A 288358-nucleotide genomic window follows, 5' to 3' on the forward strand; every position below is an offset into this window, starting at 1 on the left:
ACCGATTATTGGTTAAAGGTGACTATCCACCGAGTAATCAATCAATTAAGTAGGACCTACAGTTTTCGAGATCCCATCTTACAGATGTACCATCGTGTAGCCTTGGATATGTTGCATATCTTTGAGACAATGACGTGAGTTAGTTCCTCAACAATGGAATCGCTTTGTGGATTCCTTGGTTAACTATGCTTTCATGGAAGATGTCTTTTTCAATTATTCCTACTCTATCATGGACACATAGGATTGTGTATCATCATATTCGTCAGACACCCCTTGCTATTTATGCAGGGGGGTCAAGTAATAGCCTGATGCACTTAGTGTAGGGCCTAAGAGGCCTTATCCTTGGTCAGTTTTGTGCTTTAGTAGAGTAACGTTAGGACCAAGGTATTGTTTTAGCAGTATGTTGAATGGTAGTAAAATGTTTTATGTCCTTAGGCTAAGAGGGTCGTTCTGTTGAGTCTATTGTTTTATTTCAAGGCTAAGAGGGCAAAATTTGTTGGTTGTGAAATGTTATATCTCTTTAGGACAAGAGGGTCACATGTCTATTTGGTGCACATACGTTTAATGGTTTTTGTTTTAGCAATTGTATCAGAGAGGTTGAATGAAGTTCCTAAAGGGATCATTTAATGTGGATAAGCTTCTTGTGGCCATTCGGGCGGTATCGTCACCTTTTTGAGCTTTTTCTTTAAGCTAATAGTGTTATATGTGTATATGGTGGTTACTTTCTTTTCCTTTGTTGGGGACCAGCAATCAAGGCATGAAGTCCTAGGGTTTGGTTAGGTATATTTGGGGGAGATTTGAGTAGTTGTCTACCTCCTATTAGGACATTGACAAGCATTAAATACCTATGCTAGAGGGTAGTCCTTGTGACCCTTTCCTTCCTGCTTGCTAGGCAACAGCCCTAGGAGTCCCTGCTAGTTTGAGGTAGTTAGAGAAGCTTGCCAAAAAATTAAAGAAAAGAAAAGAAATTGTCGAATCTATCTAAAGATAAAAATTATGGAGGTGTGTAAAAAGGGGTTCTAACCCCTCAATAAGAAAAGGAAAAGAAAAAGAAAACAAGAAGGAAATTCCTACAAGTAGTTGATTATTGCCTTGTGAAGTCCTGATAGGTCCATGGGGATGAGTTAGACCGATATCTTGTCTTTGTAGGGGTAGGAGATAGCTGAAAAGAAAGAAAAGGAAGGTTGGAGTAAAAATAAAAGTGAGCGCAAGAAAAGGATTAAGTGTCACCTCGCGAGAGCTTGGTAGGTTCTTGCGTACCAAATCAGGATGGATGATGCCCTATTCTCCTTGGGTCACTGTACTCTCAGTTCCCTCCTTTTTACATATACCGAGTATGGAAACCTTGGGAAGAAAATGTGTTACAAGAAAAATATGATGACTAGGCTCTAGGAGTTCTCGCCTAGTAGCAGGTCCTTGTCTAGTTGTCCTAAGATAGGTAGATAGTTCAAACCACCACTAGGATGACCTCTTTAATAGTTTTTTTAACCACTCCATGTTAGAGCAGTTGGTTAGTGACTTGCTCTAGATTTCTATCAGATTATGCTAGGGGTATCCCTTGTGCATGATCATGCGTTGATTTTGTCAGGGGGTAGGGTGAGAGTTGTTCTTGTGCTTTGTTGAGTATATTTTTTGTGGCAGCTTGATACTTTCTTTGGTTGTTGTTTGTGCAGATCAATTCATGGGATTCGATGCGTTGAGTCGCCCTATCCTGTGGTTGCCAATGAGAGCAGATTTTAAAGCCCGTGAAGTACAAAAAAGAAGCGGATTAATATAAATTTGAGGCAAGATTTAAAGCGGACAGAAGCAGAACTTGAAGATCCGACAATTTTCAAAGACCAAAGAAGATGAAAATGCGAAACTTCCATCATTGTGGTGCTTTTGGATTTTAGTAATTTTTTTTACCGTCGAATGGACAAAAGAGAGCTTCCACTACGAGGATACGAAGGCATAGCGATAGCGCTTTTCGACGCAAAATAGCGGCGTCGCTATTTGCGTCGCAAATGCGATGCAAATAGCAACACAAATAGCGATGGTGCTCAAATAAAAAAACACGAGTAAAAACCTGAGTGCGTTGTTTTGTGTGAATGAACGAAAGAGAGAGCGAAAGGGAGAGCGAAATCCATCTTGCATTTGAGAGGGACAGGGAGAGAAAGAGAGAAAGAAAGAGAAGGAAAGCTTCTCACCATTGCGGCCACCATTTTCAAAGAAGAGGAGGAAGTGTACGGAGGGCGAAGAGGAGCCGCCGTCATGAAGAGGAGCCGTCGAATCCATCCTCAGGCCTTTCCGGCGAGTGCATTGTTCCTTCTTGGTTTGTTTTTGTTTTTTCTCCTTTTCTTTTACTTGTTTTTGTTAAGAATCATGTGTATTGAGAGAGGGAGAGGAAATGAGAGAGGGAGTGGAAGAGAGAAAAGGAAAGAAGGAATATGAGAGAGAGGGAGAAAACATTAAACATAATAGGGAAAGAGAGAAGAGAAGGAGAGGGAGGGAGGAAGGGAGGGAGAGAGAGAGGGAGGGAGAGATTGTTGTTATTATTGTTGTTCTTTTATTTATTCTTTTCTTTTTTTCTTGTTTTTTGTTGTTGTGGTAGTGGTAGTGGTAGTGGTAGCAGTAGTGGTAAGTGTTGTTTAATTTCTTATTTTCTTGTTTGTTGTTGTTGTGGTAGTGGTAGTAGTAGTAGTGGTAGTAGTAGTAGTTGTTATTTAATTTCTTCTCTTCTTGTTTGTTGTTGTTGTGGTAGTCGTAGTCATGGTCGTAGTTGTGATTGTAGTAGTAGTAATAGTAGTTTTCTTGTTTGTTGTTGTTATAGTAGTAGTTGTTGTTTTTTCTTTTCTTGTTTATTGTAGTTTAGTTTTCTTCTTTGTAGTAGTAGTAGTTGTTGTTGTTGTTTTTTTTTTTCTTTTCTTGTTTATTGTAGTGGTAGTGGTAGTGATTTGTTATTGTCGTAGTCATAGTCATAGTCGTAGTCATCGTAGTTGTAGTCATAGTCATGGTTGTAGTAGTAGTGGTAGTGATGGGACCTAAAATGGGCCGGCATTGGCTATGGCACTAGTCGGACCTCATGCCTCGCGGGCTAGGAGCGTCTAAAACTCACTTTGCACTAAATGCTTATGACAATTTTGAGTTTGTGTCTAATATGTAGTCCAACGTTCACTTTCCCTTCTCCTCAAAGGGAGATCCCATAATATATAGGCATAATGCCTCGTAATATACACATAGGGAAGCACCTCTTGGTTGATTGCCGCGGCTCCACTGCGACTCTCCTACACCTCGGGGATTAGCCTCTCGATGCGTCACTAACACATATAACATTTGCACAAGAAGTTTGGAATCCCTAGGACCAATTAGGATTGGGTTGGGTATGAAGACACCCTAAACCCTGCTTCTTGTCTAAACATAATTCCCTGACCAGGAAACACCAGTAAATGGGTGAAATGATGCCATGGAATAGATGCGACACTTGTGCAACAAGTTGCAACGTCGCTTGGACACAAGAGAGTTTTGCCATTCCTTGGAATGAGGTTGGCAGGTTCTTGTGCAAGTTTAACTTACAAGAGGATGAGTAGTCATCCTGTTACATCACCTTTCTTGGGGAAATTTGCCAACTTAAGGGAAGTGATATATTTACTTGGAAGCAAAGGATCAATCAAGTTAGAGCGACATGGTCACTAGGATTTACTGTTGATTTATGAAACCTAAGGTGTTGGTTAAGTTGGATTAACAGGGTATGGCCCTAACCCAAGGACAAATGGGTGGACAAACAAACCCTTGGGAATCTTACCAAGTCGCAATTGATCCTGGATCTAGTGCTGGATGCATTCGGAGAGAAAGATTCACTCCTTAGTAATTGGCCAAATAAACGACCATTGGAAATTGATTGTGCTTGTAACAGTTTAGAAAGCACTGTTTGCATTGTTTGCTCAAGGAACTAAAGGATGAAAAGATATCTAATGCTTCAGGTTGAAGGCCTGAAGGAAGGGGCAGCTTCAGTTACCCCCGACTGCCTACCTGACCCTAACCAAGGGGGTTGTTGACCACGCCGGGAACGTGGACCAAACTCGCCGCGAGAGGTCTCTCCGTTGAGCTCTACTTGGAGCACGAGGACGCTTGGGTGCCAGGGGGGGCTCTGGCCGTAAATCTCTCGCCTTCCGGGTCCTGCACAAGAGGCTAACGTGACTCGGGATTGGATCTCGAGGCCCGCATACTAGTCTACGGGCAGAAGCTTGGAATAGTGATCACTGTGGATTACTGGATAGCCTTCGGGCGGATTATGGACAAGCCTACGGGCAGAACTCCTTGTATTTCAAAGATAAAATGATGAAATGATAATAAAGAATTTGTTTGATATTGTTTTTCTATGTCACGTGATAATATTACGTGAAGGAACCAGTGCTTAACGGATTAATTAAAGAAGCTGATTGTTACATGTCAAAATTAATGTGTTAGATAATTACATAACTAAAACAAACCGAGGAAAGTGCGGAGGATAGGCCATAGGTTCGTCCTACGGTTGGGTGGTCCTGGTTAGCCAGGAACTTTTCTCAAAAATCTCGAAGAACAGCGGGATGATCATCATCATCAAAACGAATAATGAATGCAATGACCTAAAGTTATGTCTTAACCGATTTACGCTATTTTAGGGGAACGGAATGCGACTATGCCTTATGGCAGAGAGGTTGAGCTTTGCATCCCCCTCATTTCCCATTCTCCTTGAACCAAGTGCAGTGTGAATCTGCTTGGGACTTGGTGTTTCTGCGTAAAGTAGTTCGCTCGGGTCTGACGCTAGTTGCTATTAGCTAATGACCAATCATGAAAACCCTAATTTCGGTCGATCCTAAGTGGGAATGGCTAGGATACTTCCGCTACGTGGTAGATGCGGAAAGACCTACATCGCAAAACCCGTAACATTCCATGGGAGTGACGGGCGGAGTTTTCTAGACATCCTTTCCGATGGATTGCTAAGACATGTCCTGGATGATACTAGTGGACACGTTACAACATTTGCATCTCCACAACCAGACAGCCATTGGAGGAGCAAATTTGAGCGATGGAGAGCGAAGATAGGAAGAAGAACAGGCCCAAGATCAGTTGGGGGGTTGTTCTCTTGCCCCACAACCCATATCTTCTCCATTTCTATCCATGGCGCCTTCTTTCAGCCTGCGCAAAAAAAACGCAACCCCCCTTCCCCCCCCCCCCCCCCCCCCATGTTTTTTGATTTTGGGCTTCCCAAAGGAAGCCCCAAAGGGTCACACCCTTTGGGCTCTCCTAAAGTTGATTTTCACTTGGCATTTTGACATTTGATATTCCAAGCACTCCCTTGTCCATGTCCGGTACCTGAATCGTGGTCTGAAAAAACCTAGGCATTCATCTTGAAGTATTCCATTGCCGGACATCTCCCAGGGTCTCGTCTGTCATGCCAAAAAATTATGAAAATTCTCCAACCGCCGTCTAGTGGCTTTTTTAAGCACTTTCTAGGCATTGCCGCTTAAAATCGTACTGATTGCTACCGCCACCTTCGACAAAGTCTATTTTTCCCCTGAAATTCGTACTGAAATTGTAGTAGTAGTAGTAATGGTGGTTTTCTTGTTTGTTGTTGTTGTTGTTGTTGTTGTTGTTGTAGTTTTTTTAAGTAGTAGTAGTAGTAGTAGTAGTAGTAGTAGTAGTAGTTTTCTTGTTTGTTGTTGTTATTATAGTAGTGATAGTAGTAGTAGTTTTTTATTCTTTTCTTGTTTGTTGCTATTGTTGTTGTTGTTGTTGTAGTATTAGTAGTTGTTGCTGTTTTTCTTTTCTTTTCTTGTTTATTGTAGTGATAGTGGTAGTGGTAGTGGTAGTGGTAGTGGTAGTGGTAGTGGTAGTGGTAGTGGTAGTGGTAGTGGTAGCGGTAGCGGTAGAGAGAGAGTTGTTGTGGTAGTCGTAGTCGTCGTAGTCGTGATTGTAGTAGTAGTACTAGTAGTAGTAATAGTAGTTTTCTTGTTTGTTATTATTGTAGTAGTAGTAGTTTTTTTTCTTTTCTTGTTTGTTGTTGTTTAGTTTTCTTGTTTGTAGTAGTAGTAGTAGTAGTAGTAGTAGTTGTTGTTGTTGTTGTTGTTGTTGTTGTTGTTTCTTCTTTTCTTGTTTATTGTAGTGGTAGTGGTAGTGATAGTGGTTTGTTTTTGTGGTAGTAGTTTATTGTTGTGATAGTAGTAGTATTAGTAGTAGTAATAGTAGTAGTAGTGGTAGTGGTAGTGGTAGTGGTAGTGGTAGTGGTAGTGGTAGTGGTAGTGGTAGTGGTAGTGGTAGTGGTAGTGGTCGTCGTCGTCGTCGTCGTCGTCGTCGTAGTCTTATTTATTGTTGTTGTTTTAGTAGTAGTAGTAGTAGTAGTAGTAGTAGTAGTAGTAGTAGTAGTAGTAGTAGTAGTAGTAGTAGTAGTAGTAGTAGTAGTAGTAGTCGTAGTCTTATTTATTGTTGTTGTTTTTGTAGTAGTAGTAGTTTTTTTTTCTTTTATTGTTTATTGTTTTTTGGTTTTATTGTTTATTGTTATTGTTGTAGTAGTGGTAGTAGTAGTAGTTTTTTCTTCTTTTCTTGTTTGTTGTTGTTGTTGTTGTAGTTGTCATTGTTGTTGTTTTTTCTTCTTTTCTTGTTTATTGTAGTGGTAGTGGTAGATAAAAAACAAAGAGAGAGTGATGGTGACGTTCGATGAAGTTCGATGAAATACCATGAGATGAGAAACACTCTGACATACGTTAATTTGTGGGTGGGTGGAGACTTTACATATGTTAATTTTGTTGAGTTATAAGAGAAAAAATCCCTTCTCAAACAATTTGAGAAAGAAAAAAAGAATGATAACAAAAACAAATTGATTGTCGTAACGTAGACCAAATGGAAAATGATGAAGGTCGTGATGTTCAAGATCGCGAGGTGTATCTTAATTAGCGTGTCCCATGTCCTTGCTCTCAATGTATGCTAGCAATTAGATGAAAACATCGATTGTCTATAAAACACACACAATGCTTCGGAGAGTTTCAATCTAAGATCATTGATCAAATGATCTCAGATTTTGAGCGAACGGTAAGAAAAGTGTATATCAATCATGCATTGCATTCGCAAGCTAATTGAATACCATATACATAAACATTGGGTGTGGTTGGCAAATTTTCTATTCAGGGAGGTAATGTCTCATCCCAAGGAGAAGTGCACCCTTTGGTGGCCAGTTAGAAGAGTTCGTGGGCATGCGATGGATGGAGTGTATGAGCCAATCCACCACTTGGAAGGTACTACCCAATCTATACTGTCAATACCAGAGGAGATAGGCAGCCTTCTAGACTTACCTAAAATCTTGGAGCCTGAGATGGAGACAATGATTGATGCATTGATGCCCATGGATGTCGAGACTTCTGATCCTCTTAGAGAGGAAGCATCCATACCATTATATGATAGGTGCCGAGTACCTCACCCGAAGACACTGCTTGCACTCCTAAGTATGCAAGCAAAATACAGGTGGAGCGATGCGAGTGTGACTGAGTTGTTCAGGTACCTTGTACGCACGCTTCGTTGATTTCTTTTTGCGGCACTATCATTGAAAACATTTATGCTTTTTCAAGGTGTTTTATGATTTTTTTTCAGATTACTGAAGTATCATATATTATCACTTGCAAATACCATGCCTGACTCTCATGATGATGTATGACATATTTTACGAAAGCTTGGTATGGACTACAACAGCATCCATGCATGTATCAACTCTTGCATACTGTTTTGAGGAGAATATGAGACTATGGAGACATGTCCAAAGTGTGGTGCTCACAAGTATCGACAAGACTTGCAAGGGCAAACCATCCCTCAAAAATTTCTTAGACACTTTCCACTTATCCCCCGCATAAACCACATGTTTCATACGTCCGGGATGGCGAGCTTGAAAATGGGGCATGCACAGAATAGGTCCACAGATGGAGTTCAACGAATATTAGCGAATTCACATGCATGGAGCCACATTGACTCTACCTTCCAGGCTTTTCCCGAGAGCCAAGGAATCTTTGGCTCGGTCTTGCTATGGATGGCATAAACCCATTCAGTTTGCGCTCAACTTGTTATAGTTATAGTGTGTGGCCTATAGTCATTGTCAACTACAGTATCCCTCCATGGCTTTCTACGAAGAAAGGACATCTTATCCTTAGCTTACTTGTTCTCGGCCGCTACAAAGTCAAAAATATGAACATGTATCTTCTTTCATTAGTCGATGAGCTTAAGATTTTGTGCGAGAAGGGGATCACCATGCAAGATATGAGCAAGCGCGATGGTCGACGGTCGACCAAAATTCGAGCCATTCTCATGTGGACCATGCATGACTTTTCGGGATTTGGAGAATGCTCAGGTAAGTAGGCTTCCATTCTCATTGGTAATATCTATCATAGCTCGTTCAAGTTTTTATTCACTAGATAGAGGTGTTGGAATAGGTATGATTACCTCAGGTTATCATGCATGTCCATTGTGTGGGCCATTGTTAGACTCACAAAGGTCACGAACCATGAAGAAGATGGTATATCAAGGACACACCACCTTCTTGACAGAGGGTCACGAACTCAAGAAAGGTTTTCTTGGATGACCTCCAGCACATATAAATATCCAAAGCTGGTACGAGCTGAAAATGGTCCACACGGAGTCACATCCAAACAGAATGCAACAGTTCTCAGTTTCCTATGAGTTGCCATATTGGACCCAATTATAGATCAACCACTTGTTGGATCCCATGCATATTTTCAAGAACGTGGGTAGCTTGCTATGGGACCACATCACAGGAAAGAGATACATTGTAGGGGCACGAATGGATTTGAAGGAGGTAGGCAAGATGGAGGTGCTTTGGCCGTAGTCGAGTGTTGATGGTCGCTTGCTACCTCGTGCTCCTTGGGTTTTGTCCACTAAAGAAGAGCACATTGTGAAGCAAATAGTCAAGTCTATCCGCACTCCGACAGATATGATGTGTTCTCTCAAGTCTACATTTTCTAAAGATGACCAATTATCAGGGCTAAAATCCCATGATTAGCATAAGATATGCTAGGTTTATACTATGAATGGATTGTAAGTGGCTTGCATATTTTGTTATTTGGAGTGTAGTCATTGTTCATAATGCTTTCTCATTTGTGGCACTTTGTACTACTAATCGCGATGCATGATGCCTTACTCCAGAAATACGCGGGGTGATTTACAAGTTGTCGACTTTAGCGCAATGGATCTCATAGAGAAGGAGATTAAGACATCCTCTATTGAATCCGCGAGGTAGGGAGCAGTGGACAAGGTCTATCTCTTTGAGAGATACCGGCCTATCAGCATGCTCATGATACAAATTCACCTTCTTGTGCATCTTATAGATGAAGTGGAGATTGCTAGACATGTCCATACGCGGTGGTTGTTCTTCTTGGAGTGCTTCATGAAAACCCGAAAAGGCTTTGTGCGACAAGGATCTCGGATAGAAGGTAGCATGGTTGAAGGTTGTTTGGTGTCTAAGGCGCTAGTGCATATTTCACAATGGCTACCAATGGTGGATTTAGACAATAGTATGCTATGGTCTCGCTGAAGGACGATGATAGACTGACCGGAGATGTGGTGGTTGGAAATGGGGTAAAAAAAAAGAATGGATGCTGCAATGAAGGAGAAAGTGAATCACTTTTGTATGTTGCACCATGCCTCTATGGAGACGTGGGTCACTAGGTACCAGAAAGCTAGGAAAGATCGAAAGGAAGTGAGATCTAAATTTTGATGTAGTACGTGCCATTGACCGATTTGATCTCCCGAGGGCATGGAGGAGATGTTGCGGTTTATGTCAATGCGATGGTTGCATGGAGCTTTGATCATAACATCTCGCGAAGGGGCGAGGTCTCAACCAAGCAGTGGGAATTATCAAGGGGATGTAGTCCAAAGGTGATGACATGTTTAGGTTTTGTCATATCTATATTTTATATGCAACAACTAGTTGAGTGTTTTAATGTATAGTACAAAACATATAGTGAAGCACGATCATGCAAATGGCATTTCTGCGTGGAGCGTAGTAACAAAATACACTCTGCAACAGACTGTGGTATCATGGCAAGGTTCGAGCAAGAGAACAAACGACGAGCAACGGATCCAAATATGGTTATAGATGAGATGGAGTATTTTGGAAACTTGCAAAGTATTGTCATAGTGGATTACCATGGCTTCTCCATGATCTGATTCGATGTGCAATGGTTCAAAAAGGGACTTGAAGAAGCTGGAGCAACAGCTCGACGAGGTCCATCTGGATTTCTCAAAATAGATTCCGAAAAAAATGGACAGATTTGCACAACATGTTTGTGTTGCCGGCCCATTGTCAACAGGTGCATGAACTCATGTGTTTTTAAATTATATTATGATATTGTACATGTCACAATAGTTAAATCTCTCTTGTACGTGATTGTGAACATGTAATTTTCTATCCAAATCCCTGACAACCTCAATGGTGGTACGTTATACCTTTAGCTCCCTAAAGTGCAAGAGTATATAATCAAAGTGATGTTCTGAGCATAGATGAGGATAGTATGCAAATAGAGAGATTGATATTGCAAGGGGTGGAGGCCATTGAAAGATTGGAGCATGTAAAGGAGCTAGCATCAGATAACAATGATGGAAATACAGGAGTCCGAGAATTCTTTAAGAATGAGATGGACTCATCCTTTTGTGGTTACATGTCTATCGACCTTCCAGTGTATGCAGAGTTGTGTGAGGAGATTGTCATGTGACCATAGGGTACTTCATACCTGGAGCATCCACCTACTCAATTCATTGATGAATCGCTTATAAGGGTACATAAGATATACATTTTAAGTAAGATAATTTTTTAAAGATTTATATTATCGTGCTTTGTATGATTTATATTGATTATGCTTAGCACACATGAGCCATTGAAACATAGCTGGTGCATTTGTTGGTCCAAAGGGCATGACTATGTAGGCAAAGACACCCCACTCGGTAGTAGCAAATGCGGCTTGTACTTGCACCTAATTGTGCCCTAAGAAGCTGTCCAAGAAACTTTAGGCCTCTTTACCAACTAATTTCTCAAGCATATGATCAGTGTACACATGGCAGTGGATAATTTCCTCTCTTTGTAGCAGTGTTAACCTTCTTATAATTGATGCACACTCTGATCTTTCAATTCTTCTTTAGTATGATCATGATGGGTGAAACCCATTCCATTCCCTGGGGGTCTACTAGGGTTTACCGTATGGTAGCACGTGAGTGTAAGGGAGGGGGGTTATTTAAGGGAAGGAAGGTACATTTTATAAGGTAAGTTCCCATAAATAGGGGCTAGATAAGGGGTATTTTCATATATTTCTTGCATGCAAGTGATGTCTCCATATTACTACTAGTGAATCCCCCATGGTCCGTTTGCTCAATTTCATAAATGAATCATGCCATCAATAGCTTTTCGATTTCCTCTTTGATAGTGTGAGCATATTTGGGATTCATAGGATACGGTCGCTACTTGACCGGCATTGCATCAAGTGTCATGGGGATGTTATGAGTCACCACACTTGGATCTACCCCTTTCAACTCAGAGGGACCAAGTGAATATGTCTATATAATCTTGTCTGAGAGCAATGAGACTCACTTCTTCTTGCTTGCCCAAGTCATCAACTATGAGCGTAGGTCATGATGTTTTCCCTTCCTTATCAAAATTGATCTCCTTCATTTTGCAGGTCCTTCTATTGTCTCACTTGGTTGCCCTTGTCTCTTGGATCCTAGCAAGATCACTACGCCATCGCCTTTCTTAAATTTTGTGAATTGTTTTGGTAGGTCTTGTAGCTTTCTTTGCTACTTACTTACAGTCCCCTAGGTTGTCTCCTTCTTTTCTCCAACCTTCGCCACCTTCGGTGGATTGGTAAGTCTCCCTTGGTGTGTTTGGTCTTATGTGGTCGAGGTATCTCAGGATCACTGTCCGAGCTTACTTCTAACTCATAATCTAACTATCTATCTTTGCTAGAAGAGGGATTCTCTCATGGTGGTCATAGCTTGGATGGTGATTGTGTTCTAAACAAGGGTATGGCACTCGATTGGGTGAGGCCTACTTGTTCGTAATCAATTGCTCCTATGTGCTCTAACCATGTGTGATCGCAATCCATATGCATGTCTTCTTTCTCAATTCTAAAGACATTCTTCTTTTGTGGTTCAGAGTCTGCCCATATTTGTTCAATCATGTGTCCTTCAATGTCATACTATATTGTGTCGATCCCTCCTTCACTCTCATCATTAAAGGGACAATAGTCCTCATAGTCATCGTCTGAATTGCCCTCATCCAACTGCCCACCCCCTAGGTCTTGATACTGCATTTCCTTGTTATTGGTGACTAAAACCTAATTGTACATCAAGTTTAGATTGTGCACCTTGGTCCATTACCACTTGGGTTTGTCCAAGAGATCCTTGAGTAGTTTAAGATTTGCAGCTAGGTTACCAGCTAATTTATCGACCATGTACTCTAAGATCTCATGGAGCTCTCGTCTTTTGTTTGAGACATGGAGTGTGATAGGGGTGGGTCATGTATGAGAGCTTCTAGCCATCGTACAAAGTGGTACTAAGGGTTTGTTCTTGGCTCACCAATTTCCTTGGCAACCTATTCGTACTCCTCATTGTCCGAGAATGGCAGATCAATTGTGGCTAGCACATGCATTCAATCTAGCTCATCCTCAGGGCAAGGGATATACTTAGTTAACGACTCGTAAGATTTTCTAATCTGAGTGTTGCCCTTCAACATGGCTGAGATGGTGTCTAGGTCAACTAGTGTAGTCTTCCAAGTGTCCATCTCCACTCTCACCACTTTTGTTTGATTTCTTAGGAAGATTATACATTGCCCCAGTCTTCTATGACTCTTGCATTGCGCATCCGAGGTCGGCCTAACAAGATATCACAGTCCATTCCTTTCATGACCATGAAGTCTACATAGAATTGGACTCCTGCGATCTTCAATGACCAATTTTTCTAAACTTTGAATGGCTAAGCACATTGACTCCTACCCCCGTGTCTATAATCTCTTTCCTCATGGTATCACCTAGAGCTAGGACTAGCAATACTACATGCATTTTTATGCCTTCTCTAAAAGCATTAATGTGTTGGGGTAAAGGCGCCTCCGCCGTGCCGCCCCATGTATTACTACACTGACAGTACTTGCCACTGCACACTGCAGGTGGCGGCTGCCCGTCACGTCACTTTATTCTTTACATTGATCAATTTAGTGACTAGTAAATAAAGGAAGGCCTGGTCACACATTGTGACTGTTGGAGTTTCCATTTCTTGTCTTTCTCTTTCTTGCTCTTGCTCTCCCGCCATAGCTCTCATGCAAGCTTCAATCCTTCTCACCTTTCAACTGGTATTAGATCTTGGCTTCCTCTTGCTTGAGCTCGACTCGGTGCTTCTCTACCTTCGCATCGACTCCCTTCACGCATTGGATCTCCATCTTGGTAGCCATATCCGATCTCCTCGAGCTCCCGTCACTCCCCGGTTTCCCGAGCACCTTCCCAGCCTATTGAGGCACCTTCAAGGCATTGGTACTAAGGTATTTGATCATTCTTTCAGGGTTTTATTTCAGTCTACAGGTTACAAACGGAAGGGCATCCATGGCTTCAAATCCTTGAAGCTTATTCCCCTTATATTGTGCCTTACACTTATCAAGGCTCAAAGAGGCTTGTCATAGACCTTTGATAGGCCCTTCTTGAGCCCCCCATTACCCCCTTTCAGCCCATGTAGAGCAGTAGCAATTTCAGCACCAACATGGCAGATTGTGCCATTTTTTCTAGGTTGTTAGCACTCGCCTACTTCAGCTCCACACTTGGCCATTGCTTCTTGCTCTCTACCTTGATTAAGAGGGCTATTAGACTTCATGTTTGATGTCATTCAAGCTTTGGGAATTGGTCTTGATCATTCGGGGCCGATTTCTTCAAATTTGGGACTGTCATAAATTGTCATAACAGGCTAAAAATAGGGCAGCACCTTTGGCATTAGCATTTGTTGCTTACACTCCATTCCGGTTGTGCTATTTGATGCCCGTATGCGGTCTACTTGACGCCCGAATGCCTTGGGAATGTATGCACATGATTATGCCATGATTTTGGCTTGAAATATTGGCTGATTTGGGACTGTCATTTACTTTTATACAGTGCTGGAAATAGGGCAGCCACAGTTGGCATTGGCATTTGATGCTTATACTCTACTCCAGTTACCTTGTTTGATGCTCGTATACAGCCTACATGATGCCTAGTGCCTTGGGAATGTATGCACATGATTATGCCATGATTTTAGCCTAAAATATTGGCTGAAATTTCTTAGTTTTGACAGTCAAACTTGGCTGTAATAACAGTGGGCTGAAGGTACTTTGGATGCTTTGTCACTTACCTATTGGTACCGGATGTATGATTTGGGATTTGCCATCATGTATCTGACATTTGGGGACGACTTTGAGCTCAGTTTGAATCTATGGAATGTATTTGAGCTATGCATATGCTCCGTCTTGGTTGGTATTCACTGACATTTGGATTGATGTGGCATGCTCTTGGACTGCTTATGCTTCATGTCTATGCTTGATAGTTAGGCTTCATACATTACATGCTTTGGTTCGTGATATATACTGCTTGGTTCGTCTATGCTTTACCGACATTGGGAGCTTTGCCTTGGATGTATTTGAGCATTTCCAACTCAGTTTGATCATTTACTTGGTTGCTATTAGATGTCATTGAGTTGGCAGAGATCTTATTTTGGGATTATGTATTGCTCATTAGTTGCTTCCATCAGTTGCTTCATATATGTCATGCTCGTGGGATGCGTATGATGCATTGACTTAGTCACTTGTCACTGGTAATGTTTCATGGGTTTCTAAACACAGCCACCACTTTGCGTATGGGATTTAGTTACATGTACCTCTAATACCATACGTACATTTTAACACCCTCCCTTGGTCCTAGCTCATCCTAAATACAAGTGCATCTAAGAACGTAGGTCCCACCTAAATGCCTGCAGGGTCTCGTGCCTATGTAGTGTCAAGAAAAAAGTGTAGGCAAATTTCCACTTAGAAAAGAGTTTCATGACATTCTTCGAAGTTTATTTCTTTTACAAAATTTATTGTTTGACTCCAACATTCCTTCTCGATGTGTACAAATTTGTTGCAGTTCTTGCATTTGGGCTTCCCTTTGTTCCAATAGTCTTTCTCCTTATGTTTGTAACGTATCCACCTATTATCTTCAGGACACGTCTTAGCAGTCCATTGGAAAGGATGTCTAGGAAGCTCCGCCCGGCACTCCCATGGAATGTTACGGGGTTTGCGATCTAGGACTTTCCGCGTCTGCCACGTAGCGAAAGTATTCCGGCCATTCCCACTTAGGACTGACCTGATTTAGGGTTTTTCCTATTGGTCATTTCCTAACAGCAACTAGCGTCGAACCCAAGCAAACTACTTTACGCAGAAACGCCAGGTCCGAAGCGGATACACGTTGCACTTATTTCAAGGAGAATGGAAAATGAGAGGGATGCGAAGCTCAACCTCTCTGCCATAAGGCATAGTCCGATTCCGTTCCCCTAAAACAACATAAATTGGGATCATTTATAACTTAGACTCTAGGTTAGCACCCTTGTTGTTCATGTCCTTTGAACGATCTTCTTGCTGTCGATCGTGATTTGAGAAAAGTTCCCGGCCAACCGAGACCACCCATCCGTAGGATAGACCTATGGCCACATCCTCCGCACTTTCCTCAGGTTGTTTTAGTTATTTAATTACCTAACACATTTAGTTGGACATGTATCAATCACCTTCCTTAATTAGCCCGTTAGGCACTGGTTCCTTTACGTAATCATAGCACTTGACATATAAAAGCAATGTCAAACAAGTTCCTTTTCAACAGGTTATCATATTTATCTTTGAAATGCATAAAGTCTAGCCTATAGGCTTATCCATAATCCGCCGGAAGGCTATCCAGCAATCCACAGGGATTACTAATCCAAGATTTCTCCCATAGACTAGTATGCGGGCCTCGAGATCCAATCCCGAGTCACGTTGGCCTCAGACCTTAAAAAGGGACATTTCCATGGAGGGGGGGAGAAACCCACGGAAAGGGTTTAAATGTCGGGGAGGGCCGAAAATGGTTTCATGAAGAAAAACAAAAGTACAATACTGCTATCCAAGACATGTCTACCAATATTATGACTTTCTCATCGGAAAACCCTCTCCAGTTTTGGAAAAATAAAAAATATTTCATATCCCTCCCAGAAGTGCCTAACAGCAATCCAAATAAAGCTACCCATCCCGGGATAGGCCAAGAAGACACAGAAATTTGCAACAAAGAGATACAAGAACTGCTTGAAAAAGGCTTAATCGAACCAAGCACTAGTCCTTGGGCATGCCAGGCATTCTACATCAACAAGCATGCCAAACAGAAAAGGGGGAAAAAGAGGTTGGTAATTAATTACAAACCTCTCAAATTTTAGGGCGCACTTGGTGGACAAAAAGGGGAAAAAAGGGGAGTATGAGAACCACAATAGGGGCTTTGGGTTCCGGGGAGGGGGGGGGAGGGAGGTTATCAAGCCCGCATGAACAGGGGATAGGAGGAAGGCCACAAGGAAGAAATGGGGGGGGGGGATATATTATGAAAGGGGGACTTGGGAAGCCCCCTTGGAAGCTTCAAGAAGCTTCTAGAGATCTTTTGTCCATGTGGAGATCCACGTGGAGGAGATAAAAACTCGCTTATGGGCAGCAGCTGTGGCGGCCAGGGCCGAGATGGTGGCTTCGGGCACTGTTGCAGCAGTTGGCGGCTCTCCTCTCGACTCCCCTCAACTGGTGACATTACATCCTTCTCCTCCTCTATGGCAGTGTCCGCAGTCTGACGGCTCCTCCCTCCACTCTCGACGACAATGCCAGCAACCTCATGGCCCCTTCACGGCTGCAGTTCCCCAGCCGTAGCGTGAAGATTTCCCTCCTCTCTCCCATGGCAAAGACTATATAGATGAGGGGAGGGGATCCCCCCTCCCCCACGCATCATTATGCATGGGTTCACCCCCCTACAAGCTCCAACAAGGATCTTATTCACTCATGCTATTCCCCTCCCCTCCAGCATGCCAGTCGGCTAGGGGAAAAAGGGGAATTTAAAAAAAAAATTGCCATTGTTTTATCCTTTTAGCCTCCTAAGAGGAGGCTCGTATGAAGAATGCGTTCATTTAGAAATCGGAATTATTACATTCTCTCCCCCTTGGGGGAATAGTGATGTCCTCATCTTGAGATAAACTGGGGATATTGATGGTTGAGAGTGCTTTCATCTACCCAAGTGGCATCCTCCTCGGGATAATCTTTCCACTGGACGAGGCATTCTCTCAAGGTTCTGGATCTCAATTGTCTCTCCCTAAAATCTAAGACCCTGTCAGGCCTTAGTTCAAGGACTCCTTGACTAGGCATTACAACTTGTTGGTCATCAAGTACATGGTTAGGATTTGGTACATACTTCTTTAATAGGTTGATATGGAATACATTATGAACCTTTAGGTTCTCAGGGAGTTGCAGTCTATAAGCATTAGGTCCTACGTGCTTGAGGATCTTGTATGGTCCACAATACCTTGGACTTAGCTTCTTGCAATCTCCTAAGGATAGGGAACTCTTCTTTGGACATATGCAAATGAAGACCATGCCTTCGTCTTCGAAGATTCTATCTTGACGCTTCAAATCCGCGTATGCCTTCTGTCTATCCTTGGCGGCTTGGATGTCCTGTCTTATTGACTTTATTTGGTCATCCATCTCTTCCAACATCTGCCTTGAAGCTTCAACCCTCAAGTTTGGATCTGAGAAGTTTAGGGGACTTCGACAGTCATGACCATACAATGCTTGGAAAGGGGTCATCTGAATGCTTTGTTTGTAAGAAGCATTGTAGGCAAATTCCACCAAGGGCAAGTATTGAATCCACCTTTTTGGTTCACGACAGCAATGTGCCCTTAGCATATCTTCAATGACTTGATTGACTCGCTCCGTTTGGCCATCATTTTGGGGATGATAAGTTGTGCTAAAATAGAGTTGAGTCCCAATGGCTTCAAAGATAGCTCTCTAGAAATGTGATGTGAAGAGAGAATCACGATCACTAACGATTCTTGTGGGTAGCCCATGTAGCTTGAATATCTCCTTGATAAATAATCTTGTAATGTCTGAGGCTTTATAATTTGTTTTTATTGGAATAAGGTGTGCTACCTTAGTAAGCATGTCAACCACAACCATGATGGAGTTGTATTCCCCCTGAACTTGGGGTAGGCCAACAACAAAGTCCATACTGATAAATTCCCATTTCATTTGGGGAATGTCAAGTGGTTGCAATTTCCCTGGCATCTTGACATGTTCGGCTTTGATATGTTGACAAGACAAACACTCAGTGACATATTTGAGAACGTCACCTTTAAGCCTCTCCCAATGGTAGCTCTTCTTAACTGCATTGAAAGTTTTGGCATAGCCAGGATGTCTTGAGAAAGGGGAATCATGAGCTTCCCACAATATCTTCTACTTAAGTGACTGGCTTGCCATAGCCTCGTTCTATAGTAGACAAGTCCACTATTGATAGAGAATTCATGATACTTAGCTTGCAGCTTTTGGTCCTGATCCTTGATAAAGATCTCCCTTAGCATCTTTTGATAGGTTGGATCATGGCATGCTTCCTCTCTAGCTAATTCAAGTATTGGATTGTTTGGCATAGATACCTTTGTAGCTAGAGATCTAACTGTTGATGGATTTTGCAAGATTAATGAGTTAAGGAATGCCTTGCGACTGAGTGCATCATCAACTACATTCTCTTTTCTTGGTCGGTACTTGATTTCAAAGTCATACTCCTGCAGCACTTCAATTCACCGATGTTGCCTCATGTTGAGCTCATTCTGGGTAAAGATCCACTTGAGACTTTTATGATCAGTCACTAGAGTAAACTTGTTACCCAACAGGTAGTGTCTCCAAAGCTTTAGAGCATGGATGACAGCTAACAATTCTAGATCATGGGTAGCATAATTCTTCTCATGACTCTTCAGTTTCCTTGAAGAGTATGCTACAGGATGACCTTCTTGCATGAGCACACAACCTAAGGCAAGCGTGCTAGCATTTGTTACTACCTTGAACTCCTTATTGAGGTGTGGAAGTTTTAGGATAGGTACTGATACCAAACTTTGCTTCAATCTATCAAAGCTGGTTTGTTCGGGAGTTGACCATGCAATGGATGTTTGCTTCTTCAGTAAGTCCGTCAAAGGTGCTGCAATCAAAGCATAGTTTTTTATAAAGACCCTATACCATCCTGTCAATCCAAGAAAACTGCGTATTTCTTTGACAGTTGTTGGTATTGGCCATTCTAGCACATCCCTGACCTTGGCTGGGTCCACTGAGATTCCTTCCGCTGATACTATGAATCCCAGATATTCAATCTAACATTTGAAGAATGCACATTTCTTCATCTTAGCATACAGCTTATGTGACCTCATTTTCTCAAGGAGGACAATCCGAAGTTGGGGTTCATGATCTTCTTCCTGTTTAGAATAGACTAAAGTGTCATCGAAGAAGACGAGTACGAAGTCATTAAGATATGGCCTAAAGATATCCTGCATTAACCTGTTGAAGGTGGCAGGCGCATTCGTAAGCCCGAATGACATAAGTAGGAACTCAAAGTGTCCATATCTTGTGTTGAAGGCCGTCTTTGGGATATCTTCATCCTTGATTCTTATATGATAGTAACCAGACCTGAGGTCAATCTTGGAAAAGATCTTCGCACCCTGGAGGCGATCAAGAAGCTCATCTATTCTAGGAATAGGGTACTTGTTCTTGACAGTTGATTGATTCAACCCTCTGTAATCAATACATAGCCGAAGTGTTTCATCTTTCTTTTTCTGGAATAGTACGGGAGCTCCCCATAGTGAACTGCTAGGACGGATGTAGCCCTGATTTAGCAGTTGCTTGGGTTGTTCCTTCAGCTCAATTGCTTCCGGTATGGACATTCTATAAGGTCTATTTGCAATTTGGCGTAGCTCCTGGTACTAGCTTGATCTCATGATCCACTTCTCTTTGAGATGGGAGCTCTGTCAACTCTTCAGGAAATACATCTGCGTATTCCTTTAGTCGTGAAGGTCCTTTACTCAACTCCTGCTTCTAATCTAACTTGTTGAGCTTAATCAAGTAGACATGTAGTCCTTTTCTAACTCCCTTTATAATCCGAGATGCCTTGGCCAATTGAATTTTTGGCTTTCCTACCTCACCTTGAGTTGTGACTAGATCCCCTTCAGAGTTTCAGAAGGAAATTTGGCATTTTCCACAATGAACGTGGGCGTCATTAGGTTTAATCCAATCCATTCCAAGTAGACACTCATGGATACCCAAATTCATGACTCTGAATTTGACCAAAGTCGTCTTTCCTCCCAGAAAGAATTTCACTGTAGCAGTTTGCCTGGTACAAGTAACCTCATGACCATTTGCCAATTCCACAAGCAAGATAGGTGCTTCTAATGTGGCTATTCCTAATCTTTTTGCACAAACTGGTGAGATAAATGAATGTGTACTGCCACAATCAATCAAGGTCTTGAAACCTTTACTTTGATAGTCTGACGGTGTCTGAATCACCGAGAACTGGCGATTCGGCCCTTTCTTGTGAAGAGTGGCATGGACTGTCACCCTTTCAAACTCTACTTCCATGGTCGGATCTTCTTCTTCTTCGCACATTTGCCTATTGGCAATGCAAGCGGTTCTTCCTCTGCCTCAGGTAGTGGCTCCCTGACCACGGATAGTTCCTTGGAAAGGTGCTTGGCGATGTCCTCCTCCAAGCTTGGGACATTGGCTTTTCAAATGACTAGGCTCATTGCAGTGGAAACAACGGAGGTTTCGGCCATTGCTTTGAGTAGGAACAAAGTTGTTGATATTATTAGTCCTTGCTTTCTTTCTTTGTCCCTAATTCTGACCTTGAACTCTCTTCATTTGAGGCCTATATGCTCCTCTGTTCAGGTCATTATAAGACCAAGTTTTGTTACCTCTTGGTCTAGCCTACACCTCCTGAATTATAGGGGTAGCTCGAATGAGTGCATCCTGAAGATTTGATGGGCGCATAGATTTGAAACGGGTATTCATTGGTGGATTCAAACCAGCACAAAATTTTGACACCTATTGTGTCATGTCCATCTGTGGCGCATACTTAAGAAGTGAGACAAATTTAGAATAGTATGCGTGAAGAGTGAGTCCCAGCTGTTTTAGCTCGTAGAACTCATTCATTTTCTGTTTGCGATACGCAGGTGGTAAGTATCTTCCTTGCATGGCTTTCTTCAGCTTCTCCCAGGTAACGGATCCTTCTACGATCCCTTGATCTCTGTACCATTGCTTCCACCAAAGCCTGGCTTCGTCGGTGAGCTTCAGCTTGGCGAGCATAGCCTAGTTGGCGGGTGCAGTACTGGCTGCTTCAAAGTAATCCTCCATGGATTCAATCCAAATTTGAGCATCTGTTTGGACGTACCTGCCTCTCCCGTCAAATTCGGGCGGCTTAATCTGCTTGAGAAGAAATTGCTTCTCCTAGATTACAGCAGTACTTGATGTAGGAGGGGAACTAGGATTCTGTACCTGGGGTTGTGCCTGGATAAAGGTTTCTTAACGTTATTACTCGTTAATCGTTACGATTTATATTTCATCTACATTTCAGCTATCAACCAAGCAATCTAACCACTTAACTTCTTATCAATTCTCATGCACAAACAGATATTGATAAAAAGAAGTTTTTTTGTACTTATATGGGCATAGCCCTTTCGGAATACAATATTTCTTGGGATGATAGGGCAACTGTTTACATTTAGTTTGGAGAGAATAATGTTGTATTACATTTATCTACGGGAACTGGATAATAGTATGGTTTCGGGTCATGGATCTTCAGGAATCGTTAAGTCATTGGAAGATCAGGATATCCTTCCCTTTGGAACCCATTCATCTCATGGCGCCCCAACACCTTGATCCTGTCGGCGAGGATTACACGAGTCACTTCCTCATATACATATGAGTTCAGCTCAACCCTCTGACCTCGAATATATAAATTTGAGTTCATGTGAGCCTCCACAAAAATGAATAACTTCACGACTTTCAGGTCTTCCAACCACTTGATCCTCTTTAGGTTGGTTTGAAGGTATGCAAACTGGTGGGCAGCTATATAGTAGATTCCTGAGGCACCCGTCCATCTTCGTTCCATGTACAAAGGCGATGGATTATAAATACGCTCTAGGATATTCATCATCCCAAACCTTTGTCGATAATCCGAGGAATGCATCGCAGTCATAAACATGACTCGGAACACTAAGAACCTATTCCATGCTTCATAATTCTGCAAGACAGCATCGAAAGTAAGGAAATGTTCGGAATAGTAACATTTTCTTTACTTTATCTTATTAAGATTTCTTAAAATAAATCCTTCGTTGGTTTGCTCTGATACCAACTGTAACGTGTCCACCTGTTATCTTCAGGACACGTCTTAGCAATTAATCGGAAATGATGTCTAGGAAGCTCTGCTTGGCACTCCCATGGAATATTATGGGGTTTGCGATCTAGGACTTTCCACGTCTGCCACATAGCGGAAGTATTCTAGTCGTTCCCACTTAGGACCGACCTGATTTAGGGTTTTCTCTATTGGTCATTTCCTAACGGCAACTAGCATCGAACTCGAGTGAGGTACTTTATGTAGAAATGCCAGGTTCGAAGCGGATTCACGCTGCACTTGGTTCAAGGAGAATGGAAATGAGAGGGATGCGAAGCTCAACCTCTCTGCCATAAGGCATAGTCCCATTTCCTTCTGTAACGTATCCACCTATTATCTTCAGGAAACGTCTTAGCAGTCCATTGGAAAGGATGTCTAGGAAGCTCCGCTCGGCACTCCCATGGAATGTTACGGGGTTTGCGATCTAGGACTTTCCACGTCTGCCACCTAGCGAAAGTATTCCGGCCATTCCCACTTAGGACCGACCTGATTTAGGGTTTTCCCTATTGATCATTTCCTAATAGCAACTAGCGTCGAACCCGAGTAAACTACTTTACGCAAAAACGCCAGGTCCCAAGCGGATTCACGCTGCACTTGGTTCAAGGAGAATGGGAAATGAGAGGGATGTGACGCTCAACCTCTCTGCCATAAGGCATATTCCCATTTCCTTCCCCTAAAACAGCGTAAATCGGGATCATTTATAACTTAGACTCTAGGTCAGTGCCCTTGCTGTTCATGTCCTTTGAATGATCTTCTTCCTGTCGATCGTGATTTGAGAAAAGTTCCCGGCTAACTGGGACCACCCATTCGTAGGACGGACCTATGGCCACATCCTCTGCACTTTCCTCAGGTTGTTTTAGTTATTTAATTACCTAACACATTTATTTGGATATGTATCAATCAGCTTCCTTAATTAGCCCATTAGGCACTGGTTCCTTTACGTAATCATAGCACTTGACATAGAAAAGCATTGTCAAACAAGTTCCTTTTCAATAGGTTATCATATTTATCTTTGAAATACATAAAGTCCAGCCTGTAGGCTTATCCATAATCCACCCGAAGGCTATCCAGCAATCCGTAGGGATTACTAATCCAAGATTTCGCCTGTAGACTAGTATGCAGGCCTTGAGATCTAATCTCGAGTCACGTTGGCCTCTTGTGCAAGGCTAGAAAGATGAGGGATTTATGGCCAGAGCCCCCTCTGTCACCCAAGCATCCTCCTACTCCAAGTAGCGCTCAACGGAGAGACCTCTCGCGGTGGGTTTGGTCCACCTTCCCGGCACGGTTAACAACCCCCTTGGTTAGCGTCAGGCAGGGAGTCGGGGGTAATTGAAGCTGCCTCTCCCTTCAGGCATTCAACCTAAAGCATTAGATATCTTTTCATCTTTTAATTCTTTGAGCAAACAAAGCAAAACAGTGCTCTTAAAACTGTTACAAGCACAATCATTTCCATTGGTCGTTAATTTTTGGCCAACTGCTAAGGAGTGAATCCTTCTTTCTGAATGCATCCAACACTCGATCCGGGATCAATTGCGACTTGGCTAGATCCCAAGGGTTTATTTGTTAACCCTATATCCTGGTTTAGGGCCATACCCTATTAACCCGACTTAGTCAATACCTTAAGTTCATATATTATTCCAATTTATTGATTGGTATTTTGCTTCCAAGTAAATATCTAATCCCCGTATCTTGGTCACTTTACCCAAGAAAGGTACTATATCAGGACAAATTTTCATCCTCTTGAAAGATAAACTTGCGTAAGAATCTGCCAATCTCATTCTGAGGAATTGGCCATTTCCTTGTGATCAAATCACAAGATCATGTGACTCTGCAACTTGTTACCAACTGTTGCACCAAATCTATGGGACTATTCTACCCATTGAATGGAGTCTTAAAATCAAAAAATCATAATTAGATATAACAATCCGTTTCTGATTGCATTAGGCCGACATTGTCGATCCTAGGATTCCAAGTTAAAGAGAGAAAGAGAGGGTGAGGGTGAGGCAGGGAGAGGAAATGAGAGAGGGAGAGTAAGAGAGCAAAAGAAAATGAGAGAGGGAGAGGAGAGAGAAAAAACATTAAACATAATAGGAAAAGAGAGAAAGAGAGGGTGAGGGCGAGGGAGAGAGAGGAAATGAGAGAGGAGAGAAAGAGAGAAAAGGAAATGAGAGAGGGAGAGGAAAGAGAGAAAAATGAGAGAGGGAGAGGAGAGAGAAAAAAAAGAGAGAAAAAACATTAAACCTGATAGGGAAAGAGAGAAAGAGAGGGAGAGGAAATGAGAGAGGGAGAGGAAGAGAGAAAAGAAAATTAATTGTTGTTGTTTGTTGTAGTAGTACTAGCAGTAGTAGTTTTTTTCCTTTTCTTGTTTATTGTTGTTTAGTTTTCTTGTTTTTTGTTGTCGTAGTAGTAGTAGTAGTAGTTATTTCTTCTTTTCTTGTTTATTGTTGTTGTTGTAGTAGTAGTAGTTGTTGTTTTTTCTTCTTCTTCTTTTCTTGTTTATTATAGTGGTAGTGGTAATGGTAGTGGTAGTAGTAGTCGTGGTTGTGGTCATGGTCGTTGTTTTTTCTTCTTTTCAACGCTTTATTATAGTGGTAGTGGTAGTGGTAGTGGTAGTGGTAGTGGTAGTGGTAGTCGTGGTTGTGGTCATGGTCGTTGTTTTTTCTTCTTTTCTTGTTTATTATACTGACAGTGGTAGTGGTAGCGGTAGTGGTAGTAGTAGTCGTGGTCATGGTCGTGGTTGTGGTCATGGTCATGGTCGTTGTCATGGTCGTAGTCCTAATCATGGTTGCCATCATGGTAGTGGTAGTGGTAGTGGTAGTGGTAGTGGTAGTGGTAGTGGTCATGGTCATGGTCGTGGTCGTGGTCATGGTCGTGGTCGTGGTCATAGTCATGGTCATGGTCATCGTCGTGGTCGTGGTAGTCGCGGTCGTGGTCATGGTCGTGGTCATAGTCGTGGTCGTGGTCTTCGTCATAGTCGTAGTCGTAGTCGTGATTGTTAAAGAAAATGAGAGAGGAGGAAGAAGATAAAAAAGAAGAAGGAATGAGAGAGAGGGAATAAACATACAACATAATAAAGAAAGAGAAAAAGAGAGAGAGATGGAAGGAGAGGAGATAATGAATGGATAAAAAACAAAGAGAGAGTGGTGGCGAGATCCGGTGCAACACCACAAGACGGGAAACACTCCAACATATATACATTAGTTTGTGGGTGGGTGGGTGGAGACTTTACATATGTTAATTTTTGCTGAGTTATAAGAGAAGAAATTCCTTCTCAAACAATTTATAAGAAAGAAAAAAAGAATGATATCAAAAACAAATTGTTTGTCGTAACCTAGACAAAATGGAAAACGATGAAGGTCTTGTTGTTCAAGATTGCGAGGCGTATCTTAATCACTGTGTCCCATGTCCTTGCTCTCAATGCAAGCTAGAAATTAGACAAAAATGTCGATTGTCTATAGAACACGTGTACGACGCTTCGGCAAGTTTTAATCTGAGATCATTGATCAAGTGATCTTGGATTTTTAGCAAATGGTAAGAAAATTTAATATCAATCATGCATTGTACTCGCAAGCTAATTGAATACCATATATAAGAAGATAGGGTGTGACTGGAAAATTTTCTATCCAGGGAGGTGACGTCTCGTCCCAAGGAGGAGTGCACCCTTTGCGACCAATTATAAGAGTTCGTGGGCATGTGATGGATGGAGTGCCTGAGCCAATCCACCACTTGGAAGGTACTACCCAATCTATACCATCAATACCAGAGGAGACATGTAGCTTTCCAGACCTACCTACAATCTTGGAGCCTGAGATGGAGACAATGATCGATGCATTGATTCCCATGGATGTCGAGACTTCTGATCCGCTTAGAGAGGAAGCATCCATACCATTATATTATGGGTGCCAAGTATCTTGCCTGAAGACACTGTTTGCACTCTTAAGTGTGCAAAAAAAATACAGGTGGAGTGATGTGAGTGTGACTGAGAAGTTCAAGTACCTTGTACGTACGCTTGATTTCTTTTCGGCACTATCATTAAAAACATTTGTGCTTTTTCAAGGTGTTTGATTTTTTTCAGGTTACTGAAATATCATATATTACCACCTACAAATACCATGCCTGAGTCTTGTGAAGATGCATGACATGTTTTACGAAAGCTTGGCATGGACTACAACAGCATCCATGCATGTATCAACAATTGCATATTGTTTCGAGGAGAATACGAGACTATGGAGACATCTCCAAAGTGTGATGCTCACAGGTATCAACATGACTTGCAAGGGCAAACCATTCCTCAAAAAGTTCTTAGACACTTTCCGCTTATCCCCCACATAAACCACATGTTTCATATGTCAAGGATGGCGAGCTAGACAACATGGCATGCGCAAAATAGGTCCATAGATGGAGTTCAATGAATATCAGCGGATTCACGTGCATGGAGCCACATTGACTCTACCTTCCTAAGCTTTGCCCGAGAGACAAGAAATCTTTGGCTCGGTCTTGTACTGGATGGCGTGAACCCATTCGGTTTGCGCTCAACTTCTTCTAGTGTGTGGCCTATAGTCCTCGTGAACTACAATATCCCTCCATGGCTTTCTACGAAGAAATGACATCTCATCCTTAGCTTACTCGTCCCTGGCTACTACAAAGTAAAAAATATGGACGTGTATCTTTGTCCATTAGTCAATGAGCTTAAGATTTTGTGGGAGAAGGGGGTCATCGTGCAAGATATGAGAAAGTGTGATGGTCAACAGTCCACCCATATTCGAGCCATTCTCATGTGGATGATGCATGACTTTTCGAGATTCGGAGAGTGCTCAGGTAAATAGGCTTCCCTTCTCATTGGTAATATCTATATTTTATCTCGTTCAAGTTTATATTCACTAGATAGAGGTGTTGGAACATGTTTGGTTACCTCAGGTTATCATGCATGTCCATTGTGCAGGCAACAGTTAGACTCCCGAAGGTCACAAACCATGAAGAAGATGGTATATCAAGGACATGCTGCTTTCTTGCCAGAGGGTCATGAACTCAGGGAAGGTTTTCTTGGATGACCTCCAATAACTATGAATACCGCAAGCTGGTACAAGCTAAAAATGGTCCACACGGAGTCACATCCAAACTGAATGTGACGGTTCTCAGTTTTCTACGAGCTGCCATATTGGACCCACTTACAGATCAACCACTTGTTGGATCCCATGTATATTTTCAAGAATGTGGGCAGCTTGCTATGGGACCACATCACAGGAAAGAGAGACACTATAGGGGCACGAATGGATTTAAAGGAGGTAGGCAAGATTGAGGCACTTTGGCCGCAGTCGAGTGTTGATGGTCGCGTGCAGCTACCTCACGCTCCTTGGGTTTTGTCCACTAAATAAGAGCGCATTGTGAAGCAAATAGTCAAGTCTATCCACACTCTGACGAGTATTATGCGTTCTCTCAGGTCTGATGCGTTCTCTCAGGTCTGCATTTTCTAAAGACGACCAATTATCAGGGCTAAAATCCCATGATTGGCATAAGATATGTTAGGTTTGTACTATCAATGGATTGTAATTGGCGTGCACATTTTGCTATTTGGAGTGTAGCCATTGTTCATAATGCTTTCTCATTTGTGACAGTTTGTACTATTGATCGCGATCGCAGGATGCCTTACTCTAGAAATACATGGGGACATTTATAGGTTGTTGACTTTAGTGTTAGAATATCAAGCTCCTAGTATTCTCCTGTTAGTTTGTATGACCGACATTAGCTATATCCAGCTGTATCAACAAGTGTGGGACATTAAATAAGTCGGTGGTCTTAGACCCAGTGTGAATGGTCCTACGGACCTTAGTACTATTGTATACACTTATGTTATGTGTGTGATCTATTAGATAATGAAAGAAGAAAGAGAGAGCACTCAGCTCTTTACTCTTGTCTCTGTCTCTGAATCTCAACATGGTATCAGAGCACCCATGACTGGGCTCTGTGGAAATAATTTGAAAAGAAGATTGGAAAATTGAAGCTTTAAGTTTCTTGAGAAGAAGGGCTAACTACTCCTGCTCTTGTAGAGGTATGCATCTACTCATTGTGAGTTCTATGATTGATATAAGTACTTGAGGCTGTATGGAGCCTATGGGGAGCTCTATTGAGCATGACTTAAGTGCTCATTACAATCATTATCATCAATATAGACTGCTGAATACATCAATAGATCTATGTGAACTACGCCAGTCCAGAATGTGGACTCAAATGCTTGCAAATCATGATCGTGATCAATTTACTGATTGGTAAAGAGATTGTGTGAACCCTTTGAAGGGTGATTGAAGGCTTGGAACCATTCTTGTTTGATGTGAGCTCATCTGGGAGCCAAAATCACTAATTGCAAGTTTGGAATTTTTCACTATTTGCTGTATACATGGTACATACAACATAAATGCATGGTTAACATGAGTTTGGAGCTCTCAAACATGTCCAAAACAACCATTGGAGCATGGGTACATGCAAAGAAGACATATAAACTAGATGTTATGCATTGAAGCTGCAATTTCTTATTGAAAATACACAGATCTGGAAGCCTAAAGCAGGCTGAAAAACTGTCAAAAAGTGTGGGTAGCAAGCACTGGTCCTTCTTGAAGCATTACATGTCTTTGGCTGACTCTTGTGGTGAGAGGAGTGACTTGACATATATGTGTCAAATGTTTTGAGCATTGAGAAGGGAGTTGGATGCAAATGTTTGAAGCTAAAGCAAGTGGCATGACACAATTTTGAATGTCAATGAACTGTGGATGAACTGTGAATGTCTTGTTTGCTACTGTGTCTTGATGACGCGACAATCTTGAAAGCTGTCAGGTTCATGTATTGGTTCCCATGTATGGTGGCATATGTCTATGACATTTTGAGGGGTTTGGTGGAGTGAAATATATTGTCATTGACTGTTTTTCTTGGATGGAATTTACAGCAAGTGTACCTTGCTCTTGTACTTGCAATTCATGATGTATTCAGTGTCAGATTGATATGTTTGGAACCCCATATGCAAAGATATAACTCTGAATTGTTGTAAGTGATCTTGGGGTACATACCCTCTGTGTTGAGCTAAAAAAGGAACTGTTGTTTACTGTCATTTTCAACCTACAGACTCCTTGTCTGTACATGAACAGGTTGCCCAAATACATGTTGTTTTTGCATTGAATGCAATCTGTACATGCAAGTTGCAATACCTAGGTGATTGCCAAGTGTCAAGAGGTGTATGTACCACTGCTTTCAGGCTGAAATGCTGACTGTCTGAGCACATAGAGTGCTGAAAACTATCATAAACAGTTGCAGGCTGAAACTAAATTGTTAAGAAGATTTTGGCTTGCAGGTAGTCAAACAGAGCATACGACATGGCTAATGCAGAGAGGACTAACAACATAACCCAAATAGTGGGGAAAAAGCTTGACAGTAACAATTATGCCATATGGAAGTTCCGCATGGAGAACTTCTTAATAGGGAAAGGCTATTGGGAGTTGGTGACTGGAGCGGAAGCTGAACTTGAGCTCCTTGATTGACCTACGACTGATCAGAGACGATTACACCGAGCTTGGAAAGAAAGAGCTCGTAGAGTCTTGCACTGGCTTTCTTTATGTATCTCAGATGCCATGGTAATGCAAATAATGAACTACAGCTCTCCTAAGAATGCATGGGACATTTTGGTCAAGTACTATGGCACAACCACAAGTCCTAGGAAGATACAGTTGAAGCAGAAGTTCAACAACATGGAGAGAAAGAGCAGATCTATACAAGATTATGTCACGGAGGTTAAGACCATTGCAGATCAGCTGGCATCTATTCGTTCACAGGTTGAAGATGAAGACATGGTTGCTCTGACTTTGAATGGCTTGGGGCCTGAGTATAAGTCTTTTGACACTTCTGTGTCTGTGAGGGCTGAAATGCCTAATTTTAATGTGGTTGCATTGCTTATACATGAGGAGGTTAAACTTGGCTTGGCTACAGGATCAAGCAGTTCTAAAAATAAGGATACAGTTTTTTATTCGAATCAGCACGGCCGTGACAGTCGAGGTAGAGGCTATGGATCTGGCAGGAGGAGGCCAGCAGAATGCATCCTATGGCAATAACAACCAGCAGGTATCGAATGCAAGAGGTGGTGGAAACTTTAGAGGCAGGGGGAGATCTAGCCCTAGAGGCAGAGGCTCCTGGCAAAAACAGCATCTATCTGACAATCCGAATAAGGATAAGGATTGTCATTACTACGAGAAGTATGGGCATATTGCCAAGGATTGCTGGAAGAAGCAGGGCAATCAGAAAGGCAAACAGCATGGACATTTTGCTACGTCTAGTCAGGCAATACAGTATGTAAAAGACAGAATGGCTGAAAAAAGCACTGATGATGCAGTTTGGTACATTGATTCAGGGGCATCAAACCACATGAATCCTCACTGTGATTGGTTCACTAATATGGTGGCTAAAAAACATGGCTATGTCTATACAAGTGATGACACGCAGCATAGCATTGAGCATAAAGGCAAAGTGCCTCTTGTGGTTCATGATGGCAAAAAGAAAAATTTGCATGATGTATTGCATGTACCTTCGATTATGAAGAACTTACTGTCTATCGGTCAGATGACAAAGCAGAACTTGCAGGTTGGATTCAACAAGCATGGTTGCTTTATTGAAGAGTTTGGCAATGGATGCAAGTTGATAGCTCATGGTCACAAGAATGGCAGAATGTTTACTCTTGATGCTACCTTGCCAGAGCTGAATTCAGCTATGTTTTCCCATGGTTCTAGCACTATCAGAGATTTGGAAATTTGGCATAAGAGAGTGGGTCATATGAATTTGCAAAGGCTGCAAATTATGCAGAAAAAACAGCTTGTTACAGGTTTACCCAAGTTCCAATATTTAGATATTGGTCATGTATGCGATGCTTGCCAGTTTAGTAAGCAGTCAAGGTTGCCATTTGTCAGGCATGTAAGGCAGAGTACACGTCCATTGCAGTTAGTGCACTCTGATGTTTGGGGGCCAGCCCATAATGCATCCATGGGAGGCTCAAAGTATTATGTGATATTCATTGATGATTATAGTCGCTATACTTGGGTTTACATTCTAAAGACAAAGGATGAGGTATTTGTTGTTTTTCAACAGTTAAAAAAGCAGGTTGAAAAGGAATTTGACTGCTATATCTCTTGCTTGAGATCAGATAGTGGTGGGGAGTATGTGTCAAATGAGTTTGACAACTTTTTGGCTGAAAATGGCATATGCAGGAAGCTTACCTGCAGCTACACACCTCAGCAGAATGGGGTAGCTAAAAGAAAGAACAGGGTCTTGATGGAAGCTACTCATGCCATGATGAATGAGAAGAAGATGCCGCTCTATTATTGGGTTGAGGCCATTATGACAGCCATGTATATCTTGAATCGGACTCCCACTACAGGTATTTATGAGATGACACCATTTGAGAAGCTGTATGGCTATAAGCCGGATGTAAGTCACATGAAAGTTTTTGGCTATCTTGCTTATGTGTATATTCCAGATGAAAAAAAGAAGAAGTTGGATCCAAAAGCGCATAAGTGTGGGATATTTGTAGGAGAAGAAGGCATACAAATGCTATGATCCCTCTACCAGGGAGACCTTGGTGAGCAGGGATGTTATTTTTTATGAGATGGGTTCTTTGTATGTATCACCGGCTACAGTGCCATCGGATATGCCTTCCACTCATATATCTACAGTTGATTTGCAGTAGAGCACTGCTATGACAGGACCTAGTAGTCAGACAGTATCCGCATGGACAGGGAGATTGAGGAGCTCACCGTCCAATGACACCACTATGTCAGTGAGGGGGAGATATGATGCCTTGGACAGCAAAGGAAAAGATAAAGTTACTGAGGATGCATTTGGTATGATGACACCTGGTAGAATGACTTCTGGATATGAGTGTGCTGACACTTTAGATAATGAACTTGGTATTCCGACTGTCTATGCGCCTAGCGCAAGGCAGAGCAGGTACATTCCGCCTCACGAGAGAGGGGAATTGAGCAGTGCACCATAGCCTAGACACTCACAGAGGGTCAGATACCCTATTAAGAGTTTGACATATAGTGGGTACACTGCAAAGCATTATGCTTACATGACAAAAGTGATGGAGATCAAAGAACTAGGTACATATGCTGAAGTAGTGGAAGATGAGAACTGGTGTGCAGCTATGGATGAAGAAATGAATGCCTTGGCTAAAAATAAGACATGGGAACTTGTGCCACTACCTGAAGGAAAAAAGACCATTGGCTGCAAATGGGTCTACAAAATCAAATGCAAATCGGATGGCAGTGTGGAAAGGTACAAAGCCAGGCTGGTTGCTAAGGGGTATGCCCAACAGTATGGACTTGATTATGAGAAGACATTCATCCTTGTTGCCAAGATGGCAACCATACACACTATGATTGCTTTGGCTGCTGCTAGAGGCTAGAAATTACAGCAGATGGACGTGAAGAATGCCTTTCTTAATGGTGACTTAGCTGAGGATGTCTATATGGTTCAGCCAGAAGGGTATGTTCACCCTAATTTTCAGCATTATGTATGCAAGCTGAAAAAGGCACTGTATGGGCTGAAGCAGGCTCCAAGAGCTTGGCATGCTAGGATCAGTAACTACTTGTAGAGGTTGGGAATTACTGTTGGTAGGGTTAATCACAGCCTATTTACAAAGAAGACTTGGTAGTGCTGGCCATATTTGTTGATGATTTGATAATAATTGGTGATGATGACTTGGGCATACAGCATGTAATGAAGATGCTGAAATCTGAATTTGACATGAAAGATCTTGGTGAATTGAAGTACTTTTTGGGTATTGAGGTAATCAAGGCTGATAATCGTTTATGGCTGATGTAGAAACATTATGCCATGGATATGTTGAAAAAGTATGGCATGGCTGAATGCAAACCATTGGATACACCCCTTGATCAGAATGTCAAGCTGGACATTAGCACTGGAGCTGAAATTCAAGATGTGACTATGTATAGGCAGATGGTTGGAAATCTGATCTACTTGACCATCACTAGGCCAGATTTGAGTTATGCAGTTGGGCTCATAAGTCAGTTTATGCAAAAGTCCAAGAAGCTACATTTGGATGCTGTTAGGTGGATTATGAGATATGTTAAGTCCACTGTAGATTATGGGCTATTCTATATGAGAGATAAACCCTTGAAACTGGTTGGATACACAGATGCGGATTGGGCAGGATGCTCATATGATGGCAGATCTACGAGTGGTTATGATTTTGGCTTTGGAAGTGGCATGATCAGCTGGAGCAGCAAGAAGCAACCAATGGTTGCATTGCCTAGTACTAAGGCAAAGTACAGGGGTGCTGCATTGGTAGCATGTGAGATTTCATGGCTGCTCAAGCTTATGGTTGATTTGGATATTCACGTGGATGCTCCAGTGACCTTATTATGTAACAATCTCAGTAGTGTACTCCTACAACAAATCCAGTATCCCATGCCAGGACAAAACACATAGAGGTACACTACCATTTTATCAGAGAGATGGTTCTTGCAGCGAGAGTAGATCTTATGCATGTGAAGACTGATGAGCAAGTTGCAGATATCTTTACCAAGTCTTTGGGTAAAGATAAGCTTAGTAATTTTAGATAGCTACTTGGAGTTCATCAGGTGATTTGAGCTTGAGGGGGAGTGTTAGAATATCAAGCTCCTAGTATTCTCATGTCAGTTTGTATGATTGACATTAGTTGTATCCAGCTATATCAACAAGCGTGGGACATTAAATAAGTCGGTGGTCTTAGACCCAGTGTGAATGGTCCTAGGACCTTAGTACTATTGTATACACTTATGTTATGTGTGTGGTCTATTAGATAATGAAAGAAGAAAGAGAGAGCACTCAGCTCTTTACTCTTGTCTCTGTCTCTGAATCTCAACATTTAGTGCAATGGATCTCACAGAAGGAGATTAAGACGTCCTCTATTGACTCCATGAGGCAGGGAGCAATGGTGGAGATGATCTGTCTCTTTGAGAAATACTTGCCTACCAGCATGCTCATGATACAAATCCACCTTCTTGTGCATCTTGTAGATAAAGTGGAGATTGTTGGACCTATCCATATGCAATGGATGTTCTTCTTGGAGCGCTTCGTGAAAACCCTGAAAGGCTTTGTGCGAGAACGAGCTCAGCTAGAAGGTTGGTTGGTGTCAGAGATGCTAGTGCATATTTTACAATGGCTACCAACGGTGGATCCAGACAACAAAATGCTATGGTCATCGCTAAAGGACGATGATAGACTGATCGAAAATGTGGTGGTTGGAAATGGGGTAGAAAAAAGAATGGATGCTGCAATGGAGGAGAAGGTGAATCGCTTTTGTATGTTGCACCATAGAAGCGAGCCAGGCCTCTATGGCAACATGGCTCGCCAGCAGGTACCAGCAAGCTAGGCAAGATCGAGAGAAAGTGCGATCTGAATTTGGATGTAGTATGTGCCATCGACCAATTCGATATCCCAAGGGCATGGAGGAGATGCCATGGTTCATATCAATGCAATGGTTGCATGGAGCTTTGACCGCAGCGTCTTGCGAAGGGGCGGAGGTCTCAATTGAGGAGTGGGAATTCTCGAGGGGATGTAGTCCAAAGGTGATAACGTGTTTAGGATTTGTCGTATCTATATTTTATATGCGACAACTAATTTGAGTGTTTCAATGTACACTACAAAATATATAGTGCAGCTGGTCGCGTGTATGGAATTTTCGTGTGGAGCATATTGACAAAATGTGCTCCAAATGGACTGTGGTATCATGGCAAGGTTCAAGCAAGAGAGCCGACGACGAGCAACGGATCCAAACATGATTATAAATGAGATGGAGTATTTTGGGAACTTGCAAAGTATTTTTATGGTGCATTATCTTAGCTTCTCCACGATATTATTCGATATGCAGTGGTTCAAAGTGGTACTTGAAGGAGCTAGATCAACAATTCGATGAGGTCCATCTGGATTTCTTGATATAGATTTTGAAAAAAAATGGATGGATTTGTGTGACACCTTTGTGTTGCCAGCCCATTGTGAATAGGTGCATAGACTCATTTGTTTGTTAATTGTGAATAGGTGCATAGACTCATTTGTGTTGCTAGCCCATTGTGAATAGGTGCATAGACTCATTTGTTTGTTAATTGTATTATGACATGGTACATGTCACAATGGTTTAAACTCTCTTGTACGTGTTTGTGAACAGGTAATCTTCTATCCAAACCCCCGACAACCTCGATGGTGGTATGTTATACCTTCAGCTCCCCGAAGTGCGGGAGTATATGATCAAAGCGATGTTCCGAGCATAGATGAGGACAATATGCAAAATAGAGGGGTCGATATTGCAAGGGGTGGAGGCCACCGAAAGCTTGGAGCATGTAGAGGAGCCAACATCGGGTAACAATGATGGAAATGCAAGAGTCCAAGAATTCTTTGAGAACGAGATGGACTCATCCTTTTGTGGTGACATGTCTAGCAACCTGCCAATGTATGTGGAGTTGTGGGTATTATTTCTCTTTAGGTTCAGGAATTTTCTCTTAGATTAGTAAGAAGCAGCCAACAGTGCATTGTCTTCTACCGAAGCAGAGTACAAGGCAGCTTGTTTTGCTGCATGTGAAGTAGTATGGTTGAGAAGGATCCTATGGCATATGGGAGTACAGGATGAAGAACCAACTATGCTAAGATGTGACAATCAGAGTTGCATTGCCATTGCCAAAAATCCAATGTTGCATGCATGCAGCAAACATATAGAGATCCAGTATCACTATGTGCGTGATTTGATGGAGGATGGGATAGTGGAACTGGTCTACTATCCAACAGAGGAGAATAGAGTGGATATCTTCACCAAGGCACTTACAAAGGATCTTCTTCAAGTTCATCTTCAGAGACTTGGCATTGGACTGAGGAGATAGTTCACCTATGGGTGGACATTGAGGGGGGGTGTTCGATATGCTCAATGCCCTACCCTCATAAGGTGCGACCAATGATCCATGGTGCTCAAAGTTGTAAGGCCCCCACTATGAGGAGAAGCCAAATGTGAGCTCGAATATTGGTTGAGTCCTAACTTGTATATCAAATGAGGTCTATGTGACTAGATGGCAAAAAGATGACCATTGTGGGTCTAATCTTTGGGTTGGACTAAGTAGTTAAGCTAGTAGCAACTCGAGGCACAATGCATCACGTTGTGGGGTAAGGGAGTTAGAAGAGGCCCCTATTTTGGGGTTCAGGGGCTATGGAGGCGGCCCTTGGGCTGGCCCCCTGGCGGGGATTTGGGTAGCACCCCCGGCCCGATGGTAAAGGGAATATTCCTTGGCCAACTAGTGGAGGCTCATATGGTAGATCAGTCACGCGGACCTAACCGCCTTTGTGGGCTATAAAAGCTAAACCCCTTCACAACCATTGATTATCTATCTTTCACCCAGTTAGATTTGTTCTAGCCAGCCTTAAGCTCTTTACCTATATTCTGTCTACATCGCCATCTAAGCTTCACAGTGGAAGCGCACGGGTGGACAAAGCCATCTCTGTATCAGCTGTTTGGAGCTAAATAAATTTTCTAACTCTCCTCTTATCTATTGTGTACTCTCTATCTCTATCTCTTTCTCAAATTCTGTTCGATGTGCCGTGTAATTTTTATAGAGCAAAAGGGTCCAACCGCCAAAATGGTGCATGCCTTGTTTTTCAACCAAAGGTATAATGCATTGATGAGTAGAATCAATGTGACAATGCCAAAAAGCATCGTAGATAAATCTTTCAATGAGGTGAACTTGAATGACTTCGCGCAGAAGACCATTGAAACTTTAGCTAAGGAACTAGCTATGGGTGAAAGACTTGTAGGTGGAGGATCCCCGGTCTCCAAGGCAAGGAAGAAGTCATTGTCAAAGGCCTCAACCATTGGATTTGGAGGGGTCTTGACAACCGTCATCAGAGAGGCATTGGGGGAAGCACAAGAAGACAAGGGAGTTGGCAAAACTCCAGACACGTCCCTTCCCCACCAAGAACAGGAACAATCCAGTGAGAGGACGATGAGCGACAAAGAAGAAGATTAGGAAACACAGTCTAGCCATGGAGGGACCAAGAAGTGAAAGAAAAAGACTCCATAAGAGAAGGCCAAAGAAGAGAGTATGAAGAAAGAGAGAGTAGACCTACAAAGAGCCCAAAGAGAGTCTAAAAATGTTGAAGAAAAAAGAAAGAGAAAAGAAAAGGAGGAGTCAAAAAGGATAAAATATGAATCCAAGAGGGTTGAAGAGGAGAGAAAGAGGAAAGCACATGAAGAAGTCGGGGAGCTCAAGAGGAGAGAAGAAGACGACATAGCCCTCGCCATCCGCCTATCAGTGGAGCAGCCATCCTCCAGGGAGGAGGAGCTAGCTGCCATGAGCTCCCGTGAAGAAGAATTCCTAGGGATGAGCTCGTAGGTACCCAGAAGCATGCCACCCCTAGTAGCAAATGGCAAAGGCAAGGGTCTAATTGACCCCATCCCACCTGACCTAGTGCCCACCACCCCAGTCTCTCTACACCTATCCAAGGCACTTCTACTACATTAGATGCCAGTAACCTTGTGGCCTAGGTGTAGTTTATGGTCAATAAAGAGATAAGTCAAGGTGGGATTGACGAGACTGGCAGCTGCAGATGTGGAATCATGACAAGTTCCTAAGAAATAGAGGGTAAAAGAAGTATTCACAACGACTATCCCTACAGTACTACCGTTGCCTTCAAATTATGATGATTACATTAAGGAACTCTTGTCCCAACTAGAGAGAGAAAAGGAGGAAAAGAAGATGGGTATACGTGAGTTAGAAGCAAAGAGAGACGCATTAGCGGCTTTTCAGCTCGAGAAAACTCGCCAAGTAGCTGGGTATCAATGCAAAATAAGTGAGCTAAAGGTGGATCTCAAGGCTAAGGAGGACTAGGGGGATAGCTAGCAAATAAAACTTGAAGACAAAAATCAAGAGCTAATTGGGCTTCAAAGGCAGTACAAGCTCTTGATATTGCAACAAGAAGAGCTACAAGGAGAGATGAAGAGGGTCCAAGATGCCATGGAGGAGCTCATAGTCGGAGAAGAAGAGAGAGCCCAAAGGTACTAGGAAAACAAAGACAAATGAGAGAAGAGAGCGGATATGGAGCTAGAAGAGTAGAAAAGACTCAAAAGAGAAATTGAGAAACAAGAGAGGAGAATGAGGGCCTTAACCCAAACACATAATGAAAGCTTGGAAGAGATGAACAAGAGAGAAGATGACTGGTGGGTAGAAGCAAACAAAGAGTCAAAGACCTAGCTCACCATCTAGCTCATTGCAGAAGGTGACAAGGGTGCTAGCAGAGAGTAGAGCAGTAGAGGCCGCACAGGCTTAGAAGCCCAACAACACGCCTTCCTTAGCACTATCATGGACGTCACCCATCTAGAGGAGGAGGCCATTGAGTTATAAAAAAGAACATTGGGAGTCGCCCGGGCTTTGAGATAGGGACTGCATATGCCGCCACAAGTAGTAGGAGTTAGTCTAAGCCTATAGGATTAGATGAACTATTTGCTAAGGGCCAGCTTGACTGTACAAGAAGTGGATGCCTTGGGATTCACCAAAGGACGACCATAGGAACACAGAGAAGAGGAAGGGTAGGACCCAGCTATGAGATGGGACAATAAGATGATGAGCTAGTCCCACCACTAGCCTCTCCATAGCCTAAAGTATAGTAGGAGATGGAAACCTCTACTAAGAGGAAAGTAGAGCTAAAAAAGAAGAGAATGAGAATACTAGAATAGGCACAAAAAAGGCTGCAAGATCGACTAGCAAGGATTCTAGCACTGCCCATCCCTACAAGATAAGACTACTTTCCAATGGATTGGAATGCAAAACTTATTATATGGTAGTAGAAGGAGATTTTTTGTGCCCTTTGACTTTAATTTTTGATTCCCCACCGCATTGAGTAGAGTCCTATCAACAAAGGTGGTGGAAGAGGTGATTAATGTAGGAATAAGGCTAGGGAATAAGTGGGTTGTTGAAAGAGAGAAGAACCCTACATTATGGGGAATGAAGGCTCCTAACTATTGGGAGAATAAGGTCATGGAAGTGCCTAGAATGGTGAAGTGCTACGAGTGCCAGCTATGATGGAGAAGGCATATCTAGGACAACAACATGCATGCCTGGATGTCATTCTACAGCACCCTTCCCTTCGAGAGGAATAACCCCACATACATGCCATATCCTAGAAGGGTAGGTGTGGACTTCAATCTAGACGTCCATGGCCGATATGACTTTCAAAAGATTTACAATGTCAATGCCACCCAGCTCGAAGAAGTGCTCACCTTATCTAAGCAAGCCTTGTACGCTTCCATTGATGACTTCCTCATTGAGTTCAATACCCCGTCTTTCTCACTACTTGTAATTATCTTAAAATCCTTAGGGTACTATTAAAAAAATATCCTACCCCTCTAGAGTATCACCTCTTCCTGCTTTTTTTTATCTTAATGCCAGCACAGATAGCTACGCCATGTCTATATTGATGATACGAGCTACTCTCCTACCATACTTTTGCATGGCCCTCTTAGAGGACATGAATGAGAGCCGCTTCACTCAATGTCTATTGTCCAAATCGAATGGGCCACGTGTCCAATCAGATGGGTTGAGTGGTGGCCAAGTGGTTCAAGTGCTCCAATTTCCAAAATCGGACCATTCGATTATTCGAAATTGGACTCTATCAAATGCATCCGATTCTGGGAATCAGACTCTATCAGTCTCAATCCAACGGTCGTGGTTCTAGCTCGAGTAAGTTACTCATGAATATATGTATGCATTGTGTGGGTTCAAAATAAGGTAATTTCAAAATACCATTTTTATACATTTTTTACATACAAAAGGGTGTAATATAAAGGAGTTATTTACAAATTGAATGAAAAAGGGTTATGTTTTATTCATGAAAAATTCATAGATAAGGATATTTATAAATAGGCCTTGAATGCACGTGATGTAGAGGATCTTCCTCGAGGGTTCCAATGGAGGCTAAAATCGAATTGATGGCAAACAACGATTTTGGGCCTGCTAGGCCAGACAAACTTCCAGAATACAAGAATAGACAAGGGAAAGGTTTGTATATACCTGGATTGGCAAAAAAACTCCCTCACAAGTTGATTGATCCATTTCTTTGGCGTTGGACTATCCCTTCTCTCTCTCTCTCTCTCTCATTGCAGAAGCTAAAAGTAAGCCTTCAACCCTCCTTCCTTGGGTCTTAAACCTTTGTTCTAATGCCCGAGCGTGCTACCTTGTTAGTGTTCATGTCTTGTCAATGGATTTCAGCCCCACTTTCCCCCTAATTTTTCCTGTTTTGGACCTATTTACAACAGAAACCCTAAAATGATATGCTTCGATCTCTCAATCCTATCCTACTCTAAATGCAACAAAAATCAAAATCCAAATACTAAAATTATTTATCCTACTTGCCCAGTTATCAGAAACCCAAAATAATCACTTGTTTTGAATATGAAATTCTCAAATATCCTACTTATATCAAGCACCGGTTCGGGGATAAAACCCTACTTTGATGCTCGATATGAAGTGCACAAGTACTCAAGCTTGAATCCGTTTGTCCCGATAATGGAACCAAAATGTAGTAGGAGCTCACGCTCAACCAGCAAGACCCATGGACCACTTATTGCTTCAAGAATTTTAAACAAGTACAAATGGATATCTCTCACCTAGTTGACGTGCCTTCGACCCTACAGGGGTGTAGTGAGCTTACCTTGATGCCCGAATGAGTAGCCTCCTCCTTCGAGCTCCATTCTCAATAGCTGTGTGTAAGACAAGAGAAGAGAAGAGAAGAGGAGGAAGAGAGCAGATGATGGAGAGCTTCTCCATCACAGTCCCACACCCTCACACACTCACTCCTCACACACTCTCTCTCAAGCACACACAAGCAAGCAATGAGAGAAGAAGAAGAAGAGACCACTTTAGCTACACACCAAAGAATGAGATTCTCATTCACTTTTTGAGTTTCTATACAAGCCCTAAATCCTTTGGCCACCCACCCCCTTTTTTACATGACTGGGTATCTTGTCAAGGTTTTCTTTCCTTATTCTCTTCTAGTTACTTTATCCCATCACCTACGCCCATCTATGTTTTACAATTTTCATAGGAGGGAGCCTGGCACTTGTTTACAAAAGTTTAGTGGCGCCTTTGCATTATAAAATGCACCTTTGCCTTTGACTTGACCTTTGCGGTTGCCTTGCACTTTTGGCATTTCCTCATTTATTCCTTTGCATAGTTGTCTTTTTCTACATTGTTCCATATTTTTGAACTTTCTTTTTCGTACATGCCATTGGACTAAGAAAACAATGATGTTATGCATTGATTGAAAAAAATCTTTGAATCCTTTAATGAAATGCAAGTTGAAAATAGGAATTGACTGAATTGAAATGAGCTAAGGATAGGGTACTACCCTTTGTAGTGACTCACTGCTTTACATATATCCCAATTACCATTTTCACTAATATTTTCAGTCATTTAGCATCAATGATCAACCAAAAAATAAAATTCCATGTTAGGTACAAAATGTAAGTAGTTAATCAATGCTTGCAACCAATTTTGACACTAATCTTGAGTGGATAGGATAAAGAAATACAAAATAATCACAATTAGCCCTATGTTAGAATCTATATGCTCTTTAATATCAAGCTTCATTATGAACTGCTCCTCTCCCTTTTCCAACAATAGAATTAGCTCAAGAATAGGATAATAAGAGAGACTAAATGTTGATACTTCATCTCCTTTTGTGATATCCATTGCACTAAATTCGACAACCTTTAAGTCGCCTTGCATATTTTTGGAGTGAGGCATCCCGCCATTGCGATCGGTAGTACAAATTGCCATAAATGAAAAAGCATTACAAACATTGACTAGACACTAAAAAGCAAAATATGTAGGCTACTTACAATTGAGGCCAATACAAACTTGACATAACTTATGCAAATCATGGGATTTTATCCCTGATAGTTGGTCATCTTTAGAGAAATTGGATTTGAGGGAACGCATCATACATAATGGGCTGCAAATAGACCTAATAATTTGCTTCACAATGCACTCTTCTTTAGTGGACATGACCTAAGGAGCATGAGGTAGTTGCAAGTGACCATCACTGCTCCGCAAAGTGCCTCCATCTTGCCACCCTCCATAAAATCCATCAGTGCCCTTGCAATGTCTCTCTTTCCTATGATGTGGTCCCATAATAAGTTGCCCACATTCTTGAAATATGCATGGGATCCAAAAAATGGTTGATATGTAAGTGGGTCTAATACGAAAACTCATAGAAAATCAAGAACCACCGCATTCCATTTGGATGTGACTCTATGTGGACCATTTTCAACTCATACTAGCTTTGGGTGTTCATTCGTGCTGGAGGTCGTCCAAGAATATCTTCCCTCAGTTCATGACCCTCCGAAAAAAAATCGGCATGTCCTTAATATACCATCTTCTTCATGATTCATGACCTTAGAGAGTCTAATTGTGACCCCCACACAATGGACATGCATGATAACTTGAGGTAACCAGACCTATTCCAACACCCCTATTTAGTCAACACAAACTTGAACGAGCTATGTTAGATATCACCAATGAGAATGGAAGCCTACTTACTTGAGCACTCTCCGAATCTTGGAAAGTCATGCATGGTCCACATGAGAATGGCTTATATATTGGCAGACCATTGACCATTGCACTTGCTCATATCTTGCATGGCGACCCCATGCATGTGAATATGCTAATACTCGTTGGACTCAATTAGTGGATCTATTCTACATATGCCATGTTGTCAAGCTTACCATGCCCAATGTACGAAACGTGTGACATATACACGATATAAGTAAAAAGTATGTAAGAACTTTCTAAGGGGGTGGTTTGCCCTTGCAAGTCTTGTCGGTACCTGTGAGCACCACACTTTTGACATATCTCCATAGTCCCATAGTCTCCTCAAAATAGCACGCAATCATTGACACATGCATGGATGCTTTTGTAGTTCATGCCAAGCATTTGTAATTCCAGTCGTGCATCATCAAGAGACTCAGGCGCATCGTGTTTCTAGGTGCTAATATATGATACTTAAGCAACCTTTAAAAAATCATAAAATACCTTTAAAAATCACAATAAGTTTTTTTAAATAATGGAGTAAAAAAGATCAATGAAGCATATGTAGAATGTGCCTAAATAACTCGATCACATTCACATTGCTCCACCCGTATCTTTAGGTGAGAGACTTGGCACCCATCCTATAATGGTAACCTTTCTCTCTCAATAGATCAAATGACTCAGCATCCATGGGCATCAATGCATTGATCATTGCCTCCATCTCAAGCTCCAAGATTGGAGAAAGGTCTAAAAGGCTGATTGTCTCCTCTGGTATTGAGGGTGTAGACTGGGTCGTGCCTTCCAACTAGTGGATTGGCTTAGACACTCTATCCATCGCACACCCACGAACTCTTCTAACTGGACGCAATACGTGCCTTTCTCCTTGGGATGAGGTGTCATCTCCCTGTAAGGCATGATGGATACACACTTTTCTTACCATTTGCTCAAAGTATGAGATCGCTTGATCAATGATCTCCGATTGGAACTCATCAAAGTGTCGTACATATTCTATAGACAAGTGATGCTTTCATCTAATTGCTAGCTTGCTTTGAGAGCACAGACATGTGACATGCTGATTAAGATATGCCTCACGATCTTGGACATCATGACCATCATCATTCTCCATTTAGTCTACGTTACTACAAACAATAGGTTTTTGTTCCCCTCATTTTTGATCTTCCTTCGTTTTAATCTCTACTCCTCTTTCTCTCCCTTTCCCTTTATTTGTTTACCTCCCTCCATCTCTCTTTATCCATTCCTTTTCTTTCCATATCCCTTTGTCTTTATCTATATCCCTTTTTATTTCTCTTTGCATCCCTCTTTATCTCTCTCCCTCTTCCCTTTTTCTATTTGCCTCCCTTCCTCCTTATTTATTTCTATTTCCACCTTTCACATTCTCTTTCTCTTTCTCTTTTTTTGTTTGTCTCCCTTCATCCTTTTTTTCTCCCTCCCCCTCTCTCTCTATAAATGTTTCTTTCTCTCCCCCATCTTTCCTCCCCACTCTCACTTCTTCTCTCTTTTCCTTTCTCTCCCCTCTTTTCTCTGTCTTTCTCTCGTTTCCTCTCCACTCGGACTCGATGCATCTCGTTACAATCAAAATCAAAAATAGAAAATAAAAATTTCATAAAATAAGACATTGAAAGACCCTCTCTCCCTACCCCTCTTCGTGCCTCTCTTTCCCTCTACCCTTATTTTTCTATCATTCCATTCTCTCTAATTATCTCGTTGTTTCTATTTTTCTCTCTCCCTCTCTATTTGTTGTTCTCTGTGTGTGTGTGTGTGTGTGTGTGTGTGTGTGTGTGTGTGTGTGTTTCTCCCTCTTTTACCCCTTTTTCTCCCCTTCTCTTTCTAGCTCTCTCTTTTTTTTTTCCACTCTCCTTCCTCTCTTTACTTCACCCTTTTATCCATCTCTCCCTTCACTCTCCATTTCTTTTTCTCTCCCTCATCTCTCTCTTTTCTCTTTCTTTGTGTTAGGACCAAAAATGGGCTTGACACTAGCTATAAGCACTAGCTAGGCCTCTCTGTACTCAAAGAACCACACCCCCTTGGCCTCACAGCTAGGAGCGTATAAGGGATGCAGTCTCTTAATTACTATCGTGAATCTTGCATTTGTTTTGAGTTGTAGTCCAACATTTAACCCCCAAACTCCTTAGAGGGAGTCCCTACACATAGATCGGTATAAAATACATCGTAATAACAAACATAAGGAGGCACCTCTCTAACTAAATGCCATGGCTCCATTACAGCTCTCCTCCTATGCTAAGTGGATTGTCCCCTCGATATGGTGCTAACACAAATAACACAGACATAACAACCTCCAATCTTATTATAAACGATCCAAGTGATAAAATTTCCTCACTTGAAAATTTCCCAAAGAACCCGAATGCCTAGACCTACAGCTTAGGTGCCTCACAACTCAGCGTGGGTTATGTAAATCAAAACCCAATTGCCATGCATCCAAAAGGTACCATGTGATATGCACAATGCAATTATGAATGCCATAGTACTCAAAAATTTTATAAATCAGCATTGTGCAGTGCAACAAACATTTCTTTTAATAATTCCAATCTATATGTTGTGCTTCGTTGCTAAGGGTCAGCCTTGAGTATCCTCGTGTAGCTTAATCCTTTTAAACTTAATTTATAAACCATCCTATATGTTATGCACAAAAAATAGATCAAAATTTCCTATGTTTCCAGCAACTAATCAGCATCAAATCCCCTCTTCCCCCCTACCATTTAGGTTGTGCATCGTTGATAGGTATAAAGAGTGGTTTTTCCATGTACTTTTCTTACAAAAAGCAATCAAAAGGGAATTTAATATGAATACACATCTAAACTAAGGCTTAAGCCTCATTGTACAACCATGCTATACATTCACAGATATAAAACATAAATTTTCTTAAATTTTTAGTATGAAAAATTTATTTTTCTTTGTTTTTTACTGTTTTTCTTCATTTATTTCAATAATAATTATGATATTTCTGACTCATTAGCTAAGAATGGTCATAATTACTAAACATCAATTTTACATTCATTTTCTATTCCATACGAACCCCAACACCACAACAAAATCCCAAAAAATTGTCATTTTCATGAAAACCGCTTAATTGCGGGTTTTGTTTTAAATTGTTAAATGACTAAACTTTCTGGTTTGGTTTGAAATTTCTAAGAAAGCTTAACATTTTCAATCGAGGGAATCCATTTACAAAAAAATATATCAAATATTTTTCATAAAACGACTAAAATGAGTGCTTATGCATAGAAACTCGATTTTAGAGTCGCATAATTAATGGTTGGTAGGCCGTTGACGCTTATTTTCTATCGCTAACGTTTTCTCCAACTCTGATCTATGATCTCCTCTACCCCCTAACCATTATTCCATCTGCCTCTCACCTCCGATTCCTTCTCTTTCTTGCGTAAATCCATACACATGAACAACCTCCAAGAGGAGAGAGGAGAGAGGAAAGAGAAAGACTAGATGTGGAACTCTCCGATCAGGCAACCATTGTGCGGGTGGAGAATGGTGACATGGAGCAGAAAATTTGAGAAATTCATGGCCAATCTTTGTTGTGTGGGTTGTCTTCAGCTTGACAATGGCATCTCCAAACAAAATGTCACTATATGGAGGGGGGTGGCATTTCTTGGATGGTACCATTTCAAATGGTTCCCCCTTCCCCCCAGAAAAAAATCATGTCCAATTCAAATATTTTTGGCCTCTTTTGGCCTATCATGTCTAGCTTCGCATTTCACTTGTCCGATCTTTGAATTGTGTTTTGAAAATTTCTATCTAACTAGCTCAACATTGTGAACGGCTAGGAACACTACAAGATATAGACCTTATACTAACATTAAAAGCGACCAAAATGTTCATAAAGAAAATTTCCCCCGTCGTTGCAAAAATCTCATTATTGGCAATGCCATAGAAGAGTCGGTATCAGCGTCATTATCATCATCGCTATTTGCATCGGTATCAGGACGCTGATACCGACACAGATAGCGATGCTGATAGCAATGCTTTGCGATGCATTTTGCGATGATAATAGCGATGCGTGTAGTAAATTTACGATGCTAATAGCGATAGTAACAGGAAAAAAAAATTTGTGGTAGGGCAGCAAGTTGTCCTGCCACATATAGCACTATGTGCTTTATTTGGGCCATATAAAATAGTTTCAGTAATGTGTACAATGCTCATGTAAATAAAGGAAAAGTGTACTGAAATCATAACACTGATACATGATCACATAATGAAAGTGACCGGTACAATCATAGCAAGATACTACTACTACATAGAAAATTTCTACACAGATCACATGACCAAAAAGGAAGGGTATGTGAGCTCCAGGGATCCAAGGGCGAGCTATAGATCCTTGCCATCCGAAACCTCGTCCCACCACAAAGGATCATCGAACGGACTCTGCAAAAAAAAGAAAAAACTACACATCAATCCACCATACAATAATGCATTTTAATTAAACATAGTAACTACAGACAAGAAAGATGAGTAAATTACAGGGCCACTGCGTCTATACAATCAGTCGATCAATGCAGTGAGACCATGCCTCGCTGCATATCGAGTCTCAAGGCCGGTGGAATCACAATTTTTAATGGAGTGCTACAAAGAAAATAAAATACAACTGTTAGAAACACGATTGTCAGTACAAAGGATATTGCAAAAAATAAGCAAGCAAAACAAAAGAACAACTTACAAAGTCCTCCATATATATCCTGTGGCCGCCACTCCCAAGATGATTGATCACTCCGGCCTCTACTCATGCCCTTGCTGCCTCGTGCTGCTATCTCCAACGTCCTAGAGAACTTGTAGCCTCCTTCCTGAGTCGGTGCCAATCGTCCGCGTCTAGCCACTCGGGCTTTGAAGCCCCACTCTTGAGTGCCTTGCATGCGTCCAATCGTCTGTGTGACATATATGCATGCATGCACTCCATCATCCAATGCGTAGAAAACCTATCTGTTGTGACTAGTACCAGAAAGTCCTCATGCAAGGATGCTACTATGTAGTCTTTTCTCCCATTCGGTATGTTCTTCCAATGATCCAAGACATTGTGCCGAAAAACTTCTTGGCACAACTCTCTCATGCGAGCCATCACCCTTTTCCCCTCTGTAATATTTCTGCTCGAAATATTAAGTCAACCTTAAACCCCGCACACCCCGCGCAATAATGCACCCCAAAGTGATCTCCCACATTGAAATGTTGGCAGTTAAATACTTACCCCACGCATGCATTAATAAACCCCAACCATGTTGTGCAAATAAGGCCAAGGCTAAATTCCGCAAGGCCGCACAAGAACACTCTCTACGGAAAAGGTAAATGGTTAATGGATAACTTTAGTGCAATTTTTTTTATTAATTACCCCCTCCCCTCAGTCAATGCATGGCAGGGGAGAGGGAGTGTGAGAGGAAGGCCCAGTGGTGGAGTGCATGGGGATAAGGGAGGAGTCATGCAAGCCATCCATGTGGTGGCTATCTTTCCCCCCTAGCATATATGACCCCCCCTGGAGCATGTGGGAAAGAAGGAGGAGACGAAGGCTGCCGTGCTGCACAGGTGCCGTCCCCCATTGCCAAGAACGCTGCCCTGATGCGCCTACAGTCCACCAAGCTGCCGCCCTTAACACCACGATCACCATCATCATCTTCATCTTCTTCAATCGTCGCCTTCACCCCTCCTTTCCAATCATTTCCCTCCCCATCACATTCTCGGGGGGTTCACTATAAGTATATTCTCTGTATAACGTGCATTCATGGCCTGTTTATAAATATCCTAATCTGTAAATTTTTCATGAATGAAACACAGTCTTTTTCTATTCAATCTGTAAGTAGCCCCTTTATATGACACCCTTTTGTATGTAAAAAAAATGTATAAACATGGTGTTTTTAAAACCCCTTATTTTGAACTCACATTATATATACATATATTCATGAGTGACCCCCCCGAGGTCATGACTATGAAACTTGGGTTTGCAAAAAAGGAAAAAGACAGCTCAAGATGCACATCAATCATAGCCACTACACCTAGGGGTTCTCAAGTTCGGTGCATCTGATAGTCTCGGTCGATCAGCTCCATCCCTAATCCCCTAGCCTCATTTTGATCCCTCAATTCACACTTAGGGCACCTCAAGGGCAGGACACACCTAGGGAGGTAACACTCACCTATGGTTAGTAGACCTGTCACCCTAAGCCCCATGCACCGCACCTCCACTATGCACAAACTAGGTCCTCAAGTGTGGGACACACACCAAGGGCTTGGACCCATCTCCTAATCCCACAAGCACAGGCACCACACACTCCATGGTAAGGAAGACGCACCCCTAGATAGTGCACCTTCTTCTCCTTCTAGGTACAAACAAGGGCCCTGACCACCAGCTCCACACCCCATCATCCATGTAATGCACTCCCCATCTTATGCACCATGCCACAATGTAGGCACAACAAACCAAGGGGCAGACGCATCAGCCTTAGTCAAAAAGTGAATGAAGAAAATCATTTGGAATAGCACAAGAGAAGGTTACTGCAGAGGGCCAAGTGAAGAATCCATCCAACACAATATTCAATTTCAAAGACGGATCTGCCCATCAGCCTCTCTCTACACAAGGATCCGTCAAACTTTATCTTCAATTTCAAGTTCCATAAATCCCTCCAAAACTAGGGCTCATTCCAACTCAAGGGCCTTTCAATTTCATAAATCCCTCCAACAGGTCCATAGATCCCTCCAACACCAGGGCTCATTCCCAACTCAAGGAACTTTCAGTTCCATAAATCCCTCCAACACGTCCATAAATCCCTCCAACACCAGAGCTCGTTCCCCACTCAAGGACCTTTCAGTTCCATAAATCCCTCCAACACCAGGGCTCATTCCCAAATAAAGGGCTTTCTAGGTCCATAAATCCCTCCAACACACCTCCCAACACAGCTTGTATAAAAACTCAAAAAGCCACCTGGCTACCCAGCAACACCATCCCACTCACCACCTAGCAAGTGCCATGGGATTGGCACTCAACTAGGAGGGGGGTAATGTTAACCCTCAGAGGAACAAGGTGGAAAATCTAGAAAATCTAAAGTAAAAGACAAGGCCAAGGAAAAATAGGAATGGAAGATGAAGGCGGGCCAAGAAAAATCGGGAAACACAAGAAGTGTAAAAAAGTCCTAAATCAAGGAGAGAGGCGCACAAGAAAAAGCACACGTCAAAACTTTTGTAGATGAGCACAAGGCACACCATGATTTATTTTAAGAGCGCTAGGTTCTCACCCATGCAAATTGTAAAGGTAGATGGGCAGTAGGAAGGAAGCTAGGAAGATAGGAGGACAATGGGAAAAAGGGCCTAGGCCATGTAAAAAAGGGGATAAGATGATGACCGCCCAAAAGGGATTTAGGGTTTTATATAAAAAGTTCAAAAAGTGAATGAGAAGGTCATTCTTTGGTGTTTGGCAAAGTGGACTCTTCTTCTTCTTCTCTTGCCTACTTGTCAGTGCTTGAGGGAGGGAGTATGAGTGAGTGTGTGAGAGTGAGGGATCTTAGAGATGAAGCTCTCCACCAACTTCTCTTCTCCTCTTCTCTTCTCTTCTCTCGTCTTGCATGTGGCTATGGAGGATGGAGCTTGAAGGATGAGGCTTGAGGATGCTTGAGTTTGCATCACAAATCATGGAGCTATTTGAGTGCTTGAGGGAGGAAGCAACTCAATTGAGCATCAATGTAAGCTCACTATACTTGTAGAGAGGGATAGCGCATTGGCTATGTGAGAGGTAGCCATTAGTGCTCGCTTAAAATGCTTGAACAATAAGCGGTCCATGGATCATGAACTCACCTCTACATTAAGTAAGGTTGAGATGCAAGAAATTGACTATGAGTAGTATATTCAGAGATGTTGGGAAAACTTTGTAGTTTTTTCCACTCATTGCAAGTGCATCCAAGTATCCAACCTTTTTTGCAGGGAAATAATACACTTGTAAATACCAAGAAAACCTATGTTGGCCTTGGTAGTCAAAATATCCATGCATGCAATGTGAATTCTATATGCTTGATAGTATGCCTCTTGGTGGAATGGTTTCAAGCCAAGTAAGTCCTGGTAGGGTGAACAACACTTCCATATGAGAGGTGGAAGTGCAACAAAAATTGATAGAATAATTTGTTGAGAAATATGCAATCACACCCATATGTACCTCTTTGTATGGAATAGCTAGGCAAGAAACATGTAGTTCAATCTAGGAAGACTTGCCTTTATCCCATAGACAGAGTGAAGAAAGTGGTACCATCCTACAACTATAAAAGGGTGTACTTGACATTCATTTGAATGAGAATGCTATTGTACTTTGTACTTTCAATCTTGTCTCTCTCTACCCAAGATTGTATTTATCAGTCCAAGCTAATCTATCTTGGAACCTAATTCAATTGAGCAACAGCTAGGTGTGTCTAGTCTTAGTCATCATGCTTCTTGTCATTAACTTCCATCCTCCATAGCTAAACCTTGCTCAAGGATCTGTGTTTCTCAACATGGTATAAGAGCCAAGGTGAGCTTAGTTTAGCTTTGCACACTATTCCTTTAGCTCTCCTTAACCTCAGCTCCGCTCAACTCCTCAAGAAGACTTCATCTCTTCACTCCACCTTCACTCTACTCTTCTTGACCTCCATAGGTAATAGCACCTACCTTTATTGAAATGAGTTGAAGAACTCTTCATCTACTTGAGGTGCTTTAGGCTAGCACCTCACAGTATGACATTGACACCTATCTACTCTAGCATTGTGCCTACTTTAGCTTGTAATCCAAATCTAGTTGTTTACTGGTCGTAGAATCCATACTACTTGAACACACCACGATGAATCATGCAAAAATAGGGCACTTGAAGCCCATCGTGCGAGCTCTCTTTCCACTAGAGCGCTCATCAAATAATCTACTTTAGCTTTTACAACAAGCACAAGTGTAAACCCTAAAGTGGACAACCATAGCCACTTTCACCAAAGCTTATAAATCACTCTATTTTCTTACTCTTCCTAGTTCAACCAACCCACTGCCACCCTGATCTATTGTATCACTAAATTTCCAACAAGATTTACACATCAAATCAGTAAAGGAGAGGAAGATGCAACATTAATCATCAAAGCTTAACATAAAGTTCTTCAAATCATAGTAGCCATTGATATGCATCTAGTGTTATTTGACACTAATTTCTTGACACACTCAAGTACAACTTATTTGCTAGTTTTATCTTAGTTTTTTTGTGCTAATTCTCAATCATGGGAGTGATCAACATGAATATTCTCATACGGATGCCTTCCATGAAGAGTAACACAACTCTTGTTGCTCATTACTACACAAAAAGATTGTTTGCTCTACTTGTAGGAAGAAATGAAGTTGCCTACATACAAGTGCAATCAATGAATCAGATTCTATTTGAAGATTTTAAAGATGATTTAGCCACCATGGTCATCATGCAGGACCTAAAGCTTGTGACCTCTTTTCTGGAGGGGGACCATAAGATAAAAAACAAAGAAGAAGCAAGCAAAGTGGAGAGTATCAAAATGAAGAAGGACAAGGAAAAGAAAATTTGTTATGATGAAAGAAAATCACAAAAAGCATACAATGTCATATTTGAAAATGATGACCACAAGGGCCTATCGATCCTTGTCTCCAAATTTTAATATACCTTTTTAAAGCCTTGTATATACTTGTATTAATTCTCCAATCATAAGCCTTGTAAACCTCATGTAACCTGTGCACTATAGTCTCTCATACTTAATGAGGCCTTATGATAGCCTCTAGCTTTATATGGTTAGTTTTTCCATGTCTACACTTAGCAAGGTTCTACTCATGATAGCCTTTCTATATTCATTTCTTGTTATGGTTGTGATTGAGGAGGGGTGTTGAGAAATATTCAATCACCCATATATGCCTCTTTGTATAGAATAGCTAAGCAAGGAACATGCAACTCAATTTAGGAAGATTTGTTTTTATCCCATTGGCACAATGAGAAAAGTGATAGCATCTTGCAACTATAAAAGAGTGTACTTGAAATTCATTTAAATGATAATGCTATTGTACTTTGCATTTTCAGTCTTATCTCTCTCTACTCAATATTTTTATTAGTCCAAGATAATATATCTTGGAACTAATTCACTTGAGTAACACAGTGTGTGTCTAGCTTCAGTCATCATGGTTCTTGTCATTGACTTCTATCCTCCATAGCTAAACCTTGGTCAAGGATCCATGTTTCTCAACATCATTGGGACAAGTCTGGATAAGCATCTTATGAGTGGTTCTCATTTTGCTCCTAGAAAGGATATTGAGATACCTTTGCCATCTATAAGTGAATCATGCTTCCAGGTGGATGTTGTTCCTCTTAGTAAGAGCTATTGGGGGTAAAGGCACCTCTGCCTAGCCACCCGTATATTACGCCCATCACTATCACTTTATTCTTTATTCTTTTAGTGACAATTGGAATAAAGGAAGGCCCAAACACACATTGTGACTGTTGGAGTTCCCATTTCTAGTCTCTCCCTTTCTTGCTCTTACCCTTCCGCCATAGCTCTTGAGTTCAACCTTTGATTTGTCGCTCCCTTTCAACTAGTATCAGAGCTTTGCTTTCCAAATCTTGAGCTTGGTTTGTGGCATTCTCAGTATCCCATTGACTCCCTACTTGCACTTGGGTGATGACAACTCTCTTGATATTGTGGGCATTGGTGATGTTAGGCTGCAGTTTCCTTCTGACAGCAATTTTGTTATGTAAGATGTACGTCATGTACCTGCTTTGACATGCAGTCTCATGTCAGCTGGATAGCATGATGATGCAGGATATCATGTATGTTTTGGAGACTCTGCATGGAAGATCACTCATGGCAGACTTGTGATTATGAGAGGTGCCAAGGCTAGTAGTCTCTACCCCTTGATTGTATCAGCTTCTTCCCTTGATCATGTTTTATCTATGGGTTCTATCCCACATGTATCTTTTTGGCATGCCCGTTTGGGCCATATGTCTTTGAAGGGAATGAAAATGCTTTCTGGTTTGGAGTACTTACCGCCCCTTGATTATGCATGTTTTGATTCATGTGAGCATTGTCTATATGGTAGGTAGACTAGGTCTACGCATAAGAAGTCTGGTAGGCCAGACATGAGTGAGCCCTCGGCATTGGTACATTCGGATGTCTGTGGGCCCATGCCTTGTCAGTCTATGGGTGGTGCAAAGTATTTTGTTACGTTCATCGATGATTTTTCAAGGAAAGTTTGGGTTTATCCCATTAAGCTGAAATCCGATGTCTTGGCTGTGTTTTAGAGATGGCTTGCATTGGTTGAGAATTAGTCTGGGTATAGGCTAAAATGCCTAAGGATAGATAATGGGGGTGAGTATGTCTCACATGCTTTTGAGCAATTATGTGATGAGAGGGGTATTAAGCATGAGTTGACTGCCCCCTACACCCCCCCTAGAATGGTTTGGCTGAGTGGATGAATAGAACCATCCAGGAGTGTGTACGCAGTATGCTTAGTCATGCAGGCCTATCACAGAGCTTTTGGGCTGGGGCAATTAGTACAGCCATGCATGTCATAAACAGATCACCTTCTAGTGGTTTGGATTTCTAGGCTGCAAAGGAGGTATGGACGGGAAAACCCCCCTCTTATGCGCATCTCTGTGTCTTTGGATGTGAGGCATTTTTCCATGTGCCTAGGGACAAGAGAAGTAAGCTGGATCCCAAGAGTGTCAAATGCATTTTCCTTAGTTATAGGGATGCAAGCGAGATGGGTTACCGTCTCTAGGATTTGCAGGCGTGAAAAGTCATCCGCAGTCATGATGTAGTCTTCCATGAAGACAAAATGCATAGGCAGCCTGAGAGAGTTGTTGAGATCTGCAGGGTCATATTTTAGGAGGAGCCGAGAGCTCCCGCACAGCCAGTTGGACAGCATATGTCTCTAGTAGACGCTCATGGTCAAGGTGTTGGATAGGCAGCTGGGCAGGCAGCAAAGCCTGTCATGTGACGGTCTACTAGAGACAGACGTCCACCTGATAGATTTCAGCCCTCGATGCATTATGTCTTGATTAGAGATGCAGGAGAGCCTTTCTCCTATGATGAGGCTATGCACAGGGGTGAGAGTCACTTGTGGGAGAGAGCTATGCAGTCTGCGATTGATGGGACCTAAAATGGGCCGATACTAGCTATGGCACTAGCCAAACCTCATGCTCATAACAGACAAATACACCCTCATGGCCTCGCGGACCAGGAGCGTCAATCTATTGCTAAAGGACAAACATCCCTAAAGCCTAATTTATGCATTTATAGTTTTATAGTCCAACATTTCCCTTTCTATAAACTCCTCAGAGGGAGAACCCATGCACTTTGGCGATGCCACGATAATCACATAGATGGGAGGCAACCTCTCGGTGGAAACACCACGGCCCCACTGCAGCTCTCCTACATTGTAGGGATTGGCCCCTTGATGCACTGCTTAACATATAAAACAAACGAACAAACTCCAATCTTTCATTTTGAAAGTACTCCAGGAGACACCATGTGCCCTTACTAGATAATCCCCCAAGAACTGAACATCTATCCTACGGCTTAAGATGCCTTTCCACACTCAAGCGTGGGTCATTGTCATTGAAAACATGTGCTATGTATCCAAGGTTTTATTCCGATACCATGCTTTACATGCACATACAAAGTGAATTATCCTAAAGTGCTCAAACGTCATTTTCAATGAGGAATGTGGTGTGCACAACCAGGCTTTCAAATGCTTATTCACTAACCCGTCGCGGCGATGAAAGGATAGCACTGAGACAACACTCGTGCTACTATCCTCTTAATTAAAATACCACGGACTCTATGTCATGATATGCATCAGAAAATCAACAACAATTAGCATGCAAATCACACCATTCAAACCTCCCAACCCCCTATGTTTAGGTATTGCTTTCGTTGCATAGGTGTAGAGGTTCATTTTGTCATGTTTTGATGTATAAAAAGCGATAAATCACAAACTTTGACAAAGAGATAGAGAAAACGGGGGCCAAAACTCATGCTTTGCCACTACCATACATCCACAAACAATCATTATATTTTTCCTTATTTTTCTAAGACGTATTTCTATTTTTTCTCTTATTTTTTTCATTTTCTTAATTTATTTGGCAATAATATATATGATATTTTCTGGTTTTTCTTGATCCAATCATTTCACACACTAACATTCAATTCATCTTCCATATTCCCCCCATGGGAACATCTTTCCCTCACTCGAAACAGAAAAAACTACCATTTTGCCACTTAAAAACCGCATTTCGGGTTTACAGGAATTAAATAAAGCATGTAAATCATTGCAAAATCAGAATTTTCTAATGAAAAACAATTACTCATAATGCAACCAGCACACAAAAAAATTTTCATCCAATAAGAACATAATTATCATCATAAACTATAAAAAATCCTTCATTTTCTTCATAAAAATGGTTATATCGTGTTTTTACGTCACCCGAGACGCCTTGAATGAATGCATAACCAGAAAACGGAGCCTCCATTGCTCTCCATCCAATGTTGCACATCAATCTTCAGCATCTCCATCAATCTCCATCACCACTTCCTTCATTCTCCTTCCCCGGTTCCTCCTTCAAGATGGTACACATGAATAGTCCATAGGGAAGAGAGAGAGGGAGGAGAGAGAAATACTAGAATCTGATCTCTTCATCCAGACATCCATATCTTGCACAAAGACCAGTGATATGATCAAGAGGGAGAAGTTAAGGCCCAATGTCTGATTCATGGGTTGCATTCAGCCCCAAAATCGATTGTGGGGGGAGAGATAGCGCATTTTTCGGCCATTCTGTTCACGCCATTTCTTCACGATTCTTCCACTTTTTTCATCAAAAAATTTTGGGGGCGGGGGGGGGGGGGGGGGGGGGGGGGGGGGGGAAGGGGGTTAAAATTCCCAAAGGGCACCCCCCCTTTGGTCCTCTCAATGTCCACCTTTTCAAATATTGGCCAATTTTTGGCCTCTTCCCCCGTTTCAGCCTCTGAAAAATCTTGCGCATCTGTCCTGACATCCCGCACGGTAGTCAGAAAAATTATCAATAATCCACAAGTGTCGCTCGGGCGCCTTTTAAAAGCTTTCTTTCACTTAGTGCTTAAAATCGTCCTAGCTGCAGCCGCCGCCTTCGATGTTGAATATTTTTCCCCTAAATTCTGGATTTTTTGGCAAATTTTAGGCACATCCCGGGCTCAAAACTCCGCTCTCAGAGATAGATTCCCTGCATAAGAATGACACTTGGGATTTGGTTTCCTTGCCTAGGGCAAGAAGGCTTTGCCATGCAAGTGGGTGTACAAGCTAAAAAGTACCCCTAGACACCCCAAGCCGGCATACAAAGCTAGATTGGTAGCAAAGGGTTTTAAGTAGGAGCATGGTGTGGACTTTGACGAGGTCTTTTCTCCTGTGATTAAGATGAACACCCTGCACTTAGTCTTGGCTTTGGTTGCTCAGCTTGACTTGGATTTATACGAGATGGATGTCAAGACGGCTTTCTTACATGGGGACTTGCATAATGAGATTTATATGGAGTAGCCTAAGGGCTTTGCAGAACCTGGCAGGCAGCACCTAGTGTGCAAATTAAAGAAAAGTCTTTATGGCTTGAAACATGCACCTAGGGAGTGGTATCATAAGTTTCATGCCTTTATCCAATCACAGGGCTACAACTAGAGTGCTATGGATCCGTGTCTTTACACAAAGAAAGCCCATGATGGTTCTTTATTGTTCTTATATATGAAGCATGGATTGATGATTGATGAAGGTTGAAATCTTTTGAAAGATTATTGAATAGTTTTGAATAGTTTGGAATGGTTTTAGTATGAGTTATGAGGATCTATTGTTCTTTGATGACCTTCTGTAACCCTCTGTAAACCTTTTGTAGAGCCTCTGTCTCTACTCTCTCTGCTCTGTTCCTGTTATGTTCTATTCTGTAGATCTTGTATAAATGTTCTGTAGAATGTATGTGTGACTTTGGAAAAGTTTTCTAACTTTTAAAAAGGATAAATCTAAGTTTAAAAGAGCTAAAACAAATGGAAGAAGCAGCTACTGAAGACTGAAGAGAAGACTGAAGTGACAGTGACAGTAGTGAGCTATGAAGAGACACTGTAGTGGCTCTAGTGCCCTTTTATACCTCCCATACCTCTTGGGAGGTGTATCCACAACCTAAGAGAGATTATTAAGTGTCATTATTGAGTATTGTAGTGAGGAGATGCTCTTAAGGCTTAGCTCAAGAAGAGCTTTGAGATGGAAGATCTGGGACAGGCCGCTCATATACTTGGTATGCGCATTAGACATGACAGGCATCAGGGACTCCTCTACTTGTCATAGAGGGAGTACATTCGTAAAGTCCTTGAGCGCTTCCGCATGCAGGATGTAAAGCCTATTGGTTGTCCATTGCCTTCGTATGTGAAGGTATCACAGGCTGATTGTCCGCACGCAGATGAGCAGAGGGCCAAGATGTCCAAGTTTCCCTATGCATCCGCAGTGGGCAGTCTTATGTATGCCATGATAGCCACTCGTCTAGATATTGCCTTTGCAATTGGTGTTGTGGCACACTATATGGCTACACCTCGCAAGAAGCATTGGGATGTTGTGAAGAGTATCATGAGGTACCTAAAGGGCACTGCAGACATGTGCATATGCTATGGCAACCAGGATACAAGAGTCATGGGGTATACTAACTCTGATTATGCAGAACATGCAGATAGTAGGAAGTCCACTTCCGACTATGTATTCACCTATGTTGGAGGTGCTATTTCTTAGATGTCCAGGGTGTAGAAATGCACTGCCCTTTCTACTACAAAGGCCGAGTATGTTGTAGCCATTGAGGCTTGCAAGGAGGCCATTTGGTTGGGTCATTTAGTTGCTGACCTTGGTATTCTATGAGTGCTATTCAGTTACCCAAGAATCCGGTCTTCCATGTGAAGACGAAACACATTGAGGTGAGGTATCACTTCATACGTGGGGTCATTGAGGACAAGTCTGTTGATCTTGTCAAGATCTCAACTGACCAAAATCCTGCAGATCTGCTCACAAAAAGCCTCTCTACAGAGTGCTTTGCCTTCCTCAGGAGGTTGATGGGTGTGGGATAAGATGATGTCTTTCCTCATCCTGTTGTACATGTGTACATGTTGTACTGTCTTTTTTCTTTTTCTTTTCACTCCTCACTGGGGTAGATTTGCCTTTAAGTGGGAGGTTGTTGGGGGTAAAGGTGCCTCTGCCTAGCCGCCCGTGTATTACTACACTGACAGTCACCGCCACTGCACACTGGAGGTGGTGGGCGCCCATTATCGTCACTTTATTCTTTATTCTTTTATTGATAGTTTGAATAAAGGAAGGCCCGGTCACACATTGTGACTGTTGGAGTTCCCATGCATAGGAGTGAAAAGTCGCAATGGGGACAGAGGCAAGTAAAGGCATCGTGGGTGAAGAAGATGTAGAATGCAAAAGGTGCAAATGTTCTGGATGGAAGTCATAAGTATGTGAGGCAATTTAGTCATAGAAATAAGTATGCATTGAGTCCATTAGACCAATGTGGAAAATTGAAGGAGTGCAAGAATATAAAGAGGAAGTGAGATGGGTATGGACACCCAAAATCTCTAAAAGTTTGGTTGATATGTTAGATGAAAGGCTAAGAATTCCAAGTGGACATACCATGGTCAATTCCCAACTAGATCAGACCAGAGGCCATAATGATATATCTAATAGTATGCATCACTCTAGGATGCATCTATGTAATGGGCCTAGGATTGAAACTCTACCTAGTTTGGGTTGTAACATTGACATATGCAATAATCCAAATAGGGAATGTTTACATTAGCATAAATTTGTGATTCTCTCAATAGAAGGGGTCTTTGCGAAGCTCAGATGACCAATCTATTTACATGACAATGAAGGTGGGACACACGAACCCAATGAGATCATTCATTTAGCTAATAGCACCCAAGAAGGGATATTCCATATTAATGTTATATCAATGGGAAGGCTTGGACTTACAAATATATAACTCTAAGACACTAGTAAACGAGCCTCACTACTCACCTAAAACCACCCACATGGCCTCATAGCCAGGAGCGTCTAAAAAATTTACGTTTGTACTATTTGTAGTCCAACAAATATTCTTTCCCCACTCGTTAATGTGAGCCCCTAAACATGTTGGTGTTATACACCACGTAGCACACACAAAGGGAACACCCCTTAGCTAATCACTGCGGCTCAACTACAGCTCTCCTACACCTTGAGGATTGGCCCCAAGATGCGCTCTGAACATAGAACACATTCGAAACAATCTCCACACTTTTGATTAAATGATCCAAGAGATAATAGATAAACCTTATTGAATAACCCCCAAGGAACTAAATATCTAGCTCTACGATTTAGGATACCTCACACTCTCCATGTCAATCATCACTCATATAAACAGGTGCTACGCATCCACGATATGATACCATATAGTGCACCAATGCAAGTGTGTATATGACCATCATGCTCAAACACATTTATTCATTAAAAATCAGCAACATGAAAGTGCAAAGATAATTCTTTTCATGCTTTTCTTCTGCTACAACGGTGCTTCATTGCTTAGGGCTAGTACCGAGCTTTCTCATGCTACTAGATCCCTTTAATTTTAAACGATCACGAACTCTATATTGCATCTTAAAACATCAGAATTCAGCATACTTTATCACTTGACAACCCCCTACTCCCTACTGTTTAAAATTTTGCATGAGTTGGTAGGTTTGAGGCGTGGTTTTTTATGTATTTTTCTTTATTGAAAGTGGTAAAGACTAATTCTAACAAAGAGATAGGGCTGAACTAAGGCTAAACCTCATGCTTCAGCTCTATCATATGTTCACAAATATAAATCCTTTTTTAAATGTAAAAAACCTATTTTTTAATTTTTTCTTATTGTTTCTAATTTATTTTATAGAAAATTACTTATAATTTCTATTTTTTTGGTTTAGATTGATTGATCTTATGAAAAATGATTTTCTTAGCATTTCAATCCATAGGACTAGCAAATGCACACCAAAAGCCCAAAAACTGCATATTTTTCCTTAAACCGCATAGTCTTGGGTTTTATTATACAATTGATTTTTCGGGATTCCTTCAACATGACTGATCAATCAAATTATGGGCAATCAAATACAATCATTGCTAACCATTTCAAACAACATTTGATTATACGATGAAATCTACATTTTTCTAATAAAACCATGCATTATGACGTACATTTTTAGATCTTGAAGGCCCGCTAATGCTCTGTCATGGCTGTTGATGATCCCTCTAATCTAGATTCGCGTCTCTTTATGCTCTAACATCATTGCATGACCAAAAATATCCATATCAGTCCACCCCCTCTCTTTTGCATTGATCCATGAGAACAAACCAAGGAATCGGTCCTGAGGCCCCAAGGTCTCAAGTCTAACTCATCTCCAGGAACCTACAAGGCCTTCACAAGATGATGAACATCAGCTCTTTGAAATTTGTATTTCTTTATTTTTCCTTACTACAGGGGTTAGAAACCCTAAATACTATATTAGGGAATTTTGAAATTTCCATGCACTTTGGGAATCCCCAATACCTTTATTACTTGAACACATGGTCAAATCTTATTGTCTTACTTAAAGATGGAGTCTACCCTAAATACTATATAAGCTACCTTTCCAAATTCCACTTTCAAACATGGATCAAGATTTAGCCATGTGATCAGATATTTACAGTTTATTTGAAATTGGGACTTGAAAAACTCCCAAATTCTCTAATGTGGGATTATAATATATATTTTTAGATATATTTATTAATTTTTTCTTTTATTTGGCAGGCTTTCCTAGCAGTCTCATAACTAACATGGATTCCTAGTACCAGCTTCCTAGTAGGCTAGAAGGATAGGGTCACTAGGGCTACCCTCTAAAAAAACTCTTTACATGCCTGACAATGTCTTCACAAGAGGCAGACAACTAGTCAAACCTCCCTAGACATACCTAGCCTAATCCTAGGACTTCATGCCTTGATTGTTCAAAGCAGATTTTAGAGCCATCTTTTGAAGTGGAAAAGAGCCCGAGAGACGTAGAAGAGCAATTTTTCATGGAAAATGATTTGAGCACCAATGGATGAGCTAGAGTTTTTCTAGATAGATTTTGATGCCACGAATCTAATGCAAGTGACTGTTCATTGGCCCCCCCCCCCCAAATTGATTTAAAAATGCTAATTTTCTTATCAACACTATCAGAGGCAAGTTCCAGGTCATGAGATATTCCAATTCTTTGTCCTTCATCACGATAGGCAATGCAAAAAATGATGCATTCTACAAAAAGATCCGATTTCAATGTTTCTCTCTCCTCTCTTCTCTTGTGGTTTGTTCTCATGGATCTTTACAAATGAAGCTATGAATACCAACAACAACCAAGCGCTCGTCATAAATCCCTAACTTTCATATTTGACTATTATTTTAAATATTAAATATGGCAAACAGATCATCATCTCATAGATCGTGGAATTCATGCTTTGATTTTGAGAAGGGATAGGGCGAGAGTTGTGTTTTGTTATGATGTGCATTTTATTTGAAGCAACTTAATGATCTTTACATTTTGTGTTGTGCAAATCAGTTCAGGGTTTGATTGGCTGAGTCACCCTATCCTCTGGTAGTAGCTAATGAGAGTTGATTTTAAGATGAAATTTAAAGCACAGGAGTGGCCCAAGAATTATAAAAGTTGTGATTTTGGCAGAAAATGTGTAGATCACAGATTGAGTTGGAGTTTTTGTAAGTAGTTTTCAAGACACAAGAATCCAATGCAAATGTCTATTTGTCGATTGGAGTTCGTTTGACCCCCTATTTAATAGCCATAATGTTTGGTATTATAAAGGAACTACTTGATCTAGAAGCCACTCTCTCTTGCCATAATTGTTGTTCATATTATGGGCTAAAAGGATGAGAGAGATTTGGATGTCAAATTGTGGCAAGATGCAAGGAATGGAGTAAGGAAGCATGAAGGTGAGTGTCAATGGTTATGTGATGGTGTTAGTGGCTCTTTCTTTCCAAAATATGATGCATCACATGTGTGGGATTTAGCTTAAGTACCGATTTATTACATATTATGTCGTATCTCTTGTGTCTATCCTAGAAAATGGTTGAGAATTCTTGAGTTATGTTTGCCAATGTCTAAAATCATTAAAAATATCAATCAATTTTAAACATTTTCATAAAAAAGATTAAAACTACAAAATCTAAGATGTGGGATTTAATGCAAAATTGAAGATTTTGTGGGATTTTGAGAGTTCAATGTTGTTCACATCGAATAATAAATGATATGCTAATGGATTGTAGTCAATACTAGTCACACAAATAAGAAAATCAAGAAAATTTAGTAGTTTATATTCAAATAAACTTAAAAATTATGAAAAATATTTTTTTGAATGAGAAAAATAGATTTTTTAATACGCTAAAAATTATCAAAAATTAAAAGAGTGTATGTGGATGTAGATGAGGGTATGGCATGAGGATTTGTCTAAGAATATCTTCATTTATGTGTAAAAAATGTATATTTACTACTTAATCATATAAGAATGATGACAAAATCCTTTTATATAGCTATGCACGAAAGCAAAACCTAAGAAAAAGGGCAAAAAGAGCTTAAAAGAGATAAGATTTTACTAAGTTCTAATTTAGTCTCAATTTAGTTACATGTAGAGCATGAGGATTCGCTTAATCTCCATTTATGTGTGAAAAGTGTATATTTATTACTTTATCATATAAAAATGATAAAAAAATCATTTTACACCTACGCACAAAAGTAAAGTCTAAGCGATAGGGAGAAAAGGGCTAAAAATATGTAAGTTTTGAATTAGTTCTAATTAATTGCATATTATGGTATATAGTCTTTGGTTTATTTAAGTTTGAAGAGGAATACTAGCACGAGTTAGCCCAATGCTTTCCCCTTGCAACGTAGCATAATGTTAGAGAAAATAAATCATGGAAAGACTCTTTTTGTATAACACTTGGCTGATTTATAATTAAAATTTTTTAGCACAATGAGTCACACATGTTACATTTTCATTTAAGAACGGTATCAAAAGGAAAATTCTTGGATACATAGCACCTATATACTTAGTCGTGACCAACCCTAAGTGTGTGAGGTTCCTTTGCTATAGGGTAGCACAGTGACCTTTGGGAGGGACATTATGTGAGGATGAAATGTTCATGGATCATTATATATATCATGAGAGGATTTTGTTGTGTTTGTTCTTTATGTTTGAGATGGTGCATCATATGGTCAATCCATGGGGTGTGGGATAGTCGTAGGAGCCACATCACAATTAGCTCTCGAAGGTGCTCTATTTGTGTGTATGACAAGGTGTTAGTCACTTATATATATGGAATACTCCTTTTGCTTGGAGTTGGGATGGGTAGTATGTTGGATTATAGTTGAAACTCATGTCTACAAATGCATTATTTGGATAGAGTAGTTTGTATTATCTATATGCTCTTGGTCATGAGGCCAGGGGAGTTATTTGGAGAGTGTAGGAGCCCATTGACTAGAGCCTTAGAGCTTGTGTTGGGCCAATTTTTGGTCTCAACAATTAGTCCTTAAAAGTGGTGCTAGTTGAGTTAAGAGTCATCATGAAAAGAGGCCCTAAAATGAACTCTATTGAAGGTTTGATGGTGAAAGCTATAGCAAGTAGTGAATCTTGCTAAACTGAAGTGTTCGTAGACCAAACAATTATTCCAATTCCTCACTGAATAGCAATTCAAGGGTTGCAAGTATATACATCCAATCTTGCTAATATTCAAGAGGGAGAGAGTGTATTTGGTCATTGGATGCAAATGAACAAGCCTTCCAAGCATTGTAGAAACTTGAGCAAGGGAGGGTGCAAGTACTCTTTCAAATCCAGAAGACCAGAAAAGAAGCACTCCTAAACTTTCTCTTACACACAAAATCTAAGCCATGAACCAAATGCACATAGAAAATTGAGATAGAAATAACATCCTCACTCTCTCCCTCTCATAAGAGCAAATGTGAAGCATAGGAGAGGAAAGCAAGAGTTATGCAATGAGAGAGAGAGAGAGAGAGAGAGAGAGAGAGAGAATCGTGTGATTAGCAAGATAAAGAAGAGAGGAACTACAACCACCTCTTCCAACCTCCTCTCACAAGACTCCTAAAACCTCCCTTTTGATTATATTATATTGAAGTACAAAATACAAAATTCTTCTAAGGTTCATAGCTTTCAATGTAGGCAAAGTGCATAAGTTTTCTATATGTCCAAAATACCTTTCAATTTGCACTACATTTCAAAATGCATTGCATCTACAATGACAAGAGTTGTACCAAAATAAGGCTTCATCAGATTGAATAGAAAAAGGTTATGTTTTATTTAGGAAAAATTCACAAATAAGGATATTTATAAATAGGCCTTAAACACACGTGATGTAGAGGATATACATATAGTGAACCCCCCAAGGTTAAGATGGTTTGTGCGATATGCATTCTGATGTAGAGCTGTTGAGAATCAGCAATCACACTCACTAAACAGCCTCTTTGTATTGAGCTTCAAGGTCAAGGATATGCAGGCTAACTTATCCCATATGCACAATGGTGCTTACTGCAGTTTCCTACTTTCCTATAAAGCATTGTACTTGCTTCCTTTCTTAATGCAATGATAGTACTCTTTTCTTTTCAGTGAAGTGTCAATGTCATTGTCCACATACACAAGATTGTGTTTATGAGTCCAAGTCTCAATCTTGGAACCTAATTCACTTGTGTAACAAACAGTGTCTTTGTCTTCTCCATCATGAGTCCACACTTCTCATTTCATCCTCCATAGCTTCCGGTTTTGCCATGCTCTAGATCCCGCATTTCTCACATGGTATGAGAGCCCAGTTGGGCATGGCATTTCTTCTCTAGCCTCTCTTGATTCCTCTCAACCTCAGTCTAGCTCAATGTCAGCTCATGACTTCATCTCCCAACTCTACTCTCACTGAAGCTTCCATGGCAGCCATAGCCAGTAGCACCCTGTCAGATTGAGCTGCTTATATCTCACTCCACAGGTCAAATATCTTGGAGCTTCCTTCTGGAAAAGTATTCCACAACTCACAAAGCTTCCGTGTATCACATCAATCCAGGACATTGGACCATCTGGAGCTCAGCATTGTAAAAATCCTCAATCTTTGCTCTGTGTCTGCCATAGCCAGACAGGACCTACCTTACTTGGAGCTTCAATAACTCCTCAACCAGGCCATTTCAGCCCACGATTTCTTCTAGGGAGTTGCTCCTCTACTCAAAGCAATTCATCCTAGCACAAAAATCGACTGCATTACTGCGCCTTGACTCCAGCATTGCGAAAATTGAGGAAATCTGTCAGAATTGCGCCTACTTACGTTCGAGCTGCCTGCGTGCTGCGTACAGTCCACGATGTTGACGATTATCATGGGGCTTTGATAGCCCATGAAGTCAGCTTCCTAGGCATATAAACATTTTTGAAAATGATCCACTGTAGCTCCTGCAATCAGCAAAAAACCAGGCTGCCCCCAGAAACCCTAATGCAAAAGCCATAGCCAAAGCTTCAAATTTCTGACATTTTTCACTGTTTCTCTCACTGAAGTTATCAACAGTGATTTTAATCACTGAGCAATACTCTCTGAAGTTCATTAAAGTACTGTCACTCAGATTTGAAGGTATCAGCATCAAATCAAGAAGGGGAAGATCACTTGGATTTAAAAGAGTAAAGGACTTTGCAGATTTGGTATTCATTGACACTCAGTTAGTGTTTTTTAGCACTTGTGTCTCTCAACCAACTCTTCTGCTGCTCAAATCTAATAAGTCTGAAGTTGATTTGCTACTGTTCCCATAAGTCTAACATGGGCAAAGACTCTCCAAATGCTCGATTCAAAGGAGTCGGGTTCCACACCTGGCAAACCCGCATCAAGCTCATCTTGATGAAAAAGGGTCTCTGGGCCATCACAAATGGCAAAGACAAGAAACCTCGGGACGCGTACCTTGCAACGACTTGGCAAAAGAATGATGACAGAGCCCAGGTCATTATCAAACTAGAGCTAGACGATAGTTATATCCATCATGTGGATAACTGTGAGACCTCACAGGATACATGGAAAAGACTTGACACCTGTTCGGTGCACAATCTAAATCATCAAAGTATGGTCTCCTGATTGAGTTCTTCAGGCTTGAAATGAAGTCTAGCACATCACTTGCCACACATCTTAATTACATGGAAGGACTCCTAACCCAACTTTAATCAACAACTTTAATTACATCGGTGTTCTACTTAAGAGTTTGCCTCTTGAATATAATAATGTATCAACAACTTTAATCAACATGCCAAATCCTGAACTTGTTGATATCCAGGCATCACTGTTAGAAGAAGAAAAGAAGCTAAAAACTAAAGAAGAACCAAGTACCTCTAGAGATGAGCATGCATTATATGTTGGCAACAGGTACAAAGGCAAGAAGGATCAGCTCTTCTGCGACTTCTGCAAAAGGACCTTCACACCGAGAAGTTCTGCCACGCAAGACAGAGATCCCAAAAGGCCTATCTAGTCGCAGTCAAAGAAGAATAAGAAAATGGAGCAAAGGAAGAAGAAGATGAAGATGAAGACCACCAGGATCGGAAGGACAAGACTCATCAGTCCTTATACTCTCATAATTCTGATAGACTGTTTTAATAGCCTTGTATTTTCCTTTCCCTAACGCTTCCTGCCATAAGCTTTGTAAACTCCTTATGTAACTTGGCATTACAGTCCCTATACACTTTGTGAGGCCCCTGTTACAGCCTCTGGATGTTCACCATGTTTATGGTACCCACACTTAGCCTTTTCTGCGATAGCCTTTGGTGTTTTTTTTCAAAGTTTGTGGTATGCCCACACTTTGCAGGTGGTTCTCATTACAGCCTCTACACACTTTGTGCCTTTCTAGTTGTGATTGAGGAGGGGTGTTGAGAATCAGCAATCACACTCACTAAACAGCCTCTTTGTATGGAGCTTCAGCGTCAAGGATATGCAGGCTAACTTATCCCATATGCACAATGGTGCTTACTGCAGTTTTCTACTTTTCTATAAAGCATTGTACTTGCTTCCTTTCTTAATGCAATGATAGTACTCTTTTCTTTTCAGTGAAGTGTCAATGTCATTGTCCACATACACAAGATTGTGTTTATGAGTCCAAGTCTCAATCTTGGAACCTAATTCACTTGTGTAACAAATAGTGTCTTTGTCTTCTCCATCATGAGTCCACACTTCTCATTTCATCCTCCATAGCTTTCAGTTTTGCCATGCTCTAGATCCCGCATTTCTCACAAGAGCATCTCTGAGATAAGTTGTGGGAGCTTTTGCTTAATTGCCAAGACCCACAGACTGCTTATTGTTTCAAGCGTTCCAAGCTGAGCCCTAATGGATACCTCTCACATAGCCGATGTGCCATCCATATCTACGAGTGTAGTGAGCTTACCTCCATGCCGATCGAGTTACCTCCTCTCCCGCGCACTCCGCTAGCTCCACGATTCAAGTGCAAGCTTCAAGCAAGCTCCATCCTCAAGCTCCATGCTCCAAGCTCCATCACTCCAAGCAAGACAAGACAAGAGAAGAGAAGAGAAGAAGAGAGGAGAAGATGGAGAGCTTCTCCTCCCTGATCCCTCACCCTCATACACTCACTCCCTCAGACTCCCTCACTCCCTCACTCAAGCACAAGCAAGAAGGCAAGAAACAAGAGAAGAAGAAGAAGAAGCTTTGGCCACACACAAGAATGAGCTTGCCATTCACTTTTCAAATTTATATACAAAACCCTGAATTCCTTTTGGGCGGTCATCCCCTTATCCCCTTTTTTACATGGCCGGCCGTGGCCTAGGCTCTTTTTCCCATTATCCTCCTATCTTCCTAGCTTCATTCCTACCGCCCATCTACCTTTACAAATTGCACGAGTGAGAGCCCGATGCTCCTTAAATTAAATCACAATGATGCACTTGCGCTCTTTTACAAAAGTATTGACTTGTGCTTTTCCTTGTGCGCCTTTCTCCCTTATTTGGGATTTTTCTGCGCTTCTTGTGTTTCTAGATTTTCCTTGTGCGCCTTTGTCTTCCATTTCACTTTTCCTTGGCCTTTTCTTCTGCTTTAGCTTTTCCAAAATTTTCACCTTGTTTGTCTAATGGTTAACATTACCCCCCTCCTAGACGAGTGCCAGTCCCATGGCACTCACCGTCGTAGGTAGCAGGCTTTAGCATGCACTAAAGACATGGGTGGAAGGGACATCGATGGTTGCCATGGAGGAGTGTTGGTGGTGGTGTGGAGGAAGGTCGTTGGGGGCACATTGGTGGCCTAGGTGGCTGGTGGTAGGGTTGTTGGAGTTGGTGGTAGGGCTGTTCTTTGTTCGGGATTGCACTGATGGCCAGCACAAGTGTTAGTTTGTGTGGGGATTCTGTACATGACAATTCTTGGCAGGCTTGCAGGATGATAAAGGATAAGAATTCAGAGTTGGGTGTCGATGAAGAGCAAATGACACTTTTGTTGGAGTCTTCAATACTTGCAATTGAAAACCTCTCATAGGTGGTCTCTCCCTAGGGGTAGTGCTAGTATTCTCTATCGTGTACAAGACATAGTTCAATTAGTTTGGGAGAAAAGTCAAACTCTAAGCGAGCTGATAGTATTATCCTACACTTGAGGACCCAAACTGTGTATATATTTTGGTGCAGATATTATGTGAGTGCTCGTGTATACTTCGATGTTACGTAGTTAGAAGACCACGGGTTGGTTTCTCATAACAATGTGTGGATGAAGCAAAGTTGTCCATGTTGAGAAGAAGTACACGTGAAGGTGTATGAGACATCATTTGCATTGTGATTGTACGACATAGCATAATTGAACATAGGGACACCGCACTTTCGGTATCTGGGAGCTAATGGACTTGCTTGATGAGAACGGTGTACTTTTCATGGCCATTCGTGCGGTGATTACCACAATTGAATGCAATGGTATTAAGGCAGAGTGCAAGAGGGAATCGTGTGAATGGATCAGGGTGACTGGTCTAACCATAGACGAGACAAGCTCCCTAGGTATGTCCTGCCCTTGATGTGCCCTGAACAATTGTGGGTGATGCCAAAGGGCTAGGGAACTAGGGACGAAGCCAGCCGACCAAGGTCACTGGACGTACCTAATTTGAGGACCCCTAGGTGTTGTGCTGTGATCGTGGGTGCTGCGTATCTTTTCTTTTCTTTTCTTTTTTCCTTTTTCGTTTTCTTTTTCTTGTGCTTTTTTTTTCTTTTTTTGCACTTGCCTGAGTACAACCATTGCAATATGTTGAGGCTATCAGTCTTTCAATGGGTTGGGGAATATCAAGCTTCAAAGGCTCAGGAAATGGATATTACAGTGATGATTGTGCCCTAGCCTCATTGTTAGAGAAGCAGCCGTTGAGATACACTTGAGATATTGCAACCCTCTTTGGAATGTGCGATGTTGGTACAATTGGGGTAATAGCTGCCGTGAGTACCCGGCACAGAGTGTAACCCAGAAAGAGGAAGTGGTTAAGATCATGCTTTGAGCCATGTGATGTGGGCACTCGCACGAGTGATTTTTTGCTTTCGACAGCGTGGCTTTGTCGTGGCTCTTTGTGGGGTCAATGGTCTTGCAGTGACTTGGGCATTGAACACTTTCACACAAAGACCTATGTCATCCTGCATTCACTTGTTACTTCATGAGAGTACATGCACGGCATATGCCACAACTATAATCAACTAATGCAACACAAGGAGACATCACTTATCTCAATTCCATGGTGTTGACTTAGATACTTATCACCTATGCTTGATTAGCTTTTTCTTTTGCTAAAGATGCGAAATATATTAAATGCAAATATGAAAAGTTTGTACAATAGGGGAACATGTCAACACTTAACCATTTAAAGACAAAAAGTCATGGCTAGGTAGCATTTGGTAAGCCTTTCATACAACATGGGGCTACTCTATTTGTACGAGGCGGGGCGAGTCTGGGTGGTCGGGCGACTGAGGTTTTGCTGGTGAGGGGCTCCTATGAGGTTGGGCAGGGGAGATGTCACCCGGGACCTGAATGGTGTAGTCCCTAGCCGCAACTGTTTCCAGGAACAATGCATCAAATTCCTGCTTACCTCGAGCTGCCCTCACCTCTTTCGAGCACTTGGTGCCTGAGCATCTATTGGGGGCCCGCACGACCGGTGTTGCCACGCCCTGTGTGCTCCCTTGAGCTTCTATTTCCATAGCCTTGGGATTTTTTGGCCTACGTCTGGGGTGGTGTTCCTTGGGGCCTCGTTTCTTTGCATACCTTTTAAGGGTAGGTACATAGCGTTCCAGCAGAGGAGCTTGTGCTACATGCTCCCTTCGACGGCGAATGTCATCCTTGCAAGCCAGCTGCACTGGGTGCTCCATTTCAGCTACCATAGGGGGACCTACAATATGCGAACCAAGGATTAGGCCTTGATACAGGATAAAACCATTTACATGGAAGGGATTATAGTATGGGTTAACAAGCGCATATGACAAGGAGGGAAGAGGTGAGGCATGCAGTGGTTGTAGTAGAGGGATGGCCCCTGTGATGATGTTCGTTTGGCCTCCAACCATTAGCATATATTGGCTTACGCTAAGTTGCATGGACTGGTTGTCAGGGAGTGGGGCAGGGCTCATCCTCGAAAGGATAGAACATAAAGGGGAAAGGTGTATGGAAAGGGACGGTAGCCTGTCTACACCATTAGAGTTGTTGGTCAGGGCTTCCTATGGTGGTAATGAGGATTGCATGCCCTCCACCTAGAGGCGAGAATGGTCACACAACTTCTAAATGTGTGGTGAGAGGAGGACCTGAGGAGCTTAGCCTATTGAACCCAACTCTTCTCCCTGTGCGTGACTATCATTGCTTGTGTGTGTTGATATTGTCTATACACGGTCACAAATACATATCTATGAATCCATGTCACTTCACGAGGATAAAAGCCAATTGTAGAACTCCGGATTGTACTAGAATGTGGCACACGCATCTAGTACTCGTGGCAACTTACTCAATATCGATAGATATTTTGCAACATCGAGTAGCATGGAACCTTGTCGGAGTCTCATAGCAACATGTAACTCCTCCTTAGTGAGAACTTATCAAACAGAGAGTTCTCTTGGCTAGTTTCAGCTAAGTTCGTACCCTGAATGACAGCAGCACTCGAAAGGATGTTGGTGCCACATAGGTTGGGTCTCTTTGAGACCACCATTTGGCCAATCGCTCCTTTGAGTCTGTCATGATCTGGGCTCCTAGTTTGGCCATTGCAACGCGGTTTTCACACCAATGTTGTTCAAATTAACTCCGACCCTCTAATAGTCGCTTTAGTTGCTCTATCTCTAAGAGATTTGGTTGGGAGAGGACCTCATTGAATGTGATAGTTAAGCGTAGTTCATCGGCTTCCTCGTCAGAGATGAGTTGCATGCATTCATACAAGAGCCTATTATAGTGCTCGTCAAGATGTTCTTACTCTTCCCACGATAAGAGAAATGGCAAGTATTCTTCAAGCTACTCTTTAGGGAATGTGCCCATGTCTGCCAGGACATAGACACGTGCGAAAACTTTGAGCTTAGCATCCAACTCGGTTAAGCATTCTATGACACTTGTTTGTTCAATGAGGGCTTGCTCGGTTGCTATCCCATGCAAGGTTCTATGAGTTTGCCTAGGCTTTAGCATAGCTAGGGGCTTAGGCCTAGACGAGCAAGATTGGTCAATGCTAGGATTTCTTATGCTCTTGGGGTTTCCATGTTTCTCCTAAGGCTTCGTTATTACATCATGGCTCTCCTTGGATGTGACTAGTATAAATTTATCACCCTATTGTGGCAGCGTTGTATCCACTCTTGATTGGTCAATGTGAGTTCTGTTGTCGGTGGATTGAGTGTTGCAAGCAACTGTTGATGGTAATGACTGCTTTGATTTTTCAGAGCACACGGATGTATTTGAGGTTTCATCACTATTAGGAGAGGCATCAATGGGGTCATTGGTGGATGGACTCGATGCTTTGTTCCTCAGCTCTCCAGCGCTCTTGGTGTCAATGTTCTTGGGGTCCACAACCACTTGTAACTGTTGTTGTTTTTGTTATTTTTTCCTCTTTTTCTTGGTCAGTGAAGGTGTATCTCTCAACGACTCAGGACCTTGGACTAGGTCAACCATTGATGTGCTTGGTTGGGCCTCAGCATTCTCTTTCTCTAGTGTGTCCTTATGGGACATAGCCGTGGCCTACTGAATAGCCTTGCTAGGTTGTGAGGGTACAAATGTCTCCCTTTTTCAGAGAGTCTAGCTCTTCCCTTCTATTTAACTCCTTTAGCCTAGACTTCAGGCACTTTGGAAGTGCTGGAGTTGTCAATGAGGTTGGTTGCGACACCTCCTCCACAGGTGAACTACTAAGGATACATTCCGCAAGGGGCATTGTCACGGCCAAGGGCTGTGACTGCTGTGATCCCTGATTGGAAGTAGTAGTAGCTAGTTCAGTGGACTTGCTATTATTGGTGGATTGCGGTGTCAAGTCCTTAGGTTGATTGGAAGTGATCGTGTCTTTTGTTGCCCTTAGAGCATTCACTTGCATAGATCGAGTATCAGTTGAGCTAGCCACGGTGGATTGCATAGGCATATCCTTAGGTTGAGAGCTAAGGGTGGTGCCGTGTTGTCCTGCCTCTTGGACATTTGGAAGCTCTAATGTAGGTAGAGATTGGGATTGAGTAGCCGCACTTGATGACCGTTGTGCTTCCTGTGGCCATTTAGGGGAAGAGGGTGTAGGAGACTTGGGACTCCTAAGTGACTTTGACACTGGCTAGGAGATTTGCTCGTGGCTGTTAGATGATTTTGCTATTTGCTTGTTGAGCATTTACCCTTGCCATGAGAAATGTTGTGTCTATGATGCCTGCTATGTTAGCTTTCATGGATGCAGAAAAGAGAGCAACTCAGAGTGAAGCAACATGCTTCCTCTCTACATTCTACTCATATATTCATTCCACACACACTTTAGTGCATATACAACCTAAGGTCATAAAGATCATTCACACCAGAAGTAGAACCGACTTATTTAATGTACCTAACTGATCTAGCTAGACTAGCTGTGTCTAGGTCAAACACACATCAAAGAGCTTGATATTTTAACACTCCCCCTCAAGATCAAGACAGCATCTGTACTCCAAGCAACTGTCTAAAACCACAGAACTTATCTTTACCCAAGGACTTGGTAAACATATCCGCTACCTGTTCATCTATCTTTACATGCATAAGATCAACTCGTCCTGCAAGAACCATCTCTATGATGAAATGGTAGTGTACCTCTATGTGTTTCGTCCTAGTATGATAGACTGGATTCATAGCCAGGAGTACACTACTCATATTATCACATAGTAACTTCACTAGAGCATCTACTTGTATGTCCAAATCAGCCATAAGCTTGAGCAGCCATGAAATCTCGCATGCTGCCAATGCAGCACCCCTGTACTCTGCCTCATTACTCGACAAAGCAACTGTAGGCTGCTTCTTGCTGCTCCAGCTAATCATGCCGCTACCAAATCCAAATGCATATCCACTCGTAGATCTACGATCATATGAGCAACCTGCCCAATCTGCATCCGTGTATCCAGTCAATATCAAGGGCTTATCTCTGACATAGAACAACCCATACTCTACAGTGGATTTAACATATCTCATAATATGTCTAACTGCATCCAAGTGCGGCTTTCTAGGCTTCTGCATAAACTGGCTTATGATCCCTACAGCATAGCTCAAGTCAGGACTAGTGATGGTCAAGTAAATCAAGCTGCCAACCATCTACCTGTACATAGTCACATCCTCTACTTTAGCCCCAGTATTCATGTCCAACTTGACATTCTGATCAAGAGGTGTATCCAATGGTTTACATTCAGCCATGCCATACTTCTTCAGCATCTCCATGGCATAGTGCTTTTGCATTAGCCACCCATAACCCATTGTCAGCACAATAACTACCTCAATGCCCAAGAAATACTTCAGTTCTCCTAGGTCTTTCATGTCAAATTCAGATTTCAGCATCTTCATTACATGTTGTATGCCCAAGTCATCATCACCAGTGATTATCAAATCATCAACGTATATGACCAGCACTACCAAGCCATTATCTCTCTTCTTTGTAAATAGGCTGTGATCAGCCCTGCCAATAGCAAAACCCAATCTCTGCAAGTAGTTACTGATCCTAGCATGCCCAGCTCTCGGAGCCTGTTTCAGCCCGTACAATGCCTTTTTCAGCCTGCATACATAATGCTGAAAATCAGGGTGAACATACCCTTTTGGCTGAACCATATAGACATCCTCTGCTAGGTCACCGTTAAGAAATGCATTCTTAACGTCCATCTACTGCAATTTCCAGCCTTTAGCAGCAGCCAAGGCAATCACAGTGCATATGGTTGCCATCTTGGCAACATGGCTGAATGTTTCCTCATAATCAAGTCCATACTGTTGGCCATACCCCTTTGCGACCAGCCTGGCTTTGTATCTCTCCACACTGCCATCTGAGTTGCGTTTGATTTTGTAGACCCATTTGCAGTCAATGGTCTTTTTCCCTTCAGGCAGTGGCACTAAGTCCCATGTTTTATTTTCAGCCAAGGCCTTCATTTCTTCGTCTATGGCTACACACCAATTCTCATCTTTCACTGCTTCAGCATATGTACCTGGTTCTTTGACCTCCATGACTTTTGTCATGTAAGCATAATGCTTTGCAGAGTAGCCACTTTATGTCAACCTGTCAACAGGGTATCTAACCCTCTGCGAGAGTCTAAGCTGTGGTGCACTACTCGAATCTGCTCTCTCATGAGGCAGAATATACCTGCTCTGCCTTGTGCCAGGCGTATAGACAGTCGGAATACCAAGTTCGCTGTCTAGAGTATCACGAGACTCATAGCCAGAAGTCATTCTGCCAGGTGTCATCATACCAGTTGCATCCTCAATAACTTTCTCTTTTCCTTTGCTGTCCAAGATATCATGTCTCCCCCTCACTGACATATTGGTGTTAGTGGACGGCGAGCTCCTCAATCTCCCTGTCCATGGGGATACTGTCTGACTATGAGGTCCTGTCATAGTAGTGCTCTGCTGTAAATCAACTGTAGAGGCATGAGTGAAAGGCATATCCGCTGGCACTACAACTGGTGATACATACCAAGAGCCCATCTCATCAAAGATAACATCCCTACTTACCAAAGTCTCCCTGGTAGAGGGATCATAGCATTTGTATGCCTTCTTCTCCTGTGAATATCCAATGAAAACACACTTATGTGCTTTGGGATCCAGCTTTTTCCTTTTCTCATCTAGAATATGCACATAAGCAAGACAACCAAAGACTTTCATGTGACTTACATCTGGCTTATAGCCATACAACTTCTCAAACGGTGTCATCTCATGAATACCTGCAGTGGGAGTCCTGTTCAAAATGTATACGGCTGTCATAACAGCCTCTACCCAATAGTAAAGCGGTATATGCTTTTCATTCATCATGGCCCTAGCAGCTTCCATCAAAACCCTATTTTTCCTTTCAGCAACTTCGTTCTACTGCGGATTGTAGCTGCAGGTGAGCTACCTACAAATGCCATTTTCAGCCAAGAAATCATCAAATTCATTTGATACATACTCCCCACCACTATCAGATCTCAAGCAAGAGATGTAGCATTCAAACTCCTTCTCAACCTGTGCTTTAAATTGTTGAAAAATAGTAAAGACCTCATCTTTTGTTTTCAATATGTAGAGCCAGGTATAGCGACTATAGTCGTCAATGAAAGATACATAATATTTGGAACCTCCCATAGATACATTATGAGCTAGGCCCCAAACATCAGAGTGCACTAACTGCAATGGACGTGTACTTTTCCTTACATGCCTGACAAACGGCAATCGTGACTACTTACCGAACTAGCAAGCCTCGCATATATGACCAATATCTGAATATTGGAACTTCGGTAAACCTGTAACCAACTATTTCTTTTGCATAATTTGCAGCCTTTGCAAATTACATGCCCCACTCTCTTGTGCCATATTTCCAAATCCCTAATAGTGCCAGAACCATGGGCAAACATAGCTGAATTCAGCTCTGGCAAAGAAGCTTCAAGAGTAAACATTCTGCCATTCCTGTGACCACGAGCTATCAACTTGCAGCCATTGCCAAACTCTTCAATAAAGCATCCATGCTTATTGAATCTAACCTGCAAGTTCCGCTCCATCATTTGACCGACAGATAACAAGTTCTTCGTAATTGAAGGGACATGCAATACATCATGCAAATTTTTCATTTTGCCATTATGGACCACAAGAGGCACTTTGCCTTTATGCTCAATGCTATGCTGTTGTCATCACCTATGCATACATAGCCATGCTTTTCAGCCACCAGCAAGCGTTAAAGTTTGCCTTGATCGCAGGTACATTATACCGGCAAGGGGTTGATGATATCTATCGCCGGTGTGTGATGCCTGACGAGGTACCATTCATTTTGGAAGAGTGCCATGATTCTGCTTGCAGTGGCCATTTTGCTGGACGGCTTACAGCACAAAAGGCTTTAAGAGCAGGTTACTAGTGGCCTGCCATCTTCCAGGATGCGTTTGCGTATGTTAAGAGATGCGATATTTGCCAACGACATGATAGTCGAGAGAATAGGAAACGACCACTCACCCTATTATGGCGATACTTCCATTTGAGAAGTGGGGAATAGACTTTGTGGGTCCTATTACTCCATCGTCGACTACGCAAAAGAGGTACATCATTGTCGCAACTGACTACTTCACAAAGTGGTCAGAAGCACATGCAACAAGGAAAGATGATGCCAAAGAAACTGCTAGTTTCCTTTTAGAGCAGATAATATGCCGGTTTGGTCCACCGAAAGAATTAGTGTCGGACCGCGGAACCCATTTCCTGAATAAAGTGATCAAAGGTTTGACAAAGATGTGGCAAATCAAGCATAACAAGACAACCCCATATAATCCGCAAGCTAATGAGCAAGTTGAAAGCACCAACAAGCAGCTTGTGGGCATCCTGTCCAAAATTGTGTCGGAAAAGAAATGGGATTGGGATAAAAAGTTATACGTGGTAGTGTGGGCTTATAATACGACCTTCAAACGAGCCACTGGCCATACCCCGTTCAAGCTAGTATATGGGGAGGAGTGTGTCTTGCCTTTAGAGATTGAGATGCCGACTATTCAGTTTGCCATCAATCATTCTTTGAGCAATGAAGATGCACTTTTTGAGCGTTTAACGACACTGGCACATTTAGATGAGCTTAAGTTGCAGAGCTTATTGCAGCAAGAAGTGGCGAAGCGCCGAATGAAGCAGCTACACGACCTCAAAGCCAAGAAATACAACTTCAAGAAAGGACAGCTTGTTCTGTATTATGATGCACGACGTGAATTATTTCCAGGCAAGCTAGAGCCCAAATGGGATGGGCCCTATAGGATCGTTAGAATAGGAATGAATAAATCCACAGTTTTGTTAGCTGACCTGGAGGGGATAGAATTTAAAAATAAGGTTAATCTTAATAAGATTAAACCTTATTATTTCTGATTGCACTAATGCTATGACTGCCTTGCAGGTCTAGGAGAGATCGATCAAGCATCTACAAGAAAATCGTGATAGAGGTTGATGGGTCGTCTGATCCCTTATTTAGAACACCCATATTTGGAACAGAGGTATCATCAGGGAAAGCTCATTTGGTGGAGCAAAGGATACAAGGTGATTGAGCAAGAAGGCGGGACATTTATTTGGGAGATCAAGGTCTTTTGCCATCACTGCCTACAAATTTTGACGAGCATCCCTGTTGGATTCGACGATGATGGAGAGATGGAGCCTACAGTCCACCCGTTGAATATGCTGAATTTCGATTACCATAATTACGAGTAGAGTTCAGGATGGCGGGATATGTAAACCCTTTATGGACATACACCTTGTACTTTGATGGGGCATCCATGCAAAAAAGAAAGTGTAGGAGTTGTTATCCGAGACCCCCGACGACGCATTTTCATGAAGTTAGCTGCTTATCTCGGGGCGAATTTTACCAATAATATGGCAGAATACAAAGCCCTGATTATGGGTTTGAATATTGTAAAGAAGGGTGGTATCTGCCAGTTGTTGGTGAAAGGGGACTCTCAGTTGGTTTTAAATCAACTCAATGGGATGTACATGGTACGAAACCCCATCCTTTGTATGTACCATCATACTGCCATAGCCTTGCTAGACGAATTCGATAGAGTGTCTTTTCAGCTGATTCCACGGAATTGGAATCAGTTTGCCAATTCTTTGGCTAATCTTGCATATGAAGAGGACCTCTTCTTTAATTGTGGCCCTTGTCCCGATATATCTATCGATGGTGAGACAGGACCCAGTCGTTTGTGGGGTATGCTTTCTGAACATGCCCTTTTTGGCAGACGATGGTTGATTTGGGTGATGCAGAGGGTAAGCGAGACTCATCTACCTTTATTATCTGGGACGCATAGACTGATTAGACGACATGTGATGTGAACACCTATTGCGATATACGCAGGAGGGATAGGTCATAATTTAATGCACCTAGTTTAGGGCTACGCGCCTTTGTTCCCCTGGGAATAGTATGCTTTGATGTCTATCATGGTTGTTTCCAGGTGGATGTTCTGTATGGTATTGTTTGATTTCATTAGGCCAAGAGGGCCGATTCAATTTTGTAGCAAAGTCATGTCTGATTTCATTAGGCCAAGAGGGCCATTCCCTTGTCTAGTGCAGGTACGTTTAATTGGGTTTTGTTTAAGTGTTGTGCTGGACAGGTTTTGTGTTTCGTGGAATTTGGTGGAGCCTAGAGGAGCCTTTGCTACGATGGACGCTTCTTGTGGTCAATCCAGGTGATATTTCTCCTTTACGAGTACCTTTCTTTCCTGTTATATGTGTATTTGTACTTGTCGAGGGGATTCATTTTTGTTGGGAAGTCGGCAACCAAGGCATGAAGTTCCAGGTTTAGGCTAAGTATGTTTCAGGGAGGTCGGAGTAGTCATTGCCTCCTGCAAAGACATTGTTAGACATCGAAAGACCTGTGTTAGCAGGAAGTCCTAGTGGCTCTGTCCTGCTAGCCTGCTAGGCAGCCGTTCTAGGAGTTCTTGTTCGTAGTGAGGCAGTTAGAGAAGCCTACCAAAAGATAATAATGATGATGCCCAGAAACTCTGTACATCCTAAAAGATGAATATAAATACGATGGTGTGTAAAAAGGGGTTCTAACCCCTCTCAAAGTAAAGAAAAGAAAAGAAATGAAAATGTGTAAGCAGTTGGTCATCGCCTTGCGAAGGCCTGGTAGGTTCTTGGGGACGAATCAGACCCGCGACCGATACCTTGTCTTCCTAGGGGTGGCTTCTTGCCAAATATAATACCAAAACAAGGACGGTTGGAGCGAAAATAAAAGTGAGCGGGAGAAAAGGATTAAGTGTCTTCTTGCGAGGGCTTGGTAGGTTCTTGGGTGCCGAGACAGGTCCTGAGGCCGATGCCCTGTTCTCCTTGGGTCACTACGCTCAGCTCCCTCCTTTTTACATGCCCAAGTATGTTCATCCAATAACAACCCTAAAAGGAGAAGTGTACTGAAAGAAAATACTCTTTGATCAGGCTATAGGAGTCCTTGCCTTGCAGGAGCTCCTAGTTGTGTTGTCTTTAGTTGGTAAGTAGTGCAGACTACCATTTAGGGCAACCTCTTTGATAGGTTTTTTTAGTTTGGCTGTGTTAGAGCAGCTGGTTAGTGACTCACTTCGGATCTTCTATTAGATGATGCTAGGCCTACTCCTTGTGGATGTCATGCCTTGGTTCTGTCCATGGGTAGGGGAAGCATTGTGCTGAGTTTTAGTATATAATTGTTTTGTATCAGTTTGATGCTTCTTTGGTTGTTTATGTGCAGATATGTTCGTGGATTCGACGGGCTGAGTCGCCCTATCCCGTGGTCGCCAATGAGAGCGGAATTTAGGTGACGGGAAGTGCTTAAAAATAGCAAAAAATTATGAATATCAAGGGAAAAATATTCACTGTCAAAGGCGGCGGCTCAATCTAGGACGATTTTAAGCGTCAAGTGCTTGACGGGCGCCCGTACGACACTCCGAGAATTTTCATAATTTTTCCGTGCGCCTGTGCCAGTCAGTGTGATTAGTGGGGGGTGCCCTTTGGCCCCTCCACCCCCCTATTTTTTTCGTGGGGGGGAAGGAAGTGCCGTGCAGGCAATGGCGCGAAAAAAACGCGCCCCCCCCAATCATGATCATGCTTGACAAACAAGCTATGGAGTGGATTATGCCAGGCTTCTACATCTATCCTACGCTCCGTATCGCCGGTCTCCGCTCCCGTAATGGTGGAATGTAGAGAGAGAGAGAGAAAATCAGTCCTTCTCTCTCCTCTTAACCCCCGTTCGTGCGTGGAAGAGTAGAATGGAAATGGATGGCCGGATGAATGCCAATTCTTGACAAGACTGAAGGGCAATGCCAAATCATTGTAGATTGCTGATTCCAAGTAGAATTCATGGCTGGAAATCAGTCGTGGGACGTGCCAAATTTAATGGAAAAACCCGCAAGACAAGGTAATAATTGTTTTTACAAAGAAAATGGCCTTTTGATGCAAATTTGGTTGATAAAAATGTGTTCATATGGATTGATTTTTAGCCCAAAAACCCTATTTTCAGCTTTTCCCAAAAACCCTATTTTTGTGGCCCTTAGTTCATTTCAGCAGAAAATAGGGTTTTTGGCCACAGCCCATAAACTGAACTTAATTTTCAGCAATTAAAAAATGGGAGAAAATGGGAAAATTTGCAAGAAAATGATGGAAAAACCTAAAAAATAGGGGGAAAATACATTTTGGGTTCCGGAAAATAAGGATAAATAAGAGAAATGTTTGTGAATGATTGTGGGGACTAAAGCATGAGGAGTTGCCTCAGTTCAACCCCACTTTCTTGTTCTAGTGCGTCTTTTTCCACTTTCTACACAAAAAATGATGTCAAAATACCCTATAAATCCATCCAACGATGCAATATTTAAACGGGGAAGGGTAGAGAAGTTGAAATATGTCTAAATGCCGTGTGAAATGATGGGGAAGTTGATGATTTCTATGCATAGCATTTAGGACGGATGATAATTAAAATTAAGAGCTTAGTAGCACGAGGATCACCTCGGTGCTAGGCCCATGCAACGAAGCACGATCGGTAGTTGGAAACCATTAAAAGGGTGTTGTTGCACGTGTGCACGATACTGTTTGCTAAATGTTTGAGCACTAGACATCCACCAAATGCATAGAGCATGAAAAGAATTTAAAAGTATCAGTGACCAGCTCCTGGACATGCATTGTAATTGGTTTATTGGAATCTGACCTACGTTGAGAGGCAGTGAGGTACCCATGCGGTAGGTAGACGCGGGTCCCAAAGGGGAAATTAAGTAAGGACAATGGTACATTCCTGGACACGTTTGTTTGGTACCTTGAGCGACTTTTGTGCGATGTGTCTATTTGTTGAGCGATGCACTGAGGGGCCAATCCCCAAGGTGTAGGAGAGTCGCAGAGGGTTGACGGCATTCGGCCGTAGGAGGAACCCCATGTGTATGTGATTCGAGCCTTTTGGCTATGTAAAAGGGACTCCCTCTGAGGAGTAATATTGGGTTAGGATCAGTTGGACTACAACGTATTACAAATGCAATGTTTAGGAAGGCAGAGATTTTGATAGATGCTCCTGGCCGCGAGGCCAAGGGGTTGTCTTGTGCGTAGTGACGAGGCCCAGCTAGTGCATGAGCCAGTGCCGGCCCGTTTTTAGGTCCATCATGTACTCTCAACATTGGTTGAAGACTTTTACAAGAGCAAAGGGATCAAGTGTCAATTGATGACACCTCACACACCTCAACATAACGGTGTTGTGGAATGCAGGAATCGCACCATTGTGGAGATGGCAAGATGCATGCTAAAGGGCAAGGGATTGCCTAACCATTTTTGGGTCGAAGCTGTTAATACTGCATTCTACATTTTAAATCGGAGCTAGACAAAGTCTCTCGAGGGGAAAATGCCTCATAAGGCTTACACTTGTAAGAAACCATCTCTCTCACACTTCAGAATTTTTGGATGTGAATGTTATGCACATATTCCATATGAGAAGAGAAACAAGTTACAACCAAAAAGAAGAAAATGTATCTTCTTGGGTTGTAGTGATGAGCAAAAGGCTTACAAATTATATGACTAAGAGGCAAACAAGATCATCGCGAGCCATGATGTGGTGTTCAAGGAGAAGCTACATGCAGTGGAGGAGGAGAAGGCAAGTTCTTCCACTTTATCATCAAGCGAAGAAGTAGTCCACTATGAACCTGTCCCGAGAGCTGTCCCTATCCTTAAGGAGGAGGAAGCATCATCTTTAGATGATGAGGAAATATTTTGCCAACTTGACATCACCCCACCGGAAAATTCATTGCCACATTGGGTGAAGCAGCTCTATGACCAAAATAATCCTATGCCCGCATCTATTGACAAGAAGGTAGACAGACCAAGGAGATCTCAGAGAATAGAGGAGCAAAGGAGGGTTTCTTCTCACATAGTCAATATGGCCTTGATGGCTGAGATTATGAGAGAAGTAAAGGATCCATTTGACTTAGAAGAAGCACTTGCAGATCGAGCATGGAAGGCAGCTATGTAAGCCGAGTATGACAACATAATGAAGAATGACACTTAGGAGCTAGTGGATCGGCCAAAAAAGCAAAAGGTTATTGACACCAAGTGGCTCTTGAAGGTAAAGTACAAGGCTAATGGTACCTTTGAAAACTACAAAGGTAGACTAGTTGCATAAGGATTTTCACATGTTGAAGGGTTTGATTTTCAAGAGTCATTTGCCCCAACTACCAGAATGACCACTATTCACACAGTACTTGCAGTGGCCAGTTTACCAAATGGATGTTAAGTCATCGTTCTTAAATGGTGACCTAAAGGAGGAGGTGTACGTGGCTCAATCTCACCAGGGTTTGAGGCCTCCCATTTTGAGACAAAGTGTGTAAGCTGAAGAAGGCATTATATTCCTTGGAATATTCCCTAGCCGACTAGTGGAGGCTCATATGGTAGATCGGTCATGCCGACCTAAGTGCCTTCACGGGCTATAAAAGCTAAACCCCTTCACAGCCATCGATCATCTCTCTTTCACCCAGTTAGAGTTGTTCTAGCTAGCCTTAGGCTCTTCACCTATCTTCTATCTAGATTGCCATCTAAGCTTCACTGTGAAAGCGCACGAGCGGAGAGAGGCATCTCTGTATCAGTTGTTTGGAGCTAAAGAAATTTTCTAATTCTCCTATTATCTATTGTGTACTCTCAACATTGGTTGAAGACTTTTACAAGAGCAACAAGATCAAGTGTCAATTGATGACACCTCACACACCTCAGCAAAACGGTATTGTGGAATGCAGGAATCGCACCATTGTGGAGATGGCAAGATGCATGCTAAAGGGCAAGGGATTGCCTAACCATTTTTTGGCTAAAGCTCTTAATACTGCATGATACATTTTAAATCGGAGCTACACAAATGCTCTCGAGGGAAAAACACCTCATGAGGCTTACACTGGTAAGAAACCATCTGTCTCACACTTCAAAATTTTTGGATGTGAATGTTATGCACATATTCCAGATGAGAAGAGAAACAAGTTACAACCAAAAAGCAGAAAATGTATGTTCTTAGGTTATCATGATAAGCAAAAGGCTTACAAATTATATGACCAAGACGCAAACAAGATCATCACGAGCTGTGATGTGGTGTTCAAGGAGAATCTACATATAGTGGAGGAGGACAAGGCAAATTCTTCCACTTTATCATTAAGAGAAGAAGTAGTGCACTATGAACCTATCCCGAGAGCTGTCCCTATCCTTAAGGAGGAGGAAGTATCATCTTCAGATGATGAGGAAAAAGTTTACCAACTTGACATCACCCCACCGAAAAATCAATTTCCGTATTGGGTGAAGCATCTCTATGACCACAATAATCCTATGCCAACATCTGTTGAGGAGAAGGCAGACAGACCAAGGAGATCTCAGAGAATAGAGGAGCGAAGGAGGGCTTCTTCTCACATAGTCAATATGGCCTTGATGTGGCTGAGTTTATGAGAGAAGTAAAGGAGCCAACTGACTTAGAAGAAGCACTTGCAGATCGAGTATGGAAGGCAGCTATGCAAGCGGAGTACTCGGGGGGTTCACTATATATATATTCTCTATATAACGTGCGTTCATGGCCTATTTATAAATATCCTAATCTCTGAATTTTTCTTGAATAAAACACAACCCTTTTCTATTCAATCTGTAAGTAACCCCTTTATATGACACCTTTTTATATGTAAAAAATGTATAAATTTAGTGTTTTAAAAACCCCTTATTTTGAACTCATGTGATATATACATATATTCATGAGTGACCCCCCTCCCCCCCCCCCGAGGCCGAGTATGACATCATAATGAAGAATGACATTAGTGGATAGGCTAGCAAAGTGGAAGGTTATTGGCAGCAAGTGGCTATGGAAGGTAAAGTACAAGGCTAATGGTACCTTAGAAAAGTACAAAGCCAGACTGGCTGCACAAGGTTTTTCACATGTTGAAGGGTTTGATTTTCAAGAGTCATTTGCCTCAATTGCTAGAATGACCACTATTCACACAGTACTTCCAGTGACCAGTTTACAAAAATGGATGTTAAGACATCATCCTTAAATGGTGACCTCAAGGAGAAGGTGTACGTGGCTCAGCCACCACGGTTTGAGGCCCCCCATTCTGAGAACAAAGTGTGTAAGCTAAAGAAGACATTGTATTCCTTGGAATATTCCCTGGCTGTTTACTGGAGGCTCATATGGTAGGTTGGTCAGGTCGACCTAACCGCCTTCACGGGCTATAAATGCTAAACCCCTTCACAGCCACCTAGTTAGAGTTGTTCCACCTAGCCTTAAGCTCTTCATCTATCTTCTGTCTAGATCGCCATCTAAGCTTCACTATGGAAGCGCACGGGTGGACAGAGGCATCTCTGTATCAGTTGTTTGGAGCTAAAGAAATTTTCGAATTCTCCTATTATTTATTGTGTACTCTCAACATTGGTTGAAGACTTTTGCAAGAGCAAAGGGATCAAGCATCAATCAATTGACGATGCCTCACACACCTTAGCAGAATGGTGTTGTGGAACATAGGAATCACACCATTGTGGAGATGGCAAGATACATGCTAAAGGGCAAGGGAAACCATTTTTGGGCTGAAGTTGTTAATACTGCATTCTACATTTTAAATTAGAGCTACACAAAGACTCTCAAGGGAAAAGCACCTCCTGAGGCTTACACTGGTAAGAAACCATCTGTCTCACACTTCACAATTTTTGGATGTGAATGTTATGCACATATTCCAGATGAGAAGAGAAACAAGTTACAACCAAAAAGCAGAAAATATATCTTCTTGGGTTATAGTGATGAGTAAAAGGCTTACAAATTATATGACCAAGAGGCAAAGAAGATCGTCGCGAGCTATGATGTGGTGTTCAAAGAGTAGCTACATACAATGGAGGAGGAGAAGGCAAGTTCTTCCACTTTATCATCAAGCGAAGAAGTAGTCCACTATGAACCTGTCCCGAGAGTTGTCCCTATCCTTAAGGAGGAGGAAGCATCATCTTCAAATGATGAGGAAAAAGTTTACCAACCTGATATCACCCCATCGTAAAAGCCATTGCCACGTTGAATGAAGCAGCTCTATGACCACAATAATCCTATGCCCACATCTATTGATGAGAAGGCAGACGGACCAACGAGGTCTTAGAGAATAGAGGAGCAAAGGAGGGCTTCTACTCGCATAGTCAATATGGCCTTGATGGCTGAGATTATGAGAGAAGTAAAGGAGCCAACTGACTTAGAAGAAGCACTTGTAGATCCAACATGGAAGACAGCTATGCAAGCCGAGTATGACAGCATAATGAAGAATGACAGTTGGGAGCTAGTGGATCGGCCAGAAAAGCGGAAGGTTATTGGCACTAAGTGGATCTGGAAGGTAAAGTACAAGGTTGATGGTACCTTAGAAAAGTACAAAGCTAGACTGGTTGCATAGGGATTTTCATAGGTTAAAGGGTTTGATTTTCAAGAGTCATTTTTCCCAACTGCCAGAATGACTACTATTCGCACAGTACTTGACAAGCAGTGGCCAGTTTACCAAATGGATGTTAAGTTAGCATTCTTAAATGGTCATATCAAGGAGGAGGTGTACCTGGCCACCAGGGTTTGAGGGCCCCCATTCTGAGAACAAAGTGTGTAAGCAGAAGAAGGCATTGTATGGGCTGAAACAAGCCCCTAGAGCATGGTATCAACCGGATAGATAAGTTCTTTTTAAACTTAAACTTCAAAAGATGTGCCTCAGATGTTAACTTGTATTTTTACAGGGATGGTAAAAATTCTGTAGTGATTGTCCTATATGTGGATGGCCTTCTTATTATAGGTGACTATGAAGATATGATCAACCAAACTCAAAAGGCTTTGAGTTTTGAGTTTGAAATGACAGACTTGGGCTTGTTACACTATTGTTTGGGAATTGAAATCTGGCAAGAGCCAAGAAAGATCTTCATCTCTCAGAAGAAGTATGCATGGGAAATCTTGAAGGCATTTGGCATGACCAAGTGCAAGGAGATAGCTAGAACTATGGAGGTGAATGCAAAGTTATCCGTTGAGGATACATCAGCATTGGCAGACATTGGGAGGTACAAGAGGATGGTCGGCAATCTGATCTACTTGTGTAATACCAGACCAGATATCAGTTTTATTGTTGGTGTTTTGAACAGATTCTCAAACAAACCTCATGAGAGTCATTGGAAGGCTGGGATACAAGTGCTTAGATACTTGAAGGAAACTCTTGACTATGGTATCACATATAGTTCAAGAAGTTCTCTTGTGGGGAATTGTGATTCAGATTGGGTAGGAGATAGTGATTCCAAGAAGTCAGTTTCTGGTTATTGTTTCTCTTTGGGTTCACGAATTTTCTCTTGGATTAGTAAGAAGTAGCCAAAAGTGGCATTGTCTTCTACTGAAGCAGAGTACGAGACAGCTTGTTTTGCTACATGTGAAGCAATATGGCTAAGAAGGATCCTATGACATATGGGAGTGCATGATGAAGAACCAACTATGCTGATGTGTGACAATCAGAGTTGCATCGTCACTGCCAAAAATCTAGTGTTTTATGCACTCACCAAACATATAGAGATCTAGTATCACAATGTAACGTGCCTGCCCCTCAGATTGCGGGACACGTCTTAGCAGTCCATCGAGAGATATATCTAGAAGATGCCGCCCGACACTCCCAAGGAATGACATGGGGTTGGCCAACTAGGGTCTCTCGAGTCTGCCCCACAACGAAACTTATCCGACCGTTCCCACTAGGATCGACCTGAAGTCTAGGTTCCTTGTAATCGGGTCTTCCTAATAGCCCTCTAGTGTCAGTCGATAGCCGCTCCACTTTGCATTGATATAACAGGACCCAAGAAGACTCTTACTACACTTGGTTCAAAGAGAATGGGAAACAAGAGGGATGCATTGCTCGACCTCTCTACCCGTAGTGCATAGTCCCATTCTTGTCCCCTAAAACGGAATGAATCAAGGTTCTAACCAACATTATCTAAGGTCATCGTCCGACCTTTCCTAATATTTCTCGTTAACATTTCCTTTGAGGAAATCTCTTGGCTAACCGAGACCATCCTTCCGTAGGATAGACCCATTAGTCACATCCACCATGCTTCCCTCGGGGTTATTTTAGTTATCTAACTACCTACCACATTATATTTGACATATAAAAGAAGCTTCCTTAATTAACCCGTTAATCATAGGTTCCTTTACGTAATTTAGGGCACAAACACGAAGATAAGATAACAAGATCAAACACTTCCTTAACTTATCTTCATATTAATGTTTGTCTCCCGCCCATACAGGAGAATTAAGTGTTCCTTTCTGCCTCCGCAGAAAAATCCCTCCATCTCCTGACAATAAAACTCGAAGGTTAATCCTACCAAGATTCCACCTTGTAACTAATATCAAGGCCTCGAGATCCCATCTCAAGTCACGTAGAATATTTGTGTAGGGCCTCAAGGCATTGGGATTTACGGCCAGAGCCCCCACTGGCACCCAAGCGTCCTCCTACGCTAAGTAATTTCCACGGAGAGACCTCTCGCGGCGAGTTCAGACCACATTCCCGGTGTGGATTCATAACCCCCTTGGTTAGGGTTTGGTGGTTCACAGGGGTAGCTAGCGCCATCCTTCCTTAGTTATCCCTTTAGGAAATCAACCATAGTTGAGGCAACCAACTTAATAACATTTACTAGGGAAAACATCCCATTTGTTCCCATGGCAATCAATCATCACAGATCCGGCCATGAAATCATCAACCACACCCCACTTGGGTTAGCATCCAAAAACCACATTAGAAAACAATTGAATGCACAACCTCTTGCTTCAAGGCATCGCAATCCCATTGCATGCACAATGAGAATTTAACTTGGATGTATCAAAACACTTTTACAACCTTTTCAAACAACTAAGCATAACTTGGGTCAACAATCCATCTTTAACAAGATCAACCTTTGTTAAAACCATTTCAACAGTTCCAAGCAACATGCTTAGCATGAATCAACTACCCTAAAGTTTTCTCTCTCCCTTGGGTTAGGGCTTCACAAGGTCGATTTAACAAGTTCCTTCTAGATCCTTTAAATGAACTAAGTGATTTCATCTTGACCTTCATTAATCCTGGCTACCTATTTAGGGTGGAAGATCAACCCAATTCCTAGAGTAGCTATCTAATATCACAGGTCACCAAGTGCTAACCCATATTGCTAGTACAACACCAAGAGTACATTAACGAGATTCCAACTTGATTAGCCATAGGTTATCCAATCTTCATATATCGGCTAGAGTTCGGACAAGGATCTCTAAACGGAATTTCTTTTAGAACTACTGTTCTAACAATGTTTATCGTGAAATCCCATTGTGTGTGCAAGTTAACATATATCGACATATGCATGATCTAACTGTTACTCTAATGTACACTATCATCCTTGCGCATGAAAAACTGGTTTGCAACCTTACGATGCTATTGTATTTTTTTGATAAGGGATTATTTTTATCTCTTTCGTTGTGAGGCTCCAATCCTTTTCATGAAAATAATGCAAGATTCTAGCTATTTTTAAATGCAAACTAAGGTAATCCATTCAGTGTATAATACACAAATATCTTCTATTATTAATGAGTAGAATGTTCTTCATGCAAGTGTTTGTGTCAGGCATTCCGGCATCTTATAATGTGTTTTCCTTAATCAATTTTACCTATCATTTCATTAACCATAAACATGAAATATCTTATGATTATTATAGCTATCGTAACTAGATTTATGCCCACGTTCTTTACCTATCGAGCCATGCAATATGAATTTTATTATGATCCCCTATCCTCATGAGATAAGCAAGACATCGAAGCAGTACCTGATTGTGGGGAGAAACTTTAGTGTTTACACTTAGCAGTGTGTTTGCATGGGTGGTGGCATCTTGACCCGAATCTCTGTCCATGGTTGTGGGATTCCCATTCACTTGGGAAGATCTCCGCTTCGGGGCCATCTTCAATTATGAGACTCTCTCTCTATTCTTCCCTCTTCTCTCCCTTGTTTTCTACCTAGCAGCATCTTGTCATTCCTAACTCCCACCTTCTCTCTTTCTTACCAATCGTCATCTTTTCCTCTAACTTCTCCCTACCTCTATCCCTCTCTCCTTCTAATATTCGCCTTTTCTTCTCTCCTCCTATCCTCTCTCTCCCTCTTATTCTCCTTCTTCTTATCCTTCTCTCTCTCCCTCTTCTCCTTCTTCTTCTTCTCCTCCCTCCCTCTTCTTCTCCTTCTCCTCTCTCTCTCTTCTTCTCCTTCTCTTCTTCTCCTTCTCTCTCTCTCTCCCTCTTCTTCTTCTTCTCCTTCTCCTCTCTCTCTCTTCTTCTCCTTCTCTCTCTCCCTCTTCTTTTTCTCCTTCTCTCTCTCCCTCTTCTCCTTCTTCTTCTTCTCCTCTCTCCCTCCTTCTTCCTCTCCTTCTCCTCCTCCCTTCTCATTCTCTCTTTTCTCTCTCCTTCTCCTCTTCTCTCTCTTTCCTTCACCTCTTCTCTCCTTCTCCTACTCTCCCTCTTCTTCTCTTCTTATCTTCTCTCTCCTTCTCTCTCTCCCTCTTCTCCTTCTTCTTCTTCTCCGCTCTCCCTCCTTCTTTCTCTTCTTCTCCTCCTCCCTTCTCTCCTTCTCCTTCTCTCTTTTCTCTCTCCTTCTCCTCTTCCTCTTCTCTCTTTCCTTCACTTCTCTCCTTCTCCTAATCTCCCTCTTCTTCTCTTCTCTCTCCTTCTCCTCTTACTCTTCTCTCTTTCCTTCCCTTCCTCTCTCCTCCTACTCTCTCTTCTTATCTTCTCCTCTTCTCTCTCCTTCTCTCCCTCTTCTTCTCTTCTCTTCTCTCTCCCTCTCCTTCTTTTCTGCTCACCGGGGGGGATCTTAGTTGTTGGCCAAGGAGAAGGGGGGAAGGTTCTGCTCCACCATGCCTGGACCTAGGAGCCTACAAGAGAACTTGGAAGGAGAAAGGACGCATGATGCATTGCTAGCAGGGGGAGCGCACTGTGCTACTGCTGCTAGCGGAGAGCTGGAGGGGGCGTACTGTGCCCAAGCGGGGGGGGGGAGCTTCAACATCTGTTGATGGAGGAGGCTGTGCTCTCAGACCGGGGGGGGGGGGGAGCACTGTAGTAGTCGCAAGGGGGGGTCTCCCTATGCCTTAGCCCACAAGGGCTTTATAGAGGGGGGGGAGAGGTGGCTTATGGGGGAAGATGGCGCCTCTCACCATCTGGGGGGTTGCATGCCCCCCATCACACAGCTCACTCCCTCTCTCTCTCTCTCCCCGCCATGCTCATGGCAGGGGGAGAGAGAGAGGGTAAATTTTTTTTTAAAAAATTTAAAATTTTCTTTGGGGGCGGTTCTTATGGGAACATTACATTCTCTCCCCCTTAGAGGAATCGAGATGTCCTCATCTCGAGAAGAAACTGGGGGAGACAGCACTAATGGGGCTTATGACCTGTGGGTTAAGACCCACCATGCATCCAGTGCGCTACTCTTAATGTTTCAAGTAGTACACTCATATTATTTGAATTGACCATAGGTACAAGAGTAGGATTTATTCCAAGTACAAGACTTATTACCTCAAGAAGATCTTCCTAGGATATCTAGTCATCCTCAAAGATTACAATAGGCTCTAAGTCTTCATCATCATGTGGTTCATAATATGAGCCAAAAGTAGAGTTTAGACGGCTTTATTTGACTGCACGTTCTTGATTCTCAGGGTCCAACTCAGGACAATCTATTTGGATGTGTCCTAGTTCATTGCAATGGAAACATCAGCGGTTGGGGCATCTCTTGCGGATGTGCCCTATCTCTCCGCACTTGTGGCACCTCTTGTCTTGATCTCATGAGTCATCTTCACTGCAATTGCCCGATTTAAGTTCTTGGACGATTGGAGTCACTCGGAGTAATGCGTCTTGCAAGTCCATTGGGTGCATTGATTCCAATCGAGTGTTTATGGGTGGATTCAACCCAACACATAATTTTGACACCTGTTGTGTCATATCCATTGGGGGTGCATGCTTTAAGAGTGAAATGAACTTCCAATAATATGCTTCAAAGGATAATCCTAGCTGATTCAAGTCGTAAATTCATTCATCTTTTGTATGCGGTAGGCAAGTGGCAGGTACCTCCCTTGCACAGCTTCCTTAAGCTTATCCCAAGTGACTGTCCCCTCCGAGATCACTTGGTCTCTGAACCACTGTTTCCACCAAAATCTCACTTCACCTGTAAAATTAAGTTTGGCGAGTATGGGTTGGTTAGCAGGTGTAGTTTCTGCTGCCTCAAAATAGTCCTCCATGGACTCAATCTAGATCTCAGCATCAGCTTGAACAGTCCTTCCCTTGCCATCAAACTCAGGTGGCTTAATTTGTTTGAGAAGAAACTTCTTCTCTTGCACATCAGCATTTGTGGGTGCAGAAGGTGCTTGACAATCAAGCCATACCACTTAGGTTATTTCTATTTAGGATATGTCCATGAACCAAACATTAATCAATCATGTATCATTATGAAGTTTGGCTCTGATACCAACTCTAACTTGCCCAGCCCTCAGATTGCGGGACACGTCTTAGCAATCCATCGAGAGATCTCGATGGATTGCTAAGATGTGTCATCTCTCGATGGATTGCTAAGACGTGTCCCGCTATCTGAGGGGTAGGCACGTTACACACTATGTGAGTGATTTGATGGAGGATGGGATAGTGGAATTGGTTTACTGCCCAACAGAGAAGAATGGAGTGGATATCTTCACGAAAGTACTTATGAAGGATCTCCTTCAAGTTCATCTTCAGAGACTCGGCATTGGGCCGAGGAGATAGTTCACTATGGGTGGACATTGATGGGGGGTGTTAGATATGCTCAATGCCCCACCCTCATAGGGTGCCACCAATGATTCACGGTGCTCAAAGTTGTAAGGCCCCCATTATGAGGAGAAGCCAAATGTGAGCTCGGACATTGGTTGAGTCCTGGCTTGTATATCAGATGAGGTCTATGTGATCGGATGGCAAAAAGGTGATCATTGTGGGTATAATCTTTGGGTTGGACTGACTAGTTAAGCTAGTAGCAACTCGAGGTACATTGCATCAAGTTGCGGAGCAAGGGAGTTAAAAGGGGCCCCTATTTTGGGGTCCGGGGGCCGTGGAAGCGGCCCCTGGTTGGGGGGGGGTCCCAGGGGGGCCAGTGGCCCCCTTGGTGGATGGTGCGCAGATTAGACGCTGTATGCTCGCGTAGTGAATGCCGGATGGTCCCCAAGAACAATGAACTCTACTTTTTGCACAAGTTACAAGGTAAAAAGCATGAATGACAAGAGCAAGAAACCAATTGGGTGCAATCTCCCCCCATGCCTTGTGTGAGCACTTCACAAAGCATGTATTTTATGTATATTTCATCTTCATGCTCAATAATAGCCCAATTTACAAAAATATAGCAAGCTTTTAGCTTTTGAGTTTGCTTTAACACAAAAATAGGAATAAAGCTAATGGACGGTGCCCAAAGAGACTGGCACGCCGAATACAATGTCCAAATAGAAATAACATCACCGTGTGCCCATGTGCATACAAAATAATAATAAATAATCAATGCCTCAATAAATAGGCATGACAAAATATAGGCGTGGCGCCTATCAAAATATATTCCATAAATTGAATACTCGCTATCCTCCAATGCTTTCCTCCGCCACTGCTGCTATCTCTACACATCAACTGAAGTATTCACAATCGTTAGTAAAATAATACAATTAAACTGACAAAAGTGAATACCTAGCAGTCTTCAGCTATATAAATAAATCAATTGGTTAGAAATAAATCCTAACCTTAATTTATTACGAGTGCGCACTCGAAACTCATAAACGTTTATTAATTTAATATGCATTTTGCGGAATCACCCACTATGGAATCACCCATGTACACACTAAATTAATGAAACACCCGAAAAGGACAGGCGTCCCTATCAACTTCTCGCACAAAGAATCCACTTTGTGTATGAGCCCCGGTCATCAAAGTTTATGGAATCCACCGTAAAACCTCACAGAATCCACCGTGGCACGGAATCCACCGTGGCATATGCCTCCTGGCATCAGTGGAGGTCCAGGGGCAGTGCCCTTGGCTCGATGGTAAAAGTAATATTCCCTAGCTGACTAGTGGAGACTCATATGGTAGGTCGGTCAAGCCAACCTAACCACCTTCACGGGCTATAAAAGCTAAACCCCTTCACAACCATTGATCGTCTATCTTTCACCCAGTTAGAGTTGTTCCAGCTAGCCTTAAGCTCTTCACCTATCTTCTGTCTAGATCGCCATCTAAGCTTCACTATGGAAGCGCACGGGTGGACAGAGCCATCTCTGTATCAATTATTTGGAGCTAAAGAAATTTTCTAATTCTCCTCTTATCTGTTGTGTACTCTCTATCTCTATCTCTTTCTCAGATTCTGTTCACTGCGCCTTGTAATTTTTATAGGAAGATGCTAGGATGTCTAAGATGATTTGTGTGTGCCGCGTATGCCTCAATCTTGAGTTTGATATGTTCTTCTAAGTCAAAAGGCTTTTCCTTAGAGTGCTCCTCCTAGGCATACTTAACTTCGTATAATCAAATTTGCCACCATCTATTTGCTTATCTTCATGTTTGCCATTGAGAGAGGTTTTGTGGACCATCTTCGTAGATACGATGTTTTCATTTACTCTATTTGGCATGGCCACATTTTCCTCCTTCACTTCTCTTGCCCTGCAAATCACTTTGTAGGCTAGTTTCCATGCATTGCTTTACCTGGTCACACCGTGTCCCATATCAAAGACACGGCCATGTGATCCTAAATTCCACTTATCATAGACAAGATCAATGTTTGCTTGTTTGGAATCAACAATTATTGTGCAATAATATTGAACGGCAAGATCGATGTTGGCCGGTGTGAAACCAGTTATTTTGCAACTATGAACGCGTGCTCATTAGAAATGATTGCTTAGTAGACAGCCAGATATATTCTTTCTTACGAACAGAAACGACAGAATCGCAGTCTTCCACGACTTGTTAATAATCCACCATTCGTGTGTACTGAAAGAACTGAGTCTCTGGAAACAGGAACTAGAGACGCTTGCGCGCAGAGAGAGAGAGAGAGAGAGAGAGAGAGAGAGAGAGAGGATTCACCAGGTGATCAATTTTGCACCATGTCTAATAATCACCAGCTGGCCGCTGCGCCTAGAGCTGTGATCACGATACTAATTGTGGCGATGATGATAATGATAATGGCGACCATCGAATGCATTCCAGCTCGAGAGATTAATCTGCGGGGCGTACCCCTATCCATCGTTCCCAGTACCATCGACGTTGCAGTCCAACCGCTGACCAAATTATCCACAGGTCCTCTCTCTATCTCTGTTCGCGTGATATTAAAATAAATCATGTGTGGACAACATGAGCTCCCTAATTATACGAAGGAGCGCCATTATCATAATCCCTCATCCTACGTTGTGTCTGTGTAGATTGGTGTTGTACCGCGGCGTCGCCCTGGCGGTTCTAGTTATGATGATATTGTGCCATTATCGTAATCCGTCATCTTACTCTCTGTGTCTGTACGTGTATTATGTTTTATCCTTCCAGCTCAAGGCGCCTCGGCTGCTGCGAGGGAATTACAGGTGCAGATTGCAGGTTCTTGCGGAGACAACCTTTGCTGGGAGTGCCCAGGCTGGGAATGTTTTTGCAGCATCTGCGAATTACCTCCCAAAAATGAAGCGGCAAGCAAGAGTGCCAACTGAACCTCTATACACTACGTTAAAGTGTGTTGAGTAATGGCCACCGCGCATGCCAGATTGATCGACGTCTAATTGGAGTCTTCTGTGATTATGGCAGACTCGACTATCTAAGCATTCTCAGCAATAATTATATCCAAGTATTGCTCCTATAGCATACCCATGCATTTATCCTAAAACGAAAGCTAATCAAAGCTTGTATAAAAATCTTACCATGCCTATATAGGCAGAGACATTGCATTTGTTTGTGGGGTTTTCACAAAATTTTGGAATTCAATTTATTTCTTAATAAATACTTTGAAGGAAAAAAGGCTAATCTTTTACCTTCTATCTCATTATTATCTTCCTCTTTCTCTCCTTGCTCGGCTCTTGTTTTTCTTAGTCTTCACTACTAAAAGGGATTAGGCTCGTAAATAGGTTAAGAGTGTGAGCAGAACACGAAAATCAAGTAATCTTTGGATATTTTTCCATTATATGCTCATCTACACTCTTATAATTTGAAGCATGATTAGATACAATAGAATTTATATTTTTCGATCCCTAACTTGACTATCACTCTCATAGATATTTTAAATGAAGGATGTTGTCTTTTCTTGAACTAAGGTATCAACTACTTTTAGAAAAATGGTTCCTCTTGGACATATAGTTAGTACCTTAACTTATAATAGCTTGCATTGATTGTTTGTCCAATCATCCAATATAATTTGCATCCATATGATGGCACAATATCAAATACTTGGTGTTTTAAATGTATCTCTAGCTATATTTTGTTACTATCCAAGTATTCCAGATGTATTTTAGTGTAGCCTCGTGATTTAATGCTAGCTTCACCCATTGGTATAAGACATCTTGAAATATAGGCTTTTGAATGATATTGTCATGAATGGCATACACTATACTAGATACTTATGTCCATTTCAGATACAATGTTAAATTGTTTTACTTTGCAAAATCTACCTTCAATCCTTCTTGACACGAACTAATTTGTCGTACACAAAAACTTTTGATACCACTCGCATTGGCAGTGCACTGCATTAAGCATTTGCAAACTATAAGTACGAACTATAAATAGATCCACATTTCCCCTCTTATCAACCTCATCAGCTCTAGATACACTTGTACAGCCTACTACTTCAATATTAGCAATGCACAATCGACCTTTATTTTATTTTCTTTTGTGTTTGTTGTTTTTCCAAAACTTCTGAGATAGAACCTTTGTGTTTGTTGGTGGGTTTATACAAGCAACTACATTTTCTTCTTGAATTGCCAATGAATTTCCTTAATATATGAAGCTTCCCCCTAAAATTTTTATCCACAAACTACACACTCCATTTGCAAGTTAGTAGGACCTCCATGTAGTTTTCTTATATATCATGTCCATGTCTTCTCATGTCGAATATTTGATATCCGTAATCACTTGGTCTTTGTTCATTTGCAAGCATGCTTGCTAATGTGTGTAATATATACTATACATTATGAATAATTCATTTTAAGTAGCACTTGTAAATATTTTTCCACATTAAATCAAACTGAAAATATATTTCTAAGACAAATGAAATTATGTATCATGATCCTCATAGCAAACTTTAATAATTGTACCTCGTTTATTATAACGTGTCCACCTGTTTTCTTTAGGACACGTCTTAGCAGTCCATCAGAAAGGATGTCTAAAAAGCTCTGCCTGGCACTCCCATGGAATGTTATGGGATTTGCAATCTAGGACTTTTCGCGTCTCCCATGTAGCGGAAGTATTTTGGCCATTCCCACTTAGGACCGACCTAAATTAGGGTTTTCGATATTGGTCATTTCCTAACGGCAACTAGCGTCGAACCCGAGCGAACTACTTTACGCAAAAATGCCAGGTCTGAAGCGAATTCACGCTGCACTTGGTTCAAGGAGAATGGGAAACGAGAGGGATGCGAAGCTCAACCTCTCTTCCATAAGGCATAGTCCCATTCCATTCCCCTAAAACAACGTAAATCGGGATCATTTATAATTTAGACTCTAGGTCAGCGCCCTTTTTCTGTTCGTATCCTTTGAACGATCTCCTCGCTGTCCATCATGATTGAGAAAAGTTCTCGGCCAACCGGGACCACCCATCCGTAGGACAGACCCATGGCCACATCCACTGAACTTTCCTCAACTGTTTTAGTTATCTAATTACCTACCACATTTAGTTGGACATGCATCAAAACAGCTTCCTTAATTAGTCCATTAGGCACTAGTTCCTTCATGTAATCATAGCACTTGACATAGAAAAGCAATGTCAAACAAGTTCCTTTTCAACATGTTATCATATTTATCTTTGAATACATAAAGTCCAGCCCATAAGCTTGTCCATAATCTGCCCGAAGGCTATCCAGCAATCCACAGGGATTAGTAATCCAAGATTCTGCCCATAGACTAGTATGTGGGCCTCCTACTCCAAGTAGCGCTCAATGGAGAGATCTCTCGCGGCGGGTTTCAGTCCACCTTCCCGGTGCAGTTAAAAACCCCCTTGGTTAGGGTCACGCACGCAATCGAGGGTAACTGAAGCTGCCTCTCCCTTCAGGCCTTCAATCTGAAGTATTAGATATCTTTTCATCCTTTAATTCTTTGAGCAAACAAAGCAAAACAATGCTCTTAAAACTGTTACAAGCACAATCATTTCCATTGGTCGTTATTTTTGGCCAACTGCTAAGGAGTGAATCCTTCTTTCCGAATGCATCCAACACTCGATCCGGGATCAATTGTGACTTGGCAAGATCCCCAAGAATTTGACTCTTAACCCTTGTATCCTTGGGTTAGGGCCATACCCTATTAACCCAACTTAACCAAAACCTTAAGTGCTATTAGCAGTAAATATCACTATAAGGGAATGGGGCAATAGTGACGTCGATTAGCAACGACGGATATCGGCGTCGCTATTGGCGTCGCAATTGGCGTCGCTATATGCGTCGCTAGTGACGCCAATAGCGACACCGCAGGGAAAAAAAGCGCAGCCGAAACCAGAGCGCCGTTTTCATTTTCTTTTCTTCGCCTTTTGAGAGCGAGAGCGAGGGAGAGAGTGAGAGAGAGAGCCAAGGCTTTGTGAGAGAAGAGGAGGAAGAGACTTGCTGCCACCGCCACCGCCACTGTCATTGTTCGCGAAGGAGAGGAGGAGCCCTCGTTCCAAAGAGAAGCCGCCCACGCTCGCCATATCTCATTGGTGAGTCTCCCTCTCTCTTTCTTTTACTTGTTGAAGGTTTAAATCGTTCTCTTTTGTTTGTTTAGGAGAGGAAATGAAAGAGAAGGAGAGGGAGAGGGAGAGAGAGGGAGAGAAAGAGAGGGAGAGTGCATTCTCTCTCTCTCTCTCCCTTTTTCTTGTTTAATGTTTAAATTACTTTTTTTTTTGCTTGTTTAGGAGAGGAAACGAGAGAGTAAGAGAGAAAGAAAGGGAGAGGGAGAGGGAGAGGGAAAGAAAGAGAAAGAGAAAGAGAAATAGAGGGAGAGGGAGAGGGAGGGGGAGGAAATAGGAGAGGGAGAGAAAGAGAAAGAGAGGGAGAAGGAGGGAGAGTGCATTCTCTCTCTCCCTCCCTCTCCCTTTTGCTTGTTTAATGTTTGAATCACTTTATTTTTTGCTTGTTTAGGAGAGGAAATGAGAGAGAAAGAGAGTGAGAGGGAGAGGAAGGGGAAGGAAATGAGACAGGGATAGAAAGAGAAAGAGAGGGAGAGTGCATTGTATCTCTCCCTCTCCCTTTTGCTTGGAGGATGTTTAAATCACTTTATTTTTTGCTTGTTTAGGAAATGAGAGAGAAAGAGAGATAGAGAGGGAGAGGGAGAAAAAGAGAAAGAGAGGGAGAGGGAGAGGGAGGGGGAGGGGAAGGAAATGAGAGAGGGAGAGAAAGAGGGAGGGGGAGGGAGAGGGAGCGAGGGAGAGGGAGAGGGAGAAAGAGGGAGGGAGAGGGAGAGGGAGAGGGAGGGAGGAAATGAGAGAGGGAGAGAAAGAGAACGAGAGGGAGAGGGAGAGGGTGAGAGAAAGAGAGGAAGAGAGGGAGAGGGACAGAAAGAGAGGGAGAGGGAACGGAAGGAAATTTAAGATAATATACGTATTGATAATGGTATGCAATGTGCTTTGATACGGCCACATACTTCATCAAAATGAACCCAAAATTATTGTTATAGAAGAAGAAACCCGTAATTTGAGTATAGGATAATTTCTCTCAAGTCTTATGACTATGAGTAGAATTGATTGAAATAAATTTTATTACTATAGTTATAAAATTTCATAGATGGCGCGCATTAATTTTAAAATGGATTACTTATACTCAAAGCCGAGATATAACAAAAAATTATCTACCGGGACAAACAAATCGTTGAGCATGATACAAGGTCGAGATATAACATCGGAAAATCTCTCGACTACTATATACAATGCAAGGTTTATGGTCAACTTGCAACTTGACGTACATCTCCATAAAGCTATCCATTTAAGCCTCGTTTGCTGTAATGTAGATAAGATGGCAAATGAAGAAGGTCCTATTGTTCAAGACCGCGAGTTGTATCTTAATCAGCGTGTCCCATGTCCTTGCTCTCAATGCAAGTTGGCAATTAGACGAAAACGCGGATTGTCTATAAAACACGTACGACAATTTGGCGAGTTTCAATCTGAGATCATTGATCACGCGATTGCAGATTTTCAGCAAACGGTAATTTGAAGTTAGCATTTTTCATGCATTGTACTCTCAAGCTAATTGAAAACCATACACAATAAGATTGGGTCTTGTTGGTAAATTTTGTATCCAGGGCGGTGATGTCTCGACCCAAGGGGGAGTGCATCCTTTGCGGCCAATTAGAAGAGTTCATGGACGTGCGATGGATGGATTGCAGGAGCCAATCGACCACTCGCAAGGCCCATCTATACCGTCAATGCCAGAGGAGACAGACAACCTTCCCGACTTGCCTACAATCTTGGAGCCTGAGATGGAGGCAATGATCGATGCATTGATTCCCATGGATGTTGAGACATCTGACCCGCTTAGAGAGGAAGCATCCATACCATTATATGATGGGTGCCGAGTATCTCGGTTGAAGACATTGCTTGCACTCTTAAGTGTGCAAGCAAAATACGGTTGGAGCGATACGAGTGTGACTGAGTTTTTCAGGTACCTTGCACACAGACTTCATTGTTTTTTTTTAAAAACAGTATTATTGCAAACATGGATGGATTTTTCAAGTTGTTTTATGATTTTTTCAGGTTATTGAAATATCATATATTGCCACCTGCAAACACCATGCCTGAGTCTCGTGATGATGCACGACATGTTTTACGGAAGCTTGGCATGGACTACAATAACATCCATGTATGTATCAACGACTACATATTGTTTCGAGATGAATACGAGACTATGGAGACATGTCCAAAGTGTGGTGCTCACAGGTATCGACAGGACTTGCAAGGGCAGACCATCCCTCAAAAAGTCCTCAGACACTTTCCACTCATCCCCCGCATAAACCACATATTTCGCGCGTCTGCCATGGCAAGCTTGACAACGTGGCATGTGCAGAATAGGTCCACGGATGGAGTGCAACGAATATCAGCAGATTCGCGCGCATGGAGCCACATTGACTCTACCTTCCCAGGCTTTGCGCGAGAGCCAAGGAATCTTTGGCTCGGTCTCACCATGGATGATGTGAACCCATTCGGTCTGTGCTCGACTTCTTACAGTGTGTGGCCTATAGTGCTTGTCAACTACAACATTCCTCCATGGCTTTCTACGAAGAAAGGACATCTCATCCTTAGCTTGCTCGTGCCGGGCCGCTACAAAGTAAAAACTATGGACGTGTATCTTCGTCCATTAGTCTATGAGCTTAAGATTTTGTGGGAGGAGGGGGTCACGGTGCAAGATATGAGCAGGCGCGATGGTCGGCGGTCAGCCAACATTCGAGCCATTCTCATGTGGACGATGCATGACTTTCCAGGATTGGGAGAGTGCTCAGGTGAGCAGACCTTTGTTCTCGCCAGTAATATCTATATTTTATTTCATTCAATCAAGTATTCACTAGGTCGTGGATCGCCTTGCAGGTCTCGTTACATCAGGTTATCATGCATGTCCATTGTGTGGGCCACAGTTAGACTCCCGAAGGTCACGAACCATGAAGAAGATGGTATATCAAGAACACGTCGCTTTCTTGCCGAAGGATCATGAACTCAGGGAAGGTTTTCTTGGACGACCTCCAGCACGTATGAACGCTGCAAGCTGGTACGAGCTGAAAATGGTAAACCCGAAATCACATCCAAATGGAATGCGATGGTTCTCAGTTTTCTACGAGTTGCCATATTGGACCCACTTACAGGTCAACCACTTGTTGGATCCCATGCATATTTTCAAAAATGTGGGCAGCTTGCTATGGGACCACATCACAGGAAAGAGAGACACTATAGGGTCACGAATGGATTTAAAGGAGGTAGGTAAGATGGAGGCGCTTTGGCCGCAGTCGAGTGCTGAAGGGGGAGTGCAGCTTCCTCGCACTCCCTGGGTTTTGTCTACCAAAGAAGAGCGCATTGTGAAGCAAGTAATCAAGTCTATCCACACTCCGACGGGTATGATGCGTTCTCTCAGGTCCGCATTTTCTAAAGATGACCAAATGTCTAGGCTAAAATCCCATGATTGGCATAAGATATGTCAGGTTTGTGAATAGAATGGATTTTATTTAGTGTGGACATTTTGAAATTTGAAAAGTGACCATTATTCTTAATGCTTTCTCATTTGTGGCAGTTTGTCCTACCGATCGCGATCGCAGGATGCCTAACTCCAGAAATTCGCGGGCCCATTTACAAGCTGTCACTTTGGTGCAATGGATCTCACAGAAAGAGATTAAGACGTCCTCTATTGAATCCGCAAGGCGGGGAGCAGTTGAGACGGTCTGTCTCTTTGAGAAATACCTGCCCACTAGCATGCTCACGATACAAGTTCACCTTCTTGTGCATCTTGTGGATGAAGTGGATATTGCTGGACCTATCCATACGCGATGGATGTTCTTCCTGGAGCGCTTCATGAAAACCCTGGAAGGCTTTGTGCGACAACGAGCTCGTCCGGAAGGTAGCATGGCGGAAGGTTGGTTGGTGTCAGAGGCGTTAGTGCATATCTCACAATGGCTACCAACGGTGGAACCAGACAATGAAATGCTATGGACGCTGAAGGACGATGACAGGCTGACTGGAGATGTGGTGGTTGGAAATGGGGTAGAAAAAAGAATGGATGCCTCAATGGAAGAGAAGGTGAATCGCTTTTGTATGTTGCACCATGCCTCCATGGAGACGTGGCTCGCCAAGTACTAGATTGCAAGGCAAGATCGAGAGGAAGCGCGAGCTGAATTCCGACGCAGTACGCGTCACCGACCGATTCGATATCCTAAAGGTATGGAGGAGATGCCGCGGTTTATGTCAACACGATGGTTGCATGGAGCCTTGACCGTAGCATCCAGCGAAGGGACAGAGGTCTCAATGGAGGAGTGGGAGTTCTCGAGGGAATGTAGTCCAAAGGTAATGAGGGGTTTAGAATGTGTCGTATCTAAATTTGCTTGCTACATCTAATTTGAGTGTTTCAATGTGCAGTACAAAATATATAGTGCAGCATGGTCGCGCGGACGACATTTTCGGGTGGAGCGTATTGACAAAATGCGCTCCACAATGGATTGTGGTGTCATGGCAAGGTTTGAGCAAGAGAGCCGGCGATGAGCAATGGATCCGAACACGGTTGTGGATGAGATGGAGTATTTTGGGAATTTGCAAAGTATTATTACGGTGGATTACCGTAGCTTCTCCATGATAATATTCGATGTGCAGTGGTTCAAAGTGGTACTTGGAGGAGCTAGCGCAACAGTTCGACGAGGTCCATCTGGATTTCTCGAAATAGATTCTAAAAAAAAATCGATGGATTTGCGCGACACCTTTGTGTTGCCGGCCCATTGTGAATAGGTACAACTAGTCATTTGCTTGCTAATTGTAATACGACATGGTTTATGTCACAATGGTTTGAAGACGGTTTGTAAGTGTTTGTGAACAGGTAATCTTCTATCCAAATCCCCAACAACCTCAATGGTGGTATGTCATACCTTCAACTCCTCGAGGTGCGAGAGTATACGATCAAAGCGATGTTCCAAGCATAGATGAAGAAAATATGCAAATAGAGGGATCGAAATTACAAGGGGTGGAGGCCACCGCAAGCTTGGAGCCCGCATCCGCTAACAATGATGGAAATACAGAAGTCGTAGAATTTTTTGAGAACGAGGCAGACTCGTTCTTTTGTGGTGACATGTCTATCGACCTTCCAGTGTATACAGAGTTGTGTCAGGAGATTAACATGAGACCATAGAATACTTCATTCTTGGAGAATTGTATTACTCAATTCGTTGTTTAGATCTTCCATAAAGGTAGATAAGATATACATTTTAAGAGGGATTTTTCAAAAATAATTTATATTAATGTGCTTTGTATAGTTTAAATTGATTATTCTAACATTATTTTTTATCTGTGCAGGTATCGACATTTTCAGGATGAGTCGAGGGATGAGCGATGAGGAGTTTCAGGAGATGATGGCACGTATGACTCCAGATCAGCTCGCGAGATTCAGAGAGATGGCAGATCAGGAGCTGTCTCGTTCTTCGTCAGGGCGCTCTGCTAGATCAGCTTCAGCGTGATCAGATGCTTCAGCTTCGAGCAGACGATCTCGACGCTCGCGACTTGGGCCAGAGGGAGGGACTGCGATTGCAGGAGGATTAGGGAGGTGCTGCTGTGGAGACACAGACGGCGGTGTCTCCGTCTCGTCGTTCAGCTGGAGCTCGGTCACCTCCAGGATTTGTCACACCTGTGGGGACGTCCACTCCAGTTACTCTAGCTTTTGCACAGCCGTCGGCAGATGTCACGCCTTTTGGTGGCACTCCTTTCGGTGGCACCCCCTCTGTTGGCACTCCTTTTGGTGGCACCCCTTTGAGTGGCACTCCGGGAGAGGGTACCCCCGTCGGTACACCGGATGTTCAGGGATCTCCTGGATATGCCCAAGAGCGTGGACGAAGATGGGAGAGGGCCCATACAAGGCACACTCCTAGGGATTATGGATACCTAGTGGATAGCAGGTCAGGAGCCATCATCATGAATGATGAGGGGAGGAGGGTGATGGCTCGCATGAGGGAGTTGTGCCAACAAGTTTTTCGGCACAACGTCCTGGATCATTGGAGGAACATACAGGAGGGAAGCAAGGAGTACATAGTAGCATCCTTGCATGAGGAGTTCCCGGTGCCAGCCACAGTGGATAGATTCTCTACGGGCTGGATGATGGATTGCATGCGTGCATACATGTCACATAGACGATCTGACGCACGCAAGGCAATCAAGAGTGGGGCTCCAAAGCCCGAGTGGTTAGATGCAGACGACTGGCGCTGACTGAGGGAGGAGGCTACAAATTCACCAGGACGTTGGAGTCAACAGCGGGAGGCGGCGAGGGCACGAATCGAGGCCGGATTGGTACATCATCTTGGGAGTGGTGGTCACAGGACATATTTGGAGGACTTTGTAAGTTTCTCTTTTGTTTTGCTTATTTGTTTTTTTGAGATATTCTTTGTACTGACAATCATGTTTCTAACAGTTAGCATTTTGTTTTCTTTGCAGCACTCCATTACAAATCGCGATCCGCAAGGCCTTGAGACTCGATATGCAGAGAGGCACGGTCTCAGATCATTGATCGACCGATTGTATAGACGCGGCGGCCCAGTAAGTCACTCATCTTTCTTGTCCGTAGTTACCATGAGATATTTGAATGCATTATTGTATGGTGGATTGATATGTTGTTTCTTTTCTGCAAAATCCGTTTGATGCTCCTTTACAGTGGAAAGAGATTTCGGGGGACGACGATTTGTAGCTCGCCCTTGGATCCTTAGAGCTCACATACCTTTAGTTTTTAGTCGCCTGATCTATGTAGACATTTTCTATGTATTAATGATATTGTTTTATGATTGTACCAATCATATTTTATGCGATATCATGTATTTATTTCATCTATCAGTTTTATGATTTCAGTATACATTCTTTTTGTTTGCAAACGCTTTGTATGCAGCAGTGCAAAAACTATTTTGTATGGCTCTCATACAGTACACAGTGCTATATGTGGCAGGGCAGCTTGCTGCCCTGCCACAAATTTTTTTTTCTCTGTTATTGTCGCTATTTGCGTCGCAAATTTATTGCACGCGTCGCTATTGTCGTCGCTATCAGCGTCGCAAATTCTCTGTAACTGTCGCTATATGCGTCGCATTTGCGACGTATATAGCGATGCATATAGCGACGCATATAGCGACGCATATAGCGACGATTCTATGGCGTCGTCAATAACGACACTTTTTGCGACGACGGGTGCAAATTTTGTTGTTTGTATTTTCGTCGCTTTAAACGTCGCTATAAGGTCTATATCTTGTAGTGTATGTTATTTCAATTTACTGATTGGTCTTAAGCAAATCAAGACAATTATTCATCCTCTTGCAAGATAAACTTGCGTAAGAATCTGCCAATCTCATTCCGAGGAATCGGCCATATCCTTGTGATCAAATCACAAGATCATGAGACTCTACAACTTGTTGCACAAGTGTCATATCAAACGATGGGACTACTCTATCCATCAACGATGTCTTCTAATCACGATATCATGATTAGATATAACAATCCGTTCCTGATTGCATTAGGTTCGACATTGTCAGTCCTAGGGTTCTGAGTTTCATCTTTTTAGCGAGAGATTCTTAGGAAAAACCCTAGATCACTTCTCGCAAGTATGTTCCAATGTCCCTACATTTCGTGAATGTGGGCAAGTCTTTAGGATATAGGAGTTTCAGCTTTGGCAATACGAGGGACTAGGTAATGTCCTCAACCTGTTAAATCCTAGCTAGCTCTTTGGGATACATTGCATTGAATTAACCCTTCCTAAACGAGTACCTCGCGGTTTTAGGTGTTTAGGTTTAAACCAATTTAACTTGTCTGGTCTTGAACATGATTCATTGTCTACGTATAAGTTGATTTACAAACCCTAACTTTTTGGTTTAAGATCAAAGCATATGTTAATTTATAGCATAATTCTAATTGATCATTCTATAACATGCAAACAAGATTCATGCTACTAAGCTTTTATGATTTTATGTTTAAGCATGCAGCCTTTTTCTACTTTCTTTTCTGAATGAATTTGTCGTAAGCTGATCTTACACAATCTTTCATTGATTTGAGTTTTTTAGGTCACTTTCCTAGAGTTAAATCTTCTTCATGCAACCCTAGAAATTTCCTACGGTTGCTAGCAACTTTCTTTAAGAATCATTTCGAAAAAGATGTTCAATAATGCAATATGCGGTTTATTCCTTCCATGCTTAATCGAAGTGTACTATCATAATTCTGTTTTGTAAAGATGGGCAATAATTAATCTAATCAATGCATAAAGCCACTTGCTAGAAATGCATAGAAATCTTATGCTCACTTTATTTTGTTCATTTTATTGAAGACACTAACGACCGAATTCTTCCATCGTGAGCTATTTCTTTTAAATTAGTCAAAGTATTTAAATCGAAAGATGCATCCTATCTCCAAAAATGATCCATGCATGATTGAATTATAACAATGCAAATCAAAATTAGGAAGAAAAACCTGGACTTGTGGTGAAATGTCCACATGGATGTTAGGAGACGATCCTCCTACGGTTGCGCCTTGTGCTTTCTTAGGAGCCATCGCGAATGCGGCCTTTCCTTCTTGGATGCAGATTTATGATGTTGGCCGTCTGCTTTGCACGCAAAACTTCCTTTGTAATTCCACCGTCCTTTATGAAATTTTTTCCTTCCTTTAGTAGGAGCTCCAGTGCAAATTGTATACATGGAAAGGGGGAAAAAGAAGTAACTTTGTGGTATGCAAAAAGAGGGGAAAAGAGGGTGTTTTGCGAAGGTCAATAGGAAGGGGGTTCTAAGAGACCCCGAGGTTAAGATGAACCTTTGAGCGACTTGCAATTAAGAAAAAGGGCTTAAAGGACCCTAAAGTAATATGTGGGGGTAAAACCCACGGGGAGGGTTTTAAATCCCGGGAAGGGTGGAAAAGAGGTTATAAAACCCTTAGAGAGGAAGGCTTAATAAAGCCACGGGAAGAGGAGGCTTTGGATCCCGGGGGGGGTTATCAAGCCCCCATGAACAAGGGCTAGGAGGAAGCCCACAAGGAAGAAATGGGGAGTATAATATAAAAGGGGGCTTAGGAAGCCCCCTTGGAAGCTTCAAGAAGCTTCTGCCAATCGTGGAGAACCCACGGGGAGGGGATAAAAAGTCGCTTATGGGAAACAGCTAGCGGCCAGGGCCAAGATGGTGACTTCGGGACGTTGTTGCAGCAACTGATAGCTCTCCTCTCGACTCCCCTCAACTGGCGATGTTACAGCCTTCTCCTCTGTGGGAGCATCCGCACTCTGACGGCTCCTCCCTCCACTCTTGGTGGCAATGTTAGCAACCTCACGGCCCTTTCACGACTGCAGTTCCTAGCCGTAGCATGATGATTTTTTTTTCCTCTCTCCCATGGCAGAGGCTATATAGGTGAGGGGAGGGGATCCCCTCTCCCTCACAGGTCATTATGCATGGGGTTCACCCCCTTGCAAGCTCCAACAAGGAGCTTATTCACTCATGCTATTCCCCTCCCCTCTAGCACGACAGACGACTGGGGGGAAAATGGGAATAATTTAAAAAAAAATTGCCATTATTTTATGCTTTTAGCCTCCTAAGAGGAGATTTGTATGAAGAATGCGTTCATTTAGAAATCAAAATTATTACATTCTCTCCCTCTTGGAGGAATCGAGATGTCCCCATCGTGCTCGAGATAAACTGGGGATATTGATGGTTGACAGTGCTTTCATCTATCCATGTGGCATCCTTCTCGGGATAATCTTTCCACTAGATGAGGCATTCTCTCAAAGTTTTGGATCTCAGTTGTCTCTCCCTAACATCTAAGATCCTGTCAGGCCTTAGTTCAAGGACTCCTTGACTAGGCATTACAACTTGTTGGTCATCAAGTACATGGTTAGGATTAGATACATACTTCTTCAATAGGCCGATATGGAATACATTATGAACCTTTAGGTTCTCAGGGAGTTGCAATCTATAAGCATTAGGTCCTAAGCACTTGAGGATCTTGTACGGTCCACAATACCTTGGACTTAGCTTCTTGCAATCTCCTAAGGATAGGGAACTCTTCTTTGGATGTACGCAAATGAAGACCATATTTCCTTCCTCGAAGATTCTATCTTGACGCTTCAAATCCATGTATGCCTTCTATCTATCCTTGGTAGCTTGGATGTCTAGTCTTATTGACTTTATTTGGTCATCCATCTCTTCCAACATCTGCCGTGAAGCTTCAACCCTCAAGGTTGGATCTGAGAAGTTTAGGGGACTTCGACAGTCATGACCATACAATGCTTGGAAAGGGGTCATCTGAATGCTTTGTTGGTAAGAAGCATTGTAGGCAAATTCAACCAAAGGCAAGTATTGAATCCACCTTTTTGGCTCACGATAGCAGTGTGCCCTAAGCATATCCTCGATAACTTGATTGAATCGCTCTATTTGACCATCGGTTTGGAGATGGTAAGTTGTGCTAAAACAGAGTTGTTTACCGCATCACAAAGGAGCGGAAAATGGAAAAAGAGAAAAAGAAAAGGCGCATTAAATGGCAACTAGACCTGGGAAAAGGAGAGTAAAAGAATAAAAAACGCACCATTAAGTGTGAAAACACTTCCAAAACCTTGTAAAAGAGCGTCAGGCTCACTCCTGTGCAAATTGTATGCATTAGTTGGGGATAGGATAGACTAGAACGGTGGGAAAGGAAGAAATGGGCCTAGGCTAATGGCCGGCCATGTAAAAAAGGGGGTTGACCGCCCATGGAAAATAGGGCATGTATATAAAGTTGAAAAGTGAATGAGAAGCTCATTCTTGTGTATGGCCAAAAGTAGCTCTCCTCTTCTTCTTCTTCTTCTTGTTCTTGCTTGCTTGAGCTTGTTCTTGAGAGAGGGAGTGTGAGAGTGTGAGGGTGAGGGACTATGGGGTGGAGAAGCTCTCCATCTTCTCCTCTCTTCTTATCTTCTCTTCTCTTCTCTTCTCTTCTCTTCTCTTGCTCACGGCAATGGAGCTTGGAGCTTGGAGCGGGAGGATCGAGCTTGCTTGAAGATTGCACTTGGATCATGGAGCTACCGGAGTGTGGGGGAGAGGAGGTAACTCGAACGGCACGATATGGATGGCGCGTTGGTTATGTGAGAGGTAGCCATTAGTGCTCAGCTTGGAACCTTGAAACAATAAGCGGTCCGTGGGTCTTGGTGGTTGAGTGAAAGCTTCGATATTTTGGTTCCGTTGCCGGGACAGACCACGCGCATCAGATCGAGCATGGAAGTAGAGTTTGCATCCTGAACCAGTGCTTGAGATAACTAGGAGATTTAGGAGGGTTTAAACCGTGGAACAAGTAAGTATTTGGGTTTATTGGAAGCATTAGATTAGGACTATTGTTTTGCATTTTTTTTTTCATATTGGTTGCACTAGATTAAGGTTAGATTAGGGTAAGAAAAGAGAAAACAGAGGTTCTGGCTGCTGTTGGAAACAGGAAAATAGGGGACCAGATTCAAGTTTTTGGGTGGAACAGGGACAGGGAACTGGCTGTAAGGTTTTGCAGTGCTACGAAAGGACCTTAAGAGGCCTGGGAGGCTAGGACAGACCTCATTTCTTTAGTTGGCCTTGTGAGAGAGAGAGAGAGAGAGAGAGAGAGAGAGAAAGAGAGAGAGAGAGAGAGAGAGCTTCTGGTTCACAGGACAAGGATGTTGAGATATCGAGCTCCACTCGTGATACGCCAGGGTGACCGTTGTATATTTATGTCACCGACTTGTCAGTTGCAGACGCGGTTGGTACACCGCCCATGAATAATAGCTACATGATAGCTATCCTTATCTACTCTAGTTCGTGGCTCAGTTAGTATGCCACCTTAGTTAGTTGAGTTTGGTTTGAGACCCATATATAGGGTTCTTCTATTTCTTTGTACTAGAGTTCTTTTGGCTTACACAACTAAGAAGAGGAAAACAGTTTTCAGCCTCCACCCTTGTGTGTCTTCCCCCATTGTGCAAGCAAGAAAGCTTCAAGCGAGACTCCTTCCTTCTCTCCCACAATCTTGACATGGTATCAGAGCCTTGTTCGTGGTAAGGAGCTCAAGAAAGCAAGCCAAGCTCGCGGTGTTCTGGTAAGAGGAGCAGTGTTGCTTTCATTTCTTGTTTTGGGAGCAGATCTCTGCAGGTAGCACAGCCGGAAATTGCAGGAGTGCATTGTCTCAGGTTGAGACGCCCTTCGCGGTGAAGCAAGAGGGCAGTATATGCAAGAGGGCGACCTTGTTTTTTTGATTTGAGGCCATTTCGGGGCCTGTTTTGCAGACGGAAGTTTTCTGCACGCACTCAAGAAAAGGCTCAGTTCTATGCTGTGCGACCACTGTTCTACAGGTCGGTGAAAAGTTACTGTAGAAATTGCATCGTATGCTTGTGCGCAGAGACATTGGGAGTTTCAGAATCATCCTTGGTTCCTGTTTATGCAAAATCGTCACTAGGAAGTGACTGTGTGGTCAAATACCACTTTCGCCAGTTTTGCAGATTTGCCCTTGTGAGGGTGAAGCTCTGTTTTTTGCAGTGACAGAATTTCTTGCAGTATTCTGTAATGGCGTCTGATTCTCTTTCACAGATTGTCACTGAAAAGCTTGACAAGAACAACTTCCAGGCATGGAAGTTTAGAATGACGAATTTCCTTATGGGAAAAGGATATTGGGAATTTGTTGCAGGAAATGAAGAAGAACCAGTTCTTCCTGATGTTCCCAATCAACAACAAATGCAGGCATTTAAAACATGGCACGAGAGAGCCAGGAAAGTTATGTATTGGCTGTCTATCAGTATTTCAGACTCTATGATTGTGCATATTCAGGATGCAAGTACGCCAAAGGAGGCATGGGATACTTTGTCAAAAATGTATAGCACAAATACGCAAGCCAGGAAAATGCAGCTCAAGCAAGAGTTGCATAATGTGCAAAGAGAAAGTATGAGCATCAACGACTACCACATGAAGGTGAAGAAGATTGCAGATGCACTTGCTTCCATTGGGTCGCCAGTGGAAGATGATGATTTAGTTTCCGTGACCTTGAATGGTCTAGGAAAGGATTATGCACAGTTTCGGACATCCATTTCAGTTCGTGAAAGATTTCCTGATTTTGAGGAGTTTATTGCTCTTCTAATTTCTGAGGAACAGAGAAATGGTGGTGCATCTTCTTCAGGAGGAACTTCAAAAGAAGCTGTCTTCTACTCAAATGCTGGAAGAGGTAGAGGCAGAGGTAGAGGAGGCCGATTTGGAGGCCGTGGCAGAAATCAGAATATGCAGCAAACTCAAGAAAACCAGTCCTATGGAGGAGGACGTGGTAACTCTAGAGGCAGGGGGAGCCAAAGAGGTCGTGGTGGATGGCAAAGAGGCCAAAATGCAAACAGTAATGTTGAATGCTACTACTGTGGTAAAATGGGTCATATGGCTAAAGACTGCTATAAAAAGCAGAATGACATCATGAATGGAAAACTGCAACAAGGGAATTATGCATCTTCTAGTAGACAGGGTGATGACAGAAATGAGCATTTGTTCATGGTGCAGCACATGAACAATTCTATGACAAGTGCATAAGAAAGCAATGATGTATGGTATGTTGACTCAGGTGCATCAAACCACATGACAGGTCATGCAGAATGGATGGAGGATGCAAGGAAAATGGAAAAACCAGGATTTGTGGAGACTGGTGATGATACTGCACATCCTATTGTGCAAATTGGAAAAATTCCCTTGTCTATGCAGGGTGGGAAAAAGAAATACCTGTCCGATGTATTTCATGTCCCGAATATCACCAAGAATCTGGTTTCAGTTGGTCAAATGGTTGAACAGGGCTTGCAGGTCAGATTTAATCCTCATGGATGCTTTGTTGAGGATATGAAAAATAAAGGTCGCTTGATAGCAAAAGGAAAGAAGAAGGGCAGAATGTTTACATTGGATGCAGACATGTCTGAATTGAGTGCAGCAATGTTTGCACATGGGACCGATGTAGTTGCAGATATTGATATCTGGCATAAACGCATTGGTCATGTTAATGTACAGCGACGTAAATCAATGCAGGCCCAAAATATTGTTGCAGGATTGCCCAAATTCAAGGTTGCAGAAATGCATAAGGTATGTGAAGCCTGTCAGTTTGGAAAACAGGCAAGGAAACCATTTCTTAGACATGTTCAAGAGAGTGAGAAGCCATTGGAATTAATTCACTCTGATGTGTGGACAACTAAAGCTGCATCTCTTGGAGGCTGTCATTATTTTGTCAGTTTTATTGATGACTATAGCAGAAAAGTTTGGGTGTATTTTATGAAAAAGAAAAGTGAAGTTTTTGGGCATTTCAAAACTCTTAAAGCTATGGTTGAAAAAGAAACAGGCTTGCAGATAAAATGCCTAAGGTCAGATGGAGGGGGAGAGTACCTCTCAAATGAGTTTGCAAAGTTCTTGCAGGAGCATGGCATAAAGCAGCAATATTCATGCAGTTATACCCCACAACAAAATGGAATTGCAGAAAGGAAAAACAGGCATATTGGAGAGGTATCTCGTGCCATGCTCAATGAAAAAGACTTGCCAGATTTTTATTGGGCTGAAGCAGTTGCTACAGCAGTCTACATAATGAACAGGACTCCCACTGCAGCAATACATGGAATGACTCCAGAGGAGAGGTATACTGGTAGGAAACCAGATATTTCTCATTTGAAAATTTTTGGTTGCATTGCCTATGTACATGTGCCAGATGAGCTGAGATCCAAGTTGGATCCAAAAGCTGAGAAGTGCATCTTTATTGGTTACTCTCTGCAGCAAAAAGGGTATAGATGCTATAACCCTTCTACTCGTAAGTTTACAGTGAGCAGAGATGTTGTTTTTGATGAGATGAGTAGCTGGTATAAACCAGTAAATGTGATTGATGATGAAGATGCACAAAATGGTAATGCTACACAGAATTCACAGCAGCAGTCACAAAATATTAGTGGACCTGGAGCGTCCTCTAGCAGTGGTTCACATTCTTCGCCATGGACAGGCAGATTGAGATCAGGAGAATCTTCTCAAAGCAATGCAGATAGTGGTATGCAGGTATCACGAAAAGGAAAAGAGAAGGTTGATCAGCCCATGTTTGATGTGAATGCAGGTCACTCTTATGTGGATGGTGAATCCAGTGGCTCAGAACAGAGCATTGATGATGAGTTGGGTATTCCTTCTATTGTTACACCTGGAGTAAGGAAGACCAGGGATGTTTTGAGAGCACCTGGGAGTGAACCTACTTTGCGCAGGTCTACAAGAGCTAGGTATCCTGTGGATAGGCTGAAATATGATGGATTTACAGCCATTCACTATGCATATATGGTCAAAGTGATACAGGAACCAGAACCCACATCTTTTGAGCAAGCCATGGGAAAAGAAAAATGGGAGAAAGCCATGGATGAAGAAATGGATGCCTTGGAAGCAAATGCTACATGGGAGTTAGTACCTTTGCCTAAAGGTAAGAATGCAATTGGCTGTAAGTGGGTTTATAAGGTGAAGCACAATGTTGATAGTTCTGTGAACAGATACAAGGCAAGATTAGTAGTCAAGGGGTATGCACAAACATATGGCATTGACTATGAAGAAACATTTAGTCCGGTTGCAAGGATGGCAACCGTAAGAGCAGTCATTGCTATGGCTGCATCAAAGGGATGGTCTTTACATCAGATGGATGTAAAGAATGCCTTCTTGCATGGTGATTTGCAAGAAGAGGTCTATATGGAGCAGCCACAGGTTATGTGCATGCTGTTCATCCTGAGTTTGTTTGCAGGTTGAAGAAAGCCTTGTATGGCTTGAAGCAAGCACCTAGAGCATGGTCTGACAAGATAGGACAGTATCTTGTCACTATTGGCTTTCAGATTTCCAAGGCAGATTTCTCACTTTATGTGAGAAAAACAGAGAAAGGTATTATGCTGCTTGTCATTTATGTTGATGATTTGATTATGACAGGTGACAGTGATGAAGATATCCTTCATGTGAAAATGCTATTGAAGCAGAAGTTTGAGATGAAGGATTTGGGAGAGCTGCGTTATTTCTTGGGCATTGAGGTGATTAGATCACCAAGTGGGATACAGCTCTTGCAGAGGCAGTATGGATTGGACATGCTGTCCAAATATGGGATGACAGGCTGTAAGCCTATTTCAGTTCCTTTGGAGCAAAATGTGAAGCTGAGCACAGATGCAGGTGAGCTTCTAGAAGACCCTACTATGTACAGACGCATAGTAGGAAGTTTGATTTATATGACTATTACCAGGCCAGATTTGAGCTATGCTGTTGGATTGGTAAGTCAGTTTATGCAGGCTCCAAGGAAACCACATTTGGATGCGGCTAGACGCATACTTAGGTATGTGAAGTCCACATTGCAGTATGGACTATTTTATGAGACTGGGGTTCAGATACAGTTGCATGGATACACTGATGCTGATTGGGCTGGTAGTATTTCTGATAGACGATCTACCAGTGGATATGTATTCTCTTTTGGGAGTGCTGCAGTCACTTGGAGCAGCAAGAAACAGCCTACAGTTGCCTTGTCGAGCACAGAGGCTGAGTACAGGGGTGCAGCAATGGCTGCATGTGAGGTAGCTTGGTTGCATAAGCTACTTTATGATATGCATCAGTCTACAGATGGGCCAGTTGTCATTTATTGTGACAACATGAGTAGTATACACTTGGCAAATAACCCAGTCTATCATGCTAGAACAAAGCACATTGAGGTGCATTATCACTATGTGCGAGAGAGGGTTTTACTAGGTCTTATTGATCTAGTTTATGTCAGCACAGAGGATCAGGTAGCTGACATATTCACGAAGGCATTGGGCGCAGAGAAGCTGCGCAAGTTCAGAGACCTGCTTGGTGTGCAGGAATTGGGATTGAGCTCGAGGGGGAGTGTTGAGATATCGAGCTCCACTCGTGATACGCCAGGGTGACCGTTGTATATTTATGTCACCGACTTGTCAGTTGCAGACGCGGTTGGTACACTGCCCATGAATAATAGCTACATGATAGCTATCCTTATCTACTCTAGTTCGTGGCTCAGTTAGTATGCCACCTTAGTTAGTTGAGTTTGGTTTGAGACCCATATATAGGGTTCTTCTATTTCTTTGTACTAGAGTTCTTTTGGCTTACACAACTAAGAAGAGGAAAACAGTTTTCAGCCTCCACCCTTGTGTGTCATCCCCCATTGTGCAAGCAAGAAAGCTTCAAGCGAGACTCCTTCCTTCTCTCCCACAATCTTGACAAAGGAAATGCGACCCCAATTCTAGGCGCATTCGATTTGTGCTGCTTCAGGTGAGTCCGGTGTGTTCCAATAATGCTCTAATCAAATATGGGAAGTTTGTGGTGATTGAGTACAACAAGCATTAGGAAGGATTCAAACACGCCAAGATTGCGCCCGCCGCCGACGCAGTCGGACCAACTCGCAGTAGTCCGATCCCCAGAATCGGACCACCCGAGTCCTGGGGTCGGACTGTTCGATTCCCAGAATCGGACCGTCCGACTGAGAGAGAGTCGGACCAGACCGGTCCGATTCTCAAGAATTGGACTAACCCGATCGGACGTGCCACATGGCACTCGAACTGCCCATTAGAATCGAACCAGTCCATAGTCGGACCACTTCAAAAGTAGGACCATCCTCCTGGTCTGATTCCCATACTTGGACCACCAGGGTCGGACGATTCCCAGAATCGGACCAACCCCACCGATTGTTAGAGTCGAACCAGACCGGTCCGATTGCCAGAATCGGACCATCGGACTCCCAGAGTCGGACCAGCTCCATCTTGCCACAACAAAAAGATAAGGATCTTTTGCGGCCTTGCCATAGACCTGACCCCAGGACGCAACCTTGAACGCCCCCAAGACCCAGTTTGACCATTAGAACCATAGAAACTAATCGAACTCAGGGTGCGGAAATATCGTAGGATAGCTGGGAATCGAGTTGAAAACTCAAATTAGGCTAGGAACGTGGGTAGAAACAAGGTGGAGTTTGCATTAAATGCTTTCTGCATCGGCACTTCACTCTTGTACTCCACTAAACCTGCATAGCAAGAAAAGAGAAAAGCATGTTTTTGCACCAAGCACCACAAAAGCACTAAGCACAATGTGTGAGTAAGGATCGTCGCTGCTTGTAAATAACAAGGAACACATCTGGATATCTAATAATCTTATGGAACCCACTAGTAGGAGAAGACCCCCAAGACTTAGACAGGTGCCTGAGCGCCCTACTAGGAGTCCCTGGAGAAGACCCAAAGACACGAGAAGCAACAAGATAGAGGAGTGGAAGCTGCCGGAGTTGATTGGATTCATTAACAATCTCGTGGAGCTAGAAGCAGAAACAATGACACGATCAAGAGGTGAACAAGGGGAAGATCAATTAGACTTAGGAGATTTCCAACCTCGGTCTAGGAATCGGTCCACGACTACGATCTACTCACTAGGACTGTGATCCAAGGTAGATCTGTAGAGGAAGTAGTGGCTAACCTGGAAGAAGAGAGAAGAGCTATCAAGAGAGCACTCGAAGGCATAATTACCTACAACCATGAGCAGAGGGCTAGAAGGCTACAGCAAGACATGGATATGTACAAGGCTAGACGAGTACTAGACCTAGCTGGGGAAGCCAAGTCCGGACCGAATGTAGAGAGGGAACGTGCTGCAGAGGCTGGCATGACGTTGAGTGAACTGGTGGCAAAGCGACTCATGGACAATACATCCATGGAACAGAGTGCTACTACCCTAGCCACCGCACTGCAGTCAGGATTGGGAGTCATGCAAGGGGCTAAAGGGTAGGCAAGAATCCCCGTAGTAGCAAAACAACTAGCTCGATACGAACCTAGCAGTGACCCGTACAGCTTCATGGAGCGGTTCAAGCAAGTATGTGAGGCGAACGGTCTTACTGACCCTATGCAGCGAGCTCAAGCCTTCGGCCTATGCTTAGACGACAAGGGGAGGACCTGGTACTCTAGTTTGGATGACGCAGAACGTATAAACTTCGCTCGCCTTAAGGACCTCTTCATCAAGAGGTTTTCGGAGATAGGGTATTCAGATAACCTCATTGTTAGGTTAATGAATATCAGTCAAAGGGAGAAGGAGGACGTTAGGGATTATGTTACTCAGGTGCGTAGCCTCTACAAGAGAATCCCTGCCAATGAGCAGCCTACTGAGAGGGCAGTGTCTATAGTGTTCATGAACGGGATTTGGAGCGAGGAGCTCTACAAGGCTTTGGCCAGCAACTCCACCTTACAACGAGACGTGCTAGCTCGAGTCTTCAAGGAGGCAATACACGTACATGATCAACTCAGGGAACGTAGCATGAGGATTACCATCCAAGATAGTGCAAGCCAGAGGGACCCTGAGAGATCCACCACCTTGGGGGGAAAAGCAACTGCTAGCATGCAAGACAAGGGAAAGAGTATAGACCATGACCAAGGGATGGCAGAGATGAGAATGGAGATTACCTAGTTGCAAGAGCTCGTTAGAAAGACTTTGAGATGGCATGTACAATGTGTATTGCGGTGGCAATCACCTCCCGGTGGAGTGCCAAGATCCTAGATCTCGGCCGTGCTCAAATTGCGGTAGATTCAAGCATGATGCAGCGCATTGTAGAATGCCAAGGAGATTCCCATAGATGTAGCAGTACAACCCTCCATACTTAGGTAATAGGCCACCTAATTTCTTTGGCAAGGGAACCCAGTTAGCTCTTCTAGCACCAACTGACTCAAGGCCTATCGTGCCTAGGCTGGAGATGAACCCAACTGGTATACCCAGGCCACCAGGGCCTTTTGTGACTCACCCACCTAGCGATGCTCCTGTTCACTTTGTGGAGGAGCCTAATGAGGAAGAGACCTATGTCAATCCGTACATATCCTACGATGAGGAGGGAAACCCAGTCCTGATGGACTATTGGCCAGTGCCACTGATGGCTTTAGGAAGAGGACGAGGCAGAGGCTTTGGAGGGCCTAGCCAGGATCCAATCACATGCTGAACTTGCGGCCACCCAGGCCACATTTCATCGCACTGCCCAAAGCGAGAACAAGCTAACAAAGCCAAAGTCGATCTCCGATGCACAGAGTGTGGAATTACACATCTGTTTCCTGACTGTCCTAGGCGGAAGGCATCAACGAGCACTGCCAACATGCCATCGGTGCCTTTGGGGCTCTTTGGAGTGGAAACTTTTGGTAGTGAGGATACGCCCATCTTGCTACATGCTATGATGTGAGCTTAGACAAAACAAGCAGGCATCTCCTTGCCAAGGCCAAGTAACCTTGATGCAACCTCAATAGGGAAGAAAAGCCGGAGGAGACGGAAAAAGAGAGCCGAGGTGATGATAACCCTTAAAACCAAGGAAACGACTATGCTGGTAATGGGAAAGAAGGTCACAAATGCAGAGGCAGAGACCTCAGCTCCTAAGACAGCAGAGCTATGGAGTGCCAAGGTAGGGGAATATCCCCACCCCAAACGACAACTCGAAGCTATAGCCAAGGTCAAGGAGTGGGTCAAGGACACCCAAAAGCACCTCGAGGATGCTAAACCCATATTGGAAGACCCTATGGATGACTTCTCCAGTGTTAGCACACCAGTCTCACCCTCAAAACCACAGGTTGGGAGCATACCTGCACCACTAGGAGCAACTCAGCGGCAAGGCCGGGGGGAAGCTTACCAGGGCAGACAGAATGCATGGCCTAGAACTGCTAGCCTCAGAGGAAGACAAGGGTCCACTAGCCTCCTCACAACCTTGCTGTCCACTCCAGTAACTCTAAGCTTGGAGGATCTGCTTAGGCAAAACCACTCCTTGTGGCAGGAGTTAAAAGACTCAATCGAGGGACACGCAGAACTTGCGGGTGCTGATCTGCAAGATCATGATGCAGTTACACAGATCCCAAGTCTAACTCTACACTCAGATCCTAAGTCTTTGCACATCAATGCTTTTTGGGAAGGCATTGAAATGCACACAGTTTTGCCCATCCTAGCCTTAAGAGACATGACTCGAAAAGGAATTGTAGACACAGGCACCGGTGTTAGTGTGCTAAACCATGCGGTCCTAGAGGCATGGGGAAACCCTCCTATAGAGACTGCTAGATTCAATGTCACGCTAGCAAACAGAATGAGGGTAAGACCATTTGGGGTCTTAAAGAATTGGCTGGTAAAGATTGCCAGTGTGCAATTTTTGATAAACTTCATTGTCATGAAGGGAGTGGATTACGACATACTATTAGGCCAACCTTGGATGAGGAATGCACGAGTCATAGAGGACTGGGGCAATGGATTGATTTTCCTAGGGAACACAACTAGTGCAGTGAGGGTAGAGATGGACACTTGGACAACGATACCTGTTGACCTTACTGCCATCTCGGTTGTGCTAAAAGGTGATACTCAAATGACCAAGACTTATGGATCGCTCGCTAGATATATTCCTTGCCCTGAGGATGAGAGGGATTGGATGCACGTTTTGGCAACCATTGACCTACCATTCTCAGATGAGGAAGGGCTACATCAGCAGGTTGCTAAAGCCGCAACCATGCCAACTGAGGAGCCAATTGTGCCGCTTTGCATGATGGCAGGAAGCTCACTCAACCCAGGCAAATCGGCCTCATCCCGCATCCCCAACAACAAATTAGAGCTTCAGGAAATCGTAGATTATCTGACCGATAAATTGGATGGCAATTTGGTCGCTAACTTAAAACCTCTATGTGACCTTTTAGCTAAACCAGAATGGAAATGGACCAAGGTCCATGACCTGAACTTGTTATATAACTGGGCTTTAGTTACTGACGACAAGGAGATTGAAGAGGGAAGCTTAGGGGATGATGAGCAGTCAGAAGGACAGGACTCGGATGATGAGAAGTATGAGGATTGTCACTCTACGGGAGAAGAGAGTGAAGAAGAGGTAGACACAATAGATTACGACACGGAGGGAAAAGCGATAGAACAAATCAGGGTAGACTTGAGGCCTAGGAAAGAAGGGATAAGTCGAAACAAAAAAGGAGTCATGCTAATGGAGTGTGACAGATCTTGGCTAGAACGAATAGGAGCCATGGATTACGAGCAAGCCGGAGTAGCACAACCATGGGTGATCCCAGTGCTCAAGACAGATTTACCTACGGAACTACGACCCCCTAGGGAAACACCTTCCTCAAGTGAGGGATGCGAGTTCAACTCAGAGTTGGAAGTTAGCACTGAGAGTGATCTCGAGATACCGCAACCCTCTAAGGTCAAACGCACCAAGGGAGACTTTCCAGTCCACCTAAGGCGCAGGAGGCTAAAAGAGGAGGCCACGAAGCAAGCAAGGGACTCAGAAGCGGAAAGACAGAGGAAACCACAGGATCCGCCCAAACGGTTTACAAAATTCAAAAAGGGTGACAGAGTGGTGGTCCTGTTAGGTGCAAAAAGACAAGGTCAGATTATGAACCGATCGAGGGACCCGCCAAAGTCAAGAAGGTTAACTTGGATGGGAAAGGTGAAAAACCAAGACCGGTGTTCGTCGCAGAGGACTTGGGGGAGGAGGAAGAGACCAAACTCGTTGCGCTCCTGCAAGAGTACATTGACGTATTTGCCTGGACATTGGATGAACTTAAGGGAGTCGACCCTAGGGTCATGACTCATAACATCCCAATGGTTCCAGATGCAGTGCCAACAAAACAACGACCTTACCCCATGAATCCCAAGCACGCCCATGCAGTGAAGGAGGAGATTGATAAACTCATGAGGGCAAGTTTCATATATGAGATCGAGCACACGGACTGGGTATCACCTATCGTGATTTTCATGAAGAAAAATGGAAAAATCCGAGTGTGCGTAAACTACAAAAAGGTGAATGCCGCTACGAAAAGGGATAACTATCCTTTACCTTACACGGAGCACATGTTTGAGAGGGTAGCAGGGAAGGAAGCCTACAGTTTTCTGGATGGTTTCTCGGGTTACAATCAAGTGCAAGTGCACCCCAACAATAGGCACAAGACTAACTTTGCCATGGAATGGGGCGTGTTTGCCTACATTGTCATGCCTTTTGGGCTAATGAATGCATCTGCAACTTTTCAACACCTAATGTGCACTATCTTTAAGGACATGCTTAGGCACGAACTGGAAGTGTTCGTAGACGACCTATGTTTACACTCTAGTTGGGCCGAACACTTGGAGAAATTGAGAGCTGTCTTTGAAAGGTGTAGGCTATACCACCTCTCGTTGAACCCCTTAAAGTGTCAATTCTGGGTAAAACATGGATGCATCTTAGGGCACGTAGTGTCAAGGAACGGCATTGCTACTGACGTTTCCAAAGTTAGAGTCATTGTTGACTTACCACCACCCGATAACTACAAAGGAGTTCAGTGCTTCTTGGGACACACTGGATATTATCGACGATTTTTGCTAAATTATGCACTAATAGCTAGACCATTGTACAAGCTATTGATAGTGTTTGAGTGGACGGAGGAATGCCAGCGTGCATATGAGGAGTTGAAAAGGCTCTGACGACTGCACCAATCTTGTGAGCCCCAGACTGGAACGTAACGTTCCATCTGCACATAGACACCTCTAAGTTTGCTATTGGAGCCGTGCTATGCCAGCCTGGTGAGCATAACTTGGATTACCTGGTGAGTTTTGCCAGCAAGCAGCTCACAGAGACGGAGATAAATTATTCCATGACGGAAAGGGAGGGGTTGGCCATGGTATTTGCAGTAAAGAAATTTAGGCATTACCTGTTGGCCACTCCCTTTGTCCTCTTTGTTGACCATCAAGCCCTACTGTATCTTGTGAATAAGCCTTGCGCTACGGGGCGCATAGCTAGATGGTTACTCCTTTTACTAGAGTTTGACTTCTCTGTGGTTGTATGCAAAGGAAAGTAGCACTACATGGCTGACCACATGTCCCGCATACCCACAAGAGAAGCTGCCGGGCAAGGGGTGCTTGACGATTTGCCGAACGCCCATCTTTTTAACTTATCTAGTGAGCAAGAATCATTTAAAGCGGATCTTACGCCGTATTGGGCGAATGACATAGTAAAAGTGCTAGAAAATGGACTACTTGAGCGACCCATTGAGAAGGCTAGGCTGAAGAGACTTATCTTTAAAATTCAGTCATACCAACTAATAGCTGGCCAACTCTATAGGTTGGAGCAAGACAGTTTATTGTGCAAATGCATATGTGGGCACGAAATGCACGATGCATTGAATGAAGCACATGGTAGAATCGCTGGAGGACACTTTAGCGGGGACACAACAGCCCGAAAGGTGCTACAATCCCAGCTATGGTGGCCCACCCTATTCCGCGATGCAGTTAAATTTGTAAAGCACTGCGATGAGTGCCAAAGGACCAAAGTGCCTGTGCAAAAGGACAAGATGGAGTTGACCCCTGTCATAGCCCGACAACCCTTCGAAAAATGGGGCATCGATTTTATTCGATCTATCAGTCCTGCAGCACAATATTCCCAATATCGATACATCATAGTGGCGACCAACTATCTAACAAAATGGGCAGAGGCACGAGCCACGAGGAAGAACGATGCTCAAACCACTGCAAAGTTCTTGTGGGAGCAAGTCATTTCACGATTTGGCTGTCCAATCGAACTTGTAAGCGACCAAGGTACACACTTCATTAATGAAGTGATTGTGCACTTGCTCTCTACCTTCCTAATAATTCATCGGAAGTCCTCTCCCTATTACCCTCAAGCTAATGGCCAAGCCGAATCCACAAAAAAAATTCAAGTCAACATGCTTACAAAAGTCGTGTCTACTTGGAGAAGTGACTAGTACAACAAGCTAATGGCGGCCTTGTGGGCCTATCGCACAGCTTATAAAATGGCTATAGGACAGATGCCCTTTAGGCTGACGTACGGAATTGAAGCCATTTTGCCCTTAGAATTCTTCATCCCTAGTTTGAGGCTAGCAGTCCAGGAGCGTTGGGAGGGAAGAGAGGCTTGGACCAACCGTTTGGTGGAACTCGAGCGCTTAATGGAGACCTGACTCCTCGCCACTCACTCTCTGATTTGTGAAAAGGCTCGACAAAAAATGTGGTTTGACAAGCATGTCAAGCAGCGAGACTTCGAACAAGGGGACCTTATTTTGATGTACTTGATAAAAGGACATAAACAGAAGATGAAGTTTCGGGGGCTAGGGCCTTTCAGAGTACGCATGATCGGTAGGACCGGGAATGTCAAGTTGGAGACACTTGACGGTGAAGGAATAGGCTTTTTTAACGGTAGCTACATTAAGAAGTACTATCTTCCTTCACATCCATTACATGAAACACCCATGCTAGAACCCCCACTGAATGTCTGCATGGCTACTGTAACTAACCTTACAAATGAGGACAAAGAAGCAGTGGCACCGGCGTACCTGCAGATCATAGTCGCAGCAGGAGCGGTGTACTCTTTCGAAGCCTTGATTGATGAAGGTGCCGACTACAATATCTTGATGCATGACCATTGGACACGCATTGGTCAATTGAAACTACAGCCCACTAACGCTAAACTCACCCCATTTGGGGGTACCATTTATCCACTCCTAGGGAAGTGCAAGGTGGTCATTTCCATCGAGTCTGAAAGTTTACCAGCCTTCTTCCATGTGCTACCTGACACTAAAGGAGCTGGCAAAGTGTCACTATTGGGTCGCACTTTCAAGAAGCAAACCAACTGCAATGTGGATTACAACCTAAACCGCATACATCTTGCTATCGGCGATGTGTGCATAGTGACGACCTTCAACAAGGGCTGTCTTAATTCCCCCACCTTTACGAAGCCACCGGTAGAAACCCCTACGACCACGCTTTAGACCGAGTCTGAACAGACAGAAACTACAGCCTCGTGCCGGGCTCCCGACCCCAGGCCCAAACTAACCAAGAGCGCTCACAAGGCCAAAGAGTCCAAGTATTTATGGGTGCCAAAACGACAAAAACCACATCCGGGTAGACCACCCAAGTATGATCCTAAACGTCAAAATTATCAAGCGTCCCGACCTAAAAGGCAGTCTAGGCGTTATCGCCGTAGACACACAACCATGCCGCGCTGGATTCCAAAAGATCTCGTGCCAGCACAAGGATACTACGAGGGCAATCCCTGGATTTGGGTGCCAAAAAATGGCCAGCTAAGAAGCTAATCTACAAGCAATCTCACCCTAATGAGAGAGGCTTGCACAAGTGGCGCCTAGAATATAGTTAGCAGGCCATGGCCAGCTGTGGCTAGCAAGCCTCAGCTCATCTATCGACCAAAGCAAATGCCACAGGCCTTAAACCTACCTAATCCAGAGAACTTAAAAACCACTATGACTTCGCACTCAGAACCTAGCACGACCCCCATGCCTACGGACCTTCCTGCAGCACCTCAAAGTGCTTCAGAGTGCAAGGCCCAACCCTTGACACCGATGAGGGAGTCACAACTATCCATTCCAGTTGCACCACCCCCGCCCAGCATGTCTTAAACCTTCATACGCGATACAACCTTTCCTCTCCTTGGCTAAGGACCTTGCCGCAACTTCTAGGGATGACTTAATAACCTGCATTAAAATATTAGACAAAACTTTCACTACATTTGCTAGAAGCTACGAGAGGATAGATCTAGGCCTTCTTAACAAAATGCTTGCTTCAGATGTTCGTGCATTACCATGAACTTGGGAGGAATACGAACTTATGACCACTAAAGTACCCAAAATTACTGCCGAACTGATAGCAAATGATGAAATCTCAAAGGATCAAGCTGCCCTCAGAAAACTTATCACTTCATATCGTAAGCCTTCTCGTTCTGCTCCTGAACAGGAGTTGCAAGAGCTTACATAGATGGAAAGCTCACCTTCAACATTCTTGCAATAGTGGTTTATGCTAAGGATCCAATGGGAGAAAAAAGGTTGTCGAATAATGACCAATGCTGAGCAATGCAGGGCAGTTAAAACTATCGAATATGACCCCACTTATGTGGCACCTATCTCATTTAGGGTCTTGGAAATCACCCGTAATCAGCAATTGGACAACCATTTGCTCGCCCACCCCTACATTGACCAATTCCTCACCGAAGAGGAATTACATATTGCCAGTTGCCTCAATATAGGAGATCTCTTCCATGAAGTTTTGACCTACATTTCCCAAGTCTCCATCCAACCATCTACTCTTGATTGTCATGCCCAACTCGAATACAATCCAAGCTTCTATGATTGGCTATTCGCTGGGTAAGTCAACCCACGCGAAACAGCGCTTACTCGTCCTTCCTGTGCTAATCCTAGGAAGGATTCTTTGAAAGATCCCCGATAGAGGGGGGAGCAATGTGAGCAAGAGCAAAGCAAAAATGAAAAGTTATACTATCTAGCAAGCAAATTTTTATAATTAAGTAAGTTTCTATGGAAGAATACTGCAGAGTAAAACAATAGCAGTGGTCAAGCCTCTAAGCAAGTGTACCCATTGTGGGCACATATATTTTTCTCTCAAACTGAGTTCTAATTAGAAATAAGCTGATTGTTAGGCATTAATGTTGGCATGGTGTGTTGAAAAGTCACCACCATGGCAGGACAGGACAAAGGGGGCAAACTCCCATTCTCTGAAGAGGAAATGACTGAATTCGGTATCAGCATCGAGACGCGAGGATTCAGTCAGTTCACTTTCAAGCACACACTGAATCTGGACAAGGCCATCCAAGAGGAACCCGCGATCAAAGACTTGGTGGACAGATGCCACCTCCACAAGTACGTGGAAAAGGTGGGGTAGGCTGTGGATTACAGCATGTGTGCGGATTTCCTGAGGAACTTTGACAAAAGCAGGAACTGTGGTACCGTCACAATAAGGACGGGGGAGCAGGAAAGAAGAATCGAAGTGCCCCTCAATGCAACAATCATAGAAAAGGCCCTAGGGCTTGTGCCCAAGAAAGAGAGACGGCCGAGTTGAGATGTTTATACCATGCTAGGGGTCAAGAAAGAAGCGGTGCACACTGTGGATGGAATTAGCTTGGCTGACATCCTGGACCCAGCAGTAAAATTACAAGCGAAGATGATCCATACCCTCTTCTTGGGCCAACGATACAATGCGCTGATGAACAGGATCGGGGTCCCACTGTTGGAAAGCATATCAGTAGGAGTTCTGAAGAGATAGACTGGAATGGATTCGTACAGAAGACCATTCAAAGTTTAACTGCCCTCCTCATTCCGGCAGAGGCACTAGCAGAAGGAGAATCCCCTGCCTCCACCGCACGCTCTGCAAGGAAGAAACTTGCGTCAAAGGTAGCTACAATCACATACGGGGGTATCCTGACAGCCATCATAGATGAAGCAATAAAGGATGAGGGTGTCATGGATGAGAAAGTTGCGCATCAAAGTCCACCTCACCATGAAGGAGGGGAATCAAGCGAAAGAACAATAAGTGACAAGGGAGAGCAGGAGATGCCGCCTCCATGAGCGAGCAACCCCAAGAACAAAGCAAAAGCGATAGGAGGCAGAAGGAGAAGAAAGAGAAATTAAGGAAGGAAGAACGTGCTGACATCAAAAGGGCTCAAAAAGAGTCTCGAAGGGCTAAGGAAGAAAGGAGGAGGAAAGAGGAGGAGGAGCTTGCTAGGATAAGAGAGGAGTCAAAGAAGGCAGAAGAGGACAGGAAAAGAAGGGCGGAGGAAGAAGCCGAGGAGCAGCGACTAAAGGAACTCGCCGAACTGGCGGAAGCTACACGAAGATCGGTGGAAGAGACCCATGGGGGCGGAGAACTCCAACACGCAAGCTCTGGCCATAAAGCCGAAGCTAGCGCAAGTGTGGAAGCAGCTCTAGTGGTTGTAGGCAAGGGCAAGTCCCTCCTACATCCACTCCCTCCCTCCTACAGGCTAATAAGGAAAATCGAATTCCTAAAAAATGAAGGGCCAGGAGTCTCAGCAGAAGCTGAAGCAAAACGGCTACACGATTAAGTGCAAAGATTGCAAGATGCACTGGAGACCTCCCAAGAAGACGTAGAAGCCCTCATGGCCATGACCTTTAATCAAGAAAGGCTACTCCTCCGCTGAAATCCAAAGTCAAGAGCAGTTGGTGCAGGAGAAATCAGAAATCCTGGCCGAGGCGCACCATAGGCTCGGCATTGTCGATCAAGCAAGAGGGATTGCTGAAGAACAGCTCGCTCAGAAATTACGAGAAAGAAACTAGTTATGGTTTTATCAAATGAGCAGCAATAGGTAGTAACCACCCTGGCAAGCCAACTGAAGGAACAAAGGAAAAGGATGGAGGAGAGAGCCATGGAGTGGGAGAGGAAAAACTTTGACAAGGTAAGGGACTTAACTGAACACCTGGCGGTGGCAGAATGCAAAAGAATGCTTGCCAAAGCTAGGGTTGAGGCTGCAGAGATAACCACTAAGACTTAGCGACATGCCTTTCTCAACATGGTGCTCCACGTGACGCAAAGCCGAGGGTGATGATACAGTGGAAAAGGTAAAAAGAAAGTTGGAGCTAACCACTTGGGCTCTAAGATACGGTCTTCAAGAGCGGGAGCTTCCAACAAGTACAGGAATAACTAAAGAGCAACAATTCTACTACCTGCGCTGTACAGGCCTTTCCACTACTAAGCTCAAGGAGTTAGGTTTTCAGGAGCAGGAGCAGCCACCGCCACCACCACCAGTCATTCCTCCTGTGGTTGAGCGAAATGTCGAAGAGGGTCCAGATTTCGAGCAAGATGATGACGAAGAGCCACAAAGGATGCCGAGTCCGCCTCCACGCGAGATCCCACAGGAGGAACCTACAGATGCTGAGCTACCTGAACACATAGTTGCAGCAAGGAGAAGGAGACAAGAGTTAGCTGAGGAGGCCCAACGCCGAGCACACACACTTCCATGACAACTCCCTGAGGAGCCCATGCCACTGAGGAATGATACACATCCTGTAGACTGGCCCGAGGAGTTGGTCATCTGGCACCAGTGAGAGCTACATAAGAGGCCGTTCGAGCTTTCATTCGCTTTCCCACGCTCTTTGGACCGGGCCTTGCCTTTAGGAGTCGTAGCCAAGATCAAAGATCTGGCTAACAAACTTGCGAATAGATGGATGGAAGAAATAAGCATGATAATGACTAGGTGGAGACAGGAGCTACGAGAGTACTAGGAAGACAAGGTCAATCTGGTTCCCAAATCCGTCCAAGGCTACGAGGCACAGCCAAAATGGTGGAGGAGGATTTGGGAAACCAATTTTGATGCCTGGACCGCATTTTGTAGCTCCCTCCCCGAAGAGCGTAACAATCCCATCTACATGCTCTACCCCCGTAGGCATGGAGTGGATTACGATAGAGATTTACATGGGGATTATGACTTCTCGAAAATCTATAATGTAAATGCTAGAAGCCCGGAGGAGTGCTTAGTATTTAGGGTAGAAGATATACTTCCCTCCATAAATCGTTTTCTCGTAGACTTCTCTTCCTATCCCGATCCAGCATTCTTGACCACCTGTAATTACCTCCGACTTCTCAAATTCCTGCTACTCCAGAAACCTGCAACAGAGGAAGCCCATCTCCCCCCACTCTTTTTTGATATTAACTTAGGAGTAGATAGTAGAGCCATGACTAGGTTGATGATGCGGGCTACTCTCCTCCCTGCCTTCTACCTAGAGCTCTTACAAAATATAAGTGACACCCGTTTTGCAAGGTGTAATCACCCCTTTTTGTCCACCACTCCTCTGAGAGCTAAAGCCGGTATTAAAGAATACCTACAAAGTCGCGCATTTTTATCACAATGCCTGCGACTGCCCCGTGACTAAATAGGTGCCACATACCTTGCCCAATGTACTCTCTCCCATTCCAAAAAAAAAAAGAGTGCTTGCAGTCTTCCTTCACTATTATTGCACACCACACTCACTGCATCTAGAGTCCTCTCTAGCCCCTCCCCCACTTCACACTTAGGGCACATCAGAGGCAGGACTTTCAGACCTGTCACCCTAAGTTTTGCACCGCACCTCCAATGCCGCACAAACTGGGTCCTCAAGTGTGGGACATTACCAAGGGCTTGCCCAAAGTTAGACCCATCTCCCAGTTCCACTGGCACGGGCACCATGCACTACACAGTGAGACAGACACACCCCCTAGGAAGTGCACCACTTTTCTTGCAGGTTATGTTCATATTTCAAGAACGGGCTGCTTGGTTGAAGGAGATCATCTACTACATCCTCCAATCACAAGGAATTTTTCCAGGAGTCGAACATGACCCCATTATTGCAACTTCAAGTATAGTTGAGATTAAGTATTTTAGAAACTTGCAAAGTATTATCACAGTCGATTACCGTAGCTTCTCCATGATCCTATTCGATGTGCAGTGGTTCAAAGTGGTACTTGAAGGAGCTAGAGTAACAGTTCGATGAGGTCCATCTCGATTTCTCAAATTAAATAGATTCTGAAAAAAGATGGATGGATTTGCACGACACGTTTGTGTTGCCGACCCATTGTGAACATGTGCATGAACTCATATTTCTTTTACTTTTATTATGACATGGTACATGTCACAAAAGTTAAATCTCTCTTGTACGTGATTTTAAATAGGTAAATTTCTATCCAAACCCATGACAACCTCAATGGTGGTATGTTATACCTTCACTTCTCTGAAGTGCGAGAGTATATGATCAAAACGATGTTCTGAGTGTAGATGTGGAAAATATGCACATAGAGGGGTCAATATTGCAAGGGATGGAGGCTAGTAAAAGCTTGGAGCATGCAGCGGAGCCAGAATCGGGTAACAATGATGGAAATACAGGAGTCCAAGAATTCTGTGAGAATGAGGTGGACTCATCCTTTTGTGGTAACCTATCTATTGACCTTCCAGTGTATGCGGAGTTGTGTTAGGAGATTGACATGGGACCATAGGATACTTCATACTTGGAGTATCCACCTACTCAATTTGTTGACGAATCGCTTATAAGGGTACATAAGATATACATTTTAAGTAAGATCTTTTTTTTAAGATTTATAATATTGTGCTTTACTTAATTTATATTGATTATGCTAACATCAAATTTTATCTGTGCAAGTGATCTTTGTGGATATTTAGATCAGCACGATGAGTCAAGGAATGAGCAACCAGGAGCTACAGGAGATCTTCATGCGTATGTCTCCAGATTAGATGGCTCAATTCAAAGATATGGCAGACCAGGATCTTTCTTGGACACCATCAGGCCATTCAGTTAGATCTACTTTGGTGCACTGTGATGCTTCAGTTTCCAATAGACGAGGTCAATGCTCCAGACTTGGGCCAGATGGAGGGAGTATTTTTAGGGGATACTGTAGAGACATGGATGCATTGAGCCCGTGGTCGACTCGTGATATAGGTGCTACTCCTCGCTCTCGTGGTAGTTCGAGAGAGTGTGGCTCGGGTGGTTGTTGTGGAGGTACTAATGCAGTATCTTCGTATCATCGTTCTGTTGGAGTTGCGTCACCTATGGGATTTCTCACACCTGTGGGGACGTCTACTCCAGTCACTTTAACTTTTGCCTAGCCATTCATAGGTGGCACTCCTATGGGTGCTACTCTAAGAGATACTACCCCCGTAGCTACAGTACATGAACAAGGATCTCCTGGATATGCCCAAGTGTGTGGTTGCAGGTGGGAGAGGACACATCTTAGGTAACCCTAGAGGGGTATGGATACCTTGTAGATGATAGGAGAAGAGCTATCATCATGAATGATGAGAGGATGAGGGTGATGGCTTTATGAGAGAGTTGTGCCAATAAGTTTTTTAGCACAACGTCTTGGATCATTGGAAGAACATACTAGAGGGGAGCAAGGACTACATAGTAGCATCTTTGCATGAGGATTTTCTGGTATCTACCACAGCAGATAGGTTTTTCATAGGCTAGATGGTGTACATGCGTACGTATATATTGCACAGACGATCGAATGCATGCAAGGCACTTAAGAGTAAGGTCTCAAAGCCCTAGTGGCTAGACGTTGTCAAGCATTTTTCTGAAAACTGAAATCCCCTAGTCAAATTGTAGTTAGGTTTGATTTTTAGCTAGTTTAGTTGTTGTGTGACAGTTAGTTTTGTTATTTTGTAATTCGATTTATTGTGTTTGTCTAGCTTAGGATTTATTTCTGTCTTTTTGTTTGATTTGTTGAGTGTGGAACTTGATAGCCTTGGTCGAGCTTGGTATTTTTTTGAACAGGATAAAGTTGGAATTTGCTATTAGCTACTGAATATTGAGGAACAAGGTATGTTTTTTTGTCGAGACTCATGCACATCACAGGGATTATGGGTTCATGAGCACTTCACATTGCACTTGTTGATGCACTGCACTCGGGGGTCGTCTCCTATTCTTATCAAATACTTCCATGCCATGGGTTGGGATTATACACGTTTTGCACCATCATTGAGCACTAGCACGGCATGAGGTCCGCTGCAACTATATGCAGTAAATTTTAGATGCACGCACACATGAGAGAGCACCTGTCATTGAGCACGTACGTTTCTTGCACGCACGATATTTGGGATGCTCATCACAAAGTTAGGAACCTCTGGTTGAGTGTGTAAGGTGGTTAGGTGAGTTAGAGGGTCGTGAAGGATGCCAAGTGTGAGAAGGGTCGTTCATATTTGGTCAACATCTTGAGGACCATCATTTTCTAGAGTGATTGTGAGATTTTTGATGTGTGGAGCGGAGTATATCATATCTTTACTATGAGAGTTGAGAAGGAATTTTAAATTAATAAGGAATTTTGTTTGCATTTTGCATGATGCACGATCACATGTAGATAGACTAGGCACAATTTTTTCAATGCACACATTATTTTTGTGTGAGCATGGATTGATTGATTGCATATCATGGATCCAACATTGCATATTATTCTAAATCATGAATGATTGGGCACGGAGTTCATTTCAAAAAACCATATTCCTGTTAGGGCACACTGCATAAAAAACAGGTTCATATCCAAAGAATATTCATTTTGAAGACTCAAGGATCAAAGGAAAAAGGTCATACATTTTACATCCACTACAAGATATAGACCTTATACCGACGTTTAAAGCGACGAAAATACAAACAGCAAAATTTGCCCCCGTCGTCGCAAAAAGCGTCGTTATTGACGATGCCATGAGAAATGTCGCTATTGGCGTCGCTATATGCGTCGCATTTGCAACGCATATAGCGACACAACCAATGAATTTGTGACACGCATAGCGAGGCCAATAGCGACGCATGTAGTAAATTTGCGACGCAAATAGCAACGATAACAGGGGGAAAAAAATTTGTGGCAGGGCTGCATATAGCACTGTGTGCTGTATGAGAGCCATACAAAATAGTTTCTGCACTACTGCATACAAAGCGCTTGCAAACAAAAAGAATGTATACTGAAATCATAAAACTGATACATGAAAACAACATAATCGCATAAAATGCGATTGGTACAATCATGAAAGGATATCACTAATACATAGAAAATGTCTACATAGATCAGGCGACTAAAAACTAAAGGTGTGTGAGCTCCAAGGATCCAAGGGCGAGCTATAAATCCTCGTCCCCCGAAAGCTTGTCCCGCCGCAAAGGAGCATCGAACGGATTCTGCAAAAAAAGAAACAACATATCAATCCACCATATAATAATGCATTCAAATATCTCATGGTAACTACGGACAATAAAGATGAGTGACTTACAGGGCCGCCGCATCTATACAATCGGTCGATCAATGCATTGAGACTGTGCCTCTCTGCATATCGAGTCTCAAGGCCTTGCGGATCGCGATTTGTAATGGAGTGCTGCAAAGAAAACAAAATGCTAACTATTAGAAACATGATTGTCAGTACAAAGAATATTTCAAAAAAACAAATAAGCAAAACAAAAGAGAAACTTACAAAGTCCTCCAAATATGTCCTGTGGCCGCCACTCCCAAGATGATGGACCACTCCGGCCTCGAGTCGTTCCCTCGCCACCTCCTGCTGTGTTGACTCCAACGTCTTGGCGAATCTGTAGCCTCCTCCCTCAGTTGGCGCCAGTCGTCTGCATCTAACCACTTGGGCTTTGCAGCCCCACTCTTGATTGCCTTGCGTGCGTCGGATCGTCTAAGTGACATGTATGCATGCATGCAATCCATCATCTAGCCCGTAGAGAATCTATCCACTGCGGCTGGCATCGAAAACTCCTTATGCAAGGATGCTACTATGTAGTCCTTGCTCCCCTCCGGTATGTTCTTTCAATGATCCAAGACGTTGTGCCGAAAAACTTGTTGGCACAACTCTCTCATGCGAGTCATCACCCTCCTCCCCTCATCATTCATGATGATGGCTCCTGACCTACTATCAACCAGGTATCCATAACCCCTAGGAGTCTGCCTAAGATGGGTCCTCTCCCATCTCCGTCCACGCTCCTAGGCATATCCAGGAGACCCCTCTACATCCGGTGTACCGACGGGGGTAACCTCTCTCGGAGTGGCACTCAAAGGGGTGTCACCAAAGGGGGTGCCACCAAAAGGGGTGCCACTTGCTGACCTGCGCAAAAGCTGGAGTAACTAGAGTAGATGTCCCCACAGGTGTGACAAATCCTGGAGGTGATGCAGCTCTAGCTGAACAACGAGACGGAGACATCACATCCGTGTCTCCACAGCAGCACCCCCTGATCCCGATGCACTCCCTCCCTCTGGCCCAAGTGGTGAGCGTCGAGATCGTCTGCTCGAAGGTGAAGCATCTGATCGCGTTGAAGCATATCTAGCAGAGTGCCCTGACGAAGAACGAGACAGCTCCTGGTCTGCCATCTCTCTGAATCTCGCGAGCTAGTCAGGAGACATGCGTGCCATCATGTCCTGAAACTCCTCATCACTCATCCCTCGACTCATCCTAAAAATGTCACCTGCACAGATAAAAAATGGTGTTAGAATAATCAATTTAAACTATACAAAGCACAGTAATATAAATAATTTTTGAAAAATCCCTCTTAAAATGCATATCTTATGTGCCGTTATGGAAGATCTAAACAATGAATTGAGTAATACAATTCTCCAAGAATGAAGTATTCTATGGTCCCATGTTAATCTCCTGACACAACTCCGCATACACTGGAAGGTCGATAGACATGTCACCACAAAAGAATGAGTCTGCCTCGTTCTCAAAAAATTCTTGGACTACTGTATTTCCATCATTGTTAGCCGATGCGGGCTCCAAGATTGCGGTGGCCTCCACCCCTTGTAATATCGACCCCTCTATTTGCATATTTACTTCATCTATGCTCGGAACATCGCTTTGATCATATACTCTTGCACTTCGAGGAGTTGAAGGTATAACATACAACCATCGAGGTTGTCGGGGGTTTGGATAGAAGATTTCTTGTTCACAAACACGTACAAAGCGAGTTCAAACCATTGTGACATAAATCATGTCGTATTATAATTAGCAAGCAAATGACTCTATGCACCTGTTCACAATGGGCCGGCAACACAAAGGTGTCGCGCAAATCCGTCCATTTTTTTTCGGAATCTATTTCAAGAAATCCAGATGGACCTCGTCGAACTGTTGCTCCAGCTCCTCCAAGTACTACTTTGAACCACTGCACATCGAATAGTATCATGGAGAAGCTACGGTAATCCACCGTAATTGAGAGCGGAATTTTGGTGCCGAAAAGTGTTTAAAAATAGCTAAAAATTATGAATTTCAAGGGAAAAATATTCACCGTCAAAGGTGGTGGCTCGATCTAGGACGATTTTAAGCGTCAAAGTGCTTTAAAGGTTCCCGAGCGACACTTGTTGATTTTTCATAATTTTTCAGACAGTCATGCGGGTTGACACGAGCAACTGGCCAATGCGGGATGCTAAGCCGGACACCCAGGATTTTTCAGAGCTCGAGTCCGAGTCCGGACGAGGAAATGGCCAAGAAACCAGTCAATATGCGAAGGGGTGGACAAAATTTGGCCAAAGTGGGCAAGTGACCTTTGGGAGCCCAATTTTAAATGTAGCATGAAACTTTTGGAGAAGGGAGATGAAGAAAACGTGGGGAAGAGGGGGCGCCATACAGCGCTGATTTTTGCGCTTGAAGGATGATGATGCCATCCCCTGCCTGTGAACAACCATGCCAACTGAACATTGCCCTTGCTTCCCTCCTGGATGCCAATCATTTCGCCGCCCTTCGCCCGTCAAATGATGCTCTCTTTGAAGATCTCTGATTTCATTCTTTCTCTCTCCTCCCTCTCTCTCTTCTAAAGGCAAGTTCATGTGGGAAGAGGAAGGAAGAAGAAAGAATGATGGAAGCTTGTCCGCGGATTGCTCCACGGGCTGGAAATGGTGATTGGTGATTGTGCTGGACATGAAGTGCTGCTGATTTTCAGATTTGCAGTCATGGACACGAAACCCGAAACACGCAAATAAGCAGTAATTCAAAATTTTCAAAGGAAATTTGAGATTTTATGGCTTTTGATTGATAAAATGTTGTTCATGTGGGCTAACAATTGTTTATGTTGCTGTTTTCCATGAGTACTTGCTGATCAAAATCAGAAAATCAGAAAAATATGCATCTTGTGGCTTAAAATAATACACTAAAACACGTAAAATATGAAAAATCAAGGAAAAATGATGTTTTTGGGCATAAAAAGGGGGAAATGAATAGGAACACCAACTAAACTTTCATTTTTGCTACAAGAAGGAACTAAGGGCCAGAGCCCATAATCTATTCTGAATTTTCAGCAGTAAAATAATGCAAAAAATAAGGGAAAATACAAGGAAAATAGAGAAAAATCACTAAAAATAGGGGAAAAATGCATTTTGGGTGCGGAAAATTAGTGAAAACTAAGAGCAATGTTTGTGAATGTTTGTGGGGACTGAAGCATGAGGATTTGCCTCAGTTCAAACCCACCTTCTTGTTCTAGTGTGTTTTTTTCCACTTTTTACACATAAAATGATGTCAAAATACCCTATAAATCTATGCAACGATGCAATATTTAAACGGGGGAGGGTAGGGTAGTTGAAATATGTCTAAATGCTGTGTGAGATGATGGAGAAGTTGCTGATTTCTATGCATAGCATTTAGGACGGGAAATAATTAAAAATAAGAACCTAGTAGCACGAGGGTTTCCTTGGTGCTAGGTTCGTGCAACGCCGCATAAGAACGGTAGTTGAAAATCATTGAAAGGATGTTTTCCACATGTGCACAATATTGATTTCATGATTGTTTGAGCACTTAGCATCCACGATATGCATAAATCATAGAAATGTTAAAAGGTATCAGAAATCCTGGATGCACAGCAATTGTTTTCATTAGGATCTTGACCCACGTTGAGTGAGAGACAGGACACCCTAAGCCATAGGCTAGTCGTGGGGTCTAGGGGAAAGAGAAGTAAGGACAATGGTACATTCCTATATACGGTTAAATGGTACCTTGAGTGGATTTTGTGTGAAATGTCTATATGTTGAGCGACGCATCGAGGGGCCAATCCCCAAGGTGTAGGAGAGTCGCAAAGGGTGGACGGCACTAAGCCGTAGGAGGAACCCCATGTGTATGTGATTCGAGCCTTTTGGCTATGTGAAAGGGACTCCCTCTAAGGAGTAATATTGGGTTAGGATCAGTTGGACTACAACGTATTACAAACGCAATGTTTAGGAAGGCAGAGATTTTGATAGACACTCCTGGCTGCGAGGCCGAGGGGTTGTCTTGTGCATAGTGACGAGGCCCGGCTAGTGCATGAGCCAATGCCGGCCCATTTTTTGGTCCATCAGTGGTGCGTCTGCCGGGAGCCGCTTAAAAGTGGCGGTTCTCGAATCCTTGTTGTTTAGGGACCAACTAGCAGTTTATGCCAAAGGATACTAAGATTGATCCATTATTTATTGATAAGCATCGTCTAGCAGAAATCCAAAAGCAAGAAAGAGACGAAAGAGCTAGGCGACGTGCTGAAATTTTTAGGAGATATTCCCCTAAGCGTAGCGGTGCTGAACCCTTACGAGGGAGTGGATCTAGTGGTCTTGGGGCCACAAGCAGTAAGTTAGGAGAAGGTGGAAGCTCTAGTGCTCCCCTTCCTTCTATAAGCTAGTCCACGTCAAGTACGGGAGGTGTAACCCCACCGTCCCCTATTCCTAGTGCAAATCCAATCCTTGTCATGGCGCAGCCTATTGCAATTCTAGCAGGAACGACGAATTTGCCGGCTCTAGGTTACCCGCTACCCATTTTTAATGGGCTAGTTGAGGAAGATGCGGAACTCCACATTAGGGAGTTTCAAAAGCTGATGTTTAACTGTCGTATTCAAGAAGAAGGACATTTAATGATGTTCTTCAATATGACTCTCAAAGGAAGAGCCGCAATATGGTATCATGGTTTAGAAGCCGGAACCATATTGAACATTGAGGCATTTTATGGAGCTTTTCGAAGGGAGTTTGCCCCTGAAAGGGGTGGACAATATTGGTTGCGTGTACTCAACGTGACCCGCCAAGAACCACACGAGGATATTCGTGCTTATGCGAAGAAGATAAAAGAGGTTTTCCATAAGTTGGAAACCTCTATTCCCATCCCCGCAGCTGCCCAATTGCAATATTTCCTACATGGTTTGGACTTTAACATTCTATTGCAGTTGAGTAGTGTCCCCTTGGGGGATATAGATACTGCCATTACACGAGCACAAGAGGTGGAATCCCGACTACAAGGAGCCTATGCCTCTCGAGGCAATTCGAATATGGGTTTAGTGTTGGGAAACAATGTGGCGATGGCCAATTTCAGTAGTGGTCAAGGGATAGCGATGGCTAACCCTAATGGGAGAGGGAACATGATGCAGAATGTCCCTTTATTACCAGCTCCTCCTAGCATGTCGATGCCTACGGGCAGTCAAATGGCTCCAAATGGTGGAGGCCAAGCGGTCAATTCTAACACCATGCATGTGGCTCAACAACTAGTGCCTAATCGAATTGTTAGGCTGATGGAACGACATGGTAATGACCAAGGCTATGAGTCGAGTGCTTCCAATGTTCTTGGTGAGGTTAAGGACATGATGAAGCATTATACCGACATGATTACAGAGCAGTATCGACAAATAGCCGTTGATGTCAACTTCCTTAAAAAACAACAAAATTTGATAGGAAGTAGATACCCAGAGGAGGGTGCACCGTCGAGGTTTAGTTGCAAATGGTGTGGTGGGCAGCACTATCCAAGAAATTGCCCAAATGTTGAGTGTGACATTTGTGGAAAATCTGGCCATTTAGCAGCTACTTGCTGGAGTAAGATCAGTTCCCTTCAGCGAGGAAGTCGACAACCAGGGCCTGTTAATCATCCTGCCCAAGGAAATGATTCCTAGTGAGAGGACGGGCCTAAGCAAATACTTCAACGACCAAAGACTACAGTGGAGGAGCTACCAAGTGGTAGTGGGGTTAGTTTGATTGAGACTGTACGCATTAATGATGCTGAAAACTCTAATCTGCGAGCTGTCCTTACAAGAGGTCAAAAGGGTAGAGAGGCCGACAAGGATAAGCCTGTCGACGAAAACCCTAAACAAGGCGACAAAGGAACGCAAGTTTTGGATCCTGCCATGGAAGGGGGACCTTTGAAGCCCGTAGAAAGTAAAGCCGATAAGGAACCACCAAAGAAGAAGGTGAAAGTTAAAAAGGAGACATTAAAGCCGGTTCAACGACCTAAAGAGCGGATGGTTTGGCGTGAAAAGCGAGCTCTATCAAACTATCATGAATTCGATTTGGCGAGCTCTCTTTGCGAAGTCAAGCCGGATGTGAATCTCTTATAGCTTATTAAGCTTTCCCCAGGAGTACGTAAGGAATTTAGAAAGATCCTACGTACCGGGTATATCGTAGAACCTTTGGGTATTGCGTGAGTTGGTGATGACTGATTTGAGCATGCTGAGAAGCATTTCCCAAGGGTTGCAGCCTATGTCGATGGGATATTAGTAGATTATGCCATTGTCGACACGGGATCATCTGTTAACATTATGAGTTCTGAACTGATGGAAAGGTTGGGTCTTGCGATCTAGAAAGATACCTCCACAATTCTCAGAATGGCAGATGATAGTTTGAGACAGCCGGAAGGCTGTATTACTAAGGTCCATGTCACTGTTGCAAATGTAGAATGTCTGTTGGACTTTAGGGTGATTCGTTTTGCAGGCCGTCCAAGTTACCAAGTATTACTCGGACGACCTTGGATCCTGCAAGCGGACTGCCAAGTGGATATACTTGCCGGTCGAGTAATATTCGGCAGAGGTGCCCAGCGTGTGGTGGTTGATGCTTATCCTGAGTCCCCGCAGAGTGAGAGAGCTCCTCTATCTTCTACATAATTGGAGACACTAGAAGATTTATCTACTATTGAACGAGCCGATAGAGGGCCAAGATCGTATAAGAGATGCAGATGTTATCGAGCTAGACCTTGGAACGCCTGATGATTCGCGGTCAATCAAATTAGGTTCTATGGTCAGCTCAACAGAAAGGGAGGACTATGTGGCCTTGATTCAGGAATTCCGTGATATCTTTGCCTGGAGTTATGATGAGTTGAGAGGCATCCCTCCTAGTCTTGCTATTCATACAATTCCATTGAAAGAGGGCAGTCGTCCTGTACGGTAGAAAGTAAGGCGTATGCCTTTCGAACTGAGGGACGGCCTGTTTGAAGAGTTACAGAAGCTTCGAAAAGCGAGTTTGATTTTTCCTGTGCAACACACGGAATGGTGTTCGCCAGTTGTGATTAGAAAGAATAATAATAATCAAATCCGTTTATGTGTAGACTTTAGGGAGCTGAATAAGCAGACAGTTAAGGACTACTACCCGTTGCCATTTATTGACCAGATTTTGGATCAATTAGCGGGTAGGGAGATATATTCGTTTATGGATTGCTTTGCAAGATACAACCAAATGGCAATTGCAGAAGAGGATAAATTGAAAACAAATTTTATCACTGTATTTGGTACTTTTGCGTACCATGTGATGGCCTTTGGTTTATGCAATGCGCTTGGTTCGTGGCAACGAACAGCAGATAAGACATTCGGTGACATATCCCCTGAAGAGTTGAAGGTGTTTATTGATGACTTAGGGGCCGCCACCGTGAGAGGAAGGCAGTTGCTCATTTTAAGAAAATGTTGTGAGCGCTGTAGACAATTTTGCATCGCCCTAAATCCACGAAAGTGTGTTTTTGGAGTACCTTATGGGCTGTTGCTGGGTCATGTGGTCAGTTCGGTAGGAATTGCGACAGACCCCAAGAAGGTTAAAGTTATAGTTGCCATGGGTCCACCCTGCACTCCGAAGGAAGTTCATAGCTTTCTGTCTTCGGTTGGTTATTACCGTAGATTCATCAACGCCTTAGCAGAAAGAACGTTGCCGCTTACAAATTTATTGTCCTTTAGCTGTTGATTTGTATGGGGTGACCCTTGTAAGGTAGCATTCGAGGATGTGAAACAAGAGCTAGCAAGAGCACCCGTTTTAAAAGCACCTAAAAGAGGTGAGGCATTCTATATATTTTCAGCAGCTACCATGTATAGTATCAGCTGCTGTTTAGCCCAAATTTGGGAAGAGAAGTGGTACCACCCGATTGCTTTTGCTAGTCGGAAGCTGCGGGTATCCGAAATCAATTATACCTACATGGAGAAGCTGTGTCTAGCGATGGTCTTTGGGACCAAGAAATTCAGGCATTATATTCTCTATGAGAAAGTCGTGCTTTATACGAAGGCGGAGGGGCTTCGATTATTGATGAATAAGCTACAGCCGCCTGATCGTCTAGCAAAGTGGTTGATCACTTTGCAAGAATTTGATTATGAAATCAAGAGTAAGCCACCAAGGTTGCAAGGCATCGTGGAATGCCTTGTGGACTTTGGGGAGCCGAAAGAATCTGTGGCTGAAGGTAGTGACATGGAGTTGTTATTTAAAATAGATACGTCATCTATTCCCTCCTGGTATGCTGCAATAACACATTATTTATCAACAGGAGAGGCGGGATCCGAATTATCTAAAGCCGAGAGAAGGAAAATTAAGCAACAAGCGTTAAATTTTGCTTTGATCACAAGTACATTATATCGGCAAGGGGTTGATGATATCTATCGCCGATGTGTGATGCCTGACGAGGTGCCATTCATTTTGGAAGAGTGCCATGATTCTGCTTACGGTGGCCATTTTGTTGGACGGCTTACAGCACAAAAGGCTTTAAGAGCAGGTTATTGGTGGCCTGCCATCTTCCAGGATGCGTTTGCATATGTTAAGAGATGCGATATTTGTCAACGACATGATAGTCGAGAGAATAGAAAATGACCACTCACCCCTATTATGGCGATACTTCCATTTGAGAAGTGGGGAATAGACTTTGTGGGTCCTATTACTCCGTCGTCGACTACGCAAAAGAGGTACATCATTGTCGCAACTCACTACTTCACAAAGTGGTCAGAAGCACGTGCAACAAGGAAAGATGATGCTAAAGAAACTGCTAGTTTCCTTTTAGAGCAGATAATATGCCGGTTTGGTCCGCCGAAAGAATTAGTGTCAGACCGCGGAACCCATTTCCTGAATAAGGTGATTAAAGGTTTGACAGAGATGTGGCAAATCAAGCATAACAAGACAACCCCATATAATCTGCAAGCCAATGGGCAAGTTGAAAGCACCAACAAGCAGCTTGTGGGCATCCTGTCCAAAATTGTATCGGAAAAGAAACGCGATTGGGATAAAAAGTTATCCGTGGCAGTGTGGGCCTACAATACGACTTTCAAACGAGCCACTGGCCATATCCCTTTCAAGTTAGTATATGGGGAGGAGTGTGTCTTGCCTTTAGAGATTGAGATGCCGACTATTCAGTTTGCCATCAATCATTCTTTGAGTGATGAAGACGCACTTTTTGAGCGCTTGAGGACACTGGCACATTTAGATGAGCTTAAGCTGCAGAGCTTATTGCACCAAGAAGTGGCGAAGCGCCGAATGAAGCAGTTACACGGCATCAAAGCCAAGAAATATACCTTCAAGAAAGGACAGCTTGTTCTGTATTATGATGCACGACGTGAATTATTTCCAAGCAAGTTAGAGCCCAAATGGGATGGGCCCTATAGGATCATTAGAATAGGAAAGAATAAATCTACCGTCCTGTTAGCTGACCTTGAGGGGATAGAATTTAAAAATAAGGTTAATCTTAATAAGATTAAACCTTATTATTTCTGATTGCACTAATACTATGACTGCCTTGCAGGTCTAGGAGAGATCGATCAAACATCTGCAAGGAAATCGTGATTGTCATCTGAGACCCCCGACGACGCATTGTCATGAAGTTAGCTGCTTATCTCGCGGTGAATTTTACCAATAATATGGCAGAATACAAAGCCCTGATTATGGGTTTGAATATTGCGAAGAAGGGTGGTATCCGCCAGTTGTTGGTGAAAGGGGACTCTCAGTTGGTTTTAAATCAACTCAATGGGACATACATGGTACGGAACCCCATCCTTTGTATGTACCATCATACTGCCGTAGCCCTGCTAGACGGATTTGATAGAGTGTCTTTCCAGCTGATTCCACGGAATTGGAATCAGTTTGCCGATTCATTGGCTACTTTCGCGTATGAAGAAGATCTCTTCTTTAATTGTGGCCCTTGTCCTGATATATCTATTGATGGTGAGACAGGACCTGGTCGTTTGTGGGGTATGCTTTCTGAACATGCCCTTTTTGGCAGACGATGGTTGATCTGGGTGATGCAGAGGGTAAGTGAGACTCATCTGCCTTTATTATCTTGGACCTATAGACTGATTAGACGACATGTGATGCGAACACCTCTTGCGATATACGCAGGAGGGATAGGTCATAATTTAATGCACCTAGTTTAGGGCTACGAGCCTCTGTTCCCCTGGGAATAGTATGCTTTGCTGTCTATCATAGTTGTTTCCAGGAGGATGTTATGCATAGTCATGTTTTGTTTCATTAGGCCAAGAGGGCCGATTCAGTTTGGTAGCAAAGTCATGTCTGATTTCATTAGGCCAAGAGGGCCATTTCTCTGTCTAGTGGGGGTGCGTTTAATCAGGTTTTTGGTTTAAGCATTGTGCTGGACAGATTTCGTGGTTCGTGGACTTTGATGGAGCCTGGAGGAGCCTTTGCTGCGATGGAAGCTTCTTGCGGCCAATCCAGGTGATATTTCTCCTTTACGAGTACCTTTCTTTGCTGTTATATGTGTATTTGTACTTGTTAAGGAGATACATTTTTGTTGGGGACCGGCAACCAAGGCATGAAGTCCCAGGTTTAGGCTAAGTAGGTTTGAGGGAGGTCAGAGTAGTCATTGCCTCCTGTAAAGACATTGTCAGGCCTCGAAAGACCTGTTTTAGAAGGAAGTCCTAGTGGCCCTGTCTTGCTAGCCTGCTAGGCAGTCGTTCTAGGAGTTTTTGTTAGTAGTGAGGCAGTTAGAGAAGCCTGCCAAAAGATAATCATAATGATGCCAAGAAATCCTGAATATCCTACAAGATGAATATCGATACGAAGGTGTGTAAAAAGGGGTTCTAACCCCTATCAAAGAAAAGAAAAGGAATGAAAATATATAAGCAATTGATCATTGCCTTGCGAAGGCTTGGTTGGTTCCTGGGGACGAATCAGACCTGGGGCCGATACCTTGTCTTCCTAGGGGTGGCTTCTTGCTGAAAAAAATGACAAAACAAGGAAGGTTGGAGCGAAAATAAAAGTGAGCATTAGAAAAGGATTAAGTGTCGCCTTGCGAGGGCTTGGTAGGTTCTTGGGTGCCAAGACAGGTCCTGAGGCCGATGCCCTGTTCTCCTTGGGTCACTACGCTCAGCTCCCTCCTTTTTACATGCCCAAGTATGTTAATGAAATAAAAATCCTAAAAGAAGAAATGTACTAAAAGAAAATACTCTTTGATCAGGCTATAGGAGTCCTCGCCTTGTAGGAGCTCCTAGTTGTGTTGTCTTTAGTTGGTAAGTAGTTCAAACTACCACTTAGGGCAACCTCTTTGGTAGGTTTTTTAGTTTGGCTGTGTTGGAGCAGCTGGTTACTGACTCACTTCGCATCTTCTATTAAATGATGCTAGGCCTACTCCTTGTGGATGTCATGCCTTGGTTCTGCCCAGGGGTAGGGGGAGGATTGTGCTGAGTTTTAGTATATAATTGTTTTGTATCAGTTTGATACTTCTTTGGTTGTTTATGTGCAAATATGTTCGTGGATTTAACGGGCTGAGTCGCCCTATCCCGTGGTTGCCAATGAGAGCAGAATTTTGGTGTCGGAAAGTGTTTAAAAATAGCTAAAAATTATGAATTTCAAGTGAAAAATATTCACCGTCAAAGGCAGCGGCTCGATCTAGGACGATTTTAAGCGTCAAAGTGCTTTAAAGGTGCCCGAGCGACACTTGTTGATTTTTCATAATTTTTCAGACAGTTGTGCGGGTTGACACGAGCAACTGGCCAATGCGGGATGCTAAGCTGGACGCCCAGGATTTTTCAGAGCTCGATTCCAAGTCCGGACGAGGAAATGGCCAAGAAACCAGTCAAGATGCGAAGGGGTGGACAAAATTTGGCCAAAGTGGGCAAGTGACCTTTGGGAGCCCAATTTTAAATGTAGCATGAAACTTTTGGAGCATGGAGATGAAGAAAACGTGGGGAAGAGGGGGCCAATTTTTGCGCTTGAAGGATGATGATGCCATCCCCTGCCTGTGAACAACCATGCCAACTGAACATTGCCCTTGCTTCCCTCCTAGATGCCAATCATTTCGCCACCCTTCGCCCTTCAAATGATGCTCTCTTTGAAGATCTCTGATTTCAGTCTTTCTCTCTCCTCCCTCTCTCTCTTCTAAAGGCAAGTTCATGTGGAAAGAGGAAGGAATAAGCAAGAATGATGGAAGCTTGTCCGGCATGGATCAGATTGCTCCACAGGCTGGAAATGGTGATTGGTGATTGTGCTGGACATGAAGTGCTGCTGATTTTCAGATTTGCAGCCATGGACACGAAACCCAAAACACGCAAATAAGCGGTAATTCAAAATTTTCAAAGGAAATTTGAGATTTTATGGCTTTTGATTGATAAAATGTTGTTCATGTGGGCTAAAAATTGTTTATGTTGCTATTTTCCATGAGTACTTGCTGATCAAAATCAGAAAATCAGAAAAATATGCATCTTGTGGCTTAAAATAATACACTAAAACACGTAAAATATGGAAAATCAAGGGAAAATGATGTTTTTGGGCATAAAAAGGGGGAAATGAATAGGAACACCAACTAAACTTTCATTTTTGCTGCAAGAAGGAACTAAGGGCCACAGCCCATAATCTATTCTGAATTTTCAGCAATAAAATAATGCAGAAAATAAGGAAAAATACAAGGAAAATAGAGAAAAATCACTAAAAATAGGAAAAAAATGCATTTTGGGTGCGAAAAATTAGTGAAAACTAAGAGCAATGTTTGTGAATGTTTGTGGGGACTGAAGCATCAGGATTTGCCTCAGTTCAATCCACCTTCTTATTCTAGTGTGTTTTTTCTCGCTTTTTACACATAAAATGATGTCAAAATACCCTATAAATCTATGCAACGATACAATATTTAAACGGGGGAGGGTAGGGCAGTTGAAATATGTCTAAATGCCGTGTGAGATGATGGAAAAGTTGCTGATTTCTATGCATAGCATTTAGGATGGAAAATAATTAAAAATAAGAGCCTAGTAGCACGAGGGTTTCCTTGGTGCTAGGTTCGTGCAACGCCACATAAGAACGGTAGTTGAAAATCATTGAAAGGATGTTTTTCACATGTGCACAATATTGATTTCATGATTGTTTGAGCACTTAGCATCCACGATATGCATAAATCATAGAAATGTTAAATGGTATCAGAAATCTTGGATGCACAGCAATTGTTTTCATTAGGATCTTGACCCACGTTGAGTGAGAGACAGGACACCCTAAGCCATAGGCAAGTCGTGGGGTCTAGGGGAAAGAGAAGTAAGGACAATGGTACATTCTTATATACGGTTAAATGGTACCTTGAGTGGATTTTGTGTGAAATGTCTATATGTTGAGCAATGCATCGAGGGGCCAATCCCCAAGGTGTAGGAGAGTCGCAGAGGGTGGACGGCATTAAGCCATAGGAGGAACCTCATGTATATGTGATTCGAGCCTTTTGGCTATGTGAAAGGGACTCCCTCTGAGGAGTAATATTGGGTTAGGATCAGTTGGACTACAACGTATTACAAACGCAATGTTTAGGAAGGCAGAGATTTTGATAGACGCTCCTGGCCGCGAGGCCGAGGGGTTGTCTTGTGCGTAGTGACGAGGCCCGGCTAGTGCATGAGCCAGTGGCGGCCCGTTTTTTGGTCCATCAGTAATAATACTTTACAAGTTCCCAAAATACTCCATCTCATCCACAACTATGTTCGGATCCGTTGCTCGTCGCCGGCTCTCTTGCTCAAACCTTGCCATGACACCACATTCCATTGTGGAGCGCATTTTGTCAATACGCTCCACGCGAAAATGCCGTCCACGCGACCACGCTGCACTAGATATTTTGTATTGTACATTGAAACACTCAAATTAGATGTCGCATATAAAATTTAGATACGACACATTCTAAACCCCTCATCACCTTTGGACTACATCCCCTCGAGAACTCCCACTCCTCCATTGAGACCTCTGTCCCTTCGCTGGATGCTGCGGTCAAGTCTCCATGCAACCATCGTGTTGACATAAACCACGGCATCTCCTCCATGCCTTCGGGATATCGAATCGGTCGATGACGCGTACTGCATCGGAATTCCGCTCGCGCTTCCTCTCGATCTTGCCTTGCAATCTGGTACTTGGCGAGCCACGTCTCCATGGAGGCATGGTGCAACATATAAAAGCAATTCACCTTCTCTTCCATTGAGGCATCCATTCTTTTTTCTACCCCATTTCCAACCACCACATCTCCAGTCAGTCTATCATCGTCCTTCAGCGTCCATAGCATTTCATTGTTTGGTTCCATCGTTGGTAGCCATTGTGAGATATGCACTAACGCCTCTGACACCAACCAATCTTCTACCATGCTACCTTCTAGACGAGCTCGTTGTCGCACAAAGCCTTTCAGGGTTTTCATGAAGCGCTCCAGGAAGAACATCCATCGCGTATGGACAGGTCCAGCAATCTCCACTTCGTCCATAAGATGCACAAGAGGTGAACTTGTATCGTGAGCATGCTAGTGGGCAGGTATTTCTCAAAGAGATAGACTGTCTCCACTGCTCCCCGCCTTGCGGATTCAATAGAGGATGTCTTAATCTCTTTCTGTGAGATCCATTGCACCAAAGTCGACAACTTGTAAATGGCCCTGCGAATTTCTGGAGTAAGGTATCCTGCGATCGCGATCGGTAGGATAAACTGCCACAAATGAGAAAGCATTATGAATAATGGCCACTTTTCAAATTACAAAATGCCCACGCTAATTACAATCCATTCTGTTCACAAACCTGACATATCTTATGCCAATCATGGGATTTTAGCCCCGATAATTGGTCATCTTTAGAAAATGCGGACCTGAGAGAACGCATCATACCCGTCGGAGTGCAAATAGACTTGATTACTTGCTTCATAATGCGCTCTTCTTTGGTGGACAAAATCCAAGGAGCACGAGGAAGGTGCACTCCCCCTTCAGCACTCGACTGCGGCCAAAGCGCCTCCATCTTACCTACCTCCTTCAAATCCATTCGTTACCCTATAGTGTTTCTCTTTCCTGTGATGTGGTCCCATAGCAAGCTGCCCACATTCTTGAAAATATACATGGGATGCAACAAGTGGTTGACCTGTAAGTGGATCCAATATGGCAACTCGTAGAAAACTGAGAACCGTCGCATTCCATTTAGATGTGATTCCAGGTTACAATTTTCAGCTCGTACCAGCTTGCAGCATTCATACGTGTTGGAGGTCATCCAAGAAAACCTTCCTTGAGTTCATGATCCTCCGGCAAGAAAGCGGCGTGTCCTTGATATACCATCTTCTTCATGGTTCGTGACCTTCAGGAGTCTAACTGTGGCCCACACAATGGACATGCATGATAACCTGAGGTAACCAGACCTGTAAGGCGAGCCACAACCTAGTGAATACTTGATTGAATGAAATAAAATATAGATATTACCAGTGAGAACGGAGGTCTGCTCACCTGAGCACTCTCCCAATCCCGGAAAGTCATGCATCATCCACATGAGAATGGCTCGAATGTTGGCTGACCGCCAACCATCGCGCCTGCTCATATCTTGCACAGTGACCCCCTCCTCCCACAAAATCTTAAGCTCATCGACTAATGGACGAAGATACACGTCTATATTTTTTACTTTGTAGCGGCCCGGGACGAGCAAGCTAAGGATGAGATGTATTTTCTTCGTAGAAAGCCATGGAGGGATGTTGTAGTTGACAAGCACTATAGGCAACACACTATAAGAAGTCGAGCACAGACCGAATGGGTTCAAACCATCCATGGCGAGACCGAGCCGAAGATTCCTTGGCTCTCGCGCAAAGCCTGGGAAGGTAGAGTCAATGTGGCTCCATGTGCACGAATCCGCTGATATTCGTTGAACTCCATCTGTGGACCTATTCTACACATGCCACGTTGTCAAGCTTGCCATGCTAGACATGCGAAACATGTGGTTTATGCGGGGGATGAGCGGAAAGTGTTTGAGAACTTTTTTAGGGATGGTTTTCCCTTGCAAGTCCTGTCAATACCTGTGAGCACCACACTTTGGACATGTCTCCATAGTCTCGTATTCATCTCGAAATAGTATGCAGTCGTTGATACATGCATGGATGTTATTGTAGTCCATACCAAGCTTCTGTAAAACATGTCGTGCATCATCACGAGACTCAGGCATTGTATTTGCAGGTGGTAATATATGATATTTTAATAACCTGAAAAAAATCATAAAACACCTTGAAAAAGCACAAATGCTTGCAATAATACTGTAAAAAAAAATAATCAATGAAGCCTATGTGCAAGGTACCTGAATAACTAAGTCACACTCGTATCGCTCCAACCGTATTTTGCTTGCACACTTAAGAGTGCAAGCAATGTCTTCAACCGAGATACTCGGCACCCATCATATAATGGCATGGATGCTTCCTCTCTAAGTGGGTCAGATGTCTCAACATCCATGGGAATCAATGCATCGATCATTGCCTCCATCTCAGGCTCCAAGATTGTAGGTAGGTCGGGAAGGTTGTATGTCTCCTCTGGCATTGACGGTATAGATGGGCCTTACGAGTGGTGGATTGGCTCCTGCAATCCATCCATCGCATGTCCACGAACTCTTCTAATTGGCCGCAAAGGATGCACTCCCCCTTGGGTCGAGACATCACCCCCCTGGATAGAAAATTTGCCAACAAGACCCAATCTTATTGTGTATGGTTTTCAATTAGCTTGCGAGTACAATGCATGATTAATATTAACTTCAAATTACCGTTTGCTAAAAATCTGCAATCGCCTGATCAATGATCTCAGATTGAAACTCGCCAAATCGTCGTACGTGTTCTATAGACAATCGATGTTTTCGTCTAATTGCCAACTTGCATTGAGAGCAAGGACATGGGACACACTGATTAAGATACGTCTCGCGGTCTTGAACAATAAGACCTTCTTCATTTTCCATATCTACATTACAGCAAACGATGCTTAAATGGATAGCTTTATGGAGATGTACGTCAAGTTGCAAGTTGACCATAAATCTTGTATTGTACATAGTAGTTGAGAGATTTTTTGATGTTATATCTCGACCTTGTATCATGCTCAAGGATTTGTTTGTCTCGGTAGATAATTATTCGTTATTGTAAAAAACTGCACTAGAGGGCTTTGAGTATAAGTAATCCATTTATGAGCATCATTGAGGATCTCTTAGTCTAATAATAAATCAGTCTCAACAAAAAGCATCTTAGAAATGTGGTTTTTTTGTCCTAGGATCGCGTATTAAAATTAATGCCATCTATGAAATTTATCAACTATAGTAATAAAATTTATTTCAATCAATTCTACTCATAGTCATAAGACCTGAGAGAAAATATCCTATACTCAATTTAAGGGATTCTTCTTCTATAACAATACTTTTGGGTTCATTTTGATGAAGTACCATAATGACCATTAGCTAGGGTATCATTTTCTTTTAGTCCTTCTGTTGACTAGTTGGCATGATTTCTAATTTGTTATGCCTATAAAATTAATACAAAAACAATGAATTATGCATATCACAATTAGATCCCCTACTTGGACATTATGAAGGACATGACCAATTTCAAGCCATCTTAAAGAGTCACCAATGTACGTGGCCCATGGCAAAGCACATTGCATACCATTATCGATAAGTCTATTATCTTAAATTTCCTTCCCCTTCCTCTCCCTCTCTTTCTCTCTCTCTCTCTCCCTCTCCCTCTCTTTCTCTCTTTCTCTCTCATTTTCTCTCCTAAACAAGCAAAAAAGAAAGTGATTCAAACATTAAACAAGCAAGAGGGAGAGTGAGAGAGAGAATGCACTCTCCCTCCCTCTCCCTCTCCCTGTCCCTCTCCCTCTCCCTCTCTCCCTCTCTTCCTCTCTTTCTCTCTCATTTCCTAAACAAGCAAAAAATAAAGTGATTTAAACATTAAACAAGCAAAAGGGAGAGGGAGAGAGACAATGCACTCTCCCTCTCTTTCTCTTTCTCTCCCTCTCTCATTTCCTTCCCCTCCCTCTTCCTCTCCCTCTCTTTCTCTCCCTCTCTTTCTCTCTCATTTCCTCTCCTAAACAAGCAAAAAATAAAGTGATTTAAACATTAAACAAGTAAAAGGGAGAGGGAGAGAGAGAATGCACTCTCCCTCCCTCTCCCTCTCTTTCTCTTTCTCTCCCTCTCTCATTTCCTCCCCCTCCCTCTCCCTCTCCCTCTCTTTCTCTTTCCCTCTCTCTCCCTCTCCCTCTCTCTCCCTCTCCCTCTCCCTCTCCCTCTCCCTCTCCCTCTCTTTCTCTCTTACTCTCTCCTTTCCTCTCCTAAACAAGCAAAAAAGAAAGTGATTTAAACATTAAACAAGCAAATGGGAGAGGGAGAGAGAGAATGCACTCTCCCTCTCCCTCCCTCTCCCTCTCTTTCTCTTTCTCTCCCTCTCTCATTTCCCCCCCCTCCCTGTAATATTCCACGTGAACTGCCTCCAACGAATATGATTTTGGCTAAATAATCTTTTTTTAATTTCCCCCCTATCCCTCCACCCGACTGACGAGCTGGAGAGGGAGGGAAATATAAGGAGCCATTAAGCTCCTTGGTGGAGCTCGGGAGGAGGGAGGGGAAACATGCGTGATGACACGCAGGGGAGGGAAGATCCACCTCCCCTCCACTATTTAAATGAGGACGAGAACACTGCAGGCTGAGAGTTTGAGGAGGAAGAAAGAGAGGGGTGGATACTCTGTCACTGGGCAGCCGTGAAGTGGGGTGAGAGGGTGGTTGTGAAGGAGAGAGGGAAAAGCCAAGCCTTGCTGCCGTTGGAAGACGAGACATGCCGCGGCTGCTCTAAACTGCCACTACAGTCCGCCATAGCCGCCTCTTGACCGTCGAATCGCCACCTGGGGAGTCATCTTTCCCCCCCCCCCCCCCACGTGCCCTTATCATTTGAAGCTCCTGGAAGCTTCCAAGGGGGCTTCCTAAGCCCCCTTTCATACCCCTTTTCTTGTTCCCCCCCTGGTTTTAATCCCCATAAGGCCCTTCTTCCCCCCCCCCCCCCCCCCCCCCGGGTTTCAAAAATTCCCTTAGCCCTTCCCATGGTTTTTGGAACCACACACCCCCCTAGGATTTTAAATTCCCTTTTTTTCCCTTAAGCCCCTACCTTGACTTTGGGAACCTACCCCCCCCCCCCCCCCCCCCCCCCCCCGTGTCTTATTCCCCTAAGCCTTATCACCCCCTTATAACCCTTTTAACCCTTTTTCAACCCCCTCATAACTCTTTTCTTTTCTTTTTTTTTCCCACAACTCCCTAAGCTTTCCTCTTAATCCCCCGTATTCCCCTTATTATTCCCCCCCCCCCCCCCCACCTAAACCTAAAAATCCAATTCATCATCATGGCCTCGTATGATATCCCGTAAGGGAAAAGTAGCCGTGAGAGAAAAGATAGGGAGGGAAGGTTGAGGGAGTGAAAAAAAGGAGTGAAGGAGGAAGAGTGGGAAAAAGATAAAAGAAAGGGAAGGGAGGAGAAAAAGTGCTTTCTATTTCCTTCTACCCCAAGTCAAAATCCTCCAAGGGTTCCTGTGGTTGCAAAACCACACTCACCCATAAACTTTTTTGATCCAAAGAGACGGTGGAATTCCAGAAGAAAGAGAAAAAGGCTATCTCACATTCGAACTATGATGCCGTCGAAGAAAGTCCAAGGTGTAGCTATGGGAGGGTCATCTCCCGGTATCCATGTGGATATCTCACCCCAAAACCAGGTTTTTCTTCTTGGCTTTAATTTGGTTTTAAGTCGATCATGCAAAGAAAATTTGTTAAGGATAGGATATATTTGTTCGAGTTATTTGTAACGAAGGAGTTTAACTTATGAATGACAATGTATAGAACTTAGCTTTCTTCAAATTGCATCAAGCATTATAAATTACGAGCAAGATTATCCATTTACTATAGTAGTATATTTTAGTTAAATCCTAAGGTGTAGAAATTATATCTTGCACCATTAGTCTTATTCCTTTCGCAACGAATCATGGTAAATGGTTAAATTCATGAAAGGTTTCTTTCGATGTTCAAATTACTAGGGAGTTATCTTTGCTAATTGCACATCTTAGCAAGGCAATTGTTGTTATTTGGCATGAGTTCATCTTTAAGGAAAACGGAAGTTAAATTAAACTGTATTGACTGGAAAGTAAATTGTCACAAGGATAGGAAAACCGTGACAAGACGATTAATATTACCTTCCAAAAGATAACTGAACCAATCTAAACATAGAAACATTCATACCCTAAACACTTGACTACTTTCCTTACTATAGGGACAATAAATTCGTAAAGATAAGGAACTAGGGTTTGTCCCTAAGATCCTTAAAAGAAGAAACCCTAGGCCTGACATACGTCAGCTTAAAGGATCTAAACAGATTATTCCATCGCAGGACTTGCGCAACAAGTATGAAATCATTTAGTCTTGTGATTGATTCACAAGGAGAAAGGGTAAAAAACCCTCATCAAGGACGGCAAATCCTTACGCAAGTTATCTTGCAAAAAGACGTATTTTTGGATATCCTTCTAAATAAGGAAAGTTGTAAACCGAAAACTAGCATATCTAAGGAACTTTAGGGTTAACCAAGTTGGGTATGCCCTACACCGGAATGTAAAAGATCTTGCCAATTTACAAGACACCTTGGGAACGAGTGCTGATACACTCAAAAAGGGAAGAACACTTCCTTAGCAGTTTGCCAAACAACTGGGTTGTTTAATGGAAATGTTTGTTCTTGCTAGAGATTTTAGGGCTCTGTTTGAATTATGAATTACAAATTAAATGAGTACCTATACTTCAGGTTAAAGGCCTAAAGGAAGAGGCAGTTTCAGTTACCCCCGACTACCTGCCTAACCCTAACCAAGGGGGTTGTTGACCACACCGCGAACATGGACCGAACCCGCCGTGAGAGGTCTCTCCGTTGAGTTCTACTTGGAGCAGGAGGATGCTTGGGTGCTAGGGGGGGCTCTGGCTGTAAATCCCTCGCCTTCCGGGTCCTGCACAAGAGGTTGACGTGACTCGGGATTGGATCTCGAGGCCCGCATACTAGTTGACGAGCGGAAGCTTGGAATAGTGATTCCTGGGGATTACTGGATAGCCTTCGGGCGGATTATGGACAAGCCTACAGGCGAAAATCCTTGTATTTCAATGATAAAATGAAATGTTAAAAGAACTTGCTTGATATTGTTTTTCTATGTCACGTGATAAGATTACGTGAAGGAACCAGTGCTTAACAGGGTTAATTAAAGAAGCTGATTGTTATATGTCAAATTAATGTGTTAGATAATTACATAACTAAAACAAACCGAGGAAAGTGCGGAGGATGGGCCATGGGTCCGTCCTACGGTTGGGTGGTCCCGGTTAGCTGGGAACTTTTCTCAAAAATCTCGAAGAACAACAGAATGAACATCATCATCAAAACAAATAATGAGAACGATGACCCAGAGTTACATCTTACCCGATTTACGCTGTTTTAGGGGAATGGAATGGGACTATGCCTTATGGCAGAGAGGTTGAGCTTTGCATCCCTCTCGTTTCCATCCTCCTTGAACCAAGTGCAGCGTGAATCCGCTTCGGACCTGGCGTCTCTGTGTAAAGTAGTTCACTCGGGTTTGACGCTAGTTGCTGTTAGCCAATGACCAAACAGGAAAACCCTAATTCCGGTCGATCCTAAGTGGAAAACGGCCAGGATACTTCCGGTACGTGGCAGACGCGGGAAGACCTAGATCGCAAAAACGGTACAATCCATGGGAATGCCGGGCGGAGTTTTCTAAACATCCTTTCTGATGGACTGCTAAGGCGTATCCTGAATGATACTAGGGGACACGCTATAGTTGGTATCAGAGCCGACCAACAACGGAATTGTTTTTATGAGATCTCAATAAAATGAAGTAAAGAAATTGTTACTGTCCAAACATTTTCTCATCTTCAATGCTGTCTTGCAGAACTATGAAGCATGGAACAAGTTTTTGGTATTTCGGGTCATGTTTATGACTGCAATGCATTCTCCACTTTATAGACAAAGAATTGGGATGATGAACATCCTGGAGCAGATTTATAATCTATCACCTTTATACATAGAATGAAGATGGACGGGGTCTTCAGGAATCTACTATATAGCCAGCCACCGGTTTGCTTATCTACAGACCAACCTAAAAAGGATCAATTGGTTGGAAGACTTGAAAGTCGTGAAGCTGTTCATTTTTGTGGAAGCTCACGTAAATTCGACTTTGCATATTCAAGGTCGGAGGGTTGAAATGAACTCATATGTATATGAGGAAGTAACCCGTGTAATCCCAGCCGACAGGATTAAAGTGTTGGGCCGCCATGAGAAGTATGGATTCTGACGGAAAGGGCATCCTGAACTTCCAATGAATTATCGATTCCTAAAAATCCATGACCCAAAACCCTACTATTACACAGTTCCTGTAGACAAATGCAATACAACGTTGTTCTCCCCAAACTGAATGTAATGATTGGATTATCATCACACTGAACGTTGTATAAGGCTATGCCCATGTAAATACCAATAAAGACTTCTTTTTATCAATATCTCGCTGTGCATAAGAGTTGTTAAAAAGTTAAGTAGCTTCATTATTTACGAGATAGCTGAACTAAAAATGAAAGATAATCTAACATCGATTATCATATAATAACGTTAAGAAAACTTTTATCCAGGCACAACCCCAGGTACAGGTTCCAAATTCGCCTCCTACATCAAGTACTGCTGTGACCCAGGAGAAGAAGTTCCTCCTCAAGCAGATAAAGCCACCCGAGTTTGATGGGAGAGGCAGATTCGTCCAGGCTGATGCTGAAATTTGGATTGAGTCCATGGAGGATTACTTTGAAGCAGCTGGTACTGCACCTACCAATCAGGCCATGCTTACCAAGTTAAAACTCACCGGCAAAGCCAGACTTTGGTGGAAGCAATGGTGCAGGGATCAAGGGACTTCAGAGGGGTCTATTATCTGCGAGAAGTTGAAAAAAGCCGTGCAGGGAAGATATTTACTACCTGCATATCGTACACAGAAAATGAATGAGTTCTACGAGCTAAAACAGCTAGGACTCACTCTTGACGCATACTACTCTAAATTGATCTCACTTTTAAAGTATGCCCCATAGATGGACATGACACAACAGGTGTCCAAATTTTGCGCAGGCTTAAATCCGCCCGTAAATACCCGTCTCGAATCTATGCGTCCATCAGATCTTCAGGATGCACTCATTCAAGCGATGCCTATAATTCAGGAGGTGCAAGCTAGACCAAGGGGTAACAAAACCTGGTCCTATAGTGACCCCAATAGAGGAGCATTCAGATCTCAAATGAAGAGAGTTCAAGGTCACAATCAAGGACAAAGGAAGAAAGCAAGGACAAATAATGTCAACAACTTTGTTCCTACTCAAAGTAATGGCCGAAACCTCCGATGTTTCCACTGCAACGAACCCGGTCACTTCAAGAGGCAATGTCCCAAGCTCAGCGAGGGACATCGTCAAACGCCTTTCCAAGGTGTAGGCCGCGGTCAAGGAGCCACCACTCGTGGAAGAGGAAGAATTGCCTGCATTGCCAATAGGCAAAGATGCGAAGAAGAAGATGAGGAAGATCCGACTATGGAAGCAGAATTCGAAAGAGTGATAGTCCATGCCGCTTTACACAAGAAAGGGCCGAATCGCCAGTTCTCGGTGATTCAGACACCGTCGGACTATCAAGGTAAAGGTTTCAAAACCTTGATTGATTGTGGCAGTACACATTCCTTTATCTCACCAGCATATGCAAAAAGATTAGGAATAGCCACAGTAGAAGCACCTACCCTACTTGTGGAATTGGCAAACGGTTGTGAGGTAACTTGTACCAGGCAAACTGCTAAGGTGGAATTCTTTCTGGGAGGAAAGAAGACTTTAATCAAATTCAGAGTCATGAATTTAGGTATCCATGAGTGTCTACTCGGGATGGATTGGCTTAAGCCTAATGAAGCCCACATTCATTGTGGAAAGGGTCAAGTTTCCTTTCGAAACTCTGAAAGGGAATTTGTCACAACTCAAGGTGAGGCAGGAGTGCCAAGAATCCAATTAGCCAAAGTATCTCGAATCATAAAAGGAGTCAGAAAAGGATTACCCGTTTACCTGATCAAACTCAACAAGTTAGATCAAAAGCAAGAGTCTCATGAAGGACCTTCTTGGCTAAAGGAATACGCTGACGTATTCCCTGAGGAATTGATTGAACTTCCGCCTCAAAGAGAAGTGGATCATGAGATTAGGCTAGTGCCTAGAGCTGCACCAATTGCAAAGAGACCTTATAGAATGTCCATACCAGAAGCAATTGAGTTGAAGGAACAACTCAAGCAACTGTTAGATCAGGGTTACATCCGGCCCAGCAACTCACCGTGGGGAGCTCCAGTACTATTCCAAAAAAAGAAAGATGGGACACTTCGACTATGTATTGATTACTGAGGATTGAATCAATCAACAGTCAAGAACAAGTATCCTATTCCTAGAATAGATGAGCTTCTTGATCGTCTTCAAGGTGCAAAGATCTTCTCCAAGATTGATCTCAGGTCAGGTTATTATCAGATAAGGATCAAGGAAGAAGATATTCCAAAGACGGCCTTCAACACAAGATATGGGCACTTTGAGTTCCTGGTTATGTCATTTGGGCTTACAAATGCACCTGCCACCTTCAATAGATTAATGCAAGATATCTTTAGACCATATCTTGATGATTTTGTGCTTGTCTTCTTTGATGACACTTTAGCGTATTCTAAACAGGAAGAAGACCATGAACCTCAACTTTGGATTGTCCTTGAGACAATGAGGTCTCATAAGTTGTATGCAAAAATGAAGAAGTGTGTATTCTTCAAGCGTCAGATTGAATATCTGGGATTCATAGTATCATCAAAAGGAATATCAGTAGACCCAACCAAGGTCAGAGATGTGCTTGAATGGCCAATACTAGTATCCGTCAAAGAAATACGTAGCTTTCTTGGATTGACAGGATGGTATAGGGTCTTCATAAAAAACTATGCTTTGATTGCAGCACCTCTTACAGATTTACTAAAGAAGCAGACTTCCATTACATGGTCAACTTCAGAACAAAATAGCTTCGACAAACTGAAGAAAAGTTTGGTATCAACACCTATTCTAAAACTTCCTGACCTCAATAAGGAGTTTGAGGTAGTAACTGATGCTAGCATTCTTGCCTTGGGAGATGTACTTATGCAGGAAGGTCATCCAGTAGCATTGTCTTCAAGGAAATTGAAGAGTCATGAAAAGAATTATGCCACGCATGAACTGGAATTACTAGCTGTCATCCATGCTCTAAAGCTTTGGAGACACTACCTGTTGGGTAACAATTTTCCTCTAGTAACCGATCATAAAAGTCTCAAATGGATTTTTACCCAGAACGTCGGTGGATTGAAGTATTGGAGGAATATGATTTTGAAATCAAGTACCGACCAGGGAAGGAGAATGCAGTTGCTGATGCACTCAGTCGCAAGGCATTCCTAAATTCCCTAATCTTGCAAAATCCATCAACGGCCAGATCTCTGGCTACAAAAGTATCTATGCCAAACAACCCTATACTTGAACTAGCTAGAGAGGAAGCATGCCATGATTTGGCCTACCAAACAATGATAAAGGAAATATCTACCAAGGAATAGAATGAGAAGTTGCAAGCTAAGTATCAGGAATTTTCCATTGATAATGGACTTGTCTACTACAGAACAAGGCTGTGTATACCATCAAGCCAGTCACTTAAGCAGAAGATATTATGGGAAGCTCATGATTCTCCTTTCACAGGACATCTTGGCTATGCTAAGATTCTTAATGCAGTTAGGAAGAGCTACCATTGGGAGAGGCTTAAAGGTGACATTCTCAAGTATGTCACTGAGTGTTTGTCTTGCCAACGTATCAAGGCCGAACATGTCATGATGCCAGGAAACTACAACCGCTTGACATTCCCCAAATGAAATGGGAATTCATCAGTATGGATTTTGTTGTGGGCTTACCCCAAGTCCAAGGAGGATACAATTCCATTATGGTTGTGGTTGACATGCTTACCAAGGTTGCACACCTAATTCCAGTAAAGACAAATTATAAAGCCTCCGACATTGCGAGATTTTTTATCAAGGAGATATTCAAGCTACATGGGTTACCTAGAAGAATCATTAGTGATTGAGATTCTCTCTTCACATCACACTTCTGGAGAGCTATCTTTGAAGCTGTTGGGACTCAACCTTGTTTTAGCACCGCCTACCATCCCCAAACGGATGGCCAAACAGAGCGAGTAAATCAAGTCATCGAGGATATGCTTAGGGCATACTGCTGTCGAGAGCCGAAGAGGTGGATTCAATTCTTGCCTTTGGTTGAATTTGCCTACAATGCTTCTTACCAGCAGAGCATTCAAATGACCCCTTTCCAGGCATTGTATAGTCATGATTATCAAAGTCCCCTAAACTTTTCTGATCCAACCCTAAGAGTTGAAGCTTCAAGACAAATGTTGGAAGACATGGATGATCAAGTAAGGTCAATAAGACAAGACATACAAGCAGCCAAGGATAGGCAAAAGGCATACGCAGATTTGAAACGTCAAGATAGAGTCTTCAAAGAAGGAGACATGGTCTTCATTCGTGTACGCCCTAAAAAGAGTTCTCTATCCCTAGGAGAATGCAAGAAGCTAAGTCCAAGGTATTGTGGGCCGTACAAAATCCTCAAATGCCTAGGACCCAATGCTTATAGATTGCAACTCCCTGAGAACCTAAAGGTTCACAATGTATTCCATATCAGCCTATTGAAAAAATATGTACCCAACCCTAAACATGTACTTGATGACCAACAAATTGTAATGCCTAGTCAAGGAGTCCTTGAACTAAGGCCGGATAGGATCTTAGATGTTAGGGAAAGACAGTTAAGATCTAGAACCCTGAGAGAATGCCTCATCCAGTGGAAAGATTATCCCGAAGAGGATGCCACTTGGATAGATGAAAGCTCTCTCAACCATCAATATCCCCAGTTTATCGCGAGATGAGGACATCTCGATTCCTCCAAGGGGGAGAGAATGTAATATTCTGCGTGAACTTCCTCTAACGAATATGAATTTGGCTAAATAATTTTTTTTATTTTCCCCCTATCCCTCCACCTGACTGACTAGCTGGAGAGAGAGGGAAATAGAAGGAGCCATTAAGCTCCTTGGTGGAGCTCGGGAGGAGGGAGGGGGAACATGCGTGATGACACGCAGGGGAGGGAAGATCCCCCTCCCCTCCACTATTTAAATGAGGACGAGAATGCTGCAGGCCAGGAGTTTGAGCAGGAAGAAAGAGAGGGGTGGATACTCTATCGCTGGGCAGCTGCGAAGTGGGGTGAGAGGGTGGTTGTGAAGGAGAGAGGGAAAAGCCAAGCCTTGCTGCCGTTGGAAGACGAGACACGCCGCGGCCGCTCTGAACTGCCACTACAGTCCGCCATAGCTACCTCTTGACCGTCGAATCGCCTCCTGGGGAGTCATCTTTTCCCTCCCCCACGTGCCCTTTTCCTTTGAAGCTCCTGGAAGCTTCCAAGGGGGCTTCCTAAGCCCCCTTTCATACCACTTTTCTTGTTCCCCCCCCCGGTTTTAATCCCCATAAGGCCCTTGTTTCGCTCCCCACCCCCCCCCCCCCCCCCCCCCCGGGTTTCAAAAATTCCCTTAGCCCTTCCCATGGTTTTTGGAACCACACACCCCCCTAGGATTTTAAATTCCCTTTTTTTCCCTTAAGCCCCTACCTTGACTTTGGGAACCTACCCCCCCCCCCCCCTGTGTCTTATTCCCCTAAGCCTTATCACCCCCTTATAACCCTTTTAACCCTTTTTCAACCCCCTCATAACTCTTTTTTTTTTCCCACAACTCCCTAAGCTTTCCTCTTAATCCCCCGTATTCCCCTTATTATTTCCCCCCCCCCCCCCCTGAACCTAAAAATCCAATTCATCATCATGGCCTCGTATGATATCCGGTAAGGGAAAAGTAGCCATGAGAGAAAAGGTAGGGAGGGAAGGTTGAGGGAGTGAAAAGAAGGAGTGAAGGAGGAAGAGTGAGAAAAATATAAAAGAAAGGGAAGGGAGGAGAAAAAGTGCTTTCTATTTCCTTCTACCCCAAGTCAAAATCCTCCAAGGGTTCCTATGGTTGCAAAACCACACTCACCCATAAACTTTTTTGATCCAAAGAGACGGTGGAATTCCAGAAGAAAGAGAAAAAGGCTATCTCACATTCGAACTACGATGCCGCCGAAGAAAGTCCAAGGTGTAGCTGCGGGAGGGTCATCTCCCGGTATCCATGTGGATATCTCACCCCAAAACCAGGTTTTTCTTCTTGGCTTTAATTCGGTTTTAAGTCGATCATGCAAAGAAAATTTGTTAAGGATAGGATATATTTGCTCGAGTTATTTGTAACGAAGGAGTTTAACTTATGAATGTCAATGTATAGAACTTAGTTTTCTTCAAATTGCATCAAGCATTATAAATTACAAGCAAGATTATCCATTTACTATAGTAGTATATTTTAGTTAAATCCTAAGGTGTAGAAATTATATCTTGCACCATTAGTCTTATTCCTTTCGCAACGAATCATGGTAAATGGTTAAATTCATGAAAGGTTTCTTTCGATGCTCAAATTACTAGGGAGTTATCTTTGCTAATTGCACATCTTAGCAAGGCAATTGTTGTTATTTGGCATAAGTTCATCTTTAAGGAAAACGGAAGTTAAATTAAACTGTATTGACTGGAAAGTAAATTGTCACAAGGATAGGAAAACCGTGACAAGACGATTAATATTACCTTCCAAAAGATAACTGAACCAATCTAAACATAGAAACATTCATACCCTAAACACTTGACTACTTTCCTTACTGTAGGGACAATAAATTCGTAAAGATAAGGAACTAGGGTTTGTCCCTAAGATCCTTAAAAGAAGAAACCCTAGGTCTGACATACATCAGCTTAAAGGATCTAAACAGATTATTCCATCGCAAGACTTGCGCAACAAGTATGAAATCATTTAGTCTTGTGATTGATTCACAAGGAGAAAGAATAAAAAACCCTCATCAAGGATGGCAGATCCTTACGCAAGTTATCTTGCAAAAAGATGTATTTTTGGATATCCTTCTAAATAAGGAAAGTTGTAAACCAAAAACTAGCATATCTAAGGAACTTTAGGGTTAGCCAAGCTGGGTATGCCCTACACCGGAATGTAAAAGATATTTCCAATTTACAAGACACCTTGGGAACGAGTTCTGATACACTCAAAAAGGGAAGAACACTTCCTTAGCAGTTTGCCAAACAACTGGGTTGTTTAATGGAAATGTTTGTGCTTGCTAGAGATTTTAGGGCTCTGTTTGAATTATGAATTACAAATTAAATGAGTACCTATACTTCAGGTTAAAGGCCCGAAGGAAGAGGCAGTTTCAGTTACCCCCGATTACCTACCTAACCCTAACCAAGGGGGTTGTTGACCGCGCCGGGAACGTGGACCGAACCCGCCGTGCGAGAGGTCTCTCCGTTGAGTTCTACTTGGAGCAGGAGGACGCTTGGGTGCTAGGAGGGGCTCTGGCCGTAAATCCCTCACCTTCCGGGTCCTGCACAAGAGGTTAACGTGACTCGGGATTGGATCTCGAGGCCCGCATACTAGTTGACGGGCGGAAGCTTGGAATAGTGATCCCTGGGGATTACTGGATAGCCTTCGGGCAGATTATGGACAAGCCTATGGGCGAAACTCCTTGTATTTCAATGATAAAATGATGAAATGTTAAAAGAACTTGCTTGATATTGCTTTTCTATGTCACGTGATAAGATTACGTGAAGGAACCAGTGCTTAACAGGGTTAATTAAAGAAGCTGATTGTTATATGTCAAATTAATGTGTTAGATAATTACATAACTAAAACAAACCGAGGAAAGTGCAGAGGATGGGCCATGGGTCCGTCCTACGGTTGGGTGGTCCCCGTTAGCTGGGAACTTTTCTCAAAAATCTCGAAGAACAGCAGAACGAACATCATCATTAAAATGAATAATGAGAACGATGACCCAGAGTTACGTTACATCTTACCCGATTTACGTTGTTTTAGGGGAACTGAATGGGACTATGCCTTATGGCAGAGAGGTTGAGCTTTGCATCCCTCTCCTTTCCCATTCTCCTTGAACGAAGTGCAGCGTGAATCCGCTTTGGACCTGGCATTTCTGCATAAAGTAGTTCGCTCGCGTCTGATGCTAGTTGCTGTTAGCTAATGACCAAACAGGAAAACCCTAATTCTGGTCAATCCTAAGTGGAAAACGGCCAGGATACTTTCGCTACATGGCAGACGCGGGAAGACCTAGATCGCAAAACCCGTACATTCCATGGGAGTGCCGGGCGAAGTTTTCTAGACATCCTTTCCGATGGACTGCTAAGGCGTGTCCTAAATGATACTAGGGGACACGCTACACTCCCTCTCCCTCTCCCTCTCCCTCTCTTTCTCTTTCTCTCCCTCTCTCTTCCTCTCCCTATCTTTCTCTCTCATTTCCTCTCCTAAGCAAGCAAAAGAGAGTGATTTAAACCTTAAACAAGCAAAAGAAAGAGAGAGGGAGACTCACTGATGAGATATGGCGAGTGTGGGGCAGCTCCTCTTTGCGATGAAGGCTCCTCCTCTGCTTCGTGAACAACAGCAGCCGCGGCGGCGGTGGCGGTGGCGGCGGCGGTAAGTCTTCTTCCTCTCCTTCTCTCACGACGGTCGCTCTCTCCCTCGCTCTCGCTCTCAAAACTCACAAGCCGCAAACGCGAAATAAAAACCGCGCTCGGTTTCGGACGCTTTGTTTCCCTGTGCAGCGTCACTATTTGCGTCGTTGCGTCGCTATTTGGGATGCAAATAGCGACACCAATAGCGACGCCAATAGCGACGCCAATAGCGACGCCAATAGCGACGCCGCTATCTACCGTCGCTAATCGGTGTCGCTACTAGCTCAAATCCTTGTAATGATCGTCATCGAAGAAAAAGAGGACCAGATATGTTCCAATCGTTTTAAGTACCCGAACGACTATATTCGGAGTTCAAATAACGAAGTTATGATCTAAACAAGTTGCAAACAGACATAAAGCAGAAAAAACAAAAATAGTGAAAAGTAGTAGAAAAGCAAAAGCCAAAAGATGAAAGCAAAAAGCCTAATGTGTGTGAGTGTGGATAGAAAACTATATAAGGAGAGGACATTGAAGAGTTAAGGGCCTTCCCCCTTGATTACAATTGTATTATGTGAGAGAGGAGAGAGGAGGGTCGCATGCTAGAGTGAGCTATTGTCATGCTAATTTGAAAGTCAGAGCCTTTGGATGTCAAGGCGTCGAGCATCGGATCAAGGTTGTTAAGGTATGAGAATATATTTCTCTTGGTTTGTTTTCAAATTATTTATATTTCCATTTGTGATTGTGTGATGCTCTACCCGCATACAGGTTTTAAATTTTTTATGAGCTATAAGAGGCATTGTTTTTAGTCTTGTTTTGTGGTGTTTTATCAAATATCTGAATTTTTCAAGTTGTGTTGTGTATCCAACAAAGTCAATTATCCCAACCGGCACTCCTTAGTGTCTCGTTATTGGGTTGTGAGAGAGGCTTTCTCTCGATCACCGCTCGTGTAACAATGTGCACTACAACAGAAACGAGGCATAGACGTGCATGTTAGATGCGCAAAGTCGGGCGTGTCTATCACAGCGTCTATAAGTGCGTGTAAACGTGCATGTAAATAGACGCGAATTTTGCGTCTATATATCCCGCAAATAGACGCTAATATAGACGCACAATTATTTAACCACCTAAAATTAGCAATTCACATAATTAAAATACCAAAGTTAATAATTATTTAACCACATGAAATTGATTCTTGAGCATGCACATGTGTGCATGATAAAAACCATAGAATTAAGAATACACATTGAATCATTGAATTAAAAAAATAGAGTTAATAATTACTTTTTCATTGCTCTCTAATGAATGGTAGTTCCTCCAGTTGACAAGCCTGATATAAGTAATTAGCGGCAAGCGACAGAAACCTTACAATTAGTAGCAAGCATTGCAATATGTATCTCTTAATTTCTCTATGTACTTGAAGATGATAAAAGATACTTCCTTTTTATTATGGAAAATTCAATTTAGCTTTAAAATTGACTATTGATTCTTGAGTATGCACGTGTGCGCATGATAAAAACCATAGAATTAGGAATACACATTGAATCAATAAGCAAATTAAGTATGTTACAGTGAATGATCCATCTCATCTTCAATGAGATTAGCCCTTGCTAAACTATCTACTTCTAGGTCTATGTTACCAAGAGGTAACGAAACAAATAAGTCTATCCCACTATCATTTTCTCTTTTTCTCTCATCGCTCTCTCTTTTTCTCTCTCCTCTCTCTCTCATTTCCTTTTCTCTCTCCTCTCCCTCTCATTCCTCTCCCTCCCTCTCTCTTTTTCTCTCTCCTCTCTCTCTCATTCCTTTTTCTCTCTCCTCTCTCTCTCTCATTTCCTTTTCTCTCTCCTCTCCCTCTCATTCCTCTCCTTCCCTCTCTCTTTTTTCTCTCTCCTCTGTCTCTCATTCCTCTCCCTTCCTTGCCCTCTCTCATTCCTTTTTCTCTCTCCTCTCCCTCTCTCATTGGCATGGGAGGTTGGAATACACAAGGAGGGAGGTTGGAATGCATAAGGCTTACAATGCAAAGTCAGAACACTATAGGGTAGAGGAGTCTGTAAAAGACAGCTATCAATCAGATGACACTTTTTGGGTACTGGCATGGGCTAACAATATAAGCAACTTGGACCAAGACCATTTCACAAGTGAGCTATTGCCTTATCAATGTTAAGTATCACGTTATTGGCTCCTTTACCCTAAATATACTAAAGAAATCTGGACAACCGGACTGGCATTAGGTCCAAGGATAATTATTGAAATGCAGATCATTCATTAGTTTTAAAGCCACAATAAGGTCGCATCTAACGCTACAGCATCAGCCTCAGATTTTTGCAAATCCTCACCCACCAGCAAATCAATAGTGGCTCCATCCACATCAACCACAACAAGCTTTTCTCCTTCTCTGATGGATAGGAATCTAGCATTTTGGAGACAATGCAAAGATGTAGCCTCTGGCTCTAGAACTACTCTTAATAGATGAGGGCTAGCATCCTCTGAGCATGTTCTGCTTGACACTCCCTTGACCATACCAACTTCTTGAGCACATTTCCTCATCTTTTTCTTGGCAGCTTCTGCCCATATTGCTGGCGCGGAAAGACACCATTGAATATCCTTCATCATCAATTGCCCACCATACCTGTCTGAGAGTGGAATTTTGATGCCGAAAGGTGCTTAAAAATAGCAAAAAATTATGAATATCAAGCGAAAAATATTCAACGTCGAAGGCGGCGGCTCGATCTAGGACGATTTTAAGCGCCAAAGTACTTTGAAGGCACCCGTGTGACACTTCTGGATTTTTAGTAATTTTTCCATGCACCTGTGTTAGTTCATGGAGTTGCTAATCAGTGCGGGATGCCAAGACGAGCTCACAGAAATTTTGAGAACTAAATTCGGGGGCCAGACGTGCAAAGGGCCAAAAAACCAGCCAGAATTGATAGGGTGGCCAAGGGGGGGCCCAAAGGGGGTCCCTCTTGGGACCCCCACCCCCCCCAAAATTCAACGAATTAGGAGGAGGGCGTGTCGTGATCAGCGCACAGCTGCAGAAAACGGCTCCCCCCCACACGATGAGATTTTTGGCTTCAAAGGAAGCCATAGCAATGATATTGCAGCCTGACTACAATGCTTTCCGGCATCAAATCACTCCAGCCCGTGCGTCAAATGGTTGGCTGTAGAGGAAGATCAAATTTTAGTCTTTCTCTCTCCTCTCTCTCTCTCCTCCAAGACTGCATTCACGTGAGAAGAGGAAGGAAGAAGAAAGAATGATGGACGCTTGTCCGGCATTGATCGGATCGCTCCACGGGCTGGAGATGGTGATGTGTGATCGTCATGAGCATTAAGTGCTACTGATTTTTAGATTTTCAGCCATGGCCACAAAACCCGAAACATGCAAATAAGTGGCAATTCAATCTTTTCAAAGGAAATTTGAGATTTGATGGCATTTGATTGATAAAATGCTGTTCATGTGGGCTAAAAATTGTTTGCGTTGCTGGTTTCCATGATTATTTGCTGATCATAATCAGAGGGAAAAAAAAACATGCATCTCGTGGTTCAAAACAATAAAATAAAATATGTAAAATACGAAAAACAAGGAAAAATGGTGGTTTTTAAGCATAAAAATAGGAAAATATAATAATACACACCAACTAAATTTATATTTTGCTGCAAATGAACTAAGGGCCACAGCCCATAACCTATTTTGAATTTTCAGTGATTAAAAAATGCAAAAAAAAGGAAAAAATACAAAGAAAATAGAAAAAACCACTAAAAATAGGAAAAAATGGATTTTGAGTGCCGAAAATTAAGAAAAAATAAGATTCATGTTTGTGTATGTATGGAGGGTTTGAAGTATGAGGTTTAGCCTCAGTTCAGTCCTACCTTTATGTTTTAGTGAGTTTTTATTGTTTTTCATACAATAAAAACATGGAAATATCACCCTAAACGGTTCAATAGTGCACAACCTATACAAGTGAGGGGATAGAGTGTATAAAAGGTGTTTAAATGCTGAATGAAATGATGAAAAGCTTGCTAGTTTTATGCATACCATTTAGGTTGGTCGATAATTAAAAATTAAGAACCTAGTAGCATGAGGGTTTCTCGGTGCTAGGTTCATGCAACGCCGCATACAAGCGATAGTCAAAATCACTGAAAGAAATGTTTTCCACATGTGCACAAATGCTGATTTTCTTAATTGTTTGAGCACGTGGACATTCACAATTTGCGTGAAGCATGAAATGATAAAAGGTATCAGATAATACCTCCTGGATGCATGGCAATTGCTTTCTAGAAGATCGTGACCAACGTTGACAGAGTAAGGTTGTCCCAAGTTGTAGGCTAGGCGTTGGGCCTAAGAGGAAAGAAAGTGAGGAAAATGGTATATTCTTGGATATGATCAATTGGTATCTTGAGTGAAAATATGTGCGATATTGTGTTATATATGTTTAGTGACGCATCGAGGGGCCAATCCCCAAGGTGTAGGAGAGTCGCAGTGAGGTAGCGGCAGTCAGCCGTGGGAGGACCTCCTATGTTTATACTTTGTGCTATTTGGCAATGTGCTGGGACTCCCTCTGAGGAGTGTTAATTGGGTTAGAGTTGGACTACGAACGCAAGATGTTTAGGAAGGCAATGTATGATGTATATGTCATCAACGCTGCTAGCCGCGAGGCCGTGGGGTTGTTGAGCGCATGAAAGAGGTCCAGCTAGTGCTATAGCCAATGCCGGCCCATTTTAGGTCCCGTCAGTGGTGCATCTACCCCGGGAGCTGCTTAGAAGTGGCAGTCCTTGAATCTTGGTTGTCTAGGGACCAGTTAGCAGTTTATGCCAAAGGATACTGAGATTGATCCGTTATTTATCGATAAGCATCGTCTAGCAAAAATTTAAAAGCAAGAGAGAGATGAAAGAGCTAGGCCACGTGTGCTGAAATTCTTAGGAGGTATTCCCCTAAGCGTAGCGGTGTTAAACCCTTACGAGGGAGTGGATCTAGTGGTCTTGGTGCCACAAGCAATTCGTTAGGAGAAGGTGGAAGCTCTAGTGCTCCCCTTTCTCCCATAAGCCAGTCTACATCAAGTGCGGGAGGTGTAACCCCACCGTCCCCTATTCCTAGTGCAAATCCAATTCTCGTCATGGCGCAACCCATTGCTATTCCTGTAGGAACGATGGATTTGCCGGCTTTAGGTTACCCGCTACCCATTTTTAATGGTCTAGTTGAGGAAGATGTGGAGCTTCATATCAAGGAGTTTCAAAATTTGATGTTTAACTGTCGCATCCAAGAAGAAGGATATTTAATGATGTTCTTCAACATGACTCTCAAAGGAAGAGTTGCCATATGGTATCATGGCTTAGAAATCGGAACCATATTGAATATTGATTCATTTTATGGATCTTTTCAAAGGGAGTTTGCCCCTGAAAGGGGTGGGCAATATTGGTTGCGTGTACTCAACTTGACCCACCAAGAACCACACGAGGATATTCGTGCTTCTGCAAAGAAAATAAAAGAGGTTTTCCGTAAGTTGGAAGTCTCTATTTCTATCCCTGCGGCTGCCCAATTGCAATATTTTCTACATGGTTTGAACTTCAATATTTAGTTGTTGCAGTTGACTAGTGTCCCTTTGGGGGATATAGATACTGCCATTACACGAGCACAAGAAGTGGAATCCCAACTACAAGCAGCCTATGCCTCTCGTGGCAATCCGAATATAGGTCTAGCATTGGGAAATAATATGGCGATGGCCAATGGCAATGGTAGGCAAGGGATAGCAATAGCTAATCCTAATGGGAGAGGGAACATGACGCAGAATGTGCCTTTATTACCAGCTGATCCCCCTAGCATGACAATGCCTATGGGCAGTCAAATGGCTCCAAATGGTGGAGGCCAGGCAGTTAACCCTAACACTATGCCTGTGGCTCAACAACCAGTGCCTAATCGAATAGTTAGGTTGATGGATCGACAAGATAATGATCAAGGCTACGAGTCGAGTGCTTCCAATGTTCTTGGCGAGGCTAAGGACATGATGAAGCATTATACTGACATGATTACGGAGCAATATCGACAAATAACTATTGATGTCAACTTTCTTAAAAAACAACAAAACATGATAGGAAGTAGACACCCAGATGAGGGTGCACCTTCGAGGTTTAGCTGCAAATGGTGTGGTGGGCAACATTATCCACGAAATTGCCCAAATGTCAAGTGCAACATTTGTGAAAAATTTGGCCATTTAGTAGCCACTTGCTAGAGTAAGATTAGTTCTCTCCAGCGAGGTAGTCAGCAGTCAGGGCCTGTTAATCATCGTGCGCAAGGAAATGATTCCCAGCGAGAAGACGGGCCTAAACAAATACTCCAACAACCAAAGGCTACAGTGGAGGAGCTTCCTAGTGGTAGTGGGGTTAGTTTGATTGAGGATGTGTGCATTAATGATGCTGAAACCTCTAATCTGCGAGGTGTCCTTACAAAGGTCAAAAGGGTAGAGAGGCCTACAAGGATAAGCCTGTCGACGGAAACCCTAAACAAGGCGACAAAGGAATGCAAGTTTTGGATCCTGCCATGGAAGGAGGACCTCTGAAACCCGTGGAGAGTGAATCCCATGCTAAGAAGGATAAGGAACCACCGAGGAAGAAGGTGAAAGTTAAAAAAGAGGCAATAAAGCTGGCTCAGCGACCTAAAGAGCGAATGGTTTGGTGTGAAAAGCGAACTCTACCGGACTATCATGAATTCGATTTGGTGAGCTCTCTTTGCGAAGTCAAGCCAGATGTGAATCTTTTACAGCTTATTAAGCTTTCTCCAGGAGTACGCAAGAAATTTAGAAAGATCCTACGTACCAGGTATATCGTAGAACCTTTGGGTATTGCGTGAGTTGGTGATGACTGGTTTGAGCATGCTGAGAAGCATTGCCCAAGGGTTGCAGCCTATGTCGATGGGATATTAGTAGATTATGCCATTGTCGACACGGGATCATCTGTTAACATTATGAGTTCTAAATTGATGGAAAGATTAGGTCTTGCGATCCAGAAAGATACCTCCACAATTCTCAGAATGGCGGATGATAGTTTGAGACAGCCGGAAGGCTGCATTACTAAGGTCCATGTCACAGTTGCAAATGTAGAATGCCCATTGGACTTTAGGGTAATCCGTTTTGCAGGGCGTCCAAGTTACCAAGTATTACTTGGACGACCTTGGATCTTGCAAGCAGACTGCCAAGTGGATATACTTTCCGGTCGACTGATATTCGACAGAGGTGCCCAATTCGTGGTGATTGATGCCTATCTTGAGTCCTCGCAAAGTGAGAGAGCTCGTCTATCTTCCACACAATTGGAGACATTATAAGATTTATCCGCCAGTGAGACATCATCGAGTGATGAGTCCAAAGAGGGATCCACCACAAAGGGCATCTATCAGATCACTCTGAACGAGCCGATAGAGGCCCAAGATCATATAAGAGATGCATATGCTATCGACCTAGACCTTGGTACGCTTGATGAGTCGCGACCAATCAAATTAGATTCCATGCTCAGTGTCCAAGAAAGGGAGGACTATGTGTCCTTGATTCAAGAATTTCGCGATATCTTTGCCTGGAGTATGATGAACTTAGAGGCATTCCTCCTAGTCTTGCCATCCATACAATTCCATTGAAAGAAGGCAGTCGCCCTGTACGACAGAAAGTAAGGCGTATGCCTTTTGAACTCAGGCACGGGATGTATAAGGAGCTACAGAAGCTTCGGAAAGATGGTTTAATCTTCCCTGTTCAACACACGGAATGGTGTTCACCTGTTGTTATCAGGAAGAAGAAAAATAACCAGATCCGATTATGTGTAGATTTTAGAGAGCTGAATAACCAAACGGTTAAGGATTACTACCCGTTGACATTCATTGACCAGATTTTGGATTAATTAGGTAGGGAGATATATTCGTTTATGGATTGCTTTGCAAGATATAACTAGATGGCAATTGCAGAAGAGGACAAGTTGAAAACAACTTTTATTATTGTCTTTGATACTTTATATTGTCCTTTAGCTGTTTGTTTGTATGGGGTGATCCCTGTAAGGTAGCTTTTTAGGATGTGAAGCAGGAGCTAGTAAAAGCTCCCATTTTAAAAGCACATAAAAGAGGTGAGGTATTTTATATATTTTCAGCAGCCACCATGCATAGTATCAGCTACCTGCTGTTTAGCCCAAATTTGGGAAGTAAAGTGGTATCACCCGATTGCTTTTGCTAGCTGGAAGTTGGGGATATCCGAGATCAATTATACCTACATGGAGAAGTTGTGTCTTGCGATGGTCTTTGGCACCAAGAAATTCAGGCATTATATTCTCTATAAGAAAGTTGTGCTTTATACAAAGGCGGAGGGGCTTCGATTATTGATGAATAAGCTGCAGCCGCCTGATTGTCTAGTGAAGTGGCTAATCACTTTGCAGGAGTTTGATTATGAAATCAAGAGTAAGCCCCCAAGGTTGCAAGGCATCATGGAATGTCTTGTGGACTTTGGGGAGCCGAAAGAATCTGTGGGGCTGAAGGTAGTGACATGGAGTTGTTATTTAAAATAGATATGGCGTCTATTCCCTCTTGGTATGCTGCAATAACACATTATTTATCGACAAGAGAGGCTGGATCTGAACTTTCTAAAGCTGAGAGAAGGAAAATTAAGCAGCAGGCATTAAAGTCTGCCTTGATCGCAGGTACATTATATCGGCAAGGGGTTGATGACATCTATCGCTGATGTGTGATGCCTGACGAGGTGCCATTCATTTTGGAAGAGTGCCATGATTCCACTTGTGGAGGCCATTTTGTTGGACGGCTTACAGCACAAAAGGCTTTAAGAGCAGGTTATTGGTGGCCTGCCATTTTCCAGGATGCGTTCGCGTATGTTAAGAGATGCGATATTTATCAACGACATGATAGTCAAGAGAATAGGAAAAGACCACTCACCTCTATTATGGCAATACTTCCATTTGAGAAGTGGGGAATAGACTTTGTGGGTCCTATTACTCCGTCGTTGACTGCACAAAAGAGGTATATTATTGTAGCAACTGACTACTTCACAAAGTGGTCAGAAGCACATGCAACAAGGAAAGATGATGCTAAAGAAACTGCTAGTTTCCTTTTAAAGCAGATAATATGCCATTTTGGTCCACCGAAAGAATTAGTGTCGGACCGTGGAACCCATTTCCTGAATAAGGTTATCAAAAGCTTGATTGAGGCTTGGCAAATCAAGCACAATAAAATGACTCCTTATAATCCGCAGGCAAATGGGCAGGTTGAAAGTACCAACAAGCAGCTTGTGGGTATCCTATCGAAAGTCATATCTGAAAAGAAACGCGACTGGGATAAGAAGCTATATGTGGCAGTATGGGCATATAATACCACATTCAAGCGAGCCACTGGCCACACGCCGTTCAAACTAGTTTATGGTGAGGAGTGTGTTTTACCCTTAGAAATTGAGTTACCAACCATTAGATTCGCAATAAACCATTCTTTGGGTAGTGAAGACGCCCTATTAGAGCGTTTTACGACTTTAGCACACCTAGATGAACTTAAGTTGCGAAGCCTGTTACATCAAGAGGTGGCTAAACGTCGCATGAAACACTTGCATGACCTAAAAGCGAAGAAGTATACCTTTAAGAAGGGGCAATTGGTTTTGTATTACGATGCGCGTAGGGAGCTGTTTCCAAGAAAATTGGAACCTAAATGGGATGGCCCCTACAAAATCGTCAGGTTAGGGAAGAACAGGTCTACATCCCTATTAGCTGATCTAGAGTGAGTAGAGTTTAAAAATAAGGTTAATCTTAATACGATTAAACTTTATTATTTCTAAACACCATATTAGAGATTTTGGGAATTTCCCAAGTCCCACTTTGAATTAATGTCTTTCTTTTGTGAATGAAAGAGAGCACTATGTTTATGTTTATCTTTAAAGGGCACTTTGTATGTTACAAATATGAGATCACACATCTTGAGAGCTTAAATGATGAATGTAAGCTATGTGGCTATTACGAGATTTGGATTTCACCTCTATCTTTTCTAGCATACTAACAAAATATGATGTTGTATGGTGGTGGAAACATCAAGGAGGCTTAACTAGTATATACCTAGGAAATTTCTAAGTTTAATATAAGAATAAAAAGGTTTGATGGAGTGGAGAGAGAATTTAGAATACAAGAGACTTAAACATTGTATGAAAATATATTATCATGGCCAAAATTTATAATGTTATGGATTTGAAGATATTATAATACGAGTTTTCTCTTTTAGATATAGCATCATTTAAAGTGACATGCATAAGTTTCATGAACTAGGACCTTAAAAGAGTCACCACTAACTAGGTGTGGTTTAATAACTTGATCTAATACCATATTGTAATAAGTTTGGATAACCTATGATGTGATGGTTCTTTTTTTGTGTAAACCAATAGACACAAGTATGTCAAATAATTTCTCACCCCATTTACATTTTTTGTATGTATATGCATGATATATAAATATCTTTTATTCAAAATTTCTATCTATCTTGACAATATATGGACAAGATGGATATTGACTTTGGCCAAAATTAACGAGTTTCACACTTTGACTAGCTAAATGAATTTTCATATCATAAAATAAAGATTTATATACCAAGCTAGAAGTTTATGATTTTTCTAAGACTAAAGATTTAACCTTTGACCAATGGTTTGTGTTTCCAAAGAAATAGACATAAATTTTATAATCAATCAAGACTTATTTGTTAGCTAAGACATAAAGTACAAAATTAGACTTAAACCACTTTATAAGAAATTTCAACACAATTAACTAATGTTATTGAAAGAATAAAAAACATTAAGTAGATTCTCCTCATTGATATTGGTGGCGTTTAAAAACACTAAGGTAGCTATACAAAACACTTTAAATTTTTAACAAGCATATATTTTATAGCCATGCAAAAGCCCTTAATGTAAGGGATATATTTACTATGGAAGTCAAAATTAGTCCATATAGAGTCACTGTCTTGTTGCATCATGTATATTGGAAAAATACAACTTTTGTAGATAGCTGCACTACCATTTATGAAATGTTTGTGATATCCCAACTCATGAGCAAGTTGCATTGCTTCCATATCTTTCAAGTAGAGACTAAAGGAGTCTGCTTCAACATGGATAATTGTGAGTTGTTCAATGTAAGTGATAGACGATGTGAGGCATTTGTTGAGTATGCTTGTATAGTAGATGGTTATAAAGTACAAAATAGGATTTAAATCACTTTATAAAAAATTTCAACACAATTAACTAATGTTATTGAAAGAATAAAAAACATCAAGTAGATTCTCTCATTGATATTGGTGGTGTTTAGAAACACAAAGGTAAGTACATAAAACACTTTAAATTTCTAACAAGCATATATTTCATAGCCATACAAAATACTTTAATGTAAGGGATATATTTATTATAAAAGTCAAAATTAGTCCATATAGAGTCAGCGCCTTCTTGTTAATCATGTATATTGGAAAAATACAAATTTTGTAGATTTTGTATAAAACATTTAGTTACACTACCATTTATGAAATGTTTGTAATATCCTAACTCATGAGCAAGTTGCATTGCTTCCATATCTTTCAAAGTAGAGACTAAAGGAGTTTACTTCAACATGGATAATTGTGAGTTGTTCAATGTAAGTGATAGACAATGCGAGGCATTTGTTGAGTATGTTTGTATAGTAGACTATCATAAAGTACAAAATAGGATTTAAACCACTTTATAAGAAATTTCAATACAATTAACTAATGTTATTGAAACAATAAGAAACATCAAGTAGATTCTCTCATTGATATTGGTGGTGTTTAGAAACACCAAGGTAATTACATAAAACACTTTAAATTTCTAACAAGCATATATTTCATAGCCATGCAAAAGCCTTTAATGTAAGGGATATATCTATTATGAAAGTCAAAATTATTCCATATAGAGTCAGTGCCTTCTTGTTACATCATGTATATTGGAAAAATACAAATTTTGTAGATTTTGTATAAAACGTTTAGCTGCACTACCATTTATGAAATGTTTGTGATATCCTAACTCATGAGCAAGTTGCATTGCTTCCATATCTTTCAAAGTAGAGACTAAATGAGTTTGCTTCAACATGGATAATTGTGAGCTGTTCAATGTAAGAGACGGATGACGTGAAGCATTTGTTAAGGATGTTTGTATAATAGATAGTCTCTTGAAGCAAGAAGTAATTGAATATTGAACATATATACCATCTTTATCAATCATGGTCTCGTGCGGTGCTGATGATGATGATGAAATACCATCATTCTCTGCTCTAGTCCATTCATCAATGACAACCTTGAATTAAGCATACAATTCATGTCCATATTGAACTAGATCCTATCCATATCGATCAAACTTGATGACTTTACGTGCATCATGGTATTTGCTTAAGCGAGTCAAGCATGGTAGAAGTTCTTTGATAAAGATAGAGTCTTCACGATCAATATCAAATGTTTTTGGATAAATGCAATTCTCAACAGGATTTGGACATCCTTTGTAAGGACTATCATCTATGAGAATAGTCTTGGTATGCTGACAAACATCTCCATATTGATCCCATACATACTTCAGAGGCTTGAACATTGCTTCTACTCCCATCTTATCTGGCCTATATATGATTTTGAGTCGATGTCTATGACATTGTTCTTGGCCCCAAATCATGAAGAAAGGATACTTCCTTTTTGCATGGATCTCCAAGCACTTAATAACTGCCATGACATTCTTATGTAAAGCTGTTGACCAAACTCCCACTTGGAATCTTGCAAATAAGGCTTCAAGAAACTCCATACATCCTAGTCGAAAAACAAGCCATTGCTTTCCCATTTGAAAGCTTTGAAACCTTTTAGACTTAGCAAAGCATCGTTGTAAAAGAAGACCATTGAGATCAAGTATTACACATAATTGTGTTGCATTTCTTATCAAGGAAACATCAATCACATCATCATGCTCTACTGTTGTTGAATCTGCTAGATATCCAACCATAGATGTCTTAGTTGAAGTTACAAAGAAGAAAAAGAAGCACATTAGATTCATTTACTTCCTCATCATTCTACCTAATTTTTGAGCTATAAACTGGCATAGAACACTAAAGCAATTTAACTTCACATTGATAAATACATAAATAGGTACTACTTAAAAAATGATGTCTTAAGAAAAGAGACAGTTGACCATGTGGTCAAATCTAATCAAAAGTAATATCATGAGGTGAAAAAAATATATATGACAAATTTTTTGAAGTAAAATCTATTCTAATAAAGTCATTTTTTCATATCTACTTTTTATCGTTAGTTATAAGTATACTTGAGATACTAACAATAGATTCTTGTAATTAGTTGCATAAATTATATTATCATTATAATATTTAACATACTCAATTTTTAAAAAGACCTTCAAAATGGCATGTATAAAGAAGATGCTTATTAGTCCTAATTATTAAAAGAAAATTTAAACATGATACTTTTGACCATGTGACCAAAACTATGTCACATATAAGTGACACATGACAATTTAATTGAGATAAGTTATACTTTATTTGAATAAGTTTTCATAATTTCTTCTTAAGGACTAACCATTCTATTTTTGAACTAGTTATATCCCATAGATATTTAAACTCACGAATTGTAACAAGGATTTTACCTTAATATTCCATATACACATCTCAAAAGATACATTGGAGAGAAATCTTTGTTGCAATATTTATAACTGAGGTAAAACTCCTTTGGGAGGTGCAATGAATCTTTTTTGGGGTGTGCAATATATTGTTGGCTTTCTTATCCTAAGGTACATGCATAGACATACACTAGTGATGTAGTAAAAGAGGCTATAAGAGATAAGAGATTTGACCATGTGGACAAATCTAACCAAAACTAACATGACAAGATCATAACACAACACATATAAGAGTTTAATTGAAATAAGATCTAAAATAGACTTAATTAAATTTTACATAGCTAGCTCAAACTTTTCATTATGATAAGTATTCTTACACACTAGATTACAATTAAATAGTTATCCTTACAAAGGATGATAAATTTTAATGAGCTCTTTAATACCGATTTGGTAAAATATTTACTTAAATAAAATTTTTAAACCAAACATGCTTGGTACCTTTTATAAAAAATCAAAAAACCAAAGACATAGTTTCTTTAATTAATATCATCAAAGAAAGAAAATATTGCAAATGCTAATGGAAGTAACTTCTCAAGAAAAAAATCAAAATTACATCAATGTGTCTTCCTTGATGAAAGGAGAAGGAACGGAGTTTAAACACCTGAAGTAGCCCTTAATTTCTCTTTCATAATTAGACTTGCTATATCTTGGCTTGATTCTTCTATGCCCTCGGGTGGTACTTCAAGAACTTGAACTTCGGTAGGAGGAACCTCTTGGGAGTTTGAATTTTGTTTAGCACTCTCATGGACCCTCCACAATTGTGCTTCAACCTCTCTTTGCTCTTGAGTGTTGCAAACCACTGCAATAGTCTTCATATGATTTATCAATGCCACCTTAGATGCAAGTCTTGCATATACATCAAATACAACCTCATGAGCATCATTGAATGCTTTGATTGTAGTTTCCATAACTTTCATTTTCTTTCTCAAAACAACCTTTGCAATCCTTTATTCTTCTTCAAGATCTTCATCATTGCACTCCTTGTCCAAGCCTTCAAAGTCCAAAATGGAAGGCTTGTTGACATTGTTTATATATCGCTCAAAATTGATGAAGCTTTTCTCCATGGTCACTAATGTCAAAACCACAAAAGAATCTATAGATCCAAAAGTAAACGTTCTATCCATTGGTAGGAAGTCAACACTACCAACTAGCATGCGATACTTGCAAGAAATGCTTTCAAGAGCATTTTCCAAAGCTGCCATTTGCTTTCGATCAAGAAATGATAACAACATGAATTGTTTAGGTTCACATGTCATTTGTGGTAGAGTGGATACAACCTTTCCAAACTTTATAGAGTCCCATTTCATTCCCTCAACCCCATGTGTTGCATCTAGAACAACAACCCCCATGGTAATTGGATCTCTGTAAACATTATGTATAAGATCAAAGGTTTCTAGATTGCATCCGACAACATATACACGCCAAGGGGAAGTAGTGGAGGATTGAACATGATTTTGCTTTTTTCTAATTAGGAAGTTCACAATATCTTTTGCTCCATTTGGTAGGGACCTTGCATCAGCTCCACGTGTGAGCTTCTTTGTTATCAAATCATTGCAAATGCCTAAAATCTTAGTGTAGACTTCATCATTGATATCATAATCATCAACAAGCTCTTCCCAAGTCTTCATCACAGCGCTACTTTTTGGAATTGAAGCATTGAAAAGAGTGACTAATTCCTCCTTTAGGACCCTATCTTGCTTGATTTGCTTAGCCCTTGTTTCCATGTCAATCATATCTTCCTTATCCCATTTGTTTCTAAGAAAAAGGATATGACCTTCATTGATCTCCTCTTTTAGTGTAAGGATGTCTCCATCCTTTAAACCCATAAGGCAACGAAATGCAGCAGGACAAGGTTTCCTTCCCTTTTTTCTCAAACTCTCCTCTTGGGATATAAGTTCACCTCTAGAGTATCTCTTCATGATTTTGATCCAACTATCAAATATTTCTTGGGACCTAACAATCATATGGCAATCTCTAGATGCACAATTTTCTCCAATGTATGCCACAAATATCTGCAAAAAAAAGATCAAAATAGTGAGCATAGAACAAAAGAAAGAGCATCACACTAATCTTCACAAAAAAAGAAGGTAAGCTTATATATGATTACCTGCCATGGTACTCTTTGAGAGCTTGTCTTAGAAAGCCCTTGTTGGGATTTTGGTGGAGAACCAAATGCTAGCCATTGATCTCTTAATTGCTGAAGTTGCTCAACATAAGGTGCATTCTTCATAACATTATGTGATTCCATATTTGTCATTCGTGAAAGCTCAATACACATTTCCGCAGGACAATCAACTAATATTCTAGCATTTCTTGTGGTGTATAAATGCTTGGTTGCTAGACAACGTGTAGTATTACTCTGAATATATATCTTTGCTGCATGAATTGAGTGAAGCCCTGATATAATCCAATAACTATAAGTGTCCAACTTATTAGCATCCACCTCATCACGATGCATGGGTCTCTTCTCATTGTTGTCTTGTACAAAAGGCATAAGATATGCTGTTGTTGCTGGGTTCATGGGAGTCTTTATGAAAGACGTGGTTAGCTTCTCTACATAATCCCAACATAGTGACCTATAAGCACACAAAGGAGGTGCCTCATAACACCTATCAACGAGAATAGGAAATTGTGGTGTTGGCCCAAATGGAAAGAATTTTTCAAACATGTGAAATCCTGATTCTTCCTTCTTTCCCTTCTTCTTAACTATTTCAGGAAAATCGAATGTTCTTTCTACTCCCTTGACCTCAAGAGAAATTATTGGCTTTGCAGGTGTAACTTCTAACATGGAAGGTAAAGTGGCATCATTCTTAGTAGTGTTAGCAGCAATACTAACAACAAGAGCTTATCACAAGGAACTTTGTTGAGGTGATTTTGACTTTGAGCTAGTGGGATTCCATGAATTATTTTCTTCTTGAGGAGAAGGTGAAGATCTCAAGTCTATTTGTTTATCTTGGAGCTTCATTCTTTTGTTGGGGCGATCACATTTTCTTGATAGGGAAAGTAGCTCACTATTTTGAACAGCTTGGAATGCTAATATAATGTCTTCTGTGCCCTTTACCTCCTCAAATAAGATCCATCCCATTGTTTTCAAAGAGTATTCTTCATCCTCTTTAATACTGGCAAAGTGAAATGACAAAGGATCAAGTTTGTATACTACATTTTTCCCCTTGATCTTAACAAGATTACATGGTATTCCCTCTTTCCCAGTACATCCATCTGTTATCTTCTCTATGACACCATCTTGTTGAAAAAATGTAATATCACTCTTCAAAGTGAATAAGAGAACATTGTCAGCTCTTTTTCCTTGACTATCATAAGCATCCACATACCATGGATACACAAAACCACCACTAACTCCATCAATGGTTTGGGTCTCCTTTTGGATGCGCTATCTTTTTTTGCCATTGAATAGTTCTACAAAGAGAAAAAGTTGTTAGATAAAAGTGGATTTAAAAATATTCAAAATTCACAAAACCCAAATAAATGTATAAGATTTCTAAGTTGAAAATTGAAAACACAACAACACAAGATTTTACGAAATACAAGACAAATGTACTCTAAAGGGACTCTTCCATAAAATGAAATATTAAAATTTGAGATTAAGTGTGGTATGAGATCCAACCATAAATATGTGTGCTTATGTATAAAATCTCATGGATTATCCTGGCCCTAAGTTAGCATTAATTATATTTCTCTTGCAAGAATCATATAGCAAAAACTTTGCCATGAACTTCGGTGAGAAGATCAAATTCTATTAATAATGAGACTTGACCATGGGCTTAACCAAATGGTCAAGTGATAATGAAATGTTGAGTGTGAGTGTGGCATGAGATATAGTGAAAAATCATTATGGTTATGTAGAAAATGTCATAGATGATTTTGTCCCTAAGTTAATATTGGATTTCTTCTCCATGTAAGTTTCCTATGCAAGGATCATACTCTAGGAACTTTGCTAAGATTTTTGGCCATGTGGTCAAATCCTATTTAATCAAAGAATGAGATTTAGTCCAATATGAGATCCACCTATATATCAATGTGATTATGTAGCAATCTCACAATTCCATTTGGCCCAAAGTTAACATTTTAATTACTGTACATGTAAGTTTCCCTTGAAATGAGCTATATTGTAGAAACATTGTCATTGGTTTTAGCCATGTGGTCAAATCCTATTTAGTCATAAGACTTATCTATCAGATTAGAAACATTTCCATGGTTTTTTACCATAGGGTTCTTAAAGGGTAGTAAAAGGGAGGATACAGTTTATTGTGATATGAGATTCACATATAAACAAATATAGCTATGTAGCAAATCCCATAGATATCAATATAAGATAAAGTGAAAAACACTTGAAAGGTGGAGATTTGACCTCATGGAAAAACCTACAAGACAAGACGATTTCTATAAACTAGTTTTAACCATATGGCCAAATCTAGTTTCATAACCATATGAAGAAAGTGATTCATTTGTTGTAACATTCTGTGAAATTGGATTTAACTATATAGCCAAATATTGCTTTATAATGGAATGAAAAAGTAGTCTCATGGTTTGCAAGATTTATGAGATTAGATTTGATCATATGGCTGAACAAAACAAGAATGGGGGATTCTTGGATGCTAGCATTGATAACAAAATGAAAGATTTGACCATGTGGCCAATTTTTATTTTGTAGTGGAATGGAAAAAGTGGCTAATTTGTGGCAAAATGATATGATATTTATAGGAAGTAATGAAAAATTGAAATGAAAGAAATGGTTAATGGAAACAAAGTGGTTTGTTTGTTGCACAACAAGTTTTGACCACATGGCGAGACTTCCTATAAATATAGTAGGTAATCAAGGAGTTCCAAGTAGAACATGGTCTTCCTTTTTTGGAGATAATATAGAAGATGTTTTTCTTAGAACATTTTTCCATACAACCAAATCTAGCATACACAAAATTTGTGTGATTGAACCCACCATAGATTTAGTCTTAATTTTTTAGGATCAGATTCCAAAAAAGTGGTTCGTTTGTTGCAAGACAAGTTTTTACCACATGGCCAAATTATAGAAAGTAAGGAATTCTAAGTAGAAACTAGCCTTTCCTTTTGGAAGTAAGCAAGGGTTGATAATATAAGAAAGCATTTGACCAAATGGCAAAATGTCATTCTTGTAGTAAAATGAACAAAGTGCTTGATTGGTTGCAAGATATTGTGATACTACAGGAGTCCTTATTTTGGCCAAGAGATAGCTTAAGGAGAAGATTTGGCCACATGGCAAAATCTCATAGTATATTGGAAAAAAGAACATAAATTACTTCTTATATTATAAGAAAAGATTTGACCTCATGGCCAAATCTCAGATTGTATTGAATAAAATAACAAAAAGTACTTCTTATATTGCAAGAAATTTTTTGACCATATGGTCTAATCTATAAATTGATGAAAGATCATGATATGGGTTGTTAGAAAATCAAATTACATCCTATGGCAAAATCATATTGAGTATTTGTAAGTATTGTATAGCCATATGCTTATTGCAAAATTATAAAAAGTATAACCATAAAATTTGATGGTAATTCTTTTACTATGAAAATACAGTATAATGGAAAGTTCTATATAGTAAAGTATAATACAATGTATAAGAACTTGATAAAATGCTCTAATATTACAGAATGATACAATAAATATAAGGCTAGGTTTAGCCTTGAGGCAAAATCTTGAGGTATATCGCATCACAAAATAGAAAGAAAGGCTAGTATTTTGAAAGCACTCATCATTGATAAAAGCATTGCACAAACCATTTATTCCATATTCACATCTAAGAGACTTTTTTCAACATTACACAAATCATATACTTCATATTTACAACAAAAAGAGTATTTTCAATAGTGCAAGAAGTCATGTTTTCAATATTGACGTAGAGTGAAGCTATCACTTGCAAGGTAGTGGTTGGACAACCAAAAACACAAGTACTCTAGGAGATCAATCAAGCAATCGAGAAGAAGAAGAAAACATTGAATTCTCAAGAGTGAGTGCCTAATCTCATTGCTACAGAAATACATATATAGAAATACATATTGCATTTAGTTTTCATACATGATTCTTATTTAGAAAATGCTTTTGGTGTTTGATCTTAATATTATTCAATACTAATCATACAAAAGAGTAGTAGTGTGATTTGTAGTAATTGTATGGATTGAAATGGTCATAATCAATGTAGTTTAACTCAAAATCAGAAATGAAGTAGGGAAAAGTTAAAAATCTATTGTAATTAGTATGTCAGTAATGTGTGCCAACGTAACAGAAATCACCCGTGAAGTAGAAGCAGGCACGATGTGGAATAGCGATCATTCACTAGCTTGTTGAATTGCTGAAGCCTTGGAGCAAGATTTTTTATTTGAAGATGCACGTAGTTTTGGTCATAATACCCTGATTCAAACCAAAAATTGCACTGCACAATCTGTTTCAGTTTGAGAAAATGAAACAGTGAAGAGTAGTCAAAGAAATATCCTGATTGAAACCAGAAATTGAACTGCACAATCTGTTTCAGTTTGAGAAAATGAAACAATGGAGAGTAGTCAAAGAAATACCCTGATTCAAACCAGAAATTGCACTACACAATCTGTTTCAGTTTGAGAAAATGAAACAGTGGAGAGTAGTCAAAGAAGAGGAGGGGGATAGAATCGCCAAAGATTCGGGCTGCAACACCTGTAGTAAGAGAGAGGCGACAGGAGCAAAGATAAAAATGCAGAGGATCAGAGATGCGAGACCTGCAACTGTAAAAATGCAACAGAGAAAATGCTCAGGTTAGAGAGTTACATGGAAGAGAGAGGAAGGGGAAGAGAAACTCATTTTGAAAAACGTCATGATTAGTTGTAAAGACCAACTCATGAAACGAATCATTTAATGTATCACGCTATTCGAATAACCATAACTTGTTACGGAATACGAGTAGATTTAGATCTTATTTTTGTGTCTATTTTTTAATTTTATTAAATAATTTAACGGTGGGGGTTTGGGGACCCCGCCGTTGGGGGCGTTGCCCCCAAACCCCCACCGGGGGCGCTGCCCCCGAACCCCCGCTGGGGGTGTTGCCCCCAGACCCGCACAAGGGGGCACTGCCCCCCGGACCCCGCATTGCGGGCGTTGCCCCCAAACCCCCACCGGGGGTGCTACCCCCGAACCCCCGCTGGGGGTGTTGCCCCCAGATCCCCACAGGGGGGGCGCTGCCTCCCCGACCCCCCGTTGGGGGCGTTGCCCCCAAAACCCCACCGGGGATGCTGCCCCCGAACCCCCGCTAGGGGCACTGCCCCCAGACCCCCACAAGGGGGCGTTGCCCCCAGACCCCCACAAGGGGGCGCTGCCCCCTGGACCCCCCGTTGGGGACATTGCCCCCAAACCCCCACACCAGGGGCACTACCCTCAGACCCCCGCTAGGGGCGTTGCCCCCAAACCCCCATCAGGGACATTGCCCCCAAACCCCCACACCAGGGGCACTACCCTCAGACCCCCGCTAGGGGCGTTGCCCCCAAACCCCCATCAGGGACATTGCCCCCAAACCCCCACACCAGGGGCACTACCCTCGGACCCCTGCTAAGGGCGTTGCCAAACCCCCATCAAGGACACTACCCCCAACCCCCTACTAGGGGTGTTGCCCGCATACCCCCACCAAGGGCCCTACCGCTTAAATCCCCCATTGGGAGCTTTGCCCCCAAATCCCTATAGCGAGTACTATCTTGAAACCCCAACTAAGGGCATTGCTCCCAAACCTCCACTGAGGAAGACATTGCCCTCAAACTCTTACTAGGGGCATTTCTCCTAGACCAGCTCTTTCCCCCTCGCCCCTCCTTAAGAACCCACCATTGTGATATTGCCCCTATTTCCACAGCTAGAGATTTTTCCTACATACTCTCTATCCTACCCTACTAGAGATTCTACTCTCAAACTATCACTAAGGTGGGTTCAAAATCCTCAACGATATTACACATTACATATTAGATACATTTAATATACATAATCTTACAAAATATGATTTAATATATTTAAATTATATTTATTAATTATTAATAAATTAATTTAATATATATATATTTAAATTATATTTTGATAATATATTCCATAATATGCACATAGTACGATATACTAATATAACATGATTTAGACTAAAATAGTATAACTTAAAAATAAAATGTAATATGATACATTTTACTATTATCAACAAGTAGGTAGTATAAGATTTATAAATATTTAACCATGATAAAAATTATATTTCCTTCTCAAATAGCTTCTAATTGATGCTAAAATTTTCTCAATATTTATAACTTTGTGTCATAGTGAATGAAATCTCCTATTCTTTAGAGGTCATTGTGGTTTCAACATTTAAGCACAAGGTCAAAGTTTCTCAAAAATATCTTTATCCTTGTTGTCATGTGGAATACATGAAATAAAGGTTTTGATCATTTGATCAAATATTTTCCAATGGAGATCACATAAATTATTTATTCTTGTTGACATACAATAAAGGCTTTGAACATTTGGCTAAATCTTGTTCTATGGACATCACAAAAAATTATTATTCTTGCTATCATCAGGTTAAATACATGTTTTGACCATATGGCTAAATCTTTTCTTGTGGATATCACAAAGAATTTGAATCCTAAGTCTTGTGTAAAATAGTTGCATTAGAGGTTTTGACCATCTGGCTAAATCCTTTTCCATAAAGATCACAATGAACTTTTATCCTTGCTATATGTATTTGGCTTGAGTTTTGACCATTTGGCTAAATATTTTTCTATGGAGACCACAATGAGCTTTTATCCTTTTTGTCATGTGAAATACATACAACAAAGGTTTCAATCATTTGACTATGTTTTCCCCTATGGGGATCACAAATAATTTTTATATTTGCTATGGTATGGAATACATACAATAGATTTTTGACCACGTGGCTAAATCTTTTCCTATACACATTATAAATAATTTTAATCATTGTTCTCGTGTTGAATAGATATAGTACAAGTTTTGAACATTTCCTATATCTTTTCCCAATGAGAACACACAATGAAGTTTTTGCTTACTCAAAGAGTAGCTACTAAAATAAAGTAAAATCAAGGCAACTAAAAATAATAGAAGAAACTTTTCTTATTTACTTTAGGGCGGCACAGTTCATGAGAAAGTTTGTTTTTGGCCATATGGTCAAATCTATCCCCTTCTTTCTATACGATGTTTCCATTAATACTTTCTATTATGGAAGTTGGACTCATTCTATCTAATGTTTAAGTACTTTTTTTGTTTCAATGAAATTTGATACTTCATTGTATTTAGCAATTTCATCACTATTTTCTTCTTTCTGAGAGGTGACAACATACAAATGATAAAATCTCCATTTTCTCACTTGTACAGGTATCATGAATAACGAATTTTATTTTGGAGAAACTGTGAATTTGCTAGTTGATCATGAGATTGTTGCACTTGGTAGAGTGCATGGAATACATCCAAATGAGACATGCCATGGAGAAACACTTGAAGATGGATATATTTCAGTGGCTATTGATAAATGTTTAAATGTAGCAGCGTATTTGCAATTCCCAACAATTGATGCAATGAAGGTTCATGAAGCTGTAGGTGGTTTTGCAAAATGGGGAAAGAAAGTTGTGGTGGTTGTTTCAAACTCAATAACAATTCATGACAGAGGAGATGATTACGAATCAGACCATGTCCTACCTTCTGAGGATATTGATGTGCTTAGCATTCGTGAAAGTTGGAGAGAACGTAGAGTGATGCTATGGACAGAAGGCAACACTGTGTGTGTTGGGACAGGGGTTATATTATTGGCTTTTCCATATGATGTGATAAGCTTTGAATTGCTAGGAGAAGAGGATATTGGTGTGGTGGTAGATAAAGCCCTTGATCAAACCACAGGAACATACATAGATGACAACCTCCACTGTGTCACTCTGGAAAGACGGCCTATTAAACAAGTCACCTTTGATGATGGAACATCACTGCTACAACAACAATCATACATGCAATTTGTCTCTACAAATGCTTGTGCCAAAAACTTGGAAGATATCAATGAAGATTATGTTTCTGCAAAAAAATCAATTTTTTTTCAGAAGAGATCATATTGTATGGTCAATAGAAAGCCTCGAATTATTGCCCCTAAAGGTGCAAACTTGAGGACTTCTATGGACTCCATTTCACAGGTTTCCATGATTGATTGTTGCCAAGAAAAGTGTTGTCAGTTTGCTGATAGAGAAGCAATGCAACAATTACGTAAATACTTTTGGGGATTGCAATTTGAAGACCGCACAAACTATGTTTATGACAAGTTTGAATCATCATGCAGGATTGATTACTTGGGAACAAGGAAGTACAGCTTTATCTTCAATGGACAAGTGGTATGTGGAAGGGCATGGTATGAGATTCATGGAATCCCAATAACATATTTTTACAGGTACAAAACACAATTTGAGCATGGCGCGAGGAGGGCAATGCATGGAAACAAGGGGGTAATAAGAGCAGCCTGGGATCACACAGAGATGGGAAGAGCCATCCTTAGAGACTTTGTTAAGAAGAATGCAAAGCAAATGCCACACAAGAGTAGAACAATGCAAGATGGATCAAGGGAGACACAATTGGTCATCCCAGATGTTTATAATCAAGTAGATATATGGGTAGAAGTAAATACAACATTGAGTGGTATTGGATGTAAGCAAATGTCCTTGTCCACCTTCAATCGTATTTGGAACACAGAGTTCAAGCATGTAACCTTAGCAAAGACAAGTGGGTTCTCCAAATGTAGTATTTGCTCAGAGATCAAAGAGCAACTTGCAGCAACAAAGTGTCTTCAAGAGCGAAATGTGCTTCTAAAGAATCGTCAATGTCACATGCTACAACAACAAAGTTGTCGAAACATATACTACAGTTGGCGCTTGGCCTCAGCATTAGATCCAGATAAAAACTTGTGCATCATACATGATAAAATGGACCAGCAAAAGATAGCTATCCCTAGGTTAAGGCTTCGATCAAAAGAGACTGAAAGATCTACTCAACTACCAGTTTCTTTAACAGGCATGATTACACATGGACATGGAGAAGGTAGATATGGACATTTCTCACTCGATCTATGGCCTCATGATCCTAACTTCACAATTGCCTCATTGTCATTGTGCTTTAGGAACTTGGAGTGACTACATAGGCATGCAAATGGTGATCTACAAGTAGATGGAATGCCAGTATCAACCTCTGTGCTACTAAATGCCCTCAACTCGAAAAAAGCACTAGACCACCATCAAGGTGTTGCACAAAATAAATCATGCATGGAAGATAATACACCACAGGATGACCATCATCATTTCAAATGATTGCCAGAGAACTTACTTCTACAACTTGATAATTGTGGGTCAGAAAACAAAAATGGCTATCTCTTTGCATATCTATCATTGCTTGTTGCACGAGGAACATTCAAGATGATCCAGCTTGGGTTTCTCATGGTGGGTCATACACATGAAGACATCGATGCAATGTTCAGCAAATTTTCAGAGAAGCTAAGGATGAGCATGACCTTCATTTTTCCTCATCTTATGCAACATTTTCAATCCTGCCAGATGACTAGTCCTACACCTTTCTTATTGACACATGTGCCTGACTTTAAGAGATACATTGAGGGATACTTGTGTGATTCGAAAGATACACTTTTTGGTCACTCAAAACCTCTTCAATTTCGATTTTATATGCAAGGAGATACACCTGTCATGCAATACAAGATGCATCCAAAGTCCCCAGAGTGGTTACCAAGAGAAGGTGGCATTGAATTATGGAAGAGAGACCTTGCAGGAAAGCCTACTCTTCCAAAGGGTGTTCCAATGTTGCTGCCCATGTTTGAGTACGTTAAGGATCATCAAGAAGTAGTAAGTGGAGTTAAAGATTATTTGAAGTATTGGGAAAGATGGTCAAATGTACAAGGGCCTGAAGCAGAGTTCACAAAGTTTATAACACCAATGATTGATTATTGGAAACATATGATCTACGCTCTTCAAACTCCAAATGTCCAAGAAGATTTATTTTTCATAGATTTTTGGCCAAGAACACAAAGTGATGTAACCAATATAGATGTAGATAATGCAGATGACTTCATTGGATTGGAAGAGTTGAATGATCACTATTGTGGTCCTCTGAGCAAACGACCCAAACATGCATTTGAACTAATGCTTGATGTTAAGAAATATGACTTTGTGCTTGTTAGACCTTCAGATCCAATATATCCAATATGGCTTGGTGTTGCACAAACTGAGGTCGATACAAATAGACATTCCAAAAACTTCAACAAGGTACGTATACAATATTGGGCACCAGTTTGTAGTCGTCAAAATGCTACAGATGCAGAGGTGTCTTTTAATTGTTGGGATAAATATTGGATGTGCAACAAAAAAGATCCTGAACGATGGGAAACAATAGATAGCATTGTCTTCTCTTGGATGAAGAAAGGTACAAAATCTCCCAAAAAAATCAAAATTCCCCCAAAGGTTGTATTGAAGGCTAAAGAAAGTCTACATGAATCCATCGACTAAAGATTTTCCTTGAATATTTCAAGGATATTAAAACTAAGGTGTTTATTAACACCATCTTTTTGAGTTTTTTTCAATCTCTTGGAAACAACCATAAGCAGTAATATGTTTAATTGCACCAAGTTCCAAATTAATGAAATTCCCAAAATTCATGAAATCCATTTTGATTTGGTTTTCCCATATTGATGGAAAATTCCCAAAATCCCAAATATGGAGTTTCTAAGTATGCTAATATATAGAGAAATGCATTGCAGGTCCATGCTAGGGATGATTTGAGACCTGCGAAAAAGAGCTTAAAAGTTAGTGGATGGGTCGGTTAATCCCTTATTTGGAGCACCCATATCTGGAGCAAAGATACCATGTGGGAAAACTCATTTGGTGGAGCAAAGGATATAAAGTGATTGAGCAAGAAGACAGAACCTTTGTGTGGGAGATTAAAGTCTTTTGCCATCACTGTTTATGACTGTTGACGAGTATCCCTGTTGAGTTCAATGAAGAAGGTGGGATGGAGCCGCCAGTTCATCCTATCAACATGCTAAACTTTGACTATCATAACTACGAATAGAGGAGTTCGTGATGGCCGGCTGTGTAAACCCATTGTGGATGTATACGTTATATTTTGACGGAGCGTCCAGGGGCCCTAATAAAAAAGGGAGTGTTGGAGTAGTAATCCGAGATCCCCGACGTAGAGTTACGATGAAGTTAGCTACTTATCTCGGGGTAGGATTCACTAACAACATGGCAGAGTATAAAGCCTTGATTATGGGACTCTATATTGCCAAACAAGGTGGTATTCATCCGTTGTTAGTAAAAGGGGATTCCTAGTTGATCCTGAATCAACTAGATGGGATATATACAGTGCGGAATCCCATTCTCTGTATGTATCAGCGAACTGCTATGACCCTACTTGAGGAGTTTGAGAGAGTGTCTCTTTAGCTGATTCCACATTACTGGAATCAGTTTGCGGATTCATTGGCAAATCTTGCTTATGAGGATGACCTCTTCGGACGAGTCAGACCCGGGGCTGATGCCTTGTCTTCCTAGGGGTGGCTTCTTGCTAGAAAAGAAGAAATAAGGAAGGTTGGAGCAAAAATAAAAGTGAGCGTTAGAAAAGGATTAAGTGTCGCCTTGCGAGGGCTTGGTAGGGTTCTTGGGTACCGAGACAGGTCCTGAGGCTGATGCCCTGTTCTCCTTGGGTCACTACGCTCAGCTCCCTCCTTTTTACATGCCTGAGTATGTCAATAAAATAAAAGCCCTAAGAGCAGAAATGTGTTAAAAGTCAATACTTCTTGATCAGGCTATAGGAGTCCTCGCCTAGTAGGAGCTCCTAGTTGTGTTGTCCTTAGTTAGGTAGGTAGTTCAAACCACCACTTAGGGCAACCTCTTTGATAGTCTTTTTAGTTTGGCTGTGTTGGAGCAATTGGATAGTGACTAGCTTCGAAACCTTTTATTAGATGATGCTAGGCCTAGTCCTTGTGGATGTCATGCCTTGGTTCTGTCAGGGGGTAGGGAGAGCGTTGTGCTGAGTTTTATTGCATATTTTTTTTGTATTAGCTTGATGCTCCCTTTGGTTGTTTTTGTGTAGATCTGGTGTGGGATTCAATGGGCTGAGTCACCCTATCCCGTGGTCGCCAATGAAAGCGGAATTTTGATGCCGAGAGGTGCTTAAAAATAGCTAAAAATTATGAATATCAAGGGAAAATTATTCAACGTCGAAGGCGGCGGCTCGATCTAGGACGATTTTAAGCGCCAAAGTACTTTGAAGGCACCCGTGCGACACTTCTGGATTTTTAGTAATTTTTTCGTGCGCCTGTGTCAGTTCATGGAGCTGCTAATCAGTGCGGGATGCCAAGACGAGCTCACAGAAATTTTCAGAATTGAATTCGGGGGCCGGACATGCAAATGGCCAAAAAACCGGCCAGAATTGAAAGGGTGGCTAAGGGGGGTGCCTCTTGGGACCCCCATCCTCCCTAAAATTCAACGAATTAGGAGGAGGGCGTGTCATGATGAGCGCACGGCTGCAGAAAACGCCCCCCCCCCCCCAACCCACACGATGAGATTTTTGGCTTCAAAGGACGCCATAGCAATGATGCTGCAGCCTGACTACAATGCTTTCCGGCATCAAATCGCTCCAGCCCGCGCGTCAAATGGTTGATTGTAGAGGAAGATTAGATTTTATTCTTTCTCTCTCCTCTCTCTCTCTCCTCCAAGGCTGCATTCACATGGAAAGAGGAAGGAAGAAGAAAGAATGGCGGAGGCTTATCCGCCATCGATCGAATCGCTCCATGGGCTGGAGATGGTGACGTGTGATCATCATGAGCATTAAGTGCTGCTGATTTTCAGATTTTCAGCCATGGCCATGAAACCTGAAACACGCAAATAAGCGGTAATTCAATCTTTTCAAAGGAAAGTTGAGATTTGATGGCATTTGATTGATAAAATGCTGTTCATGTGGGCTAAAAATTGTTTGTGTTGCTGGTTTCCATGAGTATTTTTTGATCATAATCATAGAGGAAAAAAAACATGCATCTCATGGTTCAAAACAATAAAATAAAACACGTAAAATAAGAAAAAACAAGGAAAAATGGTGGTTTTTTAGCATAAAAATAGGAAAATATAATAATACACACCAACTAAATTTATATTTTGCTGCAAATGAGCTAAGGGCCATAGCCCATAACCTATTTTGAATTTTTAGTGATTAAAAAATGCAAAAAATGGGAAAAATACAAAGAAAATAGGAAAAACCCATTAAAAATAGGGGAAAAATGAATTTTGAGTGCTGAAAATTAAGGAAAAATAGGATTCATGTTTGTGTATGTATGGAGGGTCTTAAGTATGAGGTTTAGCCTCAGTTCAGCCCTATCTTTATGTTTTAGTGAGTTTTTATTGTTTTTCATACAATAAAAACATAGAAATATCACCCTAAACTGTTCAATAGTGCACAACCTAAACGGGTGAGGGGGTAGAGTGTATAAAAGGTGTTTAAATGCTGCATGAAATGATGAAAATCTTCTTGGTTTTATGCATACCATTTAGGTTGGTCAATAATGAAAAATTAAGAACCTAGTAGCATGAGGGTTTCTCGGTGCTAGGTTCATGCAACGCTGCATACGAGCGATAGTCAAAATCACTGAAAGAAATGTTTTCCACGTGTGCACAAATGCTGATTTTCTTAATTGTTTGAGCACGTGGACATTCACAATTTGCATGAAGCATGAAATGATAAAAGATATCAGATAATACCTCTTGGATGCATGGCAATTGCTTTCTAAAAGATCGTGACCAACGTTGAGAGAGTAAGGTTGTCCCAAGCTGTAGGCTAGGTGTTGGGCCTAAGGGGAAAGAAAGTGAGGAAAATGGTATATTCCTGGATATGATCAATTGGTACTTTGAGTGAAAATATGTGCGATATTGTGTTATATATGTTTAGCGATACATCGAGGGGCCAATCCCCAAGGTGTAGGAGAGTCGCAGTGAGGTAGCGGCAGTCAGCCGTGGGAGGACCTCCTATGTTTGTACTTCGTGCTATTTGGCAATGTGCTGGGACTCCCTCTAAGGAGTGTTAATTGGGTTAGAGTTGGACTACGAATGCAAGATGTTTAGGAAGGCAATGTATGATGTATATGTCATCAACGCTCCTAGCCGCGAGGCCGTGGGGTTGTTGAGCGCGTGATAGAGGTCTGGCTAGTGCTATAGCTAGTGCTGGCCCATTTTAGGTCCCATCACTGTCCCTCAGGTAAGGCAAGATAAATTGTGATACTTTCTTGAGGTAGTCGACGATGAGAGACTCAATTGAAAGGCCTTGAGGAAGAGCCTTCGATTTGGATTGACCTTTGTAAGGAGCTTGTTCTGCTAGATATAACTTGAAACCACTCATGAAAGTACTTCCGCAAGGAAGTGATTGCGTGCATGCAACAATCGTCTTGATGGCAATCTGGTTTGTGTTTTGCAGTAGGGCACAAAGGAGGCCTCATGCTGCAGGGGCCAGTCGCGGTTGATGTCGTGCACAGATGTGGCCGATTGTATGGACGCGATGGCCCTATATGTCACTCATCTTTCTTGTCCGTAGTTACTAATTTTAATTAAAATGCATTATTATATAGTAGACTGATGTGTAATTGTTTGTTTTTTGTGCAAAGTCCGTTCGATGCTCCTTTGCGGTGAACGAGGTTTCGAATGGCGAGGATCTATAGCTCGCCCTTGGATCCGTGGAGTGCATATGCTCTTCTTTTTTTGTCACATGATTTATGTAGGCATTTTCTATATAGTAATAGTATCTTGCCATGATTGTACCGTCACTTTCATTACGCGATCTTGTATTTATTTTATATATTAGTGTTATGATTCAAGTACACTTTGCATTCATTTACACGAGCATTGTACACATTGTTGAAACTCTTTTGTATGGCCCAAATAAAGCACATAGTGCTATTGCCACAAATTTTTTTTCCATGTTACCGTCGCTATTAGCGTTGTAAATTTACTACACGCATCGGTATTAGTGTCCCAATATGCATCGCAAAGCATCTCTATCATTGACGCAAATAGCGGTTGTTCTATGGCATCACTAATAACGACATTTTTGCAACGACGGTGGAAAATTTCTTTATGAACATTTTCATCTCTTTGAATGTCGGTATAAGGCCTGTAGTATCTTATAGTGTGATGGGTGCTGAGTATCTCTCATGAAAACATTTCTTGCTCTCCTAAGTGTGCAAGCAAAATACGGGTGGAGCGATACGAGTGTGACCAAGTTATTAAGGTACCTTGTATATATGCTTTGTTGATTTGTTTTCGACACTATCATAAAAAACAATTGTGCTTTTTCAAGGTGTTTTGTGATTCTTTTTCAGGTTACTAAAGTCTCATATATTACCACTTGCAAATACTATGCTTGAGTCTCGTGATGGTGCGTGATATATTTTAGGAAAGCTTGACATGGACTACAATAGCATTCATGCATGTATCAACAATTGCATACTATTTCAAGAATAATACAAGACTATGGAGACATGTCCAAAGTGTGGTGCTCACATATATCAACAGGACTTGCAAGGGAAAACCATCCCTCAAAAAGTTCTTAGAAACTTTTCGCTTATCCCCTGCATAAATCACATGTTTCGTACGTCCGGCATGGCGAACCTGACAACATGGCATGCGCAGAATAGATCCACAGATGGAGACCAACTAATATCACCGGATTCACGTGCATAGAGCCACATTGACTCTACCTTTCCAAGCTTTTTTCAAGAGCAAGGATTCTTCGACTCGGTCTTGCTATGGATGGCATGAACCCATTCGGTCTACACTCAACTTCCTACAGTGTGTGACCTATAGTCCTTGTTAACTACAACATCCCTCCATGGATATCTATGAAGAAAGGACACCTCATCCTTAGCTTGCTTGTTCTCGACCACTACAAAGTAAAAAATATGGACGTGTATCTTCGTCCATTAGTCGATGAGCTTAAGATTTTGTGGGAGGAGGGGGTCATCATGGAAGATATGAGCAAGCACGATGGGTCGACCATCCGCCGATATTCGAGTCATTCTCATGTGGACCATACATGACTTTTTGGGATTCAAGAACAGGTAAGTAAGCTTCTATTCTTGTTGATAATATCTATCATAGCTCATTCAAGTTTGTATTCACTAGTGGATAGAGGTGTTGGGACAGGTCTGGTTACCTTAGGTTATCATGTATGTCCATTGTGTGGGGGCCATAGTTAGACTCCTAAAGGTCACGAACCATGAAGAAGATGGTATATCAAGGACACACTGCTTTCTTGCCAGAGGGTCATGAATTGAGGGAAGGTTTTCTTGGATGAACTCCAGCACGAATGAATGCCCAAAGCTTGTATGAGCTGAAAATGGTCCACACGGAGTCATATCCAAACAAAATGTGATAGTTCTCGATTTTCTATGAGTTTCCGTATTGGACCCACTTACAAATCAACCACTTGTTGGATACCATGCATATTCTCAAGAATGTGGGCCACTTAAAATGAGACCACATCATAGGAAAGAGAGACACTGCAAAGGCATAAATGGATTTGAAGGAGGTAGGCAAGATGGAGGCGCTTTGGCCATAGTGGAGTGTTGATGGTCACTTGCAACTACCTTGCACTCCTTGGATTTTGTCCACTAAAGAAGAGTGCATTGTGAAGCAAATTATCAAATCTATCCACTCTCTGACGGGTATGATGCATTCTCTCAGGTCCACATTTTCTAAAGACGATCAATTATCAAGGCTAAAATCCCATGATTAGTATAAGCTATGTCAGGTTTGTATTACGAATGGATTGTAAGTGACGCATATTTTTTTATTTGGAGTGTAGTGGTTGTTCGTAACGCTTCTTTATTTGTAGCAATTTTTACTACCAATCGTGATCCCAGGATACCTTACTCCAGAAATACGCGGGGTGATTTACAGGTTGTCAAATTAAGTGCAATGGATCTCACAGAAGGAGATCAAGATATCCTCTATTGAATGTGTAAGGCAGGGAGTAGTGGAGACGGTCTGTCTCTTTGAGAAATACTTGTCCACCAGCATTCTCACGATATGAACCCACCTTCTAGTGCATCTTGTAGATGAAGTGGAGATTGCTAGACTTTTCCACACGCGATGTATTTTTTTCTTGGAGAGATTCATGAAAACTATGAAAGGCTTTGTGCGACAATGAGCTCATAGCCAAAAGGTAGCATGGCTAAAGGTTGGTTGGTCTGAGGTGTTAGTGCATATTTCACAGTGGCTACCAATGGTGGATTCAGAAAACAATATGCTATGGTCGCACTGAAGAATGATGATAGACTGACCGGAGATGTGGTGGTTGGAAATGGAGTAGAAAAAATAATGGATGCTACAATGGAGGAGAAAGTGAATCGCTTTTGTATATTGCACCATGCCTCCATGGAGACATGGCTCGCTAGGTACGAGCAAGCCAGGAAAGATCCAAAAGAATCACAATCTCAATTTCGACGTAGTATGTGGCATCAACCGATTCGATATCCCAAGGGCATGGAGGAAACGCTGCGGTTTATGTCAACGCGATGGTTACATGGAGCTTTGACTGCACCATCTTGCGAAGGGTGGAGGTCTCAATTGAGGAGTGGAAATTCTTGAGGGGATGTAGTCCAAAGGTGATGATGTGTTTAGGGTTTGTCATATCTTGATTTTATATGTGACAGCTAATTGACTGTTTCAATATACAGTACAAAATATACAGTGTGGTGTGGTCATATCGACGACATTTCCACGTGGAGCGTATTGACAAAATGCACTCCACAATATATTGTGGTATCATGGCAAAGTTTGAGCAAGAGAGCCAACAATGAGCAATGGATCCAAACACTGTTATAGATGAGATAGAGTATTTTTGAAACTTGCTAAGTATTACCATGGTGGATTACCATAGCTTCTCCATGATCCTATTCGCTATGTAGTGGTTCAAAGTGGTACTTGAAGGAGCTAGGGAAATAGTTCAATAAGGTCCATTTGGATTTCTCAAAATAGATTCTGAAAAGAGATGGACAGATTTATGTGACATGTCTGTATTGCCAGCCCATTGTGAACATGTGCATGAACTCATTTTTTTGAAACTTTATTATGACATGGTACATATTACAAAAGTTAAATCTCTCTTGTATGCAATTTTGAATAGGTAATTTTCTATCTAAACCCATGACAATATTGATGGTGATATGCTATATCTTCAACTCCCCAAAGTGCGAGAGTATATGATCAAAGAAATGTTCCTAGTGTAGATGAGGATAGTGTGCTAATAGAGGGGTCAATATTGCAAGGGATGGAAGCATGCAACGGAGCCAGAATCGGGTAACAATGATGGAAATACAGGAGTCCAAGAATTCTTTGAGAATGAGGTGGACTCATCCTTTTGTGGTGACTTGTCTATCGGCCTTCTAGTGTATGCTGAGTTGTGTTAGGAGATTGACATGGAACCATAGGGTACTTCATACTTGGAGCATCTACCTACTCAATTTGTTGACGAATTGCTTATAAGGGTACATAAGATATGCATTTTAAGTAAGATCATTTTTCAAAGATTTATATTACCGTGCTTTCCTTGATTTATATTGATTATGCTAACATCAATTTTTGTCTGTGCAGGTTACCTTTGTGGATATTTGGATCCACACAATGAGTTAAGGGATGAGTGATGAGGAGCTACAAGAGATCTTCACACGTATGTCTCCAGATTAGTAGGCTTGATTCAGAGATATGGTGGACCAACAACTGTCTCAGACACCATCAATCCATTTTGTTATATCTACTTTAGTGCGGTCTAATGCTTTAGTTTCTAGTAGACATGGTCGATGCTCCAGACTTGGGCTACTGACAGAGGGAATGGTTCTGAGGGATACTATGGAGTCTTGGATGTAGTGTCTCCATCTCGTCATTCTGTTGGAGTTGCGTCACCTATCGGATTTTTCACACCTATGGGGATACTTACTCTAGTCACTCCAGCTTTTGCTCAAACGTCCCAAGTGGCATCCCTATGGGTGCTACTCCGAGAGATACTACCGTTGTAGGTACACCATATGTACAGGGGTCTCTTGGATATGCTCATGAGCGTGTTTGTAGGTGGGAGAGGACACATCTTAGGCATACCCCAGAGGGGTATGGATATCTTGTAGATGATAGGATAGGATCCATCATCATGAATGATGAGGGGAGGAGGGTGATGGCTCGTATGAGAGTTGTGCCAACAAGTTTTTTCGCACAACATCTTGGATCATTGGAAGAACATACTGGCGGGGAGCAAGGACTACATAGTAGCATCCTTGCATGAGGAGTTTCCGATACCCACCGCAGTAGATATGTTTTCCACAGGCTGGATAATGGAGTGCATGCGTGCATACATGTCACACAGACAATTAGACGCACGCAAGGCACTTAAGAGTGGGGCCTCAAAGCCCGAGTGTCTAGATGCAGATGACTGGCTATGACTCAAGGAGGCTACAGATTCTCCAAGACGTTGGAGACACCAGCGCGAAATGACGAGGGCGTGACTGGAGGCCGGAGTGGTTCGTCATCTTGGGAGTGGCGGCCATAGGACTTATCTGGAGAACTTTGTAAGTTTTTCTTTTATTTTGCTTGCTTATTGTTTTGCAATATCCCTTGTACTGACAATTGTATTTCTAACAGTTGTATTTTGTTTTCTTTGCAACATTCCATTACAAACCGCAATTTCACAGACCTAGAGACTTGATATGTAGAGAGACACAGTCTCATTGCATTGATTGGTCGATTGTATGGACGCAGCAGCCCAGTAAGTCACTCATCTTTCTTGTCAATAGTTACTAATTATAATTCAAATGCATTATTGCATGGTGGACTGATGTGTGGTTGTTTCTTTTTTTGCAAAGTCCGTTCAATGCTCCTTTGCGGCGGGATGAGCTTTCAGATAGCAAGGATCGATAGCTCACCCTTAGATCCGTGGAACACACATTCTCTTCTTTTTTGGTCATGTGATTTATGTAGGCATTTTCTATGCACTATGTTATTATCATCCTTTGTATCTTGCCGTGATTGTACTGTCGCTTTCATTACGCAATCTTGTAATTATTTTATGTATCAATCTTATGGATTCAAGTACACTTTGCCTTCATTTAGACGAGCATTGTAAACTGTGGTGCCACAAAAATTTTTCCCCTATAACCATTGCTATTAGCATCATAAATTTACCTACACGCATTGCTATTAGCGTTATTTTTTGCATCGCAAAGCCTCACTATATGTATCACTATCAGTGTCACAAAATGCAACGTTGATAGCGACGCAAATAGTGACACTAATAGCGACACAAATAGTGACTCTTCTATGGCATCGCAAATACCGATGTTTTTTGCGATGACGAGGGTAAATTATTTTATGAACATTTTTTTCTCTTTGAACGTCAGTATAAGGCCTGTATCTTGTAGTGTAGATAATTATGAAACTGTGTTTTAAATAGAAAGTGGGAGGGGGTAGATCCTTGATGAATCCATCATATGGTAGGCTAGTCTTAGTAAGCAAATAGAATTTCCACAAAAAATTAGGCCCCTAAAATAACACAAGGTCTATGCTTCAACTCCCCCTCATTCTCACTCTCTTTGAACCAAGTGAGAAACAAGTTTACTTCAGTTTGTGCTAAATTACACAAGCAATCTCTTGTAACCAACACTACTTGAACTGTTAGGGTGACCATAGTACTATTTTAGGAGCCTTAAATTCCAATTGATCATTGTGGGAATAGGGTGAACCTTTCCCTATGATATAAAGTCAAGAGATCTTAGGTATCAATCCTTGTGGGAATAGGGTGAAGCTTTCCCTATGAGATAGACTCAAGAGATCTTAGGTAGTAAAGTCCGTGACATTTTAAGGGAGTTCTAGACAACATTGTTCCTAGAATGATTTCTTCATCGACTACTAAATTGTGTAGTCAAGGGGATATTTGTCAAGCACGTTACAACAAAGTCTAGTGGTCATTTACTTTCTCATGAGAATTTGGAATTGCTCCATCAATAATATGCATCTTCATCACTAGTATGGTTCTTCTTCAACAATAGCTTCAACAATAGTGAAGCATTGTCCTTTCAATATTCAAGCTTAATATTCAATCTTCTTGTGCATCCACTAGTACACATATCATTTATTCTTGCATGGTTTACTACTTGCAATTCACCTTTTGAATTCTCACACTTCCTATTTCAACTATGTAAGGCTACTCACCAAGTTTTATTGTAGTGTTTTTATTTCAAGAAGAGAAAGAGAGATAGAGACAAAAATAACAATCAATAAAAAAAGAAGAAAGAAGAAAGAAATATACACTGGCAAGTACTACACTGGACCAAGGGGTCCACAAGTTGGATTCATTGGGTGACGTTGGTCAACTAGCTCCATCTCTAACCCCCTAAGATCTTTTTCCGATTTTGTCCCATATTTACTAAGAGCACATCAAGTCTTGACATAACGAGGTAGTTTTATCTCATCTTGGTTAGACCTTTCTCCCTAAATCACTTGCACTTTTTTCCTTCACAATTCATTCACTATAGAGCTAGCAAATCAATTTCAAAGCAAGGTGGTATTACATAAATGAACACAAGTATTTAATTCGCCAAAGAACCATTTTTTTCAACAACTATTTGGAATGGACTCTAGCTTCCCCCCCCCCCCCAAACCCTTAGGTGCTCTCAATGTTCTTCTTTAGAAACAGTTTTTCCCCTCAATAGAAACAATTCTTTCAGTATATATCAATGTAATATTCCTTGCTTCCTTAACTAGTATTATCAACCACAAGAACACTTGCTATAGCCTTCTACCTAAGTATTAGAATACATAAGTAGGCACACACACATACTATTTGCACCATAATATATTCATGGTTTTGAGACCTCAAGGGTTGGATAATACTTTAGGCTTGCAACCCATCTCCCAAAGCAACAACATCATATGTCCCTTAGTAAGTCTATAACAAGCGGGATACACACTGACTAGGGTTTAGACACCCTCTCACATTGATCGAGGTATTTAAGGTGTAGGAGCCCCAGATTAGGGCAACCAATTATTATTGAGATCATACTCTTCACCTTCATCTCCAACTTCCATGGCTTCCTCCTCCCTTCTCTCCTCCCTTCTCTCTTTCTCTCTCTTCTTCTTGTTCTCTTTCTCTCTCCTTAGCTCTTCTTCTCTCTCCTTAGCTCTTCTTCTCTCTCCTCTCAGCTTCTTTCATTACAAGTGGTTTTGGTCCTTTTCCTCTTTCCCCTTTCTCCCTTTTCAAATCCCAAAAACCCTAGTTACTCAGCTTACAGGTGCAGGTACAGCAAGAAGGACTGCAATTAACTTCAGCTTTTTGGAGCAAGCAGGAGCTATGGCTAGAGACTCAGACATATCTAGAGGTAAAATAGTTAAAATAGCATGTCGTCACTTCTTTTCATGCAAATTTTAAGGGTTCTAGGCCAAGTTTAGAGTCCTAGGAGTTGGAAGATGAAAAAATCTCAGTCATTTTTTGCCCTATCCCTCTTTCTCTCTCTTCTCCTGCAAGCTGCCATGGTTGCCAACCCAAAGAAACCCCAAGATCTAACCTCAGGATGCTCCTCGACATCAACCAACCCGAGGATTCCTTCCCTGACTCCCCAAGCTACCGATCAAGTAGTGGATTGGGGGGAATTTGCTGCCTGGAAGGGTTGTAGGACAGCCATGTAATTTTCGATGCATTTTGTGTTGGCTGTCCTCCCCCTCTCCAGCCCTCCTGCCACTCCTCCACTATTGCCTAGCCACTCCATGCCACTCCTGGGCATTGATTCAGCTGATCTTCCTCTTTCCCCTTGGCATTTTTAATCCTGAGATTCAACCTTCATGATGGAGAGCAGCTGGACTGTTTGATATAGTTTGGGGCAGTCATGGATTCTTCAAGCTAAAGCCATCCTTGACCTTGAGAGCTCATATCCCACAAGCCCTTCAACCCGTGAATGATTCCTCTTGCCCTGATGAAGACATTGAGTTTAGCATGCATGGGAGCTTTGCAAGCAGCCATGAAAGCTTCACTTGAAGCTTCCCATTCTTGAAGCTCAAGCTCGAGGCTAAGCATGGGAGCCTTCTTCATCAACAGGAGCACTCAAATGCTAAAGTACTCTTCCACGAACACCCAACCAACAACCGGACTTGATCAAGGGAGCAAGCGGCATCGTGATGATTCATATTTCAATGGTCTTCCCAAGCACTAAAGAGGTATGCCATTTTGATCTGAATCTCTCAATTTAGCCACTTGCTGAGCTTAATCCATTGTTGGAGAGATTCAAGATTGCATAGGTTTAATAGTTCCATCCTCTTCGTGTGTAAGCATCATAATTCTTTCTGAAATTCATTGTAATGGCTGACATTAACCCCCTACCTTGTCTTGTGATATTGGATGAATAATAGCCATTCTAAATTGGGTAAGTAGTAGCCAGTGAGTCATTGGATTGCCAAGGTAACCCCTACCCCAACCTTCATCATTCCTTGCATCTCATGAAAAGGCCCAATGTCTTCTTTCCAATGCATCTCATGTTGATTTCTTATTAAAAATTTCTGCCATGTATACTTTGGCTGAGGAAAAAGGCCAATGCCAGGTGAGGTGGTAAGACAAAAGAGATGTGACCCTCCTACCACTTAAGACCATGAAGGGGTGCACAACCCGACCCGGGGGAAACTTTGCCCACCTCCTAGTGATTCGGAGCCCAATACTTGTATGCAGGTGCTGGTACTTCCATGAGCTCTACTCCCCTGGCCCAATGATCCTTCTTGGATACCCCACAATGCTAATGGCACCCATGTATGACACTTGAAGTATATGCAGTCCAAGGAGATGTATGGCAGTGAATGTACTTATTGCATTAATAGCAGAGTTGATGGGTATGCAATGATTCTCAGGATTATGCTCAGTATGCTCAAGATGCTATTGATGTGGCAGATCAAGCCCCTTGAAATATGCTCTATCCATGTAAGACATTGGTACTAAGGGACAAGCATTGTTTTTGGTCACAGTCCTGCAAGACTGTCACACAAATCCCATTGCAGAAAATTCTGTCCTAAATCTGGGGGTGAACCCTTTAGCTCACCACAAAGAGGGCTTTGTCCCCTCCGATTTGAATAAAAAATCTCCCCAATTGGAGGTACGGGGTGAAAGTTATGCCTATTTTTGTGCACTAGGGTCACTATGGAAAGGATGCAGACCGCTCCAGGACACGCACTATAAACCCCTTACAGAAAATTTTGATAATTTTCTATCATAAAGGTTAATATCTCATCTCAAAGAGGCCATTGTCCCCTCCAACTTGAGCCCAAAACCTCATCAATTAGATTTTCTTACAAAGAGTTACACCCCTTTTACTGACAGTAGGTCCTGTGGACTGCATCCAGATGGCTGGCTAGAAAGGCAAAAGCAAGGCCCAAGAGGAACTCCAGAGGGAGATTAGAGACTCCCAAACCTCCATGAATGAGGAACCAAGATCAGTGCAAGTTTATCATGGTCACATATAGGAGGAAATGCCTGAAACGGACCCATATACCCTTCTCAATCACACCCTTTGCCAACATGAGCTCCGTCATATGGAATGCCACAATGATATGGTCACCAACTACCGCCAAATGATGTCCAAGTTTGATGAAGTGATCGAGCACATGGCTATCTCAAACTCAAAGAATCAACAGACCTTGGAACATCTCATTGCTCTTATTGCTTAGTTAGTGACTGCTTCATCCCAAGAGAATACCAATGACTCTAGACATGAGTCTAGATGTCCTCCACATTAGAAACTGTCACATGGCCCATAGGGTGTACTTGGTGCTAAGGGAGTTTCCCCTTCTACCTATGAGATCAGGGAAGCCTCTCATATGCATGATGAGACTCTATTGAATTCCCCCATCCACCATGCTGGCAACATTCACTTGAGGCCTTCTCCCACCTTAGGTCGAATTTCACCCGCTCTGCCTAGGAGCCCCCATGCACCCCATATGAATCAGCCCCATCAAGGACAATATGGTACAAATGGCCAGCCTGGCACTCATGGATAGCATGGTTATAATGGACAACATGGGCTTAATGCACCACAAGGGATGTATGGACAACAGGGCATGTATGGCCAGCACGGGCTGCATGGACAACAAGGATTTCATGTGCAGCATGGCCCGTATGATGTGCAGCATGGCCCCTACCATCTGAATTGGAAGGATGGCCCCTACAAAATTCAGTTCATGAACTTGACCATGTACGTGGAAAGCATTAGTGACTATGCTAAATTGCACAAGTACATCTATGGGTTAGAACTGAGTCTATTGGCTGATGTCATGGCCCAAAAACCCACTATACTATTTGATGCAATCGAACTGGCTGAGAGATATGCAAGAAAGTACTGTAAGAATGAGCATCTTCAGCAAGGTGTTGGACCTCCCCGCATCCCTTCACAATCAGCCCCATAAGAAGGAGGTTTTTGAGGCACTTCTATGTCTAATAACAGCCCCAAAATACCCCCTTACCCCACCTTCCATGCTGAAAGAAAAATGGGCACTTTTGGGACAGCATTGGGCTCTCCTGCTGAAAATAGGTATGATGAAAATAAATAGTCCACTGCGTCACCTTCCCATGGATCCATTAGTCAACGGTTCATCTCCCTAGATGTTGTGAAGCAACGAAAAGAAAAGGGCCTATGCTTTAAGTGTGGAGATAAGTACATTGCTGATCATGCCTCCACATGCCCGTACAAGATAGCTAAGATCAAAGTTCATAGCATGTATGTCATGGAAGATTGGCACAATGAGGAGAATGACATGGCCATTGATCGGGCTGAGCCCACGAAGGATGTTGATCATGAGTAGTTTTATGACCTGGAGGATGGATTTTCCTTTGACCCGGGCGGTGCTCCCTCACAGATACTTGATTTAACATCCCACCTACCTTCCACTTCCTTTTGCTCGATCTCCTTGGATGCTTGGACGGGTTCTTGCAACCCTAGTACCCTTCGCATTCAAGGTAGTATCAATGGAAAGCACGTTTTTATCCTTGTGGATAGTGGAAGCACTCAAAGTTTTGTCAATAAATCAGCCATTGATTGGTTGAAATGTATCCCTATGGCATTACACCACCCCTTGAAGGTCCAAGTAGCAAATGGAGAAGAAGAAATCAGCACATATGTATGTCCCGCAGTTCCCTTATGCCTGGCTTAAAATTATGTGGCAATGGTTTATCTAACTACCCTAGATATGGGCCCCATTGATGTTGTCTTGGGCTATGATTGACTGAAATAATTGGGGAAAATTGCTATGGACTTCTCTCAGCTTTACATGGAGTTTATGATTCATGGACTGTCTATCCACCTAGAGGGAGTTCAAGATCATGCTAATTTTCAGCTCATTATAGCAAAGCAACTCAAACGGGAGTTTAAAAAATGCTCAAAAATCTTTGTTTTGCAATTAAATAAGGACACTTCTGATCATCACTCCGCAGTATCTCATGACTTTGCCTTGCAGGCCTTACTTGAGGAATACAATGACTTATTTCAGATACCTACATCCCTCCCTCCCAAGAGACAAGTGGACCACCCACTTGACCTAGAGCCTCATTCCAAGCTAGTGAACAAACCCCCCCTATAGACTCTCCAAGTTTGAGCGTGAAGAGGTTGCAAATCAAGGAGTTGTTGGAGATGGGTTTCATTGAACCGAGTTCTTCCCCCTATGCATCCCCTGTCTTCCTAGTAAAAAAGAAAGATGGCTCCTTTTGCATGTGCATTGACTTCAAAGATTTCAACAAAATTATAGTGAAGAATTGCTACCCCATCCCATGGATTGATGATTTGCTAGATGAGTTAAAAGGGGCATTCTTTTTCATTAAGATCGACTTGCGCTTTGGCTACCATCAAATTCCTATGCGGGCAAGAGATGAGGTCAAATGGCCTTCAGGACTAATCATGGACTTTACCATTTTCTTGTTATGCCTTTTGGGTTGACTATCACCCCTGCCACCTTTCAAAGCCTCATGAACAAAATCCTCTACCCCTTTCTGTTCAAGTTCATGCTCGTTTTCTTTGATGATATCCTCATTTACAGCAAGTCATCTCTGGAGCACTTGACACACGTTCGAAGGGTGTTTGACATATTGAGAGAGCATCGACTCTTTGCTAAGGAGAGCAAATGCATATTCATGCAGACATATGTGCAGTACTTGGGACACATTGTGAGCAAAAATGGTATGCACGCTGACCCAAAAAAGGTACAATGTGCTAAAGATTGGCCCACTCCTTCCACCACCACTTCTTTACGTGGCTTCCTTGGTCTCTCTTCATTCTACAGACACTTCATTAAGCACTATGCCACGATTGCAGCACCTTTAATTGATCGCTTTAAAAAAGAGTCATTCTTTTGGGATACAGCTGCGGATCATAGTTTCAAATAGTTAAAGGATGTGCTTACTTTAGCCCCCATCCTTGTTTGTCATGACTTCTCTAAGCTATTTACCATTCATTGTGATGTCAGTGGCCGGATATTGGTGCAGTATTGTTGCAAGAGCATGGCGTGATTGCATTTGAAAGCCACAAGCTTGATGAGAAGGAGATACAAATGAATGTATATGACCAAGATATATTGGCCATCCTCCATGCCATCAAGAAATGGCACCACTATTTGTATGGTAGCCACTTCCAAGTGAAAAGCGATCACCGAGTCCTCCAATACTTCTTGACTCAGTCTACTTTGACTCCTAAGCAAAGGCGATGGGTGGCAACCTTACAGAACTATGACTTTGACATTTCACACACACGGGGCAAGGATAATATTGTGGCTAATTCTCTCTCTCGAATGTGGGCATGCAGTGTCCTCTATCACAGAATTGCACACTGATTGGGTTGAAGAGCTCCAAGAGGCTTACTTGTTAGATGATCATTTCAGCCACACATTTCAAAAATTATAGCATGGGTTTATGACTGAAAACTCCCAATATCAGCTCAAGCATGGCCTTATTTGTTCCCATGGGAAGATTTTCATCCCACACACTTTCCCCTTCACATAGAAGATCATGGAAGAAATGCATTCTCGCCCCACTGCCGGTCACTTGGGTGTTTTCAAAACGTATGACAGGATTGCCAAGAGCTTTCATTGGAAAGGCTTATGGAGGGACATTAAGGACTTTGTGACCAAATGTGTTCCATGCCAATAGAACAAGGATAGTACACTCAGGGCCACTGCCCTCTTGCAGCCTCTCCCTACCCCTGAAGGGAAATGGACTCACATCACAATGGACTTTATCAATGGCCTTCCTGCGACTAAGAAAGGGTGGAACAATATCTATATGGTAGTTGATCGCCTCACCGAAGCTACCCACTTTATCCCCACTAAGATCCAATATAATGGCTCTCAGATGGCCACTCAGATCCAATATACTACCTCTCAGGTGGCCACTCAGTTTATGGAAAATGTCTTCAAGTTGCATGGCTTACCACAAGTCATAGTACATGATCGGGATGCAAAGTTTATGAGTAATTTCTAGCAGACAGTTTTCACCTCCATGGGGACCAAGCTTGCTCCATCCAACGGTGTACCACCCTCAGGCTAATGGCCAAATTGAGAGAGTGAACAAATGGCTTGAGATATATTTGAGGCACTTTTGCCATGATGTACATCACAGTTGGGATACGTGGCTTCACTTGGTTGAGTTTGCATATAATAACTCCACACACTCTAGCATTGGAGTTTCCCCTTTTGAGGCCTTATACGGGTATAAGGTTCCCCTTCCTGCAATCTTGTTTACTGATAAGATCAACCCTCAAAGTCAAGCTGAATTGGATCACATGCAAGCTTTACTTCAACAATGCAAAATGAGTCTTCAGAAGGCCCAAACACACAAGAAACTCTATGCTGATGAAAAACGAAGGCACTTGGAATTCCAAGAGTGGTAATTGGTCCTTTTGAAAGTATCTAAGTCCCGCTACTCAACTCTCAAAGAGGGCAGCAGTAACAAGCTAACCCATCGCTTCTATGGTCCATACTGAATCCTGAAGAGAGTTGGCGACTTGGCCTACCGCTTAGAACTCCCCCTACCACCAAAATCCACAATGTATTTCATGTCAGTCAGTTGAAACCCTTTGTAGGCTCCTCAATGGACTATGTGGAAGAACTTCCCTCCCTAGATGAAGAGGGCATCACTCAATATGTCCCTAAAGCAATCATTGGGCAGCGAGATAAGCACTTATGATCCCGATCCATCAAAGAATACCTTATCAAATGGTAATGCCTACCCTTGGAAGAAGCCTCTTGTCACCCAGCAACCATCCTCAATGAATTTCCCTACCTCCGTGAACCCCAACGGCAGCTGGAAGCCTAGCCGGTCATGCCCCAAATTGCCCACCCTCTGCCCGCAGACTGCACACTGTTTTAGAACAGTTTTGTATTTCCTCAAATCACATGCATGTGCATTCTACATAGCCTGAAGGTACTTGACATGAGCTCCATTTTGACATAAGGTGCGCCCTATTTGGAGTAGCCTATCAAAAGTTATGACCAGTTTACTATAGCAGACCGGTTCTAGACTGCATGCTGTCCCTAGTCTCTCCACACCTAATCTTCATTGTCAAAAGGCTCTAGGTAGTACTCTACAACCCTCCCTTAGCCCACCCATCATTCCCCTCTATTTCTCCTTGTTTTTGAGGGAAAGAACCTTTCGAGTGGGGATGGATTGTAACAAGCGGGATACACACTGACTAGGGTTTAGACACCCTATCACACTGACCGGGGTATTTAACATGTAAGAGCCCCAAATTAGGGCAACCAGTTATTATTGAGATCATACTCTTCACCTTCATCTCCAACTTCCATGGCTTCCTCCTCCCTTCTCTCTTTCTCTCTCTTCTTCTAGTCTTCTTCCTTCTTCTTCTTGTTCTCTTTCTCTCTCCTCAGCTCTTCTTCTCTCTTCTCTCAGCTTTTTTCATTACAAAGTGAACTCAAGTGAGATTTTATTGGTAGGCTCAATCTCTATTGGAGCCAGATTATTCAAGTACTTCTAGATTAGAATCAAAATTCATCCATACTACTTCCTATGCCTTCTCATGATCTTCTTCACAAAATCCCTTTACTCAAAAACAAGAAAAAGACTATCCTCAACCAATAAATTTCCCTTATTTCATTAAATACCACCAATAAGAAGAATCCCAATGAAGTTTTCTTCTGGCTAAATATGAGTCTATGTAAGCATGTGCACTCCCATAGTACCTGAACCATAACTTACAATTCCTCATGTCTAGAAAAGAAAACTAGTCAAATCTACCACTATCGATGATGCAATCCTCTCTAAAATCTTGTTACCAATCACAACTCTCACTAGCATCTATCAAAATAGGTAGATGTATTCATGGTGTTCACCATCAATGTTGGCCATTTTTTCTCCAATAAATCATATTATTGACATCCTAGCATTCCATGTCTATCATGAATAGTGTAGTATACTACCTTTAACGGCAAGTGCCAAGGGATTGGAAATTATTTAGAAGGGGGATAAACATGAATCTAAAGAAGCAATGAAGATGAACAAGGATCCAAAATGTAGTCAAAGTGCCTCAAACTATTCTTGCAAAGAGACAATATTAATGTAGAGACATCTTCTCTATAGGGTGAAATTGTAATTTTACCCCATTTATTATTTTTGAATTAGGAAACATTATATTTTTGCAAATATTTAGTAAGAAAATATCTCTAGTCATTCTAACCAAAACAGTGTCAAAGAAAGCCAAATGTGTGTGCAAAAAAGAAAAGATGAGCAAGAGATTGACAGAGTGAGAGTGAGGGAACATTTGGAGAAGCTATTCTCCCTTCCTTTCTTCTTCTCCTTCTTCTTTTATAGAGAAAGGGAATCCAATCATACCACCTCAAACATAAGGCATTGAAGCTTTGAAGGCATTTGGACCATAATACATTGAAGATAGGTAAGTGAATTTACTACATATCTTGAGTTGTTTAGTTTTTACATGTGACTTAGCTTCCTCTCTTGATTCTTTGCTTATGGGATGTTCCTTGTAGTAATGTCTCCACATGCCGCAATTATAACAAGTGCTTGCGAATTTGCTCAAGGCCAAGTATAGTTTGAGAACCCCCACATATGGCATCTCTAGCTCCACAAACTTTCACTAGTCCTCTCTAGTGTCCCATATTAGCCATGGTCAATTCCTATATGGACTCCCGAGAGGAGGGATATACAATGGTTTACCCACACCCTTCACAATCGAGTCACAATCTCAACAAGTATGTTTCAAAAGATAAGCTGGTAGATCCAAGCTTTGAACTCAATGAGTACAATGTTTTTTTATGCTATCTATCCTTCTCCTGATTGGTTGCCATTCCCTAGCATAGACCAAATCAAGCCCCCAAAAGTAGATAACCTAGGCCAAGTCTCTCTTTATCACTTTCAGATTATTGAAGAGGGCCTTGGAAAACTCTCACCCCTATAATAAATTTGGTGATCCACTAAACCTTGAGTCCCCCTTGAGGATGATATATCCTAACAAGATGCGGCCTCCATTGGTTTGAAGTGTTTCCCTATGAAAACCACAAGGACTACCTTACTATCGAACCTATTGTTATTAGCGCAGACTCTATTAATGTGGAGGATGGACATGCAATCAAGCTTCACTCCCATATTTTTTGTAAGGAAGATGCTAGGATGTCTAAGATGATTTGTGTGTGCCATGTGTGCCTCAATCTTGAGTTTGATATGTTCTTCTAAGTCAAAAGGCTTTTCCTTAGAGTGCTTCTGCTAGGCATACTTAACTTCGAATAATCAAATTTGCCGCCATCTATTTGCTTATCTTCATGTTTGCCATTGAGAGAGGTTTTGTGGACCATCTTCGTAGATACGATGTTTTCATTTACTCTCTTTGGCATGGCCACATTTTCCTCCTTCACTTCTCTTGCCCTGCAAATCACTTTGTAGGCTAGTCTCCATGCATTGCTTTACATGGTCACACCGTGTCCCATATCAAAGACACGGCCATGTGATTCTAAATTCCACTTATTATAGACAAGATCGATGATTGCTTGTTTGGAATCAACAATTATTGTGCAATAATATTGAACGGCAAGATCGATGTTGGCCGGTGTGAAACCAGTCATTTTGCAACTATGAACGCGTGCTCATTAGAAATGATTGCTTAGTAGACAGCCAGATATATTCTTTCTTACGAACAGAAACGACAGAATCGCAGTCTTCCACGACTTATTAATAATCCACCATTCGTGTGTACTGAAAGAACTGAGTCTCTGGAAACAGGAACTAGAGACGCTTGCGCACAGATCAAAGAGAGAGAGAGAGAGAGAGAGAGAGAGAGAGAGAGAGAGAGAGAGAGAGAGAGGATTCACCAGGTGATCAATTTTGCACCATGTCTAATAATCACCAGCTGGCCGCTGCGCCTAGAGCTGTGATCACAATACTAATTGTGGCGATGATGATCATAATGATAATGGCGACCATCGAATGCATTCCAGCTCGAGAGATTAATCTGCGAGGAGTACCCCTATCCATCGTTCCCAGTACCATCGACGTTGCAGTCCAACCGCTGACCAAATTATCCACAGGTCCTCTCTCTATCTCTGTTCGCGTGATATTAAAATAAATCATGTGTGGACAGCATGAGCTCGCTAATAATTATACGAAGGAGCGCCATTATCATAATCCCTCATCCTACGTTGTGTCTGTGTAGATTGGTGTTGTACCGCGGCGTCTCCCTGGCGGTTCTAATTATGATGATATTGTGCCGTTATCGTAATCCGTCATCTTACTCTCTGTGTCTGTGTATGGTGTTTTATCCTTCCAGCTCAAGGCGCCTCGGCTACTGCGAGGGAATTACAGGTGCAGATTGCAGGTTCCTGTGGAGACAACCTTTGCTGGGAGTGCCCAGGCTGGGAATGTTTTTGCAGCATCTGCGAATTACCTCCCAAAAATGAAGCAGCAAGCAAGACTGCCAACTGAACCGTTAAGGTGTGTTAGAGTAATGGCCACTGCGCATGCCAGATTGATCAACGTCTAATTGGAGTCTTCTGTCATTATGGCAGACTCGACTATCTAAGCATTCTCAGAAATAATTATATCCAAGTATTGCTCCTATAGCATACCCATGCATTTATCCTAAAACGAAAGCTAATCAAAGCTTGTATAAAAATCTTACCATGCCTATATAGGACATTGCATTTGTTTGTGGGGTTTTCACAAAATTTTGGAATTCAATTTATTTCTTAATAAATACTTTGAAGGAAAAAAGGTTAATCTTTTACCTTCTATCTCATTATTATCTTCCTCTTTCTCTCCTTGCTGGGCTCTTGTTTTTCTTATTATTTACTACTACAAGGGATCAGGCTCGTAAATAGGTTAAGAGTGTGAGCAGAACATGAAAATCAAGTAATCTTTGGATATTTTTCCATTATATGCTCATCTACACTCTTATAATTTGAAGCATGATTAGATACGTCAATAGAAGTTATATTTTTCGATCCCTAACTTGACTATCACTCTCATAGATATTTTAAATGAAGGATGTTGTCTTTTCTTGAACTAAGGTATCAACTGCTTTTAGAAAAATGGTTCCTCTTGGACATATAGTTAGTACCTTAACTTATAATAGCTTACATTGATTGTTTGTCCAATCATCCAATATAATTGTGCATCCATATGATGGCACAATATCAAATACTTGGTGTTTTAAATGTATCTCTAGCTATATTTTGTTACTATCCAAGTATTCCAAATGCATTTTAGTGTAGCCTAGTGATTTAACGCTAGCTTCACCCATTGGTATAAGACATCTTGAAATATAGGCTTTTGAATGATATTATCATGAATGGCATACACTATAGATACTTATGTCCATTTCAGATACAATGTTAAATTGTTTTACTTTTCAAAATCTACCTTCAATCCTTCTTGAAATGAACTAATTTGTCGTACACAAAAACTTTTGATATCACTCGCATTGGCAGTGCACTGCATTAAGCATTTGCAAGCTATAAGTATGAACTATAAATAGATCCACATTTCCCCTCTTATCAACCTCATCAGCTCTAGATACACTTGTACAGCCTACTACTTCAATATTAGCAACGCACAATCGGCCTTTATTTTATTTTCTTTTGTGTTTGTTGTTTTTCCAAAACTTCTGAGATAGAACCTTTGTGTTTGTTGGTGGGTTTTTACAAGCAACTACATTTTCTTCTTGAATTGCCAATGAATTTCCTTAATATATGAAGCTTCCCCCTGAAATTTGTATCCACAAACTACACACTCCATTTGCAAGTTAGTAGGACCTCCATGTAGTTTTCTTATATATTTCCACTCATGTCCATGTCTTCTCATGTTGAATATTTGATATCCGTAATCTCTAGACTTGGTCTTTGTTCATTTGCAAGCATGCTTGCTAATGTGTGTAATATATACTATACATTATGAATAATTCATTTTAAGTAGCACTTGTAAATATTTTTCCACATTAAATCAAACTGAAAATATATTTCTAAGACAAATGAAATTATGTATCATGATCCTCATAGCAAACTTTAATAAGTGTACCTCGTTTATCTTTTAAGTTACTAACTAATTGATACATCTCTTTCCTATGTGCCTATAAATAAATTACCCATTTATCTTTTAACTTTAGTAATTCGTTGATACATCTATATGTTCTATACTTGAAAATAAATTATCCAAGGTTTAATTATGCTCTATCTTTTTCCATATACTTTTAAAGAATTCTATACTTATTAAGTAAACTCGTAATAAAGTATTCAATTTTTACCTATTAAACATGTCTAGTTGCAAAATAGTTTCATGAAAAAGGTTTTTTTTCAAATTATTATTTATTTTTTCAAGTTTTGTACATAGTCCTAAGTAGGACTATACTTGAAAAGTTGTAATATTTTTTAGAGCTTTTATCTACTACAAAGTATTCTTGAAGGATACTTTTATTTGATAAATTAATGATATTATCTATCTTTTCAAGTTTTTATCTTCTCCTTAATAATTCTATGCTTATAAAATAGTTGGAAGTAAAGTTATTATATTATCTATAGTTTTTCCACTCCTAAATAAGTATAATTAATGAGTAAATTTATCAAGTATAGCTTTTACTATCTTATCTTCCTATCCTTAAACATGTTTACACATAGAATAAATTCACAAAGTAAAGATGTATCTATATACAATTGGTTTTTATATGAATCACTTAATTAAAAAAATTCATTAATTAAATAATATTATTAAATAGTTTATTTTACAATCATTATTTATTTCTCTAAAATCTCATTTCCTAAATTAAGCTTAAACACCATTGCAAGATAAAGCTTAATCAACATTAGAAAACTAAACTTATTTAACTTTTATTATTCTTTTTATCATTATCTTATATGTTCCTCAATATCAAAGACTAGTCAAACATGGAAGCTAAAGTATATGTGTCTTCTTCTATAAGGAAATATATGATAGAATCTTTCATACAAAATAATTTTTTCATAAAAGAAGTTTCTAATCAAAATAGAAATGGTAATGGATCTCTATGTGTTTGGTCCACACATGTTACACTAGGTTCTTGGCCAATTGAATGCTACTAAGGTTATCATAGTGGATGATAAGCTTTTTGTCCATGTACAGCCCCAAAACAACAACTAGCATGCATAGCCAAACTACTCACATGTTGTAACTGCATTTAAGATTGTAGTATCTATATACTTTGCCTCAATACTAGATATTGTAACTATAAGATATTTCTCACTACTCTAAGTAACAACGCTACTCCCAAATAAAAACATAAAACCAGCACTACAACAAAAAGGCCTCTTAGACACACTTTTAGACGCGATTTTTGAATTGAGAGAAAATCTTACGGGCGCATCTACCAGCCCATCTATTTGCGTGTCTACCATTTTGTATCTATAGTCGCATGTATGAGGAAATTTACACACACCAATAGACATGCTGCAGACGTGCATATATACGCATGAATACAAGCGCATATGAAAATCAAATTTGTTGTTTATTTAATTTCTTTTGTGCGTCTACAAGCGCGTCTACAAGAAAATTAGACGGGCATATAGACACGTTCATAGACGTGCTTTTACAATCACCAGTAGACGCGAACACAAAACCAAAAATCTCCTTTTTTTTAAAAGATATTTAATTTCTTTTTATTAATTTGAATTATGCTCTCTGGTCCCATACATCAAATTGTGTGTTTGGGAAAAACACAATGGATCTGAAGGCACGAGAATTGAAAACAAAAATCCATGTATTCATTATAGATAAAATGCATTTACATGGGGAGTTTAAGTGCTTGCGACCTAAAGTGTGGCCACAAGAAGTAGGCTTAAAGATGGATAATAGATATACAAGGAAACAAGGCCATAGAGGAGGTATGGTGCTCCTCTACGAATCTGAAGAAGAAACATCTTCACTAGCACCACCATGGCATATACATGTGCCACCGCATAGAGTGGAGCCTATAGCCAACCACCTATGTTACTAGCTTGTGCTTCAGCCGATGCATGTACATGTGCTACACGTGGAGTACCTGCAATTGGAGTTTGGACATTTGGTTTTTGGGAAGCAATGCCAGGCAAAGACGTCAGAGGCGTTCCAGACATGATGCTGAACACCTCATCTGCTGTGGAAGAGCGGCCAAGGTGTCTAGTCATCTCTCCCATGAAGTTTCCTTACTAGGAAAATCTCCAAAAAAAGTATTGACCCCTCTGCCGAACAAGCCCAATGTATCATTCATGTGGTCATTGCTAGATGAACTAGGATGCAACATCTGCAAACAAAATACAGGAATAAGATAAATTCGTACAATTTTAGAAATAAAAATTTATTTTTTATCAGAGCTGGCATGTGTATAATCGCGTCTAAGATGCAGAATAGACGTGCCCTCAGACGCTTCCCTGAGGTCAAACCCTCTGGTCAGAGCACGTATATATTCGCGTTTGAGATGCAGCATAGACGCGCTCTCAGACGCGACTCTGAAGTCAAAGCTTCTAGGCAGAGTGCATGTATTCTCACATCTAGAATGCAGAATACACGCGCCTGGAGACGCAACTCTGAAGTCAAAGCTTCTGGGCAGAGCGTGTGTATTCTCGCATCTGAGATGCAAAATACACACGCCTGGAGATGCGACTCTGAAGACAAAGCTTCTGGGCAGAGCGCGCGTATTCTCACGTCTGAGAGGCAGAATACACACGTTGGGAGATGCGACTGCAGACACGATGATAGCAAACATAGCTGTGCGTCTATGTCTGCGTCTCTACTGAAATCTACATGCACTATCAAAGACACTTAGTCGGCTGCTTTCAATCCGACAACCGCCATCCATGATTTATTTGTACTATAAGAAGTTCAATCATAGATCCTAATACACACAGAGAGAGAGAGAGAGAGAGAGAGAGAGAGAGAGGACTCACCTTGGGTCTTTGGTGTGTGGACGGGTAGTGGCGTTGCTTCCTTCTCCTTCTTCCTCTCCTTGGTGAGTTACTCTTCCTTAATGTTTGCTGCTTGTTGTCTCCTCTCTTTGCTTCTTCTTCCTCTTGTTCTCCTCTCTTTTATTCTCTCTTTCTTCCTCTCCTTGGCTTTCTTCTTTTCCCTCTTGTCTCTTTGGAGTGAAAGAAGGGGTGAGTCATGAGGAGGTGAGGCATGAAGAGACTAGTGGAGGTAGACTACATGTCGACTGAACTCGAGCTTCAGAACGCGCAAAAAATGTAGGAAAGGAAAGGCGCATTTTGAAAAGAAATGATTCAAGTATCTTTTGAATTTTGACTTTTGCATCTATTTTCGCGTGTATATGCACGTCTAAGTTTACGTAAATGGGCTTATAGACGCGAATTTAGAAGTGCAGATAGACGCAGATTTAGATGCATAGGTAAACGCAAGTATAGACGTGCATTTAGCACGCTTACGTTTTTATCATGAGTTTTTGTATTTAAGATAAGTTTTGATAGTAAGTTCTTATCATAAGTTTTTATGTATTTATGATAAATTTTGTGTATTTAAAATTGAGATCTTAGAATAATTAATACGCCTTGAAGTTTTTATGTAAACATATGAATAACAAATTTGATGTTGTCATGAATTAAGTTTAATCATGTCGTCATCATCACCTAGTGTGGTGCATGCTGATAAGTCAACAAGCACATCCTCAAGTGAGGGTGAAACATTACGTCTTCATAATCGAGATGCATGGCTACGATGAAAAATTAAATGCATGTGTGATCGTTGTCGAGGGTGTATTTTTCGAGCACGTCGAGTTGCAATGTCACACCTCAGCATGTATGGAGAATGGGACCGAGAAAAATCACCGGTATTCATTGTTTTTAACACTAAGATTGCTAGTCTATGTTACTCAATATATATCAATGTACATGAAACTCCCTTTTGTGGTTGAGCAGGATGCGGTATCACATCCTCAGATGCTCTCTCCCGGGCATCGAGAGGCTGCAAAATGTCGACACGAGGAGGCAAAGTCTTCAAGAAGAGTGGAGACTGACGACCATGATAGTAGCCCTCATGAAATGCCCCATCAAGTTGTAGAGGATGAGATTTTGGACAACATGGTACACATTCTATTTTCGCAACCGGTTCAGAGAGAAGGTCACTCTACGAAGCCAGATGACCCACTATACGTAACGTCATCTACTCCATTGTATGAAGGTTGTACGTACTCCATTCTTCGTGCGTCCCTCGAGATACTTAACTTGCAAACAATTTATGGATGGAATAATGTCAGTTTGAATGCGTTATTGAAGTAGGTATCAATTCAGTTTGGCTTATGAATCATAATATTAATTGTTCTATTTTGAAATCATACACAAATATACGTTGGTAGTTTTTTAACTCACTTTTAAAAATATATGTAGGTTATTATCATAAATGCTTCCAAAAGGAAACAAATTGCCAACTAAGAGAGAGCAAGCAAGACATTACTTGACATCTCTGGGAGGCCTCGATTATGTCAAGATCCATGCATGTGTCAATGATTGTGTCTTATTTCGTGGGATTCATGAGTTCGCACGAGGTGTCCTGTTTGTGGCGAATCAAGATACGAAGTGGAGATGAAGTCAATGGATGTGCCTCATAAGGTTTTGTGACATTTTCCAATTGTTCCACGTATTCAACTTATGTTCAAGTGTAAGTCTATTGGAAAGCTCATGTCATGGCATGCTAGTCATCGTTCAAGTGATGGAAAATGGAGGATCCCGACAGATACACTGGCATGGCAACATATAGACAATTTGTGGCCCGTTTTCAAAGAAGAGCCACAAAATTTTAGATTTGGTTTAGGTATGGATGGAATCAATCCATTTGGCATCAAAAGCACATCATACAGTGTATGGCCAGTGGTATTGGTGAACTATAATATTCCTCCATCCATGGCAATTAAAAAGGGACATGTAATGTTGTCCCTTCTGATTCCTGGAAAGCACAAGGTAAAAAACATGGATATTTACTTAGAGCCTTTCATTGAAGAGTTAGAAATGTTATGGGAAGGTATTGAGGTGCAAGATACAAGTGCATCTGCATCCTCTAGAGATTACACGTTGAAGGCCATGTTGTTGTGGACCATGCATGACTTTCCAGGATATGGAGAGTGTTAAGATACATGTATATAACTCTATATTTGAAATTCAAGACTTGAATCAATTGCATGTTATTAATTCACTTTTTTGTTCAGGTTTAACCACATCAGGATATCATGCATGTCCTATTTGCGGTCCCTCTCTAGTTTCCTCTAGGCCGGCACGTTTAAAGAAGGTTATCTATGACAATCATCATCGATTTCTTTCTATTGACCATCCCAAATATGTTTTCCCTACCAATGAAATGACTCCACAATCTCTAACCATTCAAGATTGGAAGGAGAGATGAATTAATGCCGACAGCCACCCTCCACTCGGCATGAGTCGGTAAGAAGTATATTTCTCTCGATTGACTTTAAAGTATTTAGCATGATGAATTTTTTACATAGTATATTGTTTGTTTGTTAGGTTCTCTATATTTTTTTGTCTTTCGTATTGGACTGAACTCAAGATCAATCACCTGTTGGACCCCATGCACATATTCAAAAATGTTGTATCTACATTATGGGATCACTTGATAGGGGCTCATGATTCGGTCAACGTAAGGGAGGATTTACGTAACATTGGTCGCATGAGACAATCCTGGCCACGCATTGGACCCAGAGGAAAGATTGAGCTACCCCATGCACCTTGGATGTTGTCAAAGAACGAGGAAAAAATAGTGAAGGAACAAATATGTAGCTTTTGAACACCCACAGGATGTATGAGATGTCTCAAGGGAGCCTTCATAAAGAAAAAGAAAAGAGGTGTGGAGCAACTATTTGGTTTGAAGTCCCACGATTGGCACAAAATGATTCAAGTAAGGGTATCTCTAACCAATTAAAATCTTCAAAAGCTTTCAATAAGGCAACCTAATGAGCATGTTGTATAAGTACACATGCGGCTTGTGTTGAGATTCAAGCTCATGTACCTTTGGTGTGCTTTGTTTACCTTAGCTGAACAAGGTTTGGATCACACTGACTAAAATATGGTTACATCTAGGTTCCTTTGATTTTTGTATATTTTGGTTGTGTTAGTACATAGTTAGAGTGTGGGAAGATAATTAAGATGAATTGAGAGCATGGCTGCTCTCCTTCTAGCCTTACCTTTGACCCTCTCTCTCTCTCTGATTTCTTTCATGGTATCAAAGCACAATGGAAAGGATTGCCTAAATAATTTTGAGACAATATATGAAAGACCTTGTGCAGCACTCGTTGGCTGATGCAAATCCAAGTTGCCACGGATAGTCTTATATGAAGGTTCTGCTCTAGAAGATGGCTCTGTTTTTGAATCTCTTAGCATGGATGATTATGTAACAGGCTTGGCAAAGATGGAACCAGTCAAAGAGTAGCCATTTTCTATAATGTCAGAATGAAGAGTTGAAACTGGCAAAGTATCAGGAGGTGTGAGAAGCTAGTCATAGTCATTTTTTGTCCATGATCCAGGATAGAAACTATCCAAGAAAGCATCTTGTTTGTCCATATGCTACCCGGCTGACGGATATGGTTGCTGTCACAAAGCCATAAGTAGCCACAAGTCCATTAGAATATAGCAGGTAGACCAAGCCTATGACATCTCAGTAATTGATTTCTGTGGTTTGAGTTGCTTTTCCAACAAATTGAAACAACGATTGTTTGGTCTTCACCATCAACATAAGGCTTGTCACCGAGGAGACTATGCATGTAAGGGACATGACTACATCCGCCATCTCTTTTTTTTTTGCAAGGAATGGTAGGGCTAAAAGATAGAGATTTCCAATCCAATGAAAAGGTGATTGGTGTGTTAAGAGATACCACAAAATAGTAAAAGAGCAAGCAGGGAAAGCAAAAGTAGCATTGTCTTGCAACTGCACAAGAAACATTAGAAAAGAAAAGAAAAAATATAAGTTGCATTGCTAAAAAAGCTCTAGATCCAATCAAAGATATTGATGCTATCTCTACACAAAGGTCCCCAGCTCCTCTAATGGACATAGTCTTCTTGTTGCAAGCCCTGAATACTTGAAGCTATTCAGATTGTAAAGGTAGTTTGGTTCACTAGTGAACTACACAAAAGCATTGGAGTTGTTATTCAGGAGGCATCATAAAGTGGAATCATAGAACATTCCATCAAATTTCTAAAGCATGCCCTCAGTTTGAGGAATCTGATGTAAGTGAATGCCAGAACATGTCTGATGTCTCATTGGAACAAATAGGCTTCAATTTCAAGCATATTATTGTGCTTAAAAGGAATAAGTTTGTTGGAGGTTGAATGGGAACAAAGCACATACATTAGCTAAGAATGTAATAGTTTTATTGCTATAAATTCTCAGTAAAAATTAGTTGTACTACATGTCATTAAAGTGCATTTGCAGCTAGCATTTTGGGATAATTGAATCTACGCATCAAATCTTGTTTTGCAAAGCTAAAGACTTTGGAATGGCAAATACAAGAGAGAAGGATACTATCACCTAGATAGTAGGTGAAAAGATAGACTACAACAACTTTGTTTTATGGAAGTTTAGGATGTCAAACTTCTTAATTGGAAGAGACTATTGGGATCTAGTCATAGGTCTTGAAGATGAGCCCAAGCTACCGGAGGATAGACCTCCAACACAAGATCAATTAAAGGTGCATAAGACATGGTTGGAAAAGGCTAGCAAGGTCTTGCATTGGCTGTCCTTATGTGTGTCAGACACAAAAGCTATGCAAATTGCAAATTGTACTTCACCAAAAGCCACTTGGGACTTGTTGATGAAGAATTATGGCCATGGCACTTATGCAAGAAAGGCACAATTGAAGTAAAAATTAAGCCACATATCCAAGAATGGAAGGTCTATTGAAGACTATGTGAGTGAGATTAGAACCATTGCAGAGAAACTAGGCTCAATTGGAGGTGAAATTGAGGATGATGATTTGGTGGCCACTACCCTCTATGGTTTCAAAGAGGAGGACAAGCAATTTGGACACTTCCATATAAGTTCGTTAGGATCAGTCTGACTTCTCTTTGATGAACTTGTGGCAGTTCTTTTGCATGAATAAGTGAAGCTTGGACTCAATACAAGCTCTAGTGGGTCTAAAAACAATAGGGGCAATGTCTTCTACTCAAATCAAAGGGGTAGAGGTGAAAGAGGAAGGTCAAAATCTAGAGGAAGAGGGGTTGGAAATGCATATGTAGCCCATGGATAGCAAGATACTGGATGGCAAAATAGGAAGCCTCAAGCAAATAGAGGTGCCTCTAATGCTCATGGAAGAGGGGGTTGCTCATCCAAAGGAAGATGTGCTTGGCAATAGCCCCAAATGAGTCATGGATAGCAATCAAATGCAAAGAAGGATTGTCATTATTGTGGCAAATATGGGCATGTAGTTAAAGATTGCTACTAGAAGCAGAATGATCAGAGAGTAAGAGGAAGGGAACATGGTAATTATGCCTCTTCTAGTGGTATGCAAGCATCTTCTATGTACTGTTGTTATCATCTTTTGTATCTTGCCATAATTCCATGATTTTTCATCATCGATCTTGTATTTGCTTTATGTATCAATCTTATGGGTTCAAGTACATTTTGTGATCATCTTGATGACCATTGCACACCTAGCATGTAATTCATTTGTAGAATATAGATATAGCACATAGTGCTAGCTGCATTGCCATTTTTTTTTCTCTGTAGCCATCCCTACTAGCATTGTAATTTACTACATGCGTCGGTATTGGCATTGTAATTCGCGTTGCAAACCGTCACTATATGTGTTGGTATTTGCATCACAAAATTGACAAAAATAGTGATGGAAATACCAACACATATAGCAATGGTTTTATGGAGACAATGATACCAATGTGTTTAGCAATGATGGGGGAAAATTTTTTATGAATATTTTTGTCGCTTTGAATGTTGGTATGAGGCCTGTATCTTGTAGTGAGTTTCATGGATTATAGGCAATTGGCATTAAGATCCAAATGGATACGTAGGATTAACAAATCAAAGGATTTTTGAACCTCTCCTTCTAACAAATCCATATTATCTAGTCACTCACCATAGCAAAATAGTTTATTGAGAATTTTATATTCACCTAAGCCTCGTACAATACCTACATGTCACAAGAACATAGCACTTCAATCACAATTAAAATTACTAATTATTCATCAGTTCTTCTAATATAAATGAAAGAATTTACCTATAAGGTAGAATATCTACACTACTCTATTGATTGCAGTAACAATTGTGTTACATTACATTTGAAACTTATGATCATTAAAACCTATTGAAATCATAGCCATGAGAAAATGGTTACTAGATTGATCAATTGATGACTCCCTTCTAACAAAAAATATCTAGATAATTGTATGAATAAAAGTAACATAATATTAGGTGAAAAGTACAATCGTAACACGTTTAAAAATTATGTTTCTTGTTGGAAAAATACAAATGAACTTAGATAAGACATTTTGATACTTAAGGCCCACTATAGAGGACGGGCTATGTACTTGTTGTTTTATGTTTTTCTTTGGGAGTGGTGGTGTTATTTGGAGTTGCAAGAGACATCTTATAGTTACATTGTCTAGTATTGTAGCAAAGTACAGGGGCATTGCAATCAAGACTACAATTACAACATTTGAGTGGCTTGGCTATGCAAGCTACTTGTTGCTTTGGGAGTGCAAGTGGATAAGAAGGTTAACATCTAATTTGATAACCTTAGTAGTATTTAGTTCTAAGAAAAATTTTATATGGGCTAGTCACCTAGTTATGTGGATGATAGTCAACCTAATTATACATGTAGCTTTTTAAAGCCTTCTATGAGTTCAAACACTACAAGATACATGCCTCATACCGATGTTCAAACTGACACAAATGTTCATTTGAAAAAATTTCCCTGTCATCACTAAAAGCATGCTATAAACATCTCTACAAAATCATTGCAGAAATTGTCACTATTTGTGTCGCTATTTGAGTCGCATTTGTGATGCAAATAGCGATGGTTTGTGACATGGATAGTAGCACATGCAAAGAAATTAATGACACTAATAGTGATGGTTATAGAGAAAAAAAAATTACACCATGTGTTGCATAATATTCTATAAATGAATTTCATATTGGGTATGTAATGATCCTCAAGACAAGTGCAAAATCTACTTGAACCTACAAGACCAATAATTTATAGAATAAGTACAAGACTGCTAATGAAAACTCATGACATTACATGGAGCCATGGAGAGAGAGAAGAGCCAAAACAAACATGAAATTATATCTGTAATTATCACAAGATACGATTTTATACAAAGGATGATAAGTACATCTAAGGAATAGTACATGAAAGATGCTTGCACAAATCATAGGACCAAAAAAGAAGAGGGTGGGCACTCCATGAATCGAAGCACGAGTTATAGTTCCTCACTATCGAAAATCTTGTCTCAATGCAAAGGAGCATTGAACAGATTTTGCAAAATGAACAACTATACATTAGTATACCATACACAATGCATTTAAAAAAATTAATGACTACGAATAAGAAAAATGATTGACTTTTCAGGCCACCACGTACATATAGTCTATCGATGAGTGTAGTGAGATCGTGTCTCTCTGCATATTGAGTCTCCAAGCCGATGGGATCATGGTTTGTGATGGAGTGCTGCAAAGAAAATAGAATGCAATTGTTAAAGACACGATTTTTTTAGTACAAGTGATATTGCAAATAAGAAAGCAAGAAGAACAAAAGAAAAACATACAAAGTCCTCCAGATAAGTCCTGTGGCCGCCACTCCCCAGATGATGCATAATCCCTGTCTCGAATCGTGTCCTCACTGCCTCTCGCTCTACTATCGCCAATACCCTAGAGAATTTGTAGCCTCCTCCCTAAGTCTCTACCAATCATTTGCATCTAGCCTCTCGAGCTTTGAGGTGCTACTCTTGAGTGCCTTGCATGTGTTGGATCATCTATGTGATATGTATGCATGTATACACTCCATCATCCACCCAGCAAAAAACCTCTCTACCATGGTAGGTACTAAAAACTCATCATGCAAGGATGCTACTATATAGTCCTTGCTCCCCTCTAGTATATTCTTCCAATGGTCCAAGATGTTGTGCCTAAAAACTTGTTGGCACAACTCTCTCATGTGAGACATCACCCTCCTCCCCTCATCATTCATGATCACAGCACCTGTCATGTCATCTAAAAGGTATCCATACCCCTCTAGGGTACATCTATGGTGTGTCCTCTCCCACCTACAACTGCACTCCTCGGCATAACCAAGAGATTCCTAATATCTAGTGTATCCACGAGGGTAGTATCTCTCGGAGTAGCACAACCATAATTTCCTTATAAGATCTGGTAAAGATAAGATTGAATTGTTGTTGATCAAGAACTAGAGATACAAAATCTTTGCTCTACCTTGCGTTAAGTTCTACAACAACAATGGATTTGACATTTAAAACTAGCGTGAAACCCTACTATAAAGATAACAGAAAAAGAAAAACAAGAGAGGAAGGAAGAGACTGTGTATGAGTGAATGGGAGAGAGAAAGAAATGAGCACCTATCCAATCTTTCCTAAATTGATCTCTATAAAAAGACAATAGTAAGAGTTAGTATTCACGTGAAGGTATATTGAAAAAATAATAAAAAAGAGCAAAACAGAAAGAGAGAAAAAGAGAGAGGGAGAGAGAGATGAGCACTTATGCAAGGTTACCCAAAATGATATCTACAATAAAACAACAAAGGTTAGAACCAACATTATGATGTATTGAAAAGATAGGAGCAAAGAAAATCTAGAGAGAGAGAGAGAGAGAGAGAGAGAGAGAGAGAGAGATGAATACATTTATCTCTTGCTCCAAATGAACTTTGCAAAAAAACAAAAACAAAGAACCAATATTAAGGTCTATAATTGAAAACACAACAAAAAAGAGAAACAATGCATAGAGAGAGAAAGAGAGAGAGAAAGAGAGAGAGAGAGAGAGATAAGCACATGTGCCTCCTACCCAAAATATCTATGTAATAAAATAACAATAATAGTAAGAAATGATATCAAACCCTACTAAAAAAATAGCAAACAAGAAAAAACAGAAAGAGAGATGGGCACTTATATTTTGCCAAAATTCTAGAGTGGTAAGGACAAAAAGGAGGAGACATAAGTATAATGCTCAAAATCCTAATTACTCTCACGAGAGAGCTTCAATGAAGACAAATATTTACTAGAATGGAGAAGAGAAGGAAAGTAGTCTGCTAGTAGACTTTTGGATCAAATTGATTTTGTGGAAGGTAAAAATAACAAAATTGAAAATTTGCTAAAAAATAGGGCAAAATACAAGATGAGAGAAACTCAAATTTTGTGTACTATTCATTTACACATTTTTAAAATCCTTGTACCAATTTTTAAACAAAATAACCTAAGATTTGGAGAGACAAGATTCACCCTCCATGGATGTCAACATCTAGCCTTCCCAATGACAATCCAAAAGATCTACAACTTAAACTATATCATTTTTAAGGGCCCATTTTTTAGTCTAGATTTTTTCTAATGAAATCAATCCCACATTCCTTAGATTATTATTATATTATAGTTAAATTAAATTAGCATAGATAAATGTGCAATATACCCTTTGGGTTTAGACACCTCATAGTGCATCAAAACTTGATAGACATATCCGTATTTTACCATACCCTAGAGGGACATTTGTTAGAAATGCGGGATCTAGAGCATGACATAACCGGAAGCTATGGAGGATGGAAGGAGAAGTGTAGACTCATGATGGAATGGACACTGTTTGTTACACAAGTGAATTAGGTTCCAAGATTGAGACTTGGACTCATAAACACAATCTTGTGTATGTGGACAATGACATTGACACTCTACTGAAATGAAAAGAGTACTATCATTGCTTTAAGAAAGGAAGCAAGTACAATGCTTTATAGGAAAGTAGGAAACTGCAGTAGGCACTATTGTGCATATGGGATAAGTTACCCTGCATATCCTTGACCCTGAGATTCCATACAAAGAGGCTGTTTGAGTGTGATTGCTGATTCTCAACACCCCTCCTCAATCACAACTAGGAAAGGCACAAAGTGTGTAGAGGCTGTAATGAGAACCACCTGCAAAGTGTGGGTATACCACAGACATGGCAAAACACCAGAGGCTGTTGCAGAAAAAACTAAGTGTGGGTACCATAAACATGGTGGACATCCAGAGGCTGTAACAGGGGCCTCACAAAGTGTACAGGGACTGTAATGCCAAGTTACATAAGGAGTTTACAAAGCTTATGGCAGGAAGCATTAGGGTAAGGAAAATACAAGGCTATTAAAACAATCTATCAGAATTATGAGAGTACAAGGACTGATGAGTCTTGTCCTTCCGATCTTGGTGATCTTCATCTTCTTCTTCCTTTGCTTCATTTTCTTCTTCTTCTTTGACTGCGACTAGATAGGCCTTTTGGGATCTCTTTCTTGCGTGGCAGAACTTCTCGGTGTGTCCGGTCCTTTTGCAGAAGTCACAAAAGAGCTGATCTTTCTTGCCTTTGTACCTGTTGCCAACATATAATGCATGCTCATCTCTAGAGGTACTTGGTTCTTCTTTAGTTTTTAGCTTCTTTTCTTCTTCTAACAGTGATGCCTGGATATCAACAAGTTCAGGATTTGGCATGTTGATTAAAGTTGTTGATACGTTATTATATTCAGGAGGCAAGCTCTTAAGTAGAACACCGATGCAAACATCTTCATCCATTTTAATGTTGATTCCTGCAAGTTGGGTTAGGAGTCCTTCCATGTAATTAAGATGTGTGGCAAGTGATGTGCTGGACTTCATTTCAAGCCTGAAGAATTCAATTAGGAGACCATACTTTGATGATTTAGATTGTGCACCGAACAGGGTGTCAAGTCTTTTCCATGTATCCTGTGAGGTCTCACAGTTATCCACATGATGGATATAACTGTCATCTAGCTCCAATTTGATAATGGCCTGAGCTCTGTCATCATTCTTTTGCCAAGTAGTTGCAAGGTCCACGTCCCGCGGTTTCTTCTCTTTGCCATTTGTGATGGCCCAGAGACCCTTCTTCATCAGGATGAGCTTGATGCGGGTTTGCCAAGTGTGGAATCCGACTCCTTTGAATCGAGCATTTGGCGAGTCTTTGCCCATGTTAGATTTACGGGAATAGTAGCAAATCAACTTCAGAATTTATTAGATTTGAGCAACAGAAGAATTGATTGAGAGACACAAGTGCTAAAAAGCACTAACTGAGTGTCAATGAATACCAAATCTGCAAAAGTCTTTTTCTCCAAGTGATCTTCCCCTTCTTGATTTGATGCTGATGTCTTCAGATCTGAGTGACAGTACTTTAACGAACTTCAGAGAGTATTGCTCAGTGATTAAAATCACTGTTGATAACTTCAGTGAGAGAAACAGTGAAAAATGTCAAGATTTTGAAGCTTTTGGCTATGGTGGAATTAGGGTTTCTGAGACAGGGGCCTGGTTTTTTGCTTATTGCAGGAGCTACAGTGCATCATTTTCAAAAATTTTTACATATCTAGGAAGCTTATGTCATGGGCTACCAAAGCCCCATGGAGATTGTGCAGATCGTGGTCAGTATGAGGCGCGCAGGTGCCGCGAACAGATTCGGCGCAGATCTGGACAGCGTGGTCGAATATCTGCAATGCTGGAGCCAGGGAGCATCAATGTCATTGATTGTTGTGCCAAGATGAAACGCCTTGAGCAGAGGAACAACTCTCCAGAAGAAATCGTGGGCTGAAATGGCCTGGTTGAAGAGTTATGAAAGCTCCAAGCAAGGTAGGTCGTGTCTGGCTATGGCAGACACAGAACAGAGATTGGGGATTTTCACAATGCTGAGCTCCAGATGGTCCAATGTCCTGGATTGATGTGATACAGGGAAGCTTTATGAGTTGGGGAATACTTTTCCAGAAGGAAGCTCCAAGAGATTTGACCTGTGGAGTGAGATATAAGCAGTTCAATCTGACAGGGTGCTGCTGGCTATGGCTGCCATGGAAGCTTCAGTGAGAGTAGAGTTGAGAAAAGAAGTCATACACTGACACTGAGTTGGATGGAGGTTCGGAAGAATCAAGAGAGGCTAGACAAGCAATGCCATGCCCAACTGGGCTCTGATACCATGTTAGAAATGCGGGATCTAGAGCATGACATAACCGGAAGCTATGGAGGATGGAAGGAGAAGTGTAGACTCATGATGGAATGGACACTGTTTGTTACACAAGTGAATTAGGTTCCAAGATTGAGACTTGGACTCATAAACACAATCTTGTGTATGTGGACAATGACATTGACACTCTACTGAAATGAAAAGAGTACTATCATTGCTTTAAGAAAGGAAGCAAGTACAATGCTTTATAGGAAAGTAGGAAACTGCAGTAGGCACTATTGTGCATATGGGATAAGTTACCCTGCATATCCTTGACCCTGAGATTCCATACAAAGAGGCTGTTTGAGTGTGATTGCTGATTCTCAACAACATTTGTATGGAGCATGCTTTTCTTTATGATGGGTGGATCCTAGTGATTGCACATTCACTTGTAATTTGTATCCAAAGGACTATTTGATGCATAGGGATGATGCATTATCAAGACTACTTGTGCTTGAGTTGTTCTATAATGAAGGACTTATATTTAAAAAGATATTGAATTCAAAGATGCGCTATGCTTCCCATCAAGGTAGCTATGGAAGACCTTCACTAAGGGGCTATACCTTCCTTAGGATAGAAGATATATATTACTCACACTTGAGTTGTGGTGTGCCAATTGGAAGATGTAAGGTTTTGTCAAATGTTGGTGAAAGTTGCAAAACAATCCCAATAAAAACCGACAAACAACAACATGAGAGGAAATCCTCTTTATAGGATGTTCATATCATGAGATAAACTACCTAGAAAGGATGCCTTGCACTAGAACTAGAAGATGTTAGCATGCTTTGATATTTATTCCATCCCAAAATAATAGAAATATAACTAACAAAACTTTTTCCATCCCTTGAAGCAAGATGGTTAGAATATTGGATGACAACATAGCCCATGGCAACCTTTTAAATCATAAAGAGCTCTTAGGCTCCTTGAGATAATTTTGGCATGAGCAACACCTAGTGCATATGTGCAATTGTTGTGATGTATCCAATGAATGAATGGATGCTTACTAGATTGGATTGAACTTTATCTTAATATCTTTCATTGGGTTTAGACAACATTCACTACACTGATTGTTCTTTGTTAGTAAACAAAACTATGTGTGTGCATGTGTGTGTGTCTCAAATATGATGTGTAAAAGTTGAGAATTCAATGCCCAGAATAGTTTATACCTTTGACTCTAGAGAGATAAATCCATCCAAAGAGAAAATATCCTTTCTTCAGAGTCAAGTATCTATAATTCCAGGTTCCTATTGTGATAAGATTCTACCTTCTAGAGTTCTTGCTTCCAGAAGAATGAACTATGAACCAAAGAGATGAACGGTTACATGAAGTGCAAATGCCTTGATTTGTTCATGCATCATTTAATTCATTTTCCATATTCCCTATGTGTCCATGTGCTTTCCTAATGTTTCCAACATTCTCACTAGTCATGGTCACACTTGCCATGCCATTTGTTCCTCACAAGTAAAATATTGAAAATATTAGTGATTACCTATGAAATAGACAAGAAGGAAATGTGCAAAGATCAAACTGAAGAAGCCAATATTGTACAATTCAAAGGAGAGAAAAGAAAAGCGGTAGGCTAAGGCACTTTCATATTGTAGGCTAATTTCATATTTACAAGAAGGTAGGTGCATCCACACACATACTGTAAGTAATAATTGGGAATAAGATAAAGTATTAGGAAATGCTCTATTAGATATGACGGGAAATGTGATTTCCTAACTAAGGCAGGTGATATATTTGAGTAGGTTTCTGTGCAAAATTTTGTATCTTGGACTTCTATGATTGCTTCATGCATGGAGCATGGATAGCCAGATCCAGCTTTCCAACATTTTAGACAAATGCACAAGGAGGGAGTTCTTCTAGGAAAGGTTACTTTCACCATAATTCTATCCGCTTCTCCTAACCATGGACACTTGGCTACTTGCGAACAAATACATCTTCATGTGAAAACTATAGGAGATTGTCAAGAATCACGTGGTGGGAGGACTTGCTTGAGTTGCTGCGCCAAACACACACTGTATACATAAGAGGAAGCACACTCAAGAACACAAGAAGAGAGATGGAGGCCATAAAGTTTTCTTGCTGGTTTCTTCTTCTTCTTCCACACACTATACAATGTACACAAAGTATAGATAAGATACAACATAAAGAAAAGTGGCCTACTAAGTCAAACAATGCATAAGCAACTACACTAATCAATTGCCGCTATGTCTTTGCCAGCTGTAGGTAGGTGTAACAAACTAAATATAATAAGTGATAAGTTAATGGCCATGGAGTATCATAATGACCACCAATGTTCTAAGTGTAAACGTGCAGACCCATCTAGCCAAGCGGTCCATCATCAATGTCCGCACGTGTTGAGCTTGCCATCTCAACACTCCGCCTCAAGCTCAACTCTATCTCTACAACTCCAAGTAAGCTTCGAAACTTTCGATGCTTCTCTGCACCCAATGCCTTTGTGAAAATATCAGCTATCTAATCATGTGTGCTGACATATATCAAGTCAATCTCTCCTGTAAGTACCTTCTCTCTCACAAAGTGGTAGCACACCTCAATGTGTTTTGCCCTAGCATGGAACACTGGATTCCTAGCTAGTTGTATGCTGCTCATGTTGTCACAATGAATGACAGTTAGACCATCTCCCTTCATGTCCAAATCACCTAATAACTTTTGAAGCCATACCACCTCACATGCTGCCATAGCAGCACCTCTATACTGAGCCTTTTTACTCGATAAAACAACTATAGGTTGCTTTTTGTTGCTCCATGTAACTGCTGCACTACCAAGGGAAAACATGAATCCACTTGTAGATCTTCTGTCTGACATGCTACCAACCCAATCTACATCTATGTATCCAAAGACTTGTACATCCTTACGTGCATCATAAAAAAGTCCATAATGTAAAGTGGACTTCATATACCTCAATACACGTCTAACTGCATCCAAATGAGGCTTTCTAGGCATCTGCATAAACTTGACAAGGCCAACAACATAGCTCAAGTTTGGCCTTGTGATAGTCACGTAAATCAAACTCCCTACTATCCTCCTAAACATAGTAGGGTCTTCTATCTCATCTCCAACATTAGCACTCAACTTCACATTTTGCTCCAATGGTACTGAAAGAGGATTACATGCTATCATACCATACTTGGATAACATATCCAAGCCATATTGCCTTTGGGATAGCCATATACCATCATCACATCTGATCACCTCAATACCAAAAAATTATCTTACCTCACCCAAATCATTCATCTCAAACTTCTTCTTCAAGAAGTCCTTAACTTTAGCAATCGCATTGTCACTGTCACCTTTAATAATCAAGTCATCCACATAGATGACTATGATGACCAAACCTACATCTCCCTTTCTCACATAAAGTGAGTGATTAGCATCAGAAATACAAAATCCAATATTGACAAGATACTCTCCAATCTTGTCAGACCATGCTCTAGGTGCTTGCTTCAACCCATAGAGCACCTTCATTAACCTGCACACATATGTGGGATGCTCTAAATCCTCATAACCTGCCAGTTGCTCCATATACACTTCTTCTTGCAATTCACCATGCAAGAAGACATTCTTAACATCCATTTGCTACAAATTCCAACCTTTGGTTGCTGCCAAGGCAATCACACACCTAATAGTTGCCATCCTAGCAACTAGACTGAATGTCTCTTCATAATCTATGCCATATGTTTGAGTATAGCCTTTTGCAACTAGCCTAGCCTAGTACTTGCTAACTGAACCATCTACATTATGCTTGACTTTGTAAACCCACTTACAGCCAATAGCTTTCTTACCCTTAGGTAAGGGTACCAAATCCCAAGTCTTATTAGCTTCTAATGCAGCCATCTCTTCATCCATTGCTGCATCCCAATGAGCATGACCAACAACATCCTCAAAACAAGTGGGCTCAACATCCTCAATTAGTTTCACCATATAAGCATAATGGTGAGCTGCATAACCTTCAAAACCAAATCTTTTAATAGGGTATCTGACCCTGGTAGATCTGCGTACCACCGAATCACTCAATGGAGCCTTTACATTACTGTGAGCTCTCTATACACCTGGCATCCTAACTGAAGGAATGCCAAGCTCATCATCCAAACTCTCCAAACCACCAGAATCTCCATCAAATCCCAAATGATTGGTAGATGCATCATTACCAACCATCACTTTCTTCTTTCCTTTGTCCTTCCTTGCAACACTTATAGATCCACCTGAAGGTGTGGGGCTACTTCTTAGTCTCCCAGACCAAGGGCTCACTGTAGGTGTAGTACCAAATGATGTTTTTGATCCACTAAGACTCCGTGATTGTTTATCTTTTTGCACATAGCTATCCTGATCATTATCATCACCCAAAACATCACCAGCAGGTGTATACCAACTTCCCATCTCATCAAAGATAATATCCTTCTCACTCCGAACTCACCTATGACAGGGTTATAATAGGGATACCCTTTCTGCTCTAAAGAGTATCCGATAAAAACACACTTTTTTGCCTTTGGATTAAGCTTCTTTCGTAGCTCATATGGCACATGAACATATGCAACACATCCAAATACCTTCAAGTGCGATATATAGAGCTTCTTGCTAGTAAAGCACTCTTCAGGAGTCATCCCATGAACTGCAGCTGTGGAAGTTTTGTTCATAATGTAGACAGAAATATGGACAGACTTAGACAAAAAATATTTGGGTATATTCTTTTCAACCATTAATGCGCGTGCAACTTCTACAATATGCTTATTTTTTCTTTCTGCAACACCATTTTGTTGTGGGGTATACCTGCAAGTAAATTGCCTCTTTATTCCATGAGTCCTTAAGAAACCACTGAACTTAGTAGAGAGGTACTCTCCCCCTCCAGCTAATCTCAAGCACTTCACTTTTAAGCCTGTTTCTGTTTCAACAACTGCTTTAAAAGATTTGAAGTGCTCAAACACATCACTCTTTTCCTTCATGAAGTATACCCATAGCTTCCTTGAAAAATCATCAATAAATGTGACAAAGTATTTGCTGCCACCAAGAGATACATTATGTATAGACCCCCAAACATCTGTATATACTACATCAAGTATATTTCTACTCACTTCTCTATCATGCAAGAAGGGTTATTTCGCTTGCTTACCAAACTTGCATACTTCACAGACTTTATGCAATTCTGCAACTCTAAAAGGTGGCAACCCTATAACCAATCCTCTGGATTGCATTAATTTCTGCCTTTGCACATTTGCATGTTCAATATGTTTATGCCATATTTCAATATCTTCAACTACTCCTTTTCCTTTAGCATCCATTGCAGGAATTTCAACATCTAAAGTGAACATTCGACCAACTCTACTTCCTTTTGCGACCAACCTGCACTTATCATTAAAGTCTTCTACAAAACAACCTTTTGCATTGAATCAGACGTGCAAACCCTGCCCTACCATTTGGCCAACAGATACTATATCCTTTGTAATTGATGGCACATGTAATACATCTGTCAGACTCTTTGTCTAGCCATCATATATAGACAAGAGAACCTTTCCAATGTGTGAAATTGGGTGGCATGAATCATCACCCGTCTGCACATAACTTGGGTTTTGTAAGTCGTGCATCTCTCCAAACCATTCAACATGACTGGTCATATGATTAGATGAACCTGAATTGACATACCATACATCATCATGTGCCCCCTTTCCTGTAATTGCATTCATCATATGCTGCATAACAAATAGACGCTCATTTTTGTATTCATTCTGTTGTGAAGACGACACATAGTTTCCTTGCTGCAATTTACCACTACGAATATCATCGTTCTTTGCATAGCAATGGGCTGCAATATGGCCTGTTTTGCCACAATAATGGCAAACAATAGCATAATTTCCAGAACCTCTATTCTGCCATCCACCTCTTCCTCTAGAGCTCCCCCTACCTCTAAAGTTTCCTCTGCCTCCAGAAACCTACATTTCACCAAATTGTTGATTGAACTTGTTTTGTTGGTTCTCGCGAGCACGTCCCATACCATGGCCTCTCCAAGAGGATCTACCACTTCCTCTTCCTAAACTCGAGTAAAATGCTTGGACCTGTTCACCATTTCTTTTAGACGAATCACCCTGCATATTGATCTCTTTAGTAATCATGAGAGAGATCAATTGATCAAAATCTAGAAATGGCTTCCGTACATATACTGACGTAACAAATGATTTCCATGCCTTCTCATTGTTAAGGCCACTCTCAGAGTGGATGAAATCAAATCATCATCATCCGGAATTGCATCAATCGCTGCTAAAGCATCTGCAATGCTCCTCACCTTCAACACATACTCATTGACAGACATTTTCCCTTTCTTCAAGGCATTCAACTCTTGCTTGAGTTGAATCTTTCATGCCTTTGTATTCACTAAAAACATACTCTCAAAAATTTTCTAAGCTACATGTGAAGTTTGTGCATTCCTGATATGTCCCAACATAGTATTATCAATGACTCAAGATAGCCAATCTATCACCTTTTTGTCTTTCGCATTCCACTCTTTCCATACTTTTAACTCATCTACAGTTGGAGGGATACCCAGCTCTGGCTCCTTTTCTTCATCTGAGACAAACTCATAAAGGCCCTTTCCAATGAGGAAGTTCGTCACATGGAACTTCCATGAAGGGTAGTTGTTCTTGTTGAGCTTCTCAATAATGGGATTTCAACTGTTCTCTGCCATTATCACAAAAAGGATACAACACAGCAAGCTAGCTTTCTATAATCTTTCACAACACATGCACAACACTACACCAAGCAACTTTTTTCATTGATTACTCAATAGTACATGTAATCTGCAACCTTTTTGCAGATAAACCTTATGTTTACTTCACGCAAACACCTCAAAAATTATAGATTCGCAATCTGTAACTTGTGCATCTACTTTCGGTCAATACAGTCGAAATCACAGTGTACCCTGAAACTGTTGTCCGCAACCTTGTGGCTCTAAAACACGGTCTGAAATGGCCTCAGACGCCCAAAATAACTGTGAGAAATCCCTGAAGGAAAAATCTATAGAATATACAGTGCTCTGATTGCACACCAAATCTCATAGCAATCTGAGATTTTTGCTCGACCCTACTTGTGGTGCCTCCACAGGCACTATCCAAGAGAGAGTGGAAGAATGGGAGAGCTTCTTACATGTTGCTTGCTTTCTCAAGCCTTGCTTCTTCTCCTCCATTATAGCCTTCGAAATCAACCTCTCTCAATGGCACGGCTCTAATACCATGTCAAGAATCGCGTGGTGGGGGGACTTGCTTGAGCTGCTGCAACAAACACACACTCTATACACAAGAAAAAGCTCACTCAAGAACACAAGAAGAGAGATGGAGGCCAAAACGTTTTCTTGCTGGTTTCTTCTTCTTCTTCCACACACTATACAATGTACACAAAGTATAGATAAGATACAACATAAAGGTGTTGAGATGACAAGCTCAACACATGCGGACATTGATGGTGGACCGCCTAGTTAGATGGGTCCACACGTCTACACTAGCACGTCGGTGGTTGTTATGACTCTCACATGGCCACTGACTTATTACTTATTATATTCAGGTTGTTACACCTATTTACAGCTGGCATAGTTATAGTGCCAGTCGACTAGTTTAGTCAATTATGCATTGTTTGACTTAGTAGGCCACTTTCCTTTATGTTGTATCTTATCTATACTTTGTGTACAATTGTAAAGAGTGTGGAAGAAGAAGAAGAAACCAGCAAGAAAACGTTTTGGCCTCCATCTCTCTTCTTGTCTCTTGAGTGAGCTTCTCCTTGTGCATTCTGTGTGTGTTCGACGCATCATCTCGAGCAAGTCCCCCCACCATACGATTCTTGACATGGTATCAGAGCTGCGCCACTGAGAGAGGCTGATTTCGAGGGTTGAAGTGAAGGAGAAGAAGCAAGGTTTGAGCAAGCAAGCCACGGGTAAGAAGCTCTCCCATTCTTCCACACTCTCTCTTGGATAGTGCCTGTGGAGGCATCGGAAGTAGGGTCCAGCAAAAATTTCAAATTGCAGTGAGATTTTGGGCATTTGAGGCCGTTTCAGGCCCCGTTTTAGAGCTGCAAGGTTGCGGATAGTAGTTTTAGGGTACATTGTGACTTCGACTGTATTGACCGAAAGTGGGTGCGTAGGTTACAGATTTCAGATCTGTAAGTTCAAAGGTGTTTACCTGCGATTAAGCACAAGGTTTATTTGCAAACTGGTTGCAGATTGCATGTATTCTTGAGCAGACAGTGAAAAAGGCTGTCTCGCACTACAGGTTGAGGGTTGCAGAAGATTTGCTTGCTGTTTGGTATTATTCTTGTGATAATGACAGAGAATAGTGGAAGCCCCATCATTGAAAAGCTCGACAAGAACAACTACCCTTCATGGAAGTTCCGTGTCACGAACTTCCTTATTGGAAAAGGCCTCTACGAGTTTGTTTCAGGTGACAAAAAGGAGCCGGAGGTGAGTGATTCTCCAACTGCAGAAGAGATGAAGGCACGGAAGGAATGGAATGCAAAAGACAAGAAGGTCATGTATTGGTTGTCTGCAGTAATTAACAATAATATGTTGGGATATATTAGAAATGCAGAGAATTCATATGTAGCTTGGACCATACTTGAAAGTATATTTTGTGTAAATACAAAGGCATGAAAGATTCAACTCAAGCAAGAGTTGAATACATTGAGGAAAGGAAAGATGTCTATCAATGAGTTTGCATTGAAGGTAAGGAGCATTGCAGATGCATTGGCAGCGATTGATGCAATGCCCGATGATGATGATTTTGTGTCGTCTACCTTGGGTGGACTTAACAATGAAAAGGCTTGGAAGTCTTTTGTAACTTCCGTATATGTCAGAAAGCCATTTCCAAATTTCGATGAGTTGGTCTCCCTTATGATCACTGAAGAGATCAACATGCAGAGTGAGACATCTGAAAGAAGTGGTGAATAGGTCCAGGCTTTCTACTCCAGTTCAGGAAGGGGATGTGGCAGGTTCTCCTCAAGAGGTCGTGGTACAGGACGTGGTAGTGACAACTAGCAAAATAGATTGAATCAGCAATTCGGAGATATGCAGGTTTCAGAAGGTTGTGGTAACTTTTGAGGCAAGGGGAGCTTTAGAGGAAGAGGTGGATAGCATAACAGAGTTTCTAACGACTCTAGTATTGTGTGTCACCACTGTGGCAAAACAAGTCATATTGTAGCCCAATGTTATGCTAAGAAAGATGATATTCGCAATGGTAAGTTGTAACAAGGAAACTATGCATCATCTTCACGACAGAATGAAGACAAAAATAAACGTTTGTTTGTTACGCAACATATGTTGAATGCTGTTACAGGAAAGGGAACACATGAAGATGTTTGGTATATTGATTCAGGTGCATCCAATCATATGACCAGCCATGCAGAATGGTTTGGAGAGATGCAGAATTTGCAAAATGCAGGTTATGTGCAGACGGGTGATGATTCATGCCACCCAATTTCACACATTGGAAAAGTTCCCTTGTCCTTGCATGATCGTAAGACAAAGAGTCTTTCAGATGTATTACATGTGCCATCTATTACAAAGAACTTGGTGTCAGTCGGTCAAATGGTAGAGCAAGGGCTGCAAGTTAGATTTAATGCAAAGGGCTGCTTTGTAGAAAACTTCAATGACAAGTGTAGGCTAGTAGCAAAGGGAAGTAGAGTTGGACATATGTTTACTCTGGATGCTGGAATTCCTACTATGAATGCTGCTATGTATGCTAAAGGAAAAGGTGTTGTTGCAGATATTGAAATTTGGCACAAACGCATTGGACATGCAAATGTACAAAGGCTGAAATTAATGCAGTCCAAAGGGTTGGTTACAGGTTTGCCTACATTTAGAGTTGTAGAATTTCATAAGGTATGCGAAGCATGTCAGTTTGGTAAGCAGGCAAGACAACCCTTTTCACATGACAGAGATGTAAGCAAAAATATCCTTGATGTTGTGCATAGAGACATTTGGGGACCTACACAAAATGTATCTCTTGGAGGCAGTTCATACTTTGTTACATTCATTGATGATTGTTCTAGAAAGTTGTGGGTATATTTTATGAAGGAAAAGAGTAAAGCATTTGAGCACTTAACTTTCAAGGCTGTAGTTGAAAGAGAAACAGGCTTGAAAGTAAAGTGATTAAGGTCAGATGGAGGGGAGAGTACCTCTCGAATGAGTTCAGTGATTTTCTGAGGTCTCATGGAATAAAGAGACAGTTCACATGCAGGTATACCCCACAGCAAAATGGGGTTGCAGAAAGGAAAAACAAGCATATTGTAGAAGTCGCACGCGCCTTGATGACTGAAAAGAATATGCCTAAGCATTTTTGGTCTGAGGCTGTTCATACTACTGTTTATATTATGAACAGAACCCCCACAGCTACAGTTCATGGTATGACCCCTGAAGAATGTTTTACAGGTAAGAAGCCTAATGTCTCACACTTTAAAGTGTTTGGCTGCATTGCGTATGTTCATGTGCGAGATGAGTTGTGGAAGAAACTAGATCCAAAGGCTGAGAAGTGTATCTTTATTGGATAGTCTTTAGAGTAGAAAGGGTATCGCTGTTATAACCCTGTCACATGTAAGTTCAGAGTGAGTAGGGATGTCATCTTTGATGAAATAAGCAGTTGATATGCATCTAATGGTGATGCATTGGATGATGATGATGATCATGACACTCATGTGTAGGCTGAAAAGCAAGAATCACGGACTCTTAGTGGACTAGAGACATCATTTGGTAGTCCTTGGTCTGGGAGACTAAGGAGTACTCTACATCTTCAGGTGCATCTAGTAGCACTACAAGTAAAGACAAAGGAAAGAATATAGTGTCAGATGGCATTGATGTAGTTCTTGATGGAGACTCCAATGGCTCAAAGAGCTTGGATGATGAGCTTGGAATTCCTTCAGTGAGGACTCCAGGTGTGCAGAGAGCATGCGTCAATGCAAAGACTCCATTGAGTGATCTAGTGGTACGTAGGTCTAGTAGGGTGAGATACCCTGTTAAAAGATTTGGTTTTGAAGGTTATGCAGCTCACCATTATGCTTATATGGTGAAACTAGTTGAGGATGTTGAACCCACATGTTTTGAGGAGGCTGTTGGTCATGCTCATTGGGATGCATCAATGGATGAGGAGATGGTTGCATTAGAGGCCAATAAGACTTGGGATCTAGTATCATTGCCAAAGTGCAAGAAAGCTATTGGATGTAAGTGGGTTTATAAGATTAAGCACAATGAAAATGTTTCTATTAGTAGGTACAAAGCTAGGCTAGTTGCAAAAGGCTATGCCCAAACATATGGCATAGATTATGATGAAACCTTCAGTCCAGTTGCTAGGATGGCAACTGTCAGATGTGTGATTGCTTTGGCAGCAGCCAAAGCTTGGAGATTGCAACAAATGGATGTGAAGAATGCCGTCTTGCATGGTGATTTGCAGGAAGAAGTGTATATGGATCAACCAGCAGGTTATGAAGATTTAGAGCATCCCACGTATGTGTGCAGGTTGAAGAAGGCGCTCTATGGGCTCAAGCAAGCACCTAGAGCATGGTCTGACAAGATCATAGAGTATCTTGTCAATATTGGCTTTTATGTTTCTGATGCTGATCACTCACTTTATGTGAGAAAGGGAGATGCAGGTTCGGTCATCATAGTCATCTATGTGGATGACTTGATTATTACAGGTGATAGTGATAGTGGGATTGTTGAAGTCAAGGACTTCTTGAAGAATAAGTTTGAGATGAAGGATTTAGGTGAGCTAAGATACTTCCTTGGCATTTAAGTGATGAGATGTGATGATGGTATATGGCTCTCCCAAAGACAGTATGGCTTGGATATGTTGTCCAAGTATGGTGTGACAACATGCAAACCACTTTCAGTCCCATTGGAGCAGAATGTAAAGTTGAGTGCTGATGTTGGGGATGAGATAGAATACCCTACTATGTTCAGGAGGATAGTGGGGAGTTTGATCTACATGACCATTACAAGGCTAGACTTGAGCTACGTTGTTGGTCTTGTGAGTCAGTTTATGCAAGTACCTAGGAAGCCACATTTGGATGCAGTCAGACGCATATTGAGATATGTGAAGTCCACATTACATTATGGACTTTTCTATGAGGCAGGTACAGATGTACAGGTGTTTGGATACAGAGATGCAGATTAGGCTGGTAGTATGTCTGATAGAAGATCTACCAGCGGATACATTTTCTCTCTTGGTAGTGCAGTAGTTGCTTGGAGCAGCAAAAAGCAATCTACAGTTGCTTTGTCAAGTGCAGAGGCTGAGTATAGAGGTGCTGCTATTGCAGCATGTGAGGTAGTATGGCTGCAAAAGTGATTGGCTGATTTAGATGTGCAGGTGGAAGGTGCAGTTGTCATTTATTGTGACAACGTGAGTAGTATACAGTTGGCTAGGAACCCAAGTGATTGCCATCTCTTATCTTTTTCAAATTGGAATACGTTAATGATGTAATAATAAATCACTCACATCAAGGCTCTAGAACATGGTAGAATATTGTCATCAAGTCCAAATGACTTTTTGCAGTAAGGAGAACTGTTGCATTCTAGAACATACTTAAGGACTATAACAAATCACTCACATCAAGGCTCTACAACATGGTCGAATACTATCATCAAGATCTATAGCCTCCCTCCCAACATATGGAAGGACCTCCAGACCCTTAGCTATTATAGCCTTCCCATGCTTTAATACATCCCATAAGCAAAAAACTAGTGTTAAGACCCAAACTGATTTATTACATTTAACACCACATAGCTCAAAAGCAAACCATTAAGAGTAATTTTAATTTATCGTATCACTGCTTAGAGCTGTAAAATATGTGTCAAAAAGGCACCTCAAGCAGTCATGGGCAAGAGTTCCAGCTTTGTATGAGAAACTTCCTTACTTTTGAAATGTTTTAACAAAGCTTTTAGCTAACTACTCTATTCTTCACAAAGATTAAATCATCCAAGCCACAAAATTCATTTGTTTTTATTCTTAGAGCTCTAGATCTTGCATCAAAAGTCTATAAAAATAGCTTGCCACTGTCGAAACCCAACCCCCCCACCCCAATCCAAAAAAAGAAGAAGCTCTTTAAGTGCTCACTTTTTTATGTGCACACACTTTGAGGTGGATGAGAAACCTTAATTTCGACTAGGAATTAGGATTTTGACAGCCCAAACGTTGTTATCCACCTTCAAATAGGTGAGTAAAACTAAGAATGGACAATATTCAATGGTGCACTTCTCAAGACGGCAAAAAAACCCTAATTATAACAGTAATTAGGCTTGATTTCAGCCAAACAACACTGCATATCTTGAGATTTTCTAAGATGAGGGAGAACACAATAGAGAAGAGAGAGACATTCAACATGCTGCCAAGAAAGTGCTGTAATAGCAACCTTTGTTGTTTGAGAGAGCAAAAATAAGGTCACTACTAATTTTTAGGGTGCTGCTATTGTTTGAAACCCTAATTTTTGCACCAACAACTATCAATAACTTCGTTTTTAGGGCATCTTGTCATTTGCAACCCCAAAATCTACTCAACATCAGGTTGCCCTACTGTCCTAGAGCTTCAACACATGTCCTCTATACTCACAACTAAGTTCTCAATCACATCTACCCCAAACAACCCAAAATGGGAGAAAAATAGCCCAACATGGAAGATACACTTTCATGCAACCCAAAGCTGATCCAAACTTGGCATTGATCAATCAGGGAGGGTGGGACTAGGTCTAAATATGAGGTGATAGACAATAAGCTACGGGTAATTTGCATAGCAACAAACCGAAACTGCACAAAATTTGCAACATCCTGGTTATAGGTAAAACCTTTCCCTCTAAATAGATTGTTCAGTTCTATGGTAGCTTCCCTTCTAACAATCATAGATCTAGTGCATTCAAATAGGCATCTAGGCCACAACTAGTCATGGTGATAGTCACTTGCATAAAACATGATCCCCCTTCTTAAGAGCCAAGAGAGTTGCCTGTCCTTTCGATGCTACATTCGTCTTTTTAGTTGCCTTGCCATCAACATAAAACAATGTCCTCGAGTCTTGTGCTCTAATCACTTGGTCAATACTCAAGAGGCCTAAGTGGACAATGGCTTTTTTACCTACTTCAACTAGAAGCTTGCATTAGTAGCTGCACCCTTTTCAAATTGCACATCATGTTGATCTATCTTCCTTGGCTAATTGGAAATTGTAGACCAGAAATCTCCCTATTAGGGTCTAGCTAGCTCACCTAGTATGATGAATCACCACCTCTTCGTTTCTATAGGCAGGCGCCCTCTGATTGAAAGCAAAAGCTACTTGTCATGTGTGGATTGGATGCTATCAAGATTCGTGACAATTTCATAATTTGTTTGTACTAGATGCTAGTATCCGCACCACCCTTTCTAACCAAATATATAATACCAAAGCTCCAAAAAATAGTAGCATCTATTTTCATTGTTCTAATCAATTCATTTTCATTTGCTAGTCAAATACACCACCTCAAATAATAGCATCTTCTTCTCCTTTCCTATCTAAAAATATACTATCATTATGTTTCTCTAGTTCACCACCCTTGACACCTGACCAATCAAAGAAGACAGCTTACTGTCTTACAAAACCTCTTCAAACAATGACCACCAAAACCATTTGGTTAAACAATAACTACTAAAAAACGTAAGATTGCTACTACAACCTATTCAACTTGTTATAAATATCCTATATCAAGATTATTGTACAAATATTTCATCTTATCCCTAACACGATAAAAATAGAGGAAGGTCTATGCTTGGATTCATGACTATTCAAACACTCTTAGATGTAACCTACAAAGTTCTTTTGAATCTAAGTGACTCTAGTGTTTACGGACAACCATTAATTCTCACACACACTACATTGTTGGCAATTTGAATCATTTTGAACCAGACTAGCATAGATGAAGAGGCCTTTCAAGAGTTCGTGATGTTGAACTCACTTCTCAATGTCATTGCTACATCTTATTCTATAATAGTTGTGTCTAAACCACCTTAATATGTCATCAGAAAGGACAAAAAATGAATGCAACAGGAACAATCTAGGGTTTAAAAGGATGCTTGATGTAATAATCCTTTAAAGCTTTGCGCACGTACAAGGAAAAAGAATGACAGACATACCTAGGAATCCTTTAGCACTGCCACAAGGCTACCACCACCGCAAGTAGCAAGTAAGAACACCATAAGAGTACCGAGTTAGTAGCAATGGAGCCTCGCTCACAAGAAGGAAGCTCCTTTCAGTCTACCATAGCTTCATAGCTTGCATAATCAAGTCGTTTACAATGACTTTCTCAAGAGAGCATGCTTCTTGCCATTATGTAGGCATAGAGTTGATGTTTGCAATAGTGTTTGATTCAAGAATGAGAAAAAATTACACTTGCAAGGTAATCATGAGAACTTGTAATCCTGAATCTCTGCTACATTTAGCCAAATTGAAGGGGCCATTGTGGCACATACAAAGGCAGTCGTCCAAAGCACACCCTTGTCTCTAGTAGGCCAATTTGAATCCATATAATTCTCACACCTCCCGTACATGCTTACCAAATCACTAGCAACTATGGCATCTCTATTGAGATGGCAAGCTCAACATGTGTGGACATTGATGATGGACTGCCTCGCTAGTTGGGTCCACACGTCTACACTTAGCATGTTGGTGGTCATTATAATACTCACATGGCCCTGACATGAGTAGTATACACTTGGCAAATAACCCAGTCTATCATGCTAGAACAAAGCACATGGAGGTGCATTATCACTATGTGCGGGAGAGGGTTTTACTAGGTCTTATTGATCTAGTTTATGTTAGCATAGAGGATCAGGTAGCTGACATATTTACGAAGGCATTGGGCATAGAGAAGCTGCGCAAGTTTAGAGACCTGCTTGGTGTGCAAGAATTGGGATTGAGCTCGAGGGGGAGTGTTGAGATATCAAGCTCCACTCGTGATATGCCAAGGTGACTGTTGTTTTATTTATCACTTATTATATTTAGTTTGTTACACCTACCTACAACTGGCAAAGACATAGTGCCAGTCAGTTAGTGTAGTCAGTTATGCACTGTTTGACTTAGTAGGCTACTTCCCTTTTGTCAAGAATCATGTGGTGGGGGGACTTGCTCGAGATGATGCACCGAACACACACAGAATGCACAAGGATAAGCTCACTCAAGAGACAAGAAGAGAGATGGAGGCCAAAACGTTTTCTTGTTGGTTTCTTCTTCTTCTTCCACACTCTTTACAATTGTACACAAAGTATAGATAAGATAAAACATAATGGAAAGTGGCCTACTAAGTCAAACAATGCATAACCAGCTAAACTAGTCGACTGGTGCTATAACTATGCCAACTGTAAATAGGTATAACAACCTGAATATAATAAGTAATGAGTCAGTGGCCATGTGAGAGTCATAACGACCACCGGCGTGCTAGTGTCGACATGTGGACCCATCTAACCAGGTGGTCCACCATCAATGTCCACATGTGTTGAGCTTGTCATCTCAACACTCCCCCTCAAGCTCAACTACATTTTGCAACTCCAAGTAAGCTTCGAAACTTTTGAAGCTTCTCTGTACCCAGTGCCTTCGTGAAGATGTCAGCTATCTGATCCTGTTTGCTGACATACACCAAGTCAATCTCACTTGCTAGTACCTTCTCTCTCACAAAGTGGTAGTGTACCTCAATATGTTTTGTCCTGGCATGGTTAAGAAGTTGTTGGCTCATTGACTTTGCCTTTTGTTTTGGTCTTGCTCCTTAGAAGCTTCTCTTTGTATGCTTGGATCTTCAATAAAAAAAATCCTAGGCATCTTTGGTCCTCGTATTCCATCACCCTGTGGAGAGGCCCAAACCCCTCCTTAGAGAGAGAGAGAGAGATATCATACTATAGCAAATGTGAAAGCGTATGGACAAGACTGTGAGAAAATGAACACGAGAGGAGAGAGAGAAAAGAGATAGTAGAATGCAAAAATCTGCAGTAGATGAATGCTGAAATGAAGAAGATAGATATACAAATGGATAGTCAAAAGTATCTCCATGAGTTAATCTCTCTATCCACAAAAATGACAAATGAATTGGGCTAGCCAAAGGTTAAATGCAATATTAGTGGGTTTGGGAATCTCCTAATTCCCATTTTTTGAATACTAAAAAGATGGTATCCGAATAACATGTCCATAAGTTTCTCAAAACCATATGATGTGACCTATCATTGGAAAGTACTTGAAAAATGGAATCTATTGAGCTCTAGATCACTCAATTTGGATTTATAGTGTTCAATTTATGACAAATCCAAATATTTAACCACATGTCCCTAACTTATGAGAAATTCCCATATCCCCCAATATGGTGTTGTTAGCAATAAATAGCTAAAAATAACCCAATAAAATGACTAGTTTTGAAAAGCAGATGTTGAAAATAGCTGACTACACATAAAATAAGTAGAAAATTTGTGATTTGTGACATCGCAGTGCCGCTTGCCCAATGAATCTTTGACTTGCCCAGTGAATAGTGCCTCGTTTGTTTTCTTGACCTTTTGGGCATGGTCACTTATCGAGTAGTTCTTTAATTTCTTCTTTTCTTGTTTGTTGTAGTAGTGGTAGTAGTAGTAGTAGTAGTAGTAAGAGAGAGAGAGAGAGAGAGAGAGAGAGAGAGAGAGAGAGAGAGAGATGTTTTGTTAAAGGTGCACCTTGGGTGTGTTCGATGCTTCAGGAAGGGGAGTGGTGGTGGTGGTGATGGTAGTAGTAGTAGTAATAGTAATAGTAGTAGTAGTAGTAGCAGCAGCAGTAGTAGTAGTAGTAGTAGTAGTAGTAGTAGAGAGAGAGAGAGAGAGAGAGAAAGAGAGATTTTATTAAAGGTTCACCTTTGGTGTGTTCAAGAAGGCAAGTACTACTAGTAGTAGTGGCAGTACTAATGGTAGTAGTAGAGAGAGAGAGCGAGAGAGGTTTTGTTAAAGGTGCATCTTGGGTGTGCTCAATGCTTCAGGAAGGTGAGTACTAGTAGTAGCAGTGGTAGTAGTAGTAGTAGTAGTAGTAGAGAGAGTTTGAGAGAGAGGTTTTGTTAAAGGTGCACACAAAGGAAAAAAGATGGCGAGGTTTGGTGCAATACCACGGGATGGAAAACACTTTGACATAGGGTAGCTACTCCCTCGTCCTCATGCATAGCATATTAGACTTTACATATTGTAGGCCCATCCATAGGTTGGTGGAGACTTTACATACGTTAATTTTGTTGAGTTAAAAGAGAACAAATCCCTTCTCAAAAAATTTAAAAAATAAAAAAATAATGATAACAAAAACAAATTGTTTGTCGTAACGTAGACCAAATGGAAAACGATCTTAATCAGCGTGTCTGATGTCCTTGCTCTTAATGTAAGCTAGAAATTAGACGAAAACATTGATTGTCTATAGAGCAATACAATGCTTCGGTAAGTTTCAATCAAAGATCATTGATCAAGCGATCTCATATTTTGAGGAAACGGTAAGAAAAGTGTATATCAATCATTCATTGTATTCACAAACTAATTGAATATCATATAAAAAAGCATTGGATGGCCGGCAAACTTACTACAGGGAGGTAGCATCTCATCCCAAGGAGGAGTGCACCCTTTGCAGCCAATTAGAAGAGTTCATGGGCATGTGATGGATGGATTTCTTGAGCCAATCCACCACTTGAAAGCTACTACCCAATCTATACCGTCAATACTAGAGGAGACATGTAGTCTTCAAAACTTTCCTACAATCTTGGAGCCTGAGATGGAGGCAATGATCGATGCATTGATACCCATGGATATCAAGACATTTGATCTGCTTAGAGAGGAAGCATCCATACCATTATATGACACTACAAGGATACAGGAGTATAGCGACTGTCATTTACAACACAAATTAGTGGCATCGCTATTTGCATCACATTTGCAACACAAATAGCGATGCAAATAGCAACGCCACTAATTTGTGATGCAAATAGCAAAGGTACTCAGGTGAAAAAAAGCGGGCCGAAACCCGAGTGCGTCATTTTGCACGAATGAACGAAAGAGAGAGTGAAAGGGAGAGCAAACTGCATCTTGCGTTTGAGAGGGAGAGGGAGAGAAAGTGAGACAAAGGGAGAAGGAGAGCTTCTCACCGCCACTGCCGCTGTTTGCGAAGAAGAGAAGGAAGTGTTCGGAGGGAAAAGAGGAGCTGCCGAATCAATCCTTAGGCTTTGCGGTGAGTGCATTGTTCCCTCTTGCTTTGTTCTTGTTTTTTCTCCTTTTCTTTTGCTTGTTTTTGTTAAAAATCATGTGTATTGAGAGAGAAAGAGAGGAAATGAGAGAGGGAGAGGAAGAGAGAAAAAGAAAGAAGGAATGAGCAAGAGAGAGGGAAAAAAATATTAAACATAATAGAGAAAGAGAGAAAGAGAGAGAGAGGGAGGGAGAGAGGAGAATGAATGAATAAAAAACAAAGAGAGGGTAAAATCATGTTCTTTAATTTCTTCTTTTCTTGTTTGTAGTAGTAGTAGTTGTTGTTGTTGTTGTTGTTGTTCTTTAATTTCTTCTTTTCTTGTGTTAGTGGTAGTAGTAGTGGTGGTGGTAATAGTAGTAGTTCTTTAATTTCTGATTTTCTTGTTTGTAGTCATAGTAGTAGTAGTAGTAGTAATTCTTTAATTTATTCTTTTTGTAGTAGTAGTAATAGTAGTTTTTGTTGTTATTATTGTTGTTGTTATTGTTTATTTCTTCTTTTCTTGTTTGTTGTTGTTGTGATAGTGGTAGTGGTAGTGGTAGTGGTAGTGGTAGTGGTAGTGGTAGTGGTAGTGGTAGTGGTAGTAGATATATATATATATATATATATATATAAAGAAAATGAGAGAGGGAGAGGAAGTGAAAAAGAAATAAGGAATAAGAGAGAGAGAATAAACATATAACATAATTAAAAAAAAGAGAAAGAGAGAGAGATGGAGGGAGAGAAGAGAATGAATGGTGTAAAATCTGGAAAATCTAAAGCAGAAGACAAGGCCAAGGCAAAAGTGAAACGAAAGACGAAGGTGCACCAACAAAAATATGGAAACACAAGAAGTCAAAAAACTCCTAAATCAAGGAGAAAGGCACACAAGAAAAAGCGCAAGTCAATACTTTTGTAAAAGAGCACAAGGTGCATCATGATTTATTTTAAGAGTGTCGGGCTCTCACCCGTGCAATTTGTAAAGGTAGATGGGTGGTAGGAAGGAAGCTAGCAAGATAGGAGAATAATGGGAAAAAGGGCCTAAGCCATGGCCGGCCATGTAAAAAAGGGGATAAGGGGACGACCGCCCAAAAGGGATTTAGGGTTTTGTATATAAAATTGAAAAGTGAATGAGAAGCTCATTCTTGTGTGTAGCCAAAAGTAGCTCTCTTCTTCTTCTTCTTCTTCTTGTTGCTTGCTTGCTTGCTTGAGCTTGTGTTTGAGATAGGGAGTGTGAGAGTGTAAGGGAGTGAGTGTGTGAGGGTGAGGGACTGTGGTGGAGAAGCTCTCCATCTTCTCCTCTCTTCTTCTCTTCTCTTCTCTTCTCTTCTCTTGCTCATGGCAATGGGCATGGAGCTTGAGGATGGAGCTCACTTGAAGCTTGCACTTGGATCGTGGAGCTAGAGGAGTGCTCGGGAGAGAAGGCAACTTGATCGAGGGCATGGAGGTGAGCTCACTACACTCATAGAGATGGATAGCGCATTTGTTATGTGAGAGGTAGCCATTAGTGCTCAGCTTGGAATGCTTAAACAATAAGCGGTCCATGGGTCTTGGTAGTTGATCTTGTGCCCGCCACTACATTTTGGTTCCATTGCTGGGGCAGACCGACAAATTCAAGCCTTGAGTGCTTGCATGCTCTGAATCGAGCATTGAAGTAGGGTTTTCCCCGAGCTAGTGCTTGAGCTAGATAGGTAGGAAGGGATGGAGTTTGAAGAGGTATTTGATCTCCTTAGTAAGTAAGTTTTTAGTTGTTTTGGATTTAGAAAAGTAGATGGGAGCAGTGTAGGTGTTTGCCTTGTGACTTGGATGGATTAGGGTAGGAAAAAATAAAGAAAAGAAAGAAAAACAAGCATTGGGGTTTCTACTGTCATAACAAGGAAAGAGGGTTTGATTTGTTTTCCGACTTGCATTTTGGAGTTTATTTGCTATTCCAAGTATATACAACTCTTTTCCTCCACCCATAGATTCGATCTAGAGGTGCGTGGGACATGCCGTGACCTAAATCGTGTGATTCAAGTGATTTATTATTGCATTGGCCAAAATCACGCCTCGTTCAGCCTATCCAAGTGACGACGATTCTGGGCAGAGTCCCAAAATTGGCCCTCGGCCCTCCTCTATTCAACCATTTGGCCCACCACCGTTCGGACACTTAGCCGAATCAACCATTTGGCCCATCTTACTCAAACACTTGAAAATTCAACCCCTTGTCCAACCCTACTCAAACAAGTGGACATTCGGCCCAGTCTAATTCACCACTCGGACCAACTTTGCACTTGGCCCACCTGACTCGACCCTCGGTCATTCGGCCAAAACCCCCCATTGAGACAAATCACTCGACCCTCAGCCCAGTCGATTCAGCACACTACTGTTCAGCGATTCAGCCCTCAAACAACTACATTTGGACCAGTTACATTTGGTCATTTTCTCATTTGGCCCTCGGCCACTCGAACGATTGAATTGGACATTCGACCCCTGAAATTTGAACCTATTGGGCTAAATTTGGAAATTTTCAAAATTTTAACATGTAGACCTTGAAACTGACCAAAACACCATTTAGAGCCAAAATCACATCATAGATCTATCACTAGACTGAAGTCTAGAGCAAGTAGTTCAAAACTTGGCTACGAACAGTTCTTCAAATCGCACATGGTATTTATAGTAACTGGCCCTGCAGGCTGGGGGGACTACCCCCCCTCCCTAACCCCTGCAGAAGGGGCTCTACCCCCTCCGTACCTTCCCCAAGTAGGCTAGAGAGAAAATGCGTACTGTGATAGGCCCTCCAAATTAGATCCTAATGTAGTAATGGCTCCACACAAGTATAGATTCTCGCTTGCAAAATAGGAACCTAATGGGATCTAAAATAGGTCAGCACTGGCTATGGCACTAGCTAGACCTCATGCATATGACAGACAACCTCACCACATAGCCTCGCGGGTCAGGAGCACCTAAAACTCACTTTACACTAAATGCTTATGATGATTTTGCGTTTGTATCCAATATGTAGTCCAACGTTCACATTTCCTTCTCCTCAGAGGGAGATCCCATAAGATATAGGCATAATGCCTCCTAATACACACATAGGGAAGCACCTCCCGGCTGATTGCTGCGGCTCCACTGCAACTCTCCTACACCTCGGGGATTGGCCCCAAGATGTATCGCTAACACATATAACATTTGCACAAAATCCACTCTTTCATAATCCAGTGTTCTAGAAAATTTTGATTTGCCTCACAAAACTTTCCCCAACGGAAGCACCCGTCTAACCCACGACTTAGGTTTCCTGTCCTCTCAGCGTTGGTCAAAGTTTATCAATCAATTGCAATGCATTCCAAGAGATAATACGTGACATGCTTGATGCAAGGTGTATGACAAATGTGTACAACCATTTTATGATTAAAAAAACCAGCCATGTGAGGTGCGAAAAACAACCCTTTCATGAATTTTAACTAAGTGTTACGTGTTGCGTTGCTTTAGGGACTAGCATCGGAACTTTTGTGCTACTAATCGCCTATATTTAATTATGGAACAATCTCTAAATGCTATCCACAAAGAGAGAAATTAGAATTTGTATCCTTTCAGCAATTAAATCGTTACACAAACTTCCTCTCTCCCCTTCTCCGTTTAGGTGTTGCTGCGTTGAGTAGGTATAAATGGTTGTTTTGTATCATTTTTGTATGTAGAAACCAACAAACCGGTACTATAACACAAGGGACAAGACCAAACTAAGGCTTAATCTCATGCTTTAACCTCGCCAAACATTCACGCACATAAATCTTATTTTTTCATATTTTTTAAGCGCGAAAATCCTAATTTTCTTCATTTTTTGCTATTTTTTTCTATTTATTATTCATGAAGAATAGGTATTTTCTTATTTATTTGTGTTGGCTTATTATTTTGACTGAAACTTAACATTTTCACAGATTTTATCCCATTTCCACTCTTTTTTCCCAACTCAAATTCCATTGAAAAATGACATTTTACGGGTTTTAAAGAATTAATAACGGCTCTAAATCATTATGGTTCTGTATTTCTATAGTTACTCCCTCAAACATGATGCAAACAACATTCAAACAAACATTTATTGCATGTGAACAACATTTGGACCATGAAACGACAAAAACAATCAAATTTCTTTGTAAAATTGAAGCATACCGCATGTCTTGTGTGTTGCGGGTTTTTTAATGGTTATTCCAGGCAGTCCACAGACTGACCAGCAACCATTCTTTAGTGCTGAACCTCTTTCCTCAGCCTCCTCTTCATCTTGAAGCAATCTTCCGGACAAGCATCCTTCAACCCCTCTTCTTCTTGATTTCTTGCACATGAATTGCCTCTATACAGGAGAGAGAGGGAGGAGAGAGAAAGACTAGATCTGCATCTCCACAACCAGGTAGTCATTGGAGGAGCAGATTGGAGCTATGGAGAGCAAAGGATAGAAGCATCTCAGGGCCAAGATCAGTTGGGGGGGTTGTTCTCTGGCCCCACAACCCATCTCTCCTCCATTTCTATCCATGGCGCCTTCTTTTAGCCCACGTGAGAAAAAAAACGCAAAACCCCCCCCCCCCCACGTTTTCTGATTTTGGGCTCCCCAAAGGGTCACATCCTTTGGGCTCTCCTAAATTCCATTCTCACTTGGCATTTTGGCCTTTGGCCTTCCGGGCACTCCCTTTTTCACGTGCGGTACCCGAATCGTGGTCTAAAAAATCCTGGGCATCTGTTTTAAAGTCTTTCACTGTCCGGCATCTCCCAAGCTCTCGTCCGTCATGCTAAGAAATTATGAAAATTATTCGACCGCTGTCCAGTGGCTATTTTTAAGCACTTTCTCGGCATTGCCACTTAAAATCGTACTGATTGCCACCACCGCCTTCGACGAAGTCTATTTTTCCCTTGAAATTCATAATTTTTGCCTATTTTCAAGCACTTTCTCGGCATAAAAAATCATTTGTCATTGGTGACCATGTGATAGGGTGACTCAGTCCGTCAAATCCCACCAATAGATCTGCACATAAACAACAAAAAGGAGCATCAAGCTGATACAAAAAATACACAACACAACACATCACAGCTCATACCCTACCCCCTAACAAAACCAAGGCATGAAATCCATGAGGAGTAGGTCTAGCATAATCTGATAGAAGGTCTGAAGCCTATCACTAATCAGTTGCTCCAACACAGCTTAGCTAAAAAGAACTATCAAAGAGGTTGCCCTAAGTGGTGGTTTGAACTACCTACCTAACTAAGGATAACTCAACCAGGAGCTCCTCCTAGGCGAGAACTCCTATAGCTTGATCAAGAAATAATTTCTTTTAGCACAATTTTCTTCTTTTAGGCTTTTATTTTTCCATACTAGGCCGTGTAAAAAGGAGGGAGCTGAGCGTAGTGACCCAAGGAGAATAGGGCATCGGTCTTAGGTCCTTTATCGGTACCCAAAAACCTACCAAGCCCTTACAAGGCGACACTTAATCCTTTTCTAATGCTCACTTTTATTTTCGCTCCAACCTTCTTATATTCTCTTCTTTTATGGCAAGATGTCACCCCAAGGAAGGGCAAGGCATCGGCCCCGAATCTTACATGTCCCTAGGAACCTACCAAGCCTTCACAAGGCGATAAACAACAGCTCAAGGATTTTTCTTTCTTTCCTTTTGTTATAGGGGTTAAAAATCCTTTTTACACACCTCTGTATATTCATATATTGTCTGTCAGATCTTTAGGGTTTTGTCTCTTTCCATCATTATTTTAGTAGGCTTCTCTAACTGCCTCACAACTAACAAAAACTCCTAGAACGGCCGCCTAGCAGGTCAGCAGGAGAGGGTCACTAGAACTCCCATCTAAAACAGGTCTTTCAATGCTGGACAATGCCTTGCAGGAGGCAATGACTACTCAGACCTCCCCCAGACATACAGAGCCTAAACTTGGGACTTCATGCCTCAAGTGCACGTCCGCAACAAAAAAGAAAATATCATTAATTGCTTAAGGGAAAAAACTCGAAAAGAGGAGGAAACCACTTGGAATGGCCACAAGAAGCTTCTCCGCAGCAAAGGCTCCCTCCAACGACCTTATCAACCTATATGGTGCAATCACTAAAACAACAAAGCATTAAACGTACCTGCACCAAATAGAGATAGGGCCCTCTTGGCCTAAAGAAATAGCACATTTCACTGCAAACTAACTGGCCCTCTTGGCCTAAAGAGATAGATTATTAAAACCTAAAAACAACTGGCCCTCTTGGCCTAAAGAAATTAGACATTAACTACTTAAAGCTACTGACCCTCTTGGCCTAACAGAATCAAACAAAACAGCTCATAGAGATCCCTCCTTGGAAGAAAGTAGATATACGCACCATTCCAAGGAGAAAAATAGGGCTCGCAACCCTATACTAAATGCATCAAATTATGGCCCATACCTCCTGCATATATAGCAAGAGACGTACACATAACATGTCGTCTGATTAACCAATGGGTTCAAGATAACAACGACAAATGGGTCTCGGCTAGTCTTTGCATCACCCATATCAACCATCGCTTGCCATATAACGCATGGTCTGATAACATTCCCCACAAGCGACCAGGGTTTGTCTCATTATCAATAGCAACATCCGGACTAGGACCAAAATTGAAAAAGAGGTCCTCTTCATAAGAAAAATTTGATAAGGAGTCTGCAAACTGATTCCAATAACGTGGAATGAGCTGAAGAGATATGCTCTCAAATTCATCAAGTAGGGTTATAGCAATTCGATGGTACATATGAAGGAGAGGATTCCAGACTATGTATGTACCATTGAGTTTATTTAAGATCAACTGGGAATCCCCTTTTATTAACAACCGCCTAATGCCACCTTTCTTGGCAATATTCAGTCCCATAATCAAGGCTTTATACTCCATCATGTTGTTAGTGAATTCTACCCCAAGGTAAGCAGCTAATTTCATTGTAACTCTATGTTGGGGATCTCGGATAACTACTCTAACACTTCCTTTTCTATTAGGGCCCCTGGATGCTCCATCAAAGTATAACGTATACGTCCATAATGGGTTTACATAGCCGACCATCAAGAGCTCCCCTATTTGTAATTATGATAGTCAAAGTTCAACATATCTAGAGGATGAACTGACGGCTCCATCGCACCTTCTTCATTAAACTCAACAGGGATGCTTATCAAGATTTGTAAGCAGTGATGGTAGAAAACTTTAATTTTCCACACAAAGGTACCATCTTCTTGCTCAATCACTTTATATCACTTGCTCCACCAGATAAGCCTTCCCTGATGATATCTTTGCTCGAGATATGGGTGCTCCAAATAAGGAATTAATCACCCCATCGACCAAATTAAGCTCTCCTGCAGGTCTCAAATCAACCCCAGCATGGACTTGCCATGCATTTAGCGCATTAGCATATTTAGAGATAATAAGGTTTAATCTTATTAAGATCAACCTTATTCTTAAATTCCACTCCTTGTAGATCAACTAATAGAACTGTAGACTTATTTTTACCTATCCGAACTATCTTGTAAGGGCCATCCCATCGAGGTTCAAACTTTCCTGGAAATAGCTCCCTACGGGCATCATAATGTAGAACTAACTGCCCCTTTTTAAAAGTATTTTTCTTTGCTTTCAAATCATACAACCATTTCATCCAATGTTTAGCTACCTCTTGGTGCAACAAACTCTACAATTTGAGCTCGTCCAAGTGAGCTATAGTCATAAACCACTCAAATAGGGCATCTTCATCACCCAGAGAATGATTGATTGCAAATCTAATGGTCTGCAACTCAATTTCTAAGGGCAAGGCACACTCCTCCCCATAAACTAATTTGAATGGGGTGTGGCCAGTGGCTCGTTTAAATGTCGTATTATACACCCAAACTGCTACATATAATTTTGTATCCCAATCCCACCCACTTCTTTTTGGAAACTATCTTAGATAGGATACCCACAAGCTGCTTATTGGTACTTTCGACTTGTCCATTTTCTTGCGGATTATAGGGGGTCATCTTGTTATGTGTAATTTTCCATGCTTTAGTCAGGCTTTTAATCACTTTATTTAAAAAGTGAGCTCCACGATCCGATAATATTTCCTTTGGCAGACCAAAATGGCAGATAATTTGCTCAAGTAGGAAACTGGCAATCTCTTTTGCATTGTCCTACTTCGTCGCCCGTGCTTCTGACCATTTTGCAAAGTAATCAATTGCTACTATAATATATCTCTTCTAAGTAGTAGACAACGGGGTGATAGGACCCACAAAGTCAATGCCCCACTTCTCAAATGGAAGGATAGCCATAATAAGCGTAAGTGGGTGTTTTCTATCCTCTCTACTGTCATGCCTTTGACATGTATCACATCTCTTAATGTACTCAAAGGAATCTTGAAAGATGAACGGCCACCAAAATCCAAATCTTAAAGCTTTCTGTGCCATTAACTGCCCAGCAAAGTGCCCTCCATAAACGAAGTCATGGCACTCTTCCAAAATAAAGGGAACCTCGTCAGGCATCACACATCGGTGATAGATATCATCAACACCCTATCGATATACAAGGAAAATTTCAATGCCTATTGTTTAATATTCCTCTTCTCCGATTTTGATAAAGTAGCTCCAGTCTCTCCCGTAGAAAGATAGTGTGTTATAGTAGCATACCAAGAGGGAATAGATGCCATATCAATCTTGAACAAAGTCTCCATGTCACTTCCTTCAACCACGACCTCTTTTGGCTCTCCGAAATCCACAAGACACTCTACAATGCCTTGAAGCTTCGGTGGCTTGCTCTTAATCTCATAATCAAATTCCTACAAAGTGATTAACCACTTTGCTAAACGGTCAGGTGGCTGTAACTTATTCAACAACAATCGAAGCCCTTTTTCCTTCGTATAAAAAACCACCCTCTCATAAAGAATGTAGTGCCTCATATTTTTGGTTGCAAATACCATCGCAAGGCACAACTTCTCCATATAGGTGTAGTTAATTTTTGATATGCCCAACTTTCGACTAGCAAAATCTATTGGATGATATCACTTTTCCTCCCAGATTTGAGTCAAATAGCAGCTGATACTATACATGGTTGCTGCTGAAAATATATAGAATATTTTGCCCCTTTTTGGTGATTTTAAAATAGGTGCTTTGGCAAGCTCCTGCTTCACATCCTCAAAAGATACTTTGCAAGCATCACTCCATGAAAACTGATAGTTAAAGGACAATAGGTTTGTTAGCGACAACGTTCTTTTTGCCAAGGCATTGATAAACCTCTGATAATACCCTACTAATGACACAAAGCTATGCACTTCCTTTGGGATACGTGGCGGACTCATGGCAACTATGACCTTGATCTTTTCAGGATCAGTCACAATCCCTATGAAACTGACCACATGGCCTAACAAGAGCCCATAAGGGACTCCGAAGACGCACTTCCGTGGGTTAAGAGCTATGCAAAATTGTCTACAATGCTCAAAACACTTCCACAAAATGATCAACTGTCTATCCCTTATGGTGGCTGCCCCTAGATTGTCCATGAATACTTTCAGCTCCTTTGGGGAGATGTCACCAAAGGTCTTTTTGGCCATAATAAATGTCGTTTTTAGCTTGTCTTGCTCAGCAATCGCCATTTGATTATACCTTGCAAAGTAGTCCATGAACGAATATATTTTCCTACCCATTAGTTGATCCAAAATTTGGTCAATAAATGGCAATGGGTAGTAATGTTTAACACTCTGCTTATTCAACTCTCTAAATTCTACACAAAGACGGATTTGATTAATTCTTCTTCTTGATCACAACTGGTGAGCACCATTCAGTATGTTGAACAAGGAGGATCAAACCTGCTTTCTGCAACTTCTATAGTTCCTCGTACAACTGGTCCCTTAATTCAAAAGGCATACGCCTTACTTTCTAACGTACAGGGCGGGTACCTTCCTTTACAGGAATAGTATGCACAGCTAGACTGGGAGGAATACCCCGAAGTTCATCGTAGCTCTAAGCAAAGATATCGCGGAACTCTCGAATTAAGGACACATAATCCTCTCTTTCTTCGAAACTGAGCATGGACCCTAATTTAATTGGCCGCGAATCATTTAGCGTACCAAGGTCCATCTCAATAACATCCGCGTCTCTTATTCGATCATGAGGCTCTATCGGCTCATTCAAGGTTATCTGATAAATATCCTCTATAGTAGACCCTTCCTTAGATCCACCGCTCAATGACATCTCACTACCAGATGGATCATCTACTGTTTCTAGTTCAGTGGAGGATAGTGAAGCTCTCTCACTCTGAGGAGACTGAGGGTAAGCATTCACTATGGCACAATGGGCACCTCAACCTAGAATCACTCGACCAGCGGGTATATCAACTTGGCAGTCTGTCCGTAGAACTCATGGCCCGCCTAGCAAAACTCGATAGATAGGACGTCCTGCAAACCTTATCACCCTAAAGTCTAGATAGCATTCCACGCTCACAATTGTAACGTGGACCTTAGTAATGCAACCTTCTGGTTGTCTTAGACTATCATCAGCCATCCTAAGAAGTGTGGAGCCGTCTTTTTGGATCTCTAGACCTAACCTCTCTATCAAGTCTGAACTTATGATATTGACGGAGGATCCAGTGTCCATGATAGTGTGCTCCACTAATATTCCATCCACATATGCTAGAACCCTAGGGCAATGCTTTTCAACATTATCGAACCAATCTTCCCCCACTCTAGCTATGCCCAAAGGTTCTACTATATACCCTATACGTAAGATTCTCTTGAATTCCTTCTGTACTCCTAGAGAAAGTTTAATCAATTGCACGAGATTCACGTTTGGTTTGACTTCGCAAAGGGAACTTGCTAGATCAAAATCGTGATAATTAGCCAAAGTTCTCTTCTCGCGCCAAACCATTCTCTCCTTTGGTCTTTCCATCGGCTTTGGTGCCTCTTTTTTATCCTTTACCTTCTTTCTTGGAAATCCTTTATCCTCCTCGAGATCGACTTTACTACCAACAGGTCTTAACAGTCCACCTTCCTTATCAGGATTCAGGACTCGCTTTTCCCTAGCATCTTGCTTAGGGCTTCCCTCGACAGGTTTTACAATTCCTTTGTCACCCTCTTTAAACTTTTGACCTCTTGTTACGGCTCCTAGATTAGAAGTTTCAGCATCATTGACATGCACAACCTCAATAAGGCTGACTCCACTGCCATGAGATAACTCCTCTACAACAGCCTTTTCTCTTTGTAGTATTTGCCTTGGTCCATCGTCTTGCTGGGGATTATTCCCTTGTGCGCGATGGTTAACTAGACCTAATTGTTTACTCCCGTGTTGGAGAGAACTAATCTTACTTCAATAGGTAGTAGCTTAGTTTGCCAGACTTCCCGCAAATATCACATTTGACATTCGGGCAATTCCTAGGGAAATGTTGGCCCCCACACCACTTACAGCTAAATCTTGAGGGGCCACCCTCTTCAGGGCGTCGGCTCCCTATCAAATTCTGTTGCTTCTTAAGAAAATTGACATCCACAGCTATCTGTTGATACTATTCAGAGATCATATAGGTGTAGTGCTTCATCATATCCTTAGCTTCACCAAGGACATTAGAAGCACTCGAGCCATGATCATTAGTCTATCACCCCATGGGCCTAACCACTTGATTCATTGTTTGGTTTCCACCACTATTTAGTAAGGCCGCCTAACTAGCCATAGGTATAGTCATGCTAGGAGGAGCTAGTAACATAAGCAGATTCTACATAATACTAGGAGAAGCTAGTAACATAGGCAGATTCTACATAATACTCCCTCTACCACTCGTATTTTACATGGGGTCCCCTTGAATCCCATTTGTCAAGGCCAAATTATTACCTTTCCAATTTATCCTTGTTGCATAAGCCGCTTGCAAGTACGACTCTACTCCTTCTTCTTGGGTAATGGCAGTGTCAATATCGGCCAAAGCAACACTACTCAGCTGCACCTGGATATTAAAATCCAATCCATGTAGGAAATATTGCAACCGTGCATCCGATAGAATGGGAATATAAGCGTTAATTTTGCAAAGAATTTACTTTAGTTTCTTGGCATATGCGTGGACATTCTCATTTGACTCTTGGCCTGTTACATTCAGAACATGCAACCAATATTGCCCAACCTTCTCAGGGGAAAACTCTCTATGGAAAGCCGTAAAGAATTGAGCACTGCTAGTTATGGTTCTGGCTTCTAGACCATGATACCACACTGCCACTCTTCCTTTTAACGTCATGTTGAAGAACATCATTAGGTGTCCTTCATCTTGGATTCGATAGTTGAACATGAGTGTTTGAAACTCCTTAATGTGGAGTTCTCCATCTTCTTCTGGTGACCCATGGAAAATGGGCAACGGTGCTCCTAATGCTAGTAAATCTGATGTACCTACTGGAATTGTGATAGGTTGTGCCATGGCTACAACCGGATTGACAACAGGAGTTTGTGTAGGCAACACTACTACACCCCCACTTATTGTGGGTTGATTAATTGGAAATAGGGAAGTATCAAGACTTCCACCTGCACTCAAAGAGCTACTCGTAACACCAAGGTTATTGGAACCACTGCCACTTATGCGTAATAGGCTGCTTCTTTGAGGAGAATAGTGTCTTACAATCTCCAACCGCCATCTAGCCCTCTCAGCACGTTCTTCTTTTTGTATTTTGACTTGACGATCCTTGTTAAAGGACATAAACCAACTATTTGGTCCCTAAAAACCCTAGATTCGAGAACCACCACTTGTTGGTGTCTCCTAGCAAACGCACCACTGATGGGACCTAAAATGGGTTAGCACTGGCTATGGCACTAGCCGGACCTCATGCATATGATAGACAACCCCACCACACGGCCTCACGGCACCAGGAGTGCCTAAAACTCATTTTGCATAAAATGCTTATGACGATTTTGCGTTTGTATCCAATATCTAGCCCAATGTTCTCCTTTCCTTCTTCTTAGAGGGAGATCCCATAACATATAGCCATAATGCCTCGTAATACACACATAGGGAAGCACCTCTCAGCTGATTGTCGTGGCTCCACTGCGACTCTCCTACACCTCGGGGATTGGCCCCAAGATGCATCGCTAACACATATAACATTCACACAAACTCCATCTCTCATAATCTAGAATTCTACAAAATTTTGATTTGCCTCACAAAACTTTTACCAACGGAAGCACCTATCTAACCCATGACTTAGGTTTCCTGTTCTCTCAACGTTGGTCAAAGTTTATCAATCAATTGCAATGCATTCCAGGAGATACCATGTGACATGCTTGATGCAAGGTGTATGACGATTGTGCACAACCATTTTATGATTAAAAAAACCAGTCATGTGAGGTGTGGAAAAACATCCCTTTCATGAATTTTAACTAAGTGTTACGTGTTGCGCTGCTTTAGGGACTAGCACCGGAACTTTGGTGCTACTAGTCACCTATATTTGATTATGAAACAATCCCTAAATGCTATGCACAAAGAGGAAAATCAAAATTTATATCTTTTTAGTAATTAGATCATCACACAAACTTCCTCTCCCCCCTCACCATTTAGGTGTTGCTGCATTGCATAGGTGTAAATGATTGTTTTGTATCATTTTTGTATGTAAAAACCAATAAACAGGTACTATAACACAAAGGATGAGGCCAAAATGAGGCTTAACTTCATGCTTTAACCTCATCAAACATTCACACACATAAATCTTATTTTTCCATATTTTTTTAGCGCAAAAATCCCAATTTTCTTCTTTTTACTATTTTTTCCTATTTATTATTCATGAAAAATAGGTATTTTCTGATTTATTTGTGTTGGCTTATTATTTTGATTGAAACTTAACATTTTCTCTGATTTTATCCCATTTTCACTCTTTTTTCCCAACTCAAAATCGAAAAAACCACTAATTTCCATTGAAAAATGACATTTTGTCAGTTTTAAAGAATTAATAACAACTCTAAATCATTACGAGTTCTGTATTTCTATAGTTACAACCCTCAAACATGATGCAAACAAGATTCAAGCAAACATTCATCGCATATGAACAATATTTGTACCATGAAACAACAAAAACAATCAAATTTCTTTGTAAAATTGAAGCATATCGCGTGTCTTGAGTGTTGTGGGTTTTTTAATGATTATCCTGGGTAGCCCACAGACCACGGTAGCAACCATTCTTCAGTGCTGAACCTCTTTCCTTAGCCTCCTCTTCATCTTAAAGCAATCCGATCATAGCCGGACAAGCATCCTTCAACCCTCTTCTTCTTGATTTCTTGCACATGAATTGCCTCTATGCAGGAGAGAGAGGGAGGAGAGAGAATGACTAGATCTGCATCTCCAAAACCTGGCAGCCATTGGAGGAGTGGATTGGAGGGATGGAGAGAGAATAATAGAAGCATCTCAGGGCCAGGATTAGTTGGGGGGTTTGTTCTCTGGCCCCACAACCCATCTCTCCTCCAGTTCTATCCATGGCGCCTTCTTTCAGCGTGCATGAGAAAAAAACGCAACCCCCCCACCACGTTTTTTGATTTTGGGCTCCCGAAAGGTAGCCCCAAATGGTTACACCCTTTGGGCTCTCCTAAAGTCCATTCTCACTTGGCATTTTGGCCTTTGTCCTTTCGAGCACTCCCTTTTCCACGTCCGGTATCTGAATCGTGGTCTGAAAAATTGTGGGCATTCTTGAAGTCTTCCACTGCAGGCGTCTCCCAGGGTCTCATCTGTCATGCCAAAAAATTATGAAAATTATCCGACCGCCGTCTAGTGGCTCTTTTAAGCACTTTTCAGGCATTGTCGCTTAAAATCGTACTGATTGCCACTGCCGCCTTCGATGAAGTCTATTTTTCCCCTTATATTTGTAATTTTTGCATATTTTTAAGCAGTTCTCATCATCAAAAATCATCTATCAGAACCAAAATCTCATACCCACCAAATAAAGACAAACAAAGACCCTAGAACCTCAAAGGGCCAATCTAACCAACAAGGGCAAAAAGGCCACACCACAAAAACATGTATATGTTGCATTCAAACTACATCTAGTCAAATCCGAATGCAACAACATCATTCTACAACTGCTGCAAGAGGATGACTAGACATAACAGTCATAAATGATAGATGCACCTTGAATGGCATTGCATAGACAACCCAAGACATCAGTGGAGGATCCACATCTGGTCATGCAGTTGCGGACTCAAGGGCGTGTATCAGAAGGCTTGAATTTATAATCCAAGACCCGGAAGATGAAGACATAGTACCACCTTTCTATGTTAGGGTCAAACTCACCGCAAAAAGAGAGCACTGTGTTGATGTTCTCATCGATGAAGGAGCTGATTTTAATATCTTGACCTATGAAACATGGACCCTACTAGGCCAACCACAGCTCACACCGAATAATGCAACTCTTAGTCCTTACGGGGGACACCCACAAACCCTTATAGGAAAGTGCAAAATCCTTCTAATTATTGGGATTGAAAGCTTGCCTATCATATTCCATATTCCTCCAAATAGTGTTAATTGTGGAAAGGAAACCCTCCTAAGATAACCCTTCAAAAGGGCGATGAAGTGGAGGCTGATTATGTAGCACAGAGGATATACTTGACACTATCGGGTGTGAGGGTAATCACAACCTTTAGTAAGGGTGACCTCATCAAACCTTAAGGGAAAGACAAGGAACATTTTGACATACCATGAAAGCCTAGTAAAGAGAGCAAGGACTTTTTGAAAGAGTTGATACAAGCGTATGCTAAATAGAGAGAGCCAATGAGCAAGGCCATGCTTGAAACAAGAAGGTTAGGAGACAATGCCAAGGATATGCTTTGGAGTTACAAATATTGTAGAAGACCACAAAAGAAGCCCTTTCATTTTAGACGAAGGTATCGATGGAGAGCCAACAGAACATTGCAATGGATATCCAAAGTGTTGCTACATGCTCAAGGGTATTACATAGATAACCGGTGGATTTGGATACCAAAACCCCTGCTAAACCACCTTTGTCAGTTGAAGGGCAAACGATATCAAAAGTGAAGAAGTGCAGGAGGAAACCTAAACAAAAATCCAAGTCTCGGGTCAACAACATTGGAGCAATTGAGCCCCTCATGATTGAAATCAAGAAACCAAACAAGACTATTCAAAAGGTAGATCCTTAGCCTAGCATGCTTAAGGAGTGGATGTGAGATATAATCATCGAGTGTGCACAAAGATCACTAGTGTCCAAGGAGCCTTTGACTTCCCAAGAGGATAATGAGTAGGCACAATGCTGCTCGTGATAAGGCTGATTGCTCAACAAAGCAAATGGTAGAATTGACTAATAGCCATGAGCAAATATTTCAGCGAGTGCAAAGTCCACCTATGGGTCCCAAATCTCCTACACCCTCTTTTCCTAAATGGACACAAGAAGCACAATAATAGTCATCAAGTGCAGCAACTCAATCCCAATCTCTATCTCCATCTAAGCTTCCAAATGTCCAAAGTGCGAGACATGACAACACCCCTAATTCTCAACCTAGGGATATGCATGTGCAATCCACCATGGTGGCTAGCTCAACTAATGCTCTATCTACACAAGTGAATGCGCAAAGGGAAACAAAAGACACAACCACTTTTGATCTACCTAAGGACTCGACACCGTAGTCTACCAATAGTATCCAGTCCACTAAACTAGCTGCTACTACTTCCAATCATGAATCACAACAATCACAGCCTTTAGCCATGATGATGCCCCTTGCGGAACGTGTCTTTAGCAATTCACATGTGGAGGAGGTGTTGCAACTAACATTCTTGACACCTCGAGCACTACCAAAGCACCTAAACTCTAGGCTTGAGAAGAAATCTTGAAGATTTGGCCAAGGAGATGGCACATTTGACTAATGAACCAGAGATGAAGTGCCTGATGAAGCTTGATCACAAGCTGACAGCCATCACACATACGTATGTCCATGTGGACATGGAAAGGCCAACACTAGAGCACACGAAACTCATAACCAAACCCCTGACTTGGGATGAGCAACAACATGTTTGCTCCTGCTATGAAGCTATTGTTGAGAAAGTCATAAAGGATATCCCAAAGGCCACAACTAGAGAATTGCACTTGATACCCTCACTTTATACTACCCAATGTGAGATAAACAAGAAAAAGCTCAAAGAAATCAAGCAAAAAGGGAAAGGACAAGGAAACTTTGTGTAGAAATGGTACTTCAATCAAAGTTTGGCAGCCAAAATTGGCCATCGACTAATGACACTCGCAGCTGAGCAAAGGAAGGCCCTTTGGACATCAATACATGATCCCACGTATGTTGTCTCAACCTCATTACGAGTGTTGGCAATTGTCCATGAGGTCGAACTTTCCACCACTATCCAAATATATCCATTGTATGATAAACTGCTTCTAGAAGAAGATCTACATGTGGGTAGTAGGCTAGGAGTAGGGAGCATGGTTCTTGATGTTAGCGCATATGTCTTTTGCCTCACTCAAGACCCTACAATCTTGGATCTCTATGCTTCCCATCAATATAACCCTGACTTCTTCAATTGGTTTCATCCAAGCCTATATGAAAGGAACCCTAAACTATCTCTTGGTTCTACACTAGAGTCACCCAAACCTCTTGAGCAAGCAAAAAACAGCTCTAAACACAACACCTGCAATGATAAGAAGAAATGGAGGCATGTTCCAACAATGGGTAAGGACAAGAGCCTATAGCAAAAGACCGACCAAGAGCAACTTCCAATGCAATCAGATGAGTAGCTAGATGGAGGGGAGTTAGTTGAAGAGCTAGACTCTCCAAAAAGAGAGACAATTGTACCATCACAACCCAGTGAGATTGTTCATCAGGCCACAGTTATGTCCCATGAGGACACATTAGAGAAAGAGAAGGCTGAGGCCCCAACCAAGCACATCAATGGCTAACCTAGTTCAGGGTCCAAAATATTTAAAGGATACACCTCGATTGCCTAAGAAAAATAGGAGAAAGCAATGAAAACAATGGGAGTTGCAAGTGATTGTAGACACCAAGAAGATTGAGACCAAGAGTGCTGAAGAGTTGAGGTTAAAGCACCGAGTCCACCCACGAATGAACCCATTGCCATCTCTCCTAACAACGGTGAAACCCTAGACACATCTCTATGTTCTAATAAGTCAAAGCAACCATTACCATCAACAATTTCTTGCAACACTCAATCCACCAACAACAAAACTTGCATTGACCAATCAAGAGTGGATACAACACTATCACAATAGGTTGACAAAAGTATACCAGTCACATCCGAGGAGAACCATGACAAAATAACAACAAAGCCTCAAGAGAAACTTGAAAACCTCAAGGATATAAGAGATCCTAGCGTTGACCAATCTTGCTCATCTAGGCTTGAGCCCTCATCTATGCTAAAGCCTTGGAAAACTCCCAGAACCTTGCATGAGATAACAACTAAGAAATCCCTCATTGAACATAGAAGTGTCACAGAATGCTTAAGTGAGTTGGATACTAAATTCAAATTATTCGCACGTGTCTACGTCCTTGCAGACATGGGCACATTCCCTAAGGAGCAGCTTGAGGAATACTTTCCATATCATGTATCTTGGGAAGAGTAGGAATATCTAAATGATCACTATGGCAAGCTCCTACATGAATGCATGCAAATCATCTCTAACAAGGAGGCCGACAAACAACACCTAATTGTGACATTCAACAAAGCACTTTGCTAGCCAAATCTCTTAGAGACAGAGTAACTAAAGTGACTATCAAAGGGTTCAAGTAAATTTGAAAAAAATTGGTTTGAAAACCGTGCTACAGTGACTAAACTTGGAGCCTAGATTATCAGTCTCAAAGGAGCGATTGGCCAAATGGCAATCTCAAAGAGACCCAACCTATGTGGTGCCAACTTCCTTTCGAGTACTGACTACTATTCGAGGTATGGACTTAGCTGAAACTAGCCAAGAGAACTCCCTAATTGATAAGATTCTCACTGAGGAGGAGCTACATGTGTTGAGATGACAAGCTCAACACATGCGGACATTTATGATGGACCGCCTAGTTAGATGGATCCACACATCTACACTTAGCACGTTGGTGGTCATTATGACTCTCACATGGCCACTGACTCATTACTTATTATATTCAGGTTGTTACACCTATTTATAGCTGTAGTGTCAGTCGACTAGTGTAGTCAGTTATGCATTGTTTGACTTAGTAGGCCACTTTCCTTTATGTTGTATCTTATCTATATGTTGTGTACATTGTAAAAGTGTGTGGAATAAGAAGAAGAATCCAGCAAGAAAACGTTTTGGCCTTTATCTGTCTTCTTGTCTCTTGAGTGAGCTTCTCCTTGTGCATTCTGTGTGTGTTCGGCACAGCATCTTAAGCAAGTCTCCCCACCACGCGATTCTTGACATGGTATCAGAGCCGCTCCACTGAGAGAGGCTGATTTCGAAGGCTGAAGTGAAGAAGAAGAAGCAAGGTTCGAGCAAGCAAGCCAGGGGTAAGAAGCTCTCCCATCCTTCCACTCTTTCTCTTAGATAGTGCCTGTGGAGGCACCGGAAGTAGGGCAGAGCAAAAATCTTAGATTGCAGTGAGATTTGGTGTGCACAAAGAGCATTGTGTATTCTGCAGATGGGCCCTTTGGGGCTTTTCCGCAGTTATTTTGGGCATCTGAGGCCGTTTCAGACCCCGTTTCAGAGCCGCAAGGTTGCGAACATCAGTTTCAGGGTATACTGTGATTTCGGCTGTTTTTATCGAAAGTGGGTGCGCAGGTTACAAATTGCGAATCTGTGATTCTTGAAGTGTTTGCAGGAAGCAAACATAAGGTTTATCTGCAAACAGGTTGCAGATTGCATGTATTGTTGAGCAGACAATGGAAAAGGCTGTCTGGTGTATTGCTGTGCACTACAAGTCGAGGGTTGCAGAAGATTTACTTGCTGTTTGGTATTAGTTTTGTGATAATGGCAGAGAACAGTGGAAGCCCCAGCATTGAGAAGCTCGACAAGAATAACTACCCTTCATGGAAGTTCCATGTCACGAACTTCCTTATTGGAAAAGGCCTCTACGAGTTTATTTCAAGTGAAGAAAAGGAGCCGGAGGTGAGTGATCCTCCAACTGCAGAACAGACAAAGACACGGAAGGAATGGAATGCAAAAGAAAAGAAGGTCATGTATCAATAATTGACAATAATATGCTGGGACATATTAGAAATGCAGAGAATTCATATACAGCTTGGACCATATTTGAATGTATGTTTTCCATAAATACAAAGGCACGAAAGATTCAACTCAAGCAAGAGTCGAATACATTGAAGAAAGGGAAGATGTCTATCAATGAGTATGCACTGAAGATAAGGAGCATTGCAGATGCATTGACAATGATTGATGCAATGCCCGATGATGATGATTTGGTGTCCTCTACCTTGGGTGGACTTAACAATGAAAAGACTTGGAAGTCTTTTATAACTTCCGTATATGTCAGAAAGCCATTTCTAGATTTCGATGAGTTGGTCTCCCTTATGATCATTGAAGAGATCAACATGCAAAGTGAGACATTTGAAAGATGTGGTGAACACGTTCAAGCTTTCTACTCTAGTTCAGGAAGGGGACGTGGTAGGTTCTCTTCAAGAGGCCGTGGTACAGGACGTGGTTGTGACAACCAGCAAAAAAGATTGAATCAGCAATTTGGAGATATGAAGGTTTTAGGAGGTCGTGGTAACTTTAGAGGCAGGGGCAGCTTTAGAGGAAGAGGTGGATGGCAAAACAGAGGTTCTAACAACTCTGGTATTGTGTATCACTACTGTGGCAAAACAGGTCATATTGCAACCCAATGTTATGCTAAGAAAGATGATATTCGCAGTGGTAAGTTGCAGCAAGGAAACTATGCATCATCTTCAAGACAGAATGAAGACAAAAATGAACGTTTGTTTGTTATGCAGCATATGTTGAATGCTGTTACAAGAAAGGGAACACATAATTATGTTTGGTATGTTGATTCAAGTGTATCCAATCATATGACCAGCCATGTAGAATGGTTTGGAGAGATACAAGATTTGCAAAATGCAGGTTATGTGTAGATGGGTGATGATTCATGCCACCCAAGTTCACACGTTGGAAAAGTTCCCTTGTCCTTGCATGATGGTAAGACAAAGAGTCTTTCAGATGTATTACATGTGCCATCTATTACAAAGAACTTGGTGTCAGTCGGTCAGATGGTAGAGCAAGGGCTGCAAGTCAGATTTAATGCAAAGGGTTGCTTTGTAGAAGACTTCAATGACAAGTGCAGGTTAGTTGCAAAGGGAAGTAGAGTTGGACACATGTTTACTCTGGATGTTGGAAATCCTACTATGAATGATGCCATGTATGCTAAAGGAAAAGGTGTTGTTGTAGATATTGAAATTTGGCACAAACGCATTGGACATGCAAATGTACAAAGGCTAAAATTAATGCAGTCCAAAGGGTTGCTTATAGGTTTGCCTACATTTAAAGTTGTAGAATTTCATAAGGTATGCGAAGCATGTCAGTTTGGTAAGCAGGAAAGACAACCCTTTTCACATTGACAGAGATGTAAGCAGAAATATCCTTGATGTTGTGCATACAGACATTTGGGGGCCTACACAAGATGTATCTCTTGGAGGCAGTTCATACTTTGTTACATCCATTGATGATTGTTCTAGAAAGCTGTGGGTATATTTTATGAAGGATGTCAATCGTGGGCTCCCATACCCAGAGTTGAATAGATGTCCCTTCTTGGTCCCTCCAAATAGCATCCTATAACTCCTCGAGCTGACATTAATCCATCAACTATCCCATGACCTCTAGGCCCTATCATAACTCATCCACCTAGCGATACACCATCCACTATATTGAATAGCCTACCAAAGATGATGATTATACCCAATCATTTGTCTCTTATGAGTGATAAATATGGAAATGCCATGCTTTTGGACTATAGATCGATCCTAATCATGGTGTTATGACGAGGTAGAGGATGTGGGTTGATGCAACCCAGTGAGACTCTTGCATTTCTGCTTGAGTTGTGGCCAACTTGGTCACATATCCACATGGTTCCCACAAAAGCAAGAAGAACAAAGCTGATCAAAGGTATCTCGAGTGTGGAATCACTCACATATATTTTGATTGTGTGAAGTGGAAAGCTAGCTCTAGCAAAGCTATAGTACCCACTACTGTTCCCTTGAATTTGTAATGTGTCCCCCTATCCACTTGTAGGACACGTCTTAGCAGCCCATCGGGAAGAGAGTCCAGAAAGTGCTGCCCGGCACTCCCATGGAATGTCACAGGGTTTGCAATCTAGGTCTTCACGAGTCTACCACGAAGCAGAAGCATTCTAGCCATTCCCACTTAGGACCAACCTGAATCAGGGTTTTCCTAATGGTCAAGTTCCTATGAGGTAGCTAGCGTTGGCCCCAAACAAACCACTTTGCGCAGAAATGTCAGGGTCGCCCGTAAGGCATAGTCCCATTCCGCTCCCCTAAAACAGCATAAATCGGGACCCTAGCTCTATAATTTCTAGGTCATTGTTACCTCGCTGTCAAATCCCTTGAGAAAAGTTTTCGGCCAACCGGGACCACCCTTTCGTAGGACGGACCGAGGGTCACATCCACCGCACTTTTCTCAGTTGCTTTAGTTATCTAATTACCTACCACATTTAGTTTGACAAGCAAAAAAAACTTCCTTAATTAACCAAATTAATCACTGGTTCCTTCATGTAACTTAAGCACTGACACAGAAAACAATGTCAAGCAAGTTCCTTTTCAACATTTGATCTTTATTTATCAGTCTTTGGAATACATCATATAATCTGCCCAAAGGCTATTCCAGCGATCCTCAAGGATCGTTATTCCAAGTTTCCGCCCGTTGACTAGTATGTGGGCTTCGAAATCCCATCTCGAGTCACATCGGCCTCCTGTCCAAGATCCAGAGACAAAGGATTTATGGCCAGAGCCTCCCCTGGCACCCAAGCGTCCTCCTGCTCCAAGTAGCGCCCATGGAGAGATCTCTTGCGGCAAGTTCATTCCACGTACCCGGCGCGGCTAACAACCCCCTTAGATAGGGTCATGCAGACAATTGGAGGTAACGATACTGCCTCTCCCTCCAGGATTTTAACCTAAAGCATTAGTTATTTTTCCAGTATTAGTTCCTTGAGCAGAGAAGTACAAACAGTGCTCCTAAGTGTACAATCATGAGCATTCCAGTGGTTGTTTGTATGGCCAACTGCTAAGGTGTGAATCCTTCTCTCCAAATACATCTAGCATTCGATCTGGGATCAATCACGACTTGGAAAGATCCCAAGGGTTTTGTAAGCTGAGTTGCTTTTTTACCTTTTTCCTTGGGTTAGGGTTTATACCCTGTTGACCCAAATTGTCACTACCTTAGGTATCCTCATGTCTTAGACAATAAAACCTAGGCAACCTCGTTGCCCTAACTTAGTTGGTCAATTGCTTTCCTTGGCAATTCATTGCTACCCTCGCTTGACTTCTTGACCCATTCTAAACCCTAACCCTACTAGGCCGATAAACATTTTGGCCCTAGGGCTCCTAGATTCCTCGCGGGAGTCTAGCCTTTTGGTCATCTGATCCTTAGGGTGAAAACCCTGGATCATTCTTGCATGTGCGTTTAAATAATCCTAACATTTCATAAATATGGGTAGGACCTTTGAGATCAGAAGTATTAAGTTGGCAACCCAAGTGCGATACTAGGCATAATTTTATCATAGCTTAACCCTACCTAGCACATTGAGGTGATCATCATATGCTAACTAATCATACCTTTATGATTCTCATGTAAGCTATTCAATTCTATGCGAATTACTTAGTTGATCTAACCAACCCACGAGTAAAGATGATCTTCCCTTTAAAGATGCAAATACTTTCCCTAAAAGATGTAAATAACCTCAAGATGTAAGGGATGTATCATTCCAAGCGAGTATGCAATTTTAAACCATAGACCTTTTTTTGCAACTATAGGATCCTAAGTGATCTCTTCTTTTCCTCGCCTTATGCGACATTGATTTACATTCGGAACTATTCTTATAAACCCTATGTTTAATGCAACGAAATCAAAGCTATAATATTTTTAATGAAGATGCATTCAAACTTTGATAAAAGAACTCCATGCATGAGTGAATGCCATGAGTCCATCATTGAATTAATCCTTCCTTTAGCACAACCCAACCTAAAATGTAATTATCATCGCATGCAATTTGCAAGGTTCATAAATCCTTTCCATACATTGCAACTATTCGAACATCATTTAATGGGCGTCTACTATTATCTTATACATGAGTCACAACTAGGAAATCCCTACTTAAGTGCATTAGGTGTTTATGCCCTATCCTTTACGCAATGCAACAAAGATGCCTTTGCACAATTCTGTCTTTTTACTTATGCATCACATGTTAAAAATTTCAACTACCCTTAACCACGGGAGTGCAAGCAATTGCAAATACTTGACATGCAACTAGATTTTATAGATTGATGATGGGACCTAAAACGGGCCGGCACTGGCTATAGCACTAGCCGGGCCTCATGCTCATGACACACAAACACCCTCACGGCCTCGCGGAACAGGAGCGTCAATCTAATGCTAAAGGAAAAGCTACCCTAAAGCTTAATTCCTACGTTTATAGTTCATATTCCAACGTTTCCCTCACACACATATAGGAGGCACGCCATCGACTAATAGTCAGAGCCCCACTACAGCTCTCCTACATCTCAGGGATTGGCCCTTTGATGTGCTACTAAACATATAACACAAACGAACACAAACTCCTCTCTTTTATATTTCTTGTATTTCCAGGAGATATACCATGCTTCCTTACTTCTCAGTCCCTTAGGAAACTGACCCTCTACCCTATGGCAAGGGATAACCTCACACTCTCAATCGTGAGTTAAAGTCCTAAGAAAACAATTGCTATGCAATCCAGGAGATTTTTCCTTTGATACCATGAACCATGCATAGCGCATAATGTGAATGATTTAGTGCAAAAGCAATAGAAAATCAACATTGTGCATCATGCACAACCAATCTTTCAATGATTTTCATGCTAATGTTTATGTACTGAAACAAGGAGAGACACCGAGCCTTACGCTCATGCTGCCTTTTCCTTTATTTTAGAACAATGTCCTATAACCATGATGCAACACATAAATCAGATTTAAGATTGTACTTTGACGCTCAAACTCCCCTCTCACCCTACCGTTTAATGTTTTGCAATCGTTGATAGGTATAAGAGTCATTTTATGTATATTTCTTTGTAGAGAAAGCAATAAATACGGACAAAAACATAGAAATGAGGGTAAACCGAGGCTAACCTCATGCTCTACCTTCATTATACATTGCACAAACACTTATATAATTTTTTGGAATTTTCTTTTATCGTTTCCTAATTTTCTCCCATTTAAAACCCATTATTCACCATTTTTGGTATTTTTCTTTTATTATTTTCAATAAAAAATGACTAAAAATTGAAATTGATTATGGGCTATGATGCTTAGGTTCTTTGACAGCAAAATTTCAGGTTTTATTGATGTTATATCTCATGTTTCCCCTTTATTTTGCAAAAAATCCCCATTTTGCCTCTTAAACGCGTGTTTTACGGGTTTTATACCATTAATTTCAGTCATAACACTTATGATTTTCTGATTTTCTGAGCATAAACTAATCAAACTCATACCAAACAACATTATGATGCATAATCATCCCATGGGAACAAATATTCATGAAGCAAATTGCATAAAACATCAATTGCCTTTGTAAATATGAAATTACCGTTCTTTGCGGGTTGCGGGTTTTTCTTTGCCATGTTTCAGGACTGATTTCCAGCAGCCATTAATGTCCATGATAGTCTAGAATCAGCAATCTACCCTCCTCTTGCATCACGAAGCAATCCCATCTCGGTTGGACAAGCATCCGTCAATCCTTCCTCTTTCCACATGAATTTGCCTCTAGAAGAGAGAGAGGGAGGAGAGAGAAAGACTGATTTTTGAGATTTCCATAGAGACCACCATTGCGTGAGCGAAGCACGGCGATATGACCAGCAGGCAGAGGGGAAGTAAGGCCAATGATCAATTGCAGTGTTTGTTCACAGGCTGCATCTTCCATCCCCAAGATCTAGGCGCATTTTTCGGCGCCATCTGCTCATGCCATCCTCCTCTCTCTCTCCTCATGTTTTCATGCTAAGTCAAAAATTGGCATAAAATACCCCCTAGCCCCCAAAGGTCACTACTCATTTGGCCAAACTCATGTCCACCTCTTCAAATCTTGACCGGTTTCTTGGCCATTTCCTCGTCCGGACTCCGAATTGAGCTCTGAAAAATCATGGGCATCTAGCTTGACATCCTACATTGGCCAGTAACTCTTGACAACCCGCATGGCAGTCTGAAAAATTATCAGAAATCAAAAATTGTCACTCGGGTGCCTTTAAAACACTTTGACGCTTAGAACCTACCAAGCCCTCGCAAGGCGAGACTTAATCCTTTTCTGACGCTCACTTTTATTTTCGCTCCAACCTTCCTTGATTTCTTCTTTTCCAGTAAGATGCCACCCCTAGGAAGACAAGGCATCGGCCCCGGGTTTGACTCGTCCCCAGGAACCTACCAGGCCTTCACTAGGCAATGATCAACTACTCATAAATTTTCCTTTCTTTTCGTATTTTTTTAATTTTAGGGGTTAGAACCTCTTTTTACACACTTTCGTGTATACTTATTGTCTTTAAGATATTCAGGGTTTTTTTCCTCGTATCAGCTTTATTTTCCTCTTTGGCGGCAGGCTTCTCTAACGACCTCACAACTAATAAGAACTCCTAGAACGGTTGCCTAGCAGGCTAGCAGAACAGGGTCACTAGGACGCCCTTCTAAAACAAGGCTTTTGATGCTTGACAATGTCTTTACATGAGGCAATGACCACTCAGACCTCCCTCAAACATACCCAACCTAAACCTGGGACTTCATGCCTTGGACACCGGTCCCCAACAAGAAAAGAAAATCCCCTTAACAAGTACACAAACACATATAGCATAAAAACCACAGTACTCATAAAGGAGAGATATCACATGGATAGGGCCACGAGAAGCTTCCATGGAACAAAAGGCTCCTTCCAAGCTCTTCTTCCGAATCTATCTAGCACAAAACTAAAACAAGAAACCATTAACCGTACCTGCACTAAATAGACAACTGGCCCTCTTGACCTAATGAAATAAAGTAATAACACCTCGCAAAACGGGCCCTCTTGGCGCCTAATAAAACATAGTAGAATCTACACATCCTTCCCTGGAATAGCATAGATATACAATAATAGGCTCACTCCCAAGGAGGAAAAAACAGGCTCGTAGCCCTAAACTAAATGCATAAGGTTATGACCCATCCCTCCTGCATATATAGCAAGAGGCCTATGCATAACATGTTGTCTAATTAACCTATGGGTCCGAGATAACAACGGTAGATTGGTCTCGGCTACTCTTTGCATCACCCATATCAACCATCGTCTGCCATATATCGCATGCTCTGATAACATTTCCCACAAGCGACCGGGTCCTATTTCATCATTGATAACAATATCCAAACTAGGACCACAATTAAAGAAGAGGTCTTCCTCATAAGCAAGATTTGCCAATGAATCCACAAACTAATTCCAAATAGCGTGGAATCAGCTGAAAGGACACTCTCTCAAACTCTTCAAGTAGGGTCATAGAAGTTCGATGATACCTACAGAGAATGGGATTCCGCACTGTGTATGTCCCATCTAGCTGATTCAGGATCAACTGGGAATCCCCTTTTACTAACAACTGACGAATACCACCTTGTTTGGAAATATGCAGTCCCATAATCAAGGCTTTGTACTCCGCCATATTGTTAGTGAATCCTACCCTGAGATAAGCAGCTAACTTCATCGCAACTCTTCGTCGGGGATCTCGGATTACTACTCCAACACTTCCTTTTTTATTAGGGCCCTTGGACGCTCCTTCAAAATATAATATGTACATCCACAATGGGTTTACACAGCCGGCCATCACAAACTCCTCTATTCATAATTATGGTAATCAAAGTTTAGCATGTTGAGAGGATGAACTGACGGCTCCATCCCACCTTCTTCATTGAACTCAACAGGGATACTTGTCAACATTCGTAAGCAGTGATGGCAGAAGACTTTGATCTCCCACACAAAAGTTTCGTCTTCTTGCTCAATCACTTTGTATCCTTTGCTCCACCAGATAAGTTTCCCCTGATGGTATCTCTGCTCCAGATATGGGTGCTCCAAATAAGGGATTAACCGACCCATCAACCAACTTTCAGCTCTTTTGCAGGTCTCAAATCATCCCCAGCATAGACCTGCAATGCATTTTCTTTGTATTAGCATACTTCGAAATAATAAGGTTTAATCTTATTAAGATTAACCTTATTTTTAAACTCTACTCCCTGTAAATCAGCTAATAGGGCCGTAGACCTATTTTTCTCGAGCCTAACAATCTTGTTGGGGCCATCCCATTTAGGTTCCAACTTCCCTGGAAACAGCTCCCTACGTGCATCGTAATATAGGATTAATTGCCCTTTTCTAAAGGTGTATTTCTTCGTTCTAAGGTCATGCAATTGCTTCATCCGACGCTTGGCTACCTCCTCGTGTAGTAAGCTCTACAACTTAAGCTTGTCCAGGTGTGCTATAGTCGTGAAACGTTCAAAAAGGGAATCCTTATCTCCCAAAGAATGTTTAATTGCAAACCCTATGGTTGGCAACTCAATCTTGAGGGGTAACACACAATCTTCCCCATAAACCAATTTAAATGGAGTATGGCCGGTAGCTCGCTTAAACGTGGTATTATACGCCCATACTGCCACATACAACTTCCTGTCCCAGTCTCGTATCTTCCAAGAGACTATTTTAGATAGGATCCCCACAAGCTGTTTATTAGTACTTTCAACTTGCCCATTTGCTTGCGAATTATAAGGAGTCGTTTTATTATGCTTGATCTGCCAAGCTTCAGTCAAGCTTTTGATCACCTTATTTAGAAAATGGGTTCCACGGTCCGACACTAATTCTCTCAGTGGACCAAAGCGACAGATAATCTGTTCTAACAAGAAACTTGCAGTCTCTTTTGCATTGTCCTGCCTAGTCGCCCGCGCTTTAGACCATTTTGTAAAATAATCAGTGACTACTATAATGTACCTCTTTTGGGTAGTAGACGACGGGGTAATGAGACCCACGAAATCAATGCCCCACTTCTCAAATGGAAGGATAGCCACGATAGGCATAAGTGGAAGTTTCCTATTCTCTCTACTGTCATGCCTTTGACAGGTATCACATTTCTCTACATACTCAAAGGAATCTTGAAAGATGGACGGCCACCAATATCCAGCTCTCAAAGCTTTTTGCGCTCTCAACCGTCCCGCGAAGTGCCCTCCACATGAATCATGACACTCCTCCAAGATAAAAGGAACCTCGTCAGGCATCACACATCGGTGGTAGATATCATCAACACCCTACCGATATAGTGTCCCTGTGATCAAGGAAAACTTCAAAGCCTGTTGTTTGATTTTCCTCTTTTCAGACTTTGATAAACTAGCTTCCGTCTCTCCTGTTGATAGATAATGCGTAATAGCAGTATACCACGATGGAATAGAAGCTGTATCAATTTTAAACATTTTCTCAATATCACTTCCTTCAGCCAAAGTATCTTTCGGCTCCCTGAAATCCACAAGGCATTCCACAATACCCTATAGCCTCGGTGGCTTACTCTTAATCTCATAATTGAACTCCTGCAAAGTGATTAACCACTTTGCCAAACGATCAGGTGGCTGCAGCTTGTTCGTAAGCAATCTCAGCCCTTCTGCCTTCGTATAGAACACTACCTTTTCATAGAGGATGTAGTGCCTGAATTTGTTAGTCCCAAAGACCATCGCAAGACACAACTTCTCCATGTAGGTATAATTAATCTCGGAAATGCCCAATTTTTGACTAGCAAAAGCTATCGGATGATACCACTTTTCCTCCCAGATTTGGGCTAAATAGCACAGCTGATACTATGCATAGTGGCTGCTGAAAATATATAGAACACCTCACCCCTTTTAGGTGCTTTTAAAACAGGTGCTTTTACTAGCTCCCGTTTCACATCCTCAAAAGCTACCTTACAAGGGTCGTTTCATTCAAATGAACAGCTAAAGGATAATAAATTTGTTAATGGCAACGTTCTTTCTGCCAAGGCATTTATAAACTCCGATAGTACCCTATCGACGGCAGAAAGCTATGAACCTCTTTCAGAGTGCATGGTGGACTCATAGCAACTATAACCTTGATCTTTTCAGGATCAGTTGCTATCCCTACTGAACTGACCACATGGCCCAGTAACAGCCCATAAGGTACTCCAAAGACACACTTCCATGGGTTAAGAGCGATACAAAATTGTCTACAACGCTCAAAGCATTTTCTTAAAATAATCAACATCCTTTCCCTCACAGTGGCTGCCCCCAGGTCATCAATAAATACTTTCAACTCATCTGGGGAGATGTCACCAAAGGTCTTGTCTGCTGTTCGTTGCCACGATCCAGGTGCATTCCATAAACCAAAGGCCATCTAGTACGCGAAAGTACCAAAGACAGTAATAAAAGTTGTTTTCAACTTGTCCCCTTCTGCAATTTCCATCTGGTTATATCCTGCAAAGCAATCCATGAATGAATATATTTCCCTACCCGCTAATTGATCCAAAATCTAGTCAATAAATGGCAATGGGTAGTAATCCTTAATTGTCTACTTATTCAGCTCTCTAAAATCTACACACAAGCGGATCTGGTTGTTCTTCTTCTTTCTGATAACAACTGGTCAACACCATTCTGTGTGTTGAAGAGGGAAGATCAAACCAGCTTTCCTTAACTTCTACAACTCTTCAAATAGACTCTCCATCAATTCAAAAGGCATACGCCTTACTTTCTAACACATAGGACGATTGCCTTCTTTTACAGGGATAGTATGAATAGCCAGGCTGGGAGGAATACCTCTCAGCTCATCATAACTCCAAGCAAAGATATCACGGAATTCTTGGATCAAGAACACATAGTCTTCCCTTTCTGCTGAACTAAGCATGGAACCTAATTTAATTGGCTACGAATCATTCAGCGTGCCAAGGTCCAACTCAATCACATCCGCATCTCTTATCCTATCTTAAGGCTCTATCGGCTCATTTAGAGTTATCTGATAGATATCCTCTGTAGTGGATCCCTCTTTAGATTCGTCGTTGGATGATGTCTCACTACCAGATGGATCGTCTGCTGTCTCTAATTCAGTAGAAGATAAAGGAGCTCTCTCACTTTGAGGAGACTCAGGATAAGCATCGACTATTACTCGATTAGCACCTCTACCTAGAACTACTCGACCAGTGGGTATATCAACTTGACAGTCTATTCGTAAGATCCAAGGCCTTCTTAGCAAAACTCGATAGCTAGGACGTCCTGCAAATCTTATTACCCTAAAGTCCAAGAAACATTCTACACTTGCAACTGTAACATGGACCTTAGTAACGCAACCTTCTGGTTGTCTTAGACTATCATCAGCCATTCTCAAAAGGGTGGAGCTATCCTTTTGGATGCCCAAACCCAACCTCTCCATCAATTCTGAACTCATGATATTGACAGAGGATCCAGTGTCTACAATGGCATGTTCCATTAATATTCCATCCACATAAGCTGGAACCCTAGGGTAGTTCTTTTCAGCATGGTCAAACCAATCTTCCCCTACTCGTGCTATGCCCAAGGGTTCTACAATACACCCGATACACAGGATCTTCTTAAATTCCTTGCGTACTCCTGGAGATAGTTTGATCAATTGCAAGAGGTTCACATCTGGTTTAACTTCGCAAAGAGAACTCGCTAAATCAAAGTCATGATAAGTAGCCAAAGCTCTCTTTTCCTGCCAAACCATCCTCTCTTTTGGTCTTTGAACTGTTTTGGGTGCTTCTTTCTTAGCTCTTTCCTTCTTTCTTGGCACTGCCTCATTCTTCTTAGGGTCGCCTTTCTTGTAAACCGGCCTTAGCAGTCCCCCTTCCATACTAGGGCTCTGGACTTGCATCCCCTTATCCCCTTGTTTAGGGTTTCCCTCAACTGGCTTGTATTATCCTTATCAACCTCTTTAACCTTTTGGCCTCTTGTCACGGCTCTTAAGTTAGAGGTTTCAGCATCATGGACTCATACAGCCTCAATAAGGCTGACTCCGTTGCCTTGTGGCAACTCTTCTATAGTTGTTTTTCCCCTCTGCAATATTTGTCTTGGTGCATCATTTGGCTGCAAGTTATTTCCTTGCGCTCTATGATTCACTGGGCCCGGCTGTTTACTCCCTTGTTGGAGAGAACTAACCTTACTCCAACAAGTTGCAGCTAGATGGCCCGACTTCCCACAAATGTCACATTTCACATTTGGGCAGTTTCTGGGGAAGTGCTGTCCACCACACCATTTACAACTGAATCTAGAGGGTCCACCCTCTTCAGGGCGTCGACTCCCTATCAAATTTTGTTGCTTCTTCAAAAAAATTAACGTCAATGGCTATTTGTCGATATTGTTCGGAAATCATATCGGTATAATGCTTCATCATATCCTTGACTTCACCAAGGACATTAGATGCACTCGACTTGTAGCCTCGATCGTCAACCCGTCGTTCCATTGGCCTAACAATCTGATTTGGCATTGGCTGTTGACCCACAAGAACAACATTCGAATTTGAAACTTGGCCTCCAACATTTGATGGAGCCAACTGACTTGCCATAGGCATAGTCACACTGGGAGGAGCCGGTAATAGAGGTACATTCTGAACCACACTCCCTCTCCCAATAGGGTTAGTCATAGGCATCCCTTGACTTCCATTCGTCAATGCTGGATTGCCACTAGGTACTAAACCCCCATTAACATTCATTTGAGAGGAGTAGGCCATTTGTAATCGTTCTTCTACTCCCTCTGCCCGCGTAATAGCGGTATCTTTATCTGCTAAGGCCACACTGCTCAATTGTACTTGGATATTAAAATCCAACCCATGCAAAAAGTACTGCAATTGGGCAGCTGGCGGAATGGGAATGTAAGTTTGCAACTTAACGGAATACTTCCTTCAACTTCTTAGCATATGCTTTTACATTCTCATGAGGATCTTGACGTGTCACATTCAAGATCCGCAACCAATATTGGCCACCTCTTTCAGGGGCATATTCCGCTCGGAAAGCTGCATAGAATTGATCAATGGTGGTTATGGTTCCAGACTCTATGCTGTGATACCATACCGCAGCCCTTCCTTTTAAAGTCATATTGAAGAACATCATGAGATGTCCCTCGTCTTGGATGCGATAATTGAACATCAATCTCTGAAATTCACAAATGTGAAATTATGCATCCTCTTCCGCTAACCCATTAAAAATGGGCAAGGGAACTCCTAAGGCTGGTAAATCCGACGTCCCTGCAGGAATCGCTATAGGCTGTGCCATGGTGACAATCGGATTAGTAATAGGAGCTTGAACGGGTGAATTCACCCCCCACTTGAAGTGGGTAAACTGCTCTCACCCTACCGTTTAATGTTTTGCAATCGTTGATAGGTATAAGAGTCATTTTATGTGTATTTCTTTGTAGAGAAAGCAATAAATACGGACAAAAACATAGAAATGAGGGTAAACCGAGGCTAATCTCATGCTCTACCTTCATTATACATTGCACAAACACTTATGTAATTTTCTAGAATTTTCTTTTATCGTTTCCTAATTTTCTCCCATTTAAAACCCATTATTCACAATTTTTTGGTATTTTTCTTCTATTATATTCAATAAAAATGACTAGAAATTGAAATTGATTATGGGTTGTGGCCCTTAGGTTCTTTGACAGCAAAATTTCAGGTTTTATTGATGTTATATCTCATGTTTCCCCTTTATTTTGCAAAAAATCCCCATTTTGCCTCTTAAACGCTTGTTTTACGGGTTTTATACCATTAATTTCAGTCATAACACTTATGATTTTCTGATTTTCTGAGCATAAACTAAACTAATCAAACTCATAGCAAACAACATTATGATGCATAATCAACCCATGGGAATAAATATTCATGAAGCAAATTGCATAAAACATCAATTTCCTTTGTAAAAATGAAATTACCGTTCTTTGCGCGTTGCAGATTTTTCTTTGCCATGTTTCGGGACTGATTTCTAGTAGCCATTAATGTCCATGACAGTCTAGAATCAGCAATCTACCCTCCTCTTGCATCACAGAGCAATCCCATCTCGGTTGGACACGTCAATCCTTCTTCTTCCCACATGAATTTGCCTCTAGAAGAGAGAGAGGGAGGAGAGAGAAAGACTGATTTCTGAGATTTCCATAGAGACCACCATTGTGTGAGCGAATCACGGCGATATGACCAGCAAGCAGAGGGGAAGTAAGGCCAATGATCAATTGCAGTGGTTGTTCACAGGCTGCATCTTCCATCCCCAAGATCTAGGCGCATTTTTCGGCGCCATCTGCTCATGCCATCCTCCTCTCTCTCTCCTCATGTTTTCATGCTAAGTCAAAAATTGGCATAAAATGCCCCCTAGCCCCCAAAGGTCACCACTCATTTGGCCAAACTCATGTCCACCTCTTCAAATCTTGACCGGTTTCTTAGCCATTTCCCCATCCGAACTCCGAATTGAGCTCTGAAAAATCTTGGGCGTCCGGCTTGATATCCCACATTGGCCAGTAACTCTTGACAACCTGCACGGCAATCTGAAAAATTATCAAAAATTAACAAGTGTCGCTCGGGCGCCTTTAAAGCACTTTGACGCTTAAAATTGTCCTAGATTGAGCCGCCACCTTCGACGTTGAATATTTTTCCCTTGATATTCGTAATTTTTACCTATTTTTAAGCACTTCTTGACATCAAAATTCCACTCTCAATCGAACGAGCAAATAAATTTCGCAATGTATTTAAACTTGCCTACAAGAATTAAACACATGCTTAATGCATCCTTTCATGCGGGAATGTTATCGGAACCTAGGCATTAAGAATCGAGGCATTGTCCACTCTCATACTCGGGTTGGAAGCTCTCGCATGTGCTTCTCTCGACTTTTGCTTAGGAGCTATCGATGACGTAGATCTTGACTCAACAAACTCTCCTTGCCCTTTATCCTATTTCCAAAACTCCCTACTGCTCGCAAATTTACTTCCCTTCACAGGAATCGGGCCTTGCAAACTTGGTTTTAAAAACCCGAAAAGCACGGGTGAACTAGGCCTATGGAAGCTTTAGTTAGAAGCTTCCAACTTCTATAACAGGGATGACGTGGAGAGAGAGTGATGATTGAGAATGATGAAGGAGATGAAGACAATGATGACGACAATGACGACGACGACAACGATGATGATAATGATGATGATGATGATGGTGATGACGATGACGGGGCACAGTAGCCTGGCGGTAGTAGACAGGCGACGACGGCAGCTGGCGGCTCCTCACGGCAACAGGGCAGGTAGCATCACACGATCCTCTCTCCTCCCTCCCTCAAGCTTAGGAGGGGGGTTTCTGTGGGTTGAAGGGGGGAGAGTGGCCACACAAGTGGCAATGCATGCTTCCCTCCCCCATAACACCTACTTCTCACAAAATCATACTCCCTCTCCCCCCCATGCAACGACTGAAGGGGATGGAGTTAATACATTAAAAAATTTTGCAAAAATTATCCATTATCCATTTTCCCCCTTGAAGGGGTGTTCCTGCGTGGGCTATGGGTTTTGAGCCACGGCTTCCTATACATGACGCAAGGCTGGTGTCATTTGATGCACGCGGAGGGAGCACTTAGCCCAAAGTCTTTTATTGCGGGAGATCACTTGAATTGCTCTTGCGCGGGGTGTGTGGGATCTAGGGTCGTTAATATTTTGTTGTGAAAATATTAGAGAATCTCTTCGTAGTAGAAATGTTGAAAGATGAGGATGCGATTCCCATCCTGATTAATGCCATTAACCAAGTGCAAGCTAAGAAAGGTGGTGTCAGTATCCTTGGCCATCTCTGGCTACTGGCTTTATCATTGGCAAGAAGAATGCAAAGAAGAAAACAAACAGTGCTACTCTCAAGCTCAAGAGTGAGGGGGAGTCCTCAATTCCTACAGTTTCTTTCAATGCTGAGCACGCTACATCTGCTCCACACGCTGTTAAGATTGTGGGAGAGAAGGAAGAAGTCTCACTTGTAGCTTTCTTGCTTGCACAATGGGAGAATACACCCATAGGTGGAGGCTGAAAACAGTTTTCCTCTTCTTAATTGTGTAAGCCAAAAGAACTCAAGTACATAGAAATAGAAGAACCCTATATATGGGTCTCAAACCAAACTCAACTAACTAAGGTGGCATACTAACTGAGCCATGAACTAGAGTAGATAAGGATAGCTGTCATCTAGCTATTATTCATGGGTGGTGTACCAACCGCATTTGCAAAACAAGTCGGTGACATAAATGCACAACGGTTACCCTAGCATATCACGAGTGGAGCTCGATATCTCAACACTCCCCCTCGAGCTCAATCCCAATTCCTGCACAACAAGCAGGTCTCTAAACTTGCGCAGCTTCTCTGTGCCCAATGCCTTCGTAAATATGTCAGCTACCTGATCCTCTGTGCTGACATAAACTAGATCAATAAGACCTAGTAAAACCCTCTCCCGCACATAGTGATAATGCACCTCAATGTGCTTTGTTCTAGCATGATAGACTGGGTTATTTGCCAAGTGTATACTGCTCATGTTGTCATAATAAATGACAACTGGCCCATCTGTAGGCTGATGCATATCATAAAGTAGCTTATGCAACCAAGCTACCTCACATGCGGCCATTGCTGCACCCCTGTACTTAGCCTCTGTGCTCAACAAGGAAACTATAGGGCTGTTTCTTGCTGCTCCAAGTGACTGCAGCACTCCCAAAAGAGAACACATATCCACTGGTAGATCGTCTATCAGAAATACTACTAGCCCAATCAGCATTAGTGTATCCATGCAACTGTATTTGAACCCCAGTCTCATACAATAGTCCATACTGCAATGTGGACTTCACATACTTGAGTATACGTCTAGCCACATCCAAATGTGGTTTCCTTGGAGCCTGCATAAACTAACTTACCAATCCAACAACATAGCTCAAATCTGGCTTGGTAATAGTCATATAAATCAAACTTCCTACTATGTGTCTGTACATAGTAGGGTCTTCGAGAAGCTCACCTGCATTTGCGCTCAACTTCACATTCTGCTCCAAAGGAACTGAAATAGGCTTACAGCCTGTCATCCCATATTTGGACAGCATGTCCAATCCATACTTCCTTTGCAAGAGCCATATCCCACTTGGTGATCTAATCACCTCAATGCCCAAGAAATAACGCAGCTCTCCCAAATCCTTCATCTCAAACTTCTGCTTCAATAGCATTTTCATATGAAGGATATCTCCATCACTATCACCTGTGATAATCAAATCATCAACATAAATGACAAGCAACATAATACATTTCTCTATTTTTCTCACGTAAAGTGAGAAATCTGCCTTGGAAATCTGAAAGCCAATAGTGACAAGATACTGTCCTATCTTGTCAGACCATGCTCTAGGTGCTTGCTTCAAGCCATACAAGGCTTTCTTCAACCTGCAAACAAACTCAAGATGAACAGCATGCACATAACCTGGTGGCTGCTCCATATAGACCTCTTCTTGCAAATCACCATGCAAGAAGGCATTTTTTACATCCATCTGATGTAAAGACCATCCCTTTGATGCAGCCATAGCAATGACTGCTCTTACGGTTGCCATCCTTGCAACCGAACTAAATGTTTCTTCATAATCAATGCCATATGTTTGTGCATACCCCTTGACTACTAATCTTGCCTTGTATCTGTTCACAGAGCCATCTGCATTGTGCTTCACCTTATAAACCCACTTACAACCAATTGCATTCTTATCTTTAGGTAAAGGTACCAATTCCCATATAGCATTTACTTCCAAAGCATCCATTTCTTCATCCATGGCTTTCTCCCATTTTTCTTTTCCCATGGCTTGCTCAAAAGAAGTGGGTTCTGGTTCATGTATCACTTTGACTATATAGGCATAGTGGTTGTAAATCCATCATATTTCAGCCTATCCACAAGATACCTAGCTCTGGTAGACCTACGCAAAGTAGGTTCACTCCTAGGTGCTCTCAAAACATCCCTCGTCTTCCTTACTCCAGGTGTAACAATAGAAGGAATACCCAACTCATCATCAATGCTCTGTTCTGAGCCACTGGATTCACCATCCACATAAGAGTGACCTGCATTCACATCAAACATGGGCTGATCTACCTTCTCTTTTCCTTTTCATGGTACCTGCATACCACTATCTCCATTGCTTTGAGAAGATTCTCTTGATCTCAATCTGCCTGTCCATGGCGAAGAATGTGAACCATTGCTAGAGGACACTCCAGGTCCACTAATATCTTGTGACTGCTGTTGTGAATCCTGTGCAGCATTACCATTTTGTGCATCTACATTATCAATCACATTTACTGGTTTATTTCAGCTACTCATCTCATCAAAAACGACATCTCTGCTCACTGTAAACTTACGAGTAGAAGAGTTATAGCATCTATACCCTTTCTGCTCTGCAGAGAGTAACCAATAAAGATGCACTTCTCAGATTTTGGATCCAACTTGGATCTCAACTCATCTCGGACATGAACATAGGCAATGCAACCAAAAATCTTCAAATGAGAAATATCTAGTTTCCTACCAGTATACCTCTCCTCTGGAGTCATCCCATGTATTGCTGCAGTGGGAGTCTTGTTCATTATGTAGACTGTTGTAGCAACTGCTTCAGCCCAGTAAAAATTTGGCAAGTCTTTTTCGTTGAGCATGGCATGAGATATCTCTCCAATATGCCTATTTTTCCTTTCTGCAATTCCATTTTGTTGTGGGATATGACTGCATGAATATTGCTGCTTTATGCCATGCTCCTACAGGAACCTTGCAAACTCATTTGAGAGGTACTCTCCCCCTCCATCTGACCTTAGGCATTTTATTTGCAGGTCTGTTTCTTTTTCAACCATAGTTTTAAGAGTTTTGAAATGCCCAAAAACTTCACTTTTCTTTTTCATAAACTACACCCAAAATTTTTTGCTATAGTCATCAATAAAAGTGAC

Source organism: Lygodium microphyllum, chromosome 4, assembly GCF_053477565.2.
Source record: "Lygodium microphyllum isolate KBCC chromosome 4, Lygodium_microphyllum_v1.1.10, whole genome shotgun sequence".
NCBI lineage: Eukaryota > Viridiplantae > Streptophyta > Polypodiopsida > Schizaeales > Lygodiaceae > Lygodium > Lygodium microphyllum.